General features: G+C 38.3%; 13 protein-coding genes and 2 long non-coding RNA genes across 32 annotated transcripts in view; 7 read left to right on the top strand and 8 right to left on the bottom strand.

The window, feature by feature from the left end:
* The first annotated feature begins 119863 nt into the window (after window positions 1-119863).
* On the top strand, window positions 119864-158903 carry LOC104095661 (putative late blight resistance protein homolog R1A-10). 4 transcript variants are annotated; one of them, XM_070182929.1, is made up of 4 exons: window positions 119864-120043; window positions 136154-138789; window positions 139193-139308; window positions 140250-140647. In XM_070182929.1, exons 2-3 carry the CDS (start codon window positions 136170-136172, stop codon window positions 139279-139281), a joined length of 2709 nt encoding a protein of 902 aa, XP_070039030.1. In that variant the 5' UTR covers window positions 119864-120043; window positions 136154-136169; the 3' UTR covers window positions 139282-139308; window positions 140250-140647. The 4 variants fall into 4 exon arrangements, with proteins under 4 accessions (XP_070039030.1, XP_070039031.1, XP_070039029.1 ...); XM_070182930.1 differs by having other exon boundaries at window positions 140247-140647; XM_070182928.1 differs by lacking the exon at window positions 140250-140647 and adding an exon at window positions 139387-139566.
* LOC104097450 (putative late blight resistance protein homolog R1B-16) lies at window positions 153980-158903 on the top strand. Of its 3 annotated transcripts, none has more exons than XM_070182937.1 (3): window positions 153980-154627; window positions 154799-157274; window positions 157545-158903. In XM_070182937.1, exon 2 carries the CDS (start codon window positions 154813-154815, stop codon window positions 156079-156081), a length of 1269 nt encoding a protein of 422 aa, XP_070039038.1. In that variant the 5' UTR covers window positions 153980-154627; window positions 154799-154812; the 3' UTR covers window positions 156082-157274; window positions 157545-158903. The 3 variants fall into 3 exon arrangements, with proteins under 3 accessions (XP_070039038.1, XP_070039037.1, XP_070039039.1); XM_070182936.1 differs by having other exon boundaries at window positions 154745-157274; XM_070182938.1 differs by having other exon boundaries at window positions 153980-157274; window positions 158163-158903.
* Window positions 158904-161794: 2891 nt separating this feature from the next.
* On the bottom strand, window positions 161795-163098 carry LOC104097449 (uncharacterized). The gene is made up of 2 exons (XR_001969498.3): window positions 162335-163098; window positions 161795-161977 (listed from the first exon to the last, which is right to left on the bottom strand). It is a non-coding gene; the product is annotated as an uncharacterized lncRNA (long non-coding RNA).
* Window positions 163099-166499: 3401 nt separating this feature from the next.
* Window positions 166500-213595, top strand: LOC104116744 (putative late blight resistance protein homolog R1B-16). Of its 11 annotated transcripts, XM_009627667.4 has the most exons (7): window positions 187045-187392; window positions 189750-192341; window positions 201932-202040; window positions 203798-203922; window positions 204908-205067; window positions 205604-208228; window positions 213206-213595. In XM_009627667.4, the coding sequence occupies exons 6-7, from the start codon at window positions 205618-205620 to the stop codon at window positions 213214-213216; spliced, it is 2622 nt and encodes an 873-aa protein (XP_009625962.1). In that variant the 5' UTR covers window positions 187045-187392; window positions 189750-192341; window positions 201932-202040; window positions 203798-203922; window positions 204908-205067; window positions 205604-205617; the 3' UTR covers window positions 213217-213595. The 11 variants fall into 11 exon arrangements, with proteins under 11 accessions (XP_070039036.1, XP_018633364.1, XP_009625962.1 ...); XM_070182935.1 differs by lacking the exons at window positions 187045-187392; window positions 189750-192341; window positions 201932-202040 and adding exons at window positions 166500-166518; window positions 203053-203157; XM_018777848.3 differs by having other exon boundaries at window positions 187044-192341; window positions 213246-213595.
* LOC104097448 (putative late blight resistance protein homolog R1B-16) lies at window positions 166879-232324 on the top strand. 2 transcript variants are annotated; one of them, XM_070182932.1, is made up of 4 exons: window positions 166879-167689; window positions 168225-170849; window positions 171621-171658; window positions 232096-232324. In XM_070182932.1, exons 2-3 carry the CDS (start codon window positions 168239-168241, stop codon window positions 171644-171646), a joined length of 2637 nt encoding a protein of 878 aa, XP_070039033.1. In that variant the 5' UTR covers window positions 166879-167689; window positions 168225-168238; the 3' UTR covers window positions 171647-171658; window positions 232096-232324. The 2 variants fall into 2 exon arrangements, 1 of the variants encoding a protein (XP_070039033.1); XR_011410704.1 differs by lacking the exons at window positions 171621-171658; window positions 232096-232324 and adding an exon at window positions 208366-208384 and having other exon boundaries at window positions 168225-170993.
* On the top strand, window positions 190744-192436 carry LOC104116746 (putative late blight resistance protein homolog R1B-11). Its single transcript, XM_009627673.1, has 2 exons — window positions 190744-191092; window positions 191649-192436. The coding sequence occupies exons 1-2, from the start codon at window positions 190744-190746 to the stop codon at window positions 192434-192436; spliced, it is 1137 nt and encodes a 378-aa protein (XP_009625968.1).
* An 854-nt stretch (window positions 232325-233178) lies between the features above and the next one.
* Window positions 233179-239649, bottom strand: LOC104106000 (plant UBX domain-containing protein 10-like). The gene is made up of 4 exons (XM_009614449.4): window positions 238694-239649; window positions 234083-234253; window positions 233782-233985; window positions 233179-233589 (listed from the first exon to the last, which is right to left on the bottom strand). The coding sequence occupies exons 1-4, from the start codon at window positions 239480-239482 to the stop codon at window positions 233359-233361; spliced, it is 1395 nt and encodes a 464-aa protein (XP_009612744.1). The 5' UTR covers window positions 239483-239649; the 3' UTR covers window positions 233179-233358.
* LOC138896991 (uncharacterized) lies at window positions 235203-238687 on the bottom strand. The gene is made up of 2 exons (XR_011410702.1): window positions 237174-238687; window positions 235203-236279 (listed from the first exon to the last, which is right to left on the bottom strand). It is a non-coding gene; the product is annotated as an uncharacterized lncRNA (long non-coding RNA).
* A 605-nt stretch (window positions 239650-240254) lies between the features above and the next one.
* On the bottom strand, window positions 240255-244005 carry LOC104106001 (uncharacterized). The gene is made up of 5 exons (XM_009614450.4): window positions 243804-244005; window positions 242378-242450; window positions 242028-242181; window positions 241427-241468; window positions 240255-241274 (listed from the first exon to the last, which is right to left on the bottom strand). Exons 1-5 carry the CDS (start codon window positions 243881-243883, stop codon window positions 240394-240396), a joined length of 1230 nt encoding a protein of 409 aa, XP_009612745.1. The 5' UTR covers window positions 243884-244005; the 3' UTR covers window positions 240255-240393.
* A 4006-nt stretch (window positions 244006-248011) lies between these two features.
* LOC117279149 (uncharacterized) lies at window positions 248012-248389 on the bottom strand. Its single transcript, XM_033658631.1, has one exon. It carries the CDS (start codon window positions 248387-248389, stop codon window positions 248012-248014), a length of 378 nt encoding a protein of 125 aa, XP_033514522.1.
* A 3024-nt stretch (window positions 248390-251413) lies between these two features.
* On the bottom strand, window positions 251414-252220 carry LOC138898273 (uncharacterized). The gene has a single exon (XM_070184331.1). It carries the CDS (start codon window positions 252218-252220, stop codon window positions 251414-251416), a length of 807 nt encoding a protein of 268 aa, XP_070040432.1.
* A 2867-nt stretch (window positions 252221-255087) lies between these two features.
* On the top strand, window positions 255088-255414 carry LOC138898272 (uncharacterized). Its single transcript, XM_070184330.1, has one exon. The coding sequence runs from the start codon at window positions 255088-255090 to the stop codon at window positions 255412-255414; it is 327 nt and encodes a 108-aa protein (XP_070040431.1).
* A 381-nt stretch (window positions 255415-255795) lies between these two features.
* On the bottom strand, window positions 255796-258285 carry LOC104106002 (aluminum-activated malate transporter 10-like). The gene is made up of 6 exons (XM_009614451.4): window positions 257781-258285; window positions 257542-257682; window positions 257181-257453; window positions 256987-257093; window positions 256498-256641; window positions 255796-256409 (listed from the first exon to the last, which is right to left on the bottom strand). Exons 1-6 carry the CDS (start codon window positions 258118-258120, stop codon window positions 255972-255974), a joined length of 1443 nt encoding a protein of 480 aa, XP_009612746.1. The 5' UTR covers window positions 258121-258285; the 3' UTR covers window positions 255796-255971.
* A 1481-nt stretch (window positions 258286-259766) lies between these two features.
* Window positions 259767-264357, bottom strand: LOC104106004 (transcription factor bHLH157-like). 2 transcript variants are annotated; one of them, XM_009614452.4, is made up of 10 exons: window positions 263906-264357; window positions 263177-263266; window positions 262962-263070; window positions 262795-262836; window positions 262641-262700; window positions 261039-262343; window positions 260861-260962; window positions 260636-260773; window positions 260389-260520; window positions 259767-260292 (listed from the first exon to the last, which is right to left on the bottom strand). In XM_009614452.4, exons 1-10 carry the CDS (start codon window positions 264013-264015, stop codon window positions 260095-260097), a joined length of 2286 nt encoding a protein of 761 aa, XP_009612747.1. In that variant the 5' UTR covers window positions 264016-264357; the 3' UTR covers window positions 259767-260094. The 2 variants fall into 2 exon arrangements, with proteins under 2 accessions (XP_009612747.1, XP_009612748.1); XM_009614453.4 differs by having other exon boundaries at window positions 260636-260770; window positions 263906-264355.
* A 19158-nt stretch (window positions 264358-283515) lies between these two features.
* Window positions 283516-288358, top strand: part of LOC104109502 (uncharacterized) — a 7009-nt gene continuing 2166 nt past the window's right edge. The window contains exons 1-2 of the mRNA XM_009618824.4: window positions 283516-283971; window positions 286045-286193. Coding sequence (XP_009617119.1) covers window positions 283786-283971; window positions 286045-286193 — 335 coding nt within the window. The 5' untranslated portion in view covers window positions 283516-283785. The remainder of the gene's footprint in view (window positions 283972-286044; window positions 286194-288358) is intronic.

Below are 288358 nucleotides of genomic sequence, written 5' to 3'. Positions count from 1 at the left end.
ATGGAGGAATAGAGATGGGCTGAGTGCCCTGCAACAAATCAATGCCAAAATCAATATCTCTGTCGGGGCGGCATGCCCGGAAGATCAGCTGGAAACACATCTGGAAAGTCCCTCACTACTGGAACTGACTCAACTGTAGGGGTATCAATACTGAAATCTTTCACATAAGCTAGATATGCATCACACCCCTTCTCAACTATTCGTTGAGCTTTAAGAAAAGAAATAACTCTGCTGGGAGTATACTCTAAGGTACCTCTCCACTCTAATCGCGGTAAACCTAGAATAGCAAGCATCATGGTTTTAGTGTGAAAATTATGAATAGCATAATGGGGCGACAACCAGTCCATGCCCAAAATAATATCAAAGTCCACCATGCTGAGCAATAATAAATCGGCTCTGGTCTCAAAACCATTAAGAGCAATCAAAAATGACCGATACAGGCGGTCCACAACAAGAGAATCTCCTACATGAGTAGATACATAAATAGGGAAACTCAAAGAATCCCGATATACGCCCAAATACGGGGTAAAATAAGAGGACACATAAGAATATGTAGAGCCTGAGTCAAATAATACTGATGCATCTCTATGACAGACTGGAACAATACCTATAATGATAGAATCAGAAGCAACTGCCTCTGTACGAGCAGGAAGTGCATAATATCTGGCCTGGCCTCCCCCTCTAGGGCGACCTCTACCTCCCCAGCCTCCACCTCGAGCTGGTTGAGCAGGTGGGGTGGCAGCTGATGCTGTAATCATAACTTGAGGACCTGGTGGAGCATGCTGTGGCTGAAAAGTCTATGGAGATGCACCCCTCCTAATCCTGGGGCAATCCCTCACCATGTGGCGAGTGTCGCCACACTCAAAACAAGCTCTGGGAGGGCATGGCTGCTGACTGGCTTGGGCCAGGTCTGTTGGACTGGCTGCTAGGAACACCCCGTGCAGGAGGCACACTAGATACTGGCGGTGCATAATAAGACTCCTGGGGTCTAGAAGGAGCTGGAACACCGATGTAGGCTGGAAGAGCTTAATGAACGGGGCGGCTCACATAACCCCTACCATGGCGAGCTGTTGGGGCACGAGCTCCCGAATAATAACCAGCCTCTTGAGACCTCTTGGCCTCCCTCTCCTCTCAATCTCGGGCAAGCATGCCCTCGAATCTCCTCTCAATACCCATAACCTGCTGATAAGAAATATCCATCTCCAATTCCCTGCCATACTACTCCGGATGCTGGGATGGAGACCCTCAATAAACCATCGAACCCTTTATCGAACTGTGGTAACTAAGGCCGGTGCATGTCGGGCCAAATCATTGAAGCGAACTGCATACTCTGACACAGTCATAACACCCTGGCACAACTGCTCAAACTCCGCGCACCATGAGTCCCTGAGGCTCTGAGGGACATACTCTCTCAAAAACATGTCCGAGAACTGAGTCCATGTAAGTGAAGCTGCCTCAGCCGGACTACGCAACTCATAAGCATGCCACCACTAATATGCTGCTCCTCTAAGCTGGAATATAGTAAAAGAAACCCTGCTCGTCTCCGCTATGCCCATAGTATGGAGAATACGATGACACTCCTCTAGAAAACCATGAGCATCATCTGTAGCCAATCCGCTGAAAGTAGGTGGGTGGTACTTCATGTACCTCTCAAGTTTGAGCTGCTCCGCCTCAGAAGCTGCTGCCCAAACCTCGGGCTGAGCTGGAGCTACTGGCTACATTGGAACAATCTCTGGAACCTGGTCGACCTGAACCCGTTACTCTGGAGTACCGGCGAAGGAAGTCTGTGCTTCTCCCCTGACCTGAGATGTGGCAGGAGCAAGTGGAATCAATCCAGCCTGAGCTAAGGTGCTGAACATGCTCAGAAACTGGGCTAGAGTCTTCTGGAGGGCTAGTGCAGCAACAGGTATCTCAGGTGTCTGCCCTCCAACTTGAGCTACTAGGGGCTCATCTGTAGTAGCTCGTGCGGGTGCTCTGGCTGCACCACGTGGACGTCCTCGGCCTCTACCCCAGCCCCGATCTCTCCCGGCTCTAGTAGGGGGCGCGGGTGCCTGTTCATCAGATCCGCTTGTACATGTCCTCACCATCTGTGAGAGAATAGAATACAAAAATTTAGAATCTCTGAAGTCAACAATTTTCGCACGACAAAGAATCAAAGTAGTGAAATTTTCCTAACAGTTCCATAGTCCCCCGAAGATAAGTACATACATCTCCGTATCAATCCGCGAGACTCTAATAAACTGGTTTGTGACTCACGACACCTACGAACCTAGAGCTCTGATAGCAACTTGTCACGACCCAATTTCCCCTTCCATGTGACGTCGTGATGACACATAGTCTCTACAACTAGGTAAGCCTAATATTTTGCTGAATATTGAAATAAAAATATAAATTTAACCAATTATTCAAAAATACACAACAAATTCCAAAACCCGGAACATCGTGAATCACAAACTACAGAAGGAAAAATCTAGTGTCTATATACATTAGAATCTAACAAGGAAAAATACAAAAGATAATGGACGTAAGAAAGAGTATAAGGGGACTCCGAGGTCTGCGGACGTGGCAGATATACCTTGAAGTCTCCAAAGCTATCCCGGCGCATTGATAGTGCGGCTGATAAGGTGTACCTTGATATGCACATGAAAAACATGTGCAGAGAGTAGCATGAGTACACCACAATCGGTACCCCGTAAGTGCCAAGCCTAACCTCGGTCGAGTAGTGATGAGGTCAGGTCAAGGCTCTACTGGTAAATATATAATTAAACAATATAGAGTGTAATACCGTAATTAAATAAAGGCTAAAATTTAACAACAATGAAATCATAGAAGGTAACAACTTAGTATACAGAAACACAACATGGGATCTCCCGAGATACCGTCTCGTAGTCCCAAACGTAAATGTGCAGGGGGATCTCCCGGAATATAATTCCGTAGTCCCAAAGTAAATGTGCACGGGGTTCTCCTGGAATACCGTTCCGTAGTCCCAAAGTAAATGTGTAGGGGATCTCCCGATATACCGTTCCGTAGTCCCAAAGTAAATATGCAAGACAGGGGGATCTCCCGGAATACCGTTCCGTAGTCCCAAAGTAAATATGCAACGCGAATGATAGAAATACAACTACATCATGAAGTTCTTACAATTTAGACTAAGTACCAGTCAAGGAAGAAGCAGGAAATTCACTAAGCATGCTGCACATAATTCACATAAACAATTAAGACACGTAGACATGTTGTATTAGACTAAACATGATAGCTACACATATTGGAATAACTCAATTAAGAATGAGAATAGATTAGTACTCATTAAAATTGTATAACTCAAAATAACAAGAAAACACGTTGTTGCTCGGTAAAAAAATCGGTTTTTACCACAACTAGCCCGTGTACGTACTCGTCACCTCACGTACACGACGCTCACATAACACAATGGTTCTAAATCTTAAGGGGATTTCCCCCACACAAAGTTAGGCAAGCCACTTACCTCGAACCAAGCTCAATTAATCAGTCACAATACCTTTCCCACGAATATCTGGCTCTAAATGCCCCAAATCTAGCCAAAAGAAATTACATATCATAAATACAACAATAGTAGACTCATCTAATTAACAAAATCAACATTTAACGAAAATTCCTAAATTTAACTCAAAATCGCCCGTGGGGCCCACTTCTCAGAATCGGGTAAAAGTCATAAAATACAAAAGCTCATTCACTCACGAGTCTAACCATATCAAATCCGACACCAAAATCTTGATCAAAACTCCAAAATTCGGCCTAAGAACGTTTCTCAATATTTTCACCCCAAATCCGAATTGAAACGATGAATTCAAGCATAGATTAGTAGAATATAACCATAAGGGATTTAAGAATCATTACCCAAAAACTTCCTCCAAAAATCTCATCAAATTCTGCCTTCTACCGAGCTCTCAATCAAATTTGTGAAGTGAACTTCAAACCCTCGAATCTGCCCCTTTTCTGTCCAGTTATTCCGCATCTGCGGACCTTGGGTCACACATGTGATGCTGCACCTGCGGAATTTCCTTCACAGGTGTAAAAACGACTTAAAAGAGTTGGGTTCGCTTCTGCGTAAAAAGGGTCGCACCTGCGAGTGCGCGCCTGCGGACTATTGTCTGCTTCTGCGATCTCCTCCGCGATGGCGGGTCCTTTAGCGCATCTGTGGGCATCGCAAATTCGGCATTTGCCTTTGCACCTGTGGCCCCTCACCACACATCCCAAATCCACTTCTGTTCTTGCCTCTCCGCACGTACGATCACACACCTGCGGTCTCTCCACCACAACTGCGAAAATGACCGATGCCTGAAGACTTCAACAGCAACACAAATCCAACTTTTGATCCATTAAGCACTCGAAACTCACCCGAGCCCCTCCGGGACCTCAACCAAACATACCAACCAATCCTAAAACACCATACAAACTTATTTGAGCCCTCAAATCACATCAACTAACGCTAAAATCATGAATTACCCTCCAATTCAAACTTAAAGAACTTGAAACTTCAAATTCCTACAACCTTTGCCGAAACCTATCAATCCACGTCCGAATAACCTCAAATTTTGCACACAAGTCATGTTCAAAATTACTGACCTACTCCAACCTCCGGAATCAGAGTCCGACCCCGATATCAAAATTTCCACTACCGGTTCAAATCTCCAAAAAATTAATTTTCACCATTTCAAGTCTAAATGAGATACGGGCCCCCAAAACACATTCTGGATATGCCCCTAAGTCCAAAATCACCTAATGGAGCTAACGGAATTGACATAATTCTATTCCGGAACCGTCTTCACACAGTTTCGACTACGGTCCAAATTTTAAGGCTTAAGCTCTCATTTAGGGACTAAGTGTCCCAAAACCCTCAAAACTCATAACCAATCATCCCGGCACGTCTCAATAGCATAAATAGATATGGGGAAAGCAGTTAATAGGGGTTTGGGGCTCTAATTCTCAAAACGATCGGCCGGGTTATTACACATACTAAGATAGTGACTCTAGCCATGTCGGGGTTATTTTTTATATGAAAGCTTGGCGTATGGTAGAGAAATGGTGTCTAGCCTATTTGGCTTATATTCGCGATCCCAGTGCAGATGCTCCTTCTATGGACTTAGTAACAGTTGTTCATGAATTTCTAGAAGTATTTCCTGCTGATTTGCCGGGGATGCCACCCGACAGAGATATTAACTTCTGTATTTATTTGGCTCCGGCATTCAGCCCATTTCTATTCCACCATACCGTATGGCCCCGCCGGAGTTGAAAGAATTGAAAGAGCAGTCACAAGACTTGCTTGATCACGGATTCATTAGACCTAGTGTCTCTCCCTGGGGTGCACCAGTATTATTTGTAAAGAAGAAAGATGGCTCTATGCGGATGTGTATAGACTATCAGCAGTTGAACAAGGCCACTTTCAAAAACAAATATCCACTGCCAAGAATTGATGACTTATTTGATCAGCTTCAGGGTGCCAAGGTATTTTCGAAGATCGATTTGAGGTCTAGTTACCATCAGTTGAAGATTAGGGCATCTGATGTCCCTAAAACAGCTTTTCGAACTCGGTATGGGCATTACGAATTCCTAGTGATGTCATTTGGGTTGACAAATGCCCCAGCAACATTTATGGATTTGATGAATCGGGTGTTCAAGCCTTATTTGGATTCTTTTGTGGTTGTATTCATTGAAGATATCTTGATTTACTCCAGCAATCGAGAGGAACGTGAGCAACATCTTCGAAGTGTGCTTCACACCTTGAAGAATAATCAGTTATATGCTAAGTTTTCAAAATGTGAGTTTTGGTTAGACTCAATTGCCTTTTTGGGACATATTGTATCGGCAGAAGGCATAAAGGTGTATCCTAAGAAGATTGAGGCTGTTCAGAATTGACCTAGACCTACTTCAGTTACAGAGATTCGAAGTTTCCTATGTTTAGCAGGTTATTATCGTCGGTTCGTGGAAGGGTTTTCATCTATATCAAGCCCATTGACCAGATTGACCCAGAAAGGTGTCCTATTCAGATGGTCAAACGAGCGTGAGATGAGCTTTCAGAAGCTCAAGACCGCTTTGACTACGGCGCTAGTGTTGGTATTACCCACAGGTTTAGGATCGTATACGGTATATTGTGACGCATCTCACATTGGGCTTGGTGCAGTATTAATGCAAGATGGCAAGGTAATTGCATATGCGTCACATCAGTTGAAAGTTCACGAGAAGAATTATCCTGTTTATGACTTAGAATTGGCAGCCATTGTTCATGCGCTGAAGATTTGGAGGCATTACCTCTACGGTGTCTTGTGTGAGGTATTTACTGATCATCGTAGCCTTTAGTATTTGTTCAGACAAAAAGATCTTAAATTGAGGCAGAGAAGATGGTTGGAGTTGTTGAAAGACTATGATATCAACATTTTGTATCACCCCGGAAAGGCCAATGTGGTGGCCGATGCTTTGAGTAGAAAGGCTGTGAGTATGGGCAGTCTTGCATATATTCCGGTTGGTGAGAGGCCATTAGCTGCAGATGTTCAAACTTTGGCTAATCAGTTTGTGAGGTTAGATGTTTCAGAAACCAGTTGGGTTCTAGCTTGCACATTCGCTCGATCTTCTTTATATGAGCCCATTAGAGAGAGGCAGTATGATGATCCTCATTTACTTGTCCTTAAGGACACGGTGCGGCACGGTGATGCCAAACAGGTTGCTGTGGGGGATTATGGGGTTCTGCGAATGTAGAGTCGTATTTGTGTGCCTAATGTGGACGGGTTTCGTGAATTAATTCTTGAAGAAGCACACAGTTCCAGGTATTCTATTCATCCAGATACCGCCAAAATGTATCATGATTTGCGGCAACATTATTGGTGGAGGAGAATGAAAAAGGATATAGTTGTATATGTAGCTCGATATCTGAATTGTCAGCAAGTTAAGAACGAGCATCAGAGACCTGCTGGTTTGCTTCAGAAGTTAGAAATTCGTGAGTGGAAGTGGGAGCGTATCACTATGGATTTTTTTGTTGGGCTCCCACGGACTCAGAGAAAATTTGATGCAGTTTGGTTCATTGTGGACAGGTTGACCAAGTCAGCACATTTCATTCCAGTGGCAGTTACCTATTCTTCAGAGAGGTTAGCTGAAATTTACATTCGTGAGATTGTCCGCCTTCACGGTGTGCCCGTGTCTATTATTTCAGATCAAGGTACGCAGTTTACCTCACATATTTAGAGGGTTGTACAGAGTGAGTTAGGCACGCGGGTGGAGTTGAGTACATCATTTCATCCACAGACGGACGGACAGTCAGAGCGCACTATTCAAATATTGGAAGATATGCTTCGCGCTTGTGTTATAGACTTTGGAGGTTCTTGGGATCATTTCTTGCCACTTGCGGAGTTTGCTTATAATAATAGCTACCAGTCAAGCATTCAGATGGCTCCATATGAGGCATTATACGGAAGGCGATGCCGATCGCTAGTTGGTTGGTTTGAACTGGGAGATGCTCGGTTGTTGGGTACCGATTTGGTACAGGATGCCTTGGATAAGGTCAAGATTATTCAGGATCGAGTTCGCACAACTTAGTCTAGGCAAAAGAGTTATGCCGACCGTAAATTTCGTGATATTGCATTCATGGTTGGAGAAAGAATATTGCTCCGGGTTTCACCTATGAAAGGTGTAATGAGGTTCGGGAAGAAGGGCAAGTTGAGCCCTAGGTATATCGGACCCTTTGAAATTCTTGAAAGGGTGGGTGAAGTAGCCTACATGCTTGCATTACCACCTAGTTTATTAGCGGTTCATCCGGTGTTCCATGTGTCTATGCTCCGAAAATATCATGGTGATCCATCCCAAGTGTTAGATTTCAGCTCAGTCCAATTGGACAAAGATTTTACTTACGAGGAGGAGTCGGTGGCTATTCTAGCCCGGCAGATCCGACAATTGAGGTCTAAGAGTTATCCTTCACTTTGGGTGCAATGGAGAGGTCAGTCGGTAGAGGCATCTAACTGGGAGTCCGAGTCGGACATGTAGAGTAAATATCCACACTTATTCACCAGCTCAGGTACTTTTTCTAACTTTGTTCGAGGACGAACGTTTGTTTTAGAGGTGGAGAATGTGATGACCCAAAATGTCATCTTTAAATTTAATAAGTAATTCTGTATTCTAAGACCTCGAAGAGCACCATTTATCATTCCTCAACTTGTGTGCGCAGTCCGTACAATTTTCCGAAAAGTTTTTATGTGAAAAATGGATTAAAATGTGAAATAGAGCTTTAAAAACTCAACTAAGTTGACTTTAGTCAACAATTTGAGCAAACAGACCCAGATCAGTATTTTGACAATTCCGATAGGTCCGTATTGTGATTTGGGACTTGGGCGTAAGCCCGAAATTTAATTCCGAGGTCCCTAGCTCGAGATATGGAATTTTGATGAAACATTGAAAGCTTGAAAGCTTAATGATTTTTAAGAAATTACTGATATTGGATTTATTGACCTCGGGTCCGTATTTTGGTTTCAGAGCCCGGTGTAGGTCCACTATAATATTTATGACTTGTCTGCCGAATTTGGTGAGAATCGGAGTTGATTTGGCCGCGTTCGCAAAGGATAAAAGTTCCAGAAATAGAACTTAATTTCTGGGAAATGGGATTCGTCCCATTTTCAACCCTTTTCCATTTTTGAGCTCGGGTAAGGCGAATTTTGGGCGATTTTCACCTGAAAACATTGGGACAAGTGTTCATTTTTCTATATTTATTATATTTCATGATTTCATACTCATTTATATCATGAATCCGTGAATTTATGGAAGAAAAATCAGATTTTTATAAAATCTTTCAAAAACGAAAATTTAAGATTCGAAGGTCCATTTTACATCGGAATTTGATAAAGTTTATATGGTTGGACTCGTATCAGAACAGGTGTTCGGATATCGTAAGTTTTTCTGAGATTTGGGACGTGGGTCCCACTGCCGAATATTTTAATGAATTTCAGATTTTATCCGGAAAATTAGTAAATTCATATGGAATTAATTCCTATGATTAGTATTGAATATATCGAATTGTTTGTGAATAGATTTGAAACTTTTGGAGACAAATTTAAAAGGAAAAGTTGTGGTTGAGTAATTGATTGGAATTTGCAAAGCGAGGTAAGTGTCGTGGTTAACCTTGACTTGAGGGAATAGAATCGTTAAATAAATTGTTATGTGAATTGCTTGTGAACGACGTATAGGCGAGGTGGCGAATGCTTATACGTCGTCAAATTAATTATTTGCATAATTATTTGAAAATCCTAAATTTATTTTAATACATGAATTAATTTTTATAATAATTATTTCTCTCCTAGTATTTGCCAAATATTAATTCTTAAATTCCTGTAATAATTGCTACATGCTTATTTGAATTATGTGCACTAATTGCTATTTGACATTTAGCATATTAAATAATAAACTGTCTATTTTCTCCCTGATTTTCAAAATAAATTGTTATTGTCATTGTTTGTTCATAAATAAATTATAATTATTGTGTGCCTTGATACTTAATAGTTTCTCATTGGACGTGTTATTTATTGGAGTAATTTTTATTTACATTATAAGCTGCTTAAAGCTATATATATTGGGGGAACGGGTTGCATGTAGCAACGAAAATGAAAGTAAAAGTCAATATTGGGAGATCGGATTGCATGCCGCAATAGACTTATTTAAAAGTCAATATTGGGGGATTGGATTGCACGCCACAATAGACTTATTTAAAAGTCAATATTGGGGGATCAGATTGCACACCGCAATAGACTTATTTAAAAGTCAATATTGGGGGATCGGATTGCACGCCGCAATAGACTTATTTAAAAGTCAATATTGGGGAATCGGATTGCACGCCACAAAAGACTTATTTAAAAAGTCTATATATACTTGATTGAAATAAATATATAACAGACTTGATTAAAATGAATATATTGGAGGAGCGGGTTGCACGCCGCAACAGAACTGAATGTGAATATATTGTGAGAGCGGGTTGCACGCTGCAACAGAATTGAATGTGAATATATTGTGAGAGCGGGTTGCACGCTGCAACAGAATAGATGGAAATGATAATTGGTTATGACTGCTGAGTTGACTTCAATTATTATAAATGAGTTACTGATTTATTTCTATTATTGTTATTGTTACTAATATTGCATACATGTAATGTAAGTGACCCGCCTTAGCCTCGTCACTACTTCGTCGAGGTTAGGCTCAGCACTTACCAGTACATGGGGTCGGTTGTATTGATACTACACTCTGCACTTCTTGTGCAGATTTCAGAGTTGGTCCCAGCGGCGTGTCATAGACTTGCTCGGATTTTAGCTAATCGGAGGAGACTTGAGGTATAACTGCCTGGCGTCCGCAGTTCTAAAGTCCCTGTCTATTTTACTTTAGCTGTGTGTTTAATTCCAGACAACTTTATTTTATTCAGGCCTTATTTTTATTATTCTAGAAACTCATGCACTTGTGACACCAAATTCTGGGATGGTATTTAGACACCGTTATTTTTATGGATTATTCACTACATTTCAGACTTTACTTCCGTACTTGTTCCTTGATTATTAATAACTTTAAAAATTATTTTAAAAATAGATAATATTATTCTAACGTTGGCTTGCCTAGCAAGTGAAATGTTAGGCGCCATCACGGTCCGAAGGTGGGAATTTCGGGTCGTGACAGGCTACAACTTTCATATTTTGCTCATCGCCCAAATCCTTATAGATTGCGAGATATAAGTTCCCGAATTCAGCCTGTGCAACCGAAATTTCTGGCGATGCACACCGCTGTAGCCAAAATCTGCAGTACCAGTATCAGTCTATCAATCATAACATTTTGTACAAATGTCCGAATGATGAATGGTTTATCATTATGGAAACAAGAATGAAAGGGCTACAACTTTTATGTTTTGATAATTTCCAGATTCCATATAGATTTAGAGAAATAAGCTTCCAAATTCAGCTCTGCGCATAAGAAATTCCGCACATTGCTGTCATAAAAATCAGCAGTTAAAAAATGATCCGAAACTCACCCGAGGCCTTCGAGACCTCAACCTAATATACCAACAAGTCCTAAAACATAACAAAAACTTAATTGAAACCTCAAATCACATAAAACAATGCTAAACCACGAATCATACCCCAATTCAAGCTTAAGGAACTTAAGAATTTCCAACTTCTACATTCGATGCTGAAACCTAACAAATCAATTCCGATTGACCTCAATTTTTTCACACAAGTCATAAATAACATAACGGATCTATTAAAATTTTCAGAATTGGATTCTGACTCCGATATCAAAAAGTCAACTCCCCGGTCAAACTTCCCAAAAATTCAACTTTCGCCATTTCAAGCAAAATTTTACTACGAACTTCCAAAAGATTTTTCGGACATGCTCCTAGTCCAAAATTATCATACAGAGCTATTAAAATCATCAAAACTCTATTTTGGGGTCTTTTACATATAATTCACCACCCGATCAATTATTTCAACTTAAGCTTCCAAAACAAGAATTATTCTTTCAATTAAATTCTGAATCATCCGAAAACCAAACTTCATAATACACATTTCAAAGCTGCTCGAGACCTTAAGACACCGAATGGAAAGTAAATTCTTAAAACGATAAGTCGGGTCGTTACAAATCCAAAGCGCTAGGCTACTCCTCGGACATCGGACAACCATTACACTCAGTTCCCACACCGTCGTCTTGAAACTTCTAATTCAGTTGATAAAATTTTTTAATTGCTGGGTGTAGGGTTTTTGATTGCCGAAGATTTAATTCTTGAAAGAGAATTTTCTTAGAATCTTTTCTAATTTGGTATTGTTGGTTTATACAATTTTCTAGCTTCCAGTTTCTATGAAACTGTTTTTCTAATAATCAAATCATACCACCTACTGATTGCTGCAATGTAGATGATTTTATAGCATAATTTTCCATATAGCATTATGAATTTAGTGATTTAACTTCATTGTTTTTATATTCTAGATCTCTAGTTGTTGAGATTTTATAGAAAAGCTAGTGCGATATAATAAGTTTTCTTTCTCTCTAATATATATTTTAGAAAAGAATTTATCTGCCAGAGCATTTGTAATTGTATCAAGAGGAAAAGATTGAATATGAACATGCTATTTATTTAAGCAAATCTAAAATTGAAAATAAATTATGTGTGTTTTAATATAAAAAAATAATGTGAGTTTTTGATATTTTATAAACCTAAGAATGCTCACCTACATCGACTGCGATATAACTAGTACTATTTGCGCATCTTTTTTGGTATTCCTTCTTCTCTGGTTCATATAATAAAGTTGATGTAATTCAATTTTTGAGAAGTGTGTCTTGGATAATTTCTGATGATATTTCTTGAACTTGTGTGCTATGGATTTATATATTAAGAAGATGATTTATTGAGTATTTGAAGTCGATTTGTGATTTGTGATGTCCAACTATGGTTGTTTGTGATTTGTAGAGATAATGTTTTTTGTGTGTTTGGTATGTTGTGATTTGTGATCTTTGGATGCTGTGAAATTGGTGGGAAACTAATTGGATTGATTCCTCTATTTTCCCTAATGTTATATGTTTACTTTCGATTGTTATAAGCTATTCATAGCAGATTATACTTAAAGAAAATCCCGTTAATTTAAGCGTAAGGTAATTCTATTTGAATTGTGGATTTAGGTGCATGTGAACTATTCGGTCTTAAGGTAATTTTAGTTGTTAGATTCTCGTTACTAAAATCAATTCGTTTTCTTTGTAGTTCTATCCTTATTGGTAATATGGATGTGACTTTTTCAGTTTAATCCTTTGTTTGAATGAATAATATCCTTTGTTTGAATGAATAATTCATTCAAATTTGTTATGCTTAAATCAATTTAAAGGAGTTACATGCATTTGTTATTTAAATTTATTTATCTATGATGAAATCAACCTCAATTATCTTTTATCTTTTCTGCTTCTTCCTCGTTTCTTAATTCACTAAAAATTTCTCCTCTTTTTACTAATGTATTTTTAGCTCTTATAATAATTGCAGAAAATTAAAGAATATCTTGAATGTCATGGACATTTCTAAAAATAAAAGATGGATGTATTCTGATAGAGTTAGTAAAGAATACTTAAATGGAGTAGAGGACTTTTTAAACCATGCCTTTTCTGAAAAACAAAATAGAGAAAAAGTTTTATGTCCTTGTATGAAATGTGTGCTTATCCATCAAGTAAATCGGGCCACAACATATGATCATTTTGTTGTTAATGGTATTATTCCTTCATATGATGCTTGATTTTATCATGGGGAGTCTCTAAAGGCATCAAATAATATTCAAGTAAATAATTGCAACCAATCAACTTTAAGGGGCGATGATATGAGAGGAATGATACATGATGTCTTGGAGGCTTTACACATTTCATGGAGACAGACGTTAGTGAAAGGGGTCAGATGGAACCAAACCTATAAGAAAATACTACTCATCCATCTAGAAATCAATCTCATCCAGAGGTGGATAAGTTTGAACGGCTCATGAAGGAAGCAAACGAAGAACTATATCCTGGATACAAGAAGTTTAACAAACTGTCCTTTTTGCTGCATATCTATCGTACAAAATGCATGTTCAAATGGTCAAATGAGTCTTTTAATTCTTTGCTTGGACTATTGAAGGATGCGTTGCCTGAAGGTGAAATATTGTCTCCTTCTTTCTATGAGACCAAAAATATAGTTGAAAGCTTGGGCTTAAAGTATGAAAAGATCCATGTTTGTCCCAACAATTGCATGCTTTTTAGGAAAGGGTTTTCTAATAAGGATGCCAATGAATGCAAAATTTGTGGGGCTTCTAGATAGAAAAATAATGTTAGAAAAATTCCAGCCAAGGTCCTAAGGTATTTTCCTTTAAAGCCAATGTTGTAGAGATTATTTATGTCTTCAAAAACTTCTAAAGCAATGTGATGGCATCATGAAGAGCGCAACAAAGATGGAGTTCTAAGACATCCTACAGATTCTGAAGCTTGGAAGAGTTTTGATAGTAAATATCTCGAATTTGCTGGATATCCTCGCAATATCCGCCTAGGATTAGCTTCTGATGGGTTTAATCCATTTGGTACAATGCGAACTATTCATAGTACATGGCCAGTTATTTTAATGGCATATAATATTTCACCATGAATGTGCATGAAGCGAGAGTTCTTCATTTAGTCCTTACTTATTCCTGGACCGAAAGTGTCTGGCAATAATATTGATGTCTTTTTGCAACCTTTATTAGAAGATTTAAATGAATTATGGGATGTCGGGGTAGAAACATATGATTCCTCTACTAAGAAGATATTTCAAATGCGAGCAACTCTTATGTGGACTATAAATAATTTTCCAGCATATGGTACTCTCTCTGGATGGTGCACTTATGGTCGGTTTGCATGCCCTTCTTGCAACATAAAAATTCAATCTAGAAGGCTCAGACATGGCAAAAAGTTTTGTTACATGGGGCATCAGCGCTTCTTGAAGTCGGGATATAAATATCGGAATGATGCAAAATTATTTGATGGGACTAAAGAAACAAGACATGCACTTTGTCCAGTATCTGGGTCACTAGTGTTGAATCAAATTAAAATACAAAATTTACTCTCGGCCAGTCGAGTGAAGGGGTAAGTGGGGTAATGAAAAATAAATGGAAAAAGGAGCATTTTTACCGATCTTCCTTATTGGGAGTCTAACTTGGTGCGCCATAATCTTGATGTGATGCACATAGAAAAACTTGTGTGTGATAACTTAATTTATACACTATTGGATCTTGGTAAGAAATCTAAAGATAACTTAGAAGCTCGTCTGGACTTGAAGGATATGAAAATAAGACCAAGCTTATGGCCTCAATATCGGGCTAGTGGGAGAGCATATCTTCCTTCTACTTTCTTCACAATGTCTCCGAAGGAAAATGAGTTATTTTATGAAGTACTATAAAATGCCAAGTTTCCACATGGATATGCATCTAATATCTCACGTTGCATTTGCAAACGAAAGATATCTGGGCTAAAAACTCATGATTGCCATGTTATAATGCAACAACTTCTTCCTCTTGCTTTGCGGATATCAATAGATAAAAGAGTCAGTTCAGTTATAATTGAACTATGCACGTTCTTTTGTGTTTTGTGTAGCAAAGAGCTAAAACTAGACGAGTTAAAGTTACTTGAAGAAAAAATTCCAGAACTCTTGTCTACTATGGAGAAACTCTTTCACCCAGGGTTCTTTACTGTTATGGTACACATGGTTATTCACTTGGCAACTGAGGCTAAACATACGGGACCAATACATTATCGCTGGATGTACCCAATTGAAAGGTATGAATAATACCAGTGAATTTTTATTAGATATATTTAGTTGTTAAATATTATAATATCAAACTAATAACATTACTTTATTTCATATAGGTACTTGGGTACATTAAAATCATATGTTCGTAATCGTGCATGCCCAGAAGGTTCAATAGCAGAAGCATATATAGCAAATTAATGCTTGGCATTTTGCTCACGTTATTTGAAAGGCGGAGATTCAAGGTATTATTTCTCAAGAAAATGCGATGACAATATTGAGCATGAAACTAGTAAATAAGAATGTCTTTTTCCTACTGTTGGAGAGTCCTATGGTGGAGTAGATGTATTTGAGTTAGATGAGAAAATATGGTTGCAAGCACATCGGTATATGCTTTTCAATTGCGAGTCAGAGGTGATTGAGAATTATAAAAAGTAAGTGTTATATGTATTATTGAATATATGTATGACTTGTTTGATAACAAAATGATATATGCGAGTTACATGAATAGGGAACATATTGCTGAAATCAAGAGATCACATCATAAACATCGTTTAACACAACATCAACTTGATCGTTTGCATTTCGATACATTTCATGAGTGGTTCAAGTAGCAAGTAAGTGACTAAGTCATTAGCTAAGTTAAATTATTGTCCTTGTATAAACATCTACATTCATAGTTTTATCTTTCTATTTGGTTAGCTAAAGGAGTTGGAAGCAACATCTAACATCTCAAAGGATGTTAAAATCCTTGCACAAGGGCCTAGTTTCATTGCGAAAAGATTTAATGCGTTTGATGTAAATAACGGGTATCATTTTCGAATGAAGCAAAGTGAAGAGTTTAAAGAGACACAAAATAGTGGTGTTATGGTCGTTTCAAAGACTAAAAGTTAAGTTATGCAAGTACAAGTGACAATGCTCCAAGACTGCAAATATCAAATATTATGGCAGATTGAATGACATTGTGGAGTTAAACTACTATGAATAATTTAAAGTTGTCTTATTTAAGTATGATTGGGTCGATGTAACCAAATGTAGAGGAGTTAAGGAAGATGACTTGGGTTTCACACTTGTGAATTTCTCACGCTTGATAGACTGTGGCGATTGAGAACGTCATGAGCCCTTTATTTTTGCAGAACAAGCTCAACAAGTAATATTTGTGCAAGATCCTCGAGGTCATGGATGGCTTGTCCCTAGGTTAATTAAACCTCGAGACATTTTTGATATGGGAGAGGAACAAAGTGTTCATTTTGAGTCATCAATGTAGAGTGATGCCACTGACTTAGCTCTCTTAGAAAATGCTCGTGTTCCAGAAGATGAGTATAATGTGTCACGACCCAAACTAACCCCTGCCGTGATGGCGACTGTTCCAGGAAGCTACCTTGCTATTCCCAGAAACATTTGCAATCAGAACAATCAACAATCGCTACCGTGTCCAGCTATACCTGGATCTGCACACAAGGTGCAGGGAGTAATGTGAGTACGCCAACTCAGTAAGTAGCAACAATAAATAAAGACTGAGCAGTAGTGACGAGCAATAAAGCATATAACGTTCATGTCAGGAAATCTCAGTAAAATACCACATGCTCTTAAAATCGGGATTTGAATCAAAACATCTCGTTAAACCCGGTTCCCCTAAAAATCATTTAAAGATAGTTTTTCAACAGTTTTTCAAACAGAAGAAAAATACAAAGGTGAGCAAAAATGAAGAAATCATAAACAGCCCCTCGGGTAAACCTCACAATCACTCTTGCCACACGGGCATACCTCACAATCACTCTTGCCACTCGGGCATACCTCACAATCACTCATGCCTCCCAGTCACTCGGCACTCGCACTCAGTAGGTACTTGCGCTCACTGGGGGTGTGTACAGACTCTGGAGGGGCTCCTTCAGCCCAAGCGCTATAATCTGCACGCACAACTCACGTATTGTACAGACAACTCACATGCTATAATAATAAAGTATGCTGCAGGCGGGCAGCCCCGATCCACATTCGTCCTCACAAATCAGGCCCTCGGCCTCACTCAGTCATAAACCTCTCAAGCCACTCGGGCATTTCAGTTAAACAGGGCATTCGGCCCAAAATATTTATATGCATCAAAATAGAGTCATAAAACTGAGTTACATGGTAAACAAGTATAAACATGACTGAGTATGGATTTTCAATCGAAAACAATGAGAGGATGGTAAGAAAAAGCCCCTAAGGGTCCAAACAGCACTGGTGCAAGGCCCAAACATGGCATTCAGCCCAATCTACAGAAACTCTTTCTAAAACATATAAGTATCATATATTTTCAACAAAGTATGCAACTTTACAGTTGCTACGGGACGGACCAAGTCGCAATCCCCAACAGTACACGCCCACATGCCCGTAACCTAGCATGTGCGTCACTAAAAATAGTAGAATGATACAAAATCCGGGGTTTCGTACCCTCAGGACTAGATTTACAATCGTTACTTACCTCAAACCGGTCAAATCTCTACCCCGCAATGCTCTTGCCTTTGGACTCGGCCTCCAAATTCTCCGAATCTATTCACAATCAATACAATACCATCAATACGCGTTAATGGAATGAATTCCACACGAAAAGCTACAAAATTAGAACAAAGCCCGAAATTGGCTCAAACCCGGCCCCCGGGCCTACATCTCGAAATCCGACAAAATTTACAACACTAGAAATCTCATTCACTCACGAGTCTAACCATACCAAATTCATCAAAATCCGACATTGTTTGATCCTTCAAATCCTTAAATTACTCTCCAAAAATTTCAAGCTCTAACCCCTCATTTTCACTAATTACAATGATTAAACAATAGAAAATCACCATATATACAAGTATTAGTGCTCAAGTAACTTACCTCAACGAAATCCCCTCGATTCCATCTTCAAAACTCTCCCAAAAGCTCAAAAACCGAATAGAAATGGTGAAGAATGCACCAAATTTCGCGAAGTGTGCAATATGTACCCTCTGTCCTGGCTTCTCGCACCTGCGGCCATTTTCTCGCACCCGTGCGACCGCACCTGCGGTCCAAGGAGCCACACCTGTGCAAATCACTTATCCACCAAGTCTCGGCATCTGCAGCAAACTCGTCGCACATGCGCGTGGCATGCCGCATCTGCGAAGCCTGTCCAACATTCCCCTCTCCGCTTCTGCGCCCCAGGTTTCGCACCTGCGGGCTCACAGATGCGACCTCCAACTCGCACCTGCGCAACCTGCCTATCCCAGCATTGCCCGCACTTGCAAACTCCCCACGCGCACCAGTGGCCTCGCACCTACGAGGCTTTCTTCCGCAGGTGCGAAAATAGCAATAGCAGTAGCTTCAGCTGCATTTTCCAACTTGCACAAATCCGTTAACCACCCGGAATCACTCCGAGGCCCTCGGGACCTTAACCAAAAATACCAACAAGTCATATATCAACATACCAATTTAGTCGAACCTTCGAATCACTCAAAACAACATCAAATCATCAAATTACCCTTGGATTCAAGCCTAAGAACTTCTAAATTTCTAAATTCGGCAACCGATTCCGAAACCAACCAAACCACGTCCGACTGACCTCAAATTTTGCACACATGTCACAAATGACACTACGAACCTACTCCAACCTCCGTAATTCCATTCCGGCCCCGATATCAAATTTTCCACTGCTGACCGAAATCGCCAAATTTCTAATTTCGCCAATTCAAGCCTAATTCTACCACGGACCTCCAAATCACATTTCGGACACACTCCTAAGTCCAAAATGACCTAACGGAGCTAACAGAACCACCAGAATTCAAATCCGAGATCGTTTACACATAGGTCAACATCAAGTTGACTTTTCCAACTTAAGTTTCTACTTAAGAGACTAAGTGTCTCAATTCACTCTGAAACCACTCCGGTCCCGAACCAACTAACCCGATATAACATAATATAGCTTAATAACACAAAATGAAGTAGAAATGGGGAAAATGGGGCTATAACTCTCAAAACGACCGGCCGGGTCATTACATCCTCCACCTCTTAAACATCTGTTCGTCCTCGAACGGGTCTAGAAACATACATGGAGTCTCAAATAGGCGTGGATATCTGCTCTGCATCTCCCGTTCAGTCTCCCAGGTGGCCTCCTCCACAGGCTGACCTCTCCATTGCACCTTCACTGAAGCTATATCCTTTGACCTCAACCTTCGAACCTGCCGATCCAAAATAGCCATCGGCTCCACATCATAAGTCATATCACCCTCCAACTGAACCGTTCTGAAATCCAAAACATGGGACGAATCTCCAATATACTTTCGGAGCATGGAAACATGAAACACTTGATGCACACTCGACAAGCTGGGTGGAAAGGCAAGTTTATAAGCCACCTCCCCTATCTTTTGAAACACCTCAAAAGGCCCAATGAACCGGGGGCTCAACTTGCCCCGCTTCCCAAACCTCATAACACCCTTCATGGGTGATACCTTCAGCAAAACTTTCTCCCCAACCATAAAAGACACATCACAGACCTTCTAATCCGCGTAGCTCTTCTGCCTAGACTGCGCCGTGTGAAGCCGCTCCTGAATCAATTTCAGCTTATCTAATGAGTCCTGGACCAAATATGTACCTAAGAGCCTAGCCTTACCCGACTCAAACCATCCAACCGGAGATCTACACCTCCTCCCATATAAATCATCGTACGGAGCCATCTGAATGCTCGACTGATAACTATTGTTATATGCAAACTCCGCGAGTGGAAGGAACTGGTCCCATGAACCCCCAAAGTCAATGACACAAGCACGCAACATATCCTCCAATATTTGAATACTGCGCTCGGACTGCCCGCCCGTCTGAGGGTGAAAAGCTGCGCTCAACTCAACCTGAGTACCCAACTCTCGCTGCACGACCCTCCAAAACTGCGATGTGAACTGAGTACCCCTATCTGAAATGATAGAAACTGGGACACCATGCAGGCGAACGATCTCTTGGATGTAAATCTCAGCCAACCGCTCTGAAGAGTAAGAAGTACCAACTGGAATAAAGTGCGCGAACTTGGTCAGCCGATCCACAATAACCCAAATAGCATCGAACTTCCTCGAAGTCCGTGGGAGCCCAACTACAAAGTCCATGGTGATCCGCTCCCACTTCCACTCTAGGATATCCAATCTCTGAAGCAAGCCACCCGGTCTCTGATGTTCATACTTAACCTGCTGATAGTTGAGACACCGAGCCACAAACCCAACTATATCCTTCTTCATTCGCCTCCACCAATAGTGTTGCCTCAAATCCTGGTATATCTTCGCGGCACCCGAATGGATGGAATACCGCGAGATGTGGGCCTCCTCAAGAATCAACACTCAAAGCCCATCTACATTAGGCACACATATCCGGCCCTGCACTCTCAGCACGTCGTCATCACCAATAGTCACATCCCTAGCATCACCTCTCCGAACCCTGTCCTGAAGAATGAGCAAGTGGGGGTCATCATACTGACGCTCCCTGATACGGTCATAAAGAGAAGACCTGGAGACCACACAAGCTAATACCCGACTAGGCTCCGAAATATCCAATCTGATAAGCTGGCCCACTAAGGCCTGAACATCTAATGCCAAAGGTCTCTCTACTGCTAGAAGATATGCTAAACTCCCAAAACTCTCTGCCCGGCGACTCAAAGCATCGGCCACCACATTGGCTTTCCCTGGATGGTATAAAATAGTGATATCATAATCCTTAAGAAGCTCCAACCATCTCCACTGATGCAAATTAAGATCTTTCTGCTTTAACAGATATTGCAGACTCCGGTGATCAGTATAGATCTCACAATGAACCCCATACAAATAATGACGCCAAATCTTCAAGGCGTGAACAATGGCTGCTAACTCAAGATCATGGACAAGATAGTTCTTCTCATGGGTCTTCAACTGGCGCGAGGCATAGGCAATCACCCTACCCTCCTACATCAAAACACAACCAATGCCTATCCTTGAGGCATCACAATATACGGTGTAAGAACCTTAAGCTGATGGCAGAACTAACACTGGAGTTGTGGTCAAAGCAGTCTTGAGCTTCTGAAAGCTCTCCTCACACTCATCCGACCACCTGAATGGAGCACCCTTTTGGGTCAATTTGGTCAAGGGTGATGGAATAGATGAAAATCCCTCCACAAAGCGACGGTAATAACCCGCCAAACCAAGAAAGCTCTTAATTTTCGTGGCTGAGGACGGTCTAGGCCAATTCTGCACCGCGTCTATCTTCTTTGGATCCACCTGAATACCCTCGCTGGACACCACGTGTCCCAAGAATGCTACTGAACTGAGCCAAAACTCACACTTGGAGAACTTTGCATAAAGCTTCTCCTCCCTCAATCTCTGTAATACAATCCTCAAATGCTGAGCGTGCTCCTCCTGGCTACGAGAGTACACCAGTTTTTATCAATGAATACAATGACAAATGAGTCCAAATAGGGATGAAATACACTTTTCATCATATGCATGAACGTTGTTGGGGCATTAGTCAGCCCAAAAGACATCACCAAGAACTCATAATGGCCATATCGGGTCCTGAAAGCTGTCTTAAGAATATCTGAATCCCGAATCTTCAGCTGGTGATAACAGGAACTCAAATCAATCTTGGAGAACACCCTCGCTCCCTGAAGCTGGTCGAATAAATCATCAATACGAGGCAAAGGATACTTGTTCTTGACTGTGACCTTGTTCAACTACCTGTAATCAATACACATTCTCATGGAACCATCCTTCTTTTTTCACAAATAGAACTGGTGCTCCCTAAGGTGACACACTAGGCCGAATAAACCCCTTATTAAGGAGTTCTTGAAGTTGTTCTTTCAATTCCTTCAACTCCGCCGGTGCCATACGATACGGTGGAATAGAAATGGGTTGAGTGCCCGGCACCAAATCAATACCAAACTCAATATCCCTGTCAGGCGGCATGCCCAGCAGGTCTGCAGGAAACACATCCGAGAAATCACGTACCATCGGAACAGAATCAATGACAGGAGTCTCTGCACTAACATCCCTCACAAAAGACAAATAAGATAGGCAACCCTTCTCAATCATGCGTTGAGCCTTCAAATATGAAATCACCCTACTTGGTACATAATCTACTGAATCGCACCACTCAACCCTCGAAATTCCCGGCATAGTCAACGTCACCGTCTTAGTGTGACAATCTAGAATAACATGACATGGAGATAACCAATCCATATCCAATATCACATCAAAGTCGACCATACTGAGCAGTAAAAGGTCCACTTGGGTCTCCAGACCCCCAATAGTCACCATTTATGACCGATATACGCGGTCTACAATAATAGTATCGCCCACAAGAGTAGATACATGTACAAATGAAACTAACGACTCATGGGGCATATCCAAAAAATGGGCGAAATACGAGGAAACATATGAATACGTGGAACTAGGGTCAAATAATACTGAGGCATATCAGTGACAAACTGAGACAATACCTGTAATCACAGCATCTGAAACAATAGCATTTGGTCTGGCGGGAAGAGCATAGAAACGGGCCTGACCACCCCCTGATCTTCCTCCCCCTCTAGGTCGACCCCTAGCTGACTGACCTCCACTCCAAGCTGACTGGGCGGGTGGTGAGGTAACTGGTGCTGAAGTCGGAGGCTGACTTCTCTGCTGAGATAGACCTCCATGACAATGAGGACACTTCCTCCATATATGCCCAAGCTCCCCACACTCAAAACAACTCCCTGGTGCTGGCAGCAGAAACTGAAGGGAACCCCTAGCACCGGGATAACTGGTAGAAGAACCTGGCATGGGAGAGCCCTGAACAGGTGGAGCACAGGACGAACTCTGAGCTGGAAGGGCACTAAGTGATGAGTGCCCCTGATGAGAACTATGAGAACCATGGCCAGATGATGCACCCCGATGAAATGGCCGAGCTGACTGAGCCTGTCTGAAATGACGACCTATACCGTGCTGGAACTGACCCCCAAAAGGAGCACCGCCGAATCCACCCTAAACATGAGGCCTCTTGGCCTCCCTCTCAACCCTCTCCTGACCGCGAACCATCTCAATCTGCTGAGCAATATCGACAGCATCATCAAAAGTAGCACCCAAAACCCTCTCTCTGGTCATGAGCAAATGTAGCTGATAAGTGAGACCATCAATAAACCGGATGATCCTATCCCTGTTCATGGGAACCAACCAGATAGCATGATGGGCCAACTCAGAGAATCGCATCTCATATTGTGTCACAGACATATCACCCTGGGGAAGCTGCTCAAACTATCTGCGCAACTCCTCTCTGCGGGATCGAGGCACGAACTTCTCCAAAAAGACCACTGAGAACTACTGCCAAGTAAGGAGTGCTGCACCAACATGCCTACGCCTCTCGTAAGTCTCCCACCATCTGAGTGCAGCCCCAGAAAACTGAAAGGTAGTGAATGAGACTCCACAAGTCTCCAAAATACTAGCAGTACGAAGTATCCTCTGACATCTGTCCAAAAAAGTCCTGAGCATCCTCTCTCTCTATGCCTCCGAAAGGAGGTGGCTGGAGTCTCCCAAACCTCTCCAAGCTATGCTGATCATCCTCAGGCATAGCAGGAACCACATAATCCTGAGTAACAACAACCGGCTGGGCTGGTGGTGCCTCAGGTGTCTGAAGTCCCTGAATAACCTACTCGGGTGTGCGAGCGACGGGAGTTTGAGTGCCTCCCTTGGCCTGAGAAGTGGCTGCGGCCGTCGAAATAGAGACCTCCTGAGCAAGGCCGATACACACTGTCAGAATCTGAGCTAGGGCCTCCTGAAAGCCTGGAATCACGATAGGCACAGGTGGTGCCTGAGCTGGTGCATCAACAACTGGAACCTGGTCCTGATCTGGGAAAACCGGTGGATCTACAGGTACTGCTCCACCTGATGTACGGGCTGCACCTCTGCCCCTACCACGGCCTCTACCGCAGCCTCGGCCTCTTGCTGCCCTGGTTGGTGGTACTGGTGGTTGGCCCTCCTGACCGGTAGTATGAGTCCTCACCATCTGTGAGAGAAAGAAACAACAAATGTTTAGTTACTAGAATCAACAGATTCGCACGACAAGAATTCAAGAATATGGAGTTTCCTAAAGGTTCTGCAGCCTCCTGAATATAAGTACAGACATCTCCGTAATGATCCGCAAGACTCTACTAAATCCGCTCATGACTCGTGAGACCTATGTAACCTAGGATCTGATACTAATCTGTCATGACTCTAACTAACCCCTGCCGTGATGGCACCTATCATAGAAGTAGGCAAGCCAACTCATTTCCAAAACAAACCGATATTTTCATTTCAAAGATAATTTCAATGTTATTTAACATAAAAACCTTCGTAAAGGAGTCCAAATCAAAATAAAAGTGCGGAAGGAAAAGCCCGACATCGGGGTGTCACTAGTCATGAGCATCTACTACAATCTGTCTAATAATATCAAGGCTAACTCAGCCTGGAAAATAGCTAAATACAATTAGAGGAAGATAAGAGGGAGAAGAGCAGGGCTGTGATCGCCAGGCAGCTACCTTGCTATTCCCTGGAAAATTTGCAATCAGAAAAATCAACAACCGCTACCGTGTCCAGCTACACCTAGATCTGCACACAAGGTGCATGGAGTAACGTGAGCATGCCAACTCAGTAAGTAGCAGCAATAAATAAAGACTGTGCAATAGTGACGAGCAATAAAGCATATAACGTTCATGTCAGAAAATCTCAGTAAAATACCACATGCTCTTAAAATTAGGATTTGACTCAAAACATCTCGTTTAAACCTGGTTTGAGTAAAAATAATTTAAAGATAGTTTTTCAATAGTTTTTCAAATAGAGGAAAAATGCAAAGGTGATAAAAAATGAACAAATCATAACCAGCCCCTCGGGCAAACCTCACAATCACTCTTGCCACTCGGGCATACCTCACAATCACTCTTGCCACTCGGGCATACCTCACAATCACTCATGCCTCCCAGTCACTCGGCACTCGCACTTAGTAGGTACCTGCACTCACTGGGGGTGTGTACAGACTCCGGAGGGGCTCCTTCAGCCCAAGTGCTATAATCTGCACGGACAACTCACGTGCTATAATAATAAAGTATGCTACAGGCGAGCAGCCCCGATCCACATTCGTCCTCACAAATCAAGCCCTCGGCCTCACTCAGTCATAAACCTCTCAAGCCACTCGGGCATTTCAGTTAAACAGGGCATTCGGCCCAAAATATTTATATGCATCAAAATAGAGTCATAAAAATGAGTTACATGGTAAACAAGTATAAACATGACTGAGTATGGATTTTCAATCGAAAACAATGAGAGGATGGTAAGAAAAAACCCCTAAGGGTCCAAACAGCACTGGTGCAAGGCCCAAACATGGCATTCAGCCCAATATACAGAAACTCTTTCTAAAATATATAAGTATCATATATTTTCAACAAAGTATGCAACTTTACAGTTGCTACGGGATGGACCAAGTCGCAATCCCCAACAGTGCACGCCCATATGCCCGTAACCTAGCATGTGCGTCACTAAAAATAGTAGAATGATACAAAATCTGGGGTTTCGTACCCTCAGGGCTAGATTTACAACCGTTACTTACCTCAAATCGGTCAAATCTCTACCCCGCAATGCTCTTGCCTCTGGACTCGGCCTCTAAATGCTCCGAATCTAATTACAATCAGTACAATACCATCAATACGCATTAATGGAATGAATTCCACAAGAAAAGCTACAAAATTAGACCAAAACTCGAAATTGGCTCTAACCCGGCCCCCAGGCCCATGTCTCGAAATCCAACAAAATTTATAAAACTAGAAAGCTCATTCACTCACGTCTCTAACCATATCAAATTTATCAAAATTCGACATCGTTTGGTCCTTCAAATCTTTAAATTACTCTCCACAAATTCCAAGCCCTAACCCCTCATTTTCACTAATTACAATAATTAAACAATAGAAAATCACCATATATACAAGTATTAGTGCTCAAGTAACTTACCTCAACGAAATCCCCTCGATTCCATCTTCAAAACTCTCCCAAAAGCTCAAAAACCGAATAGAAATGGTGAAGAATGCACCAAATTTCGCGAAGTGTGCAATATGTACCCTCTGTCCTGGCTTCTCGCACCTGCGGCCATTTTCTCGCACCCGCGCGAACGCACCTGCGGTCCAAGGAGCTGCACCTGCGCAACTCACTTATCCGCCCAGCCTTTACATCTGCGGCAAACTCGTCGCACATGCGCTTGCGCACCTGCGCGTGGCGCGCTGCATCTGCAAAGCCTGTCCAACATTCCCCTCTCCGCATCTGCGCCCCAGGTTTCGCACTTGCGGGCTCGCAGATGCGACCTCTAACTCGCACCTGCATAACCTGCCTAGCCCAGCATTTCCCGCACCTGCGAACTCCCCATGCGCACCAACGGCCTCGCACCTGCGAGGCTTTCTTCCGCAGGTGCGAAAATAGCAGTAGCAGCAGCTTCAGCTGCATTTTCCAATTCGGACAAATCCGTTAACAACCCGGAGTCACCCCGAGGCCCTCTGGACCTCAACCAAAAATACCAACAAGTCATATATCAACATACCAACTTAGTCGAACCTTCGAATCACTCAAAACAACAACAAATCATAAAATTACCCTTGGATTCAAGTCTAAGAACTTATAAATTTTCAAATTCGGCAACCGATGCCAAAACCAACCAAACCACGTCTGAATGACCTAAATTTTTTCACACACGTCACAAATGACACTACTAACCTACTCCAACTTCCGAAATTCCATTTCGACCCCGATATCAAATTTTCCATTGCCGACCGAAATCGCCAAATTTCCAATTTTGCCAATTCAAGCCTAATTCTACCACGGACCTCCAAATAACATTTCGGATGTACTCCTAAGTCCAAAATCATTGAACGGAGCTAACAAAACCATCAGAATTCAAATCCGAGATCGTTTACACATAGGTCAACATCCGGTTGATATTTCCAACTTTAGTTTCTACTTAAAAGACTAAGTGTCTCAATTCACTCTAAAACTACTCCGGTCCCGAACCAACTAACTCGATATAATATATTATAGCTGAATAGCACAAAAGAAAGTAGAAATGGGGAAAATGAGGCTATAACTCTCGAAACGACCGGCTGGGTCGTTACATAATGATTGGGTAAGAAATGGGGAAAATGGGATAGAGATTGGTAGGAACACACATTCTCAAGATTCTCCAAATGATGGTGAAGCTAATGTTGAAAATGACATTGAACATTAAGATTGGTGGTAATTATAAAATATTGTTTTGCAAGTGTTATTTAAGAACTTCTAGAGATTTTTCTTCATGCAGAAATTTGAATAAATATACTTTTTTGCTTTCAATTTAAGTCATTTTATTGAAGATGCATGTTAGTCAGCTATGGATTTTTCATGTTTGTATTGGTTGATTATTAGTTGAGTTGAGTGAATTCTTTGTGCTTTCTTTTACTTATATTTTGCTTATTGTAGCCGTTGTATTGCAATATGCTAAAGTGTTATTATCATTGGACAATTATTTTGCTGGTACATCAATACCTTTATCTCTTGAACTTGTGTACACGAATTGCTATTTATTTGTTTTACACAGCTTGAGATGAGGAAGATGCTTCCTCCAATTTTGCGTGTGACCTGCTGATTGGTTGGAGTTAATCTGATAATAGTATAACTTAATGCAACTAGATAGTTTCTTTATTTTGATAAAGGAACTATGCAAACTAGAGGTCGCACCCGATTGATAATTGAACAAGACTATAATGAAGATGTGAGACCTTATATTGAGAATTTGATGGATGATCAAAACTACTCTAAAGCCCAGCTATATCTTGAGCAGTTGATGGATAGTCAGGACTACTCTAAAGCCCAAACACATGATGGTCACTCTAATGAGTTGAATAGTTCTGCTGGTGGCACTGAGATTCAACATGATGACGATTTAGGTAATGTTTTTGTAGTATTTCAATCTGATTATATATAGAATTAGATGATAGCTTTCATTTTCTATATTAAAAAGAAGTCTCAGTGGATGGGTCACTAGAAAATTGTGAAGTTACATCTTAAATCAATAAAAGCTCTTAGTAGTCTCATTCTTTTGTTCTTCCTAGTAATTTGGACTATGATCTCCAAATAACAATGCATATCTGTGATGCTTATTCGTGTTAATTGCTCTTGAATTAGTAAACTTCAGGAATTTGGAACACAACAAAAAACTATATATTGAGATGAATTGGTGCTTCTATTTCACTTTTGATGTAAAGAGGAGTTTGTAGAAGAAGTAGAATCACTGTCAAACATCATAGAATCCCTGTAAGATGAACTATGGAACTTTTATGCTTGTTTTGTGGATTATAAATATGGCTCTTGCACTGTCGTTGTGCTAATGGAATATAGTTTGTTATCTTTCTCAAAAATATTTTTGCTGCTCAATAGTTTTGTCTGCCCGCGGTGTTGACATACAGAGAAAGTTCTTGTCTAGTTTTATTGGTGCTGCTCTTTCCTTTAATCGTTAAATTCTTAGGACGGTATGGTGGTCCAAACATTGATCTATATCATTGTATAACTGATTCTTTTCTAATTAATTCAAGAGGTGCATCTAGTTGTGGTGGAGTCTGTAGCCAGAGAACAGATATAACACGTGCAACCACATTTTTAGGAAACAGAAAGTTACGATAATATTGTGAAGACTTGGAGAAGAGCTTGAATTGAAACTAACACAACTTCATGATTAGGATCAGTTGCTTGCTTCCTTTCATGTGATGATTCTTGATTTCCTACAGCCTTAACTTCAGTTCCAATATGAGTACTATATTATAATGTTTTGACATTATTGTGACATTTTGTAGTTATATTTCTGCTTTGCTAGTCTCTTTCAGTAGTGTAATGTTAAACTATCTGGAGTTAGGATTTTTGATGTCATAAGATGATTTAGATCTTTTTTATTTTAGGTAATTCAGAAGCAAAAAGGTTCGTGGGCCTACTTTACTAAAAGATATTTGAAAACTTCCGCCGGGAAAGACAGTTGATGTGCCGTTTAATAATCGTAACCAAGCTATTGGAAAAGAGGGTCGAAAGCTTGATAGCTTTCTGGAAATTATTGCGAGAACTCTAGAACTAACACCTCTACATGCAGATGATTGGAGAAATTTTGACAACGAGGAAAAGAAGAAATTGGTGACTTTTGTGAGGGTATGGAAAAGTTATTATTATTATTATTATTATTATTATTATTATTATTATTATTTTGTGAACATGCTCAATCTTTTATACATGATGTTATCTTCTAAATGTTGGCTTTTATTTTTGCAGAAGAAGTTCTCTATCCCAAAACGTGGAGAAGTGTGGATCTTAAAGTCACTAGAAAAGAAATGGAAAGATTACAAGTGCGAATTAAAAAGTGAATATACGCGGAAATATAAGACTAAAGACGCTTTGCTAAAAAATAGACCAAGTCGCATACCAAGGGATCAATGGAGTGGTCTTGTCTCTTATTGGCTTTCTGATAAAGCTAAGGTATCAACCTTGAAAATTCTCCTAGCTCATATTCATAGCGTTTTGATTTTAGTTATTCTCAATTTATATTTATAATTTATAAGATATCATTTTAATATTTCAACGACAGAGACGTACCCAAGCAAATAGAAATAATAGGGCTAAACAAACTATGCCTCACACATGAGGATCCAAAAGTATTGCTACCTTGATGAATGAGCAGGTAAATCTGTGAAAATTACAAACTATAATATTTTAAACCTTTTTGTCTCGTATATCTGATATCATTTTATTATATTAGGCTGTAAACGGGATAGAGCCAGAGCCTACACGAACAGAAATTTTTATATTAACTCATAAAAAATGTAAGGATGGTAGACCACTGGATGCTGATTCTGCCAAGACAATCGTAAGATTTATTTTTTCTTTTATTTTATAAATTGGGAAACAGTAAGAACATGAGAAATATTGTGGCTTATTCACTCAAAGATATTAGGCATAAACTTCCATGTTGCTATGATTGTCCAAAAGAAAAAATATTGATTTATTCATGAATTTTAATTTTTATCCTTAGGGAATTTGCATTTGCTGGTGATTAGAAGAGGCATCTTCATGGTTACACAGTTTAAAGAAATTGGAGCAATTTGCTACGCACATGACCTATATTATTGTTCACTTGGCCAAATGAACTTCATTTTTTCTCAAAGAAGTGAAAGAAATCATTTGTGTTTACATTACATTAAATAAACTATAGGTCAATAACTCATACAAGACCATAATAGCTTATGACAGACAACACTGAATATCAAAGAAGATTAGAAACAATAGTACAGTTAAAGAGACGAAGAACTTTCTGTTACGTTACTAAATGAAGTTAGATGTTGGTGCTTGCATTTTTTACATGAAGGAGCTAAATGTAATCTTCATGAAATATGACTGAAACTTGTTGCATTTATATGGGAATTTTTGGCTCATCTGTTAATTTGGTCACATGTTATGTAATGAAAGGAATTGAAATCAGTGATTTATGTGCCTACTTGAGTATCGTGTCATTTTGTTAGTCAATGGGTGCACGGATTGAACTTTGAAAAATTATCTTGCTTATGGATTAAGAATAAAATTTTCAGTAATAAAGGTTGAGGTTAATATACAGATTGCTAAGCTATTTTCCTCTTCATGAATTCCAAAATGGATTTATCACTATGGTCAGAAAATGATAAATGAAAGGATGAGCAATAGTGAGAGATCTAGTGAGCAATCTCCTTGCAGTATTGCTTGGGAAGGCGACGTGTATTCCCAGGTTTTGGGAAATGAAAATAGTGGGTATGTTCGTGATTTGGGACTTGGTCCAACTCCTTATGTTCTATCAGGTAGTAAGTCTTCCATAGGAAATACTATTGCAGATGATTCGTCTAATGAGGTTATATAAAGATTAGAACATGAGATAATCGAGTTAAAGGAGAAACAAAATGAAGAAATGAATATGATGAAACAAAATCAGAAGAAGATGCAATTAGAACTATTCCAAATGAGACAATTCATGCGCAAATATGCTCCTAATGCATCTATGCCTCAAAGTAGCAATGGCACCTCAGGTGAACAAGTAACTCGATTTTATAAGCTTTAAATATTTTTAATGTAATTTTTATCATATAAAAGTATCGTTACCTAACATGTTAATATTTATTAGATACCTGACGCCAACAGTGGACATGAACGAGTATCACAAACATCAAGAATACCTAGTGTTGCTGAAAATGCTCAACCTTCTCATGGTACTACTCATTTTTGTCCTTCATCGCTATTGTTTGAGTTTTCCTCCTTAGATTTTTATTACTTTGCTGTTGTATTTGGGCTTACCTTGGATGCTTTTTACTTTTATATATTTTCTTTTCCTAGTGTTGTTGATGTCATAACTGTTGCAAAATTTCTACATCATTCCAAAAGAATATGGACGTAGATTGGTCGTCAATTTCAATTACTAAAGTGTCATCCGAATTACACTTATTTTACAATGAGGGGTTATTTGTCTTATTTATTTATCTCCATGATGATCATTTGGGATGGTCTTATTAAAGTGAGAATGGCGGGACTAAGGCATAAAATATTCTTTAGTTTTCTAGTATTGATCTCTGCAAATGCTATAGTCAACTTGATACTTCTTTTGGCCTTTCACCAAACCTGCTTTTTCTACTAGAGTTCATTGGATTGATTAACAACATCTTAAACCTTCAACCAAGTTTGCTTCACTGGGTTTTAGAATAATTATGCAGTTCCTCAATAGATTGTCTATCTGTATCGTAATAATGAGGTAAAGAGAAACGATGATATCTGGTTTTTCTAGATTTTAAGCATATGTCGCATGTTTATTTAAGAAATCCATGATGCTTTCTATTTCCTATTATAGGATCAAGTTGTAGTACCTTATTTCTTTTAATCTACCTTGTATTTTTGCGTTCGTTCTGTTCTTAACACCGAAAGATTTCGGGTGTGTTTGGTACAAAGGAAATTATTTTTTTAGAAAAAAAGTGGTTTGCCTGGTTGACTCAAAGAGTGTTCTTGGAGCTTCCGTTATTCTTGCAGTCCTCGAATGTGAAGAAAGAAATCGTGTTCTTGGAACTTCTTTTATTCTTGCTTCTAAAGAACATATTTTTATGGGTCTTTGGTTTCTTTTATCGTTTCTGGTTCATACATTATTGGTATTAATTTTCTGTCCTTTGTTAATGATATTTGCTTGTTGTTGAACTTAAGTATAAGGCCTCGTAAAATTTGCAAAGAAAATAATGTTTCATGGTACCAGACTAGGCTTACGTGTTTGAGGATTGTAGAAATTCTTCGTGGCGAGCTTGCAAGCCGCAGCTCGAACTTTTTGGGTTGAACAATGCACCGGAAAGTAAAGAAATATTTTCGGCGGAAAAGTGCATTTCTGCGGTCCATTATGCGACCGCAGAACCACTCTGCGGACTGCATAATGGCCGCAGACTGAGGCAGTTGATTGGGTCAGTTGGAAAAAACTATACGGTCGACTATGCGACCGCATAACTATTATGCGGTGCATTATGCGACCGCATAACAGTTATGCGGACCGCATACACAGGCAGTTCTTTTGGCTATTTTGTAACCAAATATGCGACCGATATGCGGTACGCATATCGGTTATGCAATATGTGATCGCATACCTTGTTCCTGAACTCCATTTTTGGGTTTTTAAAACCCGACCCTATTTCGTTAAATACACTCTTTGAGTCATTTTTGAGCTAATATCTGATATTTTAGAGTGAGAGAGGGTGCAATAGAGTGAGAAGGCGATTCTTCAATAATTGTTCTTCAATTCTTGCTCACGATTTGGATAAGAAGGAAAACTCACTAGATCTTCATCATAGAGGTAAGATTCTACACCCGAACCCTCAATTTCAAATTTTGTGTGGAAATGAATAATAAGTAAGATAATTTCTGGGCAAAAGGGTTGGTTATTTTACATGCATGTGTTATCAAAGGGTGTAGAAAGATTGTTGAGCTAAAAATGCTAAAGGTTGGGTTGTGGGATGATGGAATCTTCCATAAAAGGACCTTGAACCTTAATGCACACCTAGTGTTTGATAAAATGCTCAAATGAGTTAGAACCATAATCATCTTCCTAATTGTGGTTCAATTTGTTATATTTCTAAAATAGATTGAAGTTGCTAAGAATTCCGGAATGTTTTAGAGTTTAAGGAAGATAAATTGAGGTATGTTGGCTAAACTCTTCTTTAAGAGTTGGAATTTTCATTATCCTTGTGAGTTCCGAGATGTTGATTATAAATCGAGTATTCCGATAAGTTTTGTGATGAAGATATATGTTCAATTCGTATTTCAAATTCTCTTATCATATTGCATTATAAATTGAGGATGTGTCCCAAACTATGGATTACGTATCCACATGTTATAATTTCTAGTCGTGATTTATGTGAAAGGTATTATGCCAAGTTGTGTAGAGATTGTGATTGTGATACACCTCCAGCCGCATACATTGGGGGTGAGGCGGCATGACCGCTTTGTGTGGGGATTATGGTATAAAGATTGTGATTGTGATACACCTCCACCCGCATATATATTGGGGTGAAGCGGCATGACCGCTTTGTGTAGGGATTATGATATTATGGACTGCACCTCCACCCGCTTATATTGGGGTGAGGCGGTACGACCGCTTTGTGTATGATTTTGGTATTGTTGTGGCACCACCACCCGCATACATTGAGGTGAGGCGGCATAATCGCTTTGTATAGGTTCTTGGTACTGTGGTTATACATCCACCTGAATACATTGAGGTGAGGCGGCAAGGCCGTTTGATTAGAGTTGTGGTATTGTACGTATACCTCCACCTGCATATATCGGGTGAGGCGGCGGGGCCGCTTTGTGTGAAGATGATTATATAGGATCTTATCTTAAATCCTATAAATATTGTTGATAGCTTTTAATAAGCTTGCTATGGTTTAGACAGTTATATATATTATTCTATTGTCGCAATGGTTCATTATAAGTATCTTGTATTTCTAAATTCTTAAATTGGTGTTTAGTTCTCATACTAGTACTATTCGACGGTACTAACGTCCTTTTTGCCGGGGGCGCTACATCTTTAAATGGATGCAGGTGGTTCCACAGCAGGAGACATTGATCAGTGATAGCAGTACACCTTATTCTCAGCTGACTTGGTGAGCCCCAATTCATCCCGGGGTCATGTATCTTTTGATCTTTATGTATTATGGTTGAGGTATAGCCAGGGCCTTATTGCCGGCATTATCATTGTACTCTTCTTTATCTATAGAGCCTCCGTAGACATAGTGTGGGTTGTGTATTGGTATGGGAAGGATAAACTATGCTATGCTGTGGTTGTATTACTTGTCAATTTGAGACTTTAAAAATGGTGAAACTTATGGTAAGAAATTGGTAATTTCAGACATGACCACTTTATTGTTTAATTAAGGAAAACATATATTCTCTTTATTCATAAATGAGTTTGGGTAGAAGGAATCTAATAGGCTTGCTTGGTCGGATTCACTCGGTTGAGCGCGGATCACGCTCATCGGTTTTAGGGCGTGACAAACTTGGTATCAGAGCCTAAGGTTTTAAAGTGTCCTAGGATGTCTCAGAGCCGTGTCTGGTATAGTCCTTATTATCGTTGTGTTGTCGACTACATCTATAATTAGGATGCTACTTAGGCATTTAGGAATAATACCCTTCTTTCATGTTCTTGATCGTGCGATAAAGCTGGTTGTAAGATTGTTCCTCCTTTAACTCCTGCGTTGCTCTAATTTTCAATACATGGCACCTAAGAAGAAGGCAAGAACTGGCCAAAGAGCCAATGTCACCCTAGGAGTGACAGTTGACCCTATAATTGATGATGCGGGTGAGCACCCGAGGAGTGAGAATATTCCTCCAGTTACTACACTGCTTGACTCTACTACATCTGATCAGACCGCACTTGTCCCTACACCTACTGAAGGTGCAATAGTTCCTCCAACTGATATTCCAGTTCCACCTCCAGCTCTAGCTTCCGATTCTGGTATGTCTGATATTGATATTAGGGGAGCCATACAAATGTTGACACAGTTAGTGGCTTCTCAGGCCCAGAGATCGAGTGTTGAGCCTACTTCTTCCAGTCATCCAGGGGAATATGCTAGTTCCAGGGTGAACAAGTTTCTTCAATTAGATCCTCCAGTGTTTACGGGTACTGATCCCGAGGAGGATCCCCAAGACTTCATTGATGAGATGCACAAAACTCTCCGGATTATGCATGCTACAGAGACGGAGGGAGTAGAGTTGGCCTCTTACCGCCTGAAAGGGGTGGCCTATTCTTGGTTTGAGTTGTGGGAGGAATCCCGTGAGGAGGGAAGTCCTCCGGCAAGGTGGGGTGAGTTCACAGATGCCTTTATGGATCATTTCTTACCTGCCGAAACTAAGGCAGCTCATGCCGCTGAGTTTGAAAGCCTGAAGCAGGGTAGTATGAATGTGTGGGAGTACTATATCGAGTTTGTGCGCCTGTCCAAGTATGCTATTCACATGTTGCCCACTATGGAGGCTAGAATGCGCCGGTTTGTACAGGGCCTTAGCCCCTTGGTTATCAATGAGGCCTCTACAGCTGCCTTGAATTCAGATATGAACTATGGTAAGATGGTAGCATTTGCTCAAGCCATAGAGACCCGCAAATCGAAGAATAGAATGGAGTGTTAGAGTAGCAGCAAGGCCCGGTCCGCGGGCAACTTTGGTGGTTCTTCCGGTGGTGGTGGTGGTAGGTCAGCATTCAAGGGAGCGTCATCAGGACCATCCCAATCATTCACCCAGTCTTCGATGGGTGCACAGTCATCTGGACCCAGTCAGGGCAACAGGGGACCCCACCAACAGGGTCGGCCTGACAGAAGGTTTCAACAGCGGAGGCTTCCATGCCCTAAGTGTGGGAGGATGCACTTTGGGTCCTGTTTCATGGATCTACCAGTATGCTATGGGTGTGGTTTGCGGGGTCACATTTAGATAGATTACCGCTCGTCCCGCCGAAATATGGGCAGAGGTGCGGCACAGCCAGCTAATTCTACAGCTACTACATCCACAACACCTCCAGCTCGAGGCACCCCAGCACCCACAGGGCGTGGTGCAGCTAGGGATGGCGCACAGAATTCGAGAAGACCCAGCAGATTTTATGCTATGCGGAGACGTCGAGAATCAGAGGCTTCTTCAGATGTTGTCACGGGTATATTGACTGTCCAATCTCATGATGTATACGCTCTTATTGATCCCGGTTACACTTTGTCATATGTCACACCTTATGTTGCTATGGAATTTGGGATAGAACCAGAACAACTTTATGAGTCGTTCGATGTATCTACTCCGGTTGGTGAGTCTATTTTGGCCACGCCGGTTTATAGGGATTGTGTTGTCACATTGCGTGGTCGAGACACCGTGGCCGATTTTATTGAATTGAGAATGGTTGATTTTGATGTGATAATGGGGATGGATTGGCTTTATTCATGTTTTTCCAAGCTTGATTGCCAAACTAGAACTGTTAAGTTCGAATCTCCAAATGAGCCAGTTATTGAGTGGAAGGGTGATGATGTAGTGCCGAAGGGTAGGTTTATTTCTTACCTTAAGGCTAAAAAGATGATCAACAAGGGATGTATTTACCATTTGGTCCGGGTTACGGACACCGATGCCGAGGCACCTATACTTGAGTCTGTGCCTGTTGTGAATGCATTTTTTGGAGTATTTTCGGATGAACTCTCTAGGATCCCACCAGACATGGAGATTGATTTTGGGTTTGTTGTGATGCCAGACACACATCCTATATCTATTCCACCCTACAGAATGGCACCGATAGAATTGAAGGAGTTTAAGGAACAATTGAGAGATTTGTTAGAAAAGGGTTTTATCCGGTCAAGTGTGTCGCCTTGGGGCGCACCGGTCCTTTTTGTAAGTAAGAAAGATGGGTCGCTAAGAATGTGTATTGACTATCGGCAGCTTAATAAGGTCACAATCAAGAATAAGTACACATGGCCAAGAATAGATGACTTGTTTGATCAATTGCAAGGTGCCAGGTACTTCTCCAAAATTGATTTAAGATCCGGGTATCACCAATTGAAGATCAGGGAGCGGGATATTCCAAAAATAACTTTTAGGACCCGGTATGGGCATTTTGAATTTCTGGTGATGTCTTTTGGGCTAACAAATGCCCCAACAGCCTTCATGGATCTTATTAATCGAGTTTTTAAGCCATTCCTTGGCTCTTTTGTGATAGTGTTTATTGACGATATTCTTGTATATTCACAAAGTCATGAAGACCATGCCGATCATCTCAGGGTAGTTCTGCAAACCCTGCAGCAACACCAGTTATATGCAAAGTTTTCAAAGTGTGAATTTTGGCTTGAATCGGTTATATTCTTGGGTCATGTAGTCTCTAGTGAGGGAATTAAGGTTTATCCTCAGAAAATTTCAGCTGTGAAAAATTGGCCGATGCCTACAACTCCAACAGAGATTCGCAATTTTTTAGGCTTAGCTGGGTATTACAGAAAGTTTGTGGAGGGGTTTTGTACTCTTGCCTCTCCATTGACTAAATTGACACAAAAGGCAATTAAGTTCCAATGGTCAGATGCTTGTGAAAAGAATTTCCAAGAATTGAAAGCAAGATTGACTACGACACCAGTGTTGACTCTACCAGAGTCTATAGATAGATTTATGGTATATTGTGATGCTTCAAGAATCGGGCTTGGGTGTGTATTAATGAAACATGGAAAGGTGATAGCTTATGCTTCTAGGCAACTAAAGAATCATGAAAAGAACTATCCAACACATGATTTAGAACTTGCGGCGGTGGCATTTGCATTGTAAATTTGGCGTCATTATTAATATGGGTTCCATGTGGATATATTCACGGACCATAAGAGCCTTCAATATATTTTCAAACAGAAGGAATTGAATCTGAGGCAGCGAAGATGGCTTGAATTACTCAAGGATTATGACATTGATATTTTATACCATCCAGGGAAGGCTAATGTTGTGGTGGATGCTCTCAGCCGAAAATCTATGGGTAGCTTAGCACACTTGGAGGCATATCAAAGGTCATTGGCCAAAGAAGTGCACCGATTGGATAGTTTGGGAGTTCGTCTTGCGGACTCTAGTGAAGGAGAGGTAATTGTGCAAAATAGGGCTGAATCATCACTTGTAGTGGAAGTCAAATAAAAATAATACAACGACCCATTGTTGGTACAATTGAAATAGGGGATTCCTAAACATAAGACCATGACCTTTTCTCTTGGAATGGATGATGGTACACTAAGGTACGAAGGGCGACTATGTGTTCCAAATGTGGATGGTCTCCGTGAAAGAATTTTGACTGAAGCTCACACTTCTAGGTATTTTGTGCACCCAAGTTCTACAAAAATGTATCATGATCTTAAGGAAGTCTATTGGTGGAATGATATGAAGAGGAATGTGGCGGACTTTGTAGCAAGATGTCCGAACTGTCAGCAAGTGAAGACCGAATACCAAAGGCCCGGTGGGATGGCACAGAACATAGAAATTCCAATGTGGAAATGAGAAATGGTTAATATGGACTTTGTGGTAGGATTACCGCGCACTCCGCGCAAGTGTAACTCAATTTGGGTGATTTTGGATCGACTCACGATGTCAGCACACATTTTGCCGGTTTAGTCTACCAACACAGCGGAGCAGTATGCTCAGTTGTATATCAAAGAAATAGTCAGGTTGCATGGCACCCCAGTTTCCATTATTTCTGATTGGGGAGCATAATTCACTGCTAAGTTTTGGAAGAAATTTCAGCAAGGTTTGGGTACTCAAGTAAATCTTAGTACAACCTTTCACTCGCAGACTGACGGGCAGGCAGAGCGGACTATTCAGACGCTTGAGGATATGTTGCGTGCATGTGTTATAGACTTCAAAGGTAGTTGGGATGATCATTTACCACTCATAGAATTTGCATATAACAATAGTTATCATGCTAGCATTCAAATGGCACCGTTCGAGGCTTTATATGGTAGAAGATGTAGATCTCCCATTAGGTGGTTCGAAATTGGGGAAGCAGAGTTGATAGGGTCTGACCTCGTGCATCGGGCTATGGAAAAAGTTAAAATCATTAAGGAGCGGTTGAAGACTGCTCAGAGTCGTCAGAAATCCTATTCGGATATTCGTCGTAGATATTTCAAATTCAAAGAAGATGATTGGGTATTTTTGAGAGTTACCCCTATGAAGGGTGTAATGCGATTTGGTAAGAAACGGAAATTGAGTCTGAGGTATGTTAGACCGTACAAAATCATTCAGAGGATCGGTGAGCTAGCATATAAGCTTGATCTACCATCTGAGATGTCATTAGTACACCCAGTGTTTTATGTGTCTATGTTAAAGAAAGTAGTTGGAGACCCGACAGTCATTGTTCTGGTTGAGACTATTGAGGTAAATGAAGAATTGACTTATGAAGAGATTCCAGTTTCTATTATTGATCGGCAAGTCCGAAAGTTGAGAAATAAAGAAATTGCATCCGTGAAAGTGTTGTGGCAAAACCAACAGGTTGAAGAGGCTACTTGGGAGGCCGAGGACGAAATGAAGAAAAAGTATCCTTATTTGTTTGAATGACCATGTATTTAAAGTTGTGATTTATAAGACTTACTTTTATTGAATTTTGTATCATGTGAACAATTGGCATTAAGGGTGTCCCTTTCTGGATATATATTGCTTATGAAACCACATTTAGTGTTGTTTTGTATTATGTTACGTCGTTGGAATACGTATATGTTGTTAGGATGTGTTTTTGGCGCTCTCTGACAGGTGGATAGGCCTAGTTACAAAGGAAACTCTGGCGAAAGTTTTGAAAATTTAAGGAGTTAGTCAAATTTGGGGTTGTTGGTGCGTGGTATGAAAAACTGAGTTGCATAAGATGCTAATAACAGAATTTGACCCTCATTTGAGGACGAATGATCCTAAGCGGAGGAGAATGTAACACCCTGGAAAATTTCAATGTACTTAAGTATAAGTCTTGGTAAAGTTTGCAAAGAAAATAATGTTTTATGGTACCGGACTACGCTTACGTGTTTGAGGATTGTAGGGTTGAACAATGAACCGGAAAGTAAATGAAACTTTTCGGTGGAAAAGTGCATTTCTACGGTCCATTATACGACCGCAGAACAACTCTGCGGACCACATAATGGCCGCAGAGTAAGGCAGTTGATTGGGTCAGTTGGAAGCAACTATGCGGTCGACTATGCGACCGCATAACTCTTATGCGGTGCATTATGCGACTGCATAACAGTTATGCGGACCACATACACAGGCAGTTCTTTTAGCTATTTTGTAACCAAATATGCGACCGATATGCGGTCCGCATATCGGTTATGCGATCGCATACCTTGTTCCGGAGCTCCATTTTTGGGTTTTTAAAACCCGACCCTATTTTGTTAAATACACTCTTTGGGTCATTCTTTAGCTAATATCTGACATTTTAGAGTAAGAGAGGGTTCCCTAGAGTGAGAAGGCGATTCTTCAATAATTGTTCTTCAATTCTTGCTCAAGATTTGGAAGATTAAGAAGGGAAACTCACTAGGTCTTCATCATAGAGGTAAGATTCTATACCCTAACCCTCAATTTTAAATTTTGTTTGGAAATGGATAATAAGCAAGATAATTTCTGGGCAAGAGGGTTGGTTATTTTACATGCATGTGTTATCAAAGGGTGTAAAAAGATTGTTGAGCTAAAAATGGTAAAGGTTGGGTTGTGGGATGATGGAATCCTCCATAAAAGGACCTTGAACCTTAATGCACACTTAGTATTTGATAAAATGCTCAAGTGAGCTAGAACCATAATCATCTTCCTAATTGTGGTTCAATTTGTTATATTTCTAAAATAGATTGGAGTTGTTAAGAACTCCGGAACGTTTTAGAGTTTAAGGAAGCTCAATTGAGGTATGTTGGCTAAACTATTCTTTAAGAGTTAGAATTCTCATTATCCTTGTGAGTTCCGAGATGTTGATTATAAATCGAGTATTCCGATAAGTTTTGTGATGAAGATATATGTTCAATTCGTATTTCAAATTCTCTTATTATATTGCATTATAAATTGAGGATGTGTCCCAAACTATGTATTACGTATCCACATGTTATAATTTCTAGTCGTGATTTATGTGAAAGGTATTATGCCAAGTTATGTAGAGATTGTGATTGTGATACACCTCCACCCGCATACATTGGGGGTGAGGCGGCATGACTGCTTTGTGTGGGGATTATGGTATAGAGATTGTGATTGTGATACTCCTCCACCCGTATATATATTGGGGTGAGGCGGCATGACCGCTTTGTGTAGGGATTATGATATTGTGGGACTGCACCTCCACCCGCTTACATTGGGGTGAGGCGGTACGGCCACTTTGTGTATGGTTTTGGTATTGTTGTGGCACCACCACCTGCATACATTGGGGTGAGGCCTCATAACCGCTTTTTGTAGGTTCTTGGTACTGTGGTTATACATCTACCTGCATACATTGAGGTGAGGCGGCAGAGCCGCTTGATTAGAGTTGTGGTATTGTACGTACACCTCCGCCTGCATACATCGGGTGAGGCGGCGGGGCCGCTTTGTGTGAAGATGGTTATATAGGATCTTATCTTAAATCCTATAAATGTTTTTGATAGCTTTTAATAAGTTTGCTATGGTTGAGATAGTTATCTATATTATTCTATTGCCGCACTGGTTAATCATAATTATCTTGTATTTCTAAATTCTTAAATTGGTGTTTAGCTTTCATACTAGTACTATTCGACGGTACTAACGTCCCTTTTGCCGGGAGCGCTGCATCTTTAAATGGATGCAGGTGGTTCCACAGCAGGAGACATTGATCAGTGATAGCAGTACACCTTCTTCCCAGCTGACTTGGTGAGCCCCACTTCATCCCGGGGTCATGAATATTTTGATCTTTATGTATTATGGTTGAGGTATAGTCTGGGCCTTTTTGCCGGCATTATCATTGTACTATTCTTTATCTATAGAGGCTCCGTAGACATAGTGTGGGTTGTGTATTGGTACTGGGAAGGACAAACTATGCTATGTTGTGGTTGTATTACTTGTCCATTTGAGACTTTAAAAATGGTAAAACTTATGATAAGAAATTGGTAATTTCATACATGACCACTTTATTGTTTAATTAAGGAAAATATATATTCTCTTTATTCATAAATGAGTTTGGGTAGAAGAAATCTAATAGGCTTGCTCGGTCGGGTTCACTCGGTTGAGCGCCGGTCGCGCTCCTCGGTTTTGGGGCGTGACAGTTATTGTTATTATTGTTGTTGTTGTTGTTGTTGTTGTAACTTAGCATGCAACTTCTTTTTACTTCTCCAAGCTAATACTCTACTTTTGAATTTTTTGTTTGTTTCTTCTCTATTATAACAAAGAAAGAAACTCTCTTTAATTGTTTGCACATCCGTTTTGCTCGCTTATAAATACATCTAGTTGTTTCTGCTTATATATGTTAGGTGAGGGTGTTCGCTGAAAAAGAATATTTTTTCACATTATATTTCATCTTTTGACACAGTTATTTTATAATTTCAGGTCATACAGTCTAATGTTCGATAATTTAGCGGGTAGAAGATTTCAAAATGATGAAAAGTGCGGAAATCATTTGAACACCATCATTCATCTGGATTAGTTATATAATGACATTAGTTATTTAGTTCAAACAATATAAGTATATTTTAACTTGCTATGACATTAATATTTTTTATTAGTACTTTCTTTTGTTAATATTTAATGAGATATATTATATTATTTTGAATTAATATTAATATATTTTATTTTTTGGATCATATTCTGGATGGATGTAGTAACTATTATTGGCTAAACTATTGCTATTACAGCTTGTGACTTGTAGTGCTAATTTAGTTGGATATACCAGTTACAAAGTAGGACGATAAAAGGACAAATTAAGATGTTTTCACAAGGGATATTACAGCAAACTAAGATGTTCTTAGAAGGGATACTATAGCCATTTTAATTGCCATAAAATAATTGTCGTTAAAGATGCTAATTTTAGCAGCAATTATTTTGAATTTAGTGGCTGTATAAATGGATGCTAAAGGAGTATAATTAGTCATTTTGGTTTGGATTTAGCAGCCATTATAATTGCCTCAAACAATAGCCGTTAAAGATAACTAATTTTAGGGACAATTATTTTAAATTTAGCGGCTATATAAATGGATGCTAAAGGATTATAATTAGCCATTTTGGATTGGATTTAGCATCCATTATAATTGCCGCAAACAATAGCCGTTAAAGATAATGGTTTTTAGCGGCAATAACCATACCTTTTATCAGCTTTTGTTAGAATGGCCGCTAAAGCCTTTACCGACCCCGGCTTCAGTAGCGAAACACCAATAGACGGTAAAAGATATAGCGGCTAGTTTTATTGCCGCTAAAGCCATTTTGTATTACCGCTAAAGCCCCTTTTTGTTGTAGTGGCTGGTGGTATACGGTGCAGGTCCATCGCCTTAGATACTGCGCCTTCTATGCCTACCCCTTCCAAGTCGGCTATACTCTCCATCTCCTTCCACTGGCGGAATAATTTTGCCATTATTATGGCATTTGTCCAGCCCAGCTCGCACCATACGTTTACAAACTCATAAGGATGCTCACCAAATTTGCTGACCTAGCCAAGGTCGAACTCACACTTTGGCATTTAATAACGCCCCTAGCTTTTATAGGGGGACAATGTTGAACCTTCGTCACCGAGGAGGAAAGTGCTTGGTGGTGAAGATGGACGACAAAGCTAACCTCCAGTTTTTGTTAAACTACTTCTACGTTAGAACCAAAGACGTGGTGGACAACATTGATGATTTTCCTGAGGTTTGGAATTATACTTGTAAGTACCTAGTTTCATCGTTTGTACGTGTCTGATTTTTCTCCCTTGCTTGGTTGTGGGCTTTGATTTTTGGTCCTTTCTCTTTTTTTTGTGCAGCCAAGATCTCGCCTCCTCCTTTGGTCGAAGACATTTTCGACTAGGTTGGTCAACTCCTCCCTCACATCCTGGGGATTCGTGAGTGGAAGGACTTCTTCAAGAGGTTTGTGCCTGCTCTCCCTTCGGCTGGTAAGTCCCTTTTATTATCGGAGTCTTGGTTTCTTTCCTTTTCATTTACTTTGCTGATCTTCCCCATTTCTTGTGTTTTTCCTAGCTTCGGCTAGGGGATCTTCGAGGAGGTCGAGAGCTCCCGCCCCCTCGTTCTGAAAAAGAAAGGCTCTTGTGCCCTCGGCTTCCGCTCCATCCTCGACTGCGGTTGTTTTTGCTCGTGCCTCAATCCCTCATGTTGCGGCGTCCGATCCTACTCCTTTCTCGGCCGTGGGAGCTTCAGCCATGGAGACCTCAGCCTCTCCCTTATACCGTCTTATGGATAAAGACGATGAACTTGTGCCGGACGAGGGGGATTTGATGCCCCATAAGAGGAGATCTGTTGATTGGCCATTGACTTAGTGACGAGTGATTTTTCACTGCAAGACATCAAGCATTGTCATTAAGGATGATATCGAGCCGGAGTCCGAGACTTCGAGGTTGGCGGAAGCCAACGTGGATATGCCTCTCCCTTATATGGCAGCGGAGACGGATGGACTGACTATTAGCGTTCTCGATACTTCTAGGCGAGAGGAGGCGTCGACTTCCCAGCCAGCTGCTGATACTTCTTTGCCGGCCAACGAGAGAGGTAAAGGCATTGCCGAGGATGGCGATGAGTCAGGTTCGGACGTTGATGTGAACGATCTAAAGATGATGGGGGAAGGATTTACCCAACTTGAGATAAGGTTGTAGGGGTATACGAGAACCATTATGATCCCTATGGATCATGACTTATTGAAGAACACGGAGAGCATGGTTCCTGCCCTTGGCCCTCTTTGCTCCGAAATAGAGGGTAAGACCCTTAAAGAATTGGATGACGTCACTTTGTCGAGGAGCATTACCGGTCTTGCTCTTTGGGTGAGTGTTTGGTGTTTTGTCCTTCTCCTCTTTTTTGTCGTTATTAGCAAGGGCATTTTCATTTTTGCCTTACTTCTTTTTTCTTTTTGTGATTGCAGACTGTGAGTTTCAAGATTGAAAGCGCCCGAAGGGAGGAGAAGCATAGAGAAATATTTGTGAGGTTAAAAAACAAATACTTTGAGTATCGCGGCAAGTACCAGGAGTTTCGCAGGAGGTTTCGTGAGGGCAGCAATATGTAGGACCTTCGTGATGAGTTGAAGGAGAAGGACGATGAGCTGGTGAAAGTCATCGAGATATGTAGTGTCTTTGAGGGGACGTTAAGGAGTAGGAAAAAAGAGCTTGAGGTCAGTAGGGCCGTGGAGGCCTAGTGCGGTGACCTTCAGAAAAAAGTGGTCGAGTTGCATGGGCAATTGGAGGAATGTCGGCTTCAACTGGAGGTCCTTAATGGTGAAGTCTCCGAGAAACAGGGTGAGCATGAGAAGGCGGAATTTTCCCGTATGTAGGCTCGGAGGAAATAACATATGCTAGAGTTGGCGAATAGGACTCTTCGGGCCTAGCGGGAGATTGACCAGTCCACGGTGAAAGTTAAAGAGGATCGACTAGTGGAGAAGATCGGAGATCTAGATAAGGATAACTCCATCCTCTATGAACGGGTGGCCGCTTTGGAAGCTAAGAAGGCCCAACTGCTTGCACAACCATCTTCTTCTCGTACGTCAGATTTTCCCAATGTTCCTCGGGACTTATATGAGGAATGGATTCACACCGAGGCTCAGTTGGACGTGTTTCAAGATTTTCATAAGGCAGGATCCGTTTCTGCGGCCGCCCTTGAAGATGTTTGTGTTAAGGCTCGTGAGGCTCAAGTCGCTTGTGGGTATGATCCCCCCACGCCTGAGGCCGGTGATGACGAGAGGGACGAGGGTGTGGACCGGCTTGAGTAGAATGCTTGGTATGATGCTGCATATCCTGAGGGCAAAGGTGGTGTTGGCGATGGTGCTGATGGCCAATGAGGCAATACTGTTGAGGACCAAGTCAGCGGGGACGTCGAAGGTCATGATGGTGGTGGCCAGTAGTTCTCTTTTGATTTTTTTTGTATGTTTTTGATGGCATCTTCGCGAGCCCATTATAGACAACAATCCTTTTTTTAACTATATGAAATGTTAGAGTGTTTCCTTATATTTTCTTCTCTTCCTGCGGTTTACTTTCTATACTTGTATATATTTTTGTTTCTTTGTTGGAGTGTGGATGAGGGCCGATAGGAGTTTGTTCGAACGAGGTCGAGTACACTCTTTTATTAAATTGAGGTCGTAGGCCGGTAGGTATTTGTTCAAGCGGGGTGGAGTATACTCTTTTATTAAATTGGGATCGTAGGTCGGTAGGTATTTATTCGAGCGGAGGTCAAACGTAGCCTTCATTAAGTTATGGACGAGGGCCGATAGGTGTCTGTTCGAGCAGGGTCGAACATGACCTTTCATTGAGTTGTGGCCGAGGGTCGGTGGGTGTTAGTTCGAGCAAGGTCGAACATAACCTTTCATCAAGTTGCGGTCAAGGGCCGATAGGTGTTAGTTCGAGCAAGGTCGAACATAACCTTTCAATAAGTTGCGGTCGAGAGCCGATAGGTATTTGTTCGAGCGGGGTCAAACATAACCTTTCATTAAGTTGCGGCCGAGGGACGGTAGGTGTTTGTTCAAGCGGGGTCTAACATAACCTAAATGCGAGAAAGATGTGCTGATAAGCATAAAGTTTATTACCTTGACATTGTTGCTTTTGTTACATACTTGGAGAATTTTTTAGATTTTTGGGTGTTGTCTGGCGTTCCAGTCCCAGTCCCGGTCTATCTAGTCCCTTCATTGGCCGATCTGGAGAATAGTGAGAGGTCGAGCAATGAAATAGTAACCACGGCCCTACCTTCGCGTACTTTGACTCGAAATGTTCCCTTTTCCGCCTCGTTAAAACCCTCCTTGAGAAAACCCAAATGGGACAAAACTCAATTGAGGGAAAAATGAGTACGGCTTGGGGGGCGCTTTTTCTCTCAGAAGTTGAAGTATTTGAGGTGGCTGCTATTACAATTGTTTGGTAGTAGCTTTCCTTCCATTGTATCTAATTGGAATGAACCTTTGTTTGCTTCGGCTGTGATTTTATATGGACCATCCCAATTTGTTCCCAGCTTGCCTTCCCCCGGATCTTTGCTCGGTTGAGTTTTAGCTTTCAGTATATAGTCCCCGACTTTGAGCGTCCCGACCTTTGCTTTCTTGTTGTAATAGTGTTCTGCTTATTTATTTTGGGCGGCCATTCTTATGTAGGCCATATATCTTCGTCGAGTTCCTGCTTTCTGCTCTCGTCATTACTCACGTCGCTCTCATGGGAGTACCTTAGGCTTGGTTCTCCGATATCGACTGGTATTACTGCCTCGGTCACGTAGACCAAAGAGTAAGGCGTCTCTCATGTGCTTGTTTTTGGAGTTGTTCGGTAGGCTCACAATACTTCTGGTAATATTTTCGGCCACAATCCTTTGGCGTCTTCGAGCTTCTTTTTCATAATGTTTAGTATTGACTTTTTGAATGATTCTTCTTGTCCGTTACCAGTGGGGTGATACGGGGTTCAGAGTATCCTCTTGATATGCCATTTCTCGAAGAATTTGGCGGTTTTCTTTCCTCTGAATTGGGGTCCGTTGTCACAACTATTTTCTTTAGGAAGGCCGAATCCGCATATGATATTTCTCCATATAAAGGTGATTACATCATGTTCCCGTATTTGGGTGAATTCTTCTGCTTCCACCCACTTAGAGAAATAGTCAGTTAAAACCAAAAGGAATCGTACATTACCTCGCTCTGCTAGTGGGGGCCCACGATGTCCATTCCCCATTTGATGAACGACCAAGGTGATGTGACTGAGTGGAGATGTTTGCCTGCTTGGTGAATCATTGGGGCGTACTTTTGGCACTGCTCACATCTCTTTACGAAGTTCGCGACATCTTTTTTTCATGGCGGGCTAGTAATATCTTGCCCATATGAGGCATATGACCGGTGTCCGGTTGCCAGAGTGAGACCCGCAATGGCCTTCGTGAACTTCTTCAAGGACGTTCTGAGTTTGGTTTGGGCCCAAGCACTTCGCTAGAGGGCCATCATAGGTTCTCTTGTACAGATCGTTGCAGAGGACATTGTACCTGGCCGCTTTCATTCTTAGTTTCTTGCCCTTCTTTTTGTCGCTAGGGAGTGTGTCGTCCTGCAAGTATGCGACATTATGATTGCGCCAATCCCAATTTATGTTTATGGTTCTTACATCCACTTGGTCTAGTAATGAGTTGAGGAGGTGGACCACGTTTTTGTCTCCGGTTGTGATGCTTTACGTGGTTTTGGATAGTTTGGCGAGGCCATTTGCCTGGACATTCTGTGCTCGTGAGATTTGGTCGAGCTGACATTTGTCGAACTCAGGCAGTAGCTTGCAGATTTTAGTCTGGTATTTTTGCAATCTTTGTTCCTTGATTTGGAAGTCCCCGTGACTTAATTGACTACGATATGGGAATCACAACGCAATTTCAACCGTTTTGCTCCATATTTGAGTGCTAGTCTTAGACCTGCAATTACGGCCTCATACTCGGCCTCATTGTTAGTCATATCCGGATACCTTATGGACTGGCGAATCACTTCGCCTTTTGGGACTTCGAGTACGAGTCCCAGTCCGGACCGCAATACGTTGGATGCACCATCGGTGTATAGGACCCAGAGGTCTTGTGTTTGAAGGGAGGTTTGGACGACTTCCCTTTCGACTTCAAGGCATTATCTTTGCGCTGAAGTCGGCGGGCACTTGTGACTTTATCGCCTTTAGCGGCTGATACATGATATCATGCTCACTCATCTCGATGGCCTATTTGGCCAGCCTTCTCGATAGTTCGGTTTTATGCAAAATACTTCTGAGGGGGAAAGTCGTGACGATCGAGATGGGGTGACGTCCTCTGTCTCTTCTTTGAGTCTTATTTGGGTAAGCACTCAGGGATGGATAATGCACGTGCCGCTCCTGTCATCTATCATAATCCGTTTAACATCGGTATCTAAAATACGTAAAGTAATAATGAGGGTATCATTATGAGGAAAGTTCAATCCGTCAATATCTGACTTGTCGAAGATGATACTTTCTTCGAATTTGTCATACTGTTCGCGGGTGATAGATCGCTTGAGTTTGTGGGTAGTGGTGAACTTCACGGTGTTTATAGAGGCATCATCACTACCGCCGATGATCACGTTGATGGTCCGAGCTGGTGAGGGTGGTTTTGGAGGTCCTTGGTGTTCGCATCCTCTGGCGAAGTTGGTTCTTCCCCTGTCTCGTAGTAACTCTTTGAGGTGCCCTTGTCGCAACCTGTTTATGACTTCTTGCCTCAGGGCGATGCAATCTTCAGTTTTGTGTCCTCGTTCCTGGTGGAACTCACAGATGGCGTCAGACTTTCTAGTGTTTGGGTCCGATCTCATCTTCGGCAGCCAAAAGGGAACAAGAAGATAAATGTTGGTCATGTGGAAAGACAGGACATAGAGCTAGTGAATGCAAAGTCACTAACAAGAAAAAGAAAAAGGTTAATCTTCTAGAAATAGATGAAAGCACTAAAGAAAAGCTTTACACTATCCTTGAAGAAAATGATAACAACTCATTATCATCATCGAACGAAAGTTATTGAGATTGTGATGATGAATTAATTAATGTAGCATATAGCTCAGATAGCAGCAATAGCTCTAAAGAAGATAACTGTAACTGCATTGGTGCAATATGTGTATGTGGCCAAAATTCTATTAAAGTTATTACTAATGATTCCAAAGAAATCTTATTTGATATTATTAATCACATGGATGATGAAGAAATCAAAAAAAAAAAATTAACTGAATTAAAAAATATTATTATAAATCAAAAGGGGGATCGTCATAAAATAGAACATTTTAAAATGAAAGAAGTTATGAATAGATTCTCAGTCAAAGATGACAAACCTACTATTCAACACCTACAGTAAATATTTTAAATAATTTACTTGATTAGAAAGTAAGTTTATTTTAAATATAGTTTTTGATTTGACGAAGTCACTTTCATCTTGGGAAATAAAGTTTAGATATGAAAATTTTATTTTCTTTCCTAATATTGTGGTGCAGATCGCATCTAAGTTATCATAATAAGGTTTGATTTGGGTTATAAATGGTATTCCTAGGATAATTTCTTCGTTTATATCCCTAGTTATCACGAAGTCATTTATAAAGCAGATTCCATCATTACAAATGTGTGCTTTTGATAGTTTGTAGTTTATTTTTATTTGTTCTCCTGTGGCGGAGTATAATTTCGTAGTACCTTTTTCAAGGTACTTTGTTGGTATTATTCCTTCCATTATGCAGTTTCTGTTTGTACCCTAGTCTAGTAAAGCTAATTTATTTAGCGTGATATCTTTAACTTTTGGTGTGATTGGAATATGGTAGCTTTGGGCTCTTACCAGTTTTCAGGAAAAACTCGAACTTGAAGCTTGTTTAGAATTACCCAATGCCTTTTGGGAAAGAAAAAGGCACATAATTGAACTACCTTATATTAATAATTTTAATAAACATGCCATACCCACAAAGGCAAGACCTATCCAAATGAACCATAATCTCATAAAAATTTGCAAAAATAAAATTAATAATCTCCTCAAAAAGAAGATTAAAAGACCATCAAAGTCACCATGGAGTTGTGCAGCATTTTACGTCAACAATAACGCAGAAAAGGAAAGAGGTGCTCCTGGTGTGGCTACTGGAATAGTATGCTTGGTATACTTATATACCAAGCATCAATATAAACATTGAAATTATAGGTTTGGGGCCTATGTTGGTTCAATAGCACAATTGAGGTGTGCAGGTGGTCAATACCCCATTCGAAAGGGCTGATAATTTTGTTAATAGTGAACCTTGAGTATTTGATACTAATGGGGTCCAAATTATCTTTTAATTCTGTCACGATCCCATTTTCTCCTCTATAGGACGTTGTGATGGCACCTAGTCTCTAAGACTAGCTAAGCCTAACAATTTGCGAAATCGATGAATAATAAACTGAACTCCAATCTCAACACATGATATATAAATATAAAACTATCATTCAATAATTACAACACCCAAAACCCGGTGAAAACAAGTCACAAGCGTATAAGAGCAAATACTAAGTGCCTCTATACATCAGAGTCTAAAGAAGATAAGGAAAACAATATAGTAAGGATAAAGGGGGACTCCGAGGTCTACGGATGCTAGCAGATATACCTTGAAATCTCCACATGTGGTCCAACTCACTGGTATCTGGTCTGGTGGGAAGAACCTGGATCTGCATAAAGAGATGTGCAGAAGTATAGTATGAGTACACCATAACGGTACCCAGTAAGTGCCAAGCCTAACCTCGGTAGAGTAGTGACGAGGTTAGGTCAGGGCCCTACTAGTTTAAAATAAAAGTAAGGAAGAAGATATAATAATATTTTGAAATGACTGAGAATTTAAACAATAAGAAGTTTCATAAAATATCAACATCGTAAATAGAAGTAAGAAACAGGGGCACTCCCGAGTTACCGCCTCGTAGCCCCAAATATAAATATGCACGACAGAGGGGGATCTCCTGAGGTACCGCCTCGTAGCCCCAAATGTAAATATGCACGACAGGGGGGGATCTCCCGAGGTACCGCCTCGTAGTCCCAAAGTAAATATGCAATACAGGGGGATCTGTCGAGTAAACTCCTCATAGTCCCAAAGTAAATATGCAGTACGGGGGGATCTCCCGAGTAAATGCCTCGTAGTCCCAAAGTAAATATGCAGTACAGGGGGATCCCCCGAGTAAACTCCTCGTAGTCCCAAAGTAAAAATGCAGTATAGGGGGATCTCCCAAGGAACCGCCTCGTAGTCCCAAAGTAAATAGGTAGTACAAGGGGATCTCCTGAGAAACCGCCTCGTAGTCCCAAAGTAAATATGCAGTACAGGTAATCGAAGGAAATAATAATTTACAGCAAGAATCTTATAGTTAAAGATTTAATTCAAATCAAGGAAAGCAGGTAATTCAACTAAGCATGTTGCACAAATTGCAAGTAAGAGTTAAGGCACGTAGACATGCGATACTAGGCTAAACATGATCACTACATTTGCTAAGGAAACTCAGTTGATGAATTTTAAGGGAAGACAACTCAGTTAAAGAATTCAAAAGATGACAAATCAACAAGAGCCGAATTTTCCATAATCAGCCAATGTACGCACTCGTGACCTCGCATACACGGCGCTCACATATCACAAATTGTTACAACAGTACCAAATCCTAGTGGGATTTCCCCCACACAAGGTTAGACAAGTCACTTACCTCAAATCTCGCTCAATCAATCGGTAATAATGCCTTTCCCTCGACTTTCCAACTCTGAATGGCCCAAATCTAGCCAAAATCAATTACATATCATGAATAAAACCACAAGAAACAAATTTAAATCATAAATTTACGACTTTAGCAAGGAATCGAAAAATTGCCCAAAATAATCGACCCGGGCCCACGTCTCGGAATCAGGTAAAAGTCACAAATTACGAACACCCAGTCGACGACGAGTCCAACCATACCATTTTTACCAAAATTTGACACCAAATCGTCACTCAAATCCCCAATTTAAGCTCTCCAAATCCCTAGCCTCAAACTCCCAAATTTCACCTTAAATACACACCAACTAGGTGGGAAAATCAATGAGGAAACAATATTATTTATCAAAAATAAGCACAAGGGACTTAGCTCAAGAAACCCCTCGAAAGTGCTCTCAAAAATCGCCATACACCGAGTTTAAAATGTCCAATAATGATAAAACAAATCACGAATCCTTGCTTTTAAGTGTTCTGCCTAGCATTATCGCTTCTGCGGTCACATTAGCCGCTTCTACGGCACCGCTTTTGCGGTCCGACCCTCGCATCTATGGAGGCCACTAAGCCATCCAACCGCTTCTGTGGTCATAACCCCGCTTTTGCGGGCGCGCTTCTGCGGACCTGCCTCAAACTCCAGCATCCGCTTCTGCGACCCTCCAAGCACAGGTGCGAGTCCGCACCTGCGGAACACCCTCCGCATCTGCGCTCCACAGCCCCCAGTCCAAACCTTTGCATCTGTGAAACACGTCCCGCACCTACAAGCTCGCACCTGTGATCAAAGCTCCGTAGGTGCGGTTACACCAGCAGAGTCCTTCTTCAACCATGCATTACACTAAGTCCCCTTTTCGATCCGTTAGCCATCCGGAATCCACCCGAGGCCCCCGGGACCTCAACCAAACATACCAACAAGTCCTAAAATATCAAACGAACTTAGTCGAGCCTTTAAATCACATCAAACAATGCTAAAAACACAAATCATGCATCGATTCAAGCCTAATGAACTTTAAAACTTCAAACTTCTACATCTGATGCCGAAACCTATCAAATCAAGTCCCATTGACCTCAAACTTTTCACACAAGTCATAATTGACATTACGGACCTACTCCAACTTCCGGAATTGGAATCCGACCCCGATATAAAAAAGTCCACTCCCGGCCAAACTTCCCAAAAATCATCCCATTTTCCAACTTTCGCCAATTGTCGCTAGAATGACTTACGAACCTCCAATTCGACATTCGAACACGCTCCTAAGACCAAAATCATGCTACGAAGATATTGGAATGGAAGAAACTCTATTCTGAAGTCGTCTTCACACAATTCAAACTATGGTCGATTCCTATGACTTAAACTTCCATTTCAGGGACTATGTGTCCCATTTCACTACGAATCCAAAAACAAAACTTCTCGGCAAGTCACAAAACCCAAAAATGAAATAGAGAAAGCAATAATTAGGGGTTCAGGGCTAATACTCTCAAAATGACCGGCCGTGTCATTACATCCTCCCCCTATTAAAACAAATATTCGTCCTCGAACGAGTATAGAGACATACCTGAAGTGGTGAAAAGATGAGGATAACTATTGGCCATATCATGCTCGGTCTCCCAAGTCGCCTCCTTAACCAGGTGACCCCTCCACTGAACCTTCACTGAAGCGATGTTCTTCGACCTCAACTTTCGGACCTGCCTATCTAAAATGGCCACTGGCTCCTCAACGTAAGATAGGTCCTTGTCCAACTGGACTGAGCTGAAGTCTAACACATGAGACGGATCATCGTGATACTTCCGGAGCATGAAAACATAGAATACTGGATAAACTGCAGAGAGACTAGGTGGTAGTGTAAGTTTGTAAGCCACCTCTCCATTCCTCTCAAGGATCTCAAAAGGTCCGATATACCTAGGGTTCAACTTGCCCTTCTTTCCGAACCTCATAACACCCTTCATGGGCAAAACTCAGAGTATGACCCGTTTCCCAACCATGAATGCGACGTCGCGAACCTTTCAATATGTATAACTCTTCTTCCTGGAATGGTCTGTATGAAGTTGATCCTGAATCAATTTAACCTTTTCCAAGGCATCCTGAACCAAGTCTATACCCAATAGTCTAGCCTCACCCAGCTCGAACCAACCCATTAGAGACCGGCACCGTCTACCATACAAAGCCTCATATAGCGCTATCAGAATGATCGCCTAATAACTGTTATTGTAGGCAAACTTTGCAAATGGCAAGAACCGATCCCAAGCACCCCCAAAATCAATCATACACGCACGAAGCATATCCTCTAATATTTGAATAGTGCGCTCGGACTGTCCGTCTGTCTGAGGGTGAAATGTTGTACTCAACTCCACACGAGTACCCAACTCACGTTGTACGGATCTCCAGAACCGTGATGTAAACTGTGTACCCAGGCCGGAGATGATAGATACCGGTATGCCATGAAGCCTAACAATCTCGCGGAATCTCTGGAATAGGTATACCGATATGCCATGAAGCCTAACAACAAAATCCATAGTGATCCGCTCCTATTTTCACTCTGGAATCTCTATTTTTTGAAGCAATCCACCCGGTCGCTGATGCTCATACTTCACCTGCTAACAATTTAGGCACCGAGCGACATACTCCCCTATGTCTTTCTTCATCTACCTCCACCAATAGTGCTGCCTCAAATCTTGATTCATCTTCACGGCACCTGGGTGAATGGAGTACCGCAAACTATGAGCCTCCTGGAGAATCAACTCACGCAAACCATCTACATTAGGCACACAAAGCCTGCCCTGCATCCATAATACACCGTCATCTCCAATAGTGACTTCCTTGGCATTACCGTGTTGAACCGTGTCCTTAAGGACTAGCAGATGTGGGTCATCATATTGACGCTCCATGATACAATCGTAGAGAGAAGACTGAGAAACCACACACTCCAACACTCTGCTCGGCTCGGAAACATCCAATCTGATGAACTGGTTGTCCAAGTCCTGAACATCCAAGGCTAAAGTCCTCTCTGCTACTGGTAGATATGCTAAACTGCCAAAACTCTCTGCCTTGTGACTCAAGGCATCGGCCACCACATTGGCCTTCCCGGGATGATAGAGAATGGTGATGTCATAATCCTTAAGCAACTCCAACCATCTCCGCTGCCGCAAGTTAAGATCTTTCTATTTAAACATATGTTGTAAACTCCGGTGATGGTGAAAACCTCACAAGGAACACCATACAAGTAGTGCTGCCAGATCTTCAAGGCATGAACAATAGCTGCTAACTCAAGGTAGTGGATGGGATAGTTCTTCTCATGCACCTTCAACTGTATAGACACGTAGGCAATCACCCTACTGTCCTACATCAACACCACGATGAAATCAATGCACGACGCATCACATTACACCGTATAGGACCCCGATCCAGTAGGCAACACTAACACTGGGGCTATAGTCAAAGCAGTCTTGAGCTTTTGAAAGCTCTCTTCACAATCCTCGGTCCACCAGAATAGAGCACCCTTCTGGGTCAATCTGGTCATAGGTGCAACAATAAATGAGAACCCCTCTACAAATCGATGGTAATACCCCGCCAAGCAAAGAAAACTCCAGATCCCCATAGTTGAGGACGGTCTGTGCCAACTCTGCACTGCTTCAATCTTCTTCGGGTCTACCTTGATCCCCTCACTCAATACTACATGACCCAAAAATGCCACTGAGTTTAGCCAGAACTCACACTTCAAAAATTTTGCATATAACTTCTTCTCTCTCAAGGTCTGAAGCACAGTCCTCAGGTGCTGCTCATGATCCTCTCGACTCTGGGAGTACACTAGAATGTCGTCAATAAACACAATGATGAAAGTGTCAAGATAGGGTTGAAATACACTGTTCATCAAGTGCATGAATGCTGCTGGGGCTTTGGTCAGCCCAAATGGTATCACAAGGAACTCGTAATGACAATATCGAGTCCTGAAAGCAGTCTTCGAGATATCTGGCTCCTGAATCTTCAACTGATGATAGCTTGAATGCAAGTCGATCCTAGAGAACACTCTGGCACTCTGAAACTGATCAAATATGTCATCAATACGTGGTAATGGATACTTGTTCTTCACCGTAACCTTGTTCAACTGGAAATAATCAATACACATTCGCATAGAACCATCCTTCTTCTTCACAAACAATATAGGAGCACCCCAAGGCGATACAATGGGCCAAATGAAGCCCTTATCGAGTAACTCTTGCAACGGTTCCTTTAACTCTTTCAACTCTGCTGGGCCATCCAATAAGGTGGAATAGAAATGGGCTGAGTGCCCGGTAACAAATCAATGCCGAAGTCAATATCCCTGTCAGACGGCATACCCGAAAGATCCGCCAGGAATACATCTGAATATTCTCTCACTAGCGGGACAAACTTGATGCTAGAAGTATCAACACTAACATCTCTCAAATAGGCTAGATACGCATCACACCCCTTCTCAACCATTCGCTGAGCTTTAAAAAATAAAACAACCCTACTAGGAACATGATCCAAGGTACCTCTCCACTCTAGCCATGGTAGACTTGGCATAGCCAACATCACCGTCTTGGAATGATAATCAAGGATAGCATGATAGGGCGACAACCAGTCCATGTCCAAAATAACATCAAAATCTACCATAATGAACAATAATAAATCGGCTCTGGTCTCAAAACCACTAAGAACAACCAAACACTACCGATACACACGGTCAACAATAATAGAATCACCCACCGGTGTAGATACATAAACAGGTGAACTCAGAGAATCACAGGATACACCCAAATACGAAGCAAAATAAGATGACACATAGGAATAAGTGGAGCCTGGATCAAATAAGACTGATGCATCTCTATGAGATACTAGAACAATACCTGTGATAATAGAATCTGATGCAACTGCCTCTGTCCTAGCAGGAAGGGCATAATATCTAGCCAGGCCTCCCCCTCTAGGGCAACCTCTACCTGTCCGACCTCCACCTCTAGCTGGCTGTGCAGGTGGGGGTGGTAGTTGGTTCTGTAATCATAGCCTGAGGACTTGGTGGAGCACGCGATGCCAGGGAAATCTGTAGAGGTGCACCCCTCCTAAATCTGGGGCAATCCCTCACCAAATGACGAGTGTCTCCACACTCAAAACAAGCTCTCAGAAGACGTGGCTGCTGCGATTGGCTCGGGCCTGATCGACTAGACTGACCACTGGAAGCACCCCGTATATGAGGCACACTAACACTGGTGGTGCATAATAAGGATCCTGGGGCCTAGTAGTGGCCGAAGCACCGCTGGTGTAACGACCTGACTTGTTGTTTTAAGAATTTATGCCATGTTCAGTGACTTAAGCTCCCGAGTAGCTTCGCAATATGTATTATGACCCGCGGGTGTGGTAGAGTTTGAATTACTGAAGATTCGGAATTTAAATAAAAGAACAATCATTATTTAGAAGCTTAAATGGAAAGAGTTGACTAGAGAGTTGACTTTTGAGAAAACGACTCTGGAATGGAATTTTGATGATGTCAATAGCTCCGTATGGCTATTATGGACTTAGGAGCGTGTCCGGAAAATTATTTGGAGGTCTGTAGTGGAATTAGGCTTGAAATGGCAAAAGATGAATTTTTGGAAAGTTTAACCGGGGGTTGACTTTTTGATATCGGGGTCGGAATCCAGTTCTAAAATTTTTCATAGGTTTATGTCATTTATGACTTGTGTGCAAAATTTGAGGTCAATCAGACTTGATTTGAATTGAAATTTCTTAGTTTCATTAAGCTTGAATTGGGGTATGATTCGTGGTTTTAACATTGTTTGATGTGATTTGAGGTTTCGACTAAGTCCGTAATAGGTTTTGAGACTTGTTGGTATGCTCGGACGGAGTACCGAGTGGCTCGGGTGAGTTTTGGGGTGGTTTCAGACCATTTCTAGGCCATTTTTAGTTGCTGGTTTTTGGCCACAGAGGTATGCATCGCGATTACGGACAAATGGTCGTGATCGCAAAGAGCAATTTTGCTGTTTGGAGACTGTGAATCGCGATCGCAGAAGCCTTTTCGCGATCGCGTAGAGGAAACTCCTGCCGCACTGACCCGACTTTGGAAGCTCATATCTCGCAATCTATAAGGAATTTGGAAATGATCCAAAATAAAGTTGTAGCCTTTGTGTCTAGTTTTCAGAAATGTAAAACATTTATCATTTGGAGGTGTGTACAAAAGGTTATGGTGGATATACTACAGACTGTCCGGGAAGAGTTTGGAAATCTCTGTTACATAGGGCTAACTTTGGAAGCTTATATCTAGAAATATATAAGGAATTGGGAGATGAGAAACACATAAAAGTTATAGTCCTTGGAGTCTAGTTTTCAGAAAGTTAAACTATTCATCATTTAAAGTTTTGTACAAAACGTTATGGCGATTATACTAGAGGCTGTCTGGAAGAGTTGGGGAGTTTGTTCTTCGCGATCGCGATTGGTTTTCCACGATCGCGAAGAGCAATTTTGGGGCTGAAAATTTTTGTTCTTCATGATCGCGAAGCATTTTCCGCGATCACGAAGAGTAAATACCTGGGCAGTAGCTATATTTCGAGGCTTCAGCCATTTTTAACATATTTGGAGCTATAGAGCTCGAATTGAAGCGATTTTTGAGGTGATTTTCACCATATGGATTGGGGTAAGTGTTCTATTTCCTAAAGTGTTTATATTTCATAAATATGTGATTATATTCATCGTTTAATTTGGATGTTAATGAAAGAAATCAAGATTTTTGTAAAAATCCTCCTAAATCAAAAATGTAAGATTTGGAGGTCGAGTTGTTATTGGAATTCGATAAAATTGGTATGGTTGAACTCGTATCGGAATGGGTGTTCGGATTTCATAAAAATTATGTCGTGTTCCGGGGCGGGCCTCGCGTTGACTTTTGTTGACTTTTTAGAATAAATTTTTAAGTCGACGTATTATTATCCGGAATTGTTTCCGATAATTTTAATGAAGTTATACAATTAATTTGGATAGATTTGAGCAGTCCGCAGGTCAATTCAAGCAAGAAGACAATTTTGGAATATCGGCATAACTTCAAAAAGGTAAGTGTCTTGCTTAACCTCGAGTGGGGAAAATACCCCTTACGCATTGAGTATTTTGTGCAAATTATGTGATTGAAAACCATGTACGTGAGGTGACAAGTACGTACTTGGTTTATATATGCAAATTTCGTTGATTAAAATCCTTAGACGCCCTTATGTATTAAGTTGGAAATTATTGGCACTTATTAAATCCTCTATTTGTCATGCCTAGATCCTTGTTTGTTGAAATTGTTTTCAAATGATGATTTGGTATGATTGCCACCTTGAATTTATGTGAAAAATTATTTTGTTGAGTTGTTCACTCCCGGATATTTTGTTAAGATTTTGTGTACATTATGGTCGAGCCATGGGCTCCTTATTGTGGAAAATGATGTATTGTTGATTTCTGTGGTAAGTTGAAATATTTGAGCACTTGATGAGCCATTTGTGATATGTGAGCACTTGATGTGCTGTTGTTGAAATCATATTTATTTTGGGATTACGGAACGATATTCCGGGAGATCCTCCTGCCCTGCATATTTACTTTGGGACTACGGAATAGTATTCCGGGAGATCCCCTTGCCTTGCATATTTACTTTGGGACTACGAAACGGTATTCCGGGAGATCCCCCTGCCCTGCATATTTACTTTGGGACTACGGAACGGTATTATGAGAGATCCCCCTGTCTTGCATATTTACTTTTGGGACTACGAAGCGGTACCTCGGGAGATCTCCATGTCTTGCATATTTTTCTATGGATGCACTTGCCGTTGGTTATTTTGTTTTTCCGTGATATGTAAATTCTTGTGTTCTTCCGTGATGTATTATTTGATTTTATTATGTGTTTTGGTATTCCTTGTTGTATTGTGTTGGCTTTGGCTCTTTGTACAAGACTCTGCAGATTTGTGTTTATGGTTTTTACTGGTTTTCGAGAATTGAGTTGTTTCGATTAAAAAAAATTACTATTATGTTTTAATTTAATAAATTTTACATCCAAATTAGTAGTCGTCGGATACTTCATTTTAATTGAAATGTCATTTTCTTCACCCAAACGAGTTAAAAAAAAATAAACTCATATCTTTGATGATTTCTTACTTGATTTAAAAATTCTAAACTCACTTTAGTGGAAATAAATTGATCATGTGGATCTTATATACATTGAGGATATTGGCATGTGAATTTTCCGTGCAGTTGTGATATGAAATGAGGGCACGAGGTGCCGGGAAAATATGATGATTTAATTATGGGCACGAAGTGTCGTGGAGATATGAAAATGGGCTCAGACCCGTATTTTATGATTTTGAAATGAAGTGTCACATGGTGACTTTTTAATTGAAGAATTATATTCAAAATATTTATTTGGAAGGATTTTTATTTAGAAAGTATTATATGAAAGAATTATATTTGAAAGATATTTTATTTGAGGAAATTTATATTTGAAGGAGAGTTATTTGGTAGAATTATATGTGAAGGACATTATTTGAAGAATTTGATTTAATTGGGTGTACTTGTATTTATTAGTTGTTGAGTGATATTAAATGGTGTTTTGTTGTCTTTGTGTGCATATCACTGGTTGTTTTATGGTGTCTTTATTGTTATCTGCTGCCTACTATCTTGTATATTATATTGCACAGGCTAGTAGACTAGTGAATGTCTTGACTGTACCTCATCTCTAATCCACTGAGGTTAGTCTTGATACTTACTGGGTACCGACCGTGGTGTGCTCATACTACACTTCTGCATATTTTTGTGCAGAACCAGGTATTGGAGATATCGGACTTGAGCAGAGTTAAAGCGGGACCATAAAGATTCAAGGTAGAGCTGCTTGGTCATCGCAGTCTCTTGGAGTCTTTTCATTTCATTGTACTGTTAATTTTTAATCAAACAATATTGTATATTCGGTCCTCGTGATCATTTCAAGTATCCAGTTAGAGTTCGTGACTCAGTACTACCAGTCTTGGGAGGTTGTATATTCTTATTTGTTCCGTTGTTAGTTTTGATTACTTATTTAATTCAAAAAAATGGCTTCAAATATGTAATTGAAATTGGCTTACCTAGTATTAGAGACTAGGTGCCATCCGACACCTGTGGCGGGATTTTGGGTCGTGACAGCTAGCGGCTGGAAGTGCTGAATGAACAGGGTGACCCATATAACCTCTGCCCTGACGAGTTGTAGCTGGGGCACGAGTACCACTGTAAGTTCCAGACTCTCGAGACCTCTTGGCCTCTCTCTCCTCTTTATCCCGAGTCAGCATGCCTTCCAACCTCCTAGCAATCCCTACTACCTGCTGGTACGCAATATCTATCTCTAACTCTCGGTCCATGCTCAATCTGATGTTGGGGTTGAGCCCCTCAATAAACTGACGAACTTGCTCTCGGGCAGTAGTAACCAAGGCTAGTGCATGCCTGGCCAAGTCACTGAATCGAACCACATACTCTGACGCGGCCAGAGAACCCTTGCCCAACTGCTCAAACTCTGCGCGCCAAGTATCTTTGAGACTCTAGGGAACATACTCCCTCAAGAACATATCTGAGAACTGAGTCCAAGTGAGCGAAGCTACCTGAGCCAGACTATCCAACTCGTATGCGTGCCACCACTGATAGGTCGCTCTTCTAAGCTGAAATGTAGTAAAAGAAACCCCACTAGTCTCCGCAACACCCATTGTACGGAGGATACGATGCCACTCCTCAAGAAAACCCTGGGCATCCTCTAACGCCAAGCCACTGAAAGTAGATGGGTGGTACTTCTTGTACCTCTCGAGCTTGAGTTGCTCTGCCTTAGAAGCTGGTGCCCTAACCTCGGGCTAAACTGGAGCTACCGGCTGTATCGGTATGATCTATGGAACCTGGTCAACATGAACCCGCTGCTTTAGGTTACCGACGATGAGAGTCTGTGCTCCTCCCCCGGGCTGAGATGTGGCAGGAGCAAGAGGTATCAATCCTGCCTGATCCAAGGTGTTGAACATGCTCAGAAACTAGGCTAAAGTCTCCTGGAGAGCTGGTGTAGTAACAGGCGTCTTAGGTGCCTGCCCTCCAACTGGTCCTACTAGTGACTCCTCTGTGGTAGCTAGTGCGGGTGCTCTGGTTGCACCACGTGGACGTCCTCAGCCTCTACCTCAGACCCGACCTTTCGCGGCTCTAGCAGGGGGCTGGGTGTCTGATCGTCTGATCTAGCTGTATGTGTCCTCACTATCTGTGGGAGAATAGAAAGACAGAATTTTAGAGCCCAAAGTCAAAATCTCGCACGATAAGGAATCAAAGAAAGTGAAACTTTTCCTAACAATTCCATAGCCTTCCGAAGATAAGTACATACGTCTCCGTACTGATCTGCGAGACTCTACTAAACCTGCTTGTGACTCATAACACCTATGAACCTAGAGCTCTGATACTAACTTGTCACAACCCCATTTTCCTCTTCGTAGGACGTCGTGATGGCACCTAGTCTCTAAGACTATGTAAGCCTAATAATTTGCGGAATCGATGAATAATAAACTGAACTCCAATCTCAACACATGATATATAAATATAAAATTGCCATTCAATAATTACAACACCCAAAACTCGATGGAAACAAGCCACAAGCTTATAAGAGCAAATACTAAGTGCCTCTATACATCAGAGTCTAAAGAAGATAAGGAAAACAACATAGTAAGGATAAAGGGGGACTCCGAGGTCTGCGGACGCTGGCAGATATACCTTGAAGTCTCCATGTGCGGTCCAACTCACTGGTATCTGGTCTGATGGGAAAAACCTGGATCTGCACAAAATGATGTGCAAAAGTGTAGTATGAGTACATCACAACGGTACCCAGTAAGTGCCAAGTCTAACCACGGTAGAGTGGTGACGAGGTCAGGTCAGGGCCCTACTGGTTTAAAAGAAAAGTAAGGCAAAAGATATAATAATATTTTGAAATGACTATAGAATTTAAACAATAAGAAGTTTCAGAAAATATCAGCACTGTAAATAGAAGTAAGCAACAGGGGCAATCCCAGGTACCTCCTCGTAGCCCCAAATGTAAATATGCACGATAGGGGGGATCTCCCGAGGTACCGCCTCGTAGCCCAAAGTAAATATGCGAGACAGGGGGATCTCCCGAGTAAACGCCTCGTAGTCCCAAAGTAAATATGCAGTACAGGGGGATCTCCCGAGTAAACGCCTCGTAGTCCCAAAGTAAATATATAGTACAGGGGGATCTCCAGAGTAAATGCCTCGTAGTCCCAAAGTAAATATACAGTACAGAGGGATCTCCCGAGGAACCGCCTCATAATCCGAAAGTAAATATGCAGTACAAGGGGATCTCCCAAGAAACTACCTCGTAGTCCCAAAGTAAATACGCAGTACAGGTAATCGGAGGAAACATGAATTTACAGTAAGAATCTTACAGTTAAAGATTTAATTCAAATAAAGGAAAGCAGGTAATTAGACTAAGCATGTTGCACAAATTGCAAGTAAGAGTTAAGGCACGTAGACATGCGATACTAGGCTAAACATGATCACTACATATGCTAAGGCAACTCAATTGTTGAATTTTAAGGGAAGACAGCTCAGTTAAGAAATTCAAAAGATGACAAATCAGCAAGAACCGAATTTTCCATAATCATCCCGTGTACGCACTCGTCACCTCGCGTACACAGTGCTCACATATCACAAATTATTACAACAGTACCAAATCCTAAGGGAATTTCCCCACACCAGGTTAGACAAGTCACTTTCCTCAAATATCGCTCAATCAATCGGTAAGAATGCCTTTCCCTCAATTTTCCAACTCCGAATGGCTCAAATCTAGCCAAAGGAAATTACATATCATGAATAAAACCACAAGAAACAAACTTAAATCATAAAGCTACGACTTTAGCAGGGAATCAAAAAATCGCCCAAAATAATTGACCCGCGTCCACGTCTTGGAATCGGCTAAAAGTCACAAATTACGACCAGACAATCAACCACGAGTCCAACCATACCATTTTTACCAAAATCTGACACCAAATCGTCATTCAAATCCCCAATTTAAATTCTTCAAATCCCTAGCCTCAAACTCCTAAATTCCACCTTAAATACACCAACTAGGTGGGAAAGTCAATGGAAAAATAAGATTATTGATCAAAAATAAGCACAAGGGACTTACCTCAAGAAATACCTCGAAAGAGCTCTCAAAAATCGCCCTAGACCAAGTTCAAAATGTCCAATAATGATAAAAATCATGAACCCTTGCTTTTAAGTGTTCTGCCCAGCATTCTCTCTTCTGCGGTCACATTAGTCGCTTCTGCGGCACCGTTTTTGCGGTCCGGCCCTCGCATATGCGGAGACCACTAAGTCGCCCAACCACTTCTGCGGTCATAACCCCTCTTTTGCGGGTGCGCTTCTGCGCAACAAAACCCGCTTCTGCGAACCAGCCTCAAACTCCAGCATCCGTTTCTGCGACCCTCTCCGCATATGCGCTCCACAGCCCCCAGTCCAAACCTTTGCATCTGCGCAACACGGTCCACACCTGCAAGCTCACACCTGTAATCAATGCTCCGCAGGTGCGGTTACACCAGCAGAGTCCTGATTCGGTCATGCACTGCACCAAGTCCCTTTTTCAATCCGTTAGCCATCCAAAATCAACCCGAGGCCCCCGGGACCTCAACCAAACATACAAAAAAGTCCTAAAATATCATACGAACTTAGTTGAGCTTTTAAATAACATCAAACAACGCTAAAAACACAAATCGTGTATCGATTCAAGCCTAATGAACTTTAAAACTTTAAACTTCTACATCTGATGTCGAAACCTATCAAATCAAGTCTGATTGACCTCAAATTTTGCACACAAGTCATAATTGACATTACGAACCTACTCCCACTTCCGGAATTGGAATCCGACCCCGATATCAAATAGTCCACTCCCGATCAAACTTTTCAAAAATTATCCCATTTTCCAACATTCGCCAATTGTCGCTAGAATCTACGGACCTCCAATTCGACATCCGAACAATCTCCTAAGACCAAAATTACCCTACGAAGCTATTTGTACTGAGGAAACTCCATTCTGGAGTCGTCTTTACACAATTCAAATTATAGTCGATTCCTACAACTTAAACGTCCATTTCAGGGACTATGTGTCCCATTTCACTCTGAAACCAAAAACAAAACTTCTCGGCAAGTCACAAAACCCAAAAATAAAATAGAGGAAGCAATAATAAGGGGTTTGGGTCTAATACTCTCAAAATAACCGGCCGGGTCGTTACAAATTTGTGCTCGATAGTTATTGATCTTGTATCTGTTAGGATAAATTCATAGTACCTTCTTGTTTTAAGGGGGTCGCTGGTTTCTATGTAGTTTCTATTTGTATAGCAGGGTCTAACCAAATCTCTAATTTTGAGAGTTTTGTAACCTTTATCTAATGCCAAAATCATGATCGGCGATTTAGATATGATTTCAAAATTCTCCTTCTCTTGAGAGATGGATTTTTTACCTTCTCTCTTGGAGGGAGTTTCTGGTCTTACTGCTTGCACAAAAGACTATGGGGTCTTCATTTCGTAATCTGAACTGGTTACTATTTTACCAGATGTTGAGCTTGAAGAGGCTTTTGATAAAACTTGTTTGAATGGTCCCTCTACTTTTAGTACATAACCGATGATTGTCATTGTTTATGATGAGGGTTTGCTTATAGTGGGTACTCTCGGAGGGGTTACCATTATTTGTGATGGTGGTCTCACGGGTAAGGGTGGAAACTCCGCGAGTGCGAAATATCTGTTTCCTCGATTATTATTTGGGGAGGCCCTAAAGCGACCCATCTTGTCTGGTCTTCCCTGTAAGAATTCTCTAGTTAAAAAGTCTGGTAAAGAATTTTCTTCACCTTTAATAAAATTGATTTGAAAATAAAAGCTTGATAGTAATGCTTGCCATCTCGCAAAAATTTATTTTGAAATAAGATTTTTTACATCCTTTTGTAAAATCTCTTTAGCTGATTTACAATCAACTCTAAGTAAAAATTCTTTATTGATCAAGTCATCTTGAAACTTAGTAATACATAGTACTATAGACAAAAGTTTCTTTTTGACTGTACTATAGTTCTTTTGGACGGAATTCCAGATTCCTGAAGTGAATCGAACTAACTGTTCCAAAGACTCAGAAGAGACTCTTTGTTTGAGAATACCACCGTACCCTTCATCTGAAGCATCGGTTTATACTATCATGAATGTATCTGGATTTGGAATGTCTAGACACAGCAGTTTTTGAACAATTGACTTGACTTTCTTGACTGTGTCTATTTGTTCTAGACTCCATAGAACTGGGTTCTTTCTGAGATGCTTGTATAATGGTTCAAAAATTTTCCTAATGTTAGGGATGAAGTCTGCAACATAGTTTAGGTTTCCTAAGAATCTTTGTAGTTGAGTTTTGTCTGTGATTTCATCAGGGAATTTAGACGATAATTCAATGGCTCTACAAATTGGTTTGTAGGTTCCTTGATATAAGTCATGCCCTAAGAATCTAATGGTTGTTTTGAACAACTTAATATTCTTAGTACTTACTACCAAACCATTGTGTTTTATAATTTTGAAGAATGTATTTATGTGCTTAAAATGAGAATCTATATTCTCTGAGAATATTAGAACATTGTCAATATAAACAATCGACATATTGCTATACGGGTTGAATATATTATTCATAATGTTTTGAAATTCTGATGGGGTATTTTTTAACCCGAAAGGCATAACATTCCATTTATATTGTCCAAAAGGGACATTGAAAGCAGTTTTATACTTATCTTTTTCATCAATTTGTATTTGCAGAAGCCTGACTTCATGTCAAATTTGCTGTAGATATTAGCTTGGTAAGTTCTTTTTAATAGTTCTCTTTTATTAGGTATCTGATACCTAATCCATTGTAGTACTTTGTTTAATGGTTTGTAGTTAATTACAAGTCTAGGAGCGCCTCTTTCCTTTTCTGCGTTATTGTTGATGTAGAAGGCTGCTCAACTCCATGGTGACTTTGATGGTCTTATAATCTTCTTTTTAAGGAGATCATTAATTTTGTTATTGCAAATTTCCATGAGATTATGGTTCATTTGGATAGGCCTTGCCATTGTGGGTATGGCATGTTCATTAAAATCATTAATATAAGGTAGTTCAATTATGTGCCTTTTTCTTTCCCAAAAGGCATTGGGTAATTCTGAACAAACATCAAGTTCGAGTTTTTCCTAAAAACTTTTAATCTTCCCTTCCATTTTTGGGGTTTTTAAAGTTTGTTCAATTTTGTGAAATTTTATATCATTTTTTAAATAATTTACTTGGTTAGAAAGTAAGTTTATTTTAATTATAGTTTTTGATTTGATGAAGTCACTTTCCTCTTGTGAAATAAAGTTTAGATATGGAAATTTTATTTCCTTTCCTAATATTTTGGTGCAGATCGCATCTAAGTTATCATAATAAGGTTTGATTTGTGTTATAAACGGTATTCCTAGGATAATTTCTTCGTTTATATACCTAGTTATCAAAAAGTCATTTATAAAGCAGATTCTATCGTTACAAATGTGTGCTTTTGATAGTTTGTAGTTTAATTTTAATTTTTCTCCTAAGACAGAGTATAATTTTGTAGTACCTTTTTCGAGGTACTTTGTTGGTATTATTCCTTCCATTATGCAGTTTCTGTCTGCACCTGAGTCTAGTAAAGCTAATTTATTTAGCGTGATATCTTTAACTTTTAGTGTGATTGGAATATGGTAGCTTTGCGCTCTTACCTTTGTAATTTTAGCTACAGTTGTACCACCTCCTATTACATATTGATTGATGATTGAGTCGTCATCATTGATTTTTGAATTATCATCTTCTGTAAAATATTCTCCAATTGGTTCCTTTTCCTTCGCTACTTGTGCTAATATTTCTTTTGTAAAGTTTTCCATTTCCATTTTGTCAAGTCTAAGTTTGACAGCTTTTATTTCTTCTTTTACGGATTTTAATTCAATCTGTAGGTGTTGAATAGTAGGTTTGTCATCTTTGACTGAGAATCTATTCATAACTTCTTTCATATTAAAAGGTTCTATTTTATGACGATCCCCCTTTTGATTTATAATAATATTTTTTAATTTAGTTAAATATTTTTTTTTGATTTCTTCATCATCTATGTGATTAATAATATCAAATAAGATTTCTTTGGAATCATTAGTAATAACTTTAATAGAATTTTGGCCACATACATATATTGCACCAGTACAGTTACAGTTGTCTTCTTTAGAGCTACTACTGCTATCTGAACTATATGCTACATTAATTAATTCATCATCACTATCACAATAACTTTCGTTCGATGATGATGATGAGCTGTTATCATTTTCTTTAAGGATAGTTGCAACGATCCGGCCGGTCGTTTTGAGAATTTAAGCCCCGATCCCCTAATATCTGCTTTTTCCATATTTGTTTATGCTTTTGGGATTTTCCGGAGTGTTTGGTAATGGAATTCGGGAAGTTTTGGGACACTTAGTCCCTAGTTGTGAGTTTAAGCCTTAAAGTTTGGACCGTAGTCGGAATTGTGTGAAGATGGATCCAAAATGGAATTATGTCGACTCCTTTAGTTTCGTTGAGTAATTTTGGGGTTAGGAGCGCATCCGGAATGTGGTTTGGAGGTCTATAGTAGATTTAGGCTTGAATTGGCGAAAGTTAGTTTTTCAGCGATTTCGGCCGATAGTGAAAATTTTGATATCGGGGTCGGAATCTGATTACGGAAGTTGGAAAAGGTCTGTAATATCGAATATGACTTGTGTGCAAAATTTGGGGTCAATCGGACGTGGTTTGATAGGTTTCGGCATCAGTTGTAGAATTTTGAAGTTTCAAGTTCTTTAAGTTTGAATTGGAAGGTGATTCATGATTTTAGCTTTTTTTGATGTGATTTGAGAGCTTGACTAAGTTTGTATGGTGTTTTAGGACTTGTTGGTATGATTGGTTGAGGTTCCGGGGGCCTCGGGTGAGTTTCGGATGCTTAACGGATCACTTTTGGACTTTGGAAGATAGCACATTTCTGGTGTTCTGTTGCAGGCATTTTCTTCATCGCGTTCGTGAGGGAGTCCTAGCATTTGCGTAAGGTATCTAGGAAGGGCAGCTGAATTACTCTTCGCATTCGCGAAGTTGTGGGACCTCGAAGCTAGGCGTTCGTGACATGGTCCTCGCGTTCGCGAAGAAGAACTGGAGGCATGCGAGATTTCGTGCTTCGCGTTCGCGATGGAGATCCCGCGTTCGTGAAGGGTCAAGCTGAGTGGTTTTCACATTCGCAACATGTGCATCGAGTTCGCGATGGAGGATTTTGGGCCGAAGTAAATTGTACTTCACGAACGCGAGGGTGTGTCCGCGTTCGCGAAGAAGGACGCGTCTGGGCAGTATTAAAGTTCCAAAAAAACGGAGGTTATGCCATTTTTATCAAAACCATAAGTTGGGAACTCGGAATTTGGACGAGGGATTGAGGGATTTCAAAGATATCGATTGGGTAACGATTCTTAACTCCTTTATGGTTATATTCCACTAATCTATGCTTGAATTCATCGTTAAATTTCGAATTTGAGGTAAAAATTTGAGAAACAATTCTTAGGCCGAATTTTGGGGTTTTGATCGAGATTTTGGTATCATATTTGAGCAATTTTGGTACTAGTAAACTCGTGAGTGAATGGGTGTTCGTATTTTGTGACTTTTACCCGATTCCGAGACGTGGGCCCAGGTGACTCTTTGGGCATTTTTCCTAATTTTACGCTTTAGCTTTGAATTAATTAGCTAAATTAATTACTTGTAGTTATATTTATATTATGCAATTTATTTGAATATATTCGGGCCATTTGGAGTCGGATACTCGTGGCAAGAACGTGTTATCGAGGTGATTTGAGTGGTTCAAGGTAAGTGGCTTGCCTAACCTTGTGTTGGAGACTTTCCCCTTAGGATGTCTTGATTTTATTTGGTGTGTGGGCGCCGTGTACGTGAGGTGACGAGTACGTACACGGGTTGTTATTGCAAAAATCTTGTTTATCCTTTTTAAATCATAAATTGCTTCTCTTATTAAATTGCACTAATATGCTTAATTGTTTAGTTTAGACTAGAAAAGCATGCTTACGTGTTTTAACTGCCTATTTGACATTCTGTGCGCCATGCTTAGTTAAATCCCTCTTTTCCTTATCTGTGTTCAGTATAAACTGTATAACTCGATGTCATACCTGTCATTTCATCTTGTGTTCCATATTTAAATTGGGACTACGGACGTATTCTGGGAGATCCCCCTGTACTGCATATTCATTCGAAACTATGGGACGGTATCCCGGGAGATTTCCCACTATGTTTACCTTGTTTTGAGCTGAGGGCTTCCTTAATTGTTAAATTTTCGAGAATTCCTTTAACTATGTTACCGTAAATTTCACTTATATCTTTTACTGTTTAATTTATTATATTTACTCCGATAGGGCCTTGACCTGACCTCGTCACTACTTGATTGAGGTTAGGCTTGGAACTTCCTGGGTACCATTATGGTGTACTCATGCCCTTCCTGCACATGTTTTCGTATGCAGATCCAGGTACAAGCTATCATCCTTGGGGTTAGTGCGTGCTGCTGATTCTAGGAGACTTCAAGGTACTTCTGCTTGCGTCCGCAGATCTTCAGAGTCCCCTTCTACTCCCTCGTCTACAGACTTTCCTTATTATCTTCAGACTTTTGTATAGAGATACATAGATTATAGCAGCTTGTGACTTAGTGATATTCCGGGTCTTGGGAAATTATTTTGTACATGCTGAGTGGTACTACTCTTGGCTATTTATAATATGTTGTTTATCTTTAAAATGTTGTGTTTTCTTTATATTTTTTGCAATATTAGGCTTACCTAGTCGTAAAGACTAGGTGTCATCACGACATCTTATGGAGGGTTAATTTGGGTCGTGACAAGTTGGTATCAGAGCACTAAGATCATAGGAGTCGCGAGTCACAAGATGGTTTATTAGAGTCTTGCGGATTGGTGCGGAGACGTTCGTACTTATCTTCGGGAGGCTATGTAACTGTTAAGAACAATCATATTTCTTTGATTTTCTTGTCGTGCGAGTTATTGACATCAAAAATTCTAAGATTGTATTCTATTCTTTCTCACATATGGTGAGGACCCGTACCCGGAGGACCGATGATCAGGCACTCGAGCCCCCTGTCAGAGCCGCCAAAGCCCAGGGTCGGGGTAGAGGACAACCACGTGGTGCAGCTCGAGCACCTGCGAGAGCTGCATAAGAGGAGCCCCCAGCAGCTCCAGCTGGAAGGCCAGCGCCGAAGATCCCTATTGCTACTCTAACCCTCCAGGTTACTTTAGCTCAGTTCTTGAGCATGTTCAGCACTCTCGCTCAGGCTAGACTATTTTCGATAGCTCCCGTTACATCTCAGGCTGGAGGAGGCGCACAGACTCCCACAGACCGCACTCCTGAGCAGAGGGTCCAGGTTGATCAGGCCCCAAAGTATATTCCTATGCCACCAGTGACTCCGGTTCAGCATGAGATCAGGGTAGCTGGTTCTGAGGCATAGTAGCTCAGACTTAAGAGGTACAAGAATTACCATCCACCTACTTTCAGTGGACTAGCTTCAGATAATGCTCTGGGTTTTCTTGAGGAGTGTCATCGTATTCTCTGTACCGCATTATGGAGACGAGTGGGGTTTCTTTCACCGCTTTCCAGCTGAGGGGAGCAGCATATCAGTGGTGGCGTGCCAATGAGCTGAGTAGTCCAGACGAGGCATCTTCACTCACTTGGACTCAGTTTTCAGAGATGTTCTTACGTGAGTATGTTCCTCAGAGCCTTAGTGATGCTTGGCGTGCAGAGTTTGAGTAGTTGCGTTAGGGTGCTATGATTGTGTCGGAGTATGCAGTCTGTTTCAGTGAGTTAGCTCGCCATGCACCGGCTCTGGTTGCTACAGTCAGAGAGAGGGTTCATCGCTTCATTGAGGGACTCCACTCCTGTATTCGGACCAGTATGGCCAGGGAGTTAGAGATGGACATCACTTATCAGCAAGCAGTGAGCATTTCCAGGAGGGTGAAGGGCATGTTTGCCCGGGACAGAGAGGAGAGAGAGGCCAAGAGGTCTCGAGAGACTGGTCATTATTTATGAGCTCGTGCACCAGCAACACGCTATGGTAGGGGTTTTGTGAGTCTCCCTGTTTATTCAGCTCTTCCAGTAGCCAGCGGTGTTCCAGCTCCTCCTAGACCTCAGGAGCCCTATTATGCACCGCCAGTATCCAGTATGCCTCCTACTCGAGGTGCTATTACCGGCCAGTCCAGCAGGCCAGGTACGAGTCAGTCTCAGCCATCACTCCCTCCGAGAGGTTGTTTTGAGTGTGGTGATACTCGTCACTTGGTTAGAGATTGCCCCAGAGCCAGGAGGGTGAACCTCCACGGACTTATCAGCCTCCACGTGCTCCACCGGGTCCTCCAGCCATTTTTCCATCACCAGCTGCCACCCCACCTTCTCAACCAGCTCAAGGTGGAGGTCGGGGAGGTCGAGGTCGCCCTAGAAGGGGAGGCCAGGCTAGGTACTATGCCCTTCCAACCCGATTAGAGGCCGTTGCTTCAGATTCAGTCATCAAAAGTATCGTCCATGTCTGTCATAGGGATGCATCGGTATTATTTGACCCAGGCTCTACGTACTCATATGTGTCTTCTTATTTTGCTCCACACTTGGGGATATCTTGGGATTCCTTGAGTTCCCCTATTTATGTATCTACTCCCGTGGGAGATTCTCTCGTTGTGGACCGCGTATATCGGTTGTGTTTACTTGCTCTTAGTGGTTTTGAGACCAGAGTCGATTTGTTATTACTCAGTATGGTAGATTTTGATGTTATCTTGGGCATGGACTGGTTGTTGCCCCATTATGCTATTCTTGATTGTCACGCTAAGACCGTGACACTGGCTATGCCAGGTTTGCCGAGATTAGAGTGGAGAGGTACCTTAGAGTATACTCCCTGCAGGGTCATTTCATTTCTTAAGGCTCATCGAATGGTTGAGAAGGGGTGTGATGCGTAGTTGGCCTATGTGAGAGATGTCAGTATTGATACCCCTACAGTCGGGTCAGTTCCAGTAATAAGGGACTTTCCAGATGTGTTTCCAGCTGATCTTTCGGGTATGCCGCCCGATAGAGATATTGATTTCGGCATTGATTTGTTACCGGGCACTCAGCCTATTTCTATTCCTCCCTACCGTATGGCTCCTCCTGAGTTGAAGGAGTTGAAGGAGTAGTTGTAGGAGTTGTTTGATAAGGGCTTCATCAGGCCCAGTGTATCACCTTGGGGTGCTCCGGTCTTATTTGTGAAGAAGAAGGATGGTTCTATGCGTATGTGTATTGATTATCGGCAGTTGAACAAGGTTACGGTGAAGAACATGTATCGTTTGCCTCGCATTGAAGATTTATTTGATCAGTTACAGGGTGCCAGGATGTTTTCCAAGATTGACTTGCATTCTGGCCATCATCAGTTGAAGATTCGGGAGCCGGATATCCCGAAGACTGCTTTCAGGACCAGATATGGTCACTATGAGTTTCTTGTCATGTTATTTGGGTTGACCAATGCCCCAGCAGCCTTTATGAATTTGATGCACAGTGTATTCCGGCCTTATCTTGATTACTTCATCATTGTGTTTATTGACGACATCCTGGTATATTCCCGGTCTCGGGAAGATCATGAGCAGCACTTGAGGACCGTGCTTCAGACTTTGAGGGAGAAGAGGTTATATGCAAAATTTTCTAAGTGTGAATTCTGGCTTGATTTAGTGGCATTCTTGGTCCACATAGTGTCTTGTGATGGGATCAAAGTAGATCCGAAGAAGGTGGAGGCAGTGCAGAGTTGGCCTAAATCGTCATCAGCTATGGAGATCCGCGGTTTCCTTGGTTTGGCAGGGTATTACCATCTCTTTGTGGAGGGATTTTCATCCATTGCAGCACCTATGATCAGGCTGACCCAGAAGGGTGCTCCGTTCAGGTGGATCGAGGAGTGTGAGCAGAGCTTTCAGAAGCTCAGGACAACTTTGACTACAGCCCCAATATTAGTATTGCCTACAGGTTCGGGGTCCTACACTATCTATTGTGATGCCTCGAGGATTGGCCTTAGAGCGGTATTGATGCAGGACGGTAGGGTGATTGCCTACGCATCTAGACAATTGAAAGTGCATGAGAAGAATTATCTGGTTCATGATCTCGAGTTAGCAGCTATTGTTCACGCCCTGAAGATCTAGCGTCATTATTTGTACGGTGTTCCCTGTGAGATTTACACTGATCACCGGAGTTTACAGTACTTGACCAGGCAGAAGGACTTTAATTTGCGTCAATGGAGGTGGTTGGAGCTACTTAAATACTATGATATCACTATATTGTACCACCCAGGGTAGGCCAATATAGTGGTCGATGCCTTGAGTCACCGGGCAGAGAGTTTGGGGAGTTTGGCATATCTTCTGACAGCTGAGAGGCCCCTAGCCTTGGATGTTCAGGCCTTAGACAGCCAGTTGGTGAGATTGGATATTTCAGACCCTGGCCGGGTATTAGCTTGTGTGGTTGCTCGGTCTTCTCTTTATGACCATATCATGGAGCGCTAGTATGATGATCCTCATCTTCTAGTTCTTTAGGATAGGGTTCGGCGAGGTGATGCCAGAGATGTGACTATTGGTGATGACGGTGTGATGAGGATGCAGGGCCGGATCTGTGTTCCCAATGTAGATGGGTTTCGGGAGTTGATTCTTGAGGAGGCCCATAGCTCGCGGTACTCTATTCATCCAGGTGCCGCGAAGATGTACTAGGACTTGAGGCAGCACTATTGGTGGAGAAGAATGAAAAAGGATATAGTTGGGTTTGTGGCCAAGTGTCTCAACTGTCAGCGGGTTAAATATGAGCATCAGAGACCGGGTGGATTACTTCAGAGTTTAGAGATACCATAGTGGAAGTGGGAGCGGATCACCATGGACTTTGTGGTTGGACTTCCTCGAACTTTGAGAAAGTTCGATGCTATTTGGGTGATCGTGGATCGGCTGACCAAGTCAGCCCATTTCATTCCAGTGTTGACTACATACTCTTTAGAGAGATTGGCTGATATTTATATCAGAGAGATTGTCTGCCTTCATGGTATTCCAGTATCCATCATTTCAGACAGAGGTACACAGTTCACATCCTGGTTTTGGAGAGCCATACAGCAGGAGTTGGGTACTAGGATGGAGTTGAGCACAGCCTTTCACCCTCAGACGGACGGGCAGTCTGAGCGCACAATTCAAATTCTTGAGGATATGCTCTATGCCTGTGTGATGGAGTTCGGAGGGTCATGGGACAAATACTTGCCACTTGCAGAGTTCTCTTACAACAACAGTTATCAGTCCAGCATTCAGATGGCACCGTATGAGGCTTTTTACGGTAGGCGGTGCCGGTCCCCTGTGGGATGGTTTGAGCCGGGCGAGGCCCGATTATTAGGTACAGACTTGGTCCAGGATTCCCTAGATAAGGTGAAGGTAATTCAGGTTAGACTTCGCACAGCGCAGTCCAGGCAGAAGAGTTATGCAGACCGTAAGGTTCGTGATTTGGCATTTATGGTTGGTGAGCGGGTCTTGCTTCGGGTATCACCTATGAAGGGTTGCATGAGGTTCGGGAAGAAGGGCAAGCTGAACCCGAGGTTCATCGGTCCTTTTGAGATATTGCGGCGAGTTGGGGAGGTTGCTTATGAGCTTGCCTTGCCTCCCAGCCTAGCAGGAGTTCACCCGGTATTCCACGTGTCTATGCTCCGGAAGTATCACGGTGATCCGACTCATGTATTGGATTTTAGCTCAGTCCAGTTGGACAAAGATCTATCTTATGTTGAGGAGCCAGTAGCCATTTTGGATAGGCAGGTCAGAAAGCTCAGGTCGAAGAATATTGCTTCAGTAAAAGTCCAGTGGAGGGGTCAGCCTGTCGAGGAGGCGACTTGGGAGACCGAGCAGGATATGCGTATCCAGTACCCTCATCTTTTAACAGTTTCAGGTATGTCTTTATACTCGTTCGAGGACGAACGATTATTTTATGAGTGGGAGGATGTAACGACCCGGCCGGTCATTTTGAGAATTTGAGCCCCGATCCCTTAATATCTGCTTTCCCCATATTTGTTTCTGCTTTTGGGATTTGCCGGAGTGTTTGGCTATGGAATTCGGGGAGTTTTGGGACACTTAGTCCCTAGTAGTGAGTTTAAGCCTTAGAGTTTGGACCGTAGTCGAAACTGTGTTAAGACAGATCCGGAATGGAATTCTGTCGACTCTGTTAGCTCCGTTGAGTGATTTTTAGGTTAGGAGCACGTCCGGAATGTGTTTTGGAGGTCTGTAGTAGATTTAGGCTTGAATTGGCGAAAGTTAGTTTTTCGGCGATTTCGACCGATAGTGGAAATTTTGATATCATGGTCGGAATCCAATTCCGGAAGTTGGAATAGGTCCGTAATATCGAATATGACTTGCGTGCACAATTTGGGGTCAATCTGACGTGGTTTGATGGATTTCGGCATTGATTGTAGAATTTTGAAGTTTCAAGTTCTTTAAGTTTGAATTGGAAGGTGATTTGTGATTTTAGCTTTTTTTGATGTGATTTAAGAGCTAGACTAAGTTCGTATGGTGTTTTAGGACTTGTTGATATGTTTGGTTGAGGTCCCGGGGGCCTCGGGTGAGTTTCGGATGCTTAACGGATCACTTTTCGACTTTGGAAAATAGCAGATATCTGGTGTTCTGTTGCATGCATTTTCTTCATCGCATTCGCGTAAGGTATCTGGGAAGGCCAGCTGAATTACTCTTCGCAACCGCGATGTCGCTCTCGCATTCGCGAAGGTGTGTAACCTCCAAGCTACGCGTTCGCGAAGAAGAACTGGAGGCAGGCAAAATTTTGTGCTCCGCGTTCGCGATGGAGATCCTGCGTTCGCGAAGGGTCAAGCTGAGTAGCCTTCGCATTCGCAACATGTGTATCGCATTCACGATGGAGGATTTTGGGCTGAAGTAAATTGTACTTCGCGAACGCGAGGGTGTGTCCGCGTTCACGAAGAAGGACGCGTCTGGGCAGTATTAAAGTTCCAAAAAAATGGAGGTTATGCCATTTTTATCAAAACCTTAAGTTGGGAACTCGGATTTTGGACGAGGGATTGAGGGATTTTTAGAGATATTGATTGGGTAACGATTCTTAACTCCTTTATGGTTATATTCACTAATATGTACTTGAATTCATCGTTAAATTTCGGATTTGGGGTGAAAATTTGAGAAAAGATTCTTAGGCCGAATTTTGAGGTTTTGATCGAGATTTTGGTATCGGATTTGAGTAATTTTGGTACGAGTAAACTCGTGAGTGAATGGGTGTTCGTATGTTGTGACTTTTTTCTGATTCCGAGACGTGGGCCCAGGGTGACATTTTGGGCGTTTTTCCTAATTTCACGCTTTAGCTTCGAATTAATTAGTTAAATTAGTTACTTGTAGTTATATTTATATTATGCAATTTATTTGAATAGATTCGGGCCATTTGGAGTCAGATACGCGTGGCAAGAATGTGTTATCGAGGTGATTTGAGCGGTTCGAGGTAAGTGGATTGCCTAACCTTGTATTGGGGACATTCCCCTTAGGATGTCTTGATATTATTTGGTGTGTGGGTGCCGTGTATGTGAGGTGACGAGTACGTACACGGGCTGTTATTGCAAAACTCCTGTTTATCCTTTTTAAATCATAAATTGCTTCACTTATTAAATTGCACTAATATGCTTAATTGTTTAGTTTAGATTAGAAAAGCATGCTTACGTATTTTAACTGCCTATTTGACATTCCGTGCGCCATGCTTAATTAAATCCCCGTTTCCCTTATCTGTGTTCAGTATAAACTGTATAACTCGATGCCAGACCTGCCATTTCATCTTGCGTTGCATATTTAAATTGGAACTACGGACGTATTCCGGGAGATCCCCATATACTGCATATTCATTCAAACCTACGAGACGGTATCCCTGGAGATTTCCCACTGTGTTTACCTTGTTTTGAGCTGAGGGCTCCCTTAACTGTTAAATTTTTGAGAATTCCTTTAACTATATTATCGTAAATTTCACTTATATCTTTTACTGTTTAATTTATTATATTTACTCCGGTAGGGCCTTGACCTGACCTCGTCACTACTCGACCGAGGTTAGGCTTGGCACTTACTGGGTACCATTGTGGTGTACTCATGCCCTTCTTGCACATGTTTTCGTGTGCAGATCCAGGTACGAGCTATTAGCCTTGGGGTTAGTGCGTACTGCTGATTCTAGGAGACTTCAAGGTATTTCTGCTTGCGTCCGCAGATCTTCGGAGTCCCCTTCTACTCCCATCGTCTAGAGACTTTCCATATTATCTTCAGACTTTTGTATAGAGCTACATAGATTATACCAGCTTGTAACTTAGTGATATTCCGGGTCTCGACAAATTATTTTGTATATGCCGAGTGGTACTACTCTTGGCTATTTATAATATGCTGTTAATCTTTAAAATATTGTGTTTTCTTTATATTTGTCGCAATATTAGGCTTACCTAGTCATAAAGACTAGGTGCCATCACGACACCTTACAGAGGGTTAATTTGGGTCGTGATAATAGTGTAAAGCTTTTCTTTAGTGCTTTCATCCATTTCTAGAAAATTAACCTTTTTCTTTTTCTTGTTATTGACTTTGCATTCACTAGCTCTATGTCCTGTCTTTCCACATGACCAACATTTATCTCCTTATTCACTTTTGGAATGCCTTTTGAACCTTTTCTTTTTATAGGTTCCTTCTTTCCTTCCTTTACGCTTATGGCATCTTTTGGATTTTTCTAAAGATATTTTATGTTGTTTTGATGCTCTTTTGGATGGAGCAGCAATTGCTTTAAAACCAAAGTCTTGGTAGAAACTGCCTAACTCTACTTTGGATTGAAGCCTATCTTTTTTAATAAGACTCTTTAGTTTTAGGTTTGTACATAAGTCAAGACCTGTTATATTAATAAAATTAATTTAAGTCTCCATATGTGAGATTATCGTAAGGAATTTGGCCGTTAAACCTATCCTTAATTTTGTTCTTACCTTTTCGGCAAATAATCTTGGTAATCCGCTGATAAAATTTTCTTTCCAGAAAGCATTACCGCAGTCTTCTCCAATCATTACCTTTTCTACAAACATATCTTTATACCACCTAAAATCTGCTAATTTTGGGCAGTTAAGATTATTAAAAAGTTTTAAACTCCTGTCTTGGAAAATTTTTGGTTCTCCAATAAAGTGTTTAGCAATACATTATATTAAAGTTGCAGTAGCATCTTCTCTAGCTTTTTGTTCTGCAACTTGCATACTTCCTTCGGTTTTTACTATAGTTGCTATTGTAGTGGCTCCTAAGATTTGACCTTTATTTTCTTCGGAGAGATAATTATCCCACCAATTTTTTAATACACCAGTAAATCCTGAAACTATTAATGTTACAACATATTTATCTGATGCATTTTTTATTTTATATGTGGTGACAACAATTCTTATTTCATGGAGTCTTTTTTTATAGATTTGACTTTCTGCCAATCCATCTATATTCCATTATATGATTCCAGTTCCATTATGACTGGAGTTACTTAGATAGATATCTTCTTCGAGTTGGACATCTGGAAAGGATGATCTACTATAATAGTTCTTTTTGTTAGAATGTCTTGTATCATAAGAAATTCTATTGATTTCGGAGTCAATAGTTTTGATGGCAGAGATGCCTTTTCCTGTTAGTAGGCCCTTTATTTTATTAATTTTTTTGGAAATTTCTTTAGAGGTTTTGTTAACCTCTTTAGACTTTTATTTCTATCAGGAGAGTCTTCTTTTGCCCTTAGATTAGTATATTCAGCTTCAATAATACTTAATTTATTTTGTAGTTTATGAAGTTCTATTACTTTATCATTTTTTAGTTTATTAGTGATAGCTTGGTTGGAAGCTATATTAGGTTCAGAAATAGTTAATTTAGTCTTGAGCTGATTTTCGATTCTTTCCAGAAGATTATCCATAAGATCGAACTTTTCTTTTAACTCAGGGAATCTTTCTTTGGAAAATTCTTGGAGTTTTATTATTGGATGTGTTTCAATTGTAGAGGCTGCTATGGACCTAGTAGGGATTCCTATTTTATTAGTATCTTTTAACTGATTTGATACTACATGTAATAAATTATTAGCATAATTGTTTTGCACAATTATTTTATTTATCTCTTTGTTAGTTGGTCCATTTTATGTGTGAATACTTTCTCTTTTAAAAGGGGATGCAGTGATTACTTCACTTTGAACTGGTATTAGAATTCCTTCTAATGATGAAGTTGTGGCTTCTATTATACTTATGTTCTTGGTATACCACATATTGACTAACATATGTAAAGATTCTTTTTGATTGAGAATTTGCTATGTTAGTTCAAACCATTTAAATAATTCAATATTACATTTGAATCTTTTAAAATCTCTAATCCATTTATCTTTAAAAGATAACTTTTGGTTTAAGGAATACGTATCTACGTACCATTTTCTTTTAATAGAATTGTTGGGGTATACCCATTGAGCGTCTAGACTTTTCCAATCTATCTCAAAGTCATCAGCTCAGATTACTTTAAGTTGATCTATTGTTTCTGCAGCCAGGCTTCTTGGAGTAGCTACAAAGGGTCCATTATGATAGATAACTTGGGGAACGGTTTTATCAAAATCTACTCCCCCTATGTTTTCTGTCGATATCTTCGATTAATTCTTCATTGCTATTGTTACTTCCATTTCCCTCCGGGGGGTTGGAAGAAGAAGGTCTAGTGAAAGACATTATTCTACTTGAAGAAGCTTCACTAACTGAGCCGTATTTTAAAATTTTTAAATCTATGGCTCCTGTTGGATATTGAATGACTTGTTTGATGAAAGAACTCTCAGGTTCGTATTTTGGTTGGGTGATGGCATCAAAACGCCATTCATCTTTTGAAAAAATTTCATCCCATTAAATTATTCTAGTTACGAAAGTATTACTATGTTCTTGGTTTGCTTCCATGAGCATAGTTACTCCTTTGTTACTTTCGATTTTATCTTTTGGAGCTAAGGTTATTTTCATTAGTCTGTAATACACTATGTATATTACAGCTATTTCTCTTTTATTAACTTTGCTATTCATGTTTTTTGTTTTTATATTAAGAGTTAAGGTATCCAAAATATTCTGGTCATTTACGTCAACCGAAAAGTTTGGATAACAGTTAAAGTATATCGGTCCTTGAGCTAGGTTACTTTGTAGGACTCCTAATAATGAATCATCATAGTTTAATAATCTCTCATCTCTTAATAAGATACAAAGAGTGGTGTCTAAACCTAATCTATATAAAGGTTTGACTGCAACTTGTACTAATCCTATAGGGAGAAAATTATATTTTTTCCTATATTGTTGGATATCTTGTGGTGCCAATAATTTGATTGTTTCAATCGAGTTATTGATGGCAACATTAGATTTGCAAGTTTTGATGTTATAATTTTTTATAAAATCAAACTAACCTGTATGGTATATTGTAACGACCCGGCCAGTCGTTTTGAGAGTTGTAGCCCCATTCACCAATTTACTGCTCATTTTTATCTTTATAGCTATTATGTGACTTGCCAGGGTAGTCGGTCGTATTCGGAGTGAATTCAGAAGGAAATGAGACATTTAGTCTCAAGGTGGGAAGCTTAAGTTAAAATAATTGATCGAATATTGATCTTTGAGTAAATGACTCCGGAATGGAGTTTTGATATTTTTGTTAGCTCCATTAGGTGATTTTAGATTTAGGAGCGTGTACGGATTGTGATTTGGAGTAGGTCTGTGGTGTCAATTGTGACTTGTGTGCAAAAATTGGGGTCAATAAGACGTGATTTGATTGGTGTCGATATCGTTTGTAGAAATTGGGAGTTTAAAGTTCATTAGGCTTGAATCTATGTGTGATTCATATTTTTGATGTTGTTCGAGTTGGTTTGAAGGCTCGACTAAGTTCGTATGAGGTGTTAAGACTTGTTGGTATATTTGGTTGAGGCTGGGGGGCTCAGGGTGATTTCGGATGGTTTACGGATCGAATTAAAGTTTAAGGGAAGTGCTGAAGCTCACTATCTTCTGGTGTAATCACAACTGCGGAGTGGGGATCGCAGGTGCGATCTCGCAGAAGTGAGAGGTGAACTGCAGAAGTGGCCAGGGAGGAGGTGAGCAGAGGTCGAAAGTGCGAGGTAATTTCCGCACCTGCGATACCGCAGATGCGGTTGGGTTTATGCAGAAGCGAAGATGGGATGGCCTGACAGAGCGTAGGTGCAAGGCATTTACCGCATCTGCGAGCGAGGCTTCGCAGATGCAGAATTGAGAGAAAGGCATGTTTTCGCAGAAGCGGATGGAAGCCCGCAAAAGTGGATGGAAGGCCGCAGAAGTGGCTCTACAGGTGCGGAACATGGAGTGCAGATGCAAGCCTGAGGAATTTAAGTGGCTTCCACAGAAGCAGGGAATTGACCGCAGAAGCGGTTCCGCAGGTGCGAAAAGCCTGGGCAGATTACTAAAACAAGGGTTCGCGATTTTAGCTTCATTTCAAACATTTCAAGCATGGTTTAGGTGATTTTTGAGAGGGTTTTCGAGGTGATTCTTGAGGTAAGTCCTTTGTACTTACTTTTGATCAATAATATTGCTTGCCCATTGATTGTTTCACCTAGTTGGTGTGTATTTAAGGTGTAAATTGGGAGTTTGAAGCTAGGAATTTGGAGAGTTTGATTTGGGGATTTGGGGGACGATTTGATGTCGGATTTTGATAAATTTGGTATGGTTAGACTCATAGTTGAGAGGGCTTTCAGGTTTTGTGACTTTTATCGAATATCGAGACGTGGGCCCGTGGGCCGCCTTTTGAACTGATTTTTGAATTTGATTAATAACTTAGCATTTTCTTATGGAGTTGATCCCTTTAGCCCGTATTGATTTTATCGCATTGTTTATGGCTAGATTAGAGGCATTCAGAGACCGTTTCGCGAGGCAAGGGTATATTGGAGTAGAGATTTGCTCGATTTGATATAAGTAACAGTTCTAAATTTGGTTTTGAGGGTACGAAACCCTGTATTACGTGTCATGTATTTGGTTTTGAGGTGACGCGCATGCTAGGTGACGGGTGTGTGGGCATGCACCGTAGGAATTGTGACTTGGTCAAATTCCATAGGACTGTGTAGTGAATAATCTATGGTTATCTGTTTATTCTCCATGTATTAGAGAAATTGAACCACAAATCATATTTAGACTATGTGTGTGCATTGTAGGGACCCACAAAGGTCGTGTACATATTGAAATATCTGCTAAATTAATGTTTTGTACTCAGTCACAGTTTATTTGTATGTTACATCTCAGTCTCTATTGTTCATTTTTGATGAATCATATCATTGTTGTTTGGGCTGCTTATTATGATTTCTGAGAGCCCGAGAGACTGGAGAGATTGATGACTGAGTGAGGCCGAGGGCCTGATTGTGAGGTATTATCCTATAGCACATGAGTTGTCGATGCAGCACGGGAGTTATCCGTGCGGACCTAGATATTATACTATAGCACGTGAGTTGTCCGTGCAGCACGTGAGTTGTCCGTGTGGATCCCGATATTATTGTCCCGATCCAAAAATCACTAGGCGTGATGACACCTAACTCGACCCGCTAAGTAAGCCAACTAACAGTCAATACAATCCAAATGAAATTATAGGAAAATAATGAAGAATTATCTGAACTTTTACAAATTAACCCAAGAACTGGTAGTACGAATCATGAGCTTCTAAGACTTGGAATTTACAAGCTGATACAAATAATTACACGATTTGTTTGAAGGTTACATAAACCGATTAACAAAATCTAAAGCTACCAAGGACAGGTGGCAGCTATATCCGGAATGCACGAACAACTTCAGGGTCAGCTCCTGACATCACCAGCAGCTCCTCTCCAAAACTGTGCGCGCAAGGTGTAGAAATGTAGTATGAGTACAACCGACCCCATGTACCCAGTAAGTATTTTGTCCAACCTCGTCGAAGTAGTGACGAGGCTTTTTCGTAAAAAGTCTCTCACTAATAAAAAAATCTATACTGAAATCTAGCAATAGAACTATACTACAGTATAACATGATAGAGTACACGAAACGAATGTACAAAACAATAACAGAGTACTAGAAGAGATCACAATTCAACGGTTTCCAACATCTCAACCGATCCTTTCTTTTAGAGCGAAATCAATAAACCACAATAGTCACCCTATAACTTTCATAACGTGAGGAATATACTCTGATATTTGCACGGCAACACCCTTCGTGCATTTATCTCATCCTCACCAAATATGCATACAACAGTACCAACCGGATTGCATAAATGCCGATAACAATAATGACAAAGTAAAAAATACGCAAGTAGCAATAATGAACGAGAATGTACATAAGGGTATCAGTAACAGACTAGACGGAAAGCATAGAGGTGATGACAACAATCAGGAAAAGGAATGTAACTTCAACTAACTAGCATGGTGGAGGCATACATACAAATATAACGAATAAGAGGGGAACACATGATCTTTATGCGTCAACAAATAGAAGCATGAATGACTAACACGGTAGAAGGCATGTGCTAAGTGAAACCAAAATAGATACGACAAAGATATAATTATGACAGCAGGAACTAAGCATGGTATTTGCAAGTTTAGCAAGTAGAAGGCATGAGTGACACCATAACAAATAAGATAAAGAACAAGAACAGTGCATTAATGACAAGTCACATAAGAATCATAAATAAAACAATAACAGCTCAATGTAACAGCATGAACGTATACACAAAGGAAAGATATCACAACATAATGCATGTCCCTCGTCCTCACCTGCATGGAAACACCAATCGTGCCATGAACTCATGATAATTTAAATCATGATAATATAAATGAAATGGCACGACATTACCCTTAATGCTTTACACTCACATAACATGGCACAGCATTAACCTTTGTGCTTTTACTCACAAATGATATGGCACGGCATCGCCCTTCGTGCTTTTACTCTCAATAATATGGCACGGCATCACCCTTCGTGCTTTTACTCTCAATAATATGGCACGGCATCACCCTTCGTGCTTTTACTCTCAATAATATGGCACGGCATCACCCTTCGTGCTTTACACTCTTCCTTACCAGGCATATGTATATCAATGACAAACAAGGCAAGAAGCATAAATAATGTCAAGGAGAGTGTTTAAACGAATACTTCAAATGAATCCCAATCACAACTTTCCAAACCAACAATAGTTCAATAAACCTGCAAGAACCTTATTATTCAAGTATTCTAATAAATCTCACAATGATCTACAACACAAATATAGAATCTAGTATATCAAGAATATCGTCTGTAGCAATGTATTAATGATTATGCATATTGATGACCGAATTAAACACACCAATGTATTCTCAGAATTTCATCAAATTTGACCAAGTTATCATAAGCTAAGTCGTAGTCCTAACATTTAATACTATGTTCTTAGTATCCAGGAGTCAAGTAAGGCATGAGGCAAGAAGGTCACGTGATTTTACAAGACACAATTTATAACATAATTTACCCTCAAGCATGGTTAACCCTGGCACATGCATATATGCTCGTCACCTCATATATGTATCACCCCCGCATGTAGCAAATAATGTCAAATAGTAAGAAAAATTCCCTCAACAAAGTTAGGCAAGACACTTACCTCAATTCGGTTAACTCAATACTCAATTTAGCTTTTTCCTTTACAAATTCACCTACGCTCGGCTCAATCTAGCAAAAGACGACTTAAATACATCACACAGTGTAAGGGAAAACAATTTCAATTAGTAAAGTTGTGATTTTTATACAATCTTTAAAAAGTCAACAAAAGTCAACCCTGGTATATGCATATATGCTCGTCACCTCATATATGTATCACCCCCACATGTAGCAAACAATGTCAAATAGTAAGAAAAATTTCCTCAACAAAGTTAGGCAAGACACTTACCTCAATTCGGCAAACTCAATACTCAATTTAGCTTTTTCCTTTACAAATTCACCTCTGCTCGGCTCAATCTAGCCAAAGACGACTTAAATACATCACACAATACAAGAGAACAATTTCAATTAGTAAAGCTGTGATTTTTATAAAATCTCTAAAAAGTCAACTCCCGGGCCCGCTTGGTCCAAACCTGAAATTTGGACCAAAACCCGAGTACCCATCCACCCCCGAGCCCCGTTATGTAATTTGTTTTGAAATTCGACCTCAATTTTAGGTCTAAATCCTAATTTTACAAAAATCCCTAATTCTACCCAAACCCCCAATTTCCACCATGAAAACACAAGATTTTAGGTTAAAAACTTATGAAATGCAATGAAAGATTGAAAGGAAATAGGTTAGAATCACTTACCAATGTATTGGGGGAGAAGAGTTCTTTGAAAAATTGCCTCTAGGGTTTTCTAGTTTTGAAAATTTGAAGAATGAACAAAAATCCCGTTTTTCCCTTCTTTTACCCAGCTGCAGTTATTGCAATTACGACACAAGGTTCGGAATTACGACGATCGAAATCGCGATCAATCCCTCACAAATGCGAAGAATCTCTGAGCCTGTTAACTTCGCAAATGCGACGCATATGTCGCAAATGCGAGCCAAGGTCCTTCACAAAAGCGAACTTCTGACTCGCAAATGCAAGTCTGCCTTGATCTGATTCCAGTCGCAAATGCGACAAAATTCCCGCAAATGAGCTGACCCAGCCCTCCCCCCCCTATTCGCAAATGCGAGCCTAACTTCGTATTTACGAGGCTCGCATTTGTGATCAAGTCCTCGCAAATGCGAGACTTGCAGACTTGATGCAGCGGCTATACGAACTTGCAGACCTGATCTGCATACCTGATGTAGCCCTCGGGGATCTAAACCAAATATGCACACAAGTCTAAAAATAATATACGAACTTGCTCGTGCGACCAAATCGCCAAGATAACACCTAAAACTACGAATCGAGCACCAAGTGACTTGATCACACCAACTCCAAATCAAGAAAACTTTAAAACTTCTATTACAGCAACCGGACGGCCGAATCACATCAAACCAACTCCGTTTCTCACCAAATTTGACAAACAAGACATAAATACATAAATGAACCTATACCGGGTTCCGAAACTAAAATACAGACCCGGTATCAACAATTTCAAACATCGATCAAACCTTTAGATTCATTAAGCCTTTAAACTTTCAAATTTCAACAAAATGCGGTAACTCGAGCTAAGGACTTCCGAATTCGATTCCGGGCATACTCCCAAGTCCCAAATCATGATACGGGCCTATCGGGGCCGTCAAAATACGAATCCGAGTCTATTTGCTCAAAACATTAACCAAAGTCAACTCAAATAGGTTTTAACGCAAAGATTTCATATTTTTCAGTTTTTAACAAAAAAGCTTTTCGGGAAAGAAAATACTCAAACTGCATGCAAATCAAGGAGGGTTAAAATGAGGTATTTGAGGCTTCGAAACACAGAATTAGGTTCTAAAACATAAGATTACCTAACGGTTCATATAATATATCATACGGGGATACTCGTGCCCTCAAACTACCGAGAAAAGTGCAAGTGCTCAAAACGACCAGTCGGGTCGTTACAATTATATTATAGCACATCAGTTCTCTATGTATCATATGAGTTGTCCATGCGGATTATAGCGCTTGGGATGAAGGATCCCCTCTAGATTCTGCACACACCCCTAGAGAGCGCATGTACCTACTGAGTGCGAGTGTCGAGTGTTTAGTGAATGGGATGGCTGAGTGACTGTGGCACTGAGAGGATGCATTTGATTTCAAAGTTGTTGCACTTAGCTGCCATGTATCACTATCTTTATAATTTCTGAAAGATATTACACTCTGTTTCAGTTGAACTTGACATGCAATTACTGTTTTGGCCTTAATTATCGAACTTGAAAGCATGCCGACTTTCTTATGTTGAAATCACTGTAATTGAACTATAACTGTAAAGCTCGTCACTACTTTTAGTTCTTTATTTAGTATTGTTACTTGCTGAGTTGGTTGTACTCATACTACACCCTTCACTCCGTGTGCAGATCCAGATGTTTCCGGACACAGTGGGTGTTGATTTCCGCGCATAGTTGATCTTCTGGAGATTTTGAGGTAGTTGTCGGCGATTCGCAGACCTTGTTTCTCCTTCCCTATCTTTCCACTTATTGTATTTGGTTTTCGATTTTCATAAACAGTATTTTTCGGACTTGTGATATATAGATGCTCATATACTCAGTGACACCTCGATGTTGGGAATTTTCGCTTTATCTTTTGGATTTCTATCTTGTTTATGGGAAGTTATTATCATTTAACCTATTTTAAATCCGTTTTCTGTTAAGTGTTGGAGTTATTTTATAAATGTCAGCTTGCCTAGTACCACGATAGGTGCCATCACGACAGGTTAGGATTTTGGGTCATGACATATATAGTACTATAGGAATCTCTTGGAATACTCTAGTCTTACAAATTATTTTTAATTTTGGCAATATTCGTTACTGCCAAAGATTGGTTTATACTGTTAAGAATTTTATTCTTTTCTGGATTACTCATTTCAAAACTAAGAGGTGTATCTATTAATAGATTATTTATTAGTCTTTAAATAATTAATAAAGTTAATCTTTTGGTTGGTATATCTGTCAAGAATTTGATGTTTATACCTAATCTTTTCTAATACCTCTTCTCGATATATTTTTGGATTGTTAACATCGTTATAGAAATGGAATAGATTTCTATGAAAACAAAGATCATTTACTATTTGTGAAATGTATTTGTTTATTTTTCTTTTATATTTTAAAAGAAACCATCTGTGTTTATTATGAAAATTTATTTATCTAAATGAAGGATGATTTTTCATTAATATTAATTTTTCAAAGTTTATCAGTATTTGAGAAACATACTATCCTTGAGGCATAAGTCTACTTTCTCTGTTATCTTATCATGAATTATTAATCTTAATAGTTCTATGATGTTTTTAACTGTATAGTGTCTACTATTTTTCTTCTTCTTCGCTTGATGATCTATTTATTAAGTTTTCTTAGTTGTGTTCCTAGTTCTCAGTTATCTTGGGGGTTGGAGGTTAAACGTGTTGACTGTGTCCTGTTGTGTCCTACCTCTGACGGCACTCCTAGCCTATGGGCGACGGTAATTGACGGTAATTTAATAGGGTTTAACTAACATCCTCTAAGGATCCCTCACACAATGAACGGAGAACGATAACTTCACACTAGAGAATAAGATCTAAAAGCTTTAAAGAAGATTAACAGTAAACTTATACAAAGATGAAAAGTGTAGAGCAATTAAGACGTATAACATAAAGATGATAACAAGATTTCGACGACCCTAAGGACAATATGAGGGTTTATAGCCTCTCATACTTAGTAACATGGCTATAATACCATTTGTCGAAGATGATACTTTCTTTGAGTTCGTCGTACTGTTCGCGAGTGATAGATCACTTGAGTATGTGGGTAGTGATGAACTTCACGCTGGTGATAGAGGCGTCATCACTGTCGTCGATGATCATGTTGATGGTACGAGCTGGTGAGGGTGGTTTTGCTAGTCCTTGTTGTTCGCGTCCTCTGGAGAAGTTGGTTCTTCCCCTGTATCTTAGTAAATCTTTGAGGTGCCCTTGTCGCAACGTGTTTACGACTTCGTGTCTCAGGCCGATGCAATCTTCAGTTTTGTGTCCTCATTCCTGGTGGAACTCACAGATGGCGTCATACTTTCTAGTGTTCGGGTCCGATCTCATCTTCGGCAGCCACTTCACTTTCGGTCCGAGCTTCTCTAGAGCGTAGACTATCTCTGTAGGTGACACAAAATAATTGTAAGCAGATAATAGGGGAGGCATACTTCTGTCGTTTCGATGAGTTCTCGTCCTTGGTCTAGACAGACCTTCTTTGTAGCGGGGGGAGGGCACATCGGTCTTCCTAATATATGGTTGATGTCGTTCCCTATTAGGTCGTGGAATTGGATGATCTGTTCTGGCGTCGTCTCTTTGATCTTTTCTTGATTCAGCTCGTACTGAGGTTAGTCTCTACTCGGCCTATTCCAAAAGGCTGCGACCGCCATCCCTACTGATACATTTGGCAGAGTCATCCTCACTCGGTTGAACCGGGCGAGGAAGTCCATCTCCCAAGGACTGCTTAATAGCAAATATGTCATTCACCCTTGCCTCACCTTCTTGGCTTTGACATGGGCCGTTACGAACTTGTCGACCACTTCCTTGAAAGTTTCTATGAAGCGTGCTGGTAGCTGTGAATACCATGTTAATGCCCCTCATGTGAGGGTTTCGCCAAACTTCTTCAGCAAAATGGAAGATACTTGTTCTTTGGCGAGATCAGTGCCTTTTATGGCAGTGACATAATGAGTCACGTGATCTTCAGGGTCAGTCGTGCCGTCATATATCCTGAGGTAGGGCGGCATTTTGAAGGTCTTTGTAATGGCATATGGGGCTGCGTCATCACTATACAACTACTCGATGAACCGGATGATGTACTTCTTCGGCAACAACTTAGGAGCGCCCGGTATTTTATCGACCATTTCTTGGTGTTCTTTCATTTGATCTCGGAACGCTTGTATTCATTCTTCATTTCTTTCATCCTTTTTAGAATGGTTGCGAGGGCGTTATCACCTAGACTATCAATGACATTGTGAGTAATACCTGTCGTTGGAGGAAAGGGTTGGTTGCATTGCTCGTATGTTTGTTGTATCGTGCAAGTCCTTATGTTTTCTGTAATCGTTCCCTGAGCGAGCTTGTTGTCACGACCCGATTTTCCCACCTTCGGGACCGTGATGGCGCCTAACATGTCACTTGCTAGGAAATCTAACGTTAGAATAATCTTAACCATTTTTAAACAAATCACATTAAACGGAAGTCAATCACTGAATTAAGTGCGGAAGACCATAACAACCGAATCATCCAAATACATCCCTAAATCTGGTGTCACAAGTGCACGAGCTACTAGAATAATGCAAATAAAGGTCTGAATAAGAATTCAAGTTGTTTGAAAGATAATACATAGCTAAGATAAAGTAGAAGGGAACTTCAGAACTGCGGACGCTGTGCAGTTATTCCTCAAGTCTCCTCTGGGTAGCTGAATTCGAGCAAGTCTATGGTATGCCGCTGGGACCAACTCCAAAGTCTGCACAAGAAGTACAGAGTAGTCACGACCCAAATTCTCCCTCCATGAATCGTCGTGACGGTACCTAGTCTCTACGACTAGGTAAGCCTAACAATTGCGAAAATGAAATGAAAAACATGAAAATTAACAACTAATAGTAATAGATATTTTAATAAGCAATTGAGATGCCGCTCGTCATATACAATAATCAACTCTTTAAATATACATAACACTTCCCAGACCCGGAACACCATAAGTCACAAGCTTCTATGAAGTTCTAACTGTTCTATACATCAGTGTCTATAGAAATAACAGAAGAATCAACATAGGGGATAGAGGGGAACTCCGAGGATCTGCGGGCACGGGAAGATGTACCTTGAAGTTCTCCGAAAAGAGCAGGGACTGCAACTAAGGACGAGGCTGGTAAAAGGACCCTAGATCTGCACACAAAAAACATGTGCAGGAAAGGGCGTGAGTACACCACAGTGGTACCCAGTAAGTGCCAAGCCTAACCTCGACCGAGTAGTGACGAGGTCAGGTCAAGGCCCTACTGGTATATAATAAATAAGCAGGAGAGTATAACAATATAATAAGAGACTGGAATTTAAACAAGGAGAACATAGCAAAGTAGCAATGTAGAACACAGGGATAAACAACAGGGGATCTCCCGAGATACCGTCTCGTAGTCCCAAAATAAAAGTGCAAGGAGATCTCCCTAGGTACCGCCTCATAGTCTCAAAGGTAAATATGCAGGGAGAACTCCCGAGGAACCGCCTCGTAGTCTCAAAAGTAAATGTTCAGGGAGAACTCCCGAGGAAAAACCTCATAGTCTCAAAAGTAAATATGCAGGGGGATCTCCCGGGATATCGTCCTGTAGTCCCAAAGTAAATACGTAGCTCGAATAAATGAATAAAACAGTTACAGCAAGAAACCTATAATTTAGACTAAGTACAAGTCAAGAAAGGAGCGGGATTTACTAAACATGTTGCAAAGATTTTAAATAGGAAATTAGGACACGTAGACATGCTATTCTAGGCTAACAGGATAACTACACATGCTAGTATCCTGAGCTAAGATGAAAACAGGCTATTTCTCGGTAAAAATCAGGTTTTTCCACAAATAGCCCGTGTACGCTCTCGTCACCTCGTGTACACGGCGCTCACATATCATAACAACACCAAATCCTAATGGTATTTCCCCCACACAAGGTTAGACAAGCCCCTTACTTCGAACCAAGCTCAATCAATCGGTAACAAAGCCTTTATCCACGAATATCCGATTACGAATAGCCCAAATCTAGCCAAAATCAATTACATACCATAAATACAACTTTAAGAAATCAATCTAATTAATGAAATCAAAGCTAAAGCAAGAAAATAGAAAATCGCCCCAAAAAGTCTCCTCGGGCCCACGTCTCGGAATCGGGTAAAAGTCACAAAATATGAACACACATTCACTCATGAGTTCACTCATACCAAATTTACTCAAATCCGATACCAAAATCTCAATCAAAATCCCAAAATTTGGCCTAAGAACGTTTCTTAACTTTTCTCCAAATTTTCAGCCCCAAATCCGAAATGATATGGAGAAGACAACTATAGATTAATGGAATACAAGCAAAAACGAGTTAGGAATCATTACCCCAAAGCTTCCTCTGAAAACCCCTCAAAAAATTGCCAAATCCTGAGCTCTCAAGTCCAAAAATGAAGAATGAAATCAAACACTCGCACTTAGCCCATTTTCTGTCAGAGATCTCCCTTCTGCGAGCCTTCAACCGCATCTGCGGTACCGCACCTGCGAAAATAGCATCGCAGGTGTGAAAATCACTTAAGAGGAAATGGGTCTGCATCTGCGAACAAGGGTCGTATCTGCGGGCCCGCACCTATACTCCTCTTCCGCTTCTGCGTATCCGCTTTGGCGGATCTATCACCGCACCTGTGGCCCCAGCTTGACAGGGCCAAAATCGTTTCTGCGGCTCCATGGCCACTTCTGCGGCACCGCACCTGGTGCCCAAAGTGCACAGGTGCGATTACACCAGGTGCAGCAGCTTCAGCAATTGCATAAGTCCCAAACATTATCCGTTAAGCATTCGAAACATACCCGAGGCCCCCGGGACATCAACCAAATATACCAACCAGTCCTAAAATACCATACGGACTTAGTCGAGCCCTAAAACCACATAAAACAATGCTAAATCACTTATCCTCCTTCAATTCAAACTTAAAGAACTTGAAACTTCCAAATTCGACAACCGATGCCGAAACCAATCAAACCACGTCCGATTGACCCCAAATTTTGCACACAGGTCATATTCAACCCTACAGACCTACTCCAACTTCCGGAATTGGGATCCGACCCCGATATCAAAAACTTCCACAACCGGTCAAAATCTCCAAAACTTTGACTTTCGCCATTTCAAGCCTAAATGAGCTACAGACCTCCAAAACACAATCCGGACACGTCTCTAAGACCAAAATCACCAAAGGAGCTAACAAAACCGACGGAACTCCATTCCGGAGTCATCTTTATACAGTTCTGACTATGGTCCAAATCCTAAGGCTTAAGCTTCCGTTTAGGGACTAAGTGTCCCAAAACACTCCAAAAACCAAAACGAAACCTCCCGGCAAGTCACAATAGTAGAAATAGAAATGGGAGAAAACATTTAATAGGGGATCGGGGCTATAACTTTCAAGACGACCGGCTAGGTCGTCACATCCTCCCCCTCTTAAAATAATCGTTCATCCTCGAATGAGTATAGAGACATTCCTGAAGCTGTGAAAAGATGAGGATAACGGATGCGCATATCCTGCTTGGTCTCCCAAGTCGCCTACTCGACCGACTGACCCCTCCACTGAACCTTTACTGAAGCAATGTTCTTTGACCTTAGCTTTCTGACTTGCCTGTCCAAAATAGCTACTAGCTCCTCAACATAAGATAGATCCTTGTCCAACTGGACTGAGCTGAAATCCAATACATGAGACGGATCACCTTGATACTTCCGGAGCATAGAAACGTGGAATACCGGATGGACTCCTGCTAGGCTGGGAAGTAAGGCAATCTCATAAGCAACCTCCCCAACACGCATCAACACCTCAAAAGGACCAATGCACCTTGGGCTCAGCTTGCCCTTCTTTTCGAACCTCATAACGCCCTTCATAGGTGATACCCGAAGCAAGACCCACTCTCCAACCATGAATGCTACATCACGAATCCTTCGGTCCGCATAACTCTTATGTCTGGACCGAGTTGTGCAAAGTCGATCCTGAATCACCTTCACCTTATCCAGGGTATCTTGGACCATGTCTGTACCCAATAATCTGGCCTCGCTCGACTCGAACCAACCCACTGAGGACCGACACCGCCTACCATACAGAGCCTCATATTGTGCCATTTGGATGCTTGACTGATAACTGCTGTTATAGGTAAACTCCGCAAGTGGAAAGAACTGGTCCCAAGAACCCCCAAAATCTATCACACAAGCGCGGAGCATATCCTCTAATATCTAAATAGTGCACTCGAACTGTCCGTCCTTCTGAGGGTGAAATGATGTGCTCAACTCAACCCGAGTACCCAACCCCTGTTGTACAGCCCTCCAAAACCGTGATGTAAATTGCGTACTCCGGTCGGAGATGATAGATATCGGTACGCCATGAAGCCTTACGATCTCGCGGATGTAAATTCGAGCAAGATGCTCAAAAGAATAATTAGTCATCACAGGAATGAAATGAGTTGACTTGTTCAGCCTATCCACAATCACCCAAATCGCATCAAACCTCTACTGAGTCTGTGGGAGTCCAACAACAAAATCCATAGTGATCCGCTCCCATTTTCACTCTGGAATCTCTAGATTCTAAAGCAACCCACCCGGTCACTGATGCTCATACTTCACCTGCTGGCAATTTAGGCACCGAGCCACATACTCTACTATGTCCTTATTCATCCTCCTCCACCAGTAGTGCTGCCTCAAGTCCTGATACATCTTTGCGACACCCGGATGAATGGAGTACCGCGAGCTATGAGCCTCCTGAATAATCAACTCACGCAAACCATCGACATTAGGCACGCATAGGATTCCCTGCATCCTCAATATGCTATCATCCCCAATAGTGACCTCCTTAGCATCACCGTGCAGAACCGTGTCCTTAAGGACAAGCAGGTGGGGGTCATCATACTGACGCTCCCTGATACGATCATAAAGAGAAGACTGAGAGACCACATAAGCCAACACTCGACTCGGCTCAGAAATATCCAATCTCACAAGCTGGCTGGCTAAGGCCTGAACATCCAATGCTAAGGGTCTCTCTGCTGCTGGAAGATATGCTAAACTCCCCAAACTCTACGCCTGGCGACTCAAAGCATCGGCCACCACATTGGCCTTCCCCGGGTGGTAAAAAATGGTGATATCATAATCCTTAAGTAGCTCCAACCACCTCCGCTGACGCAAATTAAGATCTTTTTTGCTTGAACAGATGTTGCAAACTCCGATGATCAGTGTAAATCTCACAAGGAACACCGTACAAATAATGGCGCCAAATCTCCAGGGCATGACCAATAGCTGCTAACTCAAGGTCGTGGACAAGATAGTTCTTCTCATACACCTTCAGTTTTCTGGACACGTAGGCAATCACCCTACCGTCCTGCATCAACATTGTGCCAAGATCAATCCGCGACGCATCACAATATACAGTGTAGGACCCCGAACCTGTAGGCAATACCAAGACTGAGGTTATAGTCAAAGTTGTCTTGAGCTTCTCAAAGCTCTCCTCACACTCCTCTGTCCACCTGAACGGATCACCCTTCTAGGTCAGCTTGGTCATAGGTGTTGCAATAGATGAGAATCCCTTAACAAAATGACGGTAATACCCCGCCAACCCAAGAAAACTGTGGATCTCCGTAGCTGATGACGGTATAGGCCATCACTGCACTGCCTCCATCTTCTTCGGATCTACCTTGATCCTATCACTCGATACTACATGACCCAAGAATTCCACTGAGTCTAGCCAAAACTCACACTTCGAAAATTTTGCATACAACCTTTTCTCTCTCAAAGTCTGAAGCACAGTCCTCAGGTGTTTCTCATGATCCTCCCGAGTCCGCGAGTATACCAGAATGTCATCAATAAACACAATGATGAAAGAGTCAAGATAAGGCCGGAACATACTGTGCATCAAATGCATAAAGGCTTTTGGGGCATTGGTTAGTCCAAAAGACATAACAAGAAACTCATAGTGACTGTATCGGGTCCTGAAGGGAGTCTTCGAGATATCTGGCTCCCGAATCTTCAACTGATGATAGCCTGAATGTAAGTCAATCTTGGAAAACACCCTGGGACCCTGTAACTGATCAAATAAGCCATCAATACAAGGCAATGGATAACTATTCTTCACTGAACTTTGTTCAGCTGGCGATAATCAATACACATACGCATAGAACCATCCTTCTTCTTTACAAACAAGACCGGAGCACCCCAAGGTGACACACTAGGCCGAATGAAGCCCTTATTAAGCAACTCCTACAATTGCTCCTTCAACTCAGGAGGAGCCATACGGTATGGAGTAATAGAGATGGGCTGGGTGCCCGGCAACAAATCAATGCCGAAATCAATATCTTTGTCGGGCGGCATGCCCGGAAGATCAGTTGGAAACATATCTGGGAAACTCCTCACTACTGGAACTGACTCAACTATAGGGGTATCAACACTGACATCTCTCACATAAGCAAAATACGTGTCACACCCCTTCTCAACCATTCATTGAGCCTTAAGAAATGAAATAACTCTACGGGGAGTGTACTCTAAGGTACCTCTATGCTCTAATCACGGTAAGCCTGGCATATCCAGTGTCACGGTCTTAGCGTGATAATCAAGAATAGCATAATGGGGCGACAACCAGTCCATGCCCAAGATAACATCAAAATCTACCATGCTTAGTAATAATAAATCGGCTCTGGTCTCAAAATCACTAAGAGAAATCAAACATGACCGATACACGCGGTCCACAATAGGAGAATCTCCCACATGAGCAGACATATAAACAGGGGAACTCAAAGAATCCCAAGATACGCCCAAGTGTAGGGCAAAATAAGAGGACATGTATGAATACATAGAGCCAAGGTCAAATAATACCGACGCATCTCTATGACAGACTGAAAAAATTCCTGTAATGACAGAGTCGGAAGCAACTGCCTCTACATGAGCCAGAAGAGCATAATACCTAGCCTGGCCTCCCCCTCTAGGGCGACCTCGACCGTCCCGACCTCCCACTCGAGCTGACTGAGTAGGTGGGGCGGTAGGTGGTGCTGGAATCATAGCCTGTGGACCCGGTGGAGCACGTGGTGGATGAGAAGTGTGTGGAGGTGCAACCCTCCTAAGTCTGGGGCAATCCCTCACCATATGGCGAGTGTCGCCACACTCAAAACAACCCCTCGGAGGGCGTAACTGTTGTGACTGACTCGGGCCAGGTTTGCTGGACTGGCCACTAAAAGAACCCCGAGCAGGAGGCACACTAGATACTGGCGGTGCATAATAAGGCTCCTAGGGCCTAGAAGGGGCTAGAACACCATTGGTGGCTGGAAGAGCTGAATGAACGCGGCGACTCACATAACCCCTACCATGGCGATCTGCTGGGGCACGAGCTCCAGAATAAGAACCAGTCTCTCGAGACCTCTTGGCCTCTCTCTCCTCTCGGTCCCGGGCAAGCATGCCCTCCAATCTCCTGGCATTACTCACAACTTGCTGATAAGGGATATCTATCTCTAACTCCCTGGACATACTAATCCGGATATTGGGGTGGAGTCCCTCAATAAACCGTCGAACCCTCTCTCAAACTGTGGTAACCAAGGACGGTGCATGTCGGGCCAAATCACTGAAGCGGATTGCATACTATGACATAGTCATAGCACTCTAGTGCAGTTGCTCAAACTCCACACGCCATGAGTCCCTGAGGCTCTGAGGGACATACTCTCTCAAAAACATGTCCGAGAATTGAGTCCATGTAAGTGAAGATGCCTCATCCGGACGACTCAACTCATAAGCATGCCACCACTGATAGGCTGCTCCTCTAAGCTGAAAAGTGGTAAAAGAAACCCCACTCGTCTCCGCTACGCCCATAGTACGAAGAATACGATGACACTCCTCAAGAAAACCCTGAGCATAATCTGTAGCCAATCCACTGAAGGTAGGTGGGTGGTACTTCTTGTACCTCTCAAGTCTGGGCTGATCCACCTCAGAAGCAGCTGTCCTAGTCTCGTGCTGAACCGGGGCTACCGGCGGCATAGGAATGAACTCTGGGGCCTAATTAACTCGGACCCTCTGCTCAGGAGTACGGGCTGCGGGAGTTTATGCCCCTCCTCCGGCCTGAGATGTGGCGGAGCTAATGGAATCAATCTAGCCTAAGCTAAGGTACTGAACATGCTTATGAACTGGGCTAGAGTCTCCTGGAGGGCAGGTGCAGGAATAGGAACCACCTGTGCCTGCCCTCCAACTAGAGCTGTTGGGGGCTCCTCTGTCGCAGCTCGCACGGGTGCTCTAGTTGCACTGCCTGGTCGTCCTCTACCCCGGCCCCAGCCTCTGGTGGCTCTAGCAGGGGGCGTGGCTGCCTGTTCATCAGATCCTCCGATACGGGTCCTCAACATCTGTGAGAAAGAATAAATTACAGAAGTTTAGAATTCTTGATGCCAACAAATTTCGCTCGACAAGAAATCAAAGAAGTATAATTTTTCCTAACAATTCCATAGCCTCCCGAAGAAAAGTACAGTCGTCTCTGTACCGATCCGCGAGACTCTAATAAACCGACTTGTGACTCACAACACCTATGAACCTGGAGCTCCGATACCAACTTGTCATGACCCAAATTCTCCCTTCGTGAATCATCGTGACGGCACCTAGTTCTACGACTAGGTAACACTAACACTTGCGGAAATGAAATGAAAAACATGAAATTTAACAACTAACAGTAATAGATATTTTAATAAGCAATTGAGATGTCGCTCGGCATATACAATAATCAACTCTCGAAATATACATGACACCCCCCAGACCCGGAACACCATAAGTCACAAGCTTCTACGAAGTTCTAACTATTCTATACATCAGTGTCTATAGAAATAAGAGAAGAATCAACATAGGGGGATAGATGGGGACTTTGAGGATCTGCGGGCGCGGGCAAATGTACCTTGAAGTTCTCCGAAAATTGCAGCGATTGCAACTAAGGACGAGGATGGTAAAAGGAACCTGGATCTGCATACGAAAAACATGTGCAAGAAAGGGCATGAGTACACCACAACGGTACCCAGTAAGTGCCAAGCCTAACCTCGGCTGAATAGTCACGAGGTCAGGTCAAGGCCCTACTGGTATATAATAAATAAGTAGGAGAGTATAACAATATAACAAGAGGCTGGAATTTAAATAAGGAGAACATAGCAAAGTAGCAATGCAGAACACAGGGATAAACAGCAGGGGATCTCCCGAGATACCATCTTGTAGTCCCAAAATAAAAGTGCAAGGAGATCTCCCGAGGTACCGCCTCGTAGTCTTAAAAGTAAATATGCAGGAAGAACTCTCGAGGAACCGCCTCGTAGTCTCAAAAGTAAATGTGCAAGGAGATCTCTCGAGGAATCGCCTCGTAGTCTCAAAAGTAAATATATAGTGAGGATCTCCTGGTATATCGTCCCGTAGTCCCAAAGTACTCGAACAAATGAATATAACAGTTACAGCAAGAAACATATAATTTAGACCAAGTACAAGTCAAGAAAGAAGCGGGATTTACTAAACATGCAGCAAAGAGTTTAAATGGGCAATTAGGACACGTAGACATGCTATTCTAGGCTAACAAGATAACTACACATGCTAATATACTCAGATAAGATGAAAACATGCTATTTCTCGGTAAAAATCAGGTTTTTCAAATAGCATGTGTACGCACTCGTCACCTCGCGTACACGGCGCTCACATATCATAAAAACACCAAATCCTAAGGGGATTTCCCCCACACAAGGTTAGGCAAGCCACTTACCTCGAACCAAGCTCAATCAATCGGTAACAATGCCTTTTCCACGAATATCCGGCTCTGAATGGCCCAAATTTAGCCAAAATTAATTACATATCATAAATACAACTTTAAGAAATCAATCTAATTGATGAAATCAAAGCTAAAGCAAGAAATTAGAAAATCGCCCCAAAAGGTCTCCCCGGGACCACGTCTTAGAATCGGGTAAAAGTCACAAAATATGAACACCCATTCACTCATGAGTTCACTCATACCAAAATTACTCAAATCTGATACCAAAATCTCGATCAAAATCCCAAAATTCGGCCTAAGAATTTTTCTCAACTTTCTCCAAATTCTCAACCCCAAATCCGAAATTAAATGGAGAAGACAAATATAGATTAATGGAATACAACCAAAAATGAGTTAGGAATCATTATCCCAAAGCTTCCTCTGAAAAACCCTTGAAAAATCGCCAAATCCCGAGCTCTCAAGTCCAAAAATGAAGAATGAAATCAAACACTCGCACTTAGCCCTTTTTCTGCTAGAGATCTCGCTTTTGTGAGCCTTCAACCGCATCTGCGGTACCGCACCTGCAAAAATACCATCATAGGTGCGAAAATCACTTAAGGAGAACTGGGTCCACATCTGCGAACAAGGGTCGCATTTGCGGGCCTGCCCCTGCACTCCTCTTCCACTTCTGCGTGTCCGCTTCTGCGGATCTATCGCCGCACCTGCGGTCCCAGATTGACAGGGCCAAAACTGCTTCTACGGCTCCATGGCCACTTCTGCGGCGCCGCACTTGCGGCTCAAAGTGCGCAGGTGTGATTACAGCAGGTGCAGCAGCTTCAGCAATTGCATAAGTCCCAAACTCAATCCATTAAGCATTCGAAACACACCCGAGGCCCCCGGGACCTCAACCAAACATACCAACCAGTCCTAAAATACCATACGGACTTAGTCAAGTCCTCAAACTACATCAAACAACGCTAAAATCACTTATCATCCTTTGATTCAAACTTAAAGAACTTGAAACTTCCAAATTCGACAACCGATGTCGAAACCAACCAAACCATGTCTGATTGACCCCAATTTTTGCACACATGTCATATTCAACCCTATGGACCTACTCCAACTTCTGAAATTGGGATCCGACCACGATATCAAAAAGTTCCACTACCGGTTAAAATCTCCAAAACTTTGACTTTTGCCACTTCAAGCCTAAATGAGCTACAGACCTCTAAAACATAATTCGGGCACGTCCATAAGTCCAAAATCACCTAACAGAGCTAACAAAACCAACGGAACTCCATTTCATAGTCGTCTTCACACAGTTCCGACTGCGGTCCAAATCCTAAGGCTTAAACTTCCGTTTAGGGACTAAGTGTCCCAAAACACTCCAAAAACTAAAACGAAACCTCCCGGCAAGTCACAATAGTAGAAATAAATATGGGAGAAAACAGTTAATAGGCGATCGGGGCTATAACTCTCAAGACGACCGGCCGAGTCGTCATAAGAGTGTAGTATGAGTATAACCGACCCCATGTACTCAATAAGTGTCGAGCCTAACCTCGACGAAGTAGTGACGAGGCTATGACAAGACACATACATAAGAAACATGTACAAGTATATACAAACGCAAAGTAACAATGTACACAATAATTAATAATTTACAAATTTGGTAGGGAACATGCGAAGGGGAATGATATAAAAATCTCAGCAGGAGGAGTATCATGTAGCAGCCAATTAATTCATCAACAATAAAATAAGTAGATGATGATATGAAAAATGGTATGGCACCACCCTTCGTGCTTTTACTCTCATTCTTCCCATGAAATGATAAATAAATAATATGAACGGCACGGCATCACCCTTCGTGCTTTAACTATCTTCCTTGCCACAGTATGACGAATAAATAATTTAAATGGCACAGCATCACCCTTTGTACTTTGACTCTCTTCCTGCCTTCATAAAGCAATAAATAATAATGTGAAAATGGCACGGCATCACCCTTCGAGCTTTTAAATGTCCAAAAAGACAAAAATTGTCGGAACCCTCTATTTTTGTAATCTGTCCAGTGCTTTCGCACCTGCGTACACTTAACCGCATCTGTGGTTCCGCTTTTGTGGTGAAGCTTCTGCTTCTGCGACTGCCTTCGCTTCTACGGGCAAGGAGTCCGCTTCTGCGGACTCACTTCTGCGATAAAGCGTCCGCTTCTGCGATGAGGCTGCCCATTCCCCTTTTCTGCTTCTCCGATGCATATGCCGCTTCTGCGGTCGCGCTTCTGCAAGGCATCGTCCGCTTCTGCGGACCTCACTCTTCTGCGATGCCAGGCTCGCTTGTGCGATTGCACCAGAAGGCCAAAATTTCCAACAGTTGTTTAAGTCCAAATTTCGATCCGTTAACCATCTGAAACTCACCCGAGGCCCCCAGGATCTCAACCAATTATACCAACAAGTCCTAAAACATCTTACAAACTTAGTCGAAGCCTCAAATCACATCAAAGAACGCTAAAAACACGAATCATACCCCGATTCAAGCCTAATGAAACTAAGAAATTCCAACTTCTACATTCGATGCTGAAACCTATCAAATCAAGTCCGATTGACCTCAAATTTTGCACATAAGTCATAAATGACATAACAAACCTATAAAAAATTTCAGAACTAGATTCCGACCCTGATATCAATAAAAGTCAATTTGTGGTCAAACATTGAAATATTTAAGCCTTTAAACTTCTAGTTTTCGTCAAATGGCGATAATTCAAGCTAAGGACTTCCGAATTTGATTCCGGGCATACGCTCAAGTCCCAAATCAAGATATGGATCCACCGAGACTGTCAAAACACTGATCTGGGTCTGTTTGCTCAAAATGTTGACCGAAGTCAACTTAAGTGAGTTTTAAAGCACTATTTCACAATTTTATCAATTTTTAACATAAAAGCTTTTCGAAAAAATATACGGACTGCGCATGCAAGTAGAGAAATGCTAAATGCTGCTATTCGAGGTGTCAAAACACATAAATGAATATTAAATTTAAATATGTCCTTTCAAGTCATCACATTTGTTAAGGACGCTTGTTAGTGTGTCAGTTAGCCACTCTTCGAGGAGTTTTTTCATAGCTGGGGGCATCCCTTCCTCCACAAATATGGAGGCTCCTTTACCACGGGATTTTATTATGCTGTAGTGTGGGGGAGATGACCCATCTCATCTAGGGGACGCACTGGGCGTCGTGCCCTCATCTGTCGTTTCACAGCTTTCGTTGATGACGCTCATGAGGTTGGGTGGGAGGTCACTTGTTACTCTCGCCCTTTCTTCTCGGTTACCTGTCATGTTGGATTTTGTGTACACTAAGAAATGGCGTCTTGGTTTGTTTTTATGTTAGTGACCTGTGCTAGTTGTATATGTAGAGGAAACTAAAAGTTTAACTAAGAAATCCTCACAGACGGTGCCAAATTATTTGACCATAAAATATGGATCTTGGTTAAAATAATTAAATTTATGTAATTAGGGGTTAATCTTAGTTAGCAAGAATATCCCTAGATGAAGTTTTCAAAAATGCAATAAATATTAGATAGGTCACAAAGGCAACACTATGTAATAACCGTTCTAGAAAGTAAGAGCAATAATGTAGCATTCAATAACAATGAATAGCAATAAATGATATTTAAGTAAATAGGAGGAATGATTCACCCAATAAAGGATGGAATAGGTGGATGTTTATCCTGACAATAACGAGTGACAGACATATCTTTGAATATTCGAGTTATTCTCGAATCTGATAGAAAAGTATGGACAAGAATCTTAGTGAAAAGGTGGTGTTTGTATCTTACCGAAAAGGTCATCTTATGATTTAGAACTCGAATCTGCATTCTTAAGCCTTAAAAAATCTCATTTTTACCCTCCTCGATTTACGTGCACAGTCCGAGCAAGTTTACGGAAAACTTTTATGTTGAAAACTAATGAAAATAAGAATTTTTGCCTTAAAAGTTGATTTTAGTTGACTTCGGTCAACATTTTTGGTAAACGGGCTCGGATCCGTGTTTTGACGGTCCCGATGGGTCCGTATCAAATTATGGAACCTGGGCGTATACCCGGAATCGAATTCGGAGGTCCCTAGCTCAAGTTATGAATTTTGAATGAAAATGAAAAGACTGAAAATTAATTATTTTTAAGAATCGATTGATGTTTGGCATTGTTAGTACTGGATCCGTAATTTGGTTCCGGAGCCCGGTACAGGTTCATTATGATATTTAAGACTTGTGTGTGAAATTTGTTGAGAAACAGAGTTGGTTTGACGTGATTCGGACGTCCAGTTGAGAAAATAGAAATTTTAAAGTATCCTTGAGAATTTCATTCGATTTGGTGCTAAATTCAGAGTTCTAAGTGTTATTTTGGTGATTTGATCGATCGAACAAGTTCGTATGATGTTTTTAGACTTGTGTGCATGTTTGGTTTGCAGCCCCGAGGGCTCGGGTGACTTTCGGAAAGGCCACGGGATGTTTTGGACTTTGGAAATCTGGTTTTTCTACAGAGTCTATGTTCTGGCATGTCCTTCTTCGCGAACGCGAAGATTGGACAGCTGAGGATTTCTTCTTCGCGAACGTGAAGCGATGGGGGCATAACCCATCGCGAACGCGACAAGCCCATTGCGAACGCGTAGCGTTAGGCACTGGGGAGGGGCACTTAACTTTTTCTTCAGCGCGAACACAATCAATGACTCGCGAACGCGAAGGCTTGGCAGCCCATTCACTTCGCGAACACAACAGTGCTCTCGCGAACGCGATGAACACTGTCGCCCAGCACTTAACAGAACCCAAAAACGGGATTTTAGCCAAAATTCATTTTTCTCATAAACAAAACAGTGAGAGGCGATTTTTCAAGAGCCATTTCTTCCCCAAATTGTTGGTAACTCATTCTAAACCATTTTCTTTCAATTACCCATTACATTTCTTAAATTTTCAACCTAAAATCTAGAGTTTTCATGGTAGAATTAGGGGTTAGGGTAGAAACTAGGGATTTTGGAAATTTGGGGATTTAGACCTCAATTTGAGGTCGGATTCCAAAACTAATTACATATTCGAGCTCGGGGGTGAATGGATAAAAAGATTTTGGTCCGAACCTCGGGTTATGACCAAGCGGGCCTGGGGTCAATTTTTTGACTTTTTGGAGGAAAATTTGGGAAATTTAATTTATGCAATATAATTGATTCCTATAGCAATATTTGATATTCTTTAGTCATTTTTGAATAGATACGAGTGGTTTGGAGGTGAATTCCAAAGAAAAAGCTGTGATTGAGAATTAAGTGGCCTTCGGAGCGAGGTAAGTGTTGTGTCTAACCCTGACTTGAGGGAATTAGGAACCTTAGGTTACTTGCTAAGTGAAATCCATGTGAGCAGCGTATATGTGAGGTGACGAGTACTTATGCGCCGCAAAATTTACCTGTTTTTTCATGTTTCTCTGTTTTTCTTATATTATCTTTCCCTATGTCAAATTACCACGTGTTATGCTAGTATTGTTCAATTAATCGTTCTTATCATGTTTACGGATTTTCTAGTGATAATTGAGTTTTTATTTCAAAGTTGAGATTGATATTATGGAACCAAATATTGAAGTAAGGTTTGTACTTGTTATTCTGTCTCTGTGTTGTTATTTATGCATTGTATTATGGTAAGGGAGAGTGTTAATGCACGAAGGGTGATGTCGTGCCATATTGTGAGTGTTAATGCACGAAAAGTGATGTCGTGCCATATTGTGAGTGTTAATGCACGAAGGGTGATGTCGTACCATATTGTGAGTGTTAATGCACGAAGGGTGATGTCGTGCCATGGTATGAGAGTAAAAGCACGAAGGGTGATGTCGTGTCGTTTCTATAACTTTTATGGTGAGATTGAGAGTAAAAGCACGAAGGGTGATGCCGTGCATTTTTTCTTACTGTATTCACTATTCCTGTTGATTTATGGTTTATTAACTACTCCAGTGATCATTCTGTTGTAGTTCTTTATCTTGTATCCCCCCTCAGTATGTTTCCCCTCCCGACATTTCCTGTTTAGTTCTTCATTCCTGTTATTTGCGTATACATTGTTAAATTGTACAGGTTGATTTGTAGGTGCCTTGCCCTAGCCTCGTCACTACTTCGTCGAGGTTAGGATCGACAATTACCAATACATGGGGTCGGTTGTACTGATGCTGCACTCTGAACGTTCTGTGTAGATTTTGATACCGGCTCAGGTTGATCTAGATTTGCTACTGGTCCGCTGTCCAGAAACTCAAGGTAGATCTGTCGGCGTTCACTGACCTTGAAGTCCCCGTCTATCTTTTATGTCCTACGGCTTTCTTTCATTCAGACAGTTGTATTTCTTTCCGACTATTACTTGTAGTAAAATTTAGAATGCCCGTGAATTGTGACTCCAGATCCGGGTGGTAGTAATTAATACAGTTTTTATGATATTTCGCACTTATTATATTTCATTTTAGTTAATTTTTGTTATTTACTGAATGGAAATAAGGAATTGGTTTAATGATTCTCTAACGTTGGCTTGTCTGGCAAGTGAAATGTTAGGCGCCATCACGGTCCCGTCGGTGGGAAATTTCGGGTCGTGAAAGTTGGTATCAGAGCACTAGGTTGCCTAGGTCTCACGATTCACGAGCAAGCTTAGTAGAGTCTGGAGGATCAGTACGGAGACGTCTGTGCTTATCTTCTAGAGGCTATGAAGTTTAGGAACAAGTTTCACTTCTTTTCTTCTCTGTCATGCAATTTTGCTTTCTCAATGGTGATTGAACTCTTCTACTCTTATTCTCTCGCAAATGGAGAGAACCCGTACCGCTTCCTCAGCTAAGCTGCAGCCAGAGCCTCCAGTGATAGCTCCTACGCGGGGCAGAGGTCAAGGTCGAGGCCGTGCCAGAGGCCGAGGCAAGGGCAGGGTTCAGCCTAGGGCCCGAGCAGCAGCCCCAGCAACGGAGCCTCAGATAGAGATTGACAAGGAGGTTCCAGCCCAGACTGTTCCTATCGAACCAGCTCAGGTTCCGGAGGGGTTCATTGCTACCCTAGTAATTCAGGACGTTTTGGTCTATTTGGTGGGCCTTATGGAGAGTGTGGCCCAGACTGGCGCATTTCCCATGGCACCAGCAGTCTCTCAGGCTGGAGGAGGAGCCTAGACTCCTACCACTCCCGCTCCGGAGCAGATAGCTCCCCAGTATCAGTCTCCAGCAACTCAGCCAATCGGATTTAGTTCAGCCGGTTCTTGCGGCACAGGTCAGAGATGGGCCAACTATGTCTTCTGAGGATTTATGGAGATTGGAAAGGTTTACCAAGCTCTTTCCTGTTCACTTCAGTGGTGATCCTTCAGAGGACCCCCAGGAGTACCTTGACAGCTGTCACGAGGTCTTACGGAACATGGGTATAGTGGAGACCAATAGGGTCAATTGTGCTGCATTTTAGAGGGTGGTTCCGCCAAGAAATGGTGGAGAGATTACTTGTTGAACAGACCAGCTGGGTCGTCTGCTCTTACTTGGGACCAGTTCTCTCAGCTCTTCATAGAGAAGTTTCTGCCTATCACATTGAGAGAGGAGCATCGCCGTCAGTTTGAGCGTTTCTAGCAGGGCAGTATGACTGTTACACAGTATGAGACCCGTTTTGTGGATTTGGCCCGTCATGCCAATCTTCTGCTTCCCACCGAGAGAGAGAGAGGGTGAAGAGGTTTATTGATAGACTTGCTCAGCCTATCAGATTGCATATGGCTAAGGAGACTGGGAGTGAGATTTCTTTTCAGGCGGCTGCTAATGTCGCCAGACTAGTCGAGATGGTTCTTACTCAGGGAAGTCAGGGGTCTAACAAGAAGCCCCGTCATTCCGGTGAGTTCAGCGGTGCCTCATCTAGAGGCAGGAGTAATTTTGGTAGAGGTCATCCTCCCAGGCCGTTTCATTCAGCGCTCCAGGCATCCCACGGTGCCTCAAGTAGTCGTGGCTCTCAGATGCATTATTCCGACCAGCTAGCCTATAGTGCACCACCAGCTTCTATTAGTGCACCTCTACTTCAGAGTTATCAGAGTGGTTATTCAGGTCGATAGGGTCAGTTTCAGGGTCAGCAGTCACAGCAGCCAAGGTTATGTTATACTTGTGGTGATCCAAGGCATTTTGCTAGATTTTGCCCTCGGACAACGGGCAGCTCACAGCATCAGAGTTCTCGTGCCATGGTTCCAGTACCAGTTGCTACACCACCTGCTCAGCCAGCCAGAGGCAGGGGTCAGGCAGCCAGAGGTAGGGGCCAGACAGTTAGAGGTGGAGGTTAGGCCGTTAGAGGTGGAGACCAGCCAGCTAGAGGTCGTCCTAGGGACGTAGTTCAGGGTGGTGGGGCCCAGCCCCGGTGTTATGCTTTCCCAGCTAGGCCTGAGACTGAGTCATCTCACGCTGTTATCACAGGTACTGTTTCAGTTTGCAGTAGAGATGCTTCAGTTCTATTTGATCTAGAGTCTACTTACTCCTATGTGTCATCCTATTTTGCTTCCTATTTGGTTGTGCCCCATGATTCTTTGAGTGCTCCTATTTATGTGTCCACACCAGTGGGAGATATTATTGTTGTAGATCGTGTTTATCGTTTGTGTCTAGTCATCATTGGGAGTCTTACGACATGTGTAGATCTTCTACTTTTCGACATGGTTGATTTTGATGTCATACTGGGTATGGATTGGCTGTCACCTTATCATGCTATATTAAATTGTCACGCCAAGACGGTGACCTTAACCTTGCAGGCATTGCCTCGAATAGAGTGGAGAGGGAATCTTGGCCATTCTGCCAGCAGGGTTATCTCTTATGTGAAGGATCGGCATATGGTCGAGAAGGGGTGTCTAGCTTATTTGGCTTATGTCCGCGATTCTAGTGCGGAGGTTCCTTCCATAGATTCGGTGCCGGTTGTTCGTGAGTTTCCAGAGGTGTTTCCTGCAGACCTACCGGGGATGCCACCCGACATGGATATTGATTTCTGCATTGATTTGGCTCCGGGCACTCAGCCTATTTCCATTCAGCCATATCGCATGGCCCTGCCAGAGTTGAAAGAATTGAAGGAGCAGTTGCAAGATTTGCTGGATAAGGGCTTCATTAGACCTAGTGTCTCGCCCTAGGGTGCACCTGTGTTGTTTGTGAAGAAGAAAGATGGATCGATGAGGATGTGTATAGATTATCGGAAGTTGAACAAAGTCACCATCAAGAACAAATATCCATTGCCAAGGATTGATGATTTATTTGATCAGTTTCAGGGTGCCAAGGTGTTTTCAAAGATTGATTTGAGATCTGGCTACCATCAGTTGAATATTAGGTCATCCGATGTTCCTAGGATAGCTTTTCGGACTCGGTATGGGCATTATGAGTTTCTAGTGATGTCATTTGGGCTGACAAATGCCCCAGCAGCATTCATGGATTTGATGAACCGGGTGTTCAAACCCTACCTGGATTCCTTTGTGGTTGTGTTTATTGATGATATCTTGATCTACTCCCACAGTCGAGAGAAGCATGAGCAGCACCTTCGGATCGTTCTTCAGACTCTGAAAGACAGCCAGTTATATGCTAAGTTCTCAAAATGCGAGTTTTGGTTGAGTTCAGTTGCTTTCTTAGGTCACGTGGTATCAGTAGAGGGTATTCAGGTAGATCCTAAGAAGATTGAGGCAGTCCAGAACTGGCCTAGACTCACATCAGCTACAGAGATACATAGTTTCCTAGGTTTGGCGGGCTATTACCGTCAATTTGTGGAGGGGTTTTCATCCATAGCAGCCCCATTGACCAGATTGACCCATAAGGGTGCCCCGTTCAGGTGGTCAGACGAGTGTGAAGCGAGCTTTCAGAAGCTCAAGACAGCTTTGACTATGGCACCGGTATTGGTGTTACCCACAGGTTCAGGATTTTATACAGTATATTGTGACGCATCTCGTATTGGTCTGGGTACGGTATTGATGTAGGGTGGCAATTTTATTGCATATGCTTCACGGCAGCTGAAGGTTCACGAGAAGAATTACCATGTTCATGATCTAGAGCTGGCAGCCATTGTTCACGCGCTGAAGATTTGGAGGCACTATCTTTACGGCGTTCCATGTGAGGTATTCACTGATCATCGGAGCTTGCAGTATTTATTCAAGCAGAAGGAACTCAATTTGAGGCAGAGGAGGTGGCTGGAGCTATTGAAAGACTATGATATCACCATATTGTATCATCCCGGGAAGGCCAATGTGGTGGCCAATGCTTTGAGTAGAAAGTCAGTCAGTATGGGTAGCCTTGCATATATTCCAATTGGTGAGAGACCGCTTGCATTGGATGTTCAGGCCTTGGCCAACCAGTTCGTGAGGTTAGATGTTTCTGAGCCCAGCCGTGTTCTAGCTTGTACAGTTGCTCGGTCTTCTTTATTTGAGCAAATCAGAGATCGGCAGGATGACGATACTCATTTACTTGTCCTTAGAAACACAGTGCAGCACGGTGGTGCCAAGCAGGTTACTGTTGGATATGACGGAGTTTTGAGGATGCAGGGTCGTATTTGTGTGCCTAATGTGGATGGACTTCGTGAGTTGATCCTTGAGGAGTCCCACAGTTCCCGGTATTCTATTCATCCGGGTGCTGCCAAGAAGTATTAGGACTTGAGGCAGCATTATTGGTGGAGGCGAATGAAGAAGGACATAGTTGCCTATGTAGCTCGGTACCTAAATTGCCAGCAGGTAAAGTGTGAGCATCAGAGACCTGGTGGTTTACCTCAGAGGTTAGATATTCCTGAGTGGAAGTGGGAGCGTATCACTATGGACTTTGTTGTTGGACTCCCACGGACTCAGAGGAAGTTCGATGCAGTTTAGGTCATTGTGAACAGGCTGACTAAGTCAGAGCATTTCATTCCTATGGCAGTTACCTATTCCTCGGAGCGGATGACAAAGATGTTTATTCGTGAGATCTTCCGTCTTCACAATGTGCCCGTGTCTATCATTTCTGATCGAGGTACTCAATTTACCTCGCACTTTTGGAGGGCAGTTCAGTGTGAGTTGGGTATGCGGGTTGAGTTGCGCACAACATTTCATCTTCAGATAGACTGGCAGTCCGAGCGTACTATTCAAATCTTGGAGGATATGCTCCGCGCCTTTGTTATTGACTTTGGAGGTTCTTGGGATCAGTTTTTGCCATTAGCAGAGTTTGCCTACAATAACATCTACCAGTCGAGCATTCAGATGGCTCTCTATGAGGCATTATATGGTAGACGATGTAGGTCGCCAGTTAGGTGGTTCGAGTCGATGGAGGCTCGGTTATTGGGTACAGATTTAGTTCAAGAGGCCTTGGACAAGGTCAAGATTATACAGGATCGACTTCGTACAACTCAGTCCAGGCAAAAGAGTTATGCCGACCGTAAAGTTCGTGATATTGCATTCATGGTTGGAGAAATAATATTGCTTCGGGTATCGCCCATGAAGGGTGTTATGAGATTTGGGAAGAAGGGCAAGTTAAGCCCTAGGTATATCGGGCCATTTGAGATCCTTAAGAAAGTGGGGGAGGTAGCTTATTGACTTGCGTTGCATCCAGGGTTATCCTCAGTTCATCCGGTATTCCACATGTCTATGCTCCGAAAATATCATGGTGACCCGTCCCACGTGTTAGATTTTAGCTCAGTCCAGTTGGACAAGGATTTGACTTACGAGGAGGAGCCGGTGGCCATTTTAGACCGGCAGGTTCGTCAGTTGAGGTCAAAGAGTTACCCTTCAGTTCGAGTGAAGTGGAGAGGTCAGCCTATTGAGGCAACTACTTAGGAGTCCGAGTTCGATATGCGGAGTAGATATCCCCACCTTTTCACCAGCCCATGTACTTTTCTATGTCCGTTCGAGGATGAACGGTTATTTTAGAGGTGGAGATTGTGATGACCCAAAAGGTCATCTTATGATTTATAACTCGAATCTGCACTCTTAAGCCTTCAAAAATCTCATTTTACCCTCCTCGATTTGCGCGCACAGTCCGGGCAGGTTTTCGGAAAGCTTTTATGTAGAAATCTAATAAAAATAAATATTTTTGCCTTAAAAGTTGATTTTAGTTGACTTCGGTTAACATTTTTGGTAAACGGGCCCGGATCTATGTTTTGACGGTCCCGATGGGTTCGTATCAAATTATGGGACCTAGGCGTATGCCCGGAATCGAATTCGGAGGTCCCTAGCTCAAGTTATGAATTTTTGATAAAAATTAAAAGTCTGAAAATTAATTATTTTTAAGAATTGATTGATGTTTCGCATTGTTAGTACCGGGTCTGTATTTTGGTTCCAGAGCCCGGTACTGGTTCATTATGATATTTAAGACTTGTCTGTGAAATTTGGTGAGAAACAGAGTTGGTTTGACGTGATTCGGACGTCTAGTTGAGAAAATAGAAATTTTAAAGTGTCCTTGAGAATTACATTCGATTTGATGCTAAATTCGGAGTTCTAAGTGTTATTTTGGCGATTTGATCACGCGAGCAAGTTTGTATGATATTTTTAGACTTGTGTGCATGTTTTGTTTGGAGGCCCGAGGGCTCGGGTGAGTTTCGGATAGGCCACGGGATGTTTTGGACTTTGGAAATCTTGTTTTTCTGCAGAGTCTGTATTCTGGCATGTCCTTCTTTGCGTTCGTGAAGGTACTCTCGCGAACGCGAAGAGTAAATTCGGCAGCTGAGAATTTCTTCTTCGCGAACGCGAAGGCTTGGTCGCGAATGCAAAGCGATGGGGCGTTACCCATCGCGAACGCATAGCGTTAGGCACTGGGGAGGGGCAGGCAACTTTTTCTTCAGCGCGGACGCGATCAATGACTCGCGAACGCGAAGGCTTGGCAGCCCATTCACTTCGTGAATGCGACAGTGCTCTCGCGAATGCGATGAACACTGTCACCCATCACTTAACAGAACCCAAAAACGGGATTTTTAGCCAAAATTCATTTTTCTCAAAAACAAAACAGTGAGAGGCGATTTTTCAAGAGCCATTTCTTCCCCAAATTGTTGGTAAGTGATTCTAAACTATTTTCTTTCAATTACCCATTACATTTCTTGAATTTTCAACCTAAAATTAGGGGTTAGGGTAGAAACTAGGGATTTTGGGAATTTGGGGATTTAGACCTCAATTTGAGGTCGGATTCCAAAACTAATTATATATTCGGGCTCGGGGGTGAATGGGTAAAAGAATTTTGGTCCAAACCTCGGGTTTTGACCAAGCGAGCCCGGGGTCGATTTTTCGACTTTTTGGAGGAAAAATTGGAAAATTTAATTTATGTAATATAATTGATTCCTATAGCAATATTTGATATTATTTAGTCATTTTTTAATAGATACGAGTGGTTTGGAGGTGAATTCTAAAGGAAAAGCTGTGATTGAGACTTAAGTAGCCTTCGGAGCGAGGTAAGTGTTGTGTCTAACCCTGACTTGAGGGAATTAGGAACCTTAGATTACTTGCTTAGTGAAATCCGTGTGAGCGGCGTATAAGTGAGGTGACGAGTACTTATGTGCCGCTAAATTTACCTGTTTTTCCATGTTTCTCTGTTTTCTTATATTGTCTTTTCCTATGTCAAATTGCCACGTGTTATGCTAGTATTGTTCAATTTATCGTTCTTCTCATGTTTACGGATTTTCTAGTGATAATTGAGTTTTTATTTCAAAGTTGAGATTGATATTATGGAACCAAATATTGAAGTAAGGTTTGTACTTGTTATTCTGTCTCCCTGTTGTTATTAATGCATTGCATTATGGTAAGGGAGAGTGTTAATGCACGAAGGGTGATGTCGTGCCATATTGTGAGTGTTAATGCATGAAGGGTGATGTTGTGCCATATTGTGAGTGTTAATGCACGAAGGGTGATGCCGTGCCATGATATGAGAGTAAAAGCATGAAGGGTGATGCCGTGTCGTTTATATAAATTTTATGGTGAGATTGAGAGTAAAAGCACGAAGGGTGATGCCGTGCATTTTTCCTTACTGGATTCACTATTCCTGTTGATTCATGGTATATTGATTACTCCGGTGATCATTCTGTTGTAGTTCTTTATCTTGTATCCCCCCTCAGTATGTTTCCCCTCCCGACATTTCCTGTTTACTTCTTCATTCCTGTTATTTGCGTATACATTGTTAAATTGTACAGGTTGATTTGTAGGTGTCTTGCCTTAGCCTCGTCACTACTTCGTCGAGGTTAGGCTCGACACTTACCAGTACATGGGATCGGTTGTACTGATGTTGCACTCTGCACTTTCTGTGCAGATTTTGATACCGGCTTAGGTTGATCGAGATTTGCTACTGGTCCGTTGTCCGGAGACTCAAGGTAGATTTGTCGGCGTTTACAAACCTTGAAGTCCCCGTCTATCTTTTATGTCCTACGGCTTTCTTTCATTCAGACAGTTGTATTTCTTTCAGACTATTGCTTGTAATAAATATTAGAATGCTCGTGAATTGTGACTCCAGATCCGGGTGGTAGTAATTAATACAGTTTTATGATATTCCACACTTATTATATTTTATTTTAGTTAATTATTGTTATTTACTTAATAGAAATAAGGAATTGGTTTAATGATTCTCTAACGTTGACTTGCCTGACAAGTGAAATGTTAGGCGCCATCATGGTCCCGTCGGTGGGAAATTTCGGCTCGTGACATGTTTGTATCTTAGCAAAAGAGAGAGAGAGAGAGAGAGAGCCGAATATTTTTGTCAAAGTGTGCTCTTTACAAATGAATATCACATGCCTCTATCACATGATATATGGGGCTGAGTGTTGGCCCGTTAAGAACTCACATATCCAGAAGATGAAAGTAGCAGAAATGAGGATGTTGCGGTGGATGTTACGGTGGATGTGCGGGCACACTAGGATAGATAAGATTAGGAATGATGATATTCGGGAGAAGGTGCATGTTGCTCCCATTGATGACAAGATGCGAGAAGCGAGGCTTAGATGGTTCGGACATGCTTAGAGGAGAATCCCATATGCTCCGGTACGGAGGTGTGAGCAGCTGGTTGTGGATGGCACGAGAAGAGGTAGAGGGCGGTCTAAGAAGTATTGGGGAGAGGTGATCAGGCAGGATATGGCGAGGCTCCAGATTTCCGAGGGCATGACACTTGATAGGAAGATATGGAGGTCGAGTATTAGGGTTGTAGGTTAGGAGGTAGTTGAGTCGTACCTTACTTCGTACCATTGTGTGACTAGCCATGTAGGGTTTTTGTCTAAGATAGCTAGTATCAATGTTGTAGCTTACTATTTCGCTTTTCAGCGCATGTCCTATTTACTAGCTATCGCTTTTGCTTTGCATCTTTCTTCTAGATTTCATGAATTCCTATTTTTCTTATGATTGTTGTGGTGATACTAATATTTACTAATATTATCTCCCTTTGCTTTGCATCTTTCTTCTGGATTTCATGGTGTTCCTATTTATCCTATGATTGTTGTTGTGATACTAATATTGTCTCCTTTTTGTCCTTTTGTCTTTTTATTTTTTGAGCCGAGGGTCTTTCGGAAACAGCCTCTCTACTCCTTCGGGGTAGGGGTAAGGTCTGCGTACACACTATCCTCCCCAGACCCCATTAGTGGGATTTTACTGGGTTGTTGTTGTTGTTGTTGTTACTAAAAAACCTAATAGTACAAGTGCAGAGAATATCCACTAAAATATTCTCTTTAATATCCTATCTTGAAAACAAGCCGTTATAGCTCTATCAATGATACTCGACCTCGACCCTTGTTGATATCTCGACTACGGCTCTCATCGACTCTTTGACCATGGACTTTGCTGCTTCTTGGGCCATCTCGATTAACAACGACTTGAGAACTCTTCCTTAGTATTATCTTGGCTTAAATATTCTAAAGACAGATTTTGACCCATACAAATACATTAGAGTATAATGTGATTTATAATTCTAGTGGAAGGAAATATCATATTATATTGCTCATAATAGGTTTAATTTAAGTCCATAATAATTTATTTATTTTAGACTTATGCTGTAATTTATATTTGTTCATTATTTTAGGGAAGCAAATGCGACATCTGATTTCTTTGTGAAGGCCGGTGTTAGTGGGCTTAAAACAACATACGGAAACATTGAAATTCAAAGGTGTGGCACAACTTCTTCCTTTTTAGATGGGATTTTTACCTTCTTATACACTATTTGAAACCTTATTACCCTTCCTACTCAAGTTTTAATTTAATTACATGGTTATATACAATTTACCAATTATATACAAATAAGTTTTAAATGAGTATCCCTTTATATTAGGAATTAAATAAGGAATATCAGTTATTTCCTTATCCCTTTATACTTTCCCACTCTCTCTCTCTCCGCCTCTCTCTCTCTCTCTCTCTCTCTCTCTACACTCCTTCTCTGTTTTTCCCCCCAATTTTTCTTCATTTGATGTTCTCTATTTTTTATGCTTTCTTGTTGTATAGAGTTTTAATGGAATTCATCAATGGATTTCAATCGTTTTAACTTAGCAATTTCCTTTCATGTTGCATAATTGGTGTTCAAATTGAAATTGTCAATCAATAAATTTTGAAGGTGTTTGACTATTCACCATTGACAGCCATTAAAAAGTTTTGAAGCTTTGAAATCGAATTTGGGTTTTCAAAAACTATTATTTGTTTGGATTGGGTGCTGTTGCAAACAATTGAGAATATTGTTTGGAGTTTATATCTCAATTTTGAGGGTGTTTTGGTGAAGATTAGACTTGATTTTGACTGAATTTCAGATTAAAACTCGAAAAAGAAGAAGAACACATGACATAAAATATACTTACGAAATTGTAGTAAAGTTGTATTATAATTGTCTGTAAATTGTATTCTGTTGTAGTTACATATATTTGTTTATTTGAGTGTTGTATGAAAGTTGAAAAATAGTTGTATAATGTATGAATCGTTGTATAAAATTTGTATTTAAGTTATCAATACTATCTTTTTACATAAAGTTGTTGATATGAATCAAAATTGTATTAAGAGAGTAAGTTTTGATTGAAATTTTAGAGTGGAAGAAGCACACACCACATACAAAATATATACAAATCAGATACAAAATATACAAAAGACATATTATATAAAATTTGTATAAAATTATATTTAACTTGTATGATATTGTAGTTGTATTTAATTGGGTAAAAATAATGTATGAAAATTGTAGATAAGTTATATAATATATAATTAGTTGTATGAAATTTATTTTTACTATGTATAAATCAGATACAAAATATACAAAAGACATATTGTATAAAATTTGTATAAAAATTGTATTTAAGTTGTATTGTAGTTATATTTAATTGGGTAGAAATAATATATACTATATAATTAGTTGTGTACTATATAATTAGTTGTATAAAATTTATTTTTAGTTTATATGTTGTCGTAGATGTATCAAATTTGAATATTTCGGCATTGACACACAACTATGTTCTTGTTAATTCCGACACAATTATATGGGCATTGAGTAATGTGATTGAGACAGTTTACATGTGGATGGCTTTATATAATTTCTTGAAACAATGAATGTGGACGGAAATATAGACTGAATGAACATTGCGATTTGATTAGCTGAAAATTTACTTGGATCTTTCAATTTTTCATGATTAAAGGGATATAATATGATTTGCTAATAATTAACTGAGATTTTCCAACTTTTTTCTATGTTAACACTTTAATATTAGAGCCGTTTTGGTAAAGAGTTCTTAACTAAAGAGGAGAGAAGAGCCGTTTTGGTAAAGAGTTCTTAACTAAAGAGGAGAGAAGAGAAAATGGAAAAAAAATGTAATTAAATCCCTTAATTTAAGGCACTAATAATGGATTGTATATAAATTGTAAGCAATCTCGGTTTAGAACGAGTAATTTATAAAATTAGAATAATTTTGATAAATAAATTTCAAATATGGTATAAAAACGAAAAAAATCCTTTTAGATTCATTGGAGCAAAACATTAGCTTTTGTTAGTACTCGAGTTTGGTAAATGTGTAAGCACAACTGCTACGTTAAATGAAGTTTCACTAAGAGGTTTATGTTTTTCTTTTTCCTGTAAAAAGAAAGACTCTTAACTAAACCGTGACCACGTGCAATTAAAAAGAAAAAGGGTGAAAAATCATTTTGATCCCCTAACCACGTGCAATTAAAAGGGTGCATATCTATTTTGCGCTTGAAATTTTCAATTCCTCCTCTATGCATATAATTTTCTTATATTATATAAGATATAATTTTATCTTTATCTACATGTTTTACTAATTTATATATCTTATTACAAATTATATAATTAAAGTTCATTAAATTTAACTAGAATTGTACTGTTATGAATTCCTAACAAAATTTGTCGTTGCTTTTTACGATTATTAGTTTAATACTACGCATTAAGTACATATTTAAATTTCACTTTCTCTTTATTCTCTATTATATATATATATTTGAATTTTATTATTGTTAACGAAATATTGTCTAAAATTATAATTTAGAGAACAAACAAAGACGGATAAGATTGAGCGTAAAATAGGTATTTTAAAAACGTAATTGATTTTGGAGGAATAAAATATCTATTGTTTATTGCTTTTTAAACTAAAGTTGATGGATCAAAATAATTTTCACCCAATTAAAAATGAATTGACATTACATTGTTGTCCCTTTAATTATGCTACAATTAACTAGATACAGTTGTTAAGACTTAGCTGGCCAGTTGACTATACCTAAACTAGACTTGGGAAAGTTTATGTTAAAATCTGGACTCCTCACATGAAGTGTTGCCTCTTGATTAATGCTATATTACCTGTTCAGACTCCTCTTGTTAACTAAACCAGAACTAAACAAAACATGAATTAAAATCACGAATTATTATTTAAGTGTTATCAATTGTTTAATGCTGCAAGTTGGCACGTACTAGCAAACTATTATATATAACTGTTGAGAGTTAAGTTGACTTTAACTGCCTAGTTGATTCCAACTAATTGACTCGGTATTAAGAAATAAGTTGAGATCAGCTACAAGTCTACGACTAAGGAACAATAGTTATTTCTTTAATTCACCTCAACGAGGAGAATGCTCTCATTAACATTGTTCTTAACAGGAAATTTCCTCCCACAATAAATAATTATACACACACACACATATATATATATATATATATATATATATATATATATATATATCCAACTCTCCTACCTCATCGTTTTACTCCTCACTCTCTTATAAATACACAATACCACCCACATTACACATCTAAACTAGACACGCAAACACATTTTACCAGTCAAATATCTACCAATATACAGTTCAATCCTAAGACTCCGCCACCTTCCTTCACGTTGGTTGTGGGAATTAAAGAGTAAAGACCAAAATCTAGAGCTTGTCTCCGGTTTAAGGTGCTATTTCTCTTAACTTTAGATATCATTCTGTTTATGTTTCAAAATTTTGCATTGCTACATGGAGTTTGGTATCATGAAATTTAATTTTGTCATGGCATGTTGGACAAATAGAACGGGCTAGCCAGTTTTCGGACTGGTAATTGAAAAATAGTCGGTGTTTGCAAGATTATTGAAAAATAGTCGGTGTTTGCAAGATTATTGAAAAATAGTCATTGTTTTGCTGTAACACCAAAAGTTCTAGCATAATATACTGGATTATGGAGCTTTTGCATATATAAACTTCTAACATATTATGTTGGAACTCCAGCATATTATGAAATTTCAGTATATTATGCTGAATTCTTATATGTAAAAAATTCGAACTCCAACATATTATGCTGGAATTTTTACGGATTTTTAAGAGTATTTTTGTTCAAATTTTATCTTTATATATAAAAAGTGACTAAATTTCGATTACTTTTGAAACTGTAGTTATTTTTCAATTACCAATTATAAATCTGGCTATTTCTGATTTTTTTTTTTCCAGGCATGTTAGCTAGTTACATGATTGAAATGATTATACACACTAAGCCTTATGTCTTGTTCTTTGAGTACAACGCTAGTTCTGTTTAAAGATGAGCGAATTCATGTCCACATAGTGTTCTTAATAGGAAGATCAGCATCTTTACGAGTATATGCTTCATGTTTATTTGATGGATTTATCTTCTTTTTGCATGTGTGTGCGCTTGGAAACAGCCTTTCTGCCTTCTTGAAGGTAGAAGTAAGGTATCCGTACACATGACTATCTTCCCCAAACCTCAGTTATGGAATTACACTGAGTTTATTGTTGTTGTTGTTATTGTAGTAGTATGTGTGTACGGGTTTGGATGGCGATTTTCCTTATGAAGGGGTGGATCTACCACGTAGTTAAGTTTAAAGGTTACGTAAATTAATTAGTTTTACCCGCACCATATAATTAAGAAATTTATTAAATATTTATAAGTATTTGAGCGTGAACTTAATTGTTATTGTATATTAACTTGAGATCACTAGAAACCCATAAACTTCAAATTTTGAATCCGTCGGTGACTTATGGAGTTGGTCATTAAGGAGTAGCATATTTACATGATGGTTGGGTCGTCCTGAGTAATTAGAAAGACATGCGTTAAACTTAAACATGAGAGACTTGTTAAATGTTAACTGTGTTAGATCTGATTTTGGGAATAAATCCACGGTTTATATTCCATTTTCTAGGCCTGCGCATGTGCTGGGTTTGAATTGGTTGAATCTATCTAATCCTTTTTGTGTGTGTATATGTTTGGCTGAGAAGCCTGAGATGGTAATATAAGCAAACTCAATTTAATACAGAATCTGAACTGAATGTGGAGTGGTAATGCTTTTGTGTCTGTTATTGGTACCATGACTTTCCAATCGGTATACATGGGGATCTTTACATAAATATAAGCAAACTCAATTTAAGTCCAATTTAATAGTTCTGGGCCATTTGATTTAGGCTTGTAAGTGGACTCAGATGGGGATCTTTACATAAATAACTGGTCGTCCTAGTCGGTATACATGAATTTGTATACCTTGTCGGTATACATGAATTTGTCCGGTGGTCAACCAAAAAAAGAAAAGAAAAACAGTTTGTTGGTCACTTACATTACAGCGTCGCCAGTCCATCTCTGCCAATGCTTCCACCTATGCCAGCGCATCGTATGAGTCTAGAGGCGAAGCCACGTGTATGATAGGAGTCACCGGAGCCCGTAAATCTCGGGAAAATTTCTATGTATATATGAACTTTCTATGTATTATATGTATTATTATATGTATATATACCTGGAGAAACCACTTTATATTAAGTTAGGCACCGTGAAATACTAAAGTTTGAGGTTTTTTTCTTTTTAGCTGAACACTAACTGCAGCCCAATTTTTTTCTTTCTAGGTTAATTCTTCATTTTTTACTTTATTTGTTTTTGCCCTTTCATTTTAGGTTCAACTTACCCACCCCCAAACACAGTTAAAATAGCACAAGTTAGTCAGTTTTCGGGTTAGTAATTGAAAAATAGCCAGCATTTGCAAAGTCATTGAAAAATAGCAACAATTTTACTGTAACACGAAAAGTTACAGCATAATATACTGGAGATTGGAGCACCTGTGTATGAACTTCCAGTATATTATGTTGGAACTTCATCCCATTATGAAATTCCAGCATGTTATGATGGAAGTTTACATGTAAAAAATTCAAACTCAAGCATATTATGCTTGAATATTTTTCATATTTTAAATAATATTTTTATTCAAATTTATATTTACATAAAAATAATTAAATTTTAATTACTTTTGAATCTGTTAGGCTATTTTTCAAACGTTTGTAAATATGTCTATTTTTAAATTTGAGCAGCAACACATTTTGAGTTTTGATTAAACCCCTCCCCTAAAAGGCTCCAAATCACACTTGTCTTTTCGCGCTGCTAAGAACAAAACTCAGAATCCCTTTTACCAAATTTCAAACCCAACTTCACCTCAACTCACTCACGTCATGTCAGTCATCACCGGAAGTTTGCCGGCATCCGCCGAGACCGAACAACTACAGGTGAATTCCCCACCTCCGTCTAAATTAAAGATAGTAGTGCCCCTCCATTTTTAAATTCTGGGTTCACCTCTGATTCGTAGCTAGATGCACCATCTAACAGGGAAAAAGTAGTTGGCTTAAGGTAAGAACCTAACTTCGTGTGCTTTTTAAGGGGAAGATATTTAGAAGAAGTAATTTTTGTGCACTGTTGTATTCGTATACTCTTATGTTGTTATTTGCTAAGTATTTAATAAATGTTAATGAAAAGCTGAGAATATTTAAATCAAGTGGTCTGGAGAAGCAGAAACAAATAAGTTTATGTATTAGAATATGGGAACAACACTACGGACACCTTTGGAGCTAAAGATAAAGCTTTTCAGTTTTGAGCTTTAGTGCTAATGTTCACTTTGTAGAGAACAAGAACAAGATTTATGAAGTGGCTAACTAAGGTATGTTGTCGGGTCCAAACACACTCACGCAAGTATACGTGGTCGTCAAGTAATAAAGTAGTGAATAAAGTATCGTTCCCACGAAGACTTATGATTAACTTTTGACTAATTCAAACTCAAATAGCTTATTGATTCAAGATATTTCTAACAAAACATATAATTTTCGAAATTACTACCTAAAGACTATCAAATAATGAATTGCTAAGAAAGAAACACAACACTTAAATAGTTTTGAATAACAATCAATAGGATATAATATTCCAGGGTCACGGGTCATCTAACATTCATGTTGCATTCTTGGTTTAAAATAACTAAATGATTTATCGGAATTGTTGATTCACAGAGTTAATTTCACTTGTAAGAATCTGTCGAGTTCTTACAAACCTATTCAAGTTAGCTTAATACCTATATGTCTATGGAATTAAGTTTAACAAGAACGCATTTACAATTCCTGTATTACAATCGAGTAAGGCAATTAGATATATCTCTATCCTAATCGCGAATCCGTTCCCCGATGCCCGAGTATGAGAACTTACTCTATTTACTTCTATATGCAATCTAGGGTTCCCACTTTCGAGTTCAACTCTAGATTCGTAGATAGTATTTCACTGTTAGCTACTCAGCAAAATAATTAAAAATAGAATTAAATAAACAACCCAATATGATAAACTCAACGTAGTCAAATTAAACTTCAAAAATCAACATTCATGTATACCCATGACCCTAGAACAATAGGATTCTTAGCCACTTATATTCAGGCAATCATCCAAAATTTCATAAGAGTGCATAAGACTCAATAAAAGAAAGAGAGAAATAAGAACTCAAGACGAATTCCGTGGTTTTTGAACTTGGTTGTAGCTTTCTCCTCGGTTTTCCCCGTTCTCCCCTTAAAAAGCGTTTTTAAGCTTTATATATATCGTCCAAAAAGTCGTGGGCTAAAGTTCTCCTAACCCTAGCCCAAGTCGGCTTCAGGGGCTGATGCTAAGGTGGATGCGACGCATCCACCTCGTCCTCCATTTCTTAACAATGCATGTGAGGGTGGACGCGACGCATCCACCTTCTCTTCTGCTTCCCAATTTTGCATGCGAGGGTGGATGCGACGCATCCACCCTTCTCTTCTACTTCCCAGTTTCGGATGCTATGGCGGACGCTATGGGCCGACTTCACTGCTAAGGGTGCACGAAAGATGATGTTTTTCTGGGTTGGATGCGACGCATCCAACCCTTCTTCCTCTGGCTAGACCACCTTTTCTTCATATTTTGCACTCCAAACACCTTAAATCGTCACACATAACTTAATTAGTCATAAAACCAATAATTAAACCATGTTGGGAATTTTAAAGATCAAATAACATCAAGAAGTGGTTAAAACATGGGTAAAGTAACATCAACACATATCGAAATATGCCAAACATCACTACCCCACACTTAAACCTTTGTTCGTCCTCGAACAAACCATCCTATAGTAGACGAAACAAAATTAAGCTCTTATCATTCAAAGCACACTGCACCTATGACCGTGGTTATTTGCAACAATTAGGCTCTAGGCTATGCATCACATACCCTTCCCTTTACTTATGCCATTCTTTAAAAATATTCGAACAAAGACAACATGCTCACAACAATCCTAACCTCAAAAACCGACTCAATGTCACTATGCACTCATGGCTTGAACACCCAACATCCTAGAGAAGTCTAATAATGTTACCTATCCCTCTTGAAACCATGTGCCCTCACAAAAACAAAGAAAGTCAACATCAATCCACACATTCGAATCTCATGCTCATATATCAACGAAAATCGCTCACTCTCACAAAAGAAGTCACATGCATGTAATTGGTACCATAAGCTTGCCCTTAATGTAAATATCTACTAATGTAAGCTCGCTCGATCTAAAATCAGTTAGGACTTTTTCATGGTTGTAATGTGGGCTAAGGGACGGGTAGTATATATTTTAGGAATAGTGACTCAACCTCCCAAGCACTTTTAACACATCACCAAATAACTTAAGCGCAAATTCTTTAACCCCACTTCAATTTCACAAATAATATCACCCCAACAATATTTCCTCTTTCTTTAAGCACTACTTTAATTCACACCTACTAGCAAGAACAAGACAACAATTTATTCAACAAAGCTTTTCTTTTTTTTTTTTTTTAATTTCCGCTAGTGGTGTATTATTTTCCAAAATAAGTGCACCCTTCTTTCTTTCATTGGTTCCACTCAAAAGTCACCCCACACTTAGTCCCTTCTTACTTCTTTTAGCGCTCATCTAACAATTAAAGTGCTTTAAAAGGTAAAAGGATCAAAACAATGTCAATTAAGAATAAAAAGTGTATAGGCTTGTAATGTGGGTACCAAATAACAGGTCTACAGGCTCAAAAGGGTTAACTAGGGATTGATTTTATTTGTGATAAGCAATAAGCTCAAAAAGATCAAAGAAAGCCTAAAATCATTTTTTCAAACCGAGCATCACCTAAAATTTCGCTTCAACTCACATACCGGGCAAGTTCTAGACACAAGTACAATACATGGACTACACAAAAATTCTCACCACACATGGCACATGACTCATTAAGGACAGTCACATTCCGACTCTCAAACAATGCAAGTATTCACGAAGCCACGAGATATTAAACATTAAGCGCAAAGTGAACATAAGTCATGTAAACGAGACATAGGTATCACAAATATGCTATCCAATACATGAAGGCTTCATGATCAATTTCAAAACATAGGAGAGGCCCTACATATGCCAAAGCCTGACTATGCTACTATCAAACAAGTCAGTAGCCCCCTCGGAATCTCATATTTCTTCCTCCTTTTATTTTCTAACTCTAATCTATTCTAAAAGAAAAAAATTTCTACCCGGTTCAAAATACATCCCATGGAAAAGAACCGATGCACAAAGAAAAACCACAGGGGATTACTACTACCTACAAAGAAAATAAATAAATAAATAAATATATATATATATATATATATATTTATTTATTTTTATACGAGAATAAACTGAGAGTTACTCCATATAGATGAATTTACTGCTATTATATGCCATTAAACCAGTGAATATTTTAGTACATTCATCCATACAACAAAATATGAATAGCCCCCACCCCACACTTAGGACTGTGCGTTGTCCCCAATGCATACAAACAAGGTAGAGTAGGGTGAGAAGAACTCCCTCAAGTCAAGGTGGAGGGCTCTTCCTCAGTCTGTAGAAGAGCATCTGCATCCATAGCTTCCATCAGGATCCCCTCCGGCCTTTCAACATCATCTTCATGCATAGGGAGAGCTGTCATTGTCCTATCATCAACAACTGGAGCTGATGCTGTAGCAGGTGTTACAGCGACCTCAGTAGGCCTGTTGTGTGGATCCTCAGATCCTATAGGAGGAACAGGAGTGGATGGTCCGGCAGTGGATGATGCAATCAGCTGTGAGATGTCTGTACCTGCACATTGAACCAGAGCTCTGAGGAGTAATGATATCTCCTTCATCATCGTGGCCTGCTCGTTCTGAACCCGGCTTAGTTCCGCACGAGTCTGTCTCAACTCATCCCTGGTGGCACTCAACTCGACACGAGTCGCTGTCAGCTCAGCTCTGTTCTCTTGCATATCTGCTTGCATCTGCTCAAATAATTGTTGAATGGTGAGCTTAGAAGACCTTCCCTTGTTCGGCTCTAGAACATGAGTGACATCGTATGGTCCTGGAGCTTTAGCCTCAATGTCGTCATTCTCCTTATCCCATAGTACTCCCATCTCTGTCAAGAAAGCTGATAGGGTATTAGCAAAGAACAACCTCCACTTGTAATTCATCCTGGTGCGCTGCATTTGATCATGCATGATGGCTCCTAAGTTGAGCGGTATCCCCTCTAATAAAGCATATAATACTAATGCGCGGTGACGAGGGACATCAGTTTTGTGTTGGCATGGCATCAGGCGGTTACATATGAAATTTAGAGCCACACGTGCTAACGCACTCATGAATTCCTTGGCTATAGAATGGTACTCCATACTCCCATGCTTCCACTCTGCATCCTTCCTGGTAGGGCATAGGACAGACTTAATGTGTGCATAATCGGGTGTTGTGCATATGGAGTCAAACCTATCTGTAAGTGTGTGTGGCACCCTTAAGAAGTTATTCAGAGCTTCAGATGACACATTGATATCTACCCCTCTTACTCGAACAATGTTGCCCTTGGCGTGACGCCAATTGGCGTAAAGCTCTCTAACAATGGTGAGGTTGGCTTTGCCGTGACCTTTCAAGATGGGTCCCCATTGTTGCACCTCTCGAATTGATTTTAGAAACTCTGAGTACTTTTTCTTAAGTGTTCCGACGTTGATCGGCTTTTCCGGAATATACTTCTTTGAAAACAGTATCTTCTTATAGGCTCGGAATGCCTTCTCATTAACAAAGTTTTTCTCCCAATCAACTCGGTCTATGGGTTCACCCTCGTCTTCATCACTCATGTCGGCATGTAAGAGGTCATTATCCGAATCGGATTCGGATTCAGATTCAGATTCTGTAGTAATCTTCTCCTTCCCTTTGTCAGCCGGATCACTCTTTCTGGAGGCTTTTCTTTGGTATGTCACAGGCTCTCTTATCTCTATTCCTTTGCTTGGTGTAATACCCTTCTTCACTGTTCTCCTGACTAATGTATCCTCTTCCTCTTGCTCTGAATTATCGCTTAACTGCCTAGGCAGCAGTTCCATTTCCTTCTCCGTCCGCTTCCTTTTTTTCTGTGGATTTGGGCCGCCTGCTGCCCTTCCGGTAGGCTTTTTGGGCGGTTGTTTGTTACCATCTTTGTCTTGTTGCTTTGACGGTTTACTTGTTGCTGTCATTTTACAAATCTAAGTACCTGCAATGCAAAGAAATCAACAATTAGCATATGAAACAGTGAAGTTCAGCTTTAAAGCCGTTGCAACAGCTTGCACTTCCAATTATTCGTAATTATAGTGTCCGCCATTCAATACTTCATGGAATTATAGCTCATGGCTTTCAGCAAGTATGTGATAACTCTCTTCAATTTTACACAAAAGCCTTGCGCTATATAAATATCGTTATGCTCAACATGAGGTCTATCCTAGCGACGCTCACTAACCACGGTCAATTTCACATAGCACCTCACTCGACCCCACACCCATTCTCAAGCATATACCAATGTTGCTCGGTTACTCAGACTTCACCGACGCCTAAATTCTCCTCATGGACAATTCGTCGAACATGTGATATGCAACAAGTGTGCCTAGTTCATTCTATCAGTTGGGTAATGCGACTACCCTCCCAAAATTTGACAAGATGAAGGGAATTATAGTTTATCATCTCGCACCCAGTACAACTACCAAGAACGACGGCCCTAAACCCCAGGCTTTTACATGTGTGATAGTTGAAATTGCGAAACCTACTTGTTGCTACCATTGAGAGAGAGAAGAGAGACGAATTAGGAGAGAAACCAAAGAAAAAACGAAGAAGATGATGCGTACGTGTTGCGTTTGTATGCTTGCAAGTTGAATTAGAGAGATGTGTGTGCGTTTGTATGCGTCGCAAGTTCGATTAACGAATTTGTATGCGTTTGTATGCCTTAGTTTATTCTTAAGATGTGTTAAAATATATAGTACTTACCTGTGCGTGCGAGCTTAGACGCGACGCATCCCCTCTTTTTCCTTCAAAATTTGTTGGACGCGATAGGCAGACTTCACTGCCTTGAGCAATTGGCCCGTCAATTTTTTCATGCTGAGGGGGATGCGACGCATCCCTGCTTTTTTTTTCAAAATTTGTTGGACGCGACACGGACGCGATAGGCAGACTTCACTGCCTTGAGCAATTGGCCCGTCAATTTTTTCATGCTGAGGGGGATGCGACGCATCCCTGCTTTTTTTTTCAAAATTTATTTTTCTTTTATTTATTTATTTATTTATTTATTTATTTATTTTTATGATACAAGATCTAATTCCTACAAAACAATGAACTAACTAACTTGGGTGGCCTCCCAAGAAGCGCCTGATTTAACGTCGCGGCACGACGCAACATGTTCTTCATGCCTCCACTAAATCCATCGTGGTCTTGTGACGTGAAATGTCACCACCCCAATAGTGTTTTACTCTTTGGCCATTTACCAAGAATGTCGCATTGGACCCCTTATCACACAATTCTATCGCACCATGAGGTTTCACACTAACCACTTCAAACGGACCCGACCATCGAGATTTAAGCTTTCCTGGAAAAAGCTTTAGCCTTGAATTAAACAATAGAACTTCTTGACCTGGTTCAAAATCACGATGTTGGATATGCTTATCATGCCATCTTTTGGTCTTTTCTTTATACAATTTGGCATTTTCATACGCATGCAATCGAAACTCATCAAGCTTGTTGAGTTGTAGCAATCTCTTCTCACCGGCCAAGTCCATCTCCATATTTAGCTTTTTAATCGCCCAATATGCTTTGTGTTCAAGCTCAACGGGCAGATGGCAGGCCTTCCCATAAACCAACCTGTACGGAGAAGTACCTATTGGGGTCTTATATGCAGTGCGATATGCCCATAATGCGTCATCCAGCTTCCCGGCCCAGTCCTTTCGATTCATACTTACTGTCTTTTCCAAAATCTGCTTTACCTCTCTGTTGGAAACTTCTACTTGACCACTCGTTTGGGGATGATAGGCAGTGAAAACTTTGTGCTTAACTCCGTATTTTGCAAGAATATTATTCAGCAATTTGTTACAAAAGTGAGTTCCCCCGTCGCTTATCAACACGCGTGGAGTCCCAAAACGTGTGAAGATGTGCTTCTTTACAAAGCTTACCACTACCTTTGCGTCATTAGTAGGAAGAGCAATGGCCTCCACCCACTTAGAAACATAGTCGACCGCCACCAAAATGTATCTGTGCCCGTTAGAATATGGGAATGGTCCCATGAAATCAATCCCCCAAACATCAAAAAGTTCTACTGCCAGAATATTTTGCAAGGGCATCTCGTGCTTCCTCGTGATAGTTCCAGTTCTTTGGCATCTATCACAATTTTTAACGAAGGCATGTGCATCCTTAAACAATTTTGGCCAATAGAAACCTGACTGTAGCACTTTTTGGGCGGTTCTATCCCCGCCGTGATGACCTCCATACGGCGAAGCATGGCAGTCATGCAATATAGCCTTCATTTCTTCCTCAGGAACACACCTTCTCACCAACTGATCTGCACACTGCCTATATAAGAATGGCTCATCCCACATGTAGAACCTTACATCATGTAAGAATCTTCTTCTATTGTCAGGTGTCCATTCTAGTGGCGTCACCCCACTTGCAATAAAATTCACATAATTTGCATACCATGGGGCTTCACCCGAGGAGACTGCTAATATTTGCTCATCCGGAAATGTTTCTTTGATTGACCCTCCTTCAGCTACATGGTCCCGACTTTCTAATCTGGACAAATGATCGGCCACTTGATTTTCTGTCCCTTTTCGATCTCGGATCTCTAAGTCAAATTCTTGCAAGAGGAGGACCCAACGAATCAGCCTCGGCTTGGCGTCTTTCTTTTCAAATAAGTATCTGATAGCTGAATGATCTGTGTAGACGATGACTTTGGTTCCCACTAGATAGGATCTGAACTTGTCAAACGCCCACACCACTGCAAGCAACTCCTTTTCAGTAACTGTATAATTCATTTGAGCTGGATTCATAGTTTTGCTCGCATAATAAATGGAGTGAAAGATTTTATCCCTCATTTGTCCCAACACCGCTCCGATTGCTATGTCACTTGCATCGCACATCAACTCAAATGGTTGTGCCCAATCGGGGCCAATGATAATTGGTGCAGTCACCAATCGTCCCTTCAGCTCCTCAAATGCTTTCAGACATGCATTATCAAACTTGAAGGTAACATCTTTCTCTAGAAGCCTGCACAAAGGAGAAGAAATTTTTGAAAAATCTTTAATGAAACGACGATAAAAACCCGCATGACCCAAGAAACTGCGAATGCCTTTGACGGATGTCGGTGGGGGCAATTTTTCAATCGTCTCCACCTTTGCTTTATCCACCTGTAGACCATCTTTTGAAACCTTGTGCCCCAAAACTATACCCTCACGTACCATGAAATGGCACTTTTCCCAGTTTAGCACCAGGTTCGTCTCTTCACACCTAGCAAGCACTTTATCAAGGTTCATCAAACAACTATCAAAAGAAAATCCAAACACAGAAAAATCGTCCATGAATACTTCTACGAATCTTTCAACCATGTCAGTAAAAATAGCCATCATACACCTTTGAAAAGTTGCAGGTGCATTACAAAGACCGAAGGGCATTCTCTTGAACGCATACGTGCCATAAGGACATGTAAATGTAGTTTTCTCTTGGTCTTCTGGGGCTATAGCAATCTGATTATACCCCGAATAACCGTCCAGGAAACAGTAGTATTCCTGGCCAGCTAATCTATCAAGCATTTGGTCAATAAAAGGAAGGGGAAAGTGGTCTTTCCGGGTGGCATTGTTCAGTTTTCTATAATCTATGCAAATTCTCCATCCAGTGACAGTTCTTGTAGGAATTAAGTCATTATTTTCATTAACTACTACAGTTATCCCCCCTTTCTTCGGCACACATTGAACGGGGCTTACCCATTTACTATCAGAGATTGGAAATACAATACCTGCATCAAGCCACTTAATCACTTCTTTTCTTACCACTTCTTTCATGATTGGATTTAGTCGGCGTTGGTGCTCTACACTTGGCTTGTGTTCGTCCTCCATGAGGATTTTGTGCATGCAGAAAGCTGGACTAATGCCTTTAATGTCAGACATTGTCCACCCAATTGCTCGCTTGTGCTCACGTAGCACCCTTAATAGCTTTTCTTCCTGTAATTTAGACAAGTGAGAAGAAATAATAACAGGTAAAGTGTCAGAACTTTCCAAATAAGCATATTGAAGGTGAGGGGGTAGGGGTTTAAGTTCCAATTTTGGAGCTTTCTCAATTGACGGCTTTGATGGAGGGGCACTTGGCCTATTCAGGGGCTCAAACGGGATTATTCCTTGCATGTAAGCACATGATGCATCTAGAATATGCATCATCTCCTCAACCTCATCATCCATCTCCAAGCTATCAAACATCATGATTGCTTTTTCTAGAGAATCGTCTAGATATACACTCGTGTCAAGAAGTTTCTCATGCACCTCCACAACAGATATCATAGAGAGCTCCTCATAGTGGCAGGGAAGTTGGATTGCTTTGTAGACATTGAAGACTGCTTCCTCGTTGTCCACCCTCATAATCATTTTCCCTTCTCTCACTTTAATTATTGCATCACCAGTAGCCAGAGAGGTCGTCCCAATATGATTGGGACTTGTTCATCAGCCTCGAAGTCTAGAATAATGAAGTCAGCTGGGAAGATGAATTTTCCAATTTGCAGCAGCACATCTTCAATCACTCCTTCGGGGTAGGCTATGGACCTATCAGCTAATTGCAACATCACAGTAGTTGGTCTCGGAGCTCCCAGACCCAATTGCTTAAACAAGGATAAGGGCATCAGATTTATGCTTGCACCCAAATCACAAAGAGCACGGCCCACGTCGATATTACCGATTCGCACTGGAATGGTGAAGCTGCCAGGATCCTTAAGCTTTTGGGGGAGCTTGTTTTGGACCCTTGATGTGCACTCCTCAGTAAGTGCAACCGTCTCGAACTCAGTCAATTTCCTCTTGTGAGCCACTATGTCTTTTATGTACTTAGCATACTTTGGAATTTCACGAAGTACATCCACTAATGGAATATTTAATTGAACATGACTCAACATAGAGAGAAATTTGTTGAACATGCGATCGTCATTCTTTTTCTGCAACCTTTGGGGGAAAGGTGGTGATGGCCTTGTAACCTCCATTCGCTCTGAACTTGCATCATTTTCCTTTGACTCTTTTATTGCCTTAGGTGTCAGCTCCCCCCCAGGTATAGGTTTTTCTTTTATCTTCCTTGGCACTTCCTCTAGTTTCCTCCCGTTTCTAAGTGTAACTGCATTAACTTGAGGGTTCTTCTCTGTATCACTGGGAAGTGAGCCTGTAGGTCTAGTATTTTGGTTTGCTGCTAACTGCCCCATTTGCCTCTCAAGATTTCTGAAATCGATTCTGAGCTGTTGATTATCTAGCAACAACTTTTTCAGCAAGTCATTCGTACTTTCTTCCATTTGTTGGGGTGGCTTCTGAGGTTGAGTGAAATTTCCTTGAGGCCTATACTGATTCTGATTCTGTTGATTTCCGCCCCATGAGAAGTTAGGATGATTCCTCCAGTTTGGGTTGTAAGTGTTCCCATATTGTGCATGTTGATTCATAGAACCTCTGTTTTGTTGCCCCACATAGTATATAGATTCAGGATTCGTGGGGCACATGTCAATCATATGACTGTCTCCGCATAGGTCGCAACAAATAGACATCTGTTGTACATGTTGCATTTGTTGTGTTGTCATTCTGTTCATCTGATTTGCCAATTTTGCTATATCGGCTCTCATGGCGGAAAAGTCATCAAGCTCAATCAACCCGGCTGCCTTCTGTTTAATTCCCCTTCTTGAATCCCCCTCTCCTTGCCAATTATGGTCATTAGCAGTGAAGTTATTTAGCAAGAGTTGTATTTCACTATACGGCCTTGCCATGCAACTACCCCCACAAGCTGAGTCAAGATTCATCTTTGATGCTTCATCTAACCCATCAACAAAAGTGTGACCCAATACCTCATCAGTTTGACAATGATGCGGGCAGTCTCTGAGTAGCTTCTTGTATCTTTCCCAAGCTTGACGAAGTGTCTCGCCATCCCGTTGGTGGAACCCAAGAATTTGGCTCCTCAGCGACTTTGTCTTCTTAGTTGGGAAAAACTTGATCAGGAATTTCCTTGCTAGATCATCCCAAGTGTGGATAGAGTTCGCGGGCTCCTTTTGCAACCATTCCTTAGCTTCCCCCAACAGTGAAAAAGGAAATAGTGTCAGCCTGACATAGTCCTTGGAAACGTTCGGATAATTGTAAGTGTCCGTAATTTCCAAGAAGTTCTGAATATGCCTCTGCGGGTCCTCATGAGATAGACCCACATACTGTCCTGTGGACTGAATCAGCTGTACCATGTACTGTTTGAGTTCAAAATGCCCAGTGATATCAGGCTTCACAATAGCCTGAGTCATATTCGCAAGATTGGGCCTTGCGGCTTCAATCACCGGACGCTCTCCATTGTCTGCCATCTCTATTGGCTGTGGTTGAACTGTGATGTCCAACTCTCTTTCTATTCTCGTTCTAGCTTCAAGTTCCCTTCTCACTCTATGTAGTGTTCGTTCGATTTCTGGATCAAGAGGAATGAGGTTGTTTGCACTTATACTCCTCTGCATTCGAGAGAAGATCCTGCGTTGATACAAACAAGGCAAACTGAAAATTAAAACTTGAACAAATATCTAATAAAAGCTTAACTTAGTCAAGTAGCTAATTTCTAAGTCCCCGGCAACGGCGCCAAAAACTTGTCGGGTCCAAACACACTCACGCAAGTATACGTGGTCGTCAAGTAATAAAGTAGTGAATAAAGTATCGTTCCCACGAAGACTTATGATTAACTTTTGACTAATTCAAACTCAAATAGCTTATTGATTCAAGATATTTCTAACAAAACATATAATTTTCGAAATTACTACCTAAAGACTATCAAATAATGAATTGCTAAGAAAGAAACACAACACTTAAATAGTTTTGAATAACAATCAATAGGATATAATATTCCAGGGTCACGGGTCATCTAACATTCATGTTGCATTCTTGGTTTAAAATAACTAAATGATTTATCGGAATTGTTGATTCACAGAGTTAATTTCACTTGTAAGAATCTGTCGAGTTCTTACAAACCTATTCAAGTTAGCTTAATACCTATATGTCTATGGAATTAAGTTTAACAAGAACGCATTTACAATTCCTGTATTACAACCGAGTAAGGCAATTAGGTATATCTCTATCCTAATCGCGAATCCGTTCCCCGATGCCCGGGTATGAGAACTTACTCTATTTACTTCTATATGCAATCTAGGGTTCCCACTTTCGAGTTCAACTCTAGATTCGTAGATAGTATTTCACTGTTAGCTACTCAGCAAAATAATTAAAAATAGAATTAAATAAACAACCCAATATGATAAACTCAACGTAGTCAAATTAAACTTCAAAAATCAACATTCATGTATACCCATGACCCTAGAACAATAGGATTCTTAGCCACTCATATTCAGGCAATCATCCAAAATTTCATAAGAGTGCATAAGACTCAATAAAAGAAAGAGAGAAATAAGAACTCAAGACGAATTCCGTGGTTTTTGAACTTGGTTGTAGCTTTCTCCTCGTTTTTCCCCGTTCTCCCCTTAAAAAGCGTTTTTAAGCTTTATATATATCGTCCAAAAAGTCGTGGGCTAAAGTTCTCCTAACCCTAGCCCAAATCGGCTTCAGGGGCTGATGCTAAGGTGGATGCGACGCATCCACCTCGTCCTCCATTTCTTAACTATGCATGTGAGGGTGGACGCGACGCATCCACCTTCTCTTCTGCTTCCCAATTTTGCATGCGAGGGTGGATGCGACGCATCCACCCTTCTCTTCTACTTCCCAGTTTCGGATGCTATGGCGGACGCTATGGGCCGACTTCACTGCTAAGGGTGCACGAAAGATGATGTTTTTCTAGGTTGGATGCGACGCATCCAACCCTTCTTCCTCTGGCTAGACCACCTTTTCTTCATATTTTGCACTCCAAACACCTTAAATCGTCACACATAACTTAATTAGTCATAAAACCAATAATTAAACCATGTTGGGAATTTTAAAGATCAAATAACATCAAGAAGTGGTTAAAACATGGGTAAAGTAACATCAACACATATCGAAATATGCCAAACATCATATGTAATAGGTTGCCCCCAAAGAAAAAGTGGGTAAAAGAAACTTTGTGCAAGTTAGAGAGGTAAAGTATGTATTAAACCTTAAAAAAGTTGATAACTTGTTACCTATCCAAAGAAAATGACAACTGATATGTGATACAGTTCAATCTTACTATTTGTCATGCCTGCCAATTCAAGTGTATATTGAGTACATGTTGCTTCATTTGCTAATCTATAGATCCTTTACTGCAGAAGTATAAAGAGAGAGATGGCTGCATATGTTGCACTGACTTCTCTAATTGGAACGATACAACAGCTTCAGCTTTTGCATTCAAACTTAAATCTAGGGGACACTAGTTTGAAAAGTTTGAATTTACTCTACGAAAAGGTTGATTCTCTGCACGAGCTCCTTGATAATTCTGATGCTGAACAAACGGAGAATTTGCACGCTGAAGTCAAACATATAGCAAATGAAGTAGAAGACGAAGTTGAATCACAGATGCAAGTGGTAATGGATGAACAACATGACGGACTCCATAAACAGGAAGCCCTCGAGAGTCTTTTTGAGATCTTACAACGAGCTATAGAAAAGGTTGATTCCCTCAAGGAAGGACTCATCAAACACAGTCAAAATGAAAATTTGCAAGCTGGAAATTCCTCGCTTTGTGATTCAAGTTCACCACGATTGCATGCTCCAACCCTTGAGAACGATATGGTGGGGTACAACATTGAACAAGCAAACATGCTGAGTCAACTTACCGGAGGCTCAGCTCCATTGGAAGTCATCTCTGTTACAGGTATGGGCGGCATTGGTAAGTCAACTTTTGCCAAAAATCTGTCTTCTCATCCCTCAATTTTGAGCTTCTTTGATATTTGCGGATGGGTTACTGTGTCTGAGGACTATAGTTTTAGAAAGATGCTTTTAGGCCTCCTTAAAGATGCTAATATTGCGAAGGAAGAAGAGCTTGAAAACAAAAACGATCAAGTACTAGCAGATCGCTTGAAGAAAGGTTTAAAGGGTCGAAGGTATTTGATTGTTGTGGATGACATATGGAGCAAGGAAGCTTGGGATGATATTAGACTGTGTCTTCCAGACTATGGTATAAGAAGTCGGGTATTGTTGACTACTCGAGACGTTGAGGTTGCTCAATATGCTAGCTCTTCTAAGGATCCTTTCAGGATGCATTTACTTAACCCAGATGACAGTTGGAATTTGTTTTATCAAAAAGCATTTGCAGAAAATTGTTTTCCAGTTGAATTTGAGAATGTTGGAAAGGAGGTTGCTAGAAACTGCAAAGGATTACCACTTATGATTGCTGTGGTTGCCAAGATTCTCTCTAGCAAGAGGACATTGGATGAGTGGAGAAAAGTAGCTCAAAGTGTGAGCTCATTAGCAGACGTTGATGCTTATCGACAATGCTCAGGAGTGCTAGCTTTAAGCTACAATCATCTTCCTTCTTATTTGAAAGGTAGCTTTCTGTATTTTGGACTTTTTCCAAAAGCTAGTGAAATTTCTGTGGGAAAATTAATTAGATTATGGATTGCAGAGGGACTCCTAAAAGTAAAGGGGATGGAGAGATTGGAAAAAGTGGCTGCTAGTCATTTAGATTATCTTATTGATAAAAGTCTAGTTATTGTTAGCAAGCGAAGTATGGATGGGGAAATCATGACATGTTTGATTCATGATCTTGTTCATGATTTCTGCTTGAGAGAAGCCGACCGCCAGAGTCTTTTGTATATTGAGAATACTGATAATGCTGGACCTGGATTGGTTTTCCCTCAAGGTTGTAGGTGGATATTAAGAAAATCAGAGCGCTCCACTCATTTTAGCAGTCGATTCTATAATCTTGATCATAGCAAATTGCGTTCCTTGTCTCTTTACCATTCTGATATGTACCTTGACGTAGCACACTTTCATTTCAAACTTCTCAGGGTATTGGACATGGAGGAAAATCGTTTTTTCGATTTCCCCATAGCTATACTAGACCTAGTTTTTTTAAGGTATTTGGCATTGACATTTAAAAGGTCTGGACAATTACCAATCTCTAAACTTCTGAATTTACAAACTCTCACTGTTCGGCCACTATCATACATTAGTGATTGGAGCATGTCCTTACCAAATGAAATTTGGAAATTATCTCAGTTAAGGCATCTCCATTGCTGGTGTATGTATTTGGAATCTCCTCAGACGGTATCAGGAAATAAGGTGAAGAACTTGGTTTTGGAAAGCATACAAACTGTTTCTGGGTTGACACCTTCTTGTTGCACAAAGGAAGTATTTGAAGGGATTAAGAAAGTAAAGAAATTGGAAATTGCTGGTAAAGCAGAGGAATTTCATAGTACGACGGGATGGGAAAATAATCTTAAATATTTAAAAGAGCTAGAAACACTAAATGTTGCAGTTTGGCACCGTCTTGTTATGTTCAGGTCCAACGCTGTGCCGCGTTCAATAAATCCAAGTCCAGGTTCTTTCCCGCCAAATCTCAAGAAGTTGACACTTAGCGGTACTTGTCTTCCATGGAACTGCATGAACATTTTTAGCAAGTTGCCCAATCTCGAGGTGCTAGAACTGAAGGATCATGCCTTCGTTGGCATTGAGTGGGAAGTAACAGAGATGGGATTTCCAAAATTGAAGTTCTTACTCCTTGAGCATCTGTTTCTTAGTTATTGGACAGCCACCGATGATTATTTCCAATGCCTTGAGCGTGTATACATCAGAGATTGCGTATACTTACAAGAGATCCCAGAAGGATTTGCAGATAGTGTGACGCTGCAGCTAATTGAGTTACATAAATGCTGTCTTTCTCTCGTGATTTTTGCGGAGCAGATCCAGGAAACGCATGAAGAATTGGGAAACAACTTGCTTAAAGTTTATGCCTTTGATTCATGTAAGTAAATCTCATCAACAATGAACTTTCAGTACTCATTAAGTGTTTTGTTTTCTGTGTTAGAGCAGTAGATTAGAATTAACCTAATGACTGTGATAGGATTAAGGATTTCTTCTGTTTTAAGGGTCAAATGTTTTCTCCAAATAGAAATGAGATAATCATGCTCTCTTTCATAGGCTTTTCACAATTGTTTTTAAGAAACAAATTATTTTCTGGAATTCCATAAATATCTGAGAAGTGAGAACAGGAACAATGTTTTGTCTGCAATTTTCTGTTGGGATTCTTTTGCAGTTCGGTTCCCAATGTTTTCCTCTATTTTCATTTAAAGCAAACCATAACAGGGTTCAATTAATTGATCCCAAAACACTATACAAATTCCATTTACTGAACGCAACTACTTCAGTTCTTCAGCATGAAGGAGTAACCCTTCTCTTCAAGCTGGTTCGAATGAAAATGCAACGCTCAAAGTCAATCAGATCAGAAACTGTGTGAAATGGAAATTCAATGGAATCTTTGCCGGTAAGACGCATTTCACTTCTCTATAAATTCTAGTGGTTTTTTGATATTTCTTATTTTACACTTTGTTATGTCTGGCAGGTCGATACATGTTGGTTGTCTGAAAATTCTTTTATGGTTGCCCTCTGTCAATGCAGTAATTGAGCCATTTTATGTTGTCTTTATTTTCTTTGATAAATTGAGCTCATACTATCTTGTACAGCTTGCTTATGTTCTTAATGTACATTATATACATGGAAGGAAGAGGCCTGATTTCAAATTGTAGGGAGATTTGTGAAAGTACGGGGGTGGGGGGTGGGGGGGGGGGTGAATTGTATCCTTTTAAAAATCTTAGTCGACTGCACAGAAATGGTAGTCAACTAAAGCAGATGTTCAAGCACAACTAGATACTATGCAGAAAGATATATTGCAGGAAATGTAAATGACACGCCATGTTCTTATACTGGTTCGAAACCAATGTAGTACCTAATGTAGTCCCTTAGGTTGCAAGACGGTTATCTCTGTAAGCTCTTTGGTAATGACTTGAGTACAATCTTTGGTGCTTTTCCTTCGCTCACCACCAACAGTTTCAGCATTGGTTTTCCTAATCGCTCACCAACGACGACACTTTGATACAGTGCCTCTCTACTTTTCTCTCTGTTTTTTTCTCAACGAGTACTACTTTTTCGCCTGGTCAAGTTGCTTCTGTGATTGGCACTCCTTTGTCGCTATTTTTGTGCCACTGCTAAAGTTAATCATGTTGAGTCCAGCAGGAACTAGCAACCTCTGGAGGACGAAATTCCTCTATTCTCGATGAATAAATTAGATTTTGCGACATCCTAGAAACAGGACTAGACACTTTTACCTATAGAAGAAGAGGCGACAAGAATGACACCTGAGTACATTCAGAATCTCAATTTTCCAGAAACATGCATTCTGCTCTTATAGACCTATATTTTTAGCAGGTATGGAAATCGGAGCAGACAGGTGAAAGTGGGATAAATATGCTACTACCACGGTTATAGAGGTTCAAGAAAGACATGAATAACTACAGTGGTGATGTGATACAAGAAGAGAGGATAATCTGAATCAATGACATGCACTATATATTTAGGAAGCGGCCAGTGATGGAATTTAAGTGACATTAGTAGTGGTTATTAGTATCACTTGCACTAGACAAGCTAACCAGACTCATCATTTCCTTGATTCTTTGTGTTCTTATTCTTTTCTTATTTTACTTAGCTATTAGAAGAACACTGTCCATGTTAATTTCTTCTTTTCCTTTTCTTTGCTCTTGCCCCGGCATAATGGTTTCTTCATCAACTGACTCATGAATTAAATAGCCTTTTCCTTTTTCCGTCAACTATACAGCTGCTAAAAACTTGTAGGCTAGCTAGTTGCAATTGAATTTGCTAAGTAGACATATCATGGTATTCAATTATCTATCTTAAAGTAGTAGAAAACTAACAAGATTAACAAGACAATAGTGCATCTATTGAATTCCTTGCCAATTCCGATTTCAGCAACAACTATTATCTCTAGCACAAAACTTCCAATAGACTCGATCGTTCAGCATGTTGTTCTCATGAGTTAGTTCAACTCAACAAAAAGGCTGGCCTGAGGGTGTAATCCAGCATCTTTCACCTCGCCCCACAAACACCCAACCTTTTGCTCTTCTTGGACAGAGCAAACTTCTCTGAGTATACACTGTCCGAGGGAAGTTGGACATAAGGCTGTACTTTTCAACCTCCAAGCATCCCAGAGAATTAACGTAGTCATACAGAGATTGTATGGTTGTAGTACGATGAAATCTCCTCTCCTTGCGCTCACCGGTAGGAAACTTTACCAAGACCTGAAGGATACAAGCAGAAAGAAACAAAAGAATTTAATCATCTGAGAAGCAGAAATTTCTACTGCAATATTTAATATGTGCATCACTGTCAAGGTTCCTCGTTTACTTTACTTAAAACCAACAGAGACAACCACATTTCTACGATTATGACATGGACAGATGGACAAGTAAGAAAAGAATTAAGAGCAAGATGATTACTTGAGTAACATCGGTAGGAGCCTTGATAGAAACTAAGGGTCCACCAAATTTATATAGAGAACCAGGTTCTCTATTAATTTCAACTGAACGCACGCACACTGCAGTAAGTAAATGACACAATGGAATTTTACGTGGAAAACTCCCCGCTCACAGGATTAAAAACCACGACCTACCCTTGTAGGATTTCAACTTCACTACTGAGCAAACTTCAGATTACAACCTACTGTAATCTAGGAATTAATCTCTTAATCCCTCACTAACTTGTAACAATTCTATTACAAGCCCATTTGTAATAACTCCATTACAAAGCTTACAACTCGACTAACTCTAGCCAAGACACAAACACAAGGTTTATGATTTTACAAAAGTTTCCTACACAATGCTTCTAACTAAGCTAAGTAAGAATCACAAATAAAGTACTTTAACAAAGGTGCAACACAACTAAGGACATGTAAGGACATGTAATAACTCAATACAGGAAACTGGTCCTTTGTTATGTTGTTCTTTGTTCTTGATGCCCTTGAGAATCACTTGCTGGATTGATGCACAGACTTGAGAGAATGCTAGATGGATTCTTCAATGTTCAAGTGATGTTTTGCCTTTGGTTTAATGTTAACATTACATAGGTGACGTCACTTGAATGATGCAAGCATGTTTGGTACAAGGACATTCCTAATGAAGTTAACTATTATACTGTTTTGCACTGTTGCGTGTGCAGGCAACAACTTTACAGCTATTGGGAGGTTAAACTGGTATGGTCACCAAGGGAACTGGTGTCCATCCGTTCCCCTTGTTGTTTCTTTGACTCTTAAGAGTTGATTCACTTCCCCAGCTTGAGACTTGTTATTCTCACGTACTTGAGGATGTGTATCAGGTACCTTATTTGGTTCTTATCATTAAGTTTGTTAGATTATCAAAACATAACAAGAATGTATATATCCTATCAATTTTCCCCTTTTTGATGATGACAAACTTATAATTGAAGTTCCCCCATAAGATCCAAAATTCCCCCTCAATCTGTTGTTCCCTATCTTGTTCCCCCTCAAGTTACTCTTCCCCCTTTTGGCATCATAAAAAGATCAGTAGCAAGCAATAAGCAAAAAGAAGTCTAGCTTTGTTAACTCATGTCATATGAGTGCACACAACATAACATAAAATAGAGCAAAAGAGCAAGATATGCACAACAAAAGGGTGAAATTATCATTAAGTTTTGGAAATAAAGCAGGGAGCGGTTTCATTGTTACCAAATCATCCACAAAATAAAAACAACAAAAGGTACCAGTCATAAACATCTCTAAGCATAAGAAAAGAGAATAGAGGACAAACACTAAGAACTTGACACTGGGAAGGGGATGGCTGTTAAGGAGCACTAGAATGGGGAGCACTGGAGGCAGAGAAAGAGGTAAGGGTTCGAATAAGAATGTCCGTTCGAGCATTTGCGGACACCTGCTTGGTTAGCAACCTTTCCTTCAGGTCCTCAACCTGTTTCCTGAGAGCAGCATTTTCCTTTGTCAGACGGGCAACCTCTGTGCTTTGGGAACTGCTGGAACTAGGTGCCTCCTGGGCATGACTGAGATGACCTTCTAGAATGGCATTCTGTGCCTTCAGCTTCCTTATTTCTTCAGTGGCAATATTTTGAGCGTTGATCAGCTGAGAGATGGTGGAATTGCTGCCAACCCCTCCACTCCTATCAATGCACTCGCACTCTTCAAGGGTAATTTTGGAGAAGGATTGCTTGCGAGTTCCTACTTTAGCCTTTCCCAAGGGAACTTTGAGGAATTCAAATACTTTAGTGAGGAGGAACCCGTAAGGAAACCCATGATTACCATCCTTGAACGTTGCCACTTTCTTCATGTGCTCTATCATAAGACCATGCAAGTTTATAGTGGTGTAGCCATCCAGTGCTTCCATGAGAACCAGGTCTGCTCGTGATGTAATGGAGCGTCTTTCAGCATGGGGGAGCAGAGCTTTGTTCACCATTTCGAATAACAGTTGGTACACTGGAAGGAGGGCCTTCATGTGTACCCGTTCCCCTTGTTGCACTGCCTTATCCTTCACGATGGCGTTTCTAAAGTTCAAAGAGCAGACCCCCTCAACGGAGGACATCCCATCAGTAGGCACGCCCAAAATGGTTTCCAGTACAGCAGTATCCATCACAAAATCAACACCATTCACTTTCAGGCAGATGGTATTATCCTCAACTGTGAAGAAGTCAGCATAGAAACTACGCACTTCTGCCTCATACACTGTAGGACTGTCACTTGTGAACAATTGTGTCCACTGTTGGAATTCACAGATATCCACCAGTTGGCACATTCCTTACATGTCAAGAATATCAAGGGAAAATGTACGGCCCCACAACACCTTTTGGGTTTTCAAATTTTCCCTTCCAGCATACTGGGTTGCACCAACCTTGGCCTTCTTAGAGGAACCAGGTTCCTCACTGTCACCAACCTTCCTTTTCACTGATTTTCTTGCACTTTTTATTTTCTCAGCAGATTTCTCAGACATTTTTTTCTCAAACACTTGTTCAACCGACTCTTCGGTCACTTTCTTCCTAGACTTGGCAATTGCTTTCTCATCAGATTTGTCAAATACTTGCTCACCAAACTTTTCACCCTCAACATTGCTCAAACCCATCTCACTCAAAGATGAATCTTTCTTGGACTTCGGAATTGTAAGTTTCTTTGAGGACTTACGAACTAAGGAACCAGGTTCCTCATCTACTTCATCATCAATATCGACAACTAGTGCTGGAGGCACTACCTTCTCATTTACAATCTTCCCATCCTTTACCAATCCTATCTTCTTCTGTTTTTCTTTGCTTTTCCTAAGAATTGACTCAAGAGCTTCCTTGTCCTTCAACCTACTGGTAGGTCTCTTAGGAGCTGAATCTTAGGGAGTTACATGTCTACTCCTAGCCCTGATGAAGCTTGCAAGAGCCACATTGTCATAGTCATCTTCACTATCCTCATTCTCCTCCTCAGATAAAGATCTCATTTCAAGGACAACAATGGACAATGGCTCAGCATAGAAATGAGGAGGGGGAGCGGGATCAGTACTGACCTGGGGTTCTTGTGAAGAACCGGGGGTTTTATCCCAAGTAGAAGTAGAGGGCTCCTCTTGGGTGGAGGGATCAGGTCCCTCAGTTGGTTCCCCAGTAGTACTGTCAGGTGCCAAAGTTTTGACAGGCACCAGTTCCCTACTCTCTACCTGCGTACCATTTTCTTCCCCTTGAGACCCATTGGCTTCAGACACATCCTCATAACCCCCAATAAGACTTCCCTCAGCAGTTATGGACAACATATTTTCTATAGCCTCTTGTTCTTGTAACTCCAAGGTAAACTCAGAAGACATAGGAAAAACATTATCTGTAGAATCAACAGCATACAGATCTAGGCCTGGGGTAGTCTTTGCCGATTCATCACGGTTACAACCCACTCCTTGCATCTCAGAACTTTCTTCCACTGGTCGACTGGAAATTTCCTGATTTTCTTTTTCCGCCACTGTATCTGTTTCTACCTTTTTTTTCCGACGAGACAGAAGGAGAGGTTGCTGCCACAAATTTCTTAGGAGTCAAAGTTTTGCGACTCTGATGAGAGTCAGTACTCGACTGAGTTGGAGAGGAACCAATAGGTGGTTGTGACTCTAGCTTAGGGTTTGGACTAGATGGTGTAGGGATTGTAGGCTCTAGCACTGAGGTTTCAATGGATGAAGACACAGTGGGGACGATGCTTGGAACATTTCGAGTTTCCAGATTTTCAGACATGGTAGAGGGTAGTGAGAATTTGATGGAAGAAAAGGATGTTTGGTTTTGAAAAAAAAAAATTGGCTTTGATGTAAACAGTTATGATAGTGACTGTGAGAGAAGTTATTTAAGAGGGGTGAGGGACCGGTTAGGAACGGGTATCGATTTGGGTAGACAGGTCGTTTCATAACGGGTAGGACGCTTGAGTTCCAAAAAGAGAGAGAAAAGGAAAGACTGACATTTTAATGATGTGGCACCATTTTAGCCATTAAAAAGATGTGGATGAGAGTACATAGAAACTACTAACCTGTGTCAAAGGAACCAGGTTCCCTGGCAGATTTTTGTAAATGTGTACTTCATCCTTTTGACCAAAATGCGATATCATTGGCCACTTGTTTGCTCTGTAATCGTCATGCGTGTCTACCTACAACGGTATAGAGATGAGTTAGACTTTGCCAGAAAACACTTTTTTAGCTATTTTACTTGCACATTTCTTTCATAGCCAATCATTGAGGGATCAAGTCCTTAACTTGATTTTATCAACCCTAGTGCCAAGCGGTTCCTTTCAAAGTGCTCTCTGCTCAGTGCTTTGGTGAAGATGTCCGCAATTTGATCTTCTGTGTTGAAAAATTTCATGCAAATGAGCACTTTTTCAACATTGTCTCTGAGGAAGTGATGTCGCACATCAATGTGCTTCGTTCTCTTATGTTGAACCGGATTCTTGGCCATGTTGAGAGCACTTGTGTTGTCACATAGTAAAGGCACACAGTCAAAAAATACACCAAAATCTTCTAGTTGTTGCTTGATCCATAGCAATTGAGCACAGCAAGAGGCAACCGCCACATATTCCGCTTTAACAGTTGAAAGAGCCACTGAGTTTTGTTTTCTTATACCCCATGAGATCAGACAAGATCCAAGAAAATGTGCCATGCCAGAAGTACTTTTCCTATCCACCAGATAACCAGCATAATCAGCATCAGCATACCCGATTAAATCAAAGTTGTCTCCTGAGGGATAGTAGAGAACTAGGTCCTGTGTGCCTTTGCGATACCTCAGGATTCTTTTGGCAGCCTTCAGATGAGATTCTTTTGGATTAGACTGAAACCTGACACAGAGTCCCACACTGAAAATAATATCTTGTCTGCTTGTTGTGAGATACAGGAGTGACCCTATGATACCTCTATACATGGTCTCATTCACAGGAGAATCGGGTTCATCCATGTCCAGACGAGTAGCAGTGGCAATGAGAGTATCAATGATTTTTTATCCTTCCATATCAAATCGCTTCAAAAGCTCCTTGATGTACTTTTGTTGACTTATCATTGTCCCCTTAGGAGTTTGTTTGACTTGTAATCCCAAGAAGAAATTTAATTCCCCCATCATGCTCATTTCAAACTCACTTTCCATAAGTTTTTCAAATTCCTCAGACAGTGAATCATTTGTTGCTCCGAAGATGATGTCATCAACATAGACTTGCATAATGAGCAGGTTCCTCCCCCGTTTCTTCAAAAATAAGGTATTGCCAATTTTTTCTCTTGTAAAGCCATTTTCTAGAAGAAATTTGGACAACCTTTCATACCAGGCACGCGGAGCCTGCTTTAGCCCATATAATGCCTTGTCAAGTTTAAAAACATGCTTAGGATGCTCATGATTCTCAAATCCAGGTGGTTGCTTGACGAAGACTTCTTCTTTTAGAAAGCTATTCAGAAATGCACTTTTGACATCCATTTGGAACAATTTGAATTCCATATGAGATGCAAAGGCAATGAGGATTCTGATGGCCTCCATTCGAGCAACTGGAGCAAAGGTTTCATCATAGTCAATCCCTTCTTCCTGATTGTAGCCTTGAACTACTAACTTTTCCTTGTTTGTTATTGTATTTTCAAACTCACCAAGTTTGTTTCTGAATACCCACCCGGTTCCTATAACAGTTCTGTCAGTAGGTCGTGGAACCAGGTGCCATACATTGTTCCTCTCAAATTGATGGAGTTCTTCTTGCATGGTCGTAATCCAATCAACATCGTTCAATGCTTCCTTGATATTTTTAGGCTCAATTTGAGAGAGAAAAGTTGAGAAGGCAAGTGCGTTTCATGTCTTTGATATGGTTTAAATTCCTAAGTCAAGAGGAGTGATCACATTTTCAAGAGGATGTGAACTTTTGTGTTTCCAGTTAAACACTTGAACCTCATTGTGGGAAGGACCAGGTATTTCTGAATGTTATCCTTGGTTGTCGTGAGTACTGCTTCTCACCTCAGCATATGGGGTGCCTTGTACAACATCATCAACTCTGTTTTTAGCTTCAGTTGTTGTGATTGAGGAACCCGGTTCCTCCCCATCAGTTGGAGATATGACTGCACCATCATCATTTGATCCCTTGACGTGGCTCATTAAGTCAGCTTTTCTATTTTTCATGTCAATGACTTCACCGGGGACAGTTGACTGTTCTCGATCTTGATCAATCTTATCATGTGAATCTTTCCCACATTAGTGATGAGATTCATCAAAGATCACATGTATACTTTCCTCAACGCATTGAGTTCGTTTGTTGTATATTTAGTAGGCTTTGCTTTGTGATGAATATCCCAGAAAGATCCCTCCATCACTTTTGGCATCGAACTGTCCAAGGGCTTCCTTGTCATTATTGAGGACAAAATATTTGTACCCAAATGTCCTTAGATGTGTCAGCTTGGGATTCCTCTCGTTCAGCAGTCCATATGAGGTTTTGTTCAGAAGAGACCTGATCATGCACCTGTTCACCAAGTAGCATGCAGTGTTGATGGCTTCTGCCCAAAATATTTTTGCAATGCCACTGTCAATCAACATTGTTCTTTCCATATCTTCAAGGGTCCTATTCTTCCTCTACACAACACCATTTTGTTGAGGTGTTCTTGGAGCTGAAAATTATGAGTGATGCCATTTTCAGCACAGAATTCGTCGAATTTGGCATTGTCAAATTCTGTGCCATGATTCGACCTTATACTTACTACATCATGTCTCATATTCACCTGGATCTTCTTCACAAATGCAACAAATACTTCAAAGGTTTCATCCTTGGATTTGAGAAACAGAGTCCGGGTGAATCTGGAATAGTCATCTACAATAACAAAGATGTACTTCTTTCCTCCTCTACTTGGCACTCTCATAGGTCCACATATATCCATATGGAGGAGATCAAGTGGCCGTGAGGTACTAACTTCCTTTTTGGACTTGAAAGAATATCTGACTTGCTTTCCTTTTACACATGCATCATACACCTTGTGATTCTTGAAGCTTGAGTTGGACAGGCCACAAATCAGGTCTTTCTTGACCAATTTGTTCAGCAACATAAAGGTTGCATGACCCAGTCTTCTGTGCCATAGTTCAGCATCATCATCTACAATACTCAGACAACTGAGATCCCCATTTTGCAGGGATTCAAAGTCAGAAACATAGATGTTTTTGTATCTTTTAACCACCAAACCACTTCGCCAGTCACAAGATTTGTGATCGTGCATATTTTTGACATAAATTCCACTTTGTTTCCCTTGTCGCGAATTTGGGAGACACTCAGTAAGTTGTACTTCAATTCATTCACGTAGTACACATTTTCAATTGAGTGAGAAAGAGACTTCCCAATCCTTCCAACTCCCGGAATGTATCCCTTTTTGCTGTTTCCAAAGGACACACTCCCTCCTTGCATGGCCTTGAGTGAAAGGTAATCATTTGTGCTTCCAGTCATGTGCTTCGAGCAGCCACTATCCATATACCATTGTTGGCTGCTCCCTTTCACTGCTCCCTGCACAAGGAAATCAAGGGTTAGACTTAGGAACCCAAACAAGTTTGGATCCCTTGTAATGATGAAAGGGATGAATCAGGACCCTTCTGGTCCAAGCTGGCATCACACGATTTTTTATAGAGGGACCAGGTTCTTTAGCAGTAGTTACCTTTTTAGCAAATACTTTATTTTTCTGTTGAGACTGAAATCTGGCCTTACAGGTTTCTTTAAAATGCCCAGTATTACCACAGTGAGTGCAGAGCCAGTTATCAGGTACAGTAACGTATTTGCTATGAGAGTTGTAGGGAGTCTTTTCCCTTTAGAACCATATTCCTTGCATGTTTCCCCCATGGTTCTTATACATGGCAGTGATAACATCAGAGGACCAGGTCCACTGGAGTGGTTTTTCTAGATCACTCTTACCTCTTCCTGAAGTTGCTTGTTTTTCTCTAGTTCGGCACACATACTGGATTTTACTAATTTTAACTCATCTTCAATCTTAAGATGTTCCTCACTTGCAACTTCCTTTCCCTTTCGAGTAATCTCATGACTACTTTCTCCTTTTTGTTCAACAATTATTTCCTTTAGGTCCACAACTACCACTAATAGGTCATCTCTCTCATGCTCTATGTTAGCTACTTTTTCAGTTAAGGCTTCTTTCTCTTCTTTAAGGCACTCAATGGCCTATTTTAAATCAACCACAACAACTGTTAGGTCATCTCTCTCTCATGTTCTATGTTTGCAGTTATTTCAGTTAGGACATATTTTTCTTTTTTTCAAACTCTCAATGGTTCTTTTAAATCGACCACACAAACTACTAGATCATCTCTCATGTTCTACTTCTCCTAGTTCCACAGTTAATGTATTTTTATCATTTATAAGACTATGATAAGCATCAATTAAAACATTTGCCAAAGACATAAGTTTTTTTGGAGAGTAAGACTTCAGATTTCTTTGGATATCTAGAAAGTTTACCTCATCGTCATCATCTTCATCATCATCAGATTGTGCCATCAGGGCAAAGATAGATTCATATTCAATTGCTTCACTTTCTACTACCATCATGGAGCTGTCGCCTTTTTCATCATCTTCTCCAGATTCACTGGAAGAGTCTCCCCATGCAGCAAGAGCTTGTTTCATAACGTTGTCAGCAACATTTTTTCTTTTGAACCGTTTGTCAGGAACCTAGTTCCTCTTAGCTGCTTTGTTTGTGTTATGTTTGTACTAATCTTGCTTGAGGAGAGGACAATCTTTGATGAAATGTCCTGACTTCCCACACTTATGACATAGGTCATAGCCTCTTTGTTTGCTGGAGCTGCTCCATTTTTGAATACCTCCATTTCTGCGAACCATTTTCTGAAACCTCTTTGTCAAGTAGGCCATATCAGCATCCTTACCACTTGATTCATTGTTGTCTATCTTGAGCACCGGGTTCTTTTCCCTTTTGGGCTCTCTTCTCTCATTGTCTTCTTTTTCTTCATTTCATAAGTTTTCAGATTCCCAATGAGTTCATCAATAGTCAGTTTCTGTAGATCATTTGCCTCCGTGATAGCATTTACTTTGCTTTCCCAGGAACTGAGTAATACACTAATTATTTTCCTAACAAGTTTGTTCCTTGGAATGATTTCTCCCAGAGAATGGAGCTCATTGATGATAGAGGTGAAGCGAGTATGCATGTCCTGAATGTGTTCATCATCTTTCATTTTGAAGAGCTCATACTCTGTGGTTATCATGTCAATTTTCGACTACTTGACTTGAGTTGTCCCTTCATGAGCTGTTTAGAGAGCTTCCCAGATCTCCTTAGTGGATTGACATGCTAAAATCATGTTGTATTCGTATGGTCCAATACCACATACGAGAATTATTTTGGCTCGAAAGTTCTTCTCTATGGCCTTGCGATCAGCATCATTGAATTCATTTCTTGTTTTGGGAGTTGTTACTGTTGGGTCACCATTGGTCTTCGTAGGGACGCAGGGTCCATCACAGATAACATCCCAGTGCTCTGAATCTTCAGCCATGATAAAATCATGCATCCTTGTCTTCCACCATCCATAGTGTTGGCCGTTGAATCTTGGTGGTATGTAGGTAGATTGACCTTCTTCAAAATTTGGTGAAGTAGCCATAAGGATCCTTTCTAGGTGTTAGCCTGATAGAAAGAACCTGCTCTGATACCAATTGATAGAAACTAAGGGTCCACCAAACTTATATAGAGAACCAGGTTCTCTATTAGTTTCCACTGAACGCACGCACACTGCAGTAAGTAAATGACATAATAGAATTTTACGTGGAAAACTCCTCGCTCACGGTATTAAAAACCACGACCTACCCTTGTAGGATTTCAACTTCACTACTGAGCAAACTTCAGATTACAACCTATTGTAATCTAGGAATTAATCTCTTAATCCCTCACTAACTTGTAACAATTCTATTACAAGCCCATTTGTAATAACTTCATTACAAAGTTTACAACTCGACTAACTCTAGCCAAGACACAAACGCAAGGTTTATGATTTTACAAAAGTTTCCTACACAATGCTTCTAACTAAGCTAAGTAAGAATCACATATAAAGTACTTTAACAAAGGTGCAACACAACTAAGGACATGTAATAACTCAATACAAGAAACTGGTCCTTTGTTATGTTGTTCTTTGTTCTTGATGCCCTTGAGAATCTCTTGTTGGTTTGATGCACGGACTTGAGAGAATGCTAGATGGATTCTTCAATGTTCAAGTGATGTTTTGCCTTTGGTTTAATGTTAGTATTACATAGGTGGCATCATTTGAATGATGCAAGCATGTTTGGTACAAGGGCATTCCCAATGAAGTTAACTGTTGCACTGTTTTGCACTGTTGCGTGTGCAGGTAGCAGCTTTACAGCTGTTGGGAGGTTGACTGGTACGATCACCAAGGGAACTGGTGTCCATTTGTTCCCCTTGTTGTTTTCTTTTTGACTCTTAAGAGTTGATTCACTTTCCCAGTTTAAGACTTGTTATTCTTACATACTTGAGGATGTGTATCAAGTACCTTATCTGGTTCTTATCATTGAGTTTGTTAGATCATCAAAACATAACAAGAATGCATATATCCTATCAAGCCTACTCAGGTTCAGGGCCCAGTGACAATAATTTCTCCTTGCGCATTTTAGCCAATGCAACTTCTCTTTCAGCCTCCTTTCAGCTTCAACAGTTTCTTTTCCCTGCCACTCTTGCTCTTCTTTCCTCCGAGGCTCTCTAGCCTGGGTATAGGATTAATAGTTTAGCAACACACATTTGTTTTGCCCTTTCCAAGATTGAACTTGTAAAGCCTATTTAGAACCTAAAAGTGCTTCCCTGATCAACTTCAAGTGCAGCACAATAAGCGTCATCCTGCTCCTCCCTCAAACGTATATTATTTCTCCTTTCTTCTGCTTCAACCCTGGCAGATACAAGCGCAGTTGCACTTTCCTATAGCACAGAGGCGGATCTAGGACTTAAGTTTTATAGTTTAGTATTTAAGGTTTTTAGCATTGAACTCATTGTATTTTTAAAGTTATGGGTTCATATTGCTAGCTATATATTGCAATATTAGTGAATGTTTATACATAAATTTATGTTTCGCGTCAAAAAGTATTGGGTTCGGTCGAACCCGGTGCAGATACATTGGATCCGCCTCTGGCAGAGCAGTAAGCAATTGTTCAGGAGATTTTGGTGTCCCATATATGAATATTTGAATTGCTGAAATTATATGCTTTATGAGCTAATCGTCGGTCTTACCTGCATCACCAAATTCTCATCTTTCTCTCGGAAATCACCTCGACCCCATAAATATTTTCTCAAGTCTCAGGGTAATTAAGGTCTATGATCCACCGAATACATTGCTTACTTTATCAGGATAAATAAGGTGAAAGAATTTTGCAAATTTTATTTTTTCATACAAGCAACGTAATTATACTACTCATATTGTGCCAGCCGTTCAATTGAGACTACATCACTAGGGAGGAAATGAGTTTTTGTGGCTTTTTACAATGTTAAAATTAATAAAATATATTTTTCTAAACCTCCTACGGTGTACCATGCTATACGTTTTATAAAAAAGAGACTTGAGAGAGTTATTGGTGTTATAAGATGTCAAAGGGCCTTGGCTTTAGGAATTAACTACTCTAAAAAGTTGTTATTTAGAAATTAGTCCATGCGTCCTGAATTTCAGTTTTTCATTTCAATTTTTCAAGACAAAAATATCTTGAATTGTCCTGAAGTTAAGATTTTTAGTTTAAAATTTTAGGATAAAATAAATACTGGTTAATCTCTAAATAAAATCCATGAGAATGGTTATATGTGCCTTTGCCCCTTAATTAGCTTGATGGATGTAGCTATTGAGCATAACTTCTCTTAAAGATCTTCGTTAACTGATTATTTCTGAGAAGTCACTCTTGAACTACAACTACATATGGAAGCATTGACATTCTTTTTCGATTAATAACTACTATTATATGTTAACAAAGATTTGACACAAATTCTTACTTTAGATTCATTAGAGGTAAATACTAGTTGTTGTTTTTTTTTTTTTTTGGTACCAAAAGTAACATGAATCTTGGAATATTTAATGTATGGTCAAATGACCTTTGAAAAATAACAATAAAAATAACAACAATAATTACACAACAAAAAACAAATATTATATACACATATACATCGCGCGCGCATGTATATATTCCAAGATATATATATATATATATATATATATATATATATATATATATATATTTACTCCTCACTCTCTTATAATTACACATCACACACATACACATATATACACCGCATAGAGAAGCTTTAGCAAGATCTTCCAAGAGAGAAATCTACCAATTAAGACGTACAAATTCAATCCAACAGGTCTCTGGTTTAAGGTGCTTCTCTAATTCTTAGATATCATTAATAATGTTTAAAGTACTATATTTGTCCAAGTTTAAAAAAATCTTTCATAATTTATTTTTGTCAGAAGTAATTTTCGTAAAAGTAGTTTTGGAAATTAACTATTTATATTTGATTAATTAATTTAAAAAAAATACTTTTGCTAATATTAGAGTAATACTTTGTACTCAACTTCAACATATTTGTTTTACGAAATAAGTAAAAATTTGAGATAATCTTAAAAAATAAAAAAACTTTTGGGCAAAAGTGATCATCTCCCTCGTTTGGGGTGGAAAATATTTTCTCCATTTTTTAGTATGCGTATGCGGATTTACTAAAATTGGGGCTTTTGTTGTATACCTTGCCCAAGTCCGGCGATCACCTAAAAAGAAAAAGGTCCGGCCGTCACCTCCACCGTCGTTTCCGTCGACGAAAACTCCATCTCCGCCAATGCTTCCACCTATGTCGACGGTTCACCACCGCCAAATCCTCCCAATTCTAGAAATATTTCTCGATTTCTTCCAATTCTTTCAACCGGGCTAGTTTTAACATTAAACAAAAGGAGAGACAGATTAAAGACAAAAGCTTTTCTACCAAATTTTCCTTCTCATCATCTCCAATTCTAAATCCGCCTGTAACCTTTTTACTCTCTACCTCGCCACCAAATTTTCTGTCACCTTCGCCGGATCTTTACTAGCTATAAGGAAAGCATCGCCACGGATAAGTTAGAGCTTTTCCATAGTTTCTGAGTGGAGAAAATGCAGTAGTTTTCATATTAGATTGCTTTATCAAAATCTTTGAGTGCTGAGGGTTGTGGTTGACCATGGTTGGTTTTGCAGAAAACAAAAATAAAGTAGTGTGCCATTCAGGGGGTCTTAGCTACCGAATTTTGTGCAAGTTAGAGAGGTAAAGTATGCATTGAGCTTTAAAATTTTGAAAACCTATTACCTTACCAAAAACAAAAACAAAAAAACAAATGATGACTTGTATTGTATGTGAATTTGTCATTTCTGTCATTTTTAGTGTCTAGTGAGTCCAAATTGCTTCATTCGCTAATGTGGAGATCCTTTACTGCAGAAGTATAGAGAGAGATGTCTGCTTATGTTGCACTGACTTCTCTAATGGGAACAGTACAACAGCTTCAGCTTTTGCAATCAAACTTAGATCTATGGAACACTCATGTGGAAAGTTTGAATTTACTCTATGAGAAGGTTGATTCTCTGCAAGAGTTTCTTGATAGTTCTGATGCTGAACAAATGGAGATTTTGCAAGCAAAAGTAAAACACATAGCAAATGAAGCAGAAGACGAAGTTGAATCCCAGATGAAAGTGGTAATGGACGAACAATATGACGGACTACATCAAAAGGAAACCCTCGAGAGTCTTTTTGAGATCTTACAACGAGCTATAAACGTTGACTCGCTCAAGGAAGAGGTCTTCAAGCACAGTCAGAATAACAATTTGCAAGCTGGAAATTCCTCACTTGGTGATTCAAGTTCACCACGATTGCATGCTTCAACCCTTGAGAACGATATGGTGGGGTACAACACTGAACAAGCAAACATGCTGAGTCAACTTACCAGAGACTCGCCTGAACTGGAAGTCAATGCTGTTACTGGTATGGGCGGCATTGGTAAGTCAACTTTTGCCAAAAAGATTTTTGCTCATCCCCCAGTTTTGAGCTTCTTTGACATCTGTGGATGGATTACCGTGTCTGAGGACTATAGTTATAGAAAGATGCTTTTAGGCCTCCTTAAAGATGTTAATATTGGGAAGGAAGAAGACCTTGATAAGAAAAACGATTCTGATTTAGCTGTTTGCTTGAAACAAAGTTTAATGGGTCGAAGGTATTTGATTGTTGTGGATGATATATGGAGCAAAAACGCTTGGGATGAGATTAGACTGTGTCTTCCAGATGATGGTAAAAGAAGTCGGGTATTGTTGACTACTCGAGACGTTGAGGTTGCTCAATATGCTAGCTCTTCGAAGGATCCTTTCAAGATGCATTTACTAGGCCCTGATGACAGTTGGAATTTGTTTCAGCAAAAAGCATTTGCAGGAAAAGGTTTTCCAATTGAATTTGAGGATGTCGGGAAGGATGTTGCAAAAAACTGCAAGGGATTACCACTTATGATTGCCGTGGTTGCCAAGATTCTGTCTAGCAAGAGGACATTGGAAGAGTGGAGAAAAGTTGCTGAAAGGGTGAGCTCATTAGCAGAAGTTGATGCTTATCAACAATGCTCAGGAGTGCTTGCTTTAAGCTACAATCATCTTCCTTCTTATCTGAAAGGTTGCTTCCTGTATTTTGGACTTTTTCCAAAAGCTAGTGAAATTTCTTTGCAAGAGAAGTATGGATGGTAAAATCATGACATGTATGATTCATGATTTCTGCTTGAAAGAAGCCAGCAGCCAGAATCTTCTGTATATTGTGAATACCGATATTGATGGACCTCTATGGGTTATTCCTGAAGGCTGCAGGTGGGTATCACAACAATCAAGGGGCTTTTATTTTCATAGTCGATTCCCTGATCTTGCTTATAGCAAATTACGTTCCTTTTCTGTCAATTCTAGAACATTAATTCTTGATGTAGAAAGGTGTCATTTCAAACTTCTTAGGGTACTGGACTTGGAGAAGAAGAAAATCTTCAATTTCCCCATAGCTATACTAGACCTAGTTCTTTAAGGTATTTGGCATTGAGCATTTCAAGATCTGGACAATTTCCTATTTCTAAACTTCTGAATTTACAAACTCTCATTGTTGGTCTGACCCGAATACACGCTAATCGTTCCTTACCAAATGGAATTTGGAAATTGTCTCAATTAAGGCATCTCCATTTTTGGTGTATGTATTTGGACTCTCCTCAGACAGTATCAGAAAATGAGGTGAAGAACTTGGTTTTGGAAAACATACAAACTGTTTCTAGGTTGATACCTTCTTGTTGCACAAAAGAAATATTTGAAGCGATTAAGAAAGTGAAGAAATTGGAAATTGCTGGTAAAGCAGAGGAATTTCATAGCGAGATGGGATGGTATAATAATCTTAAATATTTAATAGAGCTCGAGGCACTAAATGTTACAGTTCCGCCTGATTTTGATTCCGACCCGCTGCCGTGTTTAATGAATCCAAGTCCAGGTTCTTTCCCACCAAATCTCAAGAAATTGACACTTAGCCGCACCTGTCTTCCATGGAATGGCATGAACATTTTAAGCAAGTTGCCCAATCTCGAGGTGCTTGAATTGAAGGATGATGCCTTCTCAGGCGTTGAGTGGGAAATAACAGATGGGATTCCCTAAATTGAAGCTTTTACTCCTTGAGGATCTGTATCTTAGATATTGGACAGCCAGCGATGATTATTTCCAATGCCTTGAGTGTGTCTGCATCAGAGAATGCACACTCTTACAAGCGATCCCAGAAGGATTTGCTGATAGTGTGACGCTGCAGCTAATTGAATTACATAAATGCTATCATCCTCTTGTCAGTTTTGCCAAGCAGATCCAGGAAAAGCATGAGGAATTGGGAAACAACATGCTTAAAGTTTATGCCTTTGATTCAAGTAAGTAAATCATTAACGATGAACTTTCAATATATCCATTAAATATTTTGACTTCTAATCATGAACTGTGTTGAATCATTAGGTAAGAATTAACCTGTTGATTGTAATAGAATTTCTTCTGCATAACTACTAAATAGGAGAATATTGTTGACCGTAACAAAGAGTTTGTTACATACGTTGCATGTGCTTGTTGTCGTCCTTTTAATTATGATATACATGGTCAATGAAAAGATTTAGAAAAATCATTGCACAAATATATATTATTGGCAGCCCGGTGCACAAGTCATCCTGCATTCACACAGGGTCCGGGGAAGAGCCGCACCCTAAGGGGTGTGATGTAGACAGCCTACCGTAATGCAAACATTAGTGCCTGCTTCCACAGCTCGAAGTACACAAATATTTACATTTAGGAAAATGGCTCTATGAAACTCTTTCAGGGTTGATCTCTGTCAATGCAGTAATTGAGCCATTTTATGTTGTGTTTATTTTATTTCATTAGTTGAGAGCTCATACTACCCCTGTAAAGCTTGCCGATGTCCATATTCTGAATTTGGCCATTCTTGCTCTGTCAATCCTGTCAAAAAGACATTTTTATGAGGGCTTCGTGATGTTCGTTGTTTGTTGTTGTTGTAGTTTTCTTTAGTACTCTTTTGTGTGTATTGCAAAATTTTGAGGGGGAAAAATGTCATGGTAGTTTATTCTTGCTATTATTTGCTTATTCCTTCCTGATATAAGAGGAAAACTAAAAATCGCTGTTCATTGAGTAGGCAAACATGTTAAGGTGAACTACAAATAATATTAGGTCTCGCAACGTAAATTTGATTCCTCGGTTAATTTTGTTCGATTCTTTAGACCGTGTGTTTTAATGTACATTTGTGTACTTTTCAGTTCTACAATGGAAGAAAGAGCCCTGAATCAAATTATAGGTAGATTTGGTGATAGAAATATGTTAGGAACAACAAACCTTTGGGAAGGCCTTGCTTAGAGGACCATATCTTTATCTATTGTCTACTACTTGTGTAACAGGGGGAAGCAATATCAACAAAAATATTACTTTAACCTCTTGAAAAGGTGGCACATGAATTGTTGCCCAAAGAAAAAAATGCCTCCTACATCAATGATAAGGAAGGGAGATCATATTTTAACAATTGTCATGTGGTTGAAATTAAATATGCTGAATCATATAAGCCATGTGGATATGTGTTGCTTATAAAGAAAAGGGCTATGAACTCTAATTTCTCGCTATTTTCACTTTACGTTTACTTGAGAGTCATCTTGGAGATTTTCTTTAACAGATTAGATTGAGAAAGCACAGCCTTGAGAATAAGTGGAGAAAGAATCAAGGAACGTGCAGATGAAGATACAGATGACGCTGTAACTTTTGTCTGCTATATGCTTGTGTTCTCTTTGTTGGTTTTTCTTTAAAAATTTTCATGTCATTTCTCTAGCAAGAAATGTAACTTCTCAGAGATCAAATTTTCAATGTGCTCTTGTAATAAGGTGTGGGATTCTATAGTCATACTTAGCAAATTTTCAATGTGCTCTTGTAATAAGGTGTGGGATTTATATTCATATTTAGCATGCTGAACGGGTATTTAAAGATCATTCCGACAATGCTTTGTTATTTTTTGGATGTTATACTATTACTCGGCTGAAGTTATTTATGCCTTTCCTCATTTAGAAATGTTCATATACTTGTGATCCCTAAGATAGGTAGAAATAGGGGTGTCAATGGTTCGATTCGGCCGGTTATTTTATGAAATTTGTACCATACCAATTTTTCGGTTATTTTATTATGTATCCAAAATTTGACTTTCTGATACTGTCCCAATCATGTCGGTTCTTCGATATCGGTACGGTTCGATTAATTTTTGATAGTTTTTTCAATGTCTTATAAAAGTTACTAGTAGAATGCAAAACAGTGTCTTGTAAAAGTCACTATTATGTATGACTTATCAAAAATATTTTTACTGTTTGAAAGGTGATGAATTAAGAAAATATGAAAGATGATCAGAGTATCCATCAACTATTCTACAGCAGCGTAAAAACAACTAAGCAAAGATACAAAAAATATAAATCACACGAGTGCAAAGATACTAACCAAGTTGGAACTCAAGAATAAAGTCTATAAAAAGATTAAATATTCAAAAACATAAATCTAAATTATACGAAAGGAAACATATTCAATACATTGTAGTTTGCTACTTATAATCGCTAAAATACTTTGTGTCTTGTTAGTAAATATGTTGGAATAATTTAGTTTCAGCAGAAGTAGTATAATAAATTTGTGAATTAGAATTTTGCCAGTGAATATGCTTTATTATTTTTTAAACTTAATATATAAATATATTTTTCACATGTAAATTTATTCGGTACGGTTCGGTATTTTTTCGGTTTATTTTCATAAAATTAAAAACCTATCCTAATTAACGGTAAGGTTAAAGATTTGTATAAAAACCTATGGTTTTATTAAAAGAAACCTAAAAATTGGTTCGATGCGGTACATTTCAGTCGATTTAGTCAGTTTTTAAATATCCATTGACACCCAACATTCGGAATAACATTGTCTAGTAAAGCACTTTCCAAAAAATACTCTTAGTTACATTTTGAGAGCTACAATAAACAATCTTTAATAATCATCAATAAACAATCTTTAATAACAATTAGAACCTCGTAAGATCATTGCAGAAGAATGTGGTGAAAATTCCAGCAGCATTTTTTGCAATGTAGAAGTATATTGGAGTTTGCTGGGACAAGCCCTTATCTGTCAGAGAACCAATAAACCAAATGGACCTAAGGCACCACGTTCAGCAGATCCTAGGGGAGCCGATCGGGCGTATAATTATGATTAACGGTTTGACTTATCGGTTATCGGATTATAAATATAATAATTCGCTAGCCATGCAATAAGATATCCGGCGGATTGATATCGGATTGACAATTATCGGGCAGTTATCGGACGGTTTATTGGCTAAACCAAATAGAAATTTTTGAACAATCAAGACCAAACGGTCAAATGCATAGTTCAAACTGTCTCTGTTAGTTGTAGTAGCTTATCCTAATTAGAAGCTAAAGACGACTGCCAATGCCATTAGCTACAGACATACGAGATTTAGCCATTTAAGTTTTAATAGTACTTTATATACACAGGGGTAAATGTATAAATATAAAAATTCTTAACGGGTTAACGGTTTACCCGATAAAAAAATCGAGTAATCCGCCTCCAAAACTGTTAAGTAGTTTATCACACCTCCTTTTTTCCCGAGGGGATAAGGGATTTTTCAATTAAAGTGACATTTATCGAAATGAGATTATTTATTTAATTTCAGAGTCGCCACTTGGAATAATTTATGGTGTCCCAAGTCACCGGTTTATTTTAAATCCCAAATCGAGGAAATTGACTCTATTTATGGTCTGCGAACACAAAAGACCAGGTAAGAAATTCTGTTAACCCGGGAGAAGGTGTGAGGCACTCCCGAGTTCCGTGGTTTTAACACGGTCGCTTAACAATTAATACCTGGCTTAATTATCTGAATTATTACATGTTTTAGAACCTATTGTGTATTTTATCTTTTAGCACTTTTAATTGTTTATGAAATTTGTTTGAACAAGTCGCGATGTCGCGCACTCGTTTGTTTTTGTACACATTACGAATCGCGCTACGTGAAACGCACCCGCGATTAACATGTTTATTTTTATTATAATTAGAAGTTGTGGTCGGGTCACATGAAATGCACACCCGAATGGGATTTACGTATCATGACTATGCCACGGGAACCATACCCATAGTCACGATGATTTATTTAATCGCGCCTAAAGCAAACTACGAATATTCATGAATTGTTGTCCTAAACTAATTTGAGATTTGTTGTAAGGTCTCACTTATGAAAAATCATTTGTGGATAAGCGTACAAGTATTAATTAATTCTAATCCTTTGGACCTTTGCTACATTAGAATTCTCTTTTAAAAAAAAAGATTCACAAAGTAAGGGACAGGCCTGGCACATTAGCGACTAGGCCCAAGAGAAAGAAATTCATGTCAAAAGAGCTCCAAGAGCTCATTGTTGACAAAACAGAACTGGGCCTATTTCTGTCACCAGGCCCCACAGACAGGTATTAATTTGTAAAACAAAACACAGCATGTGAAGAGATAAATTATTGGCACATGAATCTTGATAAAGGCAATTGAAGTTGATTGCTAGCACATGTGAAGGACAAAACAATCGAAAGTATTGGGTTGCTTAAAGAATTCATGCAAACAAATTGGTAATGGTTTGGCAAACTGCTGGAATAACCTATTTTTTAGTTACCCAATTCTATATGGCCAGTAATCAAATAATGGGTATAGGGGTCATGCTTGGTTGAGAAACAGAACTGGACCTCAGTTAGGTCGCGTGGAATGACATTGGGCTTACATTGAGACCCATAGCATTTAGGCCCAAACGTGAAGCACAACAAATGGAAATACAAGATTATATATCCAACTACCATACCAAAGAGTGATTAAATCAAATCACAGATTATACAAAATCCAACATCTGCTTATCTTCATTGAGTCGATCAAAATTATTACAGTAATAGCCCTAGATGAATATTACAATAAGAGTTTAACTATACAACACTAAAACCTCATAAATCAGTATTCCCCTTCTGCCTCACATTTGCTTAACCTTGTATAACTGAGATTAAATCACGAGATTAACCTGCTTAAACACGTGAGTATTACACTAATTAACAACTATGAAATCCACGACTTCCAAACTTAGCTGACTATACAGATTTCATTTCAACATGTGACATTACTCAAAAATAGGAATCAAGCCAATACACACGAAGTGGTTACGTTCGGGAAAATCAAAAATCAAACATCTCATTCTAGTTAAATTGAACAGGTATTTTGTTCAGTATTTAAGCTAAATCAAAGCATATACATTCAAGTATCAATAAATGGACTTAGCCAAAACAAGTCATGGATTCAAGTAATGACTGCAAATGAGTGAAAGAACAATCATAATACTCATAGCCAAGCAAATCCGACAATAGCTTCAAAGAAAACATACCTAATAACTTGAGGATTAGGCTTAAAGGAAAAGAAAACCCCCAGTAGAGGTTGGAAAAAACAGATTGGAGTCCAACTATGCAGAGAACAACAGCAGTTTCGATTCAGAATATTTAGAAACCCAGCAATATGAAAAGGAATGAACATTGCCTCAAACAATTCAGAAATAGCCTCTCTATCCTACTTTTTTTTTTCTTTCGTGGAATATTTAGTGTTCTAAATCAGAGAAGATGCCTTTCTTTTGCTCTCGAGTGTGTGTGAGAGTGAGAGTGTAATGAGTAGATGAATTTCTTTCCCCTAAATGAAAAGTGTGTTCCCTTTTATAGAAATCAGTCGTGCCCTGTATGAAGAAAATAAGGGAATATAAAGAGGAATCTGTCAACTGAAAAATGGAACAAAAAGCATCTTTTTAACCAATTTTGTACAGCTGTCCCTCTTATATGATATATTTTCCTTTTTTTCAGCACCTTATCTTAACAACATTGGGACAACTGTCCTTTTCTAGAAGTTTCTTCTCATTCACTCTTTTCAACTTTTGAAAATTTACCTTTTTTACCTAAACTCTGACCTAATTCAATTATGTTATTGCACTTAAGTCTTTTTTCTAGAAGCTTCCTGAGCAACTAGTTAGATTCCCTAAATTTGGTTTCCAATTACCCCTTAAAGTTTCTGTTATTACCCTTTCACCCCTTAATTCCAATTGACACTCAAACATCAGAAGTCAAACAATTAAGACCAAATCAAGGATTAAACAAAACAGAAACAACTTACCAATTACAACAACAATAACAACATAATCCCACAAGTGGGGTCTGGAGAGGATAGGATGTACGCAGCCTTATCCCTGCCCTGGAACGGCAGAGAGCTTACCAATTAAACTTAGCTAAACCATTAAATTAATTAAAACTGATTCACTTAACCTAAAACCATGCAATTAATTAATCTTACTTTCACTGAACTTAATCAAATTAATAAACTAATCTAATCAAAAGAAATTAACACCTAAGTGATAATCTGAAAAGAAACAAAAGAAAGGAAAAGAGAAGATACACTGATTTAGCTTCTAAAAGAGACGGCGATTGAGGCGAATCGACGAACACTGACGACGACGAGGCTTTGGCTGGCCAGTGGCTAGTTGGCCGGAATCCGGTAGGTCGGTTAAATTCCGATGACCTCAAAATGAACTAAAACTAATGTCAATCGATTTCTCTCGTTAAGAGCAATCGATTAACGTAAGTTTTAGACCAAAACGAGTTGGCATCGCTCAAGAAATAAGAAAAGGGAAAGATTAGGGTTTTTTGTTTTTTGGATTTTTAGATACGAAAATCAACGGATTGGGTGGGGATTTTGGGAAAACTAGTGATGGATTTGGAAAGAGGGAGGGACGAGCACTGTATGGTGAGAATCTGGGGTTGTTTGGTGGTGTTAAAGGTGGCGGCCGCCGGTGGGAGTGTGATGGCGGCCGCCGGTGGTTTGGAAAGTTGAGGGAGATGAAAAAGAAATGAAAAAATGGTTTTAGGGTTTGGGGGGTCTGTTTGGACAGTTATAAGGGGGGAAGTGGGGAGTTCCCAGCTATTGGATCATAGGAGATCAACGGATGGGATTGTTCAAAGAAAAAGGGGGTCGTTTGGTCTGATGGGGGTTGGACCGGGTGAGGGATTTTGGGGCTGGGCGGAATTGGGAACAATCGGCCATTAGGTTGGCCCAAACCGCCCCTTTTTCCTTTTTTTTTTTTTTTTTATCTTTCTTCTTCTTTCTTTTCTTTTATTTTTAATCCTAAACTAATTAATTAAAAACCTAGATTAGGTCCTAAATCAAAGATCTAATTTGTGAAATAAATCCAATTAACTATTTCTAATATTTGAACAATTAATTTAGCTTAAAAAAAATAAAAGAAATTACTAATTTAAAACTAAAAACTGCAAATGTAAAAGTGACCAATATTTTTGTGATTTTTGTTTAATAATATAATTAACTCATGTAACTAATTCCTAAATACAATTAAAACCTAACATGCTATGTAATGAAAATTTGGACATTTTTTGGTATTTTCTTATAATTTTAAAATTTTAAAATTTTAAATATGCAACTAAGTGTAAACAACAATTAACAAGAAATTTTAAAAAATTCTATAAAAATTAAAATAATTAAAACAAATCTATTTTTGTGAATTTGTAGGAATATTTTTCGTCGGGCAAAAATCACGTACTCACAACTGCCCATCTTTACTCGGAAACACGAAGGATTTTCGGGCAAAGATAAAGTGAGCAATTATGAGCAATTTTTGCCGGCAAGGATACTTCATAGGAAGCACTTTGAAAAGGTTTGACTGAACCTTGTCTCGGAGGTTGCCTTCATATGCTTGGCTATAAAGAAATCAGGTCAGTGTAGTTCTAGAAGTTTTGATAGTTGGGACTACCGAGAAGTTGTGATTTCACTGTTGTTCCTGCTATTTGCTGCTTGCTGAGCTCCTTATTACACCAAAGTCAAAACGAAAAAGATTAACTAAGCCTATCAGCTACGAGTTACAAAAATCCTATCTATGAGTCTTGATCTTGAGTCTTGGGTGGTTTTTCACACAGACTCTGATCTGAACCTTGATGCTTGCTAACTGCAGGTGCTAGTTCATTCTTCTTCAGCATTTTCGGATCAAGACAGGACATGCAAAGCTTGTGACTTCAATCATGTCTTGAGCGGTCCACATCTTTTCTCCTCTTCTGCGCTTTGAATTCACTTCCTTTCCTTTTCTTTTCTCTATTTTGGATTGAGACTTCTTTTGGTTATCTCAACCCTTTACCTCGAGGTATAACCTGCTCAGGCACCAAAACAAGCAAACAAACGAAATTTTTCTGCCCCAATTTTCACTAGAAAATTTTCGTGAGTTATTAGTAACAAAAATCTATATTACTTTATTATTGAAAGCGATAAAAGGTTGGGATTGGTATATCCTCAAAAAATAGAGACTTGGGATTGGAGACCCTATGTCTAAAATTAAAGCAACTAGGGAGTGGAAACCCTATGTTGGAGAAAAGACTAAGGAGTGGAGACCATATGTCCAAAATAAAATCAATTAGGGAGTGAAGACCAGTGGCGGACCCAGAATTTTGTGCAAGCGGGTTCAATCTTAGAAGTATATAAATTTAGTCGTAAAATAGTAGTTGTCAAGTGGGTTCAAATAAAATATTTATACAAAATTTAAATAGCTTTAATCCTAATTTATACATATACACGGTATTATTTTTTGTGAAGCGGGTTCAAGCTAGCCACCACTTGGGTCCGCCACTGGTGAAGACCTTATGTTGGGAAAACGACTAGGGAGTGGAGACCCAATGTCTAAAAACATCAACTAGGGAGTGAAGACCCTATGTTGGAAAAACGACTAGGGAGTGGAGAATTTATGTCTAAAAACATCAACTAGGGAGTGGAGACCCTATGTTGGAAAAACGACTAGGGAGTGGAGACCTTTGTCCAAAATAACTTCAACTAGGGAGTGGAGACCCTATGTTGGAAAAGCGACTAGGGAGTGAAGACCCTATGTCTAAAAACATCAACTAGGGAGTGGAGACCCTATGTCTAAAATAAACATCAACTAGGGAGTGGAGACCCTATGTCTAAAATAAATATCAACTAGGGAGTGGAGACCCTATGTTGGAAAAATGACTAGGGATGGAGACCCTATGTCTAAAATAAAATCAACTAGGGAGTGAAGACCTTATGTCTAAAATAAAATTAACTAGGGAGTGAACACTATATGTTGGAAAAAAGACTAGGGAGTAGAGACCCTATGTCTAAATAAACATCAACTAGGGAGTGGAGACCTTATATTGAAAAAAGAGATTATGGAGTGAAACAATTAAATGGCACATTTTTTAAAAAGATAATATATCAATAGTTTTAAAAAAAAAATCTTGATGCATATTTTACTCATTTAACTAGCACAAAAATTCATTTGACATATTTTGTTTGAACAATCTTTTACACACCCCTACTTGTAAAAAAAAAAAAAAAAGTGAAAGAATTACCTTCCTAAAATGACACGTGGCATGCGTGACACTTGTTTGGAAAAAAGGACAGAAAGAAACTCCATCTCCGGCAATGCTTCCACCTGCCGACGGCTGCGCCACCGCCAAATTCCCCAATTCCGGAAACATTCCGTCTCTGTTAGCGCCTATTAACAAGGATCTGGTACAAATTCTTCCTTTAGATTCATTAGAACAAAATATTAGCTTTTGCTACTACTGCAATGCAAGTATGGCCAAATCTGTAAGTTTGTGCACCGTTATGTTGAATAAAAATTTCTCCTAGCAGTCAACGCAGGTTCATTTTTCCTTCTTTTTTTTTCCCCTGAAAAAAGACATCTTGAAGCTAAATAATTTAAAAGATCATATGGAGTTAAATAAAAACTGTTATTAAATTTGCTATCCCTTAATTATTGCTACAATTAGCTAGTAGTTCTAAAGGCTTAGCTCGCCAGTTCACTTTAGCTAAACTATACTTGGGTAAAATTTTATGTTAAAATCTTGACTTCTCATTGAAGTGTTGCCCCTTGATTAAAGCTTATATTTGTTTAGACTTATCTTGCTGGTTGAACTGGCAAAACCAGAATTAAAAATACATATGCAGAATCATTGTTTAAGTGTTATCCCTTAATTAATGCTGCAAGTTGAGAGTTAAGTTGACTTTTGACTGTCTAATTGCTTCCCATCACAGATGATCCAGGATTTGAAGTTTTATGGGTTGGTACAACAATCTCAAGTTAATATACAATAAGTAATTAGGATAACAGTCAAATATTTGTATATATTTAGTAAATTTCTTAATAAAAATATACGGTGCAAAAGCTATTGCATTCTCGTGAACCCATAAGTTGTGCTCTAGATCCGTTCTAGTTAACCCAATATTAAGAAAACCATATGCAAATAAAAATATTCCATGACTCATCCATGTTAGAGGCCATTAATTAAGAAATAATATTTTAAATCTAAATGTTGTTCCTTAATTGTGGTTAACCTCAACTTATAAGCCAGCTAACATGAGTCATGGAATATTTTTTATGTTAAAATGCTCAAATAATTTCAACAAATAATAATAACAATAACAATATAAAATAGAGAGGAGATAATGTAATTACAACTACTATTATAATTATAATATTTCTTGTTATTGTCTCACCTCAGCTAACTCTCTCTTATAAAGAAGCTTTCACAACATTAGTGAGGGAAACAAATTTACCACATTCAAGAGCTTCCAAGAGAGAGATATCGACCAATACACAGTTCAATCCAAAGTTCCTTCACGTGGTTGACAGTCGAGGGGGAGAACTAGCCATAAGCCAGAGATCTCTGCTTTAATTAAGGTGCTTCTCTTATTTTACAATTTTCATATCATTCTATTTATGCTTCACTCTTTTGGATTGCTGCATATGGAGTTTGATATGTGTCGTGATCATTATATTTTATCATCGCATGTTAGTTAATTACAGGATTTGAAGGATCATACTAAACTTTCTGTGTTGTTCTTGAGTGCAATGCTAGTTGTGTTTAAAAAATGAGCAATTAAAGTTTATGTACAGTTTGTTTGGTATGAAATAGATCTTTGTTTAAGAAAATATTTTCTATCATAAAGTCATTTTCTTTTGTTTTGTTGCTAGTATTTCTTGAAAGCTCTAGAGTTTTAAAAATTCGCTACTATCATATAAGTTTCTGACAAAACTATAAGAATCCTAGTAAGCTCACTAACGAGACTATGTGAAACAGTCAATTGTTAAAACAATGACCACTTTTATTGCATGCGATACAATAATTCAATGTTATTGTTTACCATATCTGTCATTTTAGTGTCTACCTAGTCCAAATTGATCCATTTGCTAATCTGGAGGTCCTTTACTGCAGAAGTATAGAGAGAGATGGCTGCTTATGTTGCATTAACTTCTCTAATGGGAACAATACAACAGCTTCAGCTTTTGCAATCAAACTTAGATCTATTGGACACTCATGTGGAAAGTTTGAATTTACTCTACGAGAAGGTTGATTCTCTGCAAGAACTTCTTGACAATTTTGATGGTGAACAAATGAAGAATTTGCACGCAAAAGTCAGACACATAGCAAATGAAGCAGAAGATGAAGTTGAATCACAGATGAAGGTGGTAATGGACGAACAACATGACAGACTCCATCAAAAGGAAGCCCTCGAGAATCTTTCTGAGATCTTACAACGAGGTATTGAAAATGTTGATTCCCTCAAGGAAGAGCTCATCAAGCACAGTCAGAATAACACTTCGCAAGCTGGAAATTCCTCACTTGGTGATTCAAGTTCACCTCGATTGCATGCTTCAACCCTTGAGAACGATATGGTGGGGTACAACATTGAACAAGCAAACATGCTGGGTCAACTCACGAGTGGCTCGCCTGAACTGGAAGTCATCTCTGTTACTGGTATGGGCGGCATTGGTAAGTCAACTTTTGCCAAAAACCTGTTTTCTCATCCCTTAATTTTGAGCTTCTTTGACATCCGTGGATGGATTACCGTGTCTGAGGACTATATTTATAGAAAGATACTTTTAGGCCTCCTAATAGATGCTAATATTGGGAAGGAAGAAGACCTTGATAAGAAAAACGATTCAGATTTAGCCGTTTGCTTGAAACAAAGGTTAATGGGTCGAAGGTATTTGATTGTTGTGGATGACATATGGAGCAAAAACGCTTGGGATGAGATTAGACTGTGTCTTCCAGACGATGGTAAAAGAAGTCGGGTACTGTTGACTACTCGAGACGTTGAGGTTGCTCAATATGCTAGCTCTCCGAAGGATCCTTTCAGGATGCATTTACTTGACCAAGAGGACAGTTGGAATTTGTTTTACCAAAAAGCATTTGTAAAAAATGGTTTTGCGATTGAATTTGAGGATGTCGGAAAGGAGGTTGCCAAAAACTGCAATGGTTTACCACTTATGATTGCTGTGGTTGCCAAGGTTCTCTCCAGCAAGAGGACACTGGACGAGTGGAAAAAAGTAGCTGAAAGTGTGAGCTCATTAGCAGAAGTTGATGCTTATCAACAATGCTCCGGAGTGCTTGCTTTAAGCTACAATCATCTTTCTTCTTATCTGAAAGGCTGCTTTCTGTATTTTGGACTTTTTCCAAAGGCTAGTGAAATTTCTATGGAAAAGTTGATTAGATTATGGATTGCGGAAGGGCTCCTAAAGGTAAAGGGAATGAAGGGATTGGAAGAAGTGGCTGCTAGTCATTTAAATTTTCTTATTGATAAAAGTTTAGTTATTGTTAGCAAGAGAAGTATGGATGGTAAAATCATGACATGTATGATTCATGATCTTGTTCATGATTTCTGCTTGAAAGAAGCCGACAGCCAGAATCTTCTGTATATTGTGAATACCGATATTGATGGACCTCTATGGGTTATTCCTGAAGGCTGCAGGTGGGTGTCACAACAATCAATGGGCTTTTATTTTCACCGTCGATTCCCTGATCTTGCTTATAGCAAATTACGTTCCTTTTCTGTCAATTCTAGAACAATCCTTAATGTAGAAAGCTGTCATTTCAAACTTCTTAGGGTATTGGACTTGGAGAAAAAGAAGATTCCCGATTTCCCCATAGCTATACTTGACCTAGTTCGGTTAAGGTATTTAGCATTGACGATTAGGAGGTCTGGAAAATTACCAATTTCTAAACTTCTGAATTTACAAACTCTCACTGTTCGTCCACATCCAATATACACTAGTAAATTGAGAAGGTACTCCTTGCCAAATGGAATTTGGAAATTGTCTCAGTTAAGGCATCTCCATTGTTGGTGTATGTATTTGGACTCTCCTCAGACGGTATCAGAAAATGAGGTGAAGAACTTGGTTTTGGAAAACATCAAAACTGTTTCTGGGTTGATACCTTCTTGTTGCACAAAAGAAATATTTGAAGCGATTAAGAAAGTAAAGAAATTGGAAATTGCTGGGAAAGCAGAGGAATTTCAGAGCGAGATGGGATGGCATAATAATCTTAAATATTTAAAAGAGCTCGAGGCACTAAATGTTACAGTTCCGCCTGATTTTATTTCCGACCGGCTGCCGTGTTTAATCAATCCAAGTCCAGGTTCTTTCCCATCGAATCTCAAGAAATTGACACTTAGCCGTACTTGTCTTCCATGGAATTGCATGATCATTTTTAGCAAGTTGCCCAATCTCGAGGTGCTTGAATTGAAGGTTCATGCCTTCTCAGGCAATGAGTGGGAAATAACAGAGATGGGATTCCCTAAATTGAAGTGTTTACTCCTTGAGGATCTGTATCTTAGATATTGGACAGCCACCGATGATTATTTCCAATGCCTTGAGCGTGTCTGCATCAGAGAATGCACACTCTTAAAAGAGATCCCAGAAGGATTTGCAGATAGTGTGACGCTGCAGCTAATTGAATTACATAAATGCCGTCGTCCTCTTGTGACTTTTGCCAAGCAGATCCAGGAAAAGCATGAGGAATTGGGAAACAACTTACTTAAAGTTTACGCCTTTGATTCAAGTAAGTAAATCATCAATAATGTACTTTTAATATCCATTAAATATTTTGACTTCTGATCATGAACTGTGTTGAATCATTAGGTAACAATTAACCTATTGATTGTAATGGGATTTCTTCGGTATAACTACTAAATAGGAGTATATTGTGGATTGTGATAAAGAGTTTGTTACATTTGTTGCATGTGCTTGTTGTACGGCCTTTTAATTATGATATACATGGTTAGTGAAAAGATTTAGAAAAATCATTGCATAAAGTACTCAAATGTTTATATTTAAGAAAATGGTTCGATGAAACTCTTCTAATGGTGGTCTCTGTCAATGCAGTAATTGAGCCATTTTATGTTGTGTTTATCTTATTTCATTAGTGAGCTCATACTATCCATATACAGCTTGCCTATGTTCATATTCTGAATTTGGCTATTCCAGCTGTGACAATCCTGTCAAAAATTCATTTTTATGAGGGCTTTGTAGTGTTTGTCATTTATATTTGTTGTTGCTATAGTTTTCTTTAGTACCCCTTTGTGCGTATTGCAAAATTTTGGGGTTTGGGGGGGGGGGAGGGGGGAGGGGGAAGTCATGGCAGTTATTGCTATTATTTACTTAGTCCTTCCTGATATAAGAGGAAAACAAAAATCCGTACTGTTCTGGAATAGACAAACATGTAAAGGTGAACTACAAATAATATTAGGTCTCTCAAAGTGAATTTGATTCCTCGGTTAATTTGTTCGATTCTTTAGACCGTGTGTTTTATTATACATTGTGTACTTTTCAGTTCTACAATGGAAGAAAGAGCCCTGAATCAAATTATAGGTAGATTTGCCCTTATTTACATATTCCAACCTAGGCCTGGCAAGTGGGCCGGTCCAGGCCCGGGACCGCGGGCCAAACGGCTAAACGGGCCAGGACCGTTTGATCCGGTTTTAGTGGGTCTGGTCCGGTTTTAGTGGGTCGGTCCTATGATTGGGTCCGCCAGGGTCCGGGACCGGTCCCCTTAGCGGGCCCAACAACTAAATTTTTAAAAAAAAGAAGAAAAAGAAACGTTGGACTGTAAAAAATAGTCGTTGGGCTGTCAAAAATAGTCGTTGGCTATTTATGAAATAGCCATTTAACCCCTCAACTTTGTTTTAATCCCAAACTTTTTATAATTACACTTTTTCCCTATTTTCAACTATAAATACCGCATCATTATTTTATTTTTCTTACAAAATCATCAATCTATCACAATCTCTCTCTAATTTACTTCTACTATTGCTTACTTTATTGTTACAATTTGTGAAACAATTGTGAAGTTGGTGAATTGAACTCTTCAACGATAATCAATTTCCAACAAGTTGTTCGTCAATTCGGTAAATTCGTTCCAACATCTTAAGATATACTATATATACATAGTATACTAGATATATATAGTAGATATACATGTAAAGATAGTATATCTTAAGATGTATATATAGTATATAAATCGAATATAGCTTATATATAGTAAGATGTATATATATTATAGTATAGTATAGTATACATATAAGCTTATATTTATACTATACTATAGTCTATACTATATATACATCTCATAAGATATATAAACTATATTCGATATACTATATATACATCTTAAGATATACTATATATACTATACTATATATACTATACTATACTATATATACATCTTAAGATATACTATATATAATATACTACATATATATCTTAAGATATACTATATATACATAGTATACTAGATATACTAGATATATATAGTAGATATACATGTATATATAGTATATCTTAAGATATATATATAGTATATAAATCGAATATAGCTTATATATAATAAGATGTATATATATTATAGTATAGTTTAGTATACATATAAGCTTATATATATATATATATATATATATATATATATATATATGTATCGAATATATCGAATATAGCTTATATATCTTAAACTGTATATATAGTATATACTATACTATAATATAATATATATACATCTTACTATATATATTATATATATTATATATATCTTAAGATGTATACTATCGAATATGATTTATATACTATGTATATATAGTATAGTGTGTGTATATATATATATATCTTAAGATGTATATATAGTATATAAATCGAATATAGCTTATATATCTTAAGTTGTATACATAGTATAGTATAGTATATATATATATATAAGCTTATATATATATGTATATCGAATATATCGAATATATCTTATATATCTTAAGTTGTATATATAGTATATACTATACTATACTATAATATATATACATCTTACTATATATATTATATATATCTTAAGCTTTTGGTTTTAAATTAAGTGTTAACACATAAATTAAGTGCCACTTTCATTGGCCTTGTTTGTACATGTTGTTTCAATTACTTTATATTATTATTATGGGTAAAACTGTAAAATACATAGGGCGTTAGAAAATGAGTTATATTATCACTTATTTTCCCTTGTTTGGTTGATGAGTAGAAAATATTTTTTAGGAATAATGTTTTATGCTACTTTCCTTACCCCCTCCCCCCCCCAAAACCCCAAATACCTAACGTTTTCAAGACTCGATTTTCTTCAAGAATTTAATTATTCTATTAAAAATTCACAGAAACCCAAATGGACTAGTGTGCTGCTTTACTTTTTCTCGGAAAAATAACGTCAAAATTTGTGCACCATAACTAAAACGAAAATACTCTTTTTTTTGGTTGAAAAAGAAAGTATTATTTCTACAACATGAAAAAAGTACTCATTTTACTAAAATAAAAGAAAATAGTTTTTCTATATCATGAAAAGAAAATACTCATTTTGTTGAAATAATATAAAAAATATTTTATTACATTATTTTATTGAAATGAAAGAAAATACTTTTACTACATTACTTTGTTGAAATTAAAGAAAATATTTTAACTACGTCGAGAAATGAAAGATAATATAGATTACTTCAAGATTTGTTTATTATAAAAGTTAATTAAGAAAAAAGTCAAAGACACACCGATTGGGAATTGGGTACCAACACTTCTCAATAGCATTGTTTTTTATTGTGCTTTTAACTTTTAATACACTTTTGTTTCTTAAAAGGAAAAAAGGTGAATTTGTAAATATATTATTTGGTTTCGCATTGTTCAGATGGAAACAAGTTTGACTTGTGGACACTAGTTCAGGGTTAGGAGTGATTCATTAGTGCTCTTGAAATTGATATTGGAGGGGAAAACTAACACTAATATACATAATATTGTGGAGTTTGATGAGTTATTTCTAACTTGGCACTTACATTTTTTAAAAGTAAAAGAGACGGGTTTGTTGTACAACTCTTAAATAAGTAGGCTCATACAATGTGTATTAAAAGTTAAAAGCACAGTAAAAAACAATGCTGCTGAGAATCAAGCTTGCGCAAGATAGTATACATTGGTATAGAATAGTAGTAAATTAATAAGATTAAGCAGAGGTTATGCTACCAGATGATGCACTTTCAGGAGCAACATCTTCAAAACCCATATTAATCCAAGACTGCATGTTTTGGCTGTTGAATCATTCTCCTATACAAAAGAGTTGGGAGGCCGAGTCTGATAGATCTGACCAGTCTTTTTAAGGCGCGGACCGGGAGGTTTAAATCACTACATTTGAAGATGACCAATTTATTAGCTTTATTCATATATACCCCTATCATGAATTTTGAGCCTTATATTTTAAATAAAGCATAACTCTATTCATGGCTAATGGCACATTTCATCTAACTCGTAATCTAGGCACCAACCTTTGTCCAAATTTTGAAACAATTTCAACCTTTCATAACACCAACATCATCAGGGCAAGGCTGGGCAAAGATCTAAAGACAACAATTACATTCTTTGTGAACACAGTTACAACAATCAGTAAAATGTGAACATGTTAAAGAATAAGTAAATGCTTGAGAATTGATGTAATTCCAAGTAATGAGTGCCTCAACTTTGAAGGTGAAGAAGCGGCAAATGATACATGGTGTATGGGATTTCATGAACTTATTGTATGCATTCTATTATTCTAAAATTCAAACATAGTCTATTCTCTATAAATATAAAAGACGCTGAGTGTTTAACATATCATCCGCTCATGTCTAAAGCACAATCAAGGAGTCACAATAGGTCTTGTAAGCGGCAATGGTCCAGATCTCCATTCCCCGTTTGATCGTTACTAAGCTCTCCTTGTAACACTGAACTGAACAACCACCATTGTCATTTCTCCTCAGGCCCGGATGAAAAAATCAAAGGCACCTTGTCTCCTGGGTCATAACACCATAGGAGACCAGGCGACAATGATTGCTAACAAAAACGACTCTGTTAGGATTCCAAGACTTAATATATGCAAAATATGCAAAGCATTGAAACGTAATTATTTTGTTCCAAACCCCAGGTTGGATCATTACCCATATGTCATATTCAAATCTGTCATAAACAGTTACATTCAAGAGGGAAATGGAGTCATCAAGCAATATCAGTTTCAACACCCAATGAGTGAAAGGGCGCGGAGCATCTGGCCCTTCAATCTCTGTAAACACATCATTTCCAAAGTCAATGGAAAGAATGCTAAAATTACATATTTCCCCCTTCAGCAGCCAGCAATAAGCTTCATTCAAATAATCAGTAACAAGAGCTTCTATACAGTATTTAAATAGGAAGATGTCTTGATTTTCAGGTTGAAGGATTCTCCATGACTCCTTATAACATGAATAAACGGCTACATAAGGTTGATAGACCTTACGACTTCTGATGTTATCATAGAAGGTCCAAAACCAAACCACCTTATAGTCATTAGTCATGAGGTCTAATCTGAACCCAAACTGATGTCGATGTTCCCTGAAAGATGGTGGAAGATCGAAGTTGGGTGAAGGAAGGGATCTCACTTCCCTGGTGGTAGGATTGCATAAAGCCAAGAAGACGTTGAATATGCTGCCATCAATTACTCACTCCAATAAAAACAAACCATCCACAGAACCTAAAAGGTACGTCATACCTCTGAATTCCTGAAGATAATCAGAATTTTCATGTACGTCAACAACATCTGAGACCGAAATAGTGATGGGATTGGATTAAGAGAAGACTTATCATTTGAGGGGCATACAACATGATCATAAATCATGATTTTTGGGGGCTTGTTCTTTCTGCTCCAATCCATGTGTTCTTTGATGAAGCTAGGGCTCTTAATTATTTCGTACCAGTACTTGCCGACGCATATGACTCGATCGGCTGTAACAACCCGATCAGTCGTTTTGAGTATTTGTACTTCGCTCAGTTGTTTGAAGGCATGAGTAGCTCCGTATGATGTATTATGACTTGTGTGAATCGTCGGTTTTGGTTTTCAGATTATTGGAAATCGATTTAGAAAAATAAATTTCATGATTAAAGCTTTAGGTTGGAAGAGTTGACCAATTTTGATTTTTTAGCATTTGACCTCATATTGGAATTTTGATAGTTATGTTAGGTCCGTATGATGATTTTGGACTTGGGCATATGCTCAGATTTGCATTTGGATGTTTCTCGAAGGTTTCGGCATAAATTGGCAAAAGTTGGAAACATGAAGGTTTGGCAAGCTCATAAGTTTAACCCAGAGTTGACTTTGATAATATCGGATCTAGATTGTGGTTCCGAAAATTAGAATAGCTTTGTTATGTCATTTGGGAATTTTGTGCAAAATTTGAGTTCATTCCGTGTTGATTTGATATATTTTGGCCCGAGTTTTGGAAGTTAGAAGTTCAAAGTTCGTTCAAGTTTGAATTGAGGTGCGATTCGTCGTTTCGATTTTGTTATGTGTGATTTGAGGCCTCGAGTAGGTCTATGTTATGTTATGGGACTTGTTGATATATTTGGACGGGGTCCCGAGTGGATCGGGTGAGTTATGAACGTGTCTAGGACCATTTTCCATTCATACGTTGTGGTTGGCAGCTGCTGGTACTGATGTTGTGCACTTGCGACTGATGTTGTGCACCTGCGGTGGTCACAGAAGCGAAGAGGTGATCGCACATGCGAAAGGAGCTAGGTTTGGAGTCATCACAGATGCGGAGCTTGAGGCGCATGTACGGTCTCGCAGAAGCAACGTCCTTGAGCTTAGGAGTGTGATTGAGCGCAATAGCAGGATTTGTGCAATGCACCTTCGTGTGTGCAGAAGCGGGGAAAGCTGGTCTTCAAATGGCTTCCTTGAAGCAAAAGTGTTCCGCAGAAGAAGAGGTTGCAGATGCGACAATGTGACCGCATATGCGGAAATGCTGGGCAGATTCTATACATATCGAGGGTTGGCAATTTTTATCACGCATTGAGCTATAGACTTCGGAATTGGGCGACTGTTTAGGCGACTTTCACCACATGGATTGGAGTAAGTATTCTCTACTCGATTTTGGTTATATTTCATGAATCTATCTTCGATTTTGGCATTTGGATGATGAATTTTAAAGAGGAAATTGGGGGGGTTTGTCTAAAGTTTCATAGAGTGAATTTTTGAGTTTTGAACATCGATTCGGATTCGGATTTGAGTGAAACTAGTATGGTTGGACTCGTAATGGAATTGGTTGTTGGATTTTGTAAGTTTCATCGTGTTCCGAGGTGGAGGCCCGAGTTTGACGTTTTGGTTGATTTTGGGCTTTTAATTAAATATTCGACCTTTATCATTTAGAATTGTTTCCTTAGGATTTATTTGATGTATTCGAGCTTAGGATTTATTGGAATTCTTGGAGAATTGTTTGGATTGCTCGGTATTAGATTTGGCTTGTTCGAGGTAAGTAACATTTCTAAACTTGGTGTTGAGGGTATGAACCCCTGAATATACGTGATATGTGTTTGGTGTTGAGGTGACGCACATGCTAGGTGACGGGCGTGTGGGCGTGCACCATGTGAATTGTGACTCGGTTATTTCTATGGTACTGTATAGTTACCTGATCTTATCTGTAACCATGAAATCTCTACGTGATAGAGTAATTGAGTTATGATCCATGATATAAACTATGTCTAGGCTACATGCTTATCATATTGGGACCCACTGAGGTCATTTCTGCTGTTGAATTATTTGCCTACATTACAATTACATACTCAGTCACACGCATTCATTTGCATATCATATATTAGACTTTGTTACCATTTATTGATACATCACATCATTATCTTTGGACTGATTTTCATGACATCGTGAGCTCGAGAGACTGGAGAGATTGATGGCTGAGTGAGGCCGAGGGCCTGATTGTGAGGATATTGATGGGATCGGGCTCTATACAGCAATATGTTTATTTGATTCATGCCATGATTTGCTTATTATAGTGCTTGGGTTGGAATTGCCCTTGCAAAGTCTGTACATCCACAATGAGCGCAGGTACCTACTGAGTGTGAGTGCCGAAAGCAAGTGCTTAGTGTCTGGGAGGATTGAGTGACTATGAGGACTGAGTGACTGGGAAGACTGAGTGACTGGGAAGACTGAGTGAATTGATACTCTGAGAGTATGAAATTATTTTATCAATGAGTTACATTACATTCGACATGCACACTTGACATACATGCATAAAGATGTATTCTTCCTTATGCCATTCAAAAATGAAACATTTACCTGTTGAAAGCTTTTAGAAAAAATCACAGTTTTTACAAACTTACTCTTATTTTGGTGATTTCGGCAAAAGATTTGGATTTTCACTAATATACTTTAAAGGCATGACTATTTTTTGGAACTGTGACCGAGCTGACATTTTATCTCTGAACTATTTCTTTTAGCACTTTTTATTATGTTGTTATGATTTTAGCTAAACTAGACTAGGGTAAAATTTTATGTTAAAATCTTGACTTCTCGTTGAAGTGTTGCCCCTTGATTAGTGCTTATATTTGTTTAGACTTATCTTGCTGGTTAAACTGGAAAAACCATTATCTCTTGCCTTTATGTAGTCAATTGTGATAACATCACTAGAGAGTAGTTGTCTAACGGTATTGTGTCTCCGTTGTATATGACGAGATTTTTCATTTTACATAACGCTCCCTACTCTGCCTATTGTCGTTTGACTATCATAATGTATACATATAGGTGCCAAAGGATTGGGCCAAAATGGAATATCTTCCAAGCAATTTCGGAGATATTTAGCTTCTTCATCCACTACTAGAAAATGGCAGAATTCTGACCGCCAAAACGGTCGAAAATCACGAATTTCCGACTACTTTCGGACCAAAATGGGTCAGTCGAAAAGCAATTGGTCGGAAAACTATTTTCGACTGAATCCATCGGTGATTTCCGACCAAATTAGTCGGAACGTTCAACATGTCAAACGACTAAATATTTTCAAATTTCCGACCAAAGTGGTCGGAATTTATCGACCGAATCCGTCGTAATAATATAAATAAAAATAATTATTTATTTAAAATTAAATAATATAAATATATAATTTCCGACCGAATCGGTCGGAAACTACTAATTAAAAAATAAATTTTATTTAATTTCCGACAGAATCCGTCGAAAATCTTTAAATATTAATTTTTTTTAAAAAAATTTCCGACCGAATCGATCGGAAAGCTGGGAGTTTTTGGCAAAATATAGGCAGTTGTCCGACTGTTTCCGTCGAAAATTAGTCGGAATTTTCTATAAAACTGGCCAGAATTTTGCCCAATTTTGAGCTACACCACCTGTCAAACATTACAATACAACAATACAACAACACCAACAACCAATCAACCATTAACACAACCTAAACACAACCAATCAACCATTAACCAACAATACAAATCATTAACATAATAAACCAACAATACCAACAATTAACACAACCTAAAACAAAATACCAACCATTAAACCTAACAATTTTTGGCATAAAGTGTTTGAGCCTTAGCAACAAATTCAGCAACCCCTTCACTAAATTCATCCCTCAACCCCACAAGATTAAGATGATTCCTATTATACATCCATCTACGATGCACAAATTTTATCTACACAAATAGAAATCTAGAAATGAGATATTTAAAACAATTTGATTAATTTAAGTTGTTACAAAGTTATACTCTTTCAAAGGTTCGTTTTAGATATTAATATATCATTGTGTCAAAACACTTGAATTGATATATTTTATTTTTAAAAGTAATATTTTTTAACACTCGAAATCTCACATTAATCCCTATTCTAAATAGTATAAGTCTTTAAATATAATAATTAAATTTGAATAGCTTCTTAAATCTTCATATAATCTAAATTAACTAATGATTTCTCAAACAAAAAACTAGTCGTAATTAATAATTATTTAAACTATTTCAACATATAAAAATTAAAGAATTCAAATAGAATATAAAAATTAAGGAATTTATTTTAAAGAGAATAATTGTTTAATATAAACTAAAATGAATTCAAATATTTGAGATCTACAATAACAATTATGCAAAACAAATGGACTAATCTACAACAACAATTTAATAATTTAATGGATGAAAATGTTAATAGATTTCAATTAAGCTTAATTCCATTAAAGTCAAAAGATATTTAAAAAGTTAGGAGTAAGACATTTTGTCAACTAGCACTAAGAATTTGAATAGATTCTTCATACTTTCTCCTCTTAAAATTAGTACCCTACCCAATTTAATCAAATGAGATGAATTGCTATATAACAACTCTCCAAATTAGTTAGCAAAATTATGTAGTAAAATTATCTCCAACTTGGTAATGTTATCCCCAAACTAGTATGTAATTTACCAACATATAAATTTAATTTAGAAACATATAACTCTAAATTACCAATATAGAACTTTAACGTATAACCCTAAATTACCAACATATAACTTTAACATATAACTCTAAATTACCAACATATAACTTTAATTTAGCTACTAACAATAGTCATAGATTTACTTTAGCTAACACCAATCAATTTTTACAAACCAAACTAGAAGCAATTAAACAAAATCAGTGTATTTTAAAAAAGAAAATAACAAAGGAGGATGAGGGAAACTTACCTGGTAGTGGAGGGTCGTCGACGGAGCTGCAGCGGGGCTGCGTCACCGGTGAGTGGAACTGGTGATGGCATCGGCGGGTTGGGTGGGGGAGGGAGAGGGGAGGTTTGAGTGTGAGAGAGAGAAGATAGAAGGAGGAAAACAGGGAAAGAAAAAAGAGGGGGGGGGGGGGGTTAAATTTATATTCCGACCGATTCGGCCTGAAAATTGGTCAAATAGTCAAACCTCGTTTTAATAAAAAAAAATTGACCGAATCAGTTGCATTTTTGTAAAATTTGTTTTTAATTGTTTCCGACCGAAGTGGTCGCTAACAGTTACGGGGTATTTTTTGCCAAAATTTAGATGGATATAGATGGAATATCAGTCGTAATTGTTATTAAAAATTGAAATATATATTTTAATGCAATTTTCGACCGATTCCGTCAGAAATTTGCGACTACTTTTTTCGGTCGGAATATGTCGGTCGGAAATTGGTCGTTTTTTATTAGTGATCGGACTTATCTAAAGCTATGAATTCAGATTCCATTGTTGAACGAGTGATGCACGTTTGTTTGGATGATTTCCAAGACACTGCTCCACCCCAATTTTAAAAACATATCCACTCGTTGATTAACTTCAGATGATCCAGTGATCCAATTTGCATCACTCTATCCCTCGGTCACTGAGGGATATTTGTTATAATGCAAAGCGTAATTTTGGGTATATTTCAGATACACCAAAACTCGTTTCATTGCCATCCAATGTATTTGATTGGGATTACTTGTATACCGACTCAGTTTGTAGCACATGCTATATCTGATCGCGTACAATTCATTATATACATCAAATTTCCTGATACTCTTGAATAGTCCAGTTGTGAGTCATTTTCACCTTCATTCTTTCGAAGTGCATAACTCACGTCAATTGGAGTCTTGGCAATTTTGAAATCCAAATACTTGAACTTGTCAAGTACTTCTTCAATGTAGTGTAACTGTGATAATGCTAGACCTTGTGGAGTCTTGTGAATTCTGATTCCTAAGATCATATCAGCAACTCCTAAGTCTTTCATGTCAAATTTTCTAGCCAACATGCGCTTAGTAGCATTTATATCTACCATAATTTTTGCTCATTATTAACATGTCCTCAACATATAAACAAACAACAACTTCATATTCTGGAGTGTTTTTAATGTAAACATAAATATCACACTCGTTGATTTTAAACCCACTTGCCAATATTGTTTGGTCAAATTTGGCATGCCAATTTTTGGGTGCTTGTTTAAGTCCATAAAGAGACTTAACAAGTTTGCACACTTTCTTTTCTTTACCCACAAAACCCTCAGGTTGTTCCATGTAAAGCTTTTCCTCCAATTCTCCATTTCAGAAAGTTGTTTTAACATCCATTTGATGAATTTCAAGACCATATACGGCTGCAAGTGCCACTAATACCCTAATAGATGTTATCATCGTTACTGGCGAGTAAGTGTCAAAGTAATCAAGGCATTTCTTTTGTCTATAACTTTTGACAACAAGTCTTGCCTTATATTTGTCAATAGTGTTATCAACTTTCTATTTCCGTTTAAAAATCCATTTCGAATGTAAAGGCTTATTTCTTGGAGGAAGATCAACCAATTCCCATGTATGGTTATCCAAAATTGATTGAATCTCGCTATTGTCTGCATCTTTCCAAAATATTGAATCAGAAGATGACATAGCTGCTTTGAACGTTTAAGGCTCATTTTTAAGCAAGAATGTCACAAAATCGGGTAGTAAGTACATGTTCTTTGACGTTTACTATACCTTGGATCTTCATTACTTTGAGATTTTTCCTTTGGTTCTTCCTATGGTCGTTTAGGTCTTTCATTTAACGACTCGCATTCAGTTTTATACTGATAGATGCTTTCAAAGAATTCATCATCTGATTCAATTACCATATTAACATGAATTTCGGGATTGTCAGATTTATGAACCAAAAATTGACATGCTTTACTATTTGTTGCATATCCAATGAAAACACAATCCACGGTTTTTGGTCTGATTTTTACCCTTTTGGGTAAAGGTATTTATACCTTTGCTAAACACCCCCACACTTTGAAATATTTCAAGTTGGGTTTTCTTGCTTTCCATTTTTTATATGGAATAGATTGCGTTTTGCTGTGGGGTACTCTATTGATTATTCGGTTAGCTGTAAGGATAGCTCCCCCCCCCTCTCCACAAACTTTGCGGTAATACAGAACTTATTAATAAGGAATTCATTATTTTCTTTAATGTCCGATTTTTCCATTCCGTAATTCTATTGGATTAAGGTGTGTAGGGGCAGTAGTTTGATGGATAATTCCATATTCCGAACATATTTCTGCAAACGGAGATTCATATTCTCCACCCCTTTCACTTTTAATCATTTTGATCTTTTTATTCAATTGATTCTTCACTTCATTCTTGTATTGCTTAAATGCTTCAATTGCTTCATCCTTACTATTAAGCAAATAAACATAACAATATCGAGTGCAATCGTCAATAAAAGTAATAAAATACTTTTTCCCACCTCGAGATGGTGTCGACTTCATATCACAAATGTCAGTATGAATTAAGTTTATAGGATTTGAATTCATTTCAACAGACTTATAAGAATTTTTACAAACTTAGATTCAACACATATTAGATATTTTGATTTATTACACTCGAATTTAGGCAATACTTCTAAATTAATTAATTTTCGCAAGGTTTTGTAATTTACATGTCCTAAACGAATATGCCATAAATCATTTGACTCCAATAAATAAGAAGAAGCTGAAATTTTATTCATACTGTCAACAACCATTACATTGAGTTTGTAAAGGCCCTCTGTGAGGTAACCCTTTCCAACATACATTTCATTCTAGCTTGCAATAACTTTGTCAGATACAAATACACATTTGAATCCATTCTTAACAAGTAAAGAAGTAGAAACTAAATTATTCCTAATAGTAGGAACATGAAGAATGTTGTTGAGCGTTAACACCTTGTCGGAAGTCATCTTCAGGAATATCTTCCCATAACCTTCCATCTTGGATGTTGCAACATTTCCTATAGAAAGTTCTTCTTCGGGACTAGCAATAGAGTAAGTCGCGAATGCTTCTTTGATAGCAAAAATATGTCGAGTGGCTCCAGAGTCAATCCACCACTCATTCAGATTTTCAACTAGGTTGCATTCCGAAAGCATTGCACACAGATCATCAATGTCATCATTCTTCTCTACTATGTTGGCATGTCCCTTCTTCTTCCACAATTGTAGCAGTTGCCCTTGAACTTCTTTTTGTTCTGATCCTTAGTATGTCCAAAATATCTCTTCTTCTTCTTACTTTTTGGATCAGTCTCATCAACGATATTAGTTCCCATAATCCTTGAATTTTCATGAGATTTCTTCTTGGCTGTTTTGTTATCTTCCTCAATATTGAGACGAATCACAAGATCTTCCAACTTCATCTCTTTGCACTTGTGCTTAAGATAGTTTTTGAAATCTCTCTACGAAGGAGGCAATTTTTCAATCATTGCAGCCACTAGAAATGTTTCATTCACAACTATACCTTCAGCAATAAGGTCGTGAAAAATAAGTTGAAGCTCTTGAACTTGAGTTCCAAGGGTTTTGTTGTTTATCATTTTATAGTTTAGAAAGTTGGCAACCACAAACTTCTTCAAGCATGTGTCTTCAGTCTTGTACTTCTTCTCAAGTGTGTCCCATAATTCTTTTGAAGTATTCATAGCACTATAGACGTTGTACAAGTTATCCTCCAAAGCACTTAGGATATAGCCTTTGCAAAGAAAATTTGCATGTTTCAATGCCTCAACAATCATAAATTTCTCGTTGTCTGGCATATCCACGGCAGGCACTGGAGGTTCTTCACTAGAGAATTTCTGCATACCAAGTGTGGTAAGCCAGAAGAACACCCTTTGTTGCCATCCGTTGAAGTTGGCTCCAGAAAATTTCTCCGGTTTCTCGGTCGGTGGAACATCAGTTCGGCTTGACGAGGCAATCGTCGTTGCCGCAACAGTCGCAGAAGAATTTCCATTATCAATTATCATTTCTCACTATCAACAACAGAATAGTTCAATTCATGGCAAAAAACAGAATAGTAAATAGTACTGTATTGAACGATAAACAGTACGTTTAATAAATAAAAACTAAAATTTTTATATATTGCTTCATAGTAAACGATGAAGTTTTATGTTCTTCAAATCGTTTCTGAATTTTAATATTCCGATGAAGTTTTTATATCTTCAAATTAGAATAGAAAAATTCAGGAGGAATAGAAAATCACACAGGTTTTAATCTCCAAAAAACAGAATACAAAATACAATAAATAATTTCCTTAAGATTGTTAGTCAATCTGTATTACTGTAATAAATAATAAAAAACTGTAAACTTTCTGAATTCGAAACAGTAACAGAAAGTTAGTAGCAATAGAATGTCGAAATAATATCTGAAAATAATTTCGGAATAAATCGAGCCCACTGAATGCATAGTGCGTCCTTAAGGAAATTATTTCCCTCAAGTACCCGAGGTGCTGGAATATTATCCTCCCATGATAGAACGATTTTTACTTACCAGTAAATCAGAAAATTTCATAAGGAAAGATTTTGGGATTCAAAGCATATTTATAGATTTTTGCAACCTTTTCAGGTACAGTCATGGTCCTGGGTTATTCCGGGTTGAATTTTAATCAATTAATTAATTAATTATTAAAAAACGAGTGACGACAACAGCGCGAGGCTTACTTTCTTTCCAATCCATTTAACACCAAGAGAAGTATTTTCTCAATATAAGCACATTCATTTTTTTTCCACCACCAATGAGGGACACTTTGCTCTTTCTAAAGCAAAAGAGAGTTCACTTTCCCTCCACTTTCTTCCCTACATTTCTCATTCACCAATCTTTAATCCCAACAAAGAACTCGCGGAAATACGACAACATATGGAAGCATTGCCTATCCTTCTTTGTTAGCAGTTAATGATTAACAAAGATTTGGCACAACTCCTTCCTTGATTAGTTAGAGCAAAATATTAGCTTTTGTTAGTACTGAAGGATGGTAAATCTATAATCACAGCTGCTATGTTGGATGGAGTTCTGCTAGGAGGTTTATGTTTTGTTTTTTCCTGAAAACAGAAAGACTAGCTAAACCATGACCATACGCACTTAAGTCATGAATTATGATTCAATTATTATCCCTTAATTAATGCTACAATTAGGTAATAATAGTTGTTAAGACTTAGCTCGCCAGTTGATTTTAGCTAAACTAGATTTGGGAAAAGCTTTATGTTAAAATATTGACTTGTCATTGAAGCGTTGCTCCTTGATTAATGCTTATATTTGTTTAGACTTATCTTGCTGGTTGAACTGGCAAAACCAGAATTAAAAATACATGTGCAGAATTATTTTTTAAGTTTTACTCCTTAATTAATGCCGGAAGTTGGTACTAAAAAGCTATTATATATAGCGGTAGAGAGTTAATAATTGCTTCCCGTCAAAGACGATCCAAATCGATTTGATGTTTCATGGATTGCTATAATAATCTCAAGTTAATATAAAATAATAATTGGTTCAGTCAAATATTTGTATATATTTAATAAATTTCTTAATAGCAAAAGTTATTACATTCTCGTGAACCCATAAGTTGTACTCTAGATCCGCAATGGTTCAGTTAACCCAATATTAAGAAAACCGTATGTTCAAAGGAAACGAGAGGGAGATATTTTTTTATAAATGAAATCCATACGGAGAACTAAGAAAAAAGATTAAAAAATAAGAAGAAAGGTAAAAAAAGAAGAAGGGAAAATGGCAAAAAAATGAGGAAGAAACGTGGATATAACTGAAATAAAGAGAATATTTATTAAAAAACAAATGTGAAAGAGGGTTAGGCTAATTAACCATTATTTTTTGTCATATGGGCCATTTTGATGATTTTTTTCAGCTTTCACGCGCTCCCAAATTAGGGCTTACACACGTTATGTCAGGTCAGCAACGAGAGATTTTTAGTATAAATGATAATATAGTTGATGTGGGTTTTGGAGACACCGAATAGTTTAAATAGAACCCGACAAAAATATAATAGTTTAAGGAGGGTTTAGGGTATAAGTGCAATAATATTGTATCCACTAAAACCCTGTTTGAAACATTAGCCAAATTGTTAGATGTTTTAAACCTCCTTCCCTTTGTCGTTTTTTTATAGGGGTATGACATATAATTGATGTATCAAACATTAAATGAGAAGGCTACCAGGTGACGGTTCGAACTTATGGAGGTAGCCCCTAATGTCAAATTACAAATTTCAATTTAGCTAAGTTCTAGGAAACTTGAGAAATAGCCTTGATGTCAAATTGTATATCAATAGTTAAAAAAAGCTTAATGCATATTTTACTCATGTAACTGCCACAAAAATTTATTTGACATATTTTACACACCCATACTTGTAAAAAAAAAAAAAAAGTGAAAGAATTACCTTCCTAAAATGACACGTGGTGCGTGACACTTGTTTGGAAAAAAGGAAAGAAAGAAACTCTATCTCCGGCAATGCTTCCACCTGCCGACGGCTGCGCCACCGCCAAATTCCCCAATTCGCGCCTATTAACAAGGACAAGGATCTGGTACAAATTCTGCCTTTATATTCATTAGAGCAAAATATTAGCTTTTGCTACTACTGCAATGCAAGTATGGCCAAATCTGTAAGTTCACCGTTATGTTGAATAAAAATTTCTCCTAGCAGTCGACACAGGTTCATTTTTACTTCTTCTTTTTTTCCACTGAAAAAAGACAGCTTGTGGCTAAATAATTTAAATGACCATGTGGATTTAAATAAAAACTGTTATTAAATTTGCTATCCCTTAATTAATGCTACAATTACCTAGTATAGTTCTAAAGAATTAGCTCGCCAGTTGACTTTCGCTAAACTAGATTTAAGAAAGACTGTTAAAATCTTGAATTCTCATTGAAGTGTTGCCTCTTGATTAATGCTTATAGCCGTTGAGACATTTTATTGCTAGTAGACTGATTCTAGCTAAACCACAACTAAAAATAAAAAAAAGGGCAGCCCGGGCACTAAACTCCCTCTATGCGCGAGGTCCGGGGAAGGGCCGGACCACCAGGTCTATTGTATTGTATGAACTAAAAATCAAGAATTATTGTTTAAATTTTATCCATTGATTAATGCTGCAAGTGTTTCTAATAAACTATTATAGCTGTTGAGAGTTAAGTTAATTTAACTGGTATTATTGAGAAAACCATATTATGCAACTTAAAATATTCCTTGAGTCATGTTAGTGGCACTAACATTAAAATGTTGTTTCTTGTGTGGCTAACCTAAACTTAATGCTACTAACATGAGTCCTGGAATATTTTTAATGTTAAAATATCTTCAATAAATAACAATAACAACGATGATTATAATTATAGTTGTTATTACGAGAGTTCCCTCATTCACATTGTTCTCACTGCAAAGTTCCCTCCCACAATATATATATATATATATATGTGTGTGTGTCCAAATCTTTGATCTCATCATTTTACTCCTTGATCTCCTATAAATACACAAACACCACACATACACACCTACACTGCCAGAGAAGCCTTCACAACATTATTGACAGTTCAATCCAAGAGGTATCTGGTTTAAGGCGCTTCTCTAACTTTAAATATCATTAGTTCTGTTTTTTGTTTCAATATTTTGCATTGCTATATATGGAGTTTGATTTGTTTCGTGATCATGAAATTTCGTAATCGCTGGTTTGTTACATGATTGAAATGCTTTCTGCTATGTTCTTGCAATGCTAGTTCTGTTTAAAGATGAGCAGGATCATAATACTCTGATCCTATTTACTTGTCACTTTTGCTAGAAAGAGTTGTTTCATAAGTTGTTTTCGAAAATCAAGAAAGAATTAATTATTGTTTTCAATTTCATTTCTACTACTCTAATTAATATTCCAGAAAGATTGCGAGACCAAAGAAAAAGATAAGGACAATTTAATCAAATAGTAATATTTATTATTAATTTTTAAGGATATGCAAAAGGTTAAAGTAACAAATAAATAGGACCAAAAAGGAGTATCTTTTTGTGTGTGTATATGTTGGGCTGAGATTACGGTATGCTTTATCAAGTTAATACTGCAAATCTGCAATTGAATGTGGGGTAGCAATGCTTTTAATGTGTCTGTATATGAAGGATTTTCTTTCACCTACATGGTCCATGGATAAGAAGTTTTTGTCATCAAGAAATCTTGCAAGAAGTTTGGGGACTAGAGTCGGCTCGTCGTATCTAGAAGCACTTCCTGAGGAAACCATGCTAATTTTACCAAGAAAATAAAGGGAGACAGATTAAAGAAATATAATTGGCTAAAGGTCAGAACCTGACCATTTGTGCATATTAAGGGGAGGAAATTTACAAGTAGTAATTTTTGTGTTCTGGTGTTTTCGTAAACTCTTCTGGAGGATTCCTTGATCTGGAGAAGCAGAAACAAATGAGTTAAGATTATGTATTAGAATATAGAAAACCACATGGAAACCTTTAGAGCTAAGGACAAAAGCTTTTCTACCATGGAATAGTCAATTCCCCTGTGACACATGTCACTCTGTGAGTGGTTTGTGTCATGAACTTTCCAGGAGTAAGTAGTCTTAGCCTGTCCAGGGGTCTTATCTAGAGAAGTTGCAATATAAGGCACGTAATAAATTGACTGGAAAGAAAATGTGGGTAAAAGGAATTTTTGAGCATGTTAGAAGGGTAAAGTATGTGTAAAGCCTAAAAAATGACAACTTGTTACCTATCCGTAAAAAGAAAAAGACAACTTGTATTGTATGTGATACAATTCAGTCTTAGTCATGCCTGCCTTTTCAAGTGTATATTGAGTGCAAATTGCTTCATTAGCTAATCTGGAGGGCCTTTACTGCAAAAGTATAGAGAGAGATGGCTGCTTACGTTGCTCTAACTTCTCTAATGGGAACAATACAACAGCTTCAGCTTTTGAAATCAAACTTAGGTCTGCGGAACACTCATGTGAGACGTTTGAAATTACTCTACGAGAAGGTTGATTATCTGCAAGAGTTTCTTGATAATTCGGATGATGAACAAACTAAGAATTTGCATGTAAAAGTCAAATACATAGCAAATGAAGCAGAAGATGAAGTTGAATCACAAATAAAAGTTATTATGAACGAACAATGGGACAAACTCCCTCAAAAGGATGCCCTCAAGAGTTTTTTTAAGATCTTACAGCAAGCTGTAGAAAAAGTTGATTCCCTCAAGGAAGAGCTCATCAAGTAGTCATAATAACAATTTGCAAGCTGGAAATTCCTCGCTCGGTAGTTCAAGTACTTCACCACGATTGCATGCTCCAATCCTTGAGAACGATATGGTGGGGTACAACAATGAACAAACAAGCATGCTGGGTCAACTTACCGGAGGCTCAACTCAAATGGAAGTCATCTCTGTTACAGGGATGGGTGGCATCGGTAAGTCAACTTTTGCCAAAAAGCTGTTTACTGATCCCTCAGTTTTGAGCTTCTTTGATACTCGTGGATGGATTACTGTGTCTGAGAACTATAGTTATAGAATGATGCTTTTAGCCCTCTTTCAGTATGTTGCTATTGGGAAGGAAGAAGAGCTTGATAATAAAAGCGATTCAGAATTAGCCGTTTGCTTGAAACAAGGTTTAATGGGTCGAAGGTATTTGGTTGTTATGGATGACATATGGAGCAAAAAAGCTTGGGATGAGATTAGATTGTGTCTTCCAGACGATGGTAAAAGAAGTCGGGTATTGTTGACTACTCGAGATGTTGAGGTTGCTCAATATGCTAGCTCTCGGGAGGATCCTTTCAGGATGCATTTACTTGATCCAGACGACAGTTAGAATTTGTTTTATCAACAAGCATTTGGAGAAAAAGGTTTTCCGATTGAATTTGAGAATGTTGGAAAGGAGGTTGCAAAAAACTGCAGAGGATTACCACTAATGATTTCTGTGGTTGCCAAGATTCTCTCTAGCAAGAGGACACTAGACGAGTGGAGAAAAGTAGCTGAAGGTGTGAGCTCATTAGCTGATGTTGATGCTTATCTACAATGCTCGGGAGTGCTCGCTTTAAGCTACAATCATCTTCCTTCTTATTTGAAATGTAGCTTTCTGTATTTTGGACTTTTTCCAAAAGTTAGTGAAATTTCTGTGGAAAAGTTGATTAGACTATGGATTGCAGAAGGGCTCCTGAAGGTAAAGGGGATGGAGGGATTGGAAGAAACGGCTGCTAGCCATTTAGGTTATCTTATTGATAAAAGTCTAGTTATTGTTGGCAAGCGAAATTTGGATGGTAAGATCATGACATGTTATGATTTATGATCTTGTTCATGATTTCTGCTTGAAAGAAGCCGACAACCAGAGTCTTTTTTATATCATGAATATCAGTATTGATGGATCCAGATGGGTTCTTCCTCAAGGGTGCAGGTGGGTGTCAAATCATTCAGATTCACGTGATTGTTCTCCCACTCAATTCAATGATCTTGCTCACAACAAAGTACGTTCTTTTTCTGTCCACAATGATAACTATTTTAAACACTTAGCACAACTTCATTTCAAACTTCTGAGGGTATTGGAACTTCTGAGGGTATTGGACTTGGAGCAAGTAAATTTTATCAATTTCCCAAGACATATACTAGACTTACTTCTTTTAAGGTATTTAGCATTGTCGATTTCTAAACCTGGATATTTACCAATTACTCATCTTTGGAATTTACACACTCTGATTGTTCGTCCAAGGTTCAATCATAAATGGAGGATGTTCTTACAAAGTAAGATTTGGAAATTATCTCAGTTAAGGCATCTCCATTCTTGGAGTATTTATTTGAACTCTCCTCAAACGGTATCAGAAAATGAGGTTAAGAACTTGGTTTTGGAAAACTTGCAAACTGTTTCTGGGTTGACACCTTCTTGTTGCACAAAGGAAATATTTGAAGGGATTAAGAATGTGAAGAAATTAGAAATTGCTGGGGAAGAAGACAAATTTCGTAGTGAGACGGGATGGAGAAATACTCTTAAATATTTAAAAGAGCTCGAGGAACTAAATGTTGTGGTATGGTACGGTCGTATTCTATCCGCCGCAGCCAGCGCAGCATCGCGTTTAAGACTTCCAAGTCCAGGTTCTTTCCCTCCAAATCTCACGAAGTTAACACTTAGCGGCATTCGTCTATCATGGAAGCGCATGAACATTTTTAGCAAATTGCCCAATCTCAAGGTGCTGGAATTGAAGGATCATGCCTTCTTAGGCTATGAGTGGGAAGTAACAGAGACGGGATTTCCTAAGTTGAAGTTCTTGCTCCTTGAGTATCTGTTTATTAGATATTGGAGATCCACCGACGATTATTTTCAATGCCTTGAGCATGTATATATCAAAGATTGCAGATTCTTAGAAGAGATTCCAGAAGGATTTGCAGATAGTGTGACACTGCAGCTAATTGAGCTTCATCAATGCTGTCATCCTCTTGTGACTTTTGCGAAGCAGATCCAGGAAACGCATGAGGAACTGGGAAACAACATGCTTAAAGTTTATGCCTCCGATACAAGTAAGATCATCGGCAATGAACTTTCGCTGCCCGTTAGGCCATTTACATATTTTTTACTTCTAACGTACTGTGTTAAAACTTTAGATAAGAATTAACCTATTGACTGCGATAAGATTTCTTCTGCATAACTGCTAAGAATATTGTATGAGCGTGATGAGATTTTGTTACCTTTGTTGGATGTGATTGTTGTAGGGCAGTTATTATGCTAGTATTACTAGGTTCAGTGAAAGGGTTCATAAAGATTATAACACAAAGTACCTAATATTTGCATTTAACTCATTTATGTATTTTATACCTTATCAAAAAAAAAAAAAAACTCATTTATGTATTTATATATTTGTAAGAATGAAATTCATTGGACAGATAAGTTGATACATTTACTTACATCTTTAAAGGCCTCGTTCACTTACCAAATAAAATATTGAAGCAAGTCAGATAATATCAGAAACAAAGAAAGTGCAAACTTAGCTAAACAGTCACTAGTAAAGTTCAGATCTACTTGTGTAAAGAAGAAACAATAGTGAAGTAATTTTTCAAAGGCCTAATGTCTTCCCAACAATAGTGATGTTTTAACTTCAATACTACACAAGAGGGGGTGATTTGTGTGGTGTCCAATTTTTCGCGTGCACATATTATAGAAAGACCTGGTTCTTCTATGTGTTCCGTATACTACTGTTGCGGAATAATAAATGCAGAAATTAAAAAACACACAGATTCTTACGTGAAAAACACCTGGCTCAAAAGGTGAAAAAAAAAACACGACCTACTTCCCAGTATAATTTTTCCAAAACTCTTCACTAAATCACTGAGTCAAAAACTCCATTTACAAAATACTTTTGTAAACCTAGGATTAAATCTAATCCCGTTGTGGCACACAACCTCTAACTGTTGCGACAACTTCAAGTTAACTCTAACTTGAATACTCTCAGTACCTATTATAATTGCCTCTAGATAAAGCTGAAAGGTACAATATGAAAACACCTACTACAATTGAACTAGAATGAAAGATAGACCTTTCGAATTGGTTCTTCTATCTGGTTCATGTAGCTTCAGGTTCGCACACTTAAATCACACACGAACTGCTTGCAAAATGCCTTGCTATTTTGCTCTCAATTCATGTTTAACTTCTGCTTTTGTGCGTTACCTGTAGAATGAGAACTTCCTGCGATTTATAGAGTTAGTAGAGTAGAAAACAACTAGAGTTCTAATGCTACTCTTCCTTGGTGGAAGAGTTCTAGTTTATCTCAACCTCTAACTCCTCCCTTATCTTGGATAGTCTTCTCTTTGATTAAGGAGTCCTTCTCCTTATCAATTATGCAACTCTTTTCGATCAACATATATTAATTAGACCAAGTTAAGCTTATCTCCTTCACGTGCATCCCACATGCTCAAATCTGCCCGTGTCTATGCACAAAAGGGATGGACCTGGTTCATGCCTGAGCTTCCTTTGTCAATCTTCAAAACTAACACTCACTTGGGCCAACAAATTCCCTTTTTTTTATGATGACAAACTCTGTGTTTCCATAAGCTTAGGCCCTATTTCAACTTACCCCAACATCAACACAATGTTAGAACATTTTCACTTATCATCAAGGACCATGTTCGTTAGATTATAAACATCAATGTTCAAAGCATAATATTTTCCCCCTTTTGGCATCATCGAAAAGTTGCATAAAAAATGTGTAAATCCCAGATTTTAAAACTTACTCATGGCCACTGGGGCTACTTCAAATACATTCATGGATTAATCATCAACAATCAAGCTAAGAATTCAAACTATCAAAGAAATATAGACAGTCAATTAGAACAAAAACCAACAAATTTCATTGATAGACGATATGATTCTTCCACAATCCACAAAAAGAAACAAAAATACTGAAAACATGAGGAAACAAGAAACATCCCAAACTGGGTCACTGAAAGTTCTATTCTACACTGGGCTAGGAGTTTAAGGCTTGGAACTGGGTGCTTGGTTTTTGTCTTGGAGGAGTTTCAGCATATCCTGAAGAATACCATCATTCTTCTCCTTTTCTCTTGCTAGCTCAGTTCTGAGAGCATCTCTCTCTCAGTCTTCACCTCTGCCAACCTCTTCTTCAGCCTCTCAATCTCAACATCCCTAGCCCCACTTTCTTGCACCAAGGCTCGCACCTTGCTATTCACTAGTACCTTCTTAGATGAACCAGGTTCTTTAGGAGTGACATGAACTTCATAGTCACAAGCAGGCAGCGTATTTGCCCCAAAATGATCCTTGCTTGTACCAACCTCCCTTTCTTCTTTGGATTATAACTTTCAGTCACTATCTTCAGTATGTCTGCGAAGGTTTCCTGTTCAGATGAAACAGGTTCATCTATATTTTTCCCAAGTTGAACTAGCCCTTCAGCGGCTTCGCCAGACCCACTTCCCCCTGTTTTATTTACACTCTCTTCTACTCCAGCACATTTTTCTCCAAACAACTATTCCACCTGTGTCTTTGGTTAAACTGACAGGAGTGGGTGAAGAATCAACCACTCTTTTACCCTTTCCCCTCACAGCACTTCGAACACCCTTGCTCTCTTTTTCTTTTTCTTTTTCATTTTTACCACCAATTCCTCCAGACTCTGTAGTTTCAACACCTGCTATAGACCATACTAGTACAAACCTATTCTCCAAATTTGTACCTGTTCAATTTCAGAAGAAACAGTTTCTTCCCCCTCAGTAGCAATTTTGAATGATTCATCAGATTTCTGGGGTCTTCTTCCTTACCCGCTTTCAATTTTTCATTTATTTTCTTGATTTGTTTTCTCCCCGCAACAACCTTGCGAGCAAGAATCTTTACTCTTTTCTTAGAGGTTGGGGTGGTGGAAGGGATGATAGTGGGTGTGGAAGTCTAATTAAACTGAATTTCAGTTTTGAAAAAACTTTGGAGTGTATCCCTAGAATCTAGGTAGTTCAATTCGGTTGGGACTCTTTTGAACGGAACTGGTTCATTTGTAACGGATAAGTCCAAAAGGAGATTGGAATTAAGTATGACTCTGCTCATGATCCAAATATTATTATTTCAAATTATGGAGAGTGTAGAAAACATACTGTGTTATCTTAATGAACCAGGTTCTTCACTGATAATTCTCTTGTGTAAGTCTAAATTTGCCAAAATAGAGAAAATATCATTAGAGATTAATGAGTCATTTTAACACATGGCACAAGAGTATACTATTGAAAGTATGAGTCTGAGCAAAAATTAATCTAATTATACACACATTTTCAGATTTTCTAACCAAAAACAATTTTTTTTTCAATTTTTTTCCGTTGTGAATTTTGAACTGGTCCTTTTAGGTGATCTTAATCGTCCCTAATTCTAACATGTTCCTTTCAAAGTGATCTCTACTTAGGGCTTTTGTGAAGATGTCAACTATTTGCTTGTCAGTAGCACAAGATTCCACAGTGATCAACCATTTTTCATAGTTATCCCTCAAAAAGTGATGTCCAACATCTATGTGCTTAGTTCTCTTGCGATGAACCGGGTTCTTGGTCATACTAATAGCAGTAGTGTTATCACAAAAAATGGGGATACAACCAACATCAATTCCAAATTCCATTAATTATTGTTTCATCAGCAACAATTGAGCACAACATGAGGTAGCAGCAACATACTCAGCTTCAGCAGTAGATAAGGCCACTGAATTTTGATTTTTAGTGGCCCAAGACACAAGACATGAGCCAAGAAAGTGTGACATACGTGAGATGCTCTTTCTATCCACAAGATAACCTGCATAATTAGCATCAGCATATCCCGCAAGATTGCAATTACTACCTTTTGGATACCAAAGACAGAGATCAGTGGTGCCTTTTAGATATCTCAAAATTCTCTTGACAGCAGTCAAGTGAGACTCCTTTGGATTTGCCTGAAATCTTACACAAAGGCCTACACTGAAAATAATATCAGGTCTACTAGCAGTGAGATACAACAATGAGCCAATCATTCCCCTATACAACTTCTGATCAACAAATGAACCAGGTTCATCTATATCCAACTTTGTAGTTATTGCAATAAGAGTGTCAATTTCTTTGGAATCTTCCATTTTAAACCTTTTAAGCAACTCTTTTACATACTTCTGTTGATGGATCATAGTTCCATTTGAATTTTGTTTAATTTGTAAGCCTAAAAAGAAATTAAGCTCACCCATCATGCTCATTTCAAATTCACTCCCCATTAGTTTAGCGAATTCTTTACTTAACTTATCAGTAGTTGCTCCAAAGATTATATCATCAACATATATCTGAACTACTAAGAGATCTTTACCTTTTTCTTTCAAGAACAAAGTATTGTCAATTTTACCTCTCTTGTAGTCATGCTCAAGCAAAAACTTTGATAATCTTTCATACCATGCTCTTGGCGCCTGCTTGAGCCCATAAAGTGCTTTGTCAAGTTTGTACATATGATCAGGACTCTTCTTGCTTTCAAACCCCGGAGGTTGCTTGACAAACACTTCTTCCTTTAGATAGCCATTGAAGAAGGCACTCTTGACATCCATCTGGTGAAGGGTGAATTCCATGTAAGCAGCAAAGGCTGTGAGGAATCTTATTGCTCCCAACCTTGCAACTGGATCAAAGGTTTCATCATAGTTTATGCCCTCCTCTTGGCTATATCCTTGAGCCACCAATCTTGCCTTGTTCCTTGTAACTATTCCATCCTCATCAAGCTTGAATCTGAAAACCCATTTTGTGCCAATTACTGATATGTCCAAGGGTCTTGGTACCAGATGCCAAACTTGACTCCTTTCAAATTGGTTGAGTTCATCCTGCATTGCATTTACCCAGTTTACATCCTGCAAAGCTTCAACAACACTTTTAGGTTCAATAAGAGATAAGAAGGCATCAAAAGCACAAAGATTTTTTAATGAAGATCTGGTTTTTATTCCAGAGGTTGGATCAGTGATTATGTTCTCAATGGGATGAGAACTTTGATACTTGTAAGATTTTACTACCAACTGGTTTCCCTTTGATGTTCCTTCAATGCTTTGTTGTGGAATAGATTCATGGACAGGTTCCTTTGAGGTTTGAGAATCATTTCCTCTTTGTTCTATTTCCCCTGTCATGTTGCCCTAGGTAGAAGAACCTGTTCCATCACTTGTTCCTTCCTCTAGTGCAGCTTCAGTCTGGGCTGTCGTTTCATTTGAGTTTCTCACCAGCCCAATTGATGCATCATCATGTTCCTGTCTCTCAGAAAGAATGTTAGTTTCATCAAAAACCACATGAATACTTTCTTCAACACACATAGTTCTTTTGTTATAGGCCTTATAAGCTTTACTATGTGAAGAATATCCCAAGAATACTCCCTCATCACTTTTGGGATCAAACTTTCCTAGGGAGTCTTTACCATTGTTGTGCACAAAGCACTTGCATCCGAATGCCCTAAGATGAGATATATTTGGTTTTCTCTCTTTAAGTAACTCATAGGGAGTCTTCTCAACACTAGGTCTAGTTATGCACTTATTTATGATGTAGCATGCAGTATTTACATTTTCTGCCCAGAAGCTATGAGGCAGTTTACTAGAAAGAAGCATAGTCCTAGCCATATCTTCAAGTGTCCTATTCTTTCTTTCAACTACTCCATTTTTTTTTTTGGAGTCCTAGGAGAAGAAAAATTATGATCTATGCCATGCTCATCACAAAATTCAGCAAATTTAGCATTTTCAAATTCAATGCCATGATCAGACCTAATTGATGCAAGTTGATTACCTAGTTGTTTCTTAGTTTTTCTAAACAAAGAAGTTAACATGTCAAATGCTTCATCTTTAGATGTTAAAAACAATGTCCAAGTAAACCTAGAATAATCATCAACAAGCACCATCACGTATCTTTTACCACATCTGCTTAATGTTCTCATTGGACCACAAAGATCTATATGGACCAGTTCCATCGTTCTGGTGCTACTTACCACTTTCTTGCATTTAAAGGAGGATCTTACGTGCTTCCCCTTGCACAAGCCTCACAAACTTTGTCTTTCTTGAACTTGGTATTAGGCAGTCCTATCACCAAGTCCTTGGAGACTAATTTTTTGAGTTGACTCAGACTTGCATGTCCAAGTCTCTTGTGCCAAATGAGGGGATCATTGCCCAACATACTTAAGCAAGTGAGTTCATTTTCTGACAGTGAGGACAGATCTACAATATATATATTGTTCATTCCTTTTCCCTGCAAAACAATCTTGTCAGTGGTAAGATTAATCACAAAGAATTTAGTTGAGGTGAATGCTACCAAGTTACCTCTATCACACAATTGTGATATACTAATTAGACTCTATTTTAGGTCGTCTATCAAATAGACATTCTCAATCGAGTGAGAGTCAGTCTTACCTACCTTACCAACCCCAATGATCTCACCTTTCTTCCCATTTCCAAAGGAGACATTACCTCCTTTGAGGTCCTCAAGTGAAAGGAACTGATTCTTGCTTCCTGTCATGTGCTTTGAGCAGCCACTATCCATGTACCATATTTGTCTGCTCCCCTTCACTTGGACCTGCAAAAGAAAATCAGGGGTTAGTCTTAGTAACCCAAACTAGTTTGGGTCCCTTTCTATAGGCAAAAGGATTAATCAAATTCTTTTTAGCCCAACCTGACAACCTATCTTTCCCTTGAACAAACTTTTTATTCTTTTGACTAGCTTTTTCTTTTGCAGTGCATTCACTTTTATAGTGAACAGTCTTACCACAATGTGTGCAAATTTTTGTTCTCAGGAAGTGTGAGATATTTGCTTTTGGGATCCCATTTAGGTGGCAGATTCCCAAAGCCAATTCCTCTTCTATTGCTACTATGATGTTCATGTAGCCATGACAGTGCATCGGAGGACCTGTTTAGTTCATGCTTGACCTTGCCTTGATCCTTTGTCAAAGTTCTTACCTGCTCATCCTTCTTATACAACTCATCTTTTAGTTTACCTACATTTTCTGCTACAGTGAGTTGTGTGTAATCAGTTGTCTTCTTACTTGTTCCTAATTTCAGTTTTAGGTTTTCAGATCTAAGTTCTAGGACATTTGATTCAAATGCATGAACCTGGTTCTTTAGTGCAGTATTTTCACTTACAGTCTCACTAACTCTAAGTTCCAAGTTCTTACACTTTGCTTTTAAAATCACACATATCTTAGACAGATGTTTCTTTTCATTGTTTATATCCTCAGATTCATCAATGAAATCTAGAAGTAACTCAGATAGCCTTTCTTTAGACAAAAACTTAATCTTGTCTTTTAGATGGATTATACTTACTTCAGATTGCTAATCGGATTCTCTAATTGCAATAAGTGCTTGTTCATCTCCATCTTCATCATTTGAGTCCTCATGTGAGCCTTCTCCCCAAACAACAACCATAGCCTTTGTTAATCCTTTGTTCTTCTTGGGATGAACCTGTTCCTTCTTTCTGTTTATTCGTTCAACTCTTTCCTTCTTCCATTCAATTTCCCATTGAGGGGCAGTTTTTGATGTGATAATCAGTCTTCCCACACTTGTAGCAGCCCTCATTGGTTTGTTTTTCATGAACCCTTGGTTTGATGTAGCCTCCACTTCTTGAAGAGCCATTTCCTCTCATTAGGTACTTCTTGAAGTCCTTTGTGATCGTAGCCATTTCATCTTCCTCTAGATCAGAACCTTCAGTGATTTTGCGTGTCAGGCTCCTTTCCTTTTTGAATACATCCATCTTCATGGTTTGCCTTCTAAGTTTATAAGCAGTGAGATTTCCAATTAGCTCATCCAAATTAAGAGTGGCAATGTTCTTTGATTCTTGAATAGCAGTGATTTTGCTCTCCCATGAGACTGACAGAACCCTTGTCAAAATCTTCTCAACTTTGTCTTCTTCAAGAATAACCCTTTCAAGAGACTTAAGTTCATTTGTTAGTGTGGTGAACCTTGTATACATCTCTTTGATGGTTTCCCCTTCCTTCATAGTGAAATTCTCATATTGAGACTATAGTAGTGTTCCTCTGGACCTTTTCACCTGAGGTGTTTCTTCATGAGCCACTTGCAAAGTGTCCCAGATTTCCTTAGCAGTGATACAACTTTGGATTCTACTGTACTCATCTGGACCGAGTCCACAAACAAGTCATTTCTTAGCTTTAGCATTCTTCTCTCATTTCCTCAAGTCGTCAGCAGTGCAGTCAGCTCTTGTTTTTGGCACCCCTTCTCCTTCGGCATTTATCTTCATGGTAGCCAGTGGACCGTCTGTGACAATGTCCCATAGCTCATAGTTTTTTCCTATGATGTGATCTCTCATCCTGTTTTTCCACCAAGAGTAATACCGGTCGTTGAAGAGTGGTGGCCTAGTAGTGGATTGCCCTTCCCAGTTTGCAGGTGATGCACTCATCTTGATCTTCTCCTAAGGTGTTAGCCTCTTCAAGGATAACCCGCTTTGATACCAATTGATGTTTTAACTTCAATACTACACAAGATAGGGGTGATTTGTGTGGTGTCCAATTTTTGGCGTGCACAGATTATAGAAGGGCCTGATTTTTCTATTTGTTCCTTATACTACTGTTGCGGAATAATAAATGCAGAAATTAAAGAACACACAGATTTTTACGTGAAAAACATCTGGCTCAAAAGGTGAAAAAAAAAACACGACCTACTTCCCAATAGTATTTTCCCAAAACTCTTACTAAATCACTGAGCCAAAAACTGCATTTACAAAATACTTTTGAAAACCTAGGATTAACTCTAATCCTGTTGTGGCACACAACCTCTAACTATTGCGACAAATTCAAGTTAACTCTAACAATATGAAAACACCTACTACAATTGAACTAGAATAAAAGATAGACACTTGGAACTGATTCTTCTATCTGGTTCATGTAGCTTCAAGTTCGCACACTTGAATCACACACGAACTGCTTGCAAAATACCTTGTTATTTTACTCTCAATTCACGTTTAACTTCTGCTTTTGTGCGTTACCTGTAAAATGAGAACTTCCTGCGATTTATAGAGTTAGTAGAGTAGAAAACAACTAGAGTTCTAATGCTACTCTTCCTTGGTGGAAGAGTTCTAGTTGATCTCAACCTCTCTAACTCCTCCCTTATCTTGGATAATGTTCTCTTTGATTAAGGAGTCTTTCTTCTTATCAGTTATGTAACCCTTTTCGATCAGGAGATATTAATTAGACCAAGTTAAGCTTACCTCCTTCACGTGCATCCCACATGCTCAAATATGTCTGTGTCTATGCACACAGGGGATGAACCTGGTTCATGCATGAGCTTCTTTGTCAATCTTCAAAATTAACCTTCACTTGGGCCAACAAATAGGAATCACCCAAAATCAATCAAATACTTTGGTCAAAAGGTTTTGTTCTTTTAATGTGATAAAATTTATTTTTGCTCCTTCCACTTAAATAGGAATGAGATAATGCATTTTTATTATGCTCTCTTCCAAAAGCTTTTTACAATTGCTTATGTGTCTGAGAAGAAGAACAATGTTTTGTTAGCAAAATTTGCCGTTGGAATTATTTTTGCAGTTCGGTCACCAATGTTTTCTCTATTTGCATTTAAAGCCAAACCATAGAGGGACATTTGATTGATCCCAAACATTACACCCATTACATTTACTGAACGCAACAACTTCATTTGTTCCAGCCAAACTATCACCCTTGCCTGACTACCCTGCTGCTTTGGAGCGACTGCGACCCTCCGAGTGAATCAGACTGGAAACTATGTTGATATAAATTCAATCCAAACTTTGCTGGTAAGTCGCATTTCACTTCTCCCTACATTCTAGTGGTTAATTGTTTTTTGATCAAGAAAATTCTAGTGGTTATTTGATATTTCTAATTTTATACTGTTATGTCCGGCATTCAATACATGTTGGTTGTCTGAAAATCCTTTTAGGCATGGTCTCTGTAAATGCAGTTACGGAGCCATATTTTATTGTGTTTATTTTCTGTGACAAGTTGAGGTCATCTATCCTTCTACAGCTTGCCTATATCCGTATTCTGAGTTTTGCTTTTGGGAGTTAGGCCCAATGCAGTAATTTGGTCATTGCTGCTCTGTCAATCCAGTCATAAATTCATTTTTTATGAGCTCTTTCCTAGTGTTCGTCATTGCTGTAGATTTCTTTAGTTCCCTGCTGCAAAATTTTGAGGGAGGGGGAATCATGGTAGTTTGTTCCTGCTATTACTTGCTTATTCTTCCTGATATAATAGGAAAACGAAATCACTGTTTATTGATTAGACAACATGTAAAAATGAACTATAAATAATAGGTTTACTCTAACTGGGAATTGATTCCTCCTTTAATTTGTTCGATTCTTTAGACTGCATGTTTCAGTGTACATTGTGTAGGTATCAGTTCTACAAAGGGAGAAAGAGGCCTGAATTCAAATTATAGGGAGATTTGGTGACAGAAACCTTTTTGAAAGGTGCCTTGCTTAGAGAATCATGTCATTATGTATTATTGTCTATTACTTGTATACCAGGGCTTCCCCACAACATCAACAAAATTAATACTTTAACCTCCTGAAAAGGTGGCACGCGAACTTTTGCAAAGAAAAGAAAAATACCTCCAACTCTATGATAAGTAGGAGGACATCGTTTTTGAACAATTGTCGTTTGGTTGAAATTAGATTTGTTGAATCATATAAGCTATGTGGATATGAGTTGCTTAGAGCGAAAAGGGCTATGAACTCTAATTTCTCGCTGTTTTCACTTTACGTTTACTCGATAGTCATCTTGGAGGATTTCTTATTTTTTTTTAAAAAGATTACATTCAGAAAGCATGGCCTAGAGAAGAATGTAGAGAGAGATTCAAGGAACATGTAGATGAAGATTCGCAAATGAGTTTTACTGTAGACTTGTGAGGAAGATGTAACGTATTCCTGCTATATGCTTGTGTTCTTGTTTGTTCTTTAAAATTTTCATGTCATTTCTCTAGCAAGAATTGTGTGGATATGTTTTGCTCAAAGCTTCTCAAGATCAAATTTTTTATGTGCTTTGCAATAATGGGTGGGATCTTATATTCATACTTAGCATTTTCTCAAGAAGAAAGTGGAGAAAAGGATGATTTCTATTCAACTTGACTTCCTCCAAATGGCTAGTAATACATGGCTATTTATAGGATAAGTCTTTCATGTATCTAGCCTACACTACATGTAAACATAATAACTAAGTCCACAGCTCACATCTTTCAAGGTACATGGATGATACTACTAGACATTATATCTTCCAAAGTACATCAATGTGTTCATACTCTAATACATGTACTAAATTAATATTCTAGTTCATGAACTAATGTAAACAAATGGAAACAAGTTTATATTGTTCACATTTCAACATATTACTAGAATGATACTCGAATCTATATATGATCTCGAGTTGTTTTAAACAGATTATTGAAATGTTCTTGTGTAATGAAATTGAGGATTCTGTAACTACGTCTTGGAGAATTAAAATAGCGGTTTAGCAGATAAGAGAGCTTATATTTTTGCTGTAATTTATATTTGTTCAGTTTTTCAGAGAAGCAAATGTGACAGTTGATTTCTTGGTGAAGAATGGGTGCTCGTGGAATTACAACAACATATGGAAGCATTGACTATCCTTCTTTGTTAGCAGCTAATGATTAACAAAGATTTGGTACAACTTCTTCCTTTAGATTCATTAGAGCAAAATATTAGCTTTTGTTAGTACTGAAGTATGGTAAATCTGTAATTACAGCTGCTATGTTGAATGGAGTTCTCTCCTAGCTAGGAGGTTAATGTTTTGTTTTTTCCTGAAAAGAGAAAGACTAGCTAAACCATGACCATATGCACTTAAATCATGAATTATAATTCAATTATTATTCCTTAATTAATGCTACAATTAGCTAATAATAGTTGTTAAGACTTAGCTCACCAGTTGACTTTAGCTGAACCAGACAGGGAAAAGTTTTATGTTAAAATCTGACTTCTCATTCAAGTGTTGCTCCTTGATTAATGCTTATATTTGTTTAGACTTATCTTGTTGGTTGAACTGGCAAAACTAGAATTAAAAATACATGTGCAGAATCATTGTTAAGTGTTATCCCTTAATTAATGCTGCAAGTTGAGAGTTAAGTTGACTTTTGACTGTCTAATTGCTTCCCGTCACAATCATCCAGGATTTGAAGTTTTATGGGTTGGTACAACAATCTCAAGTTAATATACAATAAGTAATTGAGATAACAGTCAAATATTTGTATATATTTAGTAAATTTCTTAATGAAAATACACGGACTGTGCAAAAGCTATTGCATTCTCGTGAACCCATAAGTTGTGCTCTAGATCCGTTCTAGTTAACCCAATATTAAGAAAACCATATGCAAATAAAAATATTCCATGACTCATCCATGTTAGAGGCATTAATTAAGAAATAATATTTTAAATCTAAATGTTGTTCCTTAATTGTGGTTAACCTCAACTTATAAGCCAGCTAACATGAGTCATGGAATATTTTTTATGTTAAAATGCTCAAATAATTTCAACAAATAATAATAACAATAACAATATAAAATAGAGAGAAGATAATGTAATTACAACTACTATTATAATTATAATATTTGTTGTTGTTATTGTTTCACCTCAATTAACTCTCTCTTATAAAGAAGCTTTCACAACATTAGTGAGGGAAACAAATTTACCACATTCAAGAGCTTCCAAGAGAGAGATATCGACCAATACACAGTTCAATCCAAAGTTCCTTCACGTGGTTGACAGTCGAGGGGGAGAACTAGCCATAAGCCAGAGATCTCTGCTTTAATTAAGGTGCTTCTCTTATTTTACAATTTTCATATCATTCTATTTATGCTTCACTCTTTTGGATTGCTGCATATGGAGTTTGATATGTGTCGTGATCATTATATTTTATCATCGCATGTTAGTTAATTACAGGATTTGAAGGATCATACTAAACTTTCTGTGTTGTTCTTGAGTGCAATGCTAGTTGTGTTTAAAAAATGAGCAATTAAAGTTTATGTACAGTTTGTTTGGTATGAAATAGATCTTTGTTTAAGAAAATATTTTCTATCATAAAGTCATTTTCTTTTGTTTTGTTGCTAGTATTTCTTGAAAGCTCTAGAGTTTTAAAAATTCGCTACTATCATATAAGTTTCTGACAAAACTATAAGAATCCTAGTAAGCTCACCAACGAGACTATGTGAAACAGTCAATTGTTAAAACAATGACCACTTTTATTGCATGCGATACAATAATTCAATGTTATTGTTTACCATATCTGTCATTTTTAGTGTCTACCTAGTCCAAATTGATCCATTTGCTAATCTGGAGGTCCTTTACTGCAGAAGTATAGAGAGAGATGGCTGCTTATGTTGCATTAACTTCTCTAATGGGAACAATACAACAGCTTCAGCTTTTGCAATCAAACTTAGATCTATTGGACACTCATGTGGAAAGTTTGAATTTACTCTACGAGAAGGTTGATTCTCTGAAAGAACTTCTTGACAATTTTGATGGTGAACAAATGAAGAATTTGCACGCAAAAGTCAGACACATAGCAAATGAAGCAGAAGATGAAGTTGAATCACAGATGAAGGTGGTAATGGACGAACAACATGACGTACTCCATCAAAAGGAAGCCCTCGAGAGTCTTTCTGAGATCTTACAACGAGGTATTGAAAATGTTGATTCCCTCAAGGAAGAGCTCATCAAGGACAGTCAGAATAACACTTCGCAAGCTGGAAATTCCGCACTTGGTGATTCAAGTTCACCGCGATTGCATGCTTTAACCCTTGAGAATGATATGGTGGGGTACAACATTGAACAAGCAAACATGCTGAGTCGACTCACGAGTGGCTCACCTGAACTGGAAGTCATCTCTGTTACTGGTATGGGCGGCATCGGTAAGTCAACTTTTGCCAAAAAGCTGTTTTCTCATCCCTCAATTTTGAGCTTCTTTGACATCCGTGGATGGATTACCGTGTCTGAGGACTATAGTTATAGAAAGATGCTTTTAGGCCTCCTAGTAGATGCTAATATTGGGAAGGAAGAAGACCTTGATAAGAAAAGCGATTCAGATTTAGCCGTTTGCTTGAAACAAAATTTAATGGGTCGAAGGTATTTGATTGTTGTGGATGACATATGGAGCAAAAACGCTTGGGATGAGATTAGCCTGTGTCTTCCAGACGATGGTAAAAGAAGTCGGGTACTGTTGACTACTCGAGACGTTGAGGTTGCTCAATATGCTAGCTCTCCGAAGGATCCTTTCAGGATGCATTTACTTGACCAAGAGGACAGTTGGAATTTGTTTTACCAAAATGCGTTTATAGAAAAAGGTTTTGCGATTGAATTTGAGGATGTGGGAAAGGAGGTTGCCAAAAACTGCAATGGTTTACCACTTATGATTGCTGTGGTTGCCAAGGTTCTCTCCAGCAAGAGGACACTGGACGAGTGGACAAAAGTAGCTGAAAGTGTGAGCTCATTAGCAGAAGTTGATGCTTATCAACAATGCTCAGGAGTGCTTGCTTTAAGCTACAATCATCTTCCTTCTTATCTGAAAGGTTGCTTTCTGTATTTTGGACTTTTTCCAAAAGCTAGTGAAATTTCTATGGAAAAGTTGATTAGATTATGGATTGCGGAAGCGCTCCTAAAGGTAAGGGGTATGGAGGGATTGGAAGAAGTGGCCGCTAGTCATTTAAATGATCTTATTGATAAAAGTCTAGTTATTGTTAGCAAGAGAAGTATGGATGGTAAAATCATGACTTGTATGATTCATGATCTTGTTCATGATTTCTGCTTGAAAGAAGCCGACAGCCAGAATCTTCTGTATATTGTGAATACCGATATTGATGGACCTTTAGGGGTGATTCCTGAAGGCTGCAGGTGGGTGTCACAACAATCATGGGGCTTATATTTTCACCGTCGATTCCCTGATCTTGCTTATAGCAAATTACGCTCCTTTTCTGTCAATTCTAGAACAATCCTTAATGTTGAAAGCTGTCATTTCAAACTTCTTAGGGTATTGGACTTGGAGAAAAAGAAGATTCTCGATTTCCCCGTAGCTGTACTAGACCTAGTTCTTTTAAGGTATTTGGCATTGATGATTAGGAGGTCTGGAAAATTACCAATTTCTAAACTTCTGAATTTACAAACTCTCATTGTTCGTCCACATCCAATATACACTAGTTCATGGGAAATGTACTCCTTACCAAATGGAATTTGGAAATTATTTCAGTTAAGGCATCTCCATTGTTGGTGTATGCATTTGGACACTCCTCAGACGGTATCAGAAAATGAGGTGAAGAACTTGGTTTTGGAAAACATACAATCTGTTTCTGGGTTGATACCTTCTTGTTGCACAAAAGAAATATTTGAAGCGATTAAGAAAGTAAAGAACTTGGAAATTGCTGGTAAAGCAGAGGAATTTCAGAGCGAGATGGGATGGCATAATAATCTTAAATATTTAAAAGAGCTCGAGGCACTAATGGTTACAGTTCCGCCTGGTTTTATTTCCAACCGGCTGCCGTGTTTAATCAATCCAAGTTCAGGTTCTTTCCCACCAAATCTCAAGAAATTGACACTTAGCCGTACTTGTCTCCCGTGGAATTGCATGAACATTTTTAGCAAGTTGCCCAATCTCGAGGTGCTTGAATTGAAAAATCTTGCCTGCTCAGGCAATGAGTGGGAAATAACAGAGATGGGGTTCCCTAAATTGAAGTGTTTACTCCTTGAGGATCTGTATCTTAGATATTGGACAGCCACCGATGATTATTTCCAATGCCTTGAGCGTGTCTGCATCAGAGAATGCAAACTCTTAAAAGAGATCCCAGAAGGATTTGCAGATAGTGTGACACTGCAGCTAATTGAATTACATAAATGCCGTCGTCCTCTTGTCACTTTTGCCAAGCAGATCCAGGAAAAGCATGAGGAATTGGGAAACAACATGCTTAAAGTTTATGTCTTTGGTTCAAGTAAGTAAATCTTCAACGATGAACTTTCAATATCCATTAAATATTTTGACTTCTGATCATGAACTGTGTTGAATCATTAGGTAAGAATTGACCTATTGATGTAATAGGAATTCTTCTGCATAACTACTAAATAAGAGTATGAGTTTGTTACATCCGTTGCATGTGCTTGTTGTAGGGCCTTTTTAATTATGATATTATACATGGTCAGTCAAAAGATTTAGAAAAATCATTGCATAAAGTACTCAAATATTTATATTTATGAAAATGGTTCTATGAAACTCTTCTAAGGGTGGTCTCTGTCAATTATTACTACTTTAGTCCATGTCTCCTCAAGAATGTCTAAAGCATATTTTCTTTGAGAAATAACAATACCTGAGCTAGACTGGGCAACCTCAATACCTAGAAGGCTAGAAAGTACTTCAATCTGCTTGGATCCTTAGTTTGGAAGTGCTGGAAGAGATGCTGCTTCAGATTGGTAATACCATCATAATCATTGCCAGTAATAACAATATCATCAACATAGACTACCAGATAAATACAGAGACTTGAAGCAGAGTGCCGATAAAACATAGAGTGATCAGCTTCACTATAAGTCATGCCAAACTCCTAGATAACCGTGCTGAACTTAGCAAACCAGGCTCGAGGAGACTGCTTCAGACCATAAAGTGACAGACGCAAGACATACAAAGCCACGAGACTCCCCCTAAGCAACAAAACCAGGTGGTTGCTCCATATAAACCTCATCCTCAAGATCAAAGTGAAGAAAGACATTCTTAATGTCCAGCTAATAGAGGAGCCAATGACGAACTGCAGTCATGGATTAAAAAAGACGGACTGAATCCACTTTAGCCACGGGAGAGAAGGTATCACTGTAATCGAGCCCAAATATCTGAGTATATCCTTTGGCAACAAGACGGGCCTTAAGTCGATCAATCTGGTCATCGGGACCAACTTTGACTGCATAAACCCAACGACAACCAACAGTAGATTTACCTGAGGGAAGAGGAACAAGCTCCCAAGTACCACTTGTATGTAAAGCAGACATCTTGTCACTCATAGCCTGTCGCCATCCTGGATGAGACAACGCTTCACCTGTAGACTTAGGGATGGAAACCGAGGACAAAGAAAATATAAAAGTATAATGGGGAGATGACAGACGATGATAACTCAAACCGACATAATGAGGATTAGGGTTAAGTGTGGTTCGTATACCTTTCCGAAGTGCAATCGGTGTACTAGGAGCAGGGTCCGCAGTAGGAGCAGGGTCAAGTGCAGGACGAAAACCAGTTGGGCCTGATGTAGGGCACGAACGACGATGATAAGTCAAGAGTGGTGTTCCCGTAGCTGGGGAACTAGGAGGAGTAACAATAGACTCCCCGACGGTTGGTATGGATGAAACCTCTGTGGTCGAAGGTGGAGAAGGAGCTATAGTAAACTCCTCAAAGGTCGGTATAGGTAAGACCTCACATATATCATGGTAGTCAGCAGAAGTAAAGAAAGGTTTAGATTCAAAACATGTGACGTCAGCTGATATAAGGTACCTACGAAGATTCGGAAAATAACAACGATATTCCTTCTGAATACGAGAATAACCAAGGAAGACATACTTGAGAGCACGAGGAGCTAACTTATCTTTCCCAGGGGCTAAGTTGAACAAAACACATGCTCCCAAAAACACGGGGTGGAAGAAAGTATAAGGGTGACTGGGGAAACAATACTGAATGCGGAATCTGATCCTTGATGGGAGATGAAGGCATCTGATTAATCAAATAAGAAATTGTGAGAACTGCATCGCCCCAAAAATGCAACGGAACACGAGATTCAATTAGACGTGTGCAAGCAGTCTCAATAAGGTGCCTATTCTTTCTCTCAGCAACCCTATTTTGCTGAGGGGTATAAGGACAAGATGTCTGATTAATAATTATTTGAGAAGTCATAAATTGCTGAAATTGAGAAGATAAATATTCTAAGGCATTATCACTGCGAAAAATGCGAATAGAAACACCAAATTGGTTTTTGATTTCAGCACAGAAACTCTAGAATATAGAAAAACGATCTTTCATTAAGAAAAGTCAAGTACATCTTGAATAATCATCAATGAAACTAATAAAATAACAAAATCCCAAGGTTGAACGGACTCTACTAGGACCCCATATATCAGAATGAACTAAGGAGAAGGCAGACTCTGCATGACTCTCAACACTACGCGAAAATGAGGCTCGGGTATGTTTCCCAGGATGACACGACTCTCAATCTAATGTAGACAAACTAGATAAACTAGTCACCATGTTCTGAAGTTTGGATAAACTCGGATGTCTTAAACGTCTGTGGATTAGATCTGGAGAATCTGTAACTAGACTTGTTGTGGAAGGACTGAGTGAGTTAAGGTAGTAAAGACCTTCTGATTCACGTCCTATACCAATTGCCTGTCTCGTACTGCGGTCCTGCATAATAAAAGAATCGTCAATAAAATATATACCACAATAGAGGGCACGAGTCAAACGACTAACAGATGCAAGACTAAAGGGACAACGAGGGATATAAAGAACGGAATCTAGGGTGATAAAAGACAAGAGATTAGCTTGTCCAACTCTTTTTGCCTTAGTTTGACATCCATTGGCTAAAGTAACAGTGGGAAGAGACTGTGAATATACAATATTTGACAAAAGTGATATATTACCAAAGATGTGATCAGAAGCGCCTAAGTCCATGACCCATGGGCCAAGAGTGCTAGACTGGGAAACACAAGCAAAAGAATTACCAGTAATAGAAGTATCAGTCTGAGCAACTGAGGCTACTTGTGGAGATGTATGCTTACTTGCTCGATACTGAAGGAGCTCATTATATTCTAAAAGACCATATCTCTTCTCACATGTTCATTCATATATATATATATATATATATATATATAACATGATACTCAAGTGCTAGCCGCCACAACCTTCAAGGCTCTCTCAAGAACAAAGCTGTTACAACCTTAAGTACTAGATCCAGAGATTGAAGATATCTTAGGTCCTTAAGTTTGTTGAGTCTTTGTCATTTTGTTCTTCACTTATAATCCTATTTTACTTTCAAGAAGTGTCTTTGTAGGACAGATTTCAACCATTGTTGGTTTGGTTTCTTGACTAGAGTTAGTCAAGATTTGTTGCTTTGTAATAGAGTTATTGCAAATGGCTTACAATAGAGTTATAGTAAGGGGTTAAGGATTAAATACCTGGTTACCTGGAGTAAGCATTTTTGGGTGGACGGCCATGTAAGGAATAACACATTTCACGAGTGTGTCCAAGTTTGTGACAATAAGAACACTTGGGTCTAGATCTTTCAAAACGACCTCCTCCTCGTCTATGCTCCATAGTTTGAGATGCCCGATCATCCACTGTCTGGGATGCAAAAACAGAGGAATCAAGTATCTGTAATGAGATCACTGGGTGACTTGGTGCTGCAGCAAGGCGGAGTAATCGAGAGAATAATTCATCAACTGTCGGGACAGTCGGACTAGCCAAAATCTGGTCACGTACTAAATCAAGATCATTAGGAAGTCCAGTGAGGGTAAGAACGAGAAACGTCTTCTATCGCTGCTCTTGTTGTTTTTCAACACTAGCAGAAACTGGCATCAACTTCTCAAATTCCTCCATGACTGCCTGTACTTGACCCAAGTAAGTAGACATATCTAATTCCTGCTTCTTTAAGTTTGTCATCCGCAATATCACATCATAGAAGCGAGATATGTCATTAGTGTATAAGGTGTATGCCTTTACCCAAACCAAATAACATGTCTGGAATGGACGAAACAAGGGCATCAATTTGGAATCAATAGCTCGCCACAAGATGCTACATAATTGAGCATCAATTTTTGTCCAAAGTGCTATTGCCTTTTCATCTCCCTCTGTAGACTGTTTGATTAGATAATCTTGAACACCTTGGCCTCTACACCACAACTCGACAGATGAAGCCCAAGCTAAGTTGTTTGAACCTCCCATTAAAGGTTCCGAGGTAATAATAACACTAGAGCTTCCAGAACTCATGTTTCTAGACCCAAAAGTATCAAATCTCAAAGACATTGTTGCAAACTATTACCAAATAAGAGAGAATCAACTGTAATCCACGGAAACAAAGTAAGGAAACACAGGATAATAAAATATTGTAGCAGCTGGAATCTTACTGTAGCTGTCGTAATAGTACTGCAGCAGCCGGAAAAAACTCAAAGTGGTCGGAATGAAATGAAAACAGTAGGGGTAGGATCGGAATTACCAGGCGACCCAACTGTTCTGAAGGAAGTTTTTCAAAAAATGGTCGAAAGTGGTCGTACGCGCCGGCGCGTGAGCTCACGCGCGTGAGCTTCTAGTGGCGCGTGGAGGCGCGTCAGGAGGCTGCTGCCACTGGGGTTTGGTCGCCGGACAGTGACTACTCTTGTGGTAGTGTTAGATTTTACACAACACTGACGGAGATAAAGCAGACGCAAACAGCCTTGAAAAAGTCGCCGGAAAAAGACTTTTGGTGACTAATTTCTCTTTCCGGAATCGCTGGAATTTATGCACAACGATAAATCTCTCACAATTGCTCTGATACCATGTGAGAAAATACGTTATATGACATTGAATGAATAATACAATACAAGAGGTCCTTATTTATAGCTATATTATACAAGGACATACTACTCTTATTCCAATGTGGGACAAGACTATACTATATACATAGTTGTAAACTAACATCTTGAAAAGGCGGCACATGAATTGTTGCGGGAAAAGAAAAAAGAAAATATAATACCTCACACATCAATGATAAGTTGGAGATGTTTTTAACAATTGTTGTTTGGTTGAAATAAGTTTATGGTAAATCATATAAACTGTGTGGATATGTGTTACTTATAAAGAAAAGGGCTATGAACTCTAACAATTTCTCGCTACTTTCACTTAACATTTACTCTATAGTCAGCTGGGAGTTTCTTTTTAACATATTACATTTGTGAATATGCAGATGAAGTTTGAGAGGAAGATGCATAATTTGAGTTTTGCAGTGAACTTGTGAGGAAGGTATTTTGGTTTCCTTAAAAGAGATTGCTAAGGGATTAGCAGCTAGTACCAAGTTACAGCTGACTGATTTACATAGATATTTTCATTTTCTTGTGAACTTGCCACGGCATCCAACAAGAGCAAAATATGACCAGTGTTGTGTTACTTATTCCTGCGTTCTCTTTCTTGCTTTTTCTTTAAATTTTTCATGTCATTTTTCTAGCAAAAATCGTGGTGATATTTATTGCTCGAAACTTCTCAAGATTGAATTTTTAATGTGACTCTGTAATAATGCCTGGGATTTTATAGCGAAATTCAGCTTGTTTGAATGAGTATTTGAAGAATATTGTGACAATGTCTTTCAGATGTCTTTCCTATTTTAAAAATGATCATATAACTGTGGTCCATAACATAGGTAGGAAGCAGGCCTTGAGTTACACCTATGCAAATATATACTTGGTCTTTTCAAAGTCTTTTACATTGCCAATTCGATTGAGGGAGTATGGATTATAGTCGGAGGTTGAAAATAAAAAAACTGTCGAGAAATGTATCGCAGGAATAACTAGCTGAAGGTTGATAACAGGATAAATCATTAACATTCTTGCTGACAAATCTAGCCTTCTAATATTTGAAGGAGCTTATGTTAAAAAGGAGCTTAATTCAAATACATCTTGCTAGATTTAAGTGGTCGACCATTTCGCTGCCACTTACAAATGAAATTGTTAAGTAAACGATATATCATGGTATTCAATTATCTGTTAACTAGTGTACTAAGCCTGCGCTTCACTCGGTTATAAAAATTTAAAATAATTAAATATTATCATTTTTTAAATAAAAACTAATCTACTAATTAAGCATCTTTTTATCTTTTCTTTTATAGCTTGAATAAAATTCTTTAAAAAAAGAAGTATGTGAGAAACATTCCAAGTTAATAGAAAATGACACAGAATGAGTGCCAAACATATTATAACAATCAAAAGTGTCACGTTAGAAACAAATTACAACGATGCCTTCTCCATAATCCAAAATGAATGCCTTTCTCATCGAGTAAATTCTACACAAATTTATTGCCAGACAATTACCATTATGAGAAAACTAGTGTAATTTGCTCCTTAATTGCTATTTTTACTACTGCCTACACTCACTTTTACTTGTCCACTATTAACTTCAGGGGCGGATGCATCAAACGAGTGTCGGGTTCAACTGAACCTAGTACTTTTGACGCAAAGCATAAATTTATGTGTAACAATCTATCAAATTTACAAAAAATAGTAGATATGAACTCATAACTCTAAATATACTATGGGTTCAATGCTAAAAACACTAAAGGTTGAACCCATAGAATTGATAGAAATTCAAAAATAGTCAGATTTACAAGTGGTAATTGAAAAATAGCCACAATTTCAAAAGTAATCGAAATTTAGCCACTTTTCATGTAAAGATAAATTTGAACGAAAACACTGTTCAAAATCCGAAAAATATTCCAGCATAATATACTAGAACTCCAGCATATTATACTGGAGTTCCAGTATAATATTATACTGGAAAGCATATTATACTGGAGTTCCAGTATAATATACTGATCCAGCATAATATGCTGGAAGTTCATACAGAGGTGCTCCAACCTCCAGTATATTATGCTGGAACTTTTCGCGTGTTGGAGTTCCAGCATAATATACTGAAAGTTCATACACATGTGCACCAATCTCCAGTATATCATGTTGGACCGGTCCGTGTTGCAGCAAAATTGTGGCTATTTTTCAATGACTTTGCAAATGGTAGCTATTTTTGAATTACCAGTCCGAAAAATGGCTAGCCCGTGCTATTTTTACCATAGAATTTAAATCCTAGATCCGCCTCTGATTAACTTTGCACAACCCTTAAGAAATAATATATAAAGTGCATAATTTACCATGATACCCATATTAATTGGTGTATAGTCTTAATGAATTTGAAAAATAATTTGGAATGATTAATTAATACTAAGGGCAAAACACGAAAAAAATTATTTTTCCCTTGATATCGAAAAGTGACAAGTAAAAATGAAAATTTATTTTTAGAATACTTGACAACTAAAAATGGACGGAAGGAGTATTATATATTTACTATAAAGGAGAAGTTGAGAGCCCTTTGGGAAATGAAACACCTGTTAAAATTGGTTGAAGTAATAGTGACTTTTAGGATTAATATTTAGTTAGAAGTATGAGGTGACTTTTGTTTTCTTTAAAATATCACATAAATAAAAAGGGAAAGGGAAAAAATAAAAAAATTGAGATAATAGATAAATAGAATCTTTGGCCAAAGAAAAGTGCAACTCCTTGCCCTTTTATAAATATATATATATTTAGAGAGAGAGATATCTAGAGAAATTGAGAGAAAATAATGAGTTCCATAGACCAAAGTGCATCTAATTGAATTCATTGCCAATTCTGACTCACATACAAACACTTTTCAGCAAAAGCTATTTATCACTACCACAAAACTTCCAAGAGACTATATATATCATTCAGCATGTTGTTCTCATGAGCAATGGCGGAGGCACAAGTCGAAATACGGGTTCGGCCGAACCCAATAATTTTTGTTCACACAATATATTTAGTGTTTAGAATTCATTAACTATGCACAAATATTAAATTTAGAATCCAGTCACTAACACTCGAAATCGTCGTTCTAAAATTCAGAACTCATAAGGTTGAAATCTCAGTTCCACGTATGCTCATGAGTTAGTTCAACTCAACAAAAAGGCTGGCCTGAGGGTGTAATCCAGCATCTTTCAGGGACAAAGCAAGCTTCTCTGAGCCATACACTGTGATTGTCTGTGTATTCCCTTAGTTGATTCTATTTACTTTTAACAGGAGACCTAAAATGCTAAGTTTTGATAAACAAAGCTCTATTAATATAACAACTTTAACTTACCCTCAAAAATCAAATTTAGATGACCATTTATGTCATTTTCTATAACTTTTCAGGTAGGATTTATGTTAATGTGGGATAATGAAGAAAAGATAAGTAATTTTCACTACTAGAAATCCGGTAAAAACCGACCAAAAATACCGACCAACGTTGGTCGGTAATAACCAAAAATCGACCAAAACGCGACCATTTACGTGTGGACGGTATTTTTGTGGTCGGAAAGGAATACCGACCAAAGTTGGTCGGAATTCTTTTTTGAATTTAATTGACCGACCAAAGTTGGTCGGTAATTTGGTCAGTCAATTAAATTAAAAAAAAAAAATATTGCAAAAAAAACCGACCAAAATTGGTCAGTTTTTTAATTATGTAATAAAAAAATTCACCATCTGGGAATCGAACCGGAGTCTGTACTGTGGCAGGATACTATTCTACCACTAGACCATTGGTACATTTTGTTTTAAGATTGTCTTTTATTTGATTTATACTCTTTAATTGTATTTTCGCACGAAAATAACCGACTAAAGTTGGTCGGTTTTATTAAAAAGTAAAATTACCGACCAAAGTTGGTCGGTTTTTTTAAATGACCCGCCGAATTAACCGACCAATTTTGGTCGGTTTTATTAATAATAATTTTTATTTATTTTAATTAAAAAACCGACCAAAGTTGGTCGGTTTCTTGAAACATAAATTTTGCGGGACTCAAAAATAGTTTCCCGCATTTTTACGCCAAAGAAAACCGACCAAAGTTGGTCGGTTTCGTAAAAAAAAGTTAAAAAAAAAAACCGATCAACTTTGGTCGGTTTTTTTTACCGACCAAAGTTGGTCAGTCGATCTTGGTCGGTTTTTGCAGAATTTTTAGTAGTGTTTATTGGCATAAAAACAAGCAAAAGTCACTTTATTGAGTCGTTTCTTTAACTTGGACGACCATTTAAGAAATCATCTCCTAAGCCATAGTTTAAAAGGCCATGTGCAATTCAATCATGAATTAATATTAAACTGATTGTTGTTAAATTGATACTCCCTCAGTTCATATTTGTTTTATTCGAGAGTCAAATGAAAATGAGTTGTTCTTTGACCACGACTTTCTTATATATCTTTTAAATATTTTAAATTTTTAATTATTGTAACTTATAGTAATTTTATGTAGTTTTCAAATATGTAACTTTTACTTTAAATAAGTTAAAAATTAAATATCTGAATTTATGTTCAAAATTGAGAAGTTTAATTTTTAAAATCTAAAAGTTATAGGATCTTTTTTGAAAAGAGGGAGTAGCCCTTAAGACTAAGGGTGGCAAGTGGGCCGGTCCAGGATCGGGACTAGCCCGGGATTGCGGATCAAACGGTCATTTTGGGTCTAAACGGGCCTGAACCGGTTAGAACTGTGTACGTGGACCTGATCCGGTCTTCTGGGCCGGTTCTTCACTTTAGGACCGGGTTGTCCCGGTCCTTGGCGGGTCCCAACGGTCAAAATTCAAAAAAATAAAAAACTTGCCCGTTGGGCTTTGAAAAATCTGGTCATTGGCCTTTAAAAAAGAGTCGTTGGCTATTTATAAAATAGCCATTTAACCCCCTCCCCCCCCCCCACTTTACTTTAACCCTAAACGTTTTATAATTACACTTTTCCCCTATTTTCAACTATAAATACCCCCTCATTCTTTTATTTTTCTCACAAAATCATCAATCTCTCTAATTTTCTTCTATAATTGCTACTATTGTTTACTTTATTGTTATAATTTGGGAAACAATTGTGAAGTTGGTGAATTGAAGCCTTCAAGTCTTCAACGATAATCAATTTTTAACAAGTTGTTCGTCAATTCGGTAAACTCGTTCCAACTCATAATTTTTAATATTATAATTTTGTTTGTTTTATTTATTTTCTATTATTTGATTAATTAAGATCGCTTCCTTAAAAAACCTTTTTGGTAAAAATAAGGGGAAATCCAAGAGTGGCGAATCTAGTGGCCAATTTGTTCCTCCTCCACCGCCCCCGGCTCCCCGACCCAAACCCCATATCCAACCTACATCTTCTATTCTTGATAGCGATAATAGTTTATTACAATTTACTGATAGTCAATTTTGCCATAATGTTGGAGCTGGTGAACAATTAGATCATGAATTAATGAATGATCTTTATTCTAATCCAACTATTGATGAAAATGATGAGGAGGAAATAGATTTTGATGAAACTCAACCGGATGACGATACACCCATCAGTCCTGCTCCTGAAGTTAACCCAACTAGTGATAATCCAAATGATACCCCGTCTGATACTTCTGTTAATGTCCCTACTTTTTCTAGACAACATACCAAACGGACGAAAACATCTCTTGTTTGCCATTTTTTATTCAACAACAACAACCCAATATAATCCCACTAGTGGGGTCTGGGGAGGGTAGTGTGTACGCAGACCTTACCCCTACCCTGGAGTAGAAAGGTTGTTTCCGATAGACCCTCGTCTTCTTCCGTCCAAGAACTCCCCACCTTACTCTCGGGGTGACTAGAACTCATAACCTCTTGGTTGGAAGTGGAGGGTGCTCACCACTAGAGCAACCCACTCTTGTCTCCTTTTGTTATTCAACTAATTTCACAAATAAGGCTAAGTGTAAAACTTGTGGCAAGGAGTTAGCTTTTAAATATTTGGGGGGGGGGGGGACGGGAACTTTGGCTAGACACATATTGATACACCCTCAAGATAAAGTCAAATATCTTCATTCCCAAGCTTTGGTCGAGGGGATAAGCGTACCTACTCCTAATCAGGCCAATCTCACTGGATGGCAATGAAATGAGATTTTGGGATATTTAGAACATACCCAGAACTTTGACTTGCACTACAGTAAATTCCCTGCGGTGATTCAGAGATACTGTGATGCAAATTGGATCATCGGTTCAACTGATTCTAAGTCCACGAGTGGATATGTATTCACTATTGGTGGAGGAGTGGTATCTTGGAAGTCGTCCAAACAAACATGTATTGTCCGCTCTACAATGGAGGCTGAATTCATAGCCTTAGATAAAGCCGGTGAAGAAGCTGAATAGCTCCGCAATTTCTTGGAAGACATTCCATTTTGGCCCAAACCGTTGGCACCAATATGCATACATTGTGATAGTCAAGCGGCAATTGGAAGGGCTGGGAGCGTTATGTATAACGGTAAATCTCGTCATATACGACGAAGACATAAAATCGTTAGGCAATTACTCTCTAGAGGAATTATCACGATTGACTACGTAAAGTCAAGTGATAATGTGTCAGATCCACTTACAAAAGGTCTAACTAGAGAGGTAGCTGAGAAATCATCAAGGGGAATGGGGCTATGGCCGAGAACAAGTCATTGTGGCGGTAACTCTACCTAGAAGACTGGAGATCCCAAGATCTAGGTTCAAGGAGATCAAACAAAGTCATTAATGACGGTTCAACATTGTCAAATAAAATTTTAGTCTGTTCTCGTGATGAGACAATGTTCAGTACCAAGGATAAAGCATTAAGGCTTTTTAATGATTTCTAAATTTGATACAGGGTATATCAATTAGTGTATCTACAGGATGCCACGTTTAGGAATCACCTATGTAAGTGTGAAGTGTTAGCCGCTTCAAGGAGAACTTTGTAAGTCCAGTTCTCTACGCACTTATGAAACCAGGCGGTGTTCATGGCTGAAACGAATACAACAATGAGAACCAAAGACGGTTAAGGGTTGATTGTGTGACTTATGGTTGTCTAGGTATACACCAAAGATCGACGGTTCAAAGATATCAAATATACCGATTGACCGAGTATATCCGACATAAGTTTACTACGGAAAGTTTAAAGGGAAACCTACTTTTCCAGATGCGATTAATCCTTGCTTGCAAATCACATAGTTTTTCCATGCATACTTCCGTGATATAGACATTCCACATTCATGTGGGGGGATTATTGAGGTTTTGTTTTTAAGATGAAATAGTCTTAAAATGAGGGTGAATGGGAAATGGAGGGAAAATAAAAATTTTGAGTAAAATTTTAAGTTTCCCCTCTTGACAATGAGACATTGTCCCATATTGGAAGAGGAAAAGATTTTTGGTGGGTATATATATAATTGCTCTTCTTGTAGCTCTTAAAGAGTTAAGAAGAAAGCAAGCCTCGCGCCGTCGTCGTCGTCGCTCGCTCGGCTCGGCTTCGTCTACCGCTACGACTTCGGCTTCGGCTTCGGCTTCGGATTCGGATTTGGATTTGGTCAAATGATTGATTGATTGATTAATTTTTTGGACCAAATTTATTTGTTAATAGTAAATATTAACGTAAGATTATCCGCATTTGTAACGGATATTTTCCAATCCGTGTATTGACCACCAGGTGCAATGGCAGCCGCCTAATGCTCTTCCTACCATGGCCAAGTGCTTGCTCCACAAACAAGCTAGTGCATGTTCCACCATGGATGATGGAGGGTCGTTCATCTTCAAAGCTGGCTGCTATATATATGTGCAGCAGCTGTTGAAGAAAGACACGAACGAAGAACGAAAACACCAACAAAACTGCAAAATGCTCAACTTTGGCTATACATTGCACTCCTTCCTCTCAGCATTTCCATACGATTTTCTGAGTTTCTACTCCTTCGTTCTGCATTGTTTTAACTTCAAACAAAGCAACTGTAAGTGTGATTTGCTATCGAACTTTGTGTTCGCTGAAACACTGGGGTTTGAAGTACCGCTACACCAGTGTGTGATTCGTTCTATCCTGGGAGGAAATAATCAATTACCTTGGGTACTAGGAGGGGATTAAATTCCTTAAGGAAACACTGTGAATTCAGTGGGCTCGAATTAATTACTGTTTCATTACGATAACTTATATTTTGCAGAATTATTATTTACAAATACAGCAATATTGGCGGGACTAACAATCTTAAGGAATTTAATATTTATTTCTGTATTTTTGTTATTCTTATTATTCTGCAAACTAAAACCTTTGTGGTTATGTGTACTCCCGTTTTGGAGAGTAAAGCCTTCGTGGCGTTTTGTTGGAGATTAAAATCTACGTGATTTTTACTCTAGTTTGAAAACGTTTATTTGTGTCATTCTTTGACAGGAAAAATGTCGACTGAAAGCGGAAACCAAGCTGTTCCGACGGTGACTGCCAACGCATCGACAAGCCGAACACCGGTGTTGGCACCGGCAAAAAAACCCAAAAAATTTTCCGGGATTGATTTCAAGCGCTGGCAGCAGAAGATGTTCTTCTACTTAACTACGTTATGTCTACAGAAGTTCATCAAGGAAGATGTTCCTGATCTGCCAGATAAAACTCCATAGAATGAACGCTTTATCGTGATTGAAGCGTGGAAGCATTCTGATTTTTTATGAAAGAATTATATTCTTAGCGGACTAGATTATAATATGTATAATGTATACAGTGGCGTGGAGACGTCAAAAGAATTGTGGAATGCGCTTGAAAAGAAATATAAAACTGAAGATGCCGGGATGAAGAAATTCGTTGCCGTAAAATTTTTGGACTACAAAATGGTAGATAGCAAGTCTGTTATTACCCAAGTCCAGGAATTGCAAGTGATTATTCATGATCTACTTGCTGAAGGTCTTGTCATCAATGAAGCATTCCAAGTAGCAGCAATGATTGAGAAGTTACCTCCGTTGTGGAAGGACTTCAAAAATTATTTGAAACACAAACGAAAGTAAATGTCCCTTGAAGATCTCATTGTTCGGTTGAGAATCGAAGAGGACAATAAAACTGCTGAAAGGAGAGGCCGTGGAAATTCAACAATAATGGGAGCAAATATTATTGAAGATAACAAAAAGAGGAAGAAGGCTTCTGGTCCGAAATACAACCCAAGCAAGAAGCGGTTCAGTGGAAACTGCTACAACTGTAGGAAAAATGACACAAATCTACAGAGTGTCGTGCTCTGAAGAAAGACAAGAAAAGGGGTCAAGCAAACATGGTAGTAAATCATTATGATGTTGATAACTTGTGTGCCATGCTTTCTTAATATAACTTGGTGGAAAATCCTAAACTGTGGTGGTTTGATTCAGGAGCCACTCGCCATGTTTGTGCAGTTAGAGACGCTTTTGCTACTTATGCTCCTGCTGGACCCGGAGAGACAGTTTATATGGGAAATGCTTCAACAACAAAAGTTGAAGGATATGGGAAGATATTTCTGAAAATGACTTGTGGCAAGGTCATGACTTTGAACAATGTCCTTCATGTTCCCGAAATGAGAAAGAATTTAGTCTCTACTGGACTTCTTGTTAAGCAAGGTTTTAAGTGCGTTTTTGTGTCCAACAAGGTTGTCATAAGTAAGAATGAAATATTTGTAGGAAAGGTTACCTCACCGAGGGCCTTTACAATCTGAACGTAATGGTTGTAGAAAATAATAATAATATTTCAGCTTCTTCTTACTTACTTGAGTCAAATGATTTATGGCATGTACGTTTGGGTCATGTCAATTATAAAACCTTGCGGAAAATGATTAACTTGGAAGTACTACCTAAGTTTGAATGCGAAAAATCAAAATGTCAAACATGTGTGGAATCTAAGTATGTTAAACATCCTTATAAGTCAGTTGAAAGGAATTCAAATCCTTTAGACTTAATTCACACAGATATTTGTGACATGAAGTCAATACCATCTCGCGGTGAAAAGAAGTATTTCATAACTTTTATTGACGATGGTACTCGATATTGCTATGTTTACTTACTGAATAGTAAAGATGAAGCAATAGACACATTCAGGCAATACAAAAATGAAGTTGAAACGCAACTTTACAAGAAAGTAAAAATGATAAGAAGTGATAGGGGTGGTGAATATGAATCTCATTTTGAAGAAATATGTTTAGAATATGGAATTATTCATCAAACAATAGCCCATTACACGCCCCAATCTAATGGGATTGCGGAAAGAAAGAATCGCACATTAAAGGAGATGATGAATGCGTTGTTGATAAGTTCTGGTTTGCCACAGAACTTGTGGAGGAAGCCATTCTTACGGCTAATCGAATATTAAATCGAGTGCCCCATAGCAAAACACAATCCATTCCATATGAAAAATGGAAAGGAAGGAAGCCCAGCTTGAATTATTTTAAAGTGTGGGGGTGTTTGGCAAAAGTGCAAGTTCCTAAACCCAAAAGGGTAAAGATAGGACCGAAAACCATTGATTGTGTTTTCATAGGATATGCGACAAATAGTAAAGCATATCGATTTCTGGTTCATAAATCAGAAAATCCCGACATTCATAATAATACGGTTATAGAATCAGATAATGTTGAGTTCTTTGAAAATATATATCCGTATGAAAAGGAATGTGAGTCGTTTGGTGAAGGATCTAAACGACCTCGGGAAGAAACAAAAGAAAGTACATGTAATCAGGAGGATCCAAGACGTAGTAAACGTCAAAGAACTTCTACTTCATTTGAACCAGATTTTGTGACTTTCTTATTGGAGAATGAGCCTCAAACATTTAAAGAAGCTATGAATTCTTCCGAATTATTGTTTTGGAAAGAGGCAGTCAATAGTAAAATAGAATCCATATTGAACAACCATACATGGGAATTGGTTGATCATCCTCCTGGAAATAAACATTTGGGTTCTAAATGGATTTTTAAGAGAAAAATCAAAGATGATGGCACTATTGATAAATTCAAGGCAAGACTCGTAGTCAAATGGTATAGACAACGAGAAGGTCTAGACTACTTTGATACATACTCTCCAGTTACAAGAATTACGTCCATACGGATATTAGTAGCATTAGCTGCAGTGTATGGTCTTGAAATTCATCAAATGGATGTTAAGACGGCCTTCTTTAATGGAGAGTTGGAGGAAGAAATTTACATGGAATAACCTGAAGGGTTTGTGGTTCCAGGTAAAGAAAAGAAGGTATGTAGACTTGTTAAGTCTCTTTACGGACTAAAACAAGCACCCAAACAATGGCATGCGAAATTTGACCAAACAATGTTGTCAAATGGTTTTAAGATAAATGAATGTGATAAATGTGTGTACATTAAAAATGTTCCAAATCACATAGTCATTGTTTGCCTATATGTGGATGATATGCTGATAATGAGTAATGACATTGCCAACATAAATGCTACTAAGCGTATGCTCAATAGCAAGTTTGATATGAAAGACTTGGGAGTTGCTGATTTAATTCTGGGAATTAAGATCCATAAGACTCCTCAAGGTCTGGCATTGTCACAATCTCATTATATTAAGACAGTACTTGAAAAATTCAAGCACTTGGGCTTTAAAGTTGCAAAGACTCCAATTGACGTGAATCTTGCATTAGCAAAGAATAAAGGCCAAAGCATATCACAATTGGATTATGCTCGTGTGTTGGGATGCTTAATGTATATCATGAATTGTACACGACCAGATATAGCTTGTGCTATAAGTAAACTGAGTCGATATACGAGCAATCCAGGCCAATCTCATTGGATGGCAATGAAACGAGTTTTGGGATATTTAGAACATACCCAGAACTTTGAATTGCACTACAGTAATTTCCCTGCGGTGATTGAGGGATACTGTGATGCAAATTGGATCACCGGTTCAACTGATTCTAAGTCCACGAGTGGATATGTATTCACTATTGGTGGAGGAGCGGTATCTTGGAAGTCGTCCAAACAAACATGTATTGCCCGCTCTACAATGGAGGCTGAATTCATAGCCTTAGATAAAGCCGGTGAAGAAGCTGAATGGCTCCGGAATTTCTTGGAAGACGTTCCATTTTGGCCCAAACCGTTGGCACCAATATGCATACATTGTGATAGTCAAGCGGCAATTGGAAGGGCTGGGAGCGTTATGTATAACGGTAAATCTCGTCATATACGACGAAGACATAAAATCGTTAGGCAATTACTCTCTAGAGGAATTATCACGATTGACTACGTAAAGTCAAGTGATAATGTGTCGGATCCACTTACAAAAGGCCTAACTAGAGAGGTAGTTGAGAAATCATCAAGGGGGAATGGGGCTATGGCCGAGAACAAGTCATTGTGGCGGTAACTCTACCTAGAAGACTGGAGATCCGAAGATCTAGGTTCAAGGAGATCAAACAAAGTCATTAATGACGGTTCAACATTGTCAAATAAAATTTTAGTCTGTTCTCGTGATGAGACAATGTTCAGTACCAAGGATAAAGCATTAAGGCTTTTTAATGATTTCTAAATTTGATACAGGTATATCAATTAGTGTATCTACAGGATGCCACGTTTAGGAATCACCTATGTAAGTGTGAAGTGTTAGCCGCTTCAAGGAGAACTTTGTAAGGTCAGTTCTCTATGCACTTATGAAACTAGGCGGTGTTCATGGCTGAAACGAGCACAACAATGAGAACCAAAGACGGTTAAGGGTTGATTGTGTGACTTATGGTTGTCTAGGTATACTCCAAAGATCGACGGTTCAAAGATATCAAATCTATCGATTGACCGAGTATATACGACATAAGTTTATTGCGGAAAGTTCAAAGGAAATCAATTCAAATGAGATTCTCAAGAACACTTTAAAATCCATAACTTCTCAACTGGACGTCCGAATCACGTCAAATCAACTCCGTTTCTCACCAAATTTCACAGACAAGTCTTAAATATCATAATGAAACTGTACCGGGATCCGGAACTAAAATACAGACCCGATACTAACAATGCCAAATATCAATCAATTCTTAAAAACAAATAATTTCCAAACTTTTAATTTTCATCAAAAATTCATATCTTGAGCTAGGGACCTCCGAATTCGATTCCGGGCATACGCCCAGGTCCCATAATTTGATACGAACCTACCGAATCCGTCAAAGCATAGATCCGGGCTCGTTTACCAAAAATATTGATCGAAGTCAACTAAAATCAACCTTTAAGGTAAAAATTCTTATTTTCATTAGTTTTCAACATAAAAGCTTTTCGGAAACCTGCCCGGGCTGCGCACGCAAATCGATGAGGGAAAAAATAAGATTTTTAAGGCTTAAGAGTGCAGATACGAGTTCTAAAATATAAGATGACCTTTTGGGTCATCACAATGGCAATCACACCAAATTATCATATAAAATACAAACTCAAAAAACAAGTAATGAGACATGACAAATCAAGGATTTACTAAGTTCCAACAATTTTCCAATTTAATACATAAGGGAGTCTACGAATTTCAACCGATATAATTTGCACATATAAACCAAGTACGTACTCGTCACCTTGCGTACATGGTTTTCAATTATAATTTTCACATAAGACTCAATGCCTAAGGGGTAATTCCCCCACTCAAGGTTAGGCAAGATACTTACCTTTTTAAAGTTAGGCAGATATTTCAAAATAGCTTTCTCACTTGAATTGACCTCTAGACGGCTCCAATCTCTCTTGAGCCTTCCTTACATTACTACGATGTTCCTGAAATCCTAAAATCTTTAATTTATCTAGAAACATAACAAAAATGAACCATAATTAGGAAGATATTCATGGTTTTTGCTTATTTGAGCATTTTATCATACACTAGGTGTGCAATTTGGTTACAAGGTTCTTCTACAAGATTTCCTTCATTCCACAACTCAATATTTACCCATTTGAACTCAATAATCTTTCCATAAACCTTATTGGTACGTGTATGTATAAATAATACTCTTACACCCAAGAATCATACTCCCAATCACCCATCTTTACCAAAAATGGCATTCTCAAGACCCACCCTTAGGGTTCATGCAATATCCCTTATAACTTTAAATAAAACTCATAAAAATGCTACTCATACTCAAATATGACATATATATGAAGCTCAAGTGAAAGGATTACCTATTGGTGGAAGAATCTCACTTTTCCTCTTTTTGGTGTTCTTGAAGATTCAACCCATTTCCTATGGATTTGATCCATAATAATATTAGTGTTATCACTAAATGATGTTATATAATCATCCTTGTGCCAAAACAACTTACCTTGAAGTGTATCCATGGAGAAAGAGCTCCTCCTCTCTAGAAATCAATTCCAAGTTGAAGAACTAATGTTTTCTCTCTCTAAACCCCTTGTTTCAGCCCATTTAATGTGTCCCTTGAAGTTGCGTAGCCTCCTGCATGGGCTACGCACAAAGGCTATGCAGGGTAGACTTCTATACCCCTTCATTTGGAAGCTGCTGGATTTGCATGGTGCGTAGGCTATGCTGCGTAGGATATGCTACAATGTTGCGTAGGCTACGCAAGGCTCGCATAGCTATTATGCCACCCTTTAGTAAAAAGGTCATAACTTCTTGTAGAAATCTCCAAATGACAAACTATGTGAATAATTAGAAACTAGGAACATACACCTTTCGTTTGATAGGTTATACACTATATAACGGTTCATATCTTGAGAGTTATACTTGTTTAAATTTAGGTCTTGTGCGAACTTACTTGAAACTTTACCCCATCGTATAATTTCTAACTTGACTTAGCCTTGGGGCTCTTCTTAGACCACACATCACTTATATAATGCATAGTACACTTATTATCATATCCAATTGATATCCATCATATTAATAGTCCTCGTCTCCACATAAAATAATATAATTAGCACACATCAACTTTCTAATTTTGCCAAAATACTTATCCAGATGCGATTAATCATTGCTTACAAATCACACATTTTTTTCATGCATACTTCCGTGATATAGCCATTCCCCATTCATGTGGGGGATTGTTGAGGTTTTGTTTTTAAGATGAAATAGTCTTAAAATGAGGGTGAATGGCAAATGGAGGGAAAATGAAATTTTTGAGTAAAATTTTAAGTTTCCCCCTCTTGACAATGAGACATTGTCCCATATTGGAAGAGGAAAATATTTTTGGTGGGTATATATATAATTGCTCTTCTTGTAACTCTTAAAGAGTTAAGAAGAAAGCAAGCATCGCGCCGTCGTCGTCGTCGCTCGCTCGGCTCGGCTTCGGCAACGGCTACGGCTACAGCTACGGCTTCGGCTACATTCTCCCATATTGGAAGAGGAAAAGATTTTTGGTGGGTATATATATAATTGCTCTTCTTGTAACTCTTAAAGAGTTAAGAAGAAAGCAAGCATCGCGCCGTCGTCGTCGCTAGCTCGGCTCGGCTTAGGCTACGGCTTCGGCATCGACTTCGGATTCGGATTCGGATTCGGATTAGGATTTGGATTTGGATTTGGATTTGGATTTGGATTTGGATTTGGTCAAATGATCGATTGATTGATTAATTTTTTGGACCAAATTTATTTGTTAATAGTAAATATTAACGTAAGATTATTCGCATTTGTAACAGATATTTTTCAATCCGTGTATTGACCACCAGCTGCAATAGCAGCCGCCTAATGCTCTTCCCACCATGGCCAAGTGCTTGCTCCACAAACAAGCTAGTGCATGTTCCACCATGGAGGATGGAGGGTCGTTCATCTTCAAAGCTGGCTGCTATATATATGTGCAGCAGTTGTTGAAGAAAGACACGAACGAAGAACGAAAACACCAACAAAACTGCAAAACGCTCAACTTTGGCTATACATTGCACTCCTTCCTCTCAGCATTTCCATACGATTTTCTGAGTTTCTACTCATTCGTTCTGCATTATTTTAACTTCAAACAAAGCAACTGTAAGTGTGATTTTCTACCGAACTTTGTGTTCGCTGAAACACTGGGGTTTGAAGTACCGCTACACCAGTGTGTGATTCGTTCTATCCTGGGAGGAAATAATCCATTACCTTGGGTACTAGGAGGGGATTAAATTCCTTAAGGAAACACTGTGAATTCAGTGGGCTCGAATTAATTACTGTTTCATTACGATAACTTATATTTTGCAGAATTATTATTTACAAATACAGCAATATTGGCGGGACTAACAATCTTAAGGAATTTAATATTTATTTCTGTATTTGTGCTATTCTTATTATTCTGCAAACTAAAACTTTTGTGGTTTTGTGTACTCCCGTTTTGGGGAGTAAAGCCTTCGTGACGTTTTGTTGGAGATTAAAATCTACGTGATTTTTACTCCAGTTTGAAAATGTTTATTAAACGTTTGTTTGTGTCATTCTTTGACAGGAAAAATGTCGACTGAAAGCGGAAACCAAGTTGTTTCGACTGTTCCTTTAGACTTAATTCACACAGATATTTGTGATATGAAGTCAATACCATCTCGCGGTGGAAAGAAGAAATATCCCAAAACTCGTTTCAAGGCCTGGCATTGTCACAATCTCATTATATTAAGACAGTACTTGAAAAATTCAAGCACTTGAGCTTTAAAGTTGCAAAGACTCCAATTGACGTTAATCTTGCATTAGCAAAGAATAAAGGCCAAAGCATATCACAATTGGATTATGCTCGTGTGTTGGGATGCTTAATGTATATCATGAATTGTACACGACCAGATATAGCTTGTGCTATAAGTAAACTGAGTCGATATATGAGCAATCCAGGCTAATCTCACTGGATGGCAATGAAACGAGTTTTGGGATATTTAGAACATACCCAGAACTTTGACTTGCACTACAGTAAATTTCCTGCGGTGATTGAGGGATACTGTGATGCAAATTGGATCATCGGTTCAACTGATTCTAAGTCCACGAGTGGATATGTATTCACTATTGGTGGAGGAGTGGTATCTTGGAAGTCGTCCAAACAAACATGTATTGTCCGCTCTACAATGGAGGCTGAATTCATAGCCTTAGATAAAGCCGGTGAAGAAGCTGAATAGCTCCGCAATTTCTTGGAAGACATTCCATTTTGGCCCAAACCGTTGGCACCAATATGCATACATTGTGATAGTCAAGCGGCAATTGGAAGGGCTGGGAGCGTTATGTATAACGGTAAATCTCGTCATATACGACGAAGACATAAAATCGTTAGGCAATTACTCTCTAGAGGAATTATCACGATTGACTACGTAAAGTCAAGTGATAATGTGTCAGATCCACTTACAAAAGGTCTAACTAGAGAGGTAGCTGAGAAATCATCAAGGGGAATGGGGCTATGGCCGAGAACAAGTCATTGTGGCGGTAACTCTACCTAGAAGACTGGAGATCCCAAGATCTAGGTTCAAGGAGATCAAACAAAGTCATTAATGACGGTTCAACATTGTCAAATAAAATTTTAGTCTGTTCTCGTGATGAGACAATGTTCAGTACCAAGGATAAAGCATTAAGGCTTTTTAATGATTTCTAAATTTGATACAGGGTATATCAATTAGTGTATCTACAGGATGCCACGTTTAGGAATCACCTATGTAAGTGTGAAGTGTTAGCCGCTTCAAGGAGAACTTTGTAAGGCCAGTTCTCTACGCACTTATGAAACCAGGCGGTGTTCATGGCTGAAACGAACACAACAATGAGAACCAAAGACGGTTAAGGGTTGATTGTGTGACTTATGGTTGTCTAGGTATACACCAAAGATCGACGGTTCAAAGATATCAAATCTACCGATTGACCGAGTATATCCGACATAAGTTTACTACGGAAAGTTCAAAGGGAAACCTACTTATCCAGATGCGATTAATCCTTGCTTGCAAATCACACAGTTTTTTCATGTATACTTCCGTGATATAGCCATTCCCCATTCATGTGGGGGATTGTTGAGGTTTTGTTTTTAAGATGAAATAGTCTTAAAATGAGGGTGAATGGGAAATTGAGGGAAAATAAAAAAAAAATTAGTAAAATTTTAAGTTTCCCCCTCTTAACAATGAGACATTGTCCTATATTGGAAGAGGAAAAGATTTTTGGTGGGTATATATATAATTGCTCTTCTTGTAGTTCTTAAAGAGTTAAGAAGAAAGCAAGCATCGCGCCGTCGTCGTCGTCGCTCGCTCGGCTACGGCTTCGGCTTCGGCTTCGGCTTCGGATTCGGATTTGGATTTGGTCAAATGATTGATTGATTAATTTTTTGGACCAAATTTATTTGTTAATAGTAAATATTAACGTAAGATTATCCGCATTTGTAACGAATATTTTCCAATCCGTGTATTGACCACCAGCTGCAATGGCAGCCGCCTAATGCTCTTCCCACCATGGCCAAGTGCTTGCTCCACAAACAAGCTAGTGCATGTTCCACCATGGAGGATGGAGGGTCGTTCATCTTCAAAGTTGGCTGCTATATATATGTGCAGCATCTGTTGAAGAAAGACACGAACGAAGAACGAAAACACCAACAAAACTGCAAAATGCTCAACTTTGGCTATACATTGCACTCCTTCCTCTCAGCATTTCCATACGATTTTCTGAGTTTCTACTCCTTCGTTCTGCATTGTTTTAACTTCAAACAAAGTAACTGTAAGTGTGATTTGCTACCGAACTTTGTGTTCGCTGAAACACTGGGGTTTGAAGTACCGCTACACCAGTGTGTGATTCGTTCTATCCTGGGAGGAAATAATCAATTACCTTGGGTACTAGGAGGGGATTAAATTCCTTAAGGAAACACTGTGAATTCAGTGGGCTCGAATTAATTACTGTTTCATTACGATAACTTATATTTTGCAGAATTATTATTTACAAATACAGCAATATTGGCGGGACTAACAATAATATCCTTGTACAGTTTGGCTATGTTAATATTCTGAATTTGGCCATTCCTGCTCTGTCGATCCTTGTACAGCTTGCCTATCCTTGTCAATTTTCTTTGATAAATTGAGCAATTGAGCTCATACTGTCTTTGTTACGTCATTCTTATGAGGGCTCCTTAGTGTTCGTTATTGTTGTTTGTTGTTGCTGTATTTTTCTTTAGTGCTCTTTTGTGTGTCAGTGTGTTGCAAAATTTTGAGTTGGGGAAAAGTCCATGGTAGTTTGTTCTTGTTATTATTTGGTTCTTCCTTCCTGATATCAGAGGAAAACTAAACCACTACTCATCGAATAGACAAACATGTAAAGGTGAACCAAAAATAATATTAGGTTTACTCTCACAATGAATCGGATTCCTCGGTTAATTTGTTCGATTCTTTAGACTGCATTTTGTAGTATACAGTTCGTACTTTTCAGTTCTACAATGGAAGAAAGAGACCTGAATTCAAATTGTAGGGAGATTTGGTGATAGAAATATGTTAGGAACAATAAACCTTTTGAAAGGTGCCTTGCTTAGAGAACCATATCTTTATCTATTGTCTACTACTTGTATACCAAGGCTTCCCCACAACATCAACAAAAAATTTGAACAATTGTTGTTTGGTTGAAATTAGATATGTTGAATCATTTAAGCTATGTGGATATGTCTTGCTTATGAAGAAAAAGGGCTATGAACTCTAATATTTTTTTGCTACTCTCACTTTACATTTACTCCATAGTCATTTGGGAGATTCTTTCAACAAATTACATTCGTGAACATGCAGATGAAGACTCAGAGGAAGGTGCATAATTTGAGTTTTGCTATGGTTGTATTTTGGTTTCCTTAAAACAGATTGCTAAGGGATTAGCAGCTAGTACCAAGCTGCAGCTGACTGATTTACATTGGTATTGTCATTCCCTTGCGAATTTGCAACGACATCCAACAAGAGCTAGATATGTCAAGAGTTGTGTAACTTATGAAAATGACATCAGGTAGCCACTCTAAAGGGCTGCTATTTAGTTATGTCTTTCCTGTTTTAGTATTTAGGCTGCTAGTTAGTTATGTCTTTCCTGTTTTAGAAATGACAATATACCTGTGGTCCTTAAGATAGATAGGAAACAGGCCTTGAGTTAGTCCTATGCAAATACTCTTGGCCTGTTCAATGTCTTTCCCATTGCCGATTCCCGGTCCCAATTTTGTATAAAGGAGAAAGATTGTGATAGGTTAACAACATATAAAACTAGACAATTCACAATAAATTTTCACGTACAAAAAACATTGGGACATGTCACCTAGGCATGTGTTACATTACATCAACACTCAAATGTGATGAAAAATGAGTAAAGAGGATAACAGGATAAATCATTGAGCGAACGTAACATTCTTGCTGACAAATCTAGCCTTCTAATATTTCCAAAGAAATACTTGTTCACTTTTTCTTTTAATTTTAAATTGAGATGTTATCTCGTAAGATGAGAGATTATATGTGGTGCTTCATTCAAATATACCTTGCCAGATTAAGTGGTCGACCATTATGCGGCCACTTAAAGGATATATCATGGTATCCAATTATCCATTCATTTTAAGGAAAAGTAGATGAAAATTAACGACGTTAACAAGACAATAGTGCATCTAATTGAATTCATTGCCAATTCTGATCGACATACAAACGTTTTTAGCAGAAGATGACAGCTCTAGCACAAAACTTCCAATAGACCCCATTATTCAGCATGTTGTTCTCATGAGTTCAACTCAACAAAAAGGCTGGCCTGGGGGTGTAATCCAGCATCTTTCAGGGACAGAGCAAGCTTCTCTGAGCCATACACTGTGCGGGGGAAGTTAGACACAAGGCTGTATTTTTCAACCTCCAGGCATCCCAGAGAATCTACATAGTCATACAGAGATTGTATAGTTGAAGTACAGTGAAATCTCCTATCCTTGCGCTCACCGGTAGGAAACCTTACCAAAACCTGAAGGATACAAGCAAAAACAAAGAATTTAATCATCTGCGAAGTAGGTATTTCTACTGCATTTAATATATGCGTTTTACTGTCAAGGTTTTCTTTTTGCGTGCTTAAAACCAACAAAAACAACCACATATTTACGGTTATGATATATACTGATAGACAGGTAAATAAAAGAACCAAGACCAAGATGATTACTTGAGTAACATCAGGACCCTTATCAGGTTCAGGGCCCAGTGACAGTAATTTCTCCTCACGCATCTTAGCCAATGCAGCTTCTCTTTCAGTGGCTTCACGGGCTGCTCTTTCATGAGCCTCTTCTTCCTCCTTTCTTTTCCTCTCAGCTTCAGCAGCTTCCCTTTCCTGCCGCTCTTGCTCTTCTCTCCTCTGACGCTCTCTAGCCTGGTATAGGATAAACAGTTCAGCAACGCACAAAGTACTTTTTCCTTGTTCTCAAGATTGAACTTGTAAAGCCTATTTAGAACCTAAAAGTACTTACCTGATCAGCTTCAAGTGCAGCACGATAAGCGGCATCCTGCTCCTCCCTCAAACGTATATTAGTTCTCCTTTCTTCTGCTTCAAGCCTGGCAGAAACAAGCACAGGTGCACTTTCCTCAAGCACCCTTTGCAGTGCAGTAAGCAATTCTTCAGGAGATTTTGGTCCCTCCACCTGCAGAGTGTTCATCAGAATATAATATACAAGAAGACATCAACCTGAAGGAGAGGATAATGAAGTAGCTGTTGTAGAAACCAGTCCAGCAAGTTTGCTGCCACAAAACATCAAATAATATCTGGTATGATTTTGCACTACTTTTGGTATATAACATAGTAAATACAACTAGAATTGGATTTCGCCGACAAATGGGAAAAAGCTTGCACAGCTACTTTTTGCTAGATAGCTAAGAAGGATAAAGCAATAGAAAGGAAGTACAGAACTAACAAAACCCACAGGAAAGAATGTCCACATGATATGGCCCAATTAATGACAAACATTTCCAATACGTCAAATAGACTAAGCCAAACCGCTAAGCAAAAATACTACAACGCCGGACGCTAACCAGCACTAACCAGTGCTAATCAATACTATGTTTTCTAAGATAATTACAAGAGAGAGACCGCACTCAAGGCTTTAACTTCAAATCTAGGACTTCAAACATCATTAACATATTACCTATACAAAGGAACAGGGAGGTCAAAACTTCGTTTCCATGAGGGTAATAGAGCACAGCAATTCGCCTTTTAGCTAGAAAACCACTATCTTTCCTCCTAGATTAAAAGATAACAACAGTAAACCTAAGTAAACAAGGAATACAGATATGCTTAAGGCGACCCCACACAAGCAGCTAAACCGAAAGAGAATAAAGCTTCTCATATGATTTTATTTCTTGACCAAAAGATCAGGACTCAACAGAGCATCTTAACACAACTCACGAATACAATTTTGACATTGTCATATAGCAGCAGCAAGGAATACCACATGCTAACCTCTCCAATAACCTGACTAATGTATCATGGAACAGGATGAAGCAGTGTGCTGGAAGAACAAACAAGGATCAATTCGCTTCAATACAGAGATAACATTGTGTTCAACGATAATCCATGGGTGCTGAAACCGGCGCTTTTAGGAAATATGACATGATAATACTCGCCCTTTTACTCACTTAGGGATGGATAAAAAAGTAAAAGGTAAACTTTAGGCTTGAGATTTAGGGGAAAGTTTTTATTTCTGATAGAAGTGATTTCAGATATTTAAAGAGAGATAAATTTCCTAACAAAAAATACTTCAAGTGTGCCCTATTGTCCAGAACAACTGAAAAGTAATATTTTAAAAAACTACAAGCTTGTTTGGATGGTTGTTACCCATCGTTTTATAATGTATTGTATTGTATTATATTGTGTTGTATCGTTTTATAAATACAATGTTTGGATAGATTGTATCGTGTTGCTGTTTTTAATTAACCTTTTGCTGTTTGGTTTGACTGTATCGTACTGACTATAACTGATAAGTTCACTAAAATACTCTTAATTGTTTAAATATTAAATTTATCAAGAATTACGCATAAAAATAATTTAAGAAAACCCCTTTCTACTAATTTATCACCAAATGTCTTTAACTATCATTAGAAAAAAATAAAATAAAGAACTATGATAAAGAAAGGAACGAGAATTGGCAGAACAAAGAATTAGAGTTAAAGTAATCAGAATTGGAGTTAAAAACACATTAAGAGAAAAAATGAAACAAAAAGAAGGCAAAACCTATACCTTTTATGTTGGAGTTGGAAGCGGCAGAAGGAAAAAAAGGGACTAAGATAAAGTAGGTTATAGGTTGGAGATTTGGTGTTAAAATAAAAAAATGTGAAGGATAAAATAGAATTATTGAGTAATAAGTTAGGGCATAATTGGAAAGAAAAATAGGAAACAATCCCACCACACCAAATCGGTTGTTTCAAAAAATGGGATTATTCATTGTTCCGGAACAATGGATTCAACAATACAATACAACAAATATTAAAGAAACAATCAAAACAAACATTGTTTTGGGATAACAATACAATACGATACAATGGGTAACAACCATCCAAACAAGCTGTTAAACGAATATTGAAGTGAAAGAGACAATGAAGCATAAAACCAAAGTGGGCAATCATGTGCAAAAGTTGATAAATCTGCTTCTAACAATAATCGATTTCGTCACACTGAGTACTAGGGGTGTCGATGGATATTTAAAAACCGACTAAATCGACCGAACCGTATCGTACCGAATCGATTTTTAGGTTTCTTTTCATAAAATCGTAGGTTTTTATATAAATCTATAACCATAACGATAATTGGGTTAGGTTTTTTATTTTGTGAAAATAAACCGAAAAAATACCGAACCGTACCGAATAAATTTATAATATGAAAAATATATTTATATATTAAGTTTAAAAATAATAAAGCATTAATTTTTTTCTTGGGCCTTGGAATTATGAAACAGTTACAAGCCAACAAGTAATTAAACTAAAAATCGTAACTCCCAAACCTATTGTGCTACTTTTATTGAAACTAAATCATTTCGAGCATATTCACTAGCAAGACACAAGGTATTGTGGCAATTATGAGTAGCAAACTACAATGTATTAAATATGTTTCCTTTCGTATGATTTAGATTTATCTTTTTGAATGTTTAATCTTCTATAGAATTTATTCTTGAATCCCAACTTGATTAATATCTTTCCACTCGTGTGATTTATATTTTATTTGTATTTGTTTAGTTTCTTTTACGCTGCTATAGAATAGTTGATGAATCTATACTCTAGCCATCTTTCGTAGTTTCTTAATTCATCACATTTTAAACTGTAAAAATGTCTAAAAAGTTTTGTTAAATCCTATAAAAGTACGTATATTATTGCATTCTGCTTCTACTAGTGACTTTTACATGCCATTTAAAAACATTACTGAAAATTAACCGAACCATACCGAACCCGAAGACAAACCGACATGATTGGGACGGTTTCAAAAAGTCTAATTTTGGTTATACATAATAGAATAACCGAAAAATTGGTATGGTACAAATTTTATAAAATAACCGGCCGAACCGAACCATTGACACCCCTGCTGAGTACATAGCATACAAGGGTAAAAAAAATAGAACCTTGATACTTAAAAATACTAAACCTTGCTCCAATAATGATAAAAGGAAGCTTGTGTAACAAAGTTTGTTTCTTTTTTATGACAGTTTTAGACATCATTTCAGTAGGAAAATCTTTCTATCTTGATTAATATATTTCATGTATGATGATGGTATGAGTTGAGCCTAAATGAAGAAGTGAGGATTCATACAGCTGACCCAACTTGTTTGGGACTGAGGTATTGTTGTTGTCGTTGGTGTATTTATATATTTCTTGATATTCAAGCTGGCGCAAAAGGTGTAACTATGTGGATAAGGAAAGAATGAGGTAGAAACACAGGATCCACCATTTCTCTTTCTACTTCAAAGATTAATCTTTCAGCATAACAAAGAGGGACACAACCATATGACACCTACATACCCAAAATCACAAAAATCAGCTGACTGAGCATACAACAGTTAGTGCACTCAGATCATTCTCTAACTCTAGAAAATGATTCAAAAGGAACTTTTGTAAACTAGTGCAACAGTAGTATAGAAGTTAACAGAAATAGCCAGACAACTTAATTGCAATCAGGTAAGTAACTATACTTCAATCCCATAGTCAATTAGATCCTCTTGAATTTACCAGCAGTTCTATTCCAAATTCTCTCATTTTGTCATATATTATTAGTGACAGAAGAAACCGACCATACGCTCTGTGTGTAGAAAAGTAAACATCTAGGAAAAACACATTAAGCTAGGCATTACTGATTTCCGCACTGAACTCGTTACTTATTAGGAAAACAAGTATCATATAAAACAAAGTATGGCAAACTGAGGAGTGTTTTATAATAAACTCAGGTGCTTGACAAATTGTTCAACGTTGTCATTGCTTTGTCTCGACCTGACAAGTCAACAAAGTCCTTAAATCAAATCCTGCCATGCCACTAAGTACGAAATCATATTTTGACATGCATTGCTCTCCAATATCCTATGTGGTTAATAAGTTAAAGCCGGCTCTATCATGCACACGCACAAAAAAGGAATCGAAGGTTTATGAAGACCCCAAGTTTAAAGGATTTTTTCCAAGCAATCCCCAGTTTGTCCAAGATTGTGCTGATTGCTTTCAAGTTACTGATCCAAATTCAATCTAGAATCATAATTTCCCTCACATAATCTAAAGCTAGTCTTTGACTAAATAAAGCAACTTTAAGCCAGGATTTAATATGCATTCACTTCAACTAAAGTATTTCCCCGAAATGTGTTAGACAAGATACAAACAATTTCTAGATACTATTTCCATTATGGGCTCTCAGTCAATCCAAATTCATATACTAACACTATATCGACAATTTGCAAAGCAATATAACAGCATTTGCCTGATACAAACCATTTCTAGAAATTGTTTCCTTTACGAGCTCTCTATTAACCCAAATCCATACACTAACAGCACATTGACAATTTGCAAAAAATAAAACAATCATATCATTAAATCGCCTAACAGACTTCATTGTTTACCTGCTGAAGCAGAGCAATCCTCTGGTTTGTCGCAGCCATAACAACAGCACAAAAGGGAAACCTTGACGCCTTCAAGCTATTACTCATCTTGAAACCTTCACTAGCTCTAATACTCCCACCCCAGGAAACAAAATTCTCATTAATAAATGCCACCAACGCCTCATTGCACAAAGTCCTTTCGCAAAACATAGGCGTATCAGGATGCTCAGGCGAATGCAAATACACAAAAAGCAGCTTAAACTCATGCCTAGACCTCTGTAAAGCATCCATAAAACCTTCAGCAATAAAATTCGGCCTTATACTCCCAAAATCCCTCTCAAAAATATTCACAAAATTCATTGCCTCTGAAGCCGATGCAGATACAGATACTAAAGGTGACGTGGACTCGCCATTACGGCCCGAATTGAGCCCGATCATTCTCAACGAATAGGAAAGTACACCTCCCGCGGCCCATACACCAAACCCTAAAGCACCTGAAATTAACCCTAGACTACCGGAAATGATGGAGAACGGAAGAGTAATAATTTTCCAAGCTAGTCCCGGTGGTTGTCCGGCGGTTCCACCGGCAACAAGACCGGTTTCTTCCGGTGGTAAATTCGTGCTAGTGGTGGGTTCGGAGGCATAGTCAGTAGCAGAATGGTGATTTTCTGAAGAGTTTGATGATGTAAAAGTAGAGATCGCAAGCTCGAGATCCCAGCCATGAGCGGCGAGTATTTCAGTGCACAAATCGGCGTCTTCGACACCTGTGATCGCTTGAAAATACGCTATCTTATCAGCTACATCGCTCATTTTTATCTTACTGTCCAATTCAATTTGAATTTTCGCCTATATTTTGCTCGCTATGTAAAATTAAGGGACAATAATCGCTCTGTATTCTTCTGCGAAGTGTTTGATGAAATGACAATTACAGAAATCGCGAAGCTTCTTTGCAACTATAATGTAATGGACTATGGCGTTGGGTTTTATCAGTTTTACGTGACGTCGAGTCGTGAAAAGCCAAAAATGCCTCTGACTACCTTTGTAATTACGAATCTGCCATTCTCATTTTCTTAGTAGGTTATCTTTAATTTTTAAAAAAATATCAATGTTTTTTTACCCTTGTTTTCATTTGGTATGGTGATTGACAAGAATTGAGCCTAAATAGCAGAATTAAGCTTAAACGGCGAAGTGCCAACTCCAATTTGTTTGGGATTGAGTAGTTGTTGAATTATTAACACAGCTAATTAATACAACACACAATGTACCAGCCTCAGTGCTAAATCAAGTAACATGCAGCCTTATAAAACGAAATGAAGAGAACACTACCAAAACATTTAAGTATTACTAACTACGTCTATGTATAAAGTAATTAGAAACACGTCTTCATGAGACATCCAATGACCAAAAGGACACAATTCAAAAGTAGAGTCAAGACTTGAAGCATTATGTAAGTGTCTGTATATATATATATATATATATATATATATATAAAAGGACACAATTCAAAAGTAGAGTCAAGACTTGAAGCATTATGTAAGTGTCTATATATATATATAAAACACAAGTAATAGAGATTTTTGCATTTTCCATACAACCTTTTTTTTTCTTTCATTGTTAAAAAAGAATTTGTTTCAGACACTTGCATAAAATTCCAAAGAGAAAATAGTGGGACATAAAAATCCAGGCAACAGGAACTCTGGAATACATGAAAGAATAGTCAGTTATTCAATTTCCTTAATCAGAGGCTTGCCCTCATTTTGTACTTTCTCCATTTTTGGAAGACTTGTCTTACTCCCTATGACATCCATTAATCGGCTCTTCTCTGCCTCGACAATGGCTGCTAAGGAAGACCATGCTTCTCGTGACTGCTCGTGAGCCCAGCACATTAGAAAATAAACCTTCCTTTCAGCAGACTTGAGCTTCGTTCTGATTTCAGAACTTCTGGACTTGCGCGGCTTCTCTGACTTCAAATCCTTCTCTGCATGTTGAATTAGCCTCCTTAGATCGCAAAGTAAGCAAACTAAGGCTGGACCCTTGAGATGAAGAAGGGTTATTGTATCATTGAGTAGCCCCAACGCAAATTGTAGGCCACCCATGTGTCTGAAAGCCGGTGAACACGTTTGCTCCAGGCAATGCGATAGAGCTTCCAGCAGTGTCTCCGGTTGCCCCCCTTGACCAAGAACAGACGAGACGTTCAACAAGACCGTGGCTGATCCTATGGGATCTGATTGCCAATCACCATTGTAGAGACGAAGAGTAAAGCAATAACTGTACATGATGTCAACAAGGTGAACAGCCAACAAAGGGGAAGGCTCAGCTGCACTGAGCTTACTAACTGAGGGTAATGGAGAGTTGGGGCCAAGTGGAATGTCGTGTAACGGACCACCTTCTATGTCATCTTCTGAAGACACAGCTGTATCCTCCCTCACAAGTGGTTGGACAAGTTGAGTTCCGTCCTGACCAAGAGATATATTCTTGGCAGAAGGCTTCAACCACCAAGGCTCCCAGGGTTTAATCAATTTGCTCAACTCTCCTGAGGCCACGGCTCTTTGAAAATGTTTCCTTTCTTCAACAGATAAATCATCAAAATTTATCTCCTCTCCTGCAAATAAAAGGAAGCAGCCACCATTCCATCCCCGATCAGAAAAAAATATTAGCTGTAAGGACAAATAATCCAGCTGCACCCCTCCCCCGGAGCCCAAATGTAAAAGAGAAAAAGAAACAGCATCAGAATATGATATTTCAGGAACATACCAGATAGAACTTTTTGAATAGTCTCCTCAGACAACGGGGAAACTGATGCAACAAAACCAATAAGCGAAAAGTTAAAGTTAAGAATTGCATAGCAATAAGAAATGTTAACTCATTTTGTCTTCAATAGTAGCATGTTATGTCAGTTCATCAATTTCACCAACTTTGTTGAAAGTATGATAACCTGGACTGAGTATCCTTATCAAGAAAATGAATAATAATAATACAAAAAAATAATAAAAATAAAACCTAGAGTGAGTATTGTACAAGATTCATTTGAACATCCACATCCCAAAGCAACGCAATACATGGATTACAACAAGAATCCCGCAAAACAAAACTTCTTGAGCAAATCAAACTTTCCCCCTTGTTGTAAAATACAACAAAAGTTATATCAATATAATTTGTTCTTCTACTTTTAAATAAGCGGGGCTTAGTGCACAGAGCTGCCCTTTTTTTAGATTGTAAGAAACAAAAACAATATTCCATATTACTCCTCTCTTAAATAAGTTAGCAATGCAAATGCCTAATAATTAATGAAATGTCATTCTGAGGAAACGCATCAAGCAGGAATAAATTCATTATTCCATATAAGAATGCTTACCATCTTCATCCATGGTGTCTGCTTCATCTTCTGAGTGGAATCGTTTTAGTATGTCCAGCATTTTTTGCTTACTCCCCTCATCTGATTGTAATTGTTGTAGTTCCCCCATGACATTCTCTCTCATGAAGGATTCAGTGCAACGAAGACTATGAGACTGCCAAAAATACCATTAAGAAAAATCAGGAATGATGAATCAAAAGGGTCTCCACAATATATTGGACTTATAGCCATCACAGGCTAATAATAACAACTCTCAGCATAGGCAGACTACAAAAAAAATAGCAACTGCAGAATATCATCTTCTTTTTTTCAAGCTTCTTCACTACAAGGAATGAATTTCTCTCACTCACCTTGTAACAAGGAAGAGAGCAATAACGGGTATTACATCGAGGGCAGGTATACTGCGAAAATTGCTTTTGACAACTGCACAAAAAAGTAGACGTTGCTATTAGTTTAGCCAAAGTCCACTCACAATTTTGATAGGCACGTAACTTGCTAACCATGAAACTATCGGATTTTCAATTTCCCTATTATAATGAATAGGTGACAGGAAAGATAGAATACGAATCAATGCAACCACATGCATACACATAACACTACAAGTTTCAACCATCTTAACTACAACTTTTCTTTTGGTCTTACCAAGATTACCTCAGAAACCAATACTTCTCATGTGCCTAGAATAGTAGATTGTCAAATAGGCAGGTTCAAAACGTAGATGATAATGAAGTCAACATATTGGGCTTAGTGAAACACTGCTTGTATGCCTAGCATTGGTGGAACGTAGAATAAGCAGGAATTGCATAATAGAAGAAATATGTAGGTAAAACTTCCTTGTTAAGTGAGTTCAATTCCAGGAATTGATTCTCAATCATAAAATGATGGCCCTTTCACCTGAAATTATCTTTTCAACCTTCACATATCCCACAATGAAGGGAAAAGACATATTCAACGTCAATACAATCAGAGGAAAGTATCAGATTTTGTTAAAAAAATTCTACCGAGACTTGAATAACCCCACAACGAGGATTTCCACTTGAAACCGTCTACTACCTTATCAAATTTTCAGATGGTTCAGTAACATGTCTGATTGTCACTTCGATCCCAATAAAATCTGCCTCCGCCCATAATTGTGCAAGCAAAATGCATATTTAATATACGGATCTTATAGGCGCTCTAATATCCCCGAACGGAGAACTAGTCAAATATGCTGTTAAGTCACATAAGTTCATCCAAGATATACTACGACGAAAAGTTCATCCAAGATACATCCGCATAAGTTCCCCTTGGTGAAAGGTCAAGCAGTTACCGAGAAGAAAATGCAACTTTGTACCTATTAATTATCCATAATTGAGCAGCTTGCATTCTGGTGGTACAATGTAAAAATCCCAATTTGAAATTGAAGTTTTAAGCCAGTAGCTTTGGTCCTAGGATACATTACCAATGTATGATTTCATTTTGTTTTCTTTTTTCCTTAATCAAATCATAATAGTACTAATGTATACAATCAGCACAATTGCTGGCAAAGTTAGAAATTTGTGACAAAATTGTTGCTAATTAAAAAAAAAAACTAGAAAAGCCACAAGAAAAGAAAAGGCAAACAAAAAGGGCATAGTTTGAGCACAACAACGAGTCAAGAACCAAATCAATAATACCCGACATATCATACGGGTTGAGCAGAAAACTCACAATTTGCTAAAACTGAAAAATTGAATCAAATTAAGCAAGATAAAGAAACAGATATTGAAATCAAAGCAAAAAATAAGTCATACTTACACCCGACAAATTATACGGGATGAGGAGTTAAACTGGGACGAACTTGAAGATGCCTCCGATGTTAAAATTGTCTCACCCATAGCAAACAATAAAAGCAATAATTTAATTCAAGAGAAAGATCAAAACTTTGAAGCAGTAGCTGACAGGAAAATTTTTACATGGGAGCCAAAAAAAATTCCAGCACTTTTCTGGAAACCCCGCGAAGGTTTTTTGTGTAAGGAAGAAGATGACGGGCTTTTTACTTTTGAACTCCAGTGGGGTTCCGGACTGGGCCATAGCAGGTACACAAACGGGCTCAAAGTTATTGGGCCAGGAAATAGTTGGGCGAAGTGCACGAACAGCCATTTTTAGAATTGTTACACAAATAGCCGACCAGATTCCATATTTACTTTTTGTAGCCAGTATACATATATTATACATTAATTATATATAGAAATATTATATATATATATATATATATATATACACACACACACACACATTCATCGGCTATTTTTAATTTAAGAGATTAGGTGGGCGACTATTTAGGTTTAATCCTTCTCTGACAGAGATGGTAAGGTTCTGGTGGAAGAGGCGTGTATAAGGAGTAGATGGCAGGAGTACTTCCATAGACTCTTGAACGAGGGAGAGGACACGTACATCGTGCTAGGTGAGTTGGAGAACTTAGGGAGTTAGAGGGATTTTAGGTATTGTAGGCGTTTTAGGAGCAAGGGGGCTGATGGGGCAATGCAGAAGATGAGCAGGGGTAAGGCAATTAGGATGATGGTTTATTTAATGTCATTTTCAAGCCGAAGAAGATTCCTGAAGATTGGTGGTGGAATTTGATGATCTCGTTATATAAAAATAAAGGTGATATACAAGACTGTAACAACTACAGGGGTATCAAGCTGCTGGGTCATACTATGAACGTTTGGGAGAGGGTGGTAGAGAGGAGGATGCGACGTAGTGTTACTATTTCCGAGAACCAATTCGGATTTTTACCGGGACGGTCTACTACAGAAGCCATTCACCTTGTGAGGAGATTGGTGGAGCAGTATAGGGATAGGAAGAAGGACTTGCATATGGTATTCATTGACCTAGAATGTAAGTGTAACAATAAAGTCCTGAGAGAGGTTATATGGAGATGTATGGAGGCTAGCGATGTCTCAGTGGGGTACATTAGGGTGATTAAGGGCATGTACGAAGGAGAGAAGACTCGGGTGAGGACTGCGAGAGGAGACTCATATCATTTCCCCTGGGGAGATGGGGCTGCACCTAGGATCAGCTCTTAGCCCGTTTTTGTTTGCCTTAATGTTAAATGTGTTGACCCGACACATATAGGGGGAGGTGCCATGGTGTATGCTATTCGCTGATGACATAGTACTGATTGACGAGACGCGAGGCGAAGTTAACGCTAGGTTGGAAGTTTGGAGACACACGCTGGAGTCTAAAGGTTTTAAGTTGAGTAGGTTTTGTGACCAAAAATACTCACGCAAGTATACGTGGCCGTCAAGTAATAGAGTAGTGAGTAGAGTATCGTTCCCACAAAGACTTATGATTAACTTTTGACTAATCCAAACTCAAACAACTTATCAATTCAAGAGATTTCTCACAAAATATATAAGTGACTAATTTACTACCTAAAAATATCAAGCAATAAAATAACTAGAAATCAACCACAACACTGAAATAATTTCGGATAACAATCAATAGGAGAGGATATTCCAGGATCATAGGCTAGCTAAAATTCATGTTGCGTTCTTGGCTTAAAATGACTAATTAATTTATCTGGATTGTTGATTGACAGGGCTAATATTACTCATAACAATCTGTCGAGTTCTTACTCGCCTATTCAAGCTAACTTAATGCCTATATGTCTATGGAATTAAGATTAACAAGAATGCATTTACACTTCCTGTATTTCAACCAAGCAAGGCAATTAGGTATATTTCTATCCTAATTGTGAATCGTTCCCCGGTGCCCGGGTTCAAGAACTTACTCTATTTAATTCTATATGCAATCTAGAATTCCCACTTTCATGTTCAACTCTAGATTCGTAGATAGTATTTCACTGTTGGCTACTCAGCAAAATAATTAAGAACAGAATTAAATAAACAATCCAATATGATAAAATCAAACTCGTCAATTTAAACTTCAAACATCAACATTCATGTAGCACCCATGACCCCAGAACAATGGGGTTTTTAGCCACTCATGTTCATACAATCATCAAAAATAATATTTTCCAACATAAAATCAATGAATACTAGAAGAAGAAGGGAAGATTTGCTCTAATCCGTGCTCCCGAGTGTTTCGTACTTTTGTTTTTCTCTCCAAGTCACGTCCCCTACCCTCAAAAGTGAGTTTAAAGACTATTTATATGGGATAGGGTTAGCATGGGGCGAAATAATACAGTGACTCCAATACATTCCTTGCTATGACTCATTTCTTGTGTCAACTCAAAATGCTTGGACTTTACCAATCCTTTGTAAATCATGTGCTCTCACCACAATTAAAGAGAGAAATTAGTCCACACACTCAAATATGTATTCAAGTATAATTTAAGAACTTACACATGGAAAATAATTCGCTCACTCTCACAAAAAAAATCATGTGCATCCCGAGGTCGTACCATAGGCTTGCCCATAGTGTATGTCTCTACTAATCTAAGCTTGCGAAGTCCAGGATCAATTACGTCTTTCCAGGTTGTAATGTAGGCTAAGGGATGGGTAGGATATATTTGGGTATAGTGACTAACCCTCCTAAGCACTTTAATACGCTACACTTAACTTTCAAATACATACTCGTCATGACCAATTCAAGCAATGCCACAAAATCATATATAATTTAGCCCTTCTTCTTTAAAAACAGCTATGTATTTACTAGATCGGATTAAGAGGAGTAGGAGGTGTATTTTCTTCTCTCTTTTTTCAACACTCTCCATACTTGGGTTGCCCGTCTAATGATCTTTCAAAATATACGTGTACCTTTTGGCCTTTCTGTGGTTCCACTCAAAAGTTACCTCAACTCTCACCTTATTCTTCTAGCGACTTAAGTGCTTTCAAAGGCAAAGGTTCAAAAGATCTGATTAAGAACAAAAAGGGAATCAGTTTGTAATGTGGATGCCAAAGAAAAGGTTTATAGGCTCAAATGGGCTATCTAAGGGTCAATTTTATTTGTGGTGGCATACTAGCTCAATGGACAATCAAAGAAACACCTACATCATCTCCAAGACTCACAAAGCTTACTTATTTCTCTTCGATTAATACACGGGGCAAGTTTTAGACTAACAAAGGATAGCATAGAATGTAACCAAGCTTTACATCACACAATACACATGATTCACTCCGAACGGTTCAGTCCCGACACTCAAGTTAAACAACTAAGCATAGTCATCATATTAATTCAACACATGAAAGTAATCACATGAGTCAACAAATGAACTTAAGCGTCAAAATAAAGGCACATATATATTCTCAAGGCATGTGGGTACCTAGAACACGAAGAAGATAGTCAAGTTAAATGTTACAGCTTTAAGTACCGGCATAAAACATGTCAAAAAGCATAGATACTCAAGTTCTTCTCTTTCCATTATCGGTTCTAAAAATATAAGGAAAATCTTTTTATATCTTTTTTTCTTTAGACTTTACTCCCTCAAGAAAACTGTCTAAGAAATCCATCGTCAGGAAAAATCCAATTTTTTTAAAAACAAAATTCTACTTACAAGAAAAAACTACTACCCGGTTCAAAACTCATCCCTTGGAAAAGAACCGTGGCCATAAGAAAAACCAAGAGAAATTATTTTTACCTAATTTTTTTTTAACATACATAACATAGCATAAGAAATCACTCAAACAGTATTCTCCCACCCCACACTTAAAATTGTGCATTGTCCCTAATGCACAAATTAAGTAAAAATAACAAGGGTGAATAAGAAACTCCCTGAAAGGCCAAAGGCCGAAGTAATAGCAGCTCACAGGGTACTCAGATTTCTCCCAAGCATAGTCATTTGTGCGGGTACCCCACACTTAGTTCCAGCCATCTTGCAATATTTTGCTTACTTCCAATGACTTTGCTTATCATGCTCCTAGAAAATCAAAAGCTATACTAAAAAATAACACAATAAAAATATATTTTTTTAAAAATAAAAAATCAACGAAAGCATTAAAAATTGGGTTGCCTCCCAACAAGCGCATGATTTAATGTCGCGACTCGACTCAACACGTTTTTCAAGCATCGGCCAAGTCCACTGAGATCTTGTGACGTGCAATGTCACCACCCCAATAATGTTTCACTCGCTGCCCATTTACCAAGAAAGTACTACTTAAGCTCGTATCACACAGTTCCACCGCTTCATGAGGCCTCACACTTACCACAACGAAAGGAACTGCCCAACGAGACTTAAGTTTTCCGGGGAAAAACTTCAACCTCGAATTAAACAGGAGAACTTCTTGACCTGGTTCAAACTCTCGATGTTGGATGTGCTTGTCATGCCACCTCTTGGTCTTTTCTTTATACAATTTGGCATTCTCGTACGCGTGCAATTGAAACTCATCAAGCTCATTGAGTTGTAGCAACCTCTTCTCGCCGGCTAAGTCCATATCCATGTTTAGCTTTTTAATCGCCCAATAGGCTTTGTGTTCAAGCTCGACGGGTAAATGGCATGCCTTCCCATAAACTAACTTATACGGAGAAGTACCTATGGGGGTCTTTTATGCAGTTCGATATGCCCATAATGCGTCGTCCAACTTTCCGGGCCAGTCTTTTCTATTTCCACTTACTGTTTTCTCCAGAATCTGCTTCACCTCTCTATTTGACACTTCCACTTGACCACTCGTTTGGGGGTGATAGGTGGTGGCAACCTTGTTCTTAACTCCATACTTTGCTATAACATTATTCAACAATTTGTTACAAAAGTGAGTTCCTTCATCACTTATCAGCACCTTTGGAGTCCCAAAGCGTATGAAGATGTGCTTCTTTACAAAGTTTACCCCTACTTTTGTGTCATTAGTAGGAAGAGGAATGGCCTCCACCCACTTAGACACATAGTCGACCGCCACCAAGATGTACCTGTGACTATTAGAGTATGGGTCCCATGAAATCAATCCCCCAAACATCAAAGAGCTCTACTACCAGAATATTTTGCAAGGGCATCTCGTGCTTCTTCGTGATTGTTCCGATTCTATGGCACCTCTCACGCTTTTTGACAAATACGTGTGCATTCTTAAATAATTTTGGCCAATAGAAACCCGATTGTAACACTTTTTGGGCAGTTCTATCCCCACCATGGTGACCTCCATATGGAGAAGCATGACAGTCATGCAATATTGCATTCATCTCCTCCTCAAGGACATACCTTCGTACCAACTGATCTGCGCACTGCTTATATAGGAATGGCTCATCCCACATGTAGAGCCTCACATCATGTAGAAACCTTCTTCTATTATCAAGTGTCAATTCTTGTGGCGTCACCCCACTTGCAATAAAATTCACATAATCTTCATACCACGAGCCTTTACTCGAGGTGATTACTAATAACTGCTCATCAGAAAATGTTTCTTTGATCAAACCCCCCTCAACTACATGGTTTCGATTTTCTAATCTAGACAAGTGATAAGCCACTTGATTCTTTGTTCCTTTTCGATCTCGGATCTCTAAGTCAAATTCTTGCAAGAGGAGGACCCAACGAATCAGCCTCGGCTTGGCATCTTTCTTTTCAAACAAGTATCTGATAGCTGAATGATCTGTATAGATGATGACTTTGGTTCCCACTAGATAGGATCTGAACTTGTCAAACGCCCACACCAGTGCAAACAACTCTTTTTCAGTAACAATGTAATTCATCTGGGTTGGATTCAGAGTTTTGCTAGCATAATAGATGGAGTGAAAGATTTCTTCCCTCATTTGCCCCAAAACAGCTCTGATTGCTATGTCACCCGCACCGTACATCAACTCAAATAGTTGTGCCCAATCCGGGGCAATGATAATTGGTGCAGTCACCAACCTTCCCTTTAGTTCCTCAAATGCTTTTAGGCAGGCATCATAAAACTTGAAGGGGATATCTTTCTCAAGAAGCCTGCACAAAAGGAGAAGAAATTTTTGAAAAATCTTTAATGAAACGACGATAAAATCCTACATGGCCCAAGAAACTACGAATGCCTTTGACGGATGTCGGTGGGGGCATTTTTTCAATCGCTTCCACATTTGCTTTGTCCACCTACAAGCCATTTTTGGACACCTTGTGCCCCAAGACTATACCTTCACGTACCATGAAATGGCACTTTTCCCAATTTAGTACCAAGTTTGTCTATTCATACCTAGCAAGCACTTTATCAAGGTTCATTAAACAATTATCAAAAGAGCACCCAAACACAGAAAAATCATCCATGAACACTTCTACAAATATTCCAACCACGTCAGTGAAAAATAGCCATTATACACCTTTGAAAAGTCGCAGGTGCATTACAGAGACCAAAAGGCATTCTCTTAAATGCATATATGCCATAGGGACACGCAAATATAGTTTTCTCTTGGTTTTCTGGGGCTATAGAAATCTGATTATACCCCGAATAGACATCTAGGAAACAATAGTATTCCTGGCCAGCTAATCTATCAAGTATTTGGTCAATAAAGGGGAGAGGAAAGTGGTCCTTTCGGGTGGCATTGTTCAATTTTCTATAATCTATGCAAATTCTCCACCCAGTGACAGTTCTTGTGGGAATCAAGTTATTATTTTCATTAACCACTACAGCCATCCCCCTCTTTCTTAGGCACATATTGGACGGGGCTTACCCATTTGCTATCAGAGATTGGAAATACAATACCTGCATCAAGCCACTTAATCACTTCTTTTCTTACCACCATTTTCATGATTGGATTTAGGCGGTGTTGTTGCTCTACACTTGGCTTGTGTCCGTCCTCCATGAGAATTTTATGCATGCAGAAAGCTGGACTAATGCCTCTAATGTCAGACATCGTCCACCCAATTGCTCGCTTGTGCTCACGTAGTGCTCTCAACAGCTTTTCTTCCTGCAATTTAGACAAATCAAAAGAAATAATGACAGGTAAAGTGTGAGAACCACTCAAATAATCATATTGAAGGTGAGGGGGTGGGGTTTAAGTTCCAATTTTGGAGCTTCTTCAATCGACGGCTTTGGAGGAGGCCCACTTGGCCTATTTAGGGGTTCAAAGGGGTTTAATCCATGCATGTACGCACAAGATGCTTCTAGGATATGCATCATCTCCTCAACCTCATTATCAATGTCCAATCTATCGAACAACCTGAGTGTTTTCTCTATAGAATCGTCTAGATATACACTCGTGTCGAGAAGTTGCTCATCCACCTCCACAACAGATATCATATATAACTCCTCATAATGGCGGGGAAGTTGGATCACCTTGTAGACATTAAAGTTTGCGTCCTCGTTGTCCACCCTCATAATCATTTTTTCCTCTCTCACTTTAATAATCGCATCACTCATAGCCAAGAGAGGTCGTCCCAATATGATTGGAACTTTTTTATCAGCCTCATAATCTAGGATAATGAAGTCTGCTGGGAAGATGAATTTTCCAATTTGCAGCAACATATTTTCAATCACTCTTTCAGGGTAAGCTATGGACCTATTAGCTAGTTACAACATCACAATAGTTAGTCTTGGAGCTCCCAGACCCAATTGCTTGAACAAGGATAAGGGCATCAGATTTATGCTCGCCCCCAAATCACAAAGAGCACGACCCACATCGGTATTACCAATTTGCAAAAGGATGGTGAAGTTGCCAGGATCCTTAAGCTTTTGAGGAAGCTTGTTTTGGACCCTTGAAGTGCGCTTCTCAGTAAGTGCGACTGTCTCGAATTCATTCAATCTCCTCTTATGAGCCACTATATCTTTTATGTACTTAGCATGCTTTGGAATTTCACGAAGTACATTCAATTGAACCTGGCTCAACATAAAGAGAAATTTATTTAACATACGATGATCATTCTTCTTCTGCAATCTTTGGGGGAAAGGTGGTGGTGGCCTGACAGCCTCCGCTGGCTTTGAACTTGCATCATCTTTCTTTGACTCATGTGTTGCCTTAGGAATCAACTCCCCATCAGGTACATGCTTATCCTTTCTCTTATTTGGCACTTCTTCTAATTCCCTCCCGTTTCTTAGTGTAATTGCATTAACTTGAGGGTTATTCTCTGTATCACTAGGAAGAGCACATGCAGGCCTAGAATTTTGATTCGATACCAACTGCCCCATTTGGCTCTCAAGATTTCTAAAATCGGTTCTGAGTTGTTGATTGTCGAGCAACAACCTCTTCAACAAGTCATTCGTACTCTTTTCTATTTGCTGGGGTGGCTTTTGAGGTTGATTGAAAATTTCTGAGTCGGCTGATTTCCACCCAGGAAAAGTTAGGATGATTCTTCCAATTTGGATTGTAAGTATTCCCATATTGTGCATGTTGATTCATCGGACCTCTGCTCTGTTGCCCCACATAGTAAATAGATTCAGGATTCGTGGGGCACATGTCACTCGTGTGACTGTCACTACATAGTTCGCAGCATATAGACATCTATTATACATGTTGCATCTGTTGTGTTTATTGCATTGTCATTCTATTCATCTGATTTGCCAACTTTGCTATATCTGCTCTCATGGCTGAGAAGTCATCAAGCTCAATTACACCAGCTGCTTTCTATTTAATTGCTCTTCGTGAGTCCCCATCTCCTTGCCAATTATGATCATTAGCAGTGAAATTATTTAGCAGGAGTTGGATTTCACTATACGGCCTCGCCATGTAACTACCCCCACAAGCTGAATCAAGATTCATTTTTGATGTCTCGTCTAGCCCATCAACAAAAGTATAACCCAATATCTCATCAGTCTGACAATGATGCGGGCAGTCTCTGAGTAGCTTCTTGTATCTTTCTCAAGCTTGACGAAGTGTCTCGCCATCCCGTTGTTGGAACCCATAATCTGGCTCCTCCGTGACATTGTCTTCTTAGTGGGAAAAAAATTGATTAAGAATTTCCTTGCTAGATCATCCCAAGTGTGTATTGAGTTCGCGGGATCCTTTTGCAACCATTCCTTAGCTTCCCCGAGCAGTGAAAAGGGAAACAGTGTCATCCTGACATAGTCTTTGGAAACATTCGGATAATTGTAAGTGTCCGTAATTTCCAGGAGGTTCTGAATGTGCCTCCGCGGGTCTTCATGAGATAGACCTGTATATTGCCCTGTGGACTGAATCAGCTGTACCATATACTGTTTGAGTTCAAAGTGACCCATGATATCAGTCTTCACAATAGCCTAAGTCATATTAGCAAGATTGGGCCTTGCAGCTTCTATCACCGAACGTTTTTCATTACCTGCCATCTTTATTGGGTGAGGTTGAACTATGATGTCCAACTCTCTTTCTATTCTAGTTCTAACTTCGACTTCCTTCCTCACTCTGTGAAGTGTTCGTTCAATTTCAGGATCAAGAGGGAGGAGATTGTTTGCGCTTCTACTCCTCCGCATTTAAGAGAAGAGCATGCGTTAACACAAACAAGGCAAACTGACAATTAAAACTTGAACAAATAACTAATAAAAACTTAACTCAGTCAAGTAGCTAATTTCTAAATCCCCGGCAACGGCGCCAAAAACTTGTTGCGACCAAAAACACTCACGCAAGTATACGTGGTCGTCAAGTAATAGAGTAGTGAGTAGAGTATCATTCCCACGAAGACTTATGATTAACTTTTGACTAATTCAAACTCAAACAACTTATCAATTCAAGAGATTTCTCACAAAATATATAAGTCACTAATTTACTACCTAAAAATATGAAGCAATAAAATAACTAGAAATCAACCACAACACTGAAGCAATTTCGAATAACAATAAGTAGGAGAGGATATTCCAGGATCATAGGCTAGCTAAAAATCATGTTGCGTTCTTGGCTTAAAATAACTAATTAATTTATCTGGATTGTTGATTGACAGAGCTAATATTACTCATAACAATTTGTCGAGTTCTTACTCGCCTATTCAAGCTAACTTAATGCATATATGTATATGGAATTAAGATTAACAAGAATGCATTTACACTTCCTGTATTTCAACCAAGCAAGGCAATTAGGTATATTTCTATCCTAATTGTGAATCGTTCCCCGGTGCCCGGGTTCAAGAACTTACTCTATTTAATTCTATATGCAATCTATAATTCCCACTTTCGTGTTCAACTCTAGATTCGTAGATAGTATTTCACTGTTAGCTACTCAGCAAAATAATTAAGAACAGAATTAAATAAACAATCCAATATGATAAAATCAAACTCGTCAATTTAAACTTCAAACATCAACATTCATGTAGCACCCATGACCCCAGAACAATAGGGTTCTTAGCCACTCGTGTTCATACAATCATCAAAAATAATATTTTCCAACATAAAATCAATGAATACTAGAAGAAGAATGGAAGATTTGCTCTAATCCGTGCTCCCGAGTGTTTCGTACTTTTGTTTTTCTCTCCAAGTCACGCCCCTACCCTCAAAAGTGAGTTTAAAGACTATTTATATGGGATAGGGTTAACCTGGGGCAAAATAATACAAGACCACTTCGAAACAATCTTTTTAGGTTAGCTCGTTCACTCTCCCGTGCGCACGCGAAAGTGAACGAGCAAAGTTCTCTTTTTATTTTTCTTCTAGGTCTCTCGTGCACTTCCATGCCTTTTTGCTATACTTCGCTATTTCTTTTCCAAGCTTTTCCTCAATAGCTCGTTCTCTCTCTCGTGTGCACGCGAGAGTGAATGAGCAAAGTCCTTCTTGTGTCTTTTGGTCACGAATCAACTTCTTTTGCTCATATTTCGTGCAATTTGCTCCTACACATAAGAATGCACGTAATGAGCATAATTCACTACAAAAACTCATGAAACCTATTGTAACCACACGAGTTATGAAATGAAAGTACACCGAAAAATATGCATTTTTGGCCGTTTATCAGTAGGTCAAAAACTCAGCACTTAGAGTGCAAGTTTAGTTATGGGTTGCATGAAGAATGAGTGGAAGTGAAGATTGGTACTCAAGTCATCCCCAAAAGAGATAGTTTCAAGTATCTTGGGGCCATTATTCAAGGTAATGAGGAGATTGACAAGGATGTTACTCATCGTATTGGAGCAGGGTAGATGAGATGGAGGCTCGCCTCAAGGGTTTTGTTTGATAAGAATGTACCACCCGGACTTAAAGGACAAGTTCTACAAAGTGGTGGTTAGACCAACTATGTTGTATGGGGCTGAGTACTGGCATGTCGAGAAGTCCATGTCTAGAAGATGAAAGTAGTTTAAATGGGGATATTAAGATGGATGTGTGGGCATACCATGAAGGACAAGATTAGGAATGAAGTTATTAGGGGCAAGGTAGGAGTGGCATCTGTGGAGGACAAGTTGCGGGAATCTTGGTTGAGATGGTTCGGACGTGTGAAGAGGAGAGACATAAATGCACCAGTCAGGAGGTGTGAGGGGTTATCCATGGTGGGTCTGCGGAGGGGAAGGGAAAGGCCTAAGAAGTCTTGGGAAGAGATTATTAGGCAGGACATGTCATTGCTTCAGCTTACCAAGGATATGACTCATGATAAGAAGGTGTGGAGATCGAGGATTAGGGTTGTAGGTTGATAGTTAGTAGTGTGTTCCTCCTAGGCCTACTAGTAGTACTAAAACTATTTTTGTATTATCTTAGTCATGGTGCTTTATTATTACATGTTGTGTTTGTTGTTGTTGTGGTGGTGGTGGTGTTGTTGTGTCATTCACGCCCGTCACCATAATGTATTGTTGTCACATTTGTTTACTACTTGGCTGCTTTATCTTATCTCTATTGTTCCTTGAGCCGAAAGTCTATCGGAAACAACCTCTCTATCTTTATAAGGTAGGGATAAGGCTTGCGTACACAATACCCTCTCCAAATCTCATTTATGGGATTAAACTGGGTTTTTTATTGCGATGTTGTTGTTGTTGTTATTTAAAGAATAGTGGAAGCTTATAAGGTTTTAAACTCCAAACCGAGAATGGTATTAATATACAATGCATCAAATAAACATTTCGTACTAGCCACGTATTATTTCATGCACAGTGTGAAATGTTAAGAGTGGGATGGGTAGTACAACATGAGCATTTGGTCACCTGAAAATACTCAGACATATGAAATTGTGAGTAAAGTTTATCTATTAGGACTACTAGTTTATGATTTTGATGACTGATTTGCTTTGTTTCATCTTCTCAGCAGCTTCAATTTTGAATTTGGCCATTTTGGACAATTCTTCAACTGCATCAACAACTCCTTCAATCCTCGTAGCGATTTCAATAACTAAAGAAGCAAATGTAGCAGCTGGTATAATTTCCACCATTGGTATAACATTACTAGTTCTCACAACTGATTTTTCTTCATCCTTCTCATTCTTAGCCCCCTTTGGCACAATGAGTAAACCTGAAGCTTGTTTCAGCTGAGTTTCCAACTCTTGAATCGTGCTATTCTTTTCTTGTACTAAAATATCAATTCTGGAGGATTTTCTCATAGTTTTCATGTTTATTGCTAACTCTTTCAATATCTCAGCTGTACTTGAACTTACTTGTTGGCAAGTATTAGTAAGCTGCTTCCTCACGAACTCAGATGCCTATAACACAATAAAGATTTTCGCCTTTTAGAGAATTTCAGAAAAAAGGATTGCATGACTAATGGATTTAAGAATTCAGATTATGAACCTGATTTTTTTGATTGATGCAGCTAGTTAGTGCCTCAATGCAACAGGCACAACTTCGCATCGATGCACTGATCTTAAGATAATATTTCCATGGATGTTGAAAGTTAAAATTGCCATGAGCTGGTTCCCATCTAGCAAAGTTGGCCTAGAAAATAATTCCATGTTATATCAGTAAAAGATATGAAGGGGAGCCTTAGCATAACTTGTAAAGTTGCTACCATGGGATCAGGAGGTTCCGGGTTCGAGCCGTAGAAACAGTCTCTACAGAAATGCAAGGTAAGTCTGCGTATAATAGAACCCTTGTGGTCCGGCCCTTCCCCGGACTCCGTGCATAACGGGAGCACCGGGGTTCCCTTTTATCAGTAAAAGATATATATATATATATATATATATATATATATATATATATATATAGTACTAGTAGTACTAAGTTTGGTTTAATCCCTGAAAGTTGTCAAGGTTTTTTATGTTGATGTTGACAGAAACTTACCATTGTTTCTTCTGATGCCTTAGAATTCAGCACACACTTGAAAGCTAGCATTTTCTTAGTATTTGTTGTTGTGTCTTCACTGTCACTAAAATACTCAGCTACACAACCTAAAATGACATTTGAGGACCAAATTTAAGACAATATATATAATGAAATTTCAGAAACTATATCAAAAGTTTAGGCAAAACACATACATTCTAAGGAATCTGCTTGCTTTTCCAAATTACTAATGACAAGTTTATGGAGCTCTTCACCAGCCCAAATTGGAAATATGAGAATGCTTGTAATAACACACAAAGAAGCTCCGATTATGATCGTTGATACTCTCTCGTGAGCCATGTTCAATAAGTTCTTAACTCGATATCCAGATATTGAAACCAAAGTGAAAGTCAAGATGAATATCATAGCACCATAATCAAATCGCGCTTTCACTGCAGGAATGAATCTTGAGAAGGTTGCTGCTGAGCCTAATTGAGTGAAGGAAAAAAATAAATGAGAACAGATAATCCATATCACATATGCAAAAAGTAATGTTTATTTACAAAGATCACTCACCTAATATGAAAATGGAAGTTCCCATAATTATAGGCTCAAATCTTTTGCCTGATTGATTGGCAATCCAGTGGATTCCTATTGCAAAAAATCCAGCAAGAAAAGTTCCAGTAGCTCTGTTTAAGCATTTGTAAAGTGTTGCACCTGCAATTTTCTTGAAACATTTAGCCTTTTCATTTTCACTGTACACAAAAGAGTAAAATGAAGCTAGTAAAATATGTTTAGAATTGATGAATACCTACCTACAGTGTACTCAAAAACCACCACAACAGTCAGAACTGCCCACATTGCAGTTCCTCCAACACCTTCATACAAAGGTTTCATATAATAAAACAATGATACAACGCTTAGAGCTATTCCAACTTTGATACAGTGAATCACTTTTCTAGGCTCATTCATTCCTATGTTCCATGATTTTTCCAAGAATCTACAGAATACCAACATTAAATTTTTAAAGAAGCTTTTAATTGAAAGACTTATTCTTGTGACAAGGCTTGATTCTGGTGCCAAAATCGCGAACGAGCCATCAGCCATCCTAATACTCCACTCTGCTGCCACAGCAGCAGCATTAATGGCATTCATGTTAATGTAATATAGCAGAGAAAATGAAGTAGATGAACAAAAATAACAAGTTTACACAGCTACAGAATATTGTGAATGTTAGTACTTCTTTAGGAGCTTAATGCCATGCAAAACTAAGAATTGACCTTAGCTATATATTAATGCATGTATATAAAGATGATGCTGATGTAAAACTTTGGTCAGATAATTAATTTTTTAAGAAATCCATTTTCTTTTCAAGATTTTCAAATACTATTTGAGTAGGTCATGACTCAGTCGTTGCATTTCTCTATTTCCCTCTTATTTCTTGTACATGAATAAGCTAAGTATCAAATATCCGTTCATTTTATAAAGCAGTGAGTTTATAAATAATAAAATTCTCTCAAGATAGTAGGTCTAAAGATAACCAAAATTCCATCACAGTTTAGCTTAAACAGCTGGTGGTCACTAACTAATCCTTACTTTAAAGTATGGTTTAGGTCATCTTGTTGTTTATATTAGCTTTCCAGTTATAGTAATCCTTTCAGATTAGTGCTTCTTTCATCAGAATCCTCTTGCTATCAGTTTCTGACGATTAGCTTATCTAGCAAAGTCACTTAAAATTATGCTTTTTAAGTTTGTTTATAGTCTTTTTCTGCTATCTTAGTTTTAATGTTTTATGGTGGTATATTATGATTTGAGCTTGGGATTTTTAATTAATTCGTTTTTCCCCAAATTGAGAGGAATAGAGGATTTATTTACACTATAGCATCTAACGGTGTGGCCTATCCGTCAACGAAATGATCATTAAAACCATGAGAGATCAGGGTCCAAATCTCAATAGAAAAAAAATAAAATATTCGGTGAGTTCTTTCCATTTAACTAAATCTTGATAGGAAGAGTTACATGAATGTACACGGTGAAATAGTCGAGGAGCACGTAAATTAGATCAACAATATTGTGATCAAGATATTATTTACGTTATAGAATAGACTATAGTGAATCTAAAACCCTTTCGGTATTGGGGTTCTACCAAAGTTGAGAAAAAATTAGGCCATGAATGGACCCATCTATGTTTGGTTACTAACTTTATATAGCTTTATAAATCAGGTTTCAGTTGGTTTTTTCTGCTTTAATTTGAACTGTGACAGCACTTATCTCCACTATTATTGCACTTATTTGAGAAAATACTTCGGTTATCAAAAGTTTGATTGCTGCTTACTCCATTGCCAATTTCTGTCTAAATGATCAACTAATTCTACACACTAACGAAGTGTCAAAGTTCTACTTTTGGTCTTTCTTCAAGTAAGTTTCAACCATATTACACCTGTCCTTTTCCACCATCAGTACTAAAATGGTAATAGCTATTAGAGGATTCATGTGTCACTTTTTTCATTAATAGAATATAACCATGCACTATTTTCTTTTATAAACTGCAAATATCCGACGGCCAATGCCACACAGTTCGAAACTCGACAGATAATATGTGGCTATGAAACTAAACTCATGTGAGAGCTTTAACTTGGTACAGAGGAGTCATCTTTTATTTATTTATTTTAGGTCTGCACAAGTGAATTTAGCTTCTTCTTCTTTTTTTTTTGGGGGGGGGGGGGGGGGGGATGGGATACAAATTTTAGCCTGCTATGAAATGAAAAAAAACAGGTTTTCACCAGAAAGGTAGGAAAAGGTAAAACAAAGATCATGAAGGTTGTTAATATATGTCAAGCAAGACTAATGTAATTTCTTCTTAGTAATCCATGTTTCAGAATTACAGAAGAAACAACAGAAATTGCAAAAAAGAACAATCAAAAGTAACCTGGAACTACCTAGCTAGTCAGTCAGCTTAAAGTTATACTATCAAACTCTACCAAGAGAGAAAAAGAAGATAATCCTAAGGTGTAAAAGAAGGAGCAATCTTGAAAAGGGAAAAACTTTTGAAACACCTTCTTCTCAATATATGCTCCTCGGCATGTTCTATGTTACCACAAACAGATCCTATAGTAAGTGCAATGTTCGCTATATTACACATCGAATTGTTTCAGGTAAGCTGCTAGATATGGGCAGAGCAGATTTTGGGCAATCGTTTTTTAGAGCAGTCGTTCCACCAGTTATATTCTGAAGCTGATTGTTCAGACCGACTTCACTTGTATTCGTCAAGTGTAACAGCTGAAAAAGGGATGAAAAAATCTCGTGTCTTGTTACTAGCCTGTTTCCCTGCAAGAAAATTGAAACGTTAAATAGATGAAAACAGATCAAAGGAGAAGCAAAGTGGTTTTATTTGCTGCTGCTGTTTTCCAGTTTAGCGTTTACCTCAGCCTCAACAACAAAATGTGCCCACATCTTTGTCTCGCGAGATTCCATCACTCCCTTCAATATGTTCAAGCCAAAGCCTCGAATTATATCTACCATCTCCAGAAAGAAACCTTGTTCATTGCAGAGTATCTGAGTAAAAGAGCACACATAATCCAATGTTAATCACTTACTTAAGATAAAGGTTTAATCAAGACTCATCGAAATAATTGTAGGTATGATAGGTGATAAAGAAACGATTACTTACTTCTATGAGCATTTGACCAGGGGTACTAAGGTCCTCAACTATCAGCGGACAAACCATTGTTTGATCGCCAATTTCACATGCCCATGTAACTCCATTGCCATTAGTCTTGGACATCTCTAACCGAATTTTAGCATCCTGCTGGTTGAAAATACGCATGTTAATTGGCAGTGAAAATAATGTTTATCTTTTTACCTGCTCAAATAAATCTAAGTGATTGATTATTACCTTCAAATCTTCAGTCCTTTTGAGTCCTTCAGCATGTTTAGTAACACCTTGCAAGAAAAGCAAGTGCTTTATAGTTCTGTGTAATAAGCGATCAATGCTCATCTGTCAAAGAAACATTTCCAATGTTAATTTCTTTCTGTTAGTTCTTTAAGCAAAACATAGAGTTTAGAGACAACACCTTCTCGCCATTGGGAATAAGCTCTCGCAACTCTGAAAGACGTTCATAGATCAGCTGCCGATCTTTAGGAATAGGCCGAGTCCCTGGTTTAGCCTTCTTCTTAGTAGGCTTTGAGGATTTTTGATTGCCTTTAACCGGTAAAATGGTATTGCAAGCGTTGATGCTGCATCTGTCTCCAATCAATGTACTTGCATCCAATTTTGTGATGGCCTCACTCTTCGCCTCAAGGTTGCTGTCCAACTTTGTAATCTTATCAAAGCTAGAAAAACTAGGAGGCATTGCCAGATAATTGCATCCTGAAGAACTTCCAATTCTTCTTCTTTTATTTGTTACTGACAACTGATCATCGGAAACAGATCCAGCAAATGAACAAGATCCGTTCAAGGCGTCATCAAGAAGCTGGTCTATTCCCAGTTTTGAGAATAACCTGTTATCCGGCCTAGATCTGAGTTCATTAGCTTGACCAGAGTTCCATCCACAGTTGGAAGTGCTAAAGTCCGGGTAATGACCACTAACATCTGGGTTCAAACCAGTCATTTTCTCAAAGGGAGACATGTTTGAACAGTTTCCTTTCTCAACATGGTTAAAGGCATTGGTGATGGAACTCTGTATTGAAACAGAAGCATCACAGTCTACATTAAAATTACACTGCTCATTTAGATTAGCAGACGCTGAGATAATTCCCATCGTATCGAATAGGGTGTCATTGATAGTACCAACTGCTCCATCATTCCTCTGGTTGATCAACGGTGTGCAATACTGCTCGGTGGTCTTAACCCCATTAGCAAATACTTCGACTCCACCTGAGGAACTGAATGCTGTGCTCTCAAGAAAGTTTTGAGTTGCATCTGCCCCATATCCAAAATGGTTTGGCTCCGTGGAAAGGACATAATCGAAATCTTGTATGCTCATATCTGATGTGAGATCTTCCCAGGTTGAAGTCAGACAGGAATCCTGGAAGCCGGTAAAGAAACCAGCAGACTGGAACGTCGATTGCTGTAATTGAGTGTCAAATTGGCCGCTGCAGGAATTGAACTGAACATTTTGAAACTGGTTTTCACTCAAAGATGATGTAGCTGCATCAGATGTCATTATCTGATCGTCCGCTATGAGATCTTCTAATAAACAAGATTCCTTCATAAAACTTTCATTGTTTGCAGTTGGCAAAGCATTGGAATTCACAAAATGCAAATTCTCCCAAACTGAACAAGAAGGTGAATGTTGCGATGGAAAATTTCCTGCTTTGACTACTGTCCCCTGGAAAAGTTTTCTAGCTTGATCCACAAAACATGTCCTCTCTGGAAGCTGCAGAAAACATAAATAATTAAGTAGACATATATACAACTTAAGAATATACAGGTTGAGGTTTCAAAATTTGATCGAAAATGAGAATGAAAAATGAATTAAATTTGCATAGATCATTGAGCAAACCTTCTTTCACTAATCAAAGAAGTAATTGCCTACACCAATATATTGTAATTTTCTAATTCCTTTCCCTTTCACAATGACTAATGAATTAATGAGAGAAAGAGGATTTTAAGCTGAACAAGTTGATTGTGCAATATGCTCGGATTGTTGAATAAGAAATTACTTAGTGCTAACCTTAGTAGTAGAACCAAATTGCAGAACGCCCAGTGGTTCAACTGAGATTACAGCAATTGTCTGCAAAATAACAAGAACAATTTGTTATTAGAGTAAACCAAAATTTCCAAGTGCTGGAAGTGAATCAGGCAAACTAATAAGCAAAAAAGAGTACCTTGATCCCAGTGGAAAATTGCTGCTCAAATTCAGCAGCATCCTACAAAATGAAGTTACAATTGCCAGTTTTAAAATCAGTAAAATTTGTTATTTAACCAACAACTTTCACAAAAAGAAAAGTCAAACAAGTCTGCTTTTGAAAGCAAGAAAACAAATTATAATTACCTGGAATAAATTGGAATTATTAGATGATCCAATGGAGATCTGCTTTTCATGATTAGCATCAGAAAACATCCATTTGTGTTTCTTAGTAAATGCTGCTTGGCCAATTATCCTGTAAAAAAGTCATATCATCAAAATTATGGTTGTGAAAACTTGTAACTTTTAGCCATTAAAATTTAACTGAATTTTCTGAAGAAAGATATAATTTTGCAGCATACCCTGCTCCAACAATATGGACTTGCAAAAGCATTTCATCAATCACAGCTCCCATTTGTTCCTCATAGTATGCATCTTGTAACGTTAATAATCTGACATGCAGAAGATTTCAGTGCACCAAAAAATATTTATCAAAAAAAAAAAAAACTTTTCCAAATGAAAGCAAACTCTTTTTGCCTTCAGAAATCTTTTCTTTTTTCCAATTAACATATAAAAATGAACTTTCAGTAACAAAAAAAATTAGCTTTTCTCCAAAAATCTAATGCTGTAATTTCATTAAATATGTTAAGAAAATCATAAAACCAATTTGAATTTGGCAGAAGAGACTGAACTAGAAATATCTTTTAATTAAAAGACCAATAAAATAAATCTAATGATCCAAGACATTCATGTAATTTTCGATTTAGAGAAATTAAAGACTAGAAATTATCACTTATCATTTTAAAAAGGACTATTATTCCACAACTTTAACTTACCAAAAGCATCTTATTGTAGTATTTGTAAAACATATGAAACAAGGTACTAAAATCAAAATTCTCAGCCCAAAATAAAAAAAAATATTCTCCTTTGAAAGAAAAGTAAGCCCTTTAGAGTAAAAAGAGAAAAAAAAAAAAAAAGATCTTTATTTCAGTAGTTTAAAAACTACAGAAAAAATAAAGAAAAAGAGAAAATAAAATGGTGAGCATGAGAGAGAGAGAGAGAGAGAGAGAGAGAGGAGTTGAAAAGCTTACAAAGAATTTCTGTGATCAAAACCCCAAAAAACTCCATAAGACCAGCCATGGCTTCTACAAAGGATTTTGAGTGTCTCTTTTGCCATAGAATCAAACTTCCCTTCACACATTTTTACTTCTTGAAAATAACCCAAGAATGCAACTTTGCCAGCAAAAAGCAAGTCTTTTTTGTGTATTCACTGTTTAAACAGCTAAAATATCAAACTGATCTCAAGCAGAAACTTCATTCACTAGCAAAAAAACAAAACAAAGTCTAAAGTGGAAAACAAGTGATTTTAATGACTAGTCTGAAGCAAACAAGAAAAAGATAAAAATGGTAACACTGCAATGAAGTTTTCAGCTTGGAGAAGAATTTTTGTGAGACTTATCACAAATATACTGATGGGGTCTTTCTTATAGTATATAATATGTTTAAATAATAAAAATTAGAGATTGGAGAGAAGAGAGAGAAGAAGATGGGTTTTTTGGGGGTTAGGGGTGGGGGAAGAGGGGTTTGATATATTGTCTATGCGAAAATGGTAAGTAAAGACCAAATTAGAAACAAGTTGGAGCTACAAACTATAAAGGAACTGAAATTTTCCTTTTTATTGCTATACATTTAATTTTTTCTTTTTTTCTCAAAACATTTTCACTTTTTTTTCGAAATCAGCGTTTGTTCATAAAATTTTAAATTTTCACTTGAAAATGCATTTTGAAAATTTTTAAAAATTTAAAAAACTCCAAAAAATTATTTTTCAAAATTTTCACTTAAATCACTCACAAAACAACCTAAAATTATATTCATGTCCAAACACAACTCTAAATTTCAAATACCATTTTCACTTGAAAAAACATTTCCTCCTATTTTGTAATTTTACAATTCTTATGTCCAAACGCCCACTTAAAGCCCGTTTGGACATGCGAAAATTTCCTTTTTTTTTCAAATTTTTTTTTAAAAATAATATTTAGTTATCAAAATCTTACGTACAATTTTTTCAATCTTAATTGAAAATGCATTTTCAAATTTGAACCAGTTTTTCAATTAAAAATGGGAAGGTTACTAGTATTTAGTTGCAAAATATGTTGAAAAAAAGACATCCAAATATGTTGCAAAAATTATAACCAAACACAGCTTCATCTTCAATTCAAATTTTAGTGAAATTCTAAATTTGAAAAAAAAAAAAATTGAAATTCATGTCCAAACGCCTACTTAATTTATGTTACGTTCATTTCCTGTCTTTTTCTTTGTTTTTCACTAATATTCCATACCTTGCTTTAATGCTAAAGTAATTTGCATTCTAGTTAGAAAAATTTATTTTGGGGGCAAAACGTTCCTAATCAAAAGTGATTTTATGTTCTGTGCTCGAACCTAAAACTAAAATTAAGAATAAAGAAATATTTATCATTTCATTAATTTTGATAGTTTCTTTTCCGATGTCTTGCTATAAGATCTATGAAGATCTTTTTTGTTTTTTCCTTTTCTATGACAAGATTTCAGGTTGTTACCTGGGAGTTAAAAAAACAATCTACTTGCACCAGATTTAAATAATTTAACTCTATATAAATCGACAGTAAACAAAGTATAGTTGCTATAGGTAATATCAACAATTTTTAGGATCTTTTTTATGAGCCATTGTTTAAGTGGGGCGAAGCTACATTGTTAGAAGGTTGTCAATTAAACATCTTTCGCCGAAAAATTATATCGCGTATATAAGTAAAATATTAAGTTTTATAGGTACATAATATTTAGTTAACACTCTTTGTCGAAAATTTTTGTATTTATTTCTTTCCAGTTTGAACATCATTGAAAAAATTCCTGCTTCGCCCAATGCGTTTAACATTAATTTTTATTGTTTATGGATTAAATTAAATTCTCTTCTATCTTTTTGGTAAAGTCGTGAATCTTCGTTATGTATTTTGCTGTAGTAAAGTTCTAGAGCAAATATAAGCTAGTTTGAGAGCTCTTGAGAAAAAGTTCTATGGTGCTAATGCATGAATGTGTTTAATAGTAGATTTTTTAGTTATGAATCATAAATTGCATTGATATACTTATCTTCTGCGCAAACCAATTAAAATCATCTTTGATAATGTAACATAATTGTCGAATATAAAGACACTGATTCTTTGCGTCCATCAGAAATAAATGTTGATTTTAATTAAAGTCCCCTTTAATGTAATCATAGAAATGCATACACATTAACTTATCGCAAATTTATTAGCTAATTGATTTTACGTATTTCTAGAGGGACAACAAAAATTAAAACTAAAAGTAGGTCATAAAAAGTTTTGACTAGCTCTCGTTTGAATGATATATAGTGGTGTTATAGTCAACTAAAGAAGTGTACATAATTTCCTAGCTAGTTCAGGAGCTTTTTCAAAAACGCTATACGGTCTATACTCTCTATTGTTATCATTATTCCTCTTCTCTCCTTTTCCTTTAATATCAAGTTACTCATTTTAAAATCTTAAATGGCTCCTTTTGCATAATTACTTGAAAGAGAAAAATATCAGAGTGAAAGTAGGAGCTATACAGAAACGAAATGTCCGAACCTCTTTTTTGGAAAATCAATTTATATATACAAGCTTAAATATTATATATATATATATATATATATATATATATATATATATATATATATATATATATTAGATATTGAATGAGAATTTCTGGTGTGGTGAAGAGATAATGCACGGTCCTAATTAGCTGACATTGTATTAGGATGTAAAGAGTTATATCGTGCGATATCTTTAAAATATTGTCATATTCGTATCCGATTCTCTAAAAATATACGCACCCGATAATATTTGTGGAAAGTTCAAATAATACAGGCGAAGGGTAGTGTTATGACAACAAGGGGTGTGGGGTTTGTAGTGATCAGGTTCTGAGCAATCCTTCTTGAGCATGGAACAAGGAGCCAAAGGATGTTACTGGACATCTTTTTATTTTCTTTATTTCTTCCACCTTTCAATTAAGCAAATTTAATCTCATTTCTTTTGTTTTTAATCAAAAATCCTTGAGTTCGTCCCTTATAAATGAAGAAACATGTAATAAGAAGCCTTTCTCATTTAGTGAAACCTATATATGTAATGCGAATTGAAATTAATTGGATCATTACCTTTTTAATATCAAATGCATAAAGTAAAAGGAAAAAACTATGTACTAACTTGAGAGGGTGAGAGTCCAAAAGAGTCACTTTATACATATTGAGATACTTGGTAAATAAAATATTTTCAATGTAACCGAAAAAAAACTTGAGAGGGTGTAATTTCAAGTAGGATTTTACATATACATGGAATAAAAGAATTTTACGATATTAGCTATTTTAATATGATATACCTGGTTGCTTGCTTTTATTTCAGTAACTAATTACGAGGTAATATAATACTACTTGGTACCTTTTAAATGATATTATACTTGAAAATAAGTTTTGTATGAATTAATATGATAAACTTACAAAATAGTTTTGATTATTCAGTTTGTTCTCTTGAACTACATATCATAAATAATTTAAAGTGTACGTTTCGTTTAAATGAAGTGTCAAACACCGAATATATATATACTTAGCTAATCAAGCAAGAAGAAACAATTTTAGCGACGGATAAATTCTGTAGCTAAACAGAAAAATGCGTTGCTAATCTCATTTAACGACGGATTAGCAACGAATTATCAAAACATTTCGCTAGCTACGAGCATTTTAGCGACGGATTAACGACGATATTCGTACTTAACTCCATTTTTTTTTTTTTTAGTGATCAGCTCACAATTGTGAAAAAGAAACAAGAGCTAATGTATGCATGGATATATCCTAGCTAGTAATAGTACTATCTGCTGCTATATAGAAGCAAAGAGGAAAGTCATTGACACTGAAAAACAAACAATTTTGGAAGTAGCAACAGATGATGGATTGATGATAACCTGTTTTTACTCTTTACCCCTCAGTAAAAGTAGTGCACAGTCAAAACCTACTGAAGTAAACCTGAAATCTTTGTCTTTGTCTAATTTCACTTTGAGTACTCGATCATTCCATTAGTCATTTTACTTTTTGATGTGTTGTCAACCTTTTTCTAGTCTTTTTATATATTTACAATCAAACTTCTTTACAACTGTATCACATAATTTTTCCGATATTTTCTGGTTAGTATTATAAAAATATATAATATAAGATAACATAAAAAATCGGTTCCAAAATAATTTCATTGTTATAACAAAATATTGTTATAAAGAATGACGGTTACGGAGATATTTAAGTAAGTAATTTACCTATCAAGTGAACTTTCCATACAAGCATCCATTACTACTCGATCCCCACTTTTTTTATTTTAAGGTTGAGGAAAATCCCTTACGTCAAGGGAAAAAGAGAGGAATAGAGAATAGAAAGTTTGTAGTATTAGGGTATCCAATGCTCACAATCTAATAAAGGGGAACAATATCTAATATTATTTGTCATGATACAAAGGGAAGACTCTACTGCACAAAACTTAAGGACTGTTTTGTATTGGTCCCCAATGCAACATCTTGATCAATATAGTTTGAGAATCTTGACTTAGCCACAAAATCTACTCCTCACTAAGCACTTAAACACTTTAAGCACACCCTAATCTAATTTATCTACCTTTTGAAAACTCAACTCAACTTTTTAATTATCTTATTGGCTAATGGTACTGTTTTGTGATTTAACTTGTCAAGACCAACCTACACAAAATCACCTAGCCAAGGACAAAGTATTTAAAATGCTTAATTTCTTATTAGAGTCCTGATATCTGTATTTGGACTCGACTAATTCAGATTTACGTGGCGTAAGGCTCATTAAAGGTTCATTAAAGTTGTTGTCACGTGACAAGGATGGCATTGGTTCAAGCCGTGGAAATAGTCTCTTGCAGAAATGCAGGGTAAGGTTGCGTACAATAGACCCTTGTGGTTCGTTCCTTCCCCGAACCCCACGTATAGCGAGAGCTTAGTGCACTGAGCTGCCCTTTAAGACTCGTTAAAGGAGAATGATTTCCTAAAAGGATTCTTTTCGTTTCCAGTAGCTTGACCTAATACCTCTAGTTAAGGATGGATGAATTCTATATCTATTCCACCACGATCATCGGTTGTAATATATATTAAAACATCAAAGTTATACTAAGAAGATTAATTTGATTAAAGGAAGGGTCTAAAACATTTTGAATTGTCTTGTTTGCTTGTCACTCTACATATGGCAATGATAAGTTACCCTAACTAACAGCCCCAGCCAAAGTTTGGTGGGTAGGTGCCTAAACAAGAGAATCAAAATAAGACCCACAACACACTGATTATTGCAGACGCAAAGTTGCCTTCCATTTACTCTCTTTGGATCTTTACTCTTTTAGCAATTAGCACAACAAAAATATTCACCACCTTTCATCTTTAGGTAACAAAGCTTATGATTCTATGTCTGCTTGAAACAGCACACGCTTCATCATCACCGTTGATACCTAAGTCAACGGCATCTCAAAAGTTCTCTATGCTCCTTTGTCTTTTCTAATTCCATGATAATTCAAACGAAGGCACCAAAAAGAATTGGGGTGGAGCATATACTTTTTCGTCCTTAATTAGAGGTCTCATATTTAAGTTTTGGGTGTAAAGTCATTTAGCTCCTAACATGAGATTTCTCCGTGCGAATCTGAATCTAGTTAGACCCCTAGTCAGACCCCAATGTAGATATTGAACACATGGTAATAAAACTAATAAAAAATCATTATGTCAAAAAAAAAAAGGTAAAAAAAAGACTAACGAGTTGGTAAAACATCTTTTCCTTACTTTATTTTCTCATGTCTTATAAAAAAATTACATTATTTTAACCATATTAGACTTGATGTAAAGAGTTACTACGTACCTATTATTGTAGGTCCACTGTACTAATTAAGCTCACAATACATTTGAAAGTTATTTACATTGTAAGTGCGTAAAATATAATCTACTTTTACAATATATGGAAGGATACGATTCTAATGATATTGAATAAGATGTAGATGTCCCAAATTAGGGTTAAACAAGAACATAATATTTGAAAATGCAATGAATATTCATCTTTTTAGGAAGCATAGGACCCAACAGAAGACTTTTCTGTTGCGCTAACTGATAGCCAGAATGATCGTCTTATGTTTTTAATTGTACTTTACAGCTAAAACTGACTGTAATTAAGATTATGAGAACTAGTAGCGTTTGATTTTGCATGGATATGAGGAAGTTGATATTGACTTTGAAATTAAAGATGCATAGGGAACCATTTTCATCAATCATACCTCTATTGATCATTCATATAGCAAATGTGTGATGAAAATAACTTTAATATATACGCCGCTTATTACGTTAAAAAATTCTTATGGTTTTCATTGTATTCAAAGATTATGTTAATTTAAAGATAAAGATATAGGTACGATCTACTTATCTTGAAATGATTGTCGTCTTTTGTTTTTCATGAGTTAAATTAAGTGAACTTTAATTAGACTTTTTTAAATGCATTCATTTTTATATGAGAAAATTAAACAACAAACTTCTTATACTTCCATTATAATTTCTGAATATCTAAAGTGAATTTTATTTATATATATATATATATGACAGGAGTTAGACTGACAATTTCTAAAGAAACAAAATAGTGTGTTGAGACATCCCTCTCAAGAAAAATGAGAAAATCCTAGTAGACTATATATGTTAAACCTAGGATAAGGACCATATATTTGGTCCAATTTGTCTTTCCTTTTGTTTTACGGCAATTATTAACGACAATCTTACTGTATGAAATGTCACTGTAAGTTATTCCTTTTCTATTTTATTTATAATCATGTGATATTCTATGATTACTGATCGAATTAATAATTCAACTTAATTTTTTTATAGCTTATTAAAGAGGAAAACGTTTTATATCATATGTTTCTTCATTGAAGGTAATCTCATCCATGTCACCACGGCGGTGCTATATTATTCCTTCTGTTGCAATTAAACTAGATATTTGTGTTGGATATGACAACTCCATCTTTTGGTGCGTACTCAATCCTAGTAAAAAGAAAATTAATTAAATTCAGTATTATCCCCCTTAAACCATAAACTCTCCTAAATTATTTAATATGTGGTGACAAAATAACTCTCGTACCTTTATATGTCTTCTGTGCCTCTGTGGTAATAAGCATTCTAGGCCAAATAATACTAAGATATTTTCTAAAAGTTCGAATGTTTTCTTATGGACTATGTCGTTATTACTGTTTGAGTTTTGCTTCATTGATGAAGACACATACACCATATCAAAATTAGATATTGTTCACTTTTTGTATCAATTTATAATAGTTACAGTTCGTTTACGTATTTTTCACACACATGCCAAAATAACTATTCCAATTAGACTAAAACTGAATATAATATCATTACTCTTACCGAAAGAATTACAAGAAAATACACGTGACTTCACACCATAATAAAAAATTGCCCATGTTTTTAAGTTTTATCCGACCTAGCCCATATTGTACATATTTTGAAAGTACTAGCAAATTCAAAATTTGTCTTCTTACAACCATTGGTTCTAAAAGCTATGGAGTTAAATCTGTATTCTCACAAGCATTGCTTCCACTCTCTCTTCTTCTCACATCATCTACATATGCTTTAAGGGACCGTCCGCCATTACCACTTCTCCCCTTGTATCACCTGGTTGCAATGTAAGAAAATTGAAGAGTAGAAGTCCACCACTGAAGGTCATTCAAAGCTGTGCTTTTGAAAATAAGATTTTTTGAGTTTGTTAGCTGTTTAGATTGGGTGTTGTTCCAATTGATCGAAAATATCAAAAGGTAGTTCAAAATTTAAATTTGAAGTGATTTGGAGTAGATTTGAGCAAGATTTGAGTTAAATTTAAGAAAAAACGCAAGGAAGAAGACGAAGTCAGTTTTATGTATAATTATGTATAATCTTGTATAATAGTGTATAAACACATCTTATACACTTTTATACAAGCGTCTGTAGACGAACTTCTTCCACGATTTTTAGTTACAATTCTTGTTCAAAACCAGTCCAAATTTCCATTAAATGATTTCAAATTTTATATACAACCTCCTTATACTATTTCTAACAAGTCTAAATAACACTCACTCCAAATTTCTCACAAAATCAAATTCGGAATTTAAACCCACATATTTAAGCTTGTCAAAAATCTAATTTTCACCACCCATATGGATTTGATTTGTTGAACTAATATTTTAGTCGAAAATTAACTTAAAAGCTTGAGCAATATTTTTTAAAAATTAAATAGCAATTTCGAGAACCTTTTGGAGTTGAATATTTAATTTTAACCTATTATTATTGGGCTATTTGGTTGTAAATTAAAATATGGGTTATAAAATTAAAAAGTAGGAAGTCAAGTTGTTCTTATGTGAAATGTTACTGCATTTACTATGATCATGTGACGAAAAATGCGAACTTAATATAGACATATTTATTAATAACTTTTTACTATTTTTCGAAATTAAGACAGTATAATGAGTTTGCAATAGCTACAAAAATGGGGGACTCAACCTGCTTTTAAATGTGGGAAACAAAAGCTGCCATGAGTTCTTGACTTGGTTGACATTTTAATTAAAGGAAGAATAATTAAAGAGGGGAAGAAGGAAAGAAGTTGGGCCATGCTATACAAAAGGGTAATAATCATTTCTCCAGGTTTTTGCTACTTGATTGCACTTTACAATGTATGAGATTCCTCTAGGGGTAGGTAATATATGAGTGCACAGTAGCACTTAAACTTAAAAACACTACAAAAACTGAATTTAGCTACAAAATTCATAGTGAATTTGTCATTAAATTATGAAAAATTTACCTTCTATAGCAAAGATATACACCTTATTTATTATAATCAAAATCATTTTAAAATATTATTTTTTATACATACCTTTTATATTTTATAGCAAAATAAGTATTTATGGTATATACTACCATTGAGACGTGAAATAAGTCATGAAATACTTTATTTATGTTTTTCCTCTCTTTCTTTTAATTAACACGCAATTCTCTTTTAGAATTTTTCTTCTTTCTCTCTCTCTTTCTTCTCTCTTCCAGCAAAATAGGTTGAATCATAGATACACAAAAGAGAAACAAAGCATGAAAGAAAGCCTCAAAACCGGAAACATGAAAGTAAACCTAAAATCAAAAAAAGGAAGCGGTGATACCTTGGGCGACGGAGAGATTGAAGAGAAAGAGGGATTCTTAGCGCGGTAAGTAAGAGCGAAAAGAGGAAGAAAGTGGTCGAATTGGAAGCATTGTAAATTGTAATGGAAGAGGTAGTGAAAGCGATACAAGGAGTCTTGGTCGGAAAACGCATCTCCGACGAACTTTCTTCTCTTCTTTGCTATTTAATCACATACAATGATATAAATACATTGTATTATGAACAAATTCACTCAAATATATTGTATTTATGTATAAATATATATTTTTTTGCATGTGTTTATGTATTTTGAAGGTCTGTATTTTTTTAATACGCATGTATTTATTCATGCATACTATAAGAATATGCATGAATACATGATATAAACATTGAAATACACTGAATAAAAATATTAAAATAGAACAAAATATAAATAGTGAATATATTTAATTTTAAAATATAGTAAAATACAATGAATACAAATAGAAATACAGTGAATACAACCAATGAAATATACATAATACAACAGCAATAACATGTATTAGGAATAACTAAAATACTGTTAATACAAATACATTTGAATACACTGTATATAAAATAGCGAATACAGTAAATGCAAACATTGAATCTAATGAATGCAACAGTAAAGTTGGGCTGCCATAATTTTAGGCGTTTTTTGTTGGTGTATTCATGAATACACCAACGCGAATACAATAAACACACTGCTGTAACAACTGAATAGTAGTTAAAGGAAGTAATTATATATATGATAGCTATACAAAATTAATAGTAACTAAACAATAGTGATTTTTGAAAATTCCTTTAAATTATTCGTATCACTCACTCACGATAAACGATTACTAACGAATTGGAAATACAAATGAGATCAAAAGGGTCAATCTCCCCCTCCCCAAATTAAGAAGTAGTGGGGGCTCTTTTCTACGTACGCCTTTATTTATATTCTTTCTAGTTGACAACAAGATCAACGACCGAGCCAAGAATATAGGAAAGAGACGAGGAAGGGCTAATCCCGAGTCAGGGACATCTATCTTTATTTATGCAAAGTAGAGCTATTTATTGATGTTAATTTAAATATGTTCATTAACTCACATGAATTGTTCAGCTCATCTGAATGAAATACATAAATATACCCTAAAAATGAAAGAAATCTTGCACTATGTGTTGTTGTATGTCTCAAGCGACGCAGAACTGGCTACAATGAATCTCACCATATCATGTTATTATATTTTATCTCTCGTATTACCGCTATCTCAGAAAATAGCAATGTCACTATTTGAACATCAAATATATACTTGTCACAATTGTTTTAAATTACAACTTAAAAAACCTACATTATATTTAAACTCACACTTAAGTCTACTCTTTCTTTTCTTTTTTTGGGTAAAATGCAAACATAATTTGTTTCCCTTAATGTTTGATATAGGATTAAAACTCCAACTAACTTGAATTCGAATAAAAATAACACGTGCTAGCTTGTTTTCGGATTGGTAATTGAAAAATAGTCAGCGTTTACAAAGTCATTGAAAAAAATAGCCACTATTTTACTACAATACGTAAATTTCCAAACATAATATATTAGAGATTGGTGCACCTGTTAATGAACTTCCAGCATATTATGCTGGAACTCCATCACACAGAAAGTTTCAGCATAATATACTAGAGATTGAAGCACATGTGTATGAACTTACAACATATTATGCTAAAAATTCACATGTAAAAAATTCGAACTCCAGTATATTATGCTGGAATATTTTTCGGATTTTGAACAGTACTTTTGTTTAAATTTATCTTTACATAAAAAATAATTAAATTTTGATTATTTTTAAAATTGTGGATATTTTTCAGTCACTACTTATAAATCTGGCTATTTTTAAATTTGATCCTGAATTCGAACCACCTTAAGATTCATTAGGGAAAAACGCTCCATGTCTTTTAGGACATTTATTAACAAAAGGCGAGGATGTTAATAAGGTTGCTGTGAGGCACTAATGATTCAATGATGAAGAGGCATATATTATCACAAAGTTCAAGGATATCGTTTGGGGTATTATCAATTTTATCCTGGTGCAAAAATTATTTATATAAGATAGTCGAAAAAATATATAAAATGTGTATAATTTTTATATATAACATACGGCATGTATATATATACAAAAAATATATAAATTTTATATATTATTTCGATTGTTATTTTTACGGCGATTATACAATATCATTTTTTTTTTTTAACTTTTTATGTAGCAGTAAGTCAGGCCCATGATAATTGATAGGTCTTTCACAATGGGCCCCCAAACCCCTCGGAAACAAACAAAAGCCTTTATTCTGTCCAGAGAATGTCTCCCATTTTGCCTCCTCGTTTTTTGTTCTCTCACCTTTTTTCTTGTTTACCCTCTAATGGAAAATTCAGCTCTTTCTTTCTTTCTTTCTTTCTTTCTTTGTCCAGTTAAATTGTGTCTTTAAAACAATTATTATTCCGTTTGTTTAATTATTCAAGCTTAAACACAGAAAGTTATAATTAAATTAACCTAAGCAATTGGCCTTCTATATTGTTCTTTCAAGTCCAGAAAATGCGAGTATTAAACAGTTAAACTTCAAGTTCAAGTTTACTTAATTACATACTGCTTCCGTTATAATAAAAATGTCTTATTTCCATTTTCAGTATTATTTAAAAAAGTAGTATATCTTTTTATATTTAATAATTTTAAATTCTAACATTCTCATTACAACATACTTTCTTATAGGAATGATATATCATATTTAAAATCATAAAATTCAAAGATTGAATTAACGTATTTTTCATCCCCAACACTTGTGAGATCATGATGTGCATGTTATTATTGTAATTAACATATCTTTCATTTAAGAGAACATAAAAAATCTTCTTTATTTTCTTAGACTTCACACTCACTCAAATTGAACTCACTAGAATGAGCATCAATACTTTAAATCTTTTATTCAGTATTTTCGTCACAGTTTTTTATATTTGTATTTTTTAAATCAGTTCTGAAAATATTTTTCTCCAGCCAAGAATCTAGCAAAAAAAGTTTTTTTTATCTTTTTACAAGGTGAAGGTAAATTTGCAAGCACTCTATTCTTCCAAACTCTTCTTATAAAATCACACTAGGTGTGTTGTTATTGTTACAATAGAATTAGCTTCAATCTTGTAGTGCAATTAGTGACATGTGGCATTCTAGTAAGTATGGTACTCCATTTCAATTTACGTGAACATATTTTCTTTTTGGTCCGTTCAAAAAAGAATGATCCCTTTATAAATTTAAAAATAATTTAGCTTAAACTTATAATTCTATCTTTAATAAAAAACTTTTATAACCACACAAATACTTGATTTGTTTAGAATCATAAATTTCAAAGATCTTTATTATTTTCTTAAATTTTGTGTCCAGTCAAACGTATTCATCTAAATTGAAACAACGTTAATAATAGGTTTAACATCAAGTCTTAATCCTACTTAGACCAAGTGGTACCTCGAGAGCTAGGGTTTCAGAATTGAGGCCAAGAAACAAGATATAGGAATTGGACGGTTTACTTATTCGAGGCGTCAAATGTCGGTGATAAGGTAGGCAAATGAGCTCTGTAAAAACTGACAATTGACACTGACTTTTGTTTATCTTTTTCTGTTTTGGGGCTCAGAGTCATTGGTAGTTTTGGGACCACTAACTGAGAATGAGAGATGATGCCTGTAGTATAGTGGGGCTAATTATGACATTTGCAGGCTTATGATGGGATTATACATCATCACTTACCTCTTCCTTTTTCCAAGTTAACTGTAACTTGCATTTAAAAAACTAACAATCATCCAGTGAAATTTTAATATACGGGTACGAAGAGTGTAGTGTATACGGAGACATTTTTCCTATCTCGAGAGAATAGAAAAACTGTTTCCCAAAGATCTCGGCTTAAAAAGACGAAAAAAAGAGTAACTTGCATTTACTTGTCACAATTATTGGGCTATTTTGGGATTGAATGCTTGGGCTTCATTTTTTGTCCATTCTTGGATGAATGGTTGACAGAAATAGCCCTGTAAGATGTTGGTCTTAGCTAATGTCTTCAAAATTAGCGATAATTTAAAAAAATATATTCACTTGTACACTATTATTGTTTAGTATTGTTCTATTTGGTTGGTAAAGTTTATACTATACTTACTTTACTTATCAATTATGTTGTTCATCAAAATATATATGTTGGTATGATTTTTCTCATCAGGGACAGATTTCTCTACCAGATTGGTAGATTTTATCATATATTTATTTTTTCTATTTGTTAAGTTATTTATCAAATTCTACTCGATTGTTTTAGTTTTTCTGTATTGTTTTAACAAAGCGTTTTTCGAATTTGTAACTTCAATTTTGATCAAAGTCACTTCAAATCTAAGCTAAATAATTTTAAATTTGAAATAAAGATTCCAAATACTAGCACAAATCAGTCACCAATTTAGTCAAATAACATTAAATCAAACAGATTTACTTTGTCTTTTCCAACACTTTCTAAGGTCCAATAATGAAGTTTTGAGTTTTTTTTATAGTAAATCACTAAATCGGTGGTTGAAATAAAAGTTTAAGGATAAATTATCAATATCCAAACGATTTTAACAATAATGGATCATTAACCTTCTACTTTTTACCATCAAACAAGAATTTTAAGCTTTAAATATTGAGGAACTATAATGTTCAAGAGAAAAACACGAATATTTTGCTAAGACCCTCAAAACCGAGAACATTCTATTAAGATCAGCCCCGTTGGGAACATGCTGTGTAATTTTTTGTTGGGATTTTTACCTTACTATACTACATATGAAACTTTATTATCCTCCCTAATTAAGTTTTAACTTAATTACATATCCATGTACAATTTACCAATTATACACAAATTAGTTTTAAATGAGTATCCATTTATATTAGAAATTAAATAAGGAATGAGTTATTTCTCATCCATGTTCTGTCTCTCATGCGCTCTCTCTCTCTCTCTCCTACACTCTTTCTCTCTCTCCTGCGCTCTCTCTCCCCGCGTCTCTCTGTATCTCTATCTCTCATTCTATATTCTTTCTACAATTTTTCTTCCTCTAATGTTCTCTACTTTTTATCCTTTCATGTTGTATATATTTTAAGTGGAATTCATCAATAGATTTCAATCATTTTACTATAGAGTTTTAACTTAATAATTTCCTTTCATGTTGTACAATTGGTATTCAAATTGAAATTTTTTGACTCTCCACCATTGACAATCATTATAAATCTTTGAAGCTTTGAATTTGAATTTGAATTTGGGTTTTCAAAAACCATTATTTGTTTGGATTGGGTGTTGTTGTAAATATTTGAGAATATTATTTGGAGTTTATATCTCAAATTTAGGGGTGTTTGGTGAAGATTAGACTTGATTTTGGCTGAATTTCAGATTGAAACTCGAAGAAGAAGAAGAAGAAGAAGAAGAAGAAGAAGAAGAAGAAGAATAAGAAGAAGAAGAACACCTGACATTCAATATACTTACAAAATTATAGTAAAGTTGTATTATAATTGTATGTAAATTGTATTCTATTTTAGTTATATATATTTTTTATTTGAATGTTGCATGAAAGTTGAAAAATAGTTATACAATGTATGAATCATTGTATAAATTTTGTATTTAAGTTATCAATACTATCTTTTTACATAAAGTTGTTGAAATATATCAAAATTGTATTAAGAGAGAAAGCTTTGATTAGAATTTTAGAGAGGAAGAAGCACACACCACGTACAAAATATATACAATTCAGATACAAAATATACAAAAAACATATTGTATAAATTTTGTATGAAAATTATATTTAAGTTGTATGATGTTGTTGATGTATTTTAACTGGTAAGAATTATATATAAAAGTTGTAGATAAGTTGTAAATAAGTATATATTATATAATTAGTTGTATGAAATTTATTTTATGTATGGAATAGCATATAGTTGAACGATGGCAATCAATTGCTAAATCGTTTTATATAATGAAAACGGTATAGTACATACTTGAATTCGAAAGTTTTTGTTTTGTTCCCAAATCTCAACAAAATTGACGTGCTACAGTGAATCAAGAAAATGGTGTGCTAAATAGATAAAGAAGAACATACACAGCTAAGAAGTTGTGACTGGAGCAAGTTTCATCTGATTTTGGACGAGTTTGTGTTTAGCTTAAAATAGGTAATCCAATTGGAAGGAATCTTATTGAAAGAGAAGAGGAGAAAAAAGAAAAGAAAAATGGGGTAACTTAATCCCCTAATTTAAGGCACTAATAACGGATTGTATATAAATTATAAGCAAATCTTATTCAAGGCGGGTAGTTTTCAAATCCGGGATAATTTTGGTAATACGGTTTCATATAGTGTATAGGAAAAAAAAAAGGAAAAATACCACCTATATCCATTTATAAGTAGCTTATTACAAAAATTGGCTAATTCATAAAATATTATTAATATTAGCCAATTAGCTATTTGTAGCCAAAAAGGTCAATATTTTTTTTTGAGTGAGTGTTATTAGAATAGATTGGGTATATATTAAGGAGCTTTAATCTAAGTTTTGCGATGATTTGGTGGAGTTTTGAGGTGGTTTGAATTGAAAATTTGAAGTAGAATATGAACATGAAAAAAATGATAGGTGTATCACACTATGTATCACATATGTATCATATGTGTATCACATGTATATCCATGTATGTCTGCGTGTGATACATGGGTGATACATGTGTCGCAGGAGAATTTTTTGAACTCGATTTTAACTACCAATTTTGATACCAAATCACCTCCAATCTTCCTCAAATTTTGTATATTGATTCATCTATATGTTTTCAATGAATCTCAACCATACCCATTGAAAAAGTTCCTTTTTGCTTCAATTTTTGAAATCTTGTATATATATTTTTTTTGTATTTCATCACCTTGTTTGCTACCTTATTCATAAAATTTCCTTTCCGTCTTGCAACTAATGTTGCTAATCACACTTAAAAATATGGAAAAAGATCTTTGTGTGTGATTTTTTGAGAGAAAGAACCTTATTTCTTTGGGTTTTTAGTTTTTATATGCGATTGACTAATTTTGGTAAATTTATGATTAATGACTAGAGGTCGGTAAGTTGAAACTTTTTTGAGATATTTCTGTAAGATTCCCAAAAACAAATTCATTTTTTGTTCTTTGGTGGAACATCATCCAGCCCATTTTTAGCGTCACCATTTGGTAGTCCAATAAGTTCTGCCCATATGAAAAATGGCCACCGTTATCGGACAACCATGAATTGAGCAATTTGAACTTGATACTAATCGTATTTAAGTTAAATATATTTACGGCATAAAGATTTTTAACACGTTTAGTATAGCTTTAATGTTATAGTAAGCTCATTATCTTTTTACTAAATTATACGACATCCTGTAACTTGATCTCATTTGAAATAAATAGTGCAGTAGCATATAATGCACAATTACTTAATTATTACTCCATCCGTTTCAAACTATCTGTTGTATTTTTCTTTTACACGTCTCTTAAAAAAATATTAAATAAAATAGATTTTTAATTGTTTTACCCTTGTTTATGTCTTAAGATATAATCTCTCTTTATTTAATATTTACTTATAGTTAAGGTGTTTGTATTTTGCAAGGATATTTATTACTAAGGGTAAAAAAAAAGAAGAAAAAATTATTTTGAACTTCTTAAATGACAAATAATTTGAGACAACTATTTTTAGTAACCACGACTGATAATATTGAAACGAGTAAGTATGATTTAGTAGTCGATTTCCTATAGTACCAACTATAGGTTTGAGCCGCTCCAAATTAAAAACAATAAACGATTCATACTTGACTTTAAATAAGGTTTCCAATTTGATTGCAAACTTTCATAATAATTAATTGGCCCCGCCATTGCTATCCCAAATCAAACTTAGTGGTCATTTAAAACACCTTTAGGTCAATAAAACTATAGCTCCAAGTTTTTGACTATTATTGAAACAACGTCTTTTTCATGATATGATATGAAGATTATTTAAAGTAAGTCTAGAAACAGAAAGTGGTCCATTTCTGATTTGGCGGTGATATTAACTCAAATATAAATTATTTAATTTTTTGACTTAAAGTATGGGCCAAGTTTTTGTAGTTTTGGTTTGTGACATTCTCAACACGCTTAAAATCTTTAATTTGTAATTTAGAACGCTTCCCACTTGTCAATTTTCAACTAAAAAACACCAAGACAGAAATACTATTTGATTATCCACCGCTAAGAATGAGTATATACTAATAATACTAAACAAGGTGTACTAGTAATGCTGAAATTAATTATGATGGGAGTAGTTATGCTGTGATTCATTTCTTATTGACTGCAGTGACGAAGCTAGTAATTTCACCAAGGATTTTTCAAATTTAAAAGAAGTGAAAATAAATTTTCGACAAAGTGTGTTCAATATGTGTTATATACATCTAAAACGTAATATTTTACCTATATACACAGTGCAATTGTTCGACGAAGGGTGGTCAGTTGACCACCCTTGTGACCATGTGGCTTCGCCACTGATTGACTGTTTGGTTTGGTGCATTAAAAGTTTTGAAAGAGCAATTTTATATGTTATATATATTTATCCATGTATTAAAAATTATGGTTTGTTATGTATAAGAATAGTACGGTTGAAAAATACTACTAAACAAGAATTAATAATACCAAAGTTAATACATATTTATTTTTTCTAATACATCCTACTAAATGCCCCCTACAATGTAATACCAACAAGAACAATAATAATACAAATGTTTATTACATAGGTTCACAAGAATAATTATTCATTTTATTGAATTAACATTCTCACCTAGTTTAACAAGAAAGTAAACAAGATAAATTAACTTCAAACTCACATTATAAGCTTTCGCATATAATGCTTTTGTTAAATTACATAATTTAATTTTATCAGTTAAGAATGGAAGTAAACATACATATCTCTTAACCACATACTTAAACATAACCTTTTATAATAAATAATCACCAAATATTATTTCAAATATAATTCTATTGTAGGGAAAAAAGCCAAATATACCCCCTCTACTTTAGTATATTGTTCATATATATTCTTCGTTATACTATCGGGTCACATCTACCCTTACCGTTAGCCAAACTTTTTAAAAATACCCTCCACCTAACGGAAAGCCACCAAATTAAAAAAAATACCTATTCTTTTAAAACCCATTAATAACCCGTTAAATCTTTTTTATTTACTGCACTTATTCCTTACAAATTAGTCATCTCCATCGTAGTCATTTGTTGAACTTAAGATGTGAAAGACATAAAAATACTGACAATCATATATTTATTTATATATTGAGTCGCGATTCTTTTAATATCCTTATTGTATGTTTATTATATTCTACCTTTTCAATTTTTTCTTTCTTCTAGTCTTTTTCTTTGTTATTTCCCACCATGCATAATTGCGCCGAGTATTTACCATGATTTTTTTCTACCATGACGTGAATGTTTATAGCATCTTATTAGGTTGACAATTATGAAGTCTTAAGGCAGCTACCGAGGTATTTCTTCCTCCAACAATGAGCCTTTGTTGATGAGTATTCACGCACCATATTTTCTTATTCTGCTATAAACATTTAAGCAACGAGTAATTATTGCCAAATCACGCCTTAAGAATCAAAGTTGGATTTCAAGCTATGGGATGAGATACTCATAATTCTTAGTAACAACTGAACTTATAAGGAACAAATATTAGAAAATAATTAGAAGAGATTCAATTTAATATCAAGTTAGAGTCTACAAAAATCATCAAGAATGAAAGAAAGTACACCGACAAGTTGAAAAGCAACTTAACAACCTAAGTACACTAATTTCATGCATTAACTAAACACAAATATTGATATAGTATATATCGGTTGCTACTCGCATACAAACTAACTATCAAGTGTGCATTGCATTAGACATAGGGATGCCGTATTATAACCACAAAAAATACAACCAAAAGTGATAACATGACATCCTAACACCACCATGAACAATTAAGAACCAAAAATATAAATTCTTACTAATCATACTTCCACCGTTATTCTCGATCTCTCTCTAAATGAATAAAATGTGTTAAGACGTCTCAGAAACTAGGTTATGTATTTTTATATGATGGGTTTAACAGGTTGTGGGTTCTTAAAATAATTATTTTATTAATGTGGTAGATTCCGTTAGATATGGTATTTTTAAAACGTTTTGTTAACGGTAAGGGTAGATATGTCCTGTTGAACTATTTTAAATAGCTCAAAAATGCCCTCATTTTGGAATAAATTTCCGGAAAAATTACTTATTTCAGAATTTTTTATTAAAATACAAAATAAATACTTATTCCCAAAAAAATAAACGGAAGATATTTTTGAGCTATTTCAAATAGTTCAAGGGCATTTTTGGCCTTTTTCGATTAATTATTTAACACCTGTCAAAAGAGAATAAAAAGTAGTAAATGAAATAGGAGTAGTTAAAAAAGCAGCAGAAATGAGGGAACCTCAGTGGTCCTACCCATCAAACTCACCGGCTAATAGAGTCGCCGTTTCATATCAACAACGTTTTGATCAAATATCATAAACTATTTCCAATAACAATTAATCCCCATTTTCATCTTCATTCAATAATCGGAAGCTTCATATTCATCTTCCTAATTTGTACATACAAAAACTCAATTCAGAAAAGGATTATCGGATCTCGTTTAGTTGAATTGGAAATTGTGGATGGCGAATTTGTATGTGACGGCGGTGCCGCCGACGGATCTGAATCGGAACACTGAGTGGTTTACGTATCCAGGTGTATGGACAACTTACATCCTAATTCTATTCTTCTCATGGCTCGTTGTTCTCTCCGTCTTTGGTTGCTCTCCTGGCATGGCTTGGACCATCGTTCATCTCTCTCATTTTCTCGTACGCCTCTTTCTCTACCTTCTTATTTTATTTAACTTTTTCGTATTCTCGTTTAATTTAGAATTAAGGCTTAGTAGTAGTAGTAGTAGTAGTAGTAGTAGTAGTTGTTGTTGTTGTTGTTGTATTCACCTTCTCAATAAAGGAGGAGGGTTGTGGTAAGTGGAGGAGCTAGAATTTTATACAATGGGATTCGAAAATATCAAATGTTACACCTGATTTTTGAACTTGTGATCTAAAGCAACTTTTGAAGCCTCGCTGCCACTTTACTAGAATTTTTTTCTAATGTCAAGGGGATTCAACAGCTTATATATGACCAAAAATACTAGTTTTATCTTATCTACACAGTATAATTTTCTGGCGAAGGGAATTCAATTGAACACCTTTCTTTGAGCTAGCTCTGCGCCTATGGTTGTGGTAGGTTGATAGTTTGCTTTAAAGTAGTCCAGTCATGATGAATTTTATTCACAACTATGTTCTTTTGAAATGGGCCCGCACAAATAAATGCATAGTTGAATGATTGACTTATTGATGTCTATGTTTCTGCCTTTCTGGATATTTTTTTTGGATTCCAAGTCTCGTTTGCCTTAGTGTTTTCTGGGTTTATGGTACTGCACCATTTGGGGATTTGTCTTGGAATTTGTAATTGATCTGAGTTAGGTCTAAGCTTGAGTCATTTATTACTTGTTTATGTCAACTTGGTGAGAAGTAGCTTGAGGAGGGGTGAATTGGAATTTAATTTATCCGTCTTGATTCTTAGATAGAGTAGAAAAGGATACAGCCGACTCCTACTATTTTGTGATTGATGGCACGCACAATTGATATATTTGATTCTTAGATAGATGGAGAGGCAAATTGTAATAAAAGTTTTAGCTTTTTAGTGTCTTGTATACTTGGTTTTTGCATCTTGATCAATTTTACTAGACATTACTACTATAGTCTTATATTAGTTTAGAGTATGGAGTCTATGGCTCTATGGACTTTAATCTATTATAATGTTGAGGAACTCTCACCACTTGAACTATCTTTACGGTTGATTTAGCCCAAGGTTCGTTCTTCATTACATGGTATCAGAGCTAGAGTTATCATTGTTGAGCTCTCGTGTTATGTTATTCATGCTCTAGATATCTAGTCCTAGTTGTGCCGGGAGAGGAGGGTAGGAGTAGATGTGTGTGTGTGTGTTAAATTCCCACATTGGTTGAGGGTACATTTTATAGTCTATTTATATGGTTTCGAGAATTTTCACCACTTAAACTAGTTCTTTGAGTTGAGTTAGGTCTAAGACCATTTTCATGACAATTATGATGCATGATTGACGTACCTTGCAATTCTCTATTTAGTCACCAGCATGCGGAGTAACAAGTACATTTGGAATTTGGGGATTATTAAGATTGCTACTTTGAAAGCTTAATATCTCTATTATCCTTTTGGCGTCTTTTCCCTTATTCTTGCTATGCTTGCCAGCCCATGTGTTTAGTAGCAAATAAGAAACATTGTTTACCTATGTTATATGCTGTGAATAATGTGCGTATGCATAATTCCTACGCGTGCCAAAGTTTACTTGATGATCTTTACCTTCTCTTTGGTCCCAATTTGTGTCTCTCTGTGTACAACAACAACAACAACAACCCAGTATAATCCCACTAGTGGGGTCTGGGAAGGGTAGTGTGTACGCAGACCTTACCTCTACCCTGGGGTAGAGAGGCTGTTTCCGATAGACCCTCGGCTCCCTCCCTCCAAGAACTTCCCACCTTGCTCTTGGGGTGACTCGAACTCACAACCTCTTTGTTGGAAGTGGAGGGTGCTCGCCACTAGAGCAACCCACTCTTGTCTCTCTGTGTCTCTCTCTGTGTCTCTGTGTATGTGTCTGTTTCTTTTTCCCTGGTGTTGTAGCATGGGTGGAAACCTTGTAATATACCTACCCTCGATTTTATCTCTCTTTTTGAAAGACAGCCTTCTCTACTTATTTCACGTCATTTGTCACTATTTTCCACTGGAAGAAGGGAATAGAATTTGTACATACTCCAAATCTTTTGTTGCTTTACTAACGACTTCGCCTTGTCTGTTTATCTTCAGGTCACATATCAATGTTTTCACTGGAAGAAGGGAACACCATTTTCTGATGACCAAGGTATCTACAATAGATTGACTTGGTGGGAGCAGATAGATAATGGGAAGCAGCTTACTCGCAACAGGAAGTTTCTAACAGTTGTCCCTGTGGTGCTGTAAGTAGTCAATATCATCATGTTTTTTGCTATTTAGACTTCTAATGCTATGAAAGATATCGTGCTTGCAAGTATAGTTGACATGTATATGAGCTCTCCAACTGACTTGAATAAGCTTCTAAGTTGCACATGCATTTTGCAACAGTGCTTCTAATCATTGTATTAGTACATATATTGGAGGGCGTAGTATTCTTAGGCTCTGGTTATGGGCTTGGTTAACTAAAACTTGCTATGTTTCATTTTATATGACACTATTACTATTTGAAAGTTATCAATAAACGGGACAAGAAGTCAGGACATAGAGTGTAGTTGTTAGACCAATTAAGCATCCAAGCTTATGGAATTGGTGATCATGTAGCGGTTGAATGAAAGTAACATGGATTACGCACAAGTCTTTGTCATTAGCATTATGTTCATGCATAACTTCCATGATCAATGATATCAGCCCAAGTGTTAATTATTTTGAGCTTGATTACTCTATTTTTAAGCTAGTTTTTGGGAATTCCTTATCAAACAATATATGATATAGTCCCTACATAACAGGCTGTACTGGAAGCATGTTTTAATCACTTATTCTTAATAGCTTCTCCAACAAAGCATACACGAGCAAATTTATCGAATCTAATGCTATAAATTTTTGATGGAGGATTCGGTGTTGAAGATACTACCTCAAATAAGTGGATTATGTGTTGGACAAGAGAGTGTTGCTCAAGTGGGAAGCACCTTCCACCTCCAACCTTACGGTTGTGGGTTCGAGTCACCATGTTACCATTTCAAAAAAGAGGATAATGCTTCTGATTAAATCTCATAGTCGCATTTTTGGGACTCTTAAGAGTGGAAAAATTGGCATCAATGTCTCCTAGAGAATGGCATGACAAAGGAAGAATTAACACGTAGCATATGATCACTCAAAAGGTGGAGTGATTTACGATAGGAAGATACCTACCAAGGTGAAGACCATGTTTTGGAAAATGGTTGTGGGATTGTGGCACCAGCAATATTACATGGAAGTGAGTGTTAGCTTACATATGCGCGAGATGAATGTTTCAAGTTGCTGAATATCTCTCAGAATCAATGAAAGTTTAGCTAAGAATGGAATCAAAGGTTCTGTATGGCCGATACTAATTAGTTAGAAATTAAGGTTTACTTGTTTTTACACTCCTGATGTTTGTTAGAAGTGTCTTTATTTTGGTTATAGATTTATATGCCCGTTTAGGGGTAAGTGTAACATTTTGAGATCTCTAGTTCTGGAAAACCGCTAATTTGCGGTACAAGACAACTTATTTAGTAGTCAAATGAAATTGACCTTAATAGACCAGAACGGGCGTTGAGGATTTCATTAGCTGACCCGGCTAGTTTGAGGTTGATACATTGCAGATTGATATATACCCCAATTGTATTAGTTTAGTGGGAAGTTGGTCCCATTTAGCTTCAAGACCTACATATTACATGGTAAAACCAAAATCTGACACTTTTAGAAAGTGTTAGGCTGTTAGCATATAATTTATGAAGCAGAAGGTATCTGGACATGCCATGGTTGGACGACTGTGACAGGTTCCATTAGCAATTATTGAGCATTCACAGCTTATTGAGCCACTAATGGAATTCTCCCTAAGGTGGATATAGAACTGTTGAGTTTTTAATTAGTGCTTATAACAATTAACATTTATGAATTTGCTGAGAGCCCAAATGCTTCATGGGAAAAGGAACAACGTTTTCCCCTGAAAGCAATATGCTGAGTTTTCATTTGATTAAAGTTAGCTTTCAGTGGACCTACGCCCCAAAAAGGGGGAAAAAATAAATTCACTGTGAACTTTTCCTTGCGAAAAAAAATGACTGTGAATCTTGATGGGAAAAGAATCATCTATAATTTGTTTTACAACTGTTGGAGGTAGCTATCCTAAAGGTTATTACTGAAAGTTTATAGAAACTAATAAACCTTACCTTTGGACCTGGAAAAATTACCTAAATTGTGGAATTGAAGGAGGAAACTCATAGTCTTGTGGCGTCAAGTCTCAATCTTTGATCTTTATCTATGGAGTCATCGAGTTGTCTGGAATGTGGTTCTCCTCATAAGATTTAGTTATTGAATGATCTAAAACAAAAAGTGCAGAATAATAAATTCTTTTGAAAGCATTACAAATTAATTTCCACATTTTAAACGC

The sequence above is a fragment of the Nicotiana tomentosiformis genome, chromosome 8 (genome assembly GCF_000390325.3).
Source record: "Nicotiana tomentosiformis chromosome 8, ASM39032v3, whole genome shotgun sequence".
Taxonomy (NCBI): domain Eukaryota; kingdom Viridiplantae; phylum Streptophyta; class Magnoliopsida; order Solanales; family Solanaceae; genus Nicotiana; species Nicotiana tomentosiformis.
The sequence above is the reverse complement of the archived record's forward strand: the minus strand, read 5'-3'. Positions and strand labels throughout refer to the sequence as shown.

What these genes read in the sequence shown, in the direction of transcription:
- LOC104095661 (XM_070182929.1), top strand. Translation starts at nt 136,170, where the DNA reads ATGGCTGCATATGTTGCACTGACTTCTCTAATTGGAACGATACAACAG. An exon ending in AGTTTATGCCTTTGATTCAT is followed by an intron (nt 138,790 to 139,192) that starts GTAAGTAAATCT and finishes CAACTACTTCAG; the next exon opens with TTCTTCAGCATGAAGGAGTA.
- LOC104097450 (XM_070182937.1), top strand. Translation starts at nt 154,813, where the DNA reads ATGTCTGCTTATGTTGCACTGACTTCTCTAATGGGAACAGTACAACAG.
- LOC104097448 (XM_070182932.1), top strand. Translation starts at nt 168,239, where the DNA reads ATGGCTGCTTATGTTGCATTAACTTCTCTAATGGGAACAATACAACAG. An exon ending in AGTTTACGCCTTTGATTCAA is followed by an intron (nt 170,850 to 171,620) that starts GTAAGTAAATCA and finishes TGTACTTTTCAG; the next exon opens with TTCTACAATGGAAGAAAGAG.
- LOC104116746 (XM_009627673.1), top strand. Translation starts at nt 190,744, where the DNA reads ATGATTTCTGTGGTTGCCAAGATTCTCTCTAGCAAGAGGACACTAGAC. An exon ending in TGGCAAGCGAAATTTGGATG is followed by an intron (nt 191,093 to 191,648) that starts GTAAGATCATGA and finishes AAACGGTATCAG; the next exon opens with AAAATGAGGTTAAGAACTTG.
- LOC104116744 (XM_070182935.1), top strand. Translation starts at nt 205,618, where the DNA reads ATGGCTGCTTATGTTGCATTAACTTCTCTAATGGGAACAATACAACAG.
- LOC104106000 (XM_009614449.4), bottom strand. Translation starts at nt 239,482, where the DNA reads ATGAGCGATGTAGCTGATAAGATAGCGTATTTTCAAGCGATCACAGGT. An exon ending in GGATTGCTCTGCTTCAGCAG is followed by an intron (nt 234,254 to 238,693) that starts GTAAACAATGAA and finishes AACACTCTGCAG; the next exon opens with GTGGAGGGACCAAAATCTCC. An exon ending in AGGGTCCTGATGTTACTCAA is followed by an intron (nt 233,590 to 233,781) that starts GTAATCATCTTG and finishes TGTATCCTTCAG; the next exon opens with GTTTTGGTAAGGTTTCCTAC.
- LOC104106001 (XM_009614450.4), bottom strand. Translation starts at nt 243,883, where the DNA reads ATGGGTGAGACAATTTTAACATCGGAGGCATCTTCAAGTTCGTCCCAG. An exon ending in TCCCGTATAATTTGTCGGGT is followed by an intron (nt 242,451 to 243,803) that starts GTAAGTATGACT and finishes TTTTTTGTGCAG; the next exon opens with TTGTCAAAAGCAATTTTCGC. An exon ending in GCTCTCTTCCTTGTTACAAG is followed by an intron (nt 242,182 to 242,377) that starts GTGAGTGAGAGA and finishes TATTTTTGGCAG; the next exon opens with TCTCATAGTCTTCGTTGCAC.
- LOC117279149 (XM_033658631.1), bottom strand. Translation starts at nt 248,389, where the DNA reads ATGGATATGGACTTAGCCGGCGAGAAGAGGTTGCTACAACTCAATGAG.
- LOC138898273 (XM_070184331.1), bottom strand. Translation starts at nt 252,220, where the DNA reads ATGGGAATACTTACAATCCAAATTGGAAGAATCATCCTAACTTTTCCT.
- LOC138898272 (XM_070184330.1), top strand. Translation starts at nt 255,088, where the DNA reads ATGGGGATATTAAGATGGATGTGTGGGCATACCATGAAGGACAAGATT.
- LOC104106002 (XM_009614451.4), bottom strand. Translation starts at nt 258,120, where the DNA reads ATGAATGCCATTAATGCTGCTGCTGTGGCAGCAGAGTGGAGTATTAGG. An exon ending in AACTTCCATTTTCATATTAG is followed by an intron (nt 257,454 to 257,541) that starts GTGAGTGATCTT and finishes TCACTCAATTAG; the next exon opens with GCTCAGCAGCAACCTTCTCA. An exon ending in AGGCATCAGAAGAAACAATG is followed by an intron (nt 256,642 to 256,986) that starts GTAAGTTTCTGT and finishes ATTATTTTCTAG; the next exon opens with GCCAACTTTGCTAGATGGGA.
- LOC104106004 (XM_009614452.4), bottom strand. Translation starts at nt 264,015, where the DNA reads ATGTGTGAAGGGAAGTTTGATTCTATGGCAAAAGAGACACTCAAAATC. An exon ending in GTCCATATTGTTGGAGCAGG is followed by an intron (nt 263,071 to 263,176) that starts GTATGCTGCAAA and finishes ACTTTTTTACAG; the next exon opens with GATAATTGGCCAAGCAGCAT. An exon ending in ATAATTCCAATTTATTCCAG is followed by an intron (nt 262,837 to 262,961) that starts GTAATTATAATT and finishes TTCATTTTGTAG; the next exon opens with GATGCTGCTGAATTTGAGCA.